General features: G+C 43.1%; 17 protein-coding genes and 1 long non-coding RNA gene across 20 annotated transcripts; 8 read left to right on the forward strand and 10 right to left on the reverse strand.

The window, feature by feature from the left end:
- LOC102173987 (high affinity immunoglobulin gamma Fc receptor I) lies at positions 5,508-13,315 on the forward strand. The gene is given in 7 exon segments (XM_018046019.1): positions 5,508-5,603; positions 6,001-6,021; positions 6,783-7,037; positions 10,380-10,631; positions 11,736-12,020; positions 12,845-13,046; positions 13,048-13,315. Coding segments are annotated over 7 exon segments (1,113 nt in total). The 5' UTR covers positions 5,508-5,572; the 3' UTR covers positions 13,115-13,315.
- Positions 31,941-40,253, reverse strand: LOC102173518 (histone H2B type 2-F). Of its 2 annotated transcripts, XM_005677710.3 has the most exons (2): positions 39,834-40,253; positions 31,941-32,303 (listed from the first exon to the last, which is right to left on the reverse strand). In XM_005677710.3, the coding sequence occupies exons 1-2, from the start codon at positions 40,208-40,210 to the stop codon at positions 32,300-32,302; spliced, it is 381 nt and encodes a 126-aa protein (XP_005677767.1). In that variant the 5' UTR covers positions 40,211-40,253; the 3' UTR covers positions 31,941-32,299. The 2 variants fall into 2 exon arrangements, with proteins under 2 accessions (XP_005677767.1, XP_013817906.1); XM_013962452.2 differs by lacking the exon at positions 31,941-32,303 and having other exon boundaries at positions 39,751-40,253.
- LOC102173247 lies at positions 41,256-59,898 on the reverse strand. The gene is made up of 6 exons (XM_018046516.1): positions 59,426-59,898; positions 58,996-59,063; positions 58,739-58,889; positions 53,635-53,757; positions 51,286-51,508; positions 41,256-41,706 (listed from the first exon to the last, which is right to left on the reverse strand). The coding sequence occupies exons 1-6, from the start codon at positions 59,831-59,833 to the stop codon at positions 41,291-41,293; spliced, it is 1,389 nt and encodes a 462-aa protein (XP_017902005.1). The 5' UTR covers positions 59,834-59,898; the 3' UTR covers positions 41,256-41,290.
- Positions 51,234-51,951, forward strand: LOC102172954 (histone H4). The gene has a single exon (XM_005677708.3). It carries the CDS (start codon positions 51,239-51,241, stop codon positions 51,548-51,550), a length of 312 nt encoding a protein of 103 aa, XP_005677765.1. The 5' UTR covers positions 51,234-51,238; the 3' UTR covers positions 51,551-51,951.
- On the reverse strand, positions 60,790-61,346 carry LOC106501929 (histone H2A type 2-A). The gene has a single exon (XM_018046020.1). The coding sequence runs from the start codon at positions 61,284-61,286 to the stop codon at positions 60,894-60,896; it is 393 nt and encodes a 130-aa protein (XP_017901509.1). The 5' UTR covers positions 61,287-61,346; the 3' UTR covers positions 60,790-60,893.
- On the forward strand, positions 61,627-62,629 carry LOC102172676 (histone H2B type 2-E-like). Its single transcript, XM_018046022.1, has one exon. The coding sequence runs from the start codon at positions 61,639-61,641 to the stop codon at positions 62,017-62,019; it is 381 nt and encodes a 126-aa protein (XP_017901511.1). The 5' UTR covers positions 61,627-61,638; the 3' UTR covers positions 62,020-62,629.
- On the reverse strand, positions 75,747-76,628 carry LOC102172226 (histone H2B type 2-E-like). Its single transcript, XM_005677706.3, has one exon. It carries the CDS (start codon positions 76,400-76,402, stop codon positions 76,022-76,024), a length of 381 nt encoding a protein of 126 aa, XP_005677763.2. The 5' UTR covers positions 76,403-76,628; the 3' UTR covers positions 75,747-76,021.
- On the forward strand, positions 76,694-77,251 carry LOC108633254 (histone H2A type 2-A). Its single transcript, XM_013962455.2, has one exon. The coding sequence runs from the start codon at positions 76,755-76,757 to the stop codon at positions 77,145-77,147; it is 393 nt and encodes a 130-aa protein (XP_013817909.2). The 5' UTR covers positions 76,694-76,754; the 3' UTR covers positions 77,148-77,251.
- LOC102180554 (histone H3) lies at positions 78,152-78,888 on the forward strand. Its single transcript, XM_018046021.1, has one exon. It carries the CDS (start codon positions 78,209-78,211, stop codon positions 78,617-78,619), a length of 411 nt encoding a protein of 136 aa, XP_017901510.1. The 5' UTR covers positions 78,152-78,208; the 3' UTR covers positions 78,620-78,888.
- On the reverse strand, positions 96,247-98,583 carry LOC102171395 (histone H2B type 2-E). The gene has a single exon (XM_005677703.3). The coding sequence runs from the start codon at positions 98,535-98,537 to the stop codon at positions 98,157-98,159; it is 381 nt and encodes a 126-aa protein (XP_005677760.1). The 5' UTR covers positions 98,538-98,583; the 3' UTR covers positions 96,247-98,156.
- On the forward strand, positions 98,796-99,312 carry LOC102171676 (histone H2A type 2-C). Its single transcript, XM_005677704.3, has one exon. The coding sequence runs from the start codon at positions 98,860-98,862 to the stop codon at positions 99,247-99,249; it is 390 nt and encodes a 129-aa protein (XP_005677761.1). The 5' UTR covers positions 98,796-98,859; the 3' UTR covers positions 99,250-99,312.
- LOC102171944 (histone H2A type 2-B) lies at positions 99,336-99,953 on the reverse strand. Its single transcript, XM_005677705.3, has one exon. It carries the CDS (start codon positions 99,805-99,807, stop codon positions 99,415-99,417), a length of 393 nt encoding a protein of 130 aa, XP_005677762.1. The 5' UTR covers positions 99,808-99,953; the 3' UTR covers positions 99,336-99,414.
- LOC102171206 lies at positions 105,475-108,466 on the forward strand. Its single transcript, XR_309871.3, has 3 exons — positions 105,475-105,665; positions 106,832-106,921; positions 108,271-108,466. It is a non-coding gene; the product is annotated as an uncharacterized LOC102171206 (long non-coding RNA).
- On the forward strand, positions 108,661-109,993 carry BOLA1 (bolA family member 1). Its single transcript, XM_018046023.1, has 2 exons — positions 108,661-108,938; positions 109,273-109,993. Exon 2 carries the CDS (start codon positions 109,276-109,278, stop codon positions 109,681-109,683), a length of 408 nt encoding a protein of 135 aa, XP_017901512.1. The 5' UTR covers positions 108,661-108,938; positions 109,273-109,275; the 3' UTR covers positions 109,684-109,993.
- SV2A (synaptic vesicle glycoprotein 2A) lies at positions 112,605-126,750 on the reverse strand. The gene is made up of 13 exons (XM_005677702.3): positions 126,612-126,750; positions 121,982-122,947; positions 120,299-120,479; positions 119,354-119,505; positions 119,106-119,239; positions 118,475-118,564; positions 118,142-118,252; positions 117,887-117,975; positions 117,067-117,231; positions 116,719-116,852; positions 115,670-115,876; positions 114,912-115,071; positions 112,605-114,483 (listed from the first exon to the last, which is right to left on the reverse strand). Exons 2-13 carry the CDS (start codon positions 122,601-122,603, stop codon positions 114,300-114,302), a joined length of 2,229 nt encoding a protein of 742 aa, XP_005677759.2. The 5' UTR covers positions 122,604-122,947; positions 126,612-126,750; the 3' UTR covers positions 112,605-114,299.
- Positions 137,164-140,887, reverse strand: SF3B4 (splicing factor 3b subunit 4). The gene is made up of 6 exons (XM_018046026.1): positions 140,798-140,887; positions 140,224-140,352; positions 139,450-139,992; positions 138,924-139,130; positions 137,776-137,949; positions 137,164-137,594 (listed from the first exon to the last, which is right to left on the reverse strand). The coding sequence occupies exons 1-6, from the start codon at positions 140,829-140,831 to the stop codon at positions 137,407-137,409; spliced, it is 1,275 nt and encodes a 424-aa protein (XP_017901515.1). The 5' UTR covers positions 140,832-140,887; the 3' UTR covers positions 137,164-137,406.
- Positions 141,690-151,553, reverse strand: MTMR11 (myotubularin related protein 11). Its single transcript, XM_013962450.2, is given in 18 exon segments — positions 141,690-142,218; positions 142,220-142,354; positions 142,631-142,924; positions 143,355-143,531; positions 144,643-144,816; positions 145,085-145,251; positions 145,761-145,831; positions 146,073-146,139; positions 146,585-146,709; positions 146,795-146,883; positions 147,041-147,128; positions 147,378-147,513; positions 147,644-147,722; positions 148,192-148,334; positions 148,505-148,565; positions 148,927-149,048; positions 149,984-150,074; positions 150,421-151,553. Coding segments are annotated over 18 exon segments (2,142 nt in total). The 5' UTR covers positions 150,487-151,553; the 3' UTR covers positions 141,690-142,161.
- On the reverse strand, positions 153,855-211,581 carry OTUD7B (OTU deubiquitinase 7B). Of its 2 annotated transcripts, XM_018046024.1 has the most exons (12): positions 211,286-211,581; positions 178,789-178,938; positions 174,741-174,929; positions 172,647-172,874; positions 171,206-171,307; positions 168,878-169,005; positions 163,257-163,369; positions 161,440-161,567; positions 161,018-161,167; positions 160,324-160,438; positions 159,305-159,389; positions 153,855-158,084 (listed from the first exon to the last, which is right to left on the reverse strand). In XM_018046024.1, the coding sequence occupies exons 2-12, from the start codon at positions 178,871-178,873 to the stop codon at positions 156,876-156,878; spliced, it is 2,532 nt and encodes an 843-aa protein (XP_017901513.1). In that variant the 5' UTR covers positions 178,874-178,938; positions 211,286-211,581; the 3' UTR covers positions 153,855-156,875. The 2 variants fall into 2 exon arrangements, with proteins under 2 accessions (XP_017901513.1, XP_017901514.1); XM_018046025.1 differs by lacking the exons at positions 178,789-178,938; positions 211,286-211,581 and having other exon boundaries at positions 172,647-172,740; positions 174,741-174,823.

Raw genomic sequence — 263,503 nt, forward strand, 5'->3', positions numbered from 1 at the left:
CATCCTTGGAATCCATCCAAAGCCAAGGGGGAGAAGTTCAAGTGCTACGAGAGAAGTTCAAGTGGTGCCCATCAGGGGAGGAAGAGGGGCTGCTTACTCACTGGTGGCTGGGCCCAGGTTGTCTGCTTTGGCTCCAACTGCTAACGGGGACTCCACCCCCTTCACCAGCGCCAGGAGAACCTGGTCCCTGCAGACGCCGACTTCATCTTCAGGGTGCTTTTAAATGAGGAAATCACCGACGATTTCTTTTCCCTTAACGTATTTCCACCCCTCCCTCCGTCTGAAGATCGTTTTTGGATCCTGACTGGAAAGGACTTAAAAGGAGGCCACCCTTCTGCTACCGGTCTCCTGCCCGGACGTTACTGCCGGTAGGGTCAGAACGAGGCGGGCAGCGCATGCGGGAAAACAACAAAGTCGCCGCGTGCGCACGCGCGCACCTGCGCCTCTCAAGCTCCACGCAATTTGATTGCACGGTGCCGGAAGCTTCTCTGCCAGCGCCGCACGAGGTGTGAGGCTTCAGATCCTGCTGGAAGAGGGAGATTTTGACCCGTGGAGCCAGAAAAGCTTCAGTTCAGTTCAGTTCAGTCGCTCAGTTCAGTCTGACTCTTTGCAACCCCATGAACGGCAGCACGCCAAGCCTCCCTGCCCATCACCAACTCCCGGAGTTCACCCAAACTCATGTCCATTGAGTCGGTGTTGCCATCCAACCATCTCATCCTCTGTCATCCCCTTCTCCCCCTGCTCTCAATCTTTCCCAGCATCAGGGTCTTTTCAAATGAGTCAGCTCTCGCATCAGGTGGCCAAAATATTGGAGTTTCGGCTTTAGCATCATTCCTTCCAATGAACACCCAGGACTGATCTCCTTTAGGATGGATTGGTTGGATCTCCTTGCAGTCCAAGGGACCCTCAAAAGTCTTCTCCAACACCACAGTTCAAAGGCATCAATTCTTCGGCACTCAGCCTTCTTTATGGTCCAGCTCTCACATCCATATGTGACTACTGGAAAAACCATAGCTTTGACTAGATGGAACTTTGTTGGCAAAGTAATGTCTGCTTTTTAATATGCTGTCTAGGTTCGTCATAGCTTTTCTTTCAAGGAGCAAGTGTCTTTTAATTTCATGGCTGCAGTCACCATCTGTAGTGATTTTGGAGTCCCCCAAAATAAAGTCTGTCATTGTTTCCACTGTTTCCCCTTTTGTTTGCCATGAAGTGATGGGACCGGATGCCATGATCTTCGTTTTCTGAATGTTGAGCTTTAAGCCAACTCTTTCATTCTCCTCTTTCACTTTCATCAAGAGACTCTCTATTTCTCCTTCGCTTTCTGCATTGGGGTGGTGTCATCTGCATATCTGATGTTATTGATATTTCTCCCAGCAATCCTGATTCTAGTTTGTGCTTCATTGTGCTTTCAGTCCAGCATTTCTCATGATGTACTCTGCATATATAAATATGCATGGTGACAATATACAGCCGTGACCTATTCCTTTCTTGATTTGGAACCAGTCTCTTGTTCCATGTCCCATTCAAACTGTTGCTTCTTGACCTGCATACAGATTTCTCACGAGGTAGGTCAGGTGGTCTGGTACTCCCATCTCTTGAAGAATTTTCCACAGTTTTTTGTGATCCACATAGTCAAAGGCTTTGGCATAGTCAATAAAGCAGATGTTTTTCTGGAACTCTCTTGCTTTTTCCATGATCCAGCAGATGTTGGCAATTTGATCTCTGGTTCCTCTGCCTTTTCTAAAACCAGCTTCAACATCAGGAAGTTCACGGTTTTAGGACCCAAGAAACCTAATCTCTGGCATTTCTACTTATCATAAAGCCTGTTCAGTAAGTCGTGCATTATTTAACATTGCATCTGGAAATGGTTATTACCATTGTTTCCTATTTGGATGGTTATCTCATTTCCTGCTTCAAAATATCTAGAAAGTATGGCTTAGGACCACATTCTCAATTTTTAGGTTGAAAAGTAGTCTTTGAAGACATCAAACACAATAAAATACTCCCTTAAATGACAGTGAAGTATATGGATTGGGAACCAGGAAAGGAAGAGTGTTCTCTTCAGTTCAGTTCAGTTCAATAGCTCAGTAGTGTCCGACTCTTTGCGACCCCATGAATTGCAGCACGCCAGGCCTCCCTGTCCATCACCAATTCCCGGAGTTCAATCAGGCTCACGTCCATCGAGTCAGTGATGCCATTCTGAAGGAGATCAGCCCTGGGATTTCTTTGGAGGGAATGATGCTGAAGCTGAAACTCCAGTACTTTGGCCACCTCATGCAAAGAGCTGACTCATTGGAAAAGACTCTGATGCTGGCAAGGATTGGGGGCAGGAGGAGAAGGGGATGACAGAGGATGAGTGTTCTCTTAGGAGGTAGCAAAATTGATAGAGTTGAAATTATGCCACCTACCCCTCATGTTCTACGTAGGAGGGAAGTTCTTGCCTTATCTAACCAGTAGATGGAGCTACCAAGATGAAAAATAAATTTTGGCCTGGTTCTTTTCTGACCCAGGTGCTCCTGAAAATTTGAAAACATTTCGCTCTTTTTTCTTTTTTTGTGCTTCAATGTGGATAGTTTCTTTTGATTTGTCACTTTTAAGTCAAAATCTTTCAATATTGGCAGTTTCATATGGCTCAACATAATAGATTAACCAATGAAAAAAGTTCAAATTTGCTTATACACTGCTTAACATATATATATTTCAAACTTTTCCAATTTATTTCCATTGACACAGTGTGAAAGTATCCTTTTTCTTTCATTCTTTCCAACTTGATATCATCAATAATTTTTACAAACGTGAAGAGGAGGTTGTGGGAACTCCTATTTCATAGCTGCTCAGTCAGAAGCACAGGTGAAGTGGGGGCAGTCTTGTGGGACCAAGCCCTGGCCATGTGGGTCTACCCTTTGAGTAGTTAGAATCCGAATTGCTTATTGCGGCGGTGGGGGGTGGAATTCATACATCTGGTATCAGAAGTGTCATGAGTAGGGGAAATCATTTTTTTCTTTTAGTATGTATGAAGGAAAAAGCACCCTTAAACTCACTTACCTTAGGGAAGAAGGAGAGTGCCACAAATCTGATGCTGGAAATGGCCTTTCCCCACATGAGTTTTCTGAACTGAACGAACTGACATCTATTTGAGCTAGGATAACATATTCCTAACCAAAACAGGGAGAATAATGATGTGATCCCAGGAAGTCCTTGCACTGCTAGACCTCTAATCATCTATTTCATTTGGTTTCATAGTTCATAGCTCTTGAAACTGTAGAGACAGAACTGAAGGCTGGGCCGTGTTTGGGGCAGTGATGTCTCTATGGTCGAACTAAGGCTTGGATCTAGAAGTGAGATCTAGTGGATTGAGTGTAAAGGGGAAGAATGTGGTTGTAACTAAGAACCACCTCAATCCTCCCTGAGTTAGCATTTGTCATCCTCTTACTTAAATTGCTCCTAAGAATTTTTTACAGATGTAAATTCTCCTAATGCCTCTTGTGAGCATCATGACATACATTGATCATTAAATATTAGAGACTACTCTCTGTCTTAGTTACAATGATTGTTCTTTTTTTTACATGAATTCAAACTTACATCCTCAAATTTTGGAAATTATAGATGCTTACTAGAAAAAAAGTATTTCATCCTTCCAGGTTATGGATCTCTTTCATTCCTCTTCTGTTAACAATACTTCTTCCCCCCTATTTTCCTGGTCAATGAAACACATTCACTCATTTTCAAAGCAGCAGCTGTTTTGCTAGAAAGCAGGAATTGTAAGGGATGAAGAAGATACTGTTATAATCTACTGATGAGAATGTAGAGGAAATCAAACTGCCTGGTTTTGAATCCTGATTCCACTTTTTATAACCTTGGTCAAGTTACCAAATTCCTCTCTGGCTAGTTTTGTTTATAAAATGGAGAGAAGAGTGTGTCTACTCATAGTTTACAGTGAGGATTAAATGCGAAAATACATATTGAGCATGTTTTCCTGGCATATAATAAGCACTGTACAGTTACATGAAATGATGATGATAACAGACAACCTAACAATCTTTCCAAAGTTGGGGCGGGGAGGTGGAATGTACTGCACCTATGGAAATAACAGATTGACTATTTAAAGATAAGATTATTCATTGCAATGCTGGTCATAACAGTAAAACATTAGAAATAACCTTCATGAAGAGACATTAGTGAAATAAAGTATGGTACAGCTACACAATAGAAAACTTTGGAGACAAAATAGTATAATAGTTTGGAATACAGACTTTGAGAGTAAATTGGAGTGAGCTGAGGCTTCTCCCATCTCTCCCAGAACATCTTGAGTTATTCTTAGACGTTTCTTTCTTGCTTTTCATTCTATCAGTCAGCTATAGATCCATAATAATTTCAAAATCTCAGTGGCATAAAACAGTAAGCATTTATTTCTCACTAGAAGTTTGCAGGGCAGATGGAGCAGCTCTACTTCAGGGCTAGGATAGCTCTGCCTCACAACAGAGCTAGTTAGCCAGAATACGTTCTTATCATGACAATCACAGAAGTATAAGAGGATGAGAAACAATATGCGAAGCTTCCTAAGGCCTAGGTTCAGAATGAACACAAGTCTGTTTCCATCCACATCTCATTGGTCACTGAAAATCACATGGATGAGCCAAAGCCAAGGATCAGAGAAGTACCCCCAGCCTCTCATGAAGCTGTAGAGATGGGGTAGATTCAAGGAGCGATAAGAAATTGGAGCCAGTAATTTAATCTACAACGTTATTTGTCATCATTTTAAATTGTCTGTCAGTAAGATTACTACCCAAGTCTCTCTTTGTACTCATTGAATTCATCCTTGTTTCTGTTTAGTTTACTTTCTCTCATAACAGACTATCTAAAAATTTCTTTGTATCTTTGCAACTCTGATTCAGGAACCAGCTCACTTTGGTGGCATAAGGGCTTCCCATCTGGACTCTGAAACTCCCTCTGAGGGATATTTCCACCCATATATATGAGTTATTTTTCTTCTCTATTGTACTCACATTAAACATTGAACTTCCTTGGATTCAGCCAAGATAAATATCCCAAATTCATATTGTCTTTTAGGGGATGGCTTTTTTAAAAACCAAAATAGGATATTAATCCTGCATGTTTTTTCCAGAGGTACAGAGGCTGGTTTGCACAGATGAGTAACTCTTCACATGCCTCATTGACAATGATATAGATAATCTGGATTCAAATGATCAGGTTTTGAAGGCATTAGCCAGTCTTTGAACCATTTTTTAAAAATGGAGATTTGCCATAGTCTAGCCCCAAGAAACAGAATTGGTGGAGGGAGAATATAATCAGAAGAGAATGTCAAAACTTTACCCCTTCCCTTGGCTTCTGTAAATTCCATAAACCCAAAATCCAGAGTGTCAAATGGGAAGATGAGCCTAGAAGTATGAAAATGAGATCATGCTTCAAGAATTAAGGATGCGTTTCCCAGAAAAGGAGCGTGATGAAAAGCAGTTTCCTTCCTCTTTTCTAATCTTGACTCCAGAACCCCAAACAGAAACTCTTCAATGTCTTGTGCGTTACAGATTTCACTGTTCCTGTCAGATTGGAGATGTGGCTCATGATAGCTCTGATCCTTGGGGGTAAGTTGGGTTTAGACGGGGGTATCTAGAAGGCTCTGGCTGTGGGAACTCAGGACTTTTTGTCTTCCTTTGGTATCCTAGGCTAGAACTCATGAGTATGGAGACAACTGTTTCTGGGCTTCCATGGTTTACTCGTGTCTATTGTATCAAAAAACTGGGGAGGGAAACTCTGAGGTAACAATAAGCCTGGAAGCAGAGTCTCAAAATAAAGCCCCACCAATAACCATCTGTAGGCTGTTCATTATCACCAGTACCCCATGTGGGAAAAGTGGGTAAAGAGAAACTCAAGAGACCTAAATTGGTCCCTCAGAGTCTGCGTTAATCCTGTCTCCTCAGTTCTCCCTTCCTTGTCATCTCCCACTGACCAACTGATGTCTCTGTTCTTTGTCTCTTACAGCTCCAGTTGCTGAGCAAGTGGGTGAGTAACTCAACTTCCTTTTCTGTCACAGAATGGGTCCCCTTATTCTAAAGAAGAGAGTAGAGGGAGAGGACAGAAAGGAGAAAGACTAGTAAATGATGTAAAAGTCCCTATATTCAGAGTATGATTGTGACCAAATCCTGGTTTTTAAGGTTTCTCTGTAAAATTTTCCAAACGCACCCTGATCTCTTGATTAAATGTCTAAAAAATGTTTATATAATAACAAGAAAGGACCAAACTTGCAAAAGCATAGATGTAGCTCTGCTTGCTTTCCAATAACCCCCACACCATTCCCCTTAAGACAAAAACTATTTATTTGTTCTTCTCAGAGAGAACCAAACAGGTACTGAAGGTTTCAAAGTATAGAGTTTGAACCTAGATTTCCAACATAGATGCTAATTAAAGTCTGAGGTTAGCCTTCAGAGACAGAACAGTACAGAAGATAGGAGAATCAGCTCCAGTCAGTTTGCCCTAGTTTAAAACTATGCTTCGTGCTTACCAACGAGACCTAAATTCGTCAATTATTTCTCAGGAACCCCAAATCTCCAATAGCGAGATGCAGCTTTAATAACATGAATAGAACTCTCTGCTGCAGAATCTGGGTACTCTTAATGGTTAGCTTTTATAGTTTTCTACTTGCCTATTTTTCAATCTGAGTATTGATACTGGATTTTTTTTTCATTGTGCTAGCCACATCTTGCCAGTTGCTCAGATTTCCCTTTTATTCCACTTGATCTTCTTTTCTTTTAATCCCCAAGCAGACCCCACAAAGGCAGTGATCACCTTGAAGCCTCCATGGGTCAGTGTATTCCAAGAAGAAAATGTAACCTTATTGTGTGAGGGGCCCCACCTGCCTGGGGACACCGCTACACAGTGGTTTCTCAATGGCACAGCCATCAAGACCCTGGCCCCCAGATACAGTGTTAATGGTGCTACATTCGATGACAGTGGTGAATACAAGTGCCAGACAGGCCTCTCAATGCCAAGTGACCCAGTACAGCTAGAAGTCCACAGTGGTAAGTATGGCATGGTACAGGAGGGCTAGAAATCACAAGATCTTCATTGGTGTTTTCTCCTTCCTGGATGGCGTGTGTGTGTGTGTACCAATTTATCTGAGTATGCATCTCAGCTCTATGTGTCTACCAGGTAAAAGTCAAGATACTCAAAACATAACATTAGGGTTCTTAAATTGTGCCCCAACAATACCTCAACTAGGGCAGCTCTTAGGGTCCAAGTTTTAATCTAGATACCCTACTGAGACTTTATTTTTCAAAATTATCTTGTTCTGTTGAAAAAAGTTATGCCTGCACACATAGTAAATAGTACTCAAGGAAATGAACAATCACATTTCCTTCCCACCCAAACCCCAAGTCCTGCAGTTATCTTCCACAAAAACGAAACTGTTAATATACATAAACTCCCAAGTCTTGCAGTTACCTTCCACAAAAATGAAACTGTTAGTATATACACATTTGTTTTTAAAGGTGATTGATTAGAATACTCCATATACTATCTTCCACCTTACTTTTATCACTTAAAATACTTTGGCTGTCTGTTTATATCAATAGAAATCTACTTCTAACTTTTATAATTAACTTAACCATTATATTAGTGAACTTCTACTGTGTTTCCATTCTTTTGCTTTTACAATCAGTGCCTGCAGTAAACATCTTTATACACATAGTCTGGGGCACACTTTACAGTATATTGGTAATATAATATTCTGGACATGAAATTACTGTGAGACTTTGAGAATTAAAAACTTTGGTGAATAGAAGCAGAGAAAACAATCTCCATCCACTTAAATCTGTAAGAGGTTCCTACTTATCAAGAAATGGAGACTGTAGTATTTTTTAGGGCAAAATGTTTCATTATTCAGGACAAATTATTCAATTGGGTGATTCAGTTATTCAAAAGCAATGTTAAAACTTCTTTGTAATTATTAATCAAAAGTTAACTCATACTGGAGGCAGAATTAGATTTATGTAGACAAGGGTGCTTTTGGAGGAAATGTGCTTTAGCCAAGGAAATGTTGAGAATGTCAGAGCAAATGCTAGGTGTTCCTTATGTGTCTCTTAAGACTCCAAGACTCAGTTCCTATGTGAGAGAGGTAAGGGAAGCTGACAGAACTGTTTTAACATGAGATTTTGTATAATTCAAGCAGAAGCAGCAACATTTCTTAGTTCAAATAACAAAAGATGAGCTAGGGCTGGGAAGGGGCCATTTTCTTTGCTTCTGCACAGACTCTTGAACTTCAAGCACTGATGACTTATTGAGAAAAGTATCTTTTACATTATTTGTTACAGTATACTATATATCTTTTACATTATATTTTGGGCTTCCCTGATAGCTCAGTTGGTAAAGAATCTGCCCGCAATGCAGGAGACCTGGGTTCCATCCCTGGGTTGGGAAGATCCCCTGTAGAAGGGAAAGGCTACCCACTCCAGTACTCTGGCCTGGAGAATTCCATGGACTGTAGAGTCCATGGGGTCACAAAGAGTCAGACACAACTGAGTGACTTTACATATATTATATACATTATATTTTAATGTAAAACTTTTATTGAAGTATATCATGTGTGCTTGCAAGCTAAGTCGCTTCAGTCATGTCCAACTCTTTGTGACCCTATTGATTATAGCTAGAACATTTCTAGAATCACTTGTCACTACCCTCAACACTGACTTCTAATACTGTGTATGTGCTCAGTTGCTCAGTCCAACATTTTTATACATGTCTTTTACTGTTGTTTTAGTTGCTAAGTTGTGTCTGATTCATGTGATTCTTTGTATATTCTGGATATATTAGGTAGCATTTTGGTAAAAATTTGTGTTAAATCTGGTATCAGTTCCTTGATGTGTGTTGAAAATTGCTTTGTGGCCTACTATGTGCTCATTCTTTAATCACTGTTGCATGTGTCTTTGCACAGGATGTGAATTTTCTTTTTTTAAGGTACATCATTCTATAAATCCTGAAATCAAGTCTATTAATTGTATCATTCAAATATTTGTATCTTTATTAGTAGTTTTGACAGTTTCTGATGGAAGCATGCTAAAATTTCCCACTGTGTGTGTGGATGCAGAAAGCAAAGGTGTCTTTGTGTTTGGGCAGTGCAGTCTTTGAGCACCTTTTGGCTGGGAATAAAAATACGGGAAGAAAGAATGTTCATTCTGTTTAGAAACTCTATGGCAGCATCCTGGACTGTAAAAACCATACACCATATAGCATGGAATACCTGCCTTTCATTCTTAGATATGTTCTGGAGGGAGGAAATGCACTATTAACTCTTTTCCTCTTTCATCCTTTAAGAACCTCATCCTCATTTAGCCAAGCCAACTGCCCCAAGGGAGATAAAATAAAGTAGGCCTTTTGGGGTATGTATGGAAATGAACATCAAAAGGGAGGGCCCAGTTGATTTGGAGTTTTTTTTGACCAGCTATGTCACTGATCTGCACATATGTTGAGTATTCCTATCAATTTAGAAGCATATATATATATACACATACACATACATACACACACGTACATATACTTGTTATTCTATGTGTTTGTCTTAGTATGTGTGATACCATTAACCAATTAGTCAGGAGTTAGAATGTATTAGTTTTTTATTGCTGTGTAACAAATTGCCATAACTTTAGCAGCCTAAAACAACATACATTTATTATCTTTCCATGGGTCAGGAGTCTTGGCACAGCTTGGTTGGTGCTCTGCTGAGGCTGCAGTCAGGGTGCTGACTGGGCTATGTTCCTCCCGGCAGCTCTTCCGAACTCCCATGATCATTGGCAGGATTCAGTTTCTTGCGGTTGTAGAATGAGGTTCCCGCCATTTTACTGGCTGTCAGCTGGAGGCCAGTCTCATTTCCTGAAGACCCCCTTCTCTGTGGCCCTCACACAGGCCCTCTCACAACATGTCAGCTCACTTCTTCAAGGTTGGCAGGAGTTTCCTACAGCCCAGTCAGCTAAGACAACCTCATATAATGTAACATCATCATAGGAGTGGCATTTCAGAACCTTTGCCCTATTCTGTTGACTGGAAATAAGTCATAGGTTCCAGCCACATGCAGGAGTGTGACTCATTGGGGGCAATTTTAAAATGCTGCCTACCACACAGAGTAAGCTGATTTGTCCCAACCAACTTCTGAGACCTGGAAAGAAAAAGTAAGAAGGGACTGCTGGTAAAGATTACTTTTCTTCCTAGCAAAGCTAAAGATATTTGAGGAATAGAAGACAGACCTTAAATTCAACAGAGTTCTAAAGTTGGAAGGTTACAAAGTGAAAAAAGATAAACCCACAGGGCCCAGCTTTGGCTTTTTGTACCTCTGCCACCATATATACACATTTTGTGCCCGTATTTTCCAGATTGGCTACTACTCCAGGTCTCTAGCAGAGTCTTCTTAGAAGGGGACCCTCTGGTCTTGAGGTGTCATGCATGGAAGAATATGGAGGTGTACAGAATGCTTTTCTACAAAGATGGCAAGTCCTTTTGGTTTTCTAATCGGGATTCTGAATTCACCATTCTGAAAACCAACTTGAGTCACAACGGCATCTATCACTGCTCGGGTGAGAGAAGGCGTCGCTACACATCAGCAGGAGTATCTATCACTATAAAAGGTACTATATCTAAACAGTCATAGAGCTATTAGTTAGAAGAACCAGAAGAACCATCATAAATTGTCACTTCAATTTGCAAGTGAAGAAACTGAACTCCAGAGAGGTAACTGCCTTATGAAGGCCACACAATGGTCAGTGGCTGGGTTGGGAGCAGAACTGAGGTCTTCTGGGTCCCTCTGTCCATTGCTCTTTCCAGTATACCACAGTGCCCCATCACTAATTCCAGGAGCTAACATCAAGGCCATGCCATAGTGAGAATCCACTTCACCCATTTTATTTTAGTTGCAAGGAATAGAGACGCACTCAAGGTAGGTAGGAAGATTATTAGGAAATAATTCAATGAAACTTCATAAAAATTCCATAGTGAGGAAGACATTAGGATGTGGTTATACTTTCCATCTACCTCCCAGGGACCACGTGGCCTCTCTGGTTCCACTTCCCTTTGAACATCTGCTAATTAAGTGGTTCCCTCTGTCTTAGTTTGCATGTGGCTCTTGATATAACTCTTTCATGGCCTTTTTCTTAGTAGTCATAACCACTAGCAACTTCTGTGTGTCTGAAAAATAGTTCATTCCTATGGGAAAAAAATTATTGTCCCAGATTATCTCTTTCTGTCTTTTTGACTGCATCACACAACTTGAGAGATCTTACTTCCCTGACCGGGATCAAACCCTGCCCCCACTGCAGTGGAAGCACTGAGTCTGAACCACTGGATCTCCAGGGAATTCCCCTCCAGATTATCTTTTGAGTCAGAAACACAAGTAATTAGTCACTGAACGGGCTGGGGGCTGGGGTGTCAATGTCCACTCCCGGTTAAACATTACCAGAGGGTCCTATAATAAATGACACGGCTATTCAGTGAAGCATGAACTACGTAGAGGTATTCTCCTCAGAAAAATATGGTCAAGCTGGTAACTGCAAGTATGTCTATGAGGAAATCCTAAGAATACCTCTCTGCTGGAAGTGGGGAAACTCTGTCTTATAGATGTATTCTCTAGGGGCAGGTTTCCCAAAAGGGGTGGGAGTATATCTTCTGTTAAAAAACAAACAAAAGAACCTCGACACTGATGCAGGCCACCCTATCCCTATCAACTTTTTCTTCAGAGCTATTTCCAGCCCCAGTGCTGAGAACATCCTTCTCATCCCCTCACCAAGAGGGGAATCTGGTCAACCTGAGCTGTGAAACAAAGTTGCCCTCAGAGAAGCCTGGTCTGCAGCTTTACTTCTCCTTCTATGTGGGAAACAAGACCCTAATGAGCAGGACCACATCCTCTGAATACCAGACATTCATTGCTAAAACAGAAGACCCTGGGCTATACTGGTGTGAAGCTGCCACAGAAGATGGAAATCTTATCAAGCGCAGCCCCGAGCTGGAGCTTCCAGTGCTTGGTGAGCGGGAACGAGGGGAACTGACTGATACACAAGGAGACATACCCTTCCCTCCTCTGGGACTGAGATCTCAGGACACTTGTTTCACAGCCCACCCAGGAAAAAACCATGAACAGGTTTTGCACTCTTGATTCAAAACTTCACTGTTCTCCTCATAAACTTCCTTAAATTTCCTTTCCCTTCTCTTTCTTCTCTTTCCTTCCTCCATTTATTTCCTCCCTTCTTTTCCTTTCTCTGTATTCTCTCCTGCCTTCTCTCTCCTGCCTTCTCTCTCTCCCTCCTTTCTTCCCTCCCTCTTTCACCAATAATCTAATAAAAAATATATTTAATTCTTCCCATCTATTTTATAGTATGGGGATATAAAGACACTGGGGTACAGTTTTTTACTTCAGAGAGCTCACATGGTAGATTGGTGAGACGGGGGTTTTGTGGATTGCACATGAATACCTGCCTGCCCAACTGTCTACGTATGGTTGAGGTAGAGGGAATATGAGCTCCAGAACAAAGACTCTTTAGGGGAAAATGTTTATCGTCAAATTAAATCCTAATTTTTAAATGGCACAGATAGCAGTTGTTGCTGAAACTAGGAAGTAAGTGCACTGGCAAGGCCCTGGCAGCTAGGCTCTTACAAGGAGCATGGCCCCTGTCCAAAACCACAGAGCCCAGCTCGAGCCACCACCAGCTCCTTCCTGCCCCCCAAGGCCCCAGCGTCTCCCTCAGGCACAGACATAGCAAGTCTCAGCCAACCTTCTCTTCCAAACATAACTCAGCCAGATCCCTCTGGTTTCTTAATAGCATTTCTCCTCTGTTGTTTTCTGTTACAGGCCTCCAGTCAACAACTCCTGTCTGGTTTCATTTTCTTTTCTATCCGGCAGTGGGGATAATGTTTTTGGTGGACAGTGCTTTATGTATTGTAATACATAAGGAACTACAAAGAAAGAAAATGTGGAATTTAGAGATCTATTTGGACTCTCTGGACTCTGGTCATGGGAAGAAGGTACCTCCTACCTTCAAAAACATAGACAATTAAAACAAAGTGGAAACGTCAGAAACAAGAACAACTGCAAGAAAGGACACACGAGGAGAAGCCTTGAGAGGGTGGACTGCGGCAGTCATGCCGTGGGTGCCCGCAGGTCCAGAGGCCCCTTCCCCTCTTCTCTGTGTAAGCACGGGGCACAAACACCCAAACGCTGACACACATGAGAACTGCGACTCCCATGGCACCTAACTCTTCAATAGAGCAAATAAATGAGGCTGACTTCAGTGGAAATAAAGTGGAAAACTTGGCAACAGGATGATTTGAAGTGAGACTTACTCTAAAGAAAAAGTTTTTTTTAAGTTGGAAGTCAAGTCTAACCTGATTATCCTATTAAAATAATAAATTATTGTTATCAAATTATTATTTATGAGCAAGAATTTGTTTACAGAGACAGGGTGGAAAAGTAAGTATGTATATATGTAAGAGATTAAGATAAAGAAAGAGAGGGGAAGGATATGAGGGAGACAAGAGGAAACAGTATAAACAAAAAAAGGAAGAACTATATCCTACAAATGAATCTGGGTGACTGAGAATGAGAGAGTTCATACTTCTTGGTGTCTGGGTGGTCCCTTGATGACTTTTCTGTATTGCATACACCTCAACGAGATACAAGGAAGTAACTCATGATGAAAAATGGGTATATCACTTTTGCCCTTTCCTTTGAGGTTTTCTCATAACCTTTCTGTGATCAGAGACTGGCGATTGGAAGCAGATGGAAGAGCACCATAGCCCCCCCGCTTCCTTAGTCTGTGGACAATGAGAATGTCCTTCTCCCCTTCATGTTAAGAAAAAAAGTACAGTAATTGTCATCTCAACAGAAATACTTTAACTCCAACAGTTGTATTAAAAGAAATGGTCATAGATCATCATAGGAGCCTTATTGATTACCCATATTTGGTCTTATGGCCTGTGGAAACAGAAATTAGAATTGCAGGGAATTAGAATTGTAGAGTTCCATAGGAAAGAGGCCCAAAGACCCTCTCTGGAGAGACTGTCTGTAGAAGACTCTAGCCTGAGGAATCGGGAATTGAAGCAGGAAGTGACAGTCACACTCAAGAGGAGACAGTTACATTCTACCCTCACTAGGTGGATGGAATTTCAGGAATAGGGCTCCCTGGGGACGGAAAATTGGAGGCAGACATGGATACAGACCTGGCGGAAACTGTAATGAAGCCAATCATGGTTAACATATCCGGAAGTACTTCCTTTTTCCCCATGCTTTTCTTTTGTGCTTCCTATCCAGAGTTTCCCATGCTTGTATTTTTGCCACAGTATTTTCTCACATATACTTTAGAATACTTTAAAAATGGATCTGATTCAGTTAGTTTCTTGATTGAACAATCTGTACCTCCATGTACCCTCATTTCTAGTGTATAGCTGGAAACAGGCTCTTGGGATCCCCAAATGGAGGCACACCTGCCTGGTCCGCAAGCCTTGGTGCTGGGTCTGGTCGAGGTCTGATGCCACCTCCCTCTTTCTCCAGGTGGGTGTACAGCCCTATAGTTTCTCTACAGGGGTTGAGTGCTGTCTCCCTAGCACTTGCCCTGTCTCTCTAAGGGCTCACTCCTCTTTATTTTTATTCCATCCAGTGTGGAAACACACAGAAATCACTGGCTCCTACTGGAGAGAGAGGCCCAAAGGACCCAGATCCCTTCTTTGTTCACCATCCTCCACCCTTGCTTAAAGCCTGTGTATGGGGGGACCAGGCAACCATGGGAAGGAAAGTGAAAGATTCTCTAGGTCTGCTCTAGAGACAAATCAACAGGCACCCACAGGGAAACTTGACCTCATGGTCTCATATTTTGAATCACTAAATCCAATCTGTTTCAGACATAAAGAGAAATGCACTCATCAACTTGAATCTTCACACCAGTTTTCAGTTTGCAGGGAGAGGCACAGCTGAAAAAAGTCACGAGATGGTTGCTGACTCCAGTCTCTGGAGCATGCCTGATCACTGGAAAGGAGCCATTCTGCTTCCTGTGGTTTGTGCGCCACCATGCCAGCCTCATGCCCCTCTGTACACGCGAGATGTTTCCCACAGGCAGTTCTCCAAAATGCCTCTGATTCTTAAAGGCTCCTTTGCTGTGGGAATTAGCATGCAGGAACACCCAGGAGTGCTTTTGTAAAAGCTGTCATTAGCTTTTACTTACTGGAGGATATAGGAAGTATGTTTTATCAATTCCCTTCAGAAAGTGCATTGAAAACTAAGTTTAGGCTCCAGATCATGTGCAACAAATTCATTTGGCCACCATCTTGTCAACTAATAATAACTTAATGCATGGATACATATTCAAGATTTATAATCAGATGTATCTTGGTAAACAAACCTAAGTGGTCTTTTACCACCTATAAGAAGAAAAATTCTAGTAATTTTACTTAAATCTTTCAGAACTTAATATCATCAGGACAAATCAAAGTTTTACAGGTTTTTAACCCAATGCTTTTTTCAGAATAGCTAAGACTATTTATTGAATATTTAGTATCACATTATCTATTTGTAATAATTTTTTTTGTTTTTGAATATATACTCAAATCCAAAATGTACAAAAATCTCTTTCCATCTCAGACTCCAAGCCCTTTGTCTTAGTCTGTTTGTGCTATTATAAAAGAATACCATAGGCTGGGTCGCGTGTAGACAGCAGAATTTATTTTTCATAGATCAGGAGGCTAGGAAATCCAAGATCAAGGTGCTTACAGATGGATGGTCGACACTGAAATCAGATTGATTATATTCTTTGCAGCCAAAGATGGAGAAGCTCTACACAGTCAGCAAAAACAAGACCGGGAGCTGACTGTGGCTTGGATCATGAATTCCTTATTGCTAAATTTAGACTGAAATTGAAGAAAGTGGAGAAAACCAATAGACCACTCAGTATGACATAAATCAAATCCCTTACAATTATACAGTGGAAGTGAGAAATAGATTAAAGGGACTAGACCTGATAGACAGACTGCGTGATGAACTATGGATGGAGGTTCATAACACTAAACAAGGAGACAAGAATCAAGACCATCCCCAAGAAAAAGAAATGCAAAAAAGCAAAATGGCTGTCTGAGGAGGCCTTACAAATAGCTGTGAAAAAACAAAAAGCAAAAAGCACAGGAGAAAAGACATACCCATTTGAATGCAGAGTTCCAAAGAATAGCAAGGAGAGATAAGAAAGCCTTCCTCAGTGATCAATGCAAAGAAGTAGAGGAAAACAATAGAATGGGAAAGACTAGAGATTTCTTCAAGAAAATTAGAGATACCAAAGGAACATTTCATGCCAGGATGGGCTCAATAAAGGACAGAAATGGTAGGGACCTAACAGAAACTGGTGTTGAAGAAGACTCTTGAGAGTCCCTTGGACTGCAAGGAGATCCAACCAGTCCATTCTGAAGGAGATCAGCCCTGGGTGTTCTTTGGAAGGAATGATGCCAAAGCTGAAACTCCAGTACTTTGGCCACCTCATGCAAAGAGTTGACTCACTGGAAAAGACTCTGATGCTGGGAGGGATGGGGGCAGGAGGAAAAGGGGACGACAGAGGATAAGACGGCTGGATGGCATCACCGACTCCATGGACGTAAGTTTGAGTGAACTCAGGGAGTTGGTGATGGACAGGGAGGCCTGGCATGCTGCGATTCATGTGGTCGCAGAGTTGGACATGACTAAGTGACTGAACTGAACTGAACAGAAGCAGAAGATATTAAGAAGAGGTGGCAAGAATACACAGATCTGTACAAAAAAGATCTTCACGACCCAGATAATCACTATGGTGTGATCACTCACCTAGAGCCAGACATCCTGGAATGTGAAGTCAAGTAGGCCTTAGGAACCATCACTACGAACAAAGCTAGTGGAGGTGATGGAATTCCAGTTGGGCTATTTCAAATCCTGAAAGATGATGCTGTGAAAGTGCTGCACTCAATATGCCAGCAAATGTGGAAAATTCAGCAGTGGCCACAGGACTGGAAAAGGTCAGTTTTCATTCCAATTCCAAAGAAAGGCAATGCCAAAGAATGCTCAAACTACTGCACAATTCCACTCATCTCACACGCTAGTAAAGTAATGCTTAAAATTCTCCAAGCCAGGCTTCAGCAGTATGTGAACTGTGAACTTTCAGATGTTCAAACTGATTTTAGAAAAGGCAAACGAACCAGAGATCAAATTGCCAACATCTGCTGGATCACTGAAAAAGCAAGAGAGTTCCAGAACAACATCTATTTCTGCTTTATTGACTATGCCAAAGCCTTTCACTGTGTGGATCACAATAAACTGTGGAAAATTCTGAAAGATATGAAAATACCAGACCACCTGACCTGCCTCTTGAGAAACCTGTACGCAGGTCAGGAAGCAACAGTTAGAACTGGACATGGAACAACAGACTGGTTCCAAATAGGAAAAGGAATACGTCAAGGCTATATAGTGTCACCCTGCTTATTTAACTTATAGGCAGAGTACATCATGAGAAACACTGGGCTGGAGGAAGCACAAGCTGGAATCAAGATTTCCGGGAGAAATATTAATAACCTCAGATATGCAGATGCCACCACCCTTATGGCAGAAAGTGAAGAACTAAAGAGCCTCTGATGAAGGTGAAAGAGGAGAGTGAAAAACTTGGCTTAAAGCTCGACATTCAGAAAACTAAGATCATGGCATCCAGTCCCATCACTTCATGGCAGATGGGGAAACAGAGGCAGACCTTTTTTTCGGGGCTCCAAAATCACTGCAGATGGTGACGGCAACCATGAAATTAAAAGGTGCTTACTCCTTGGAAGAAAAGTTATGACCAACCTAGATAGCATATTCAAAAGCAGAGACATTACTTTGCCAACAAAGGTCCGTCTAGTCAAGGCTATGGTTTTTCAAGTAGTCATGTATGGATGTAAAAGTTGGACTATAAAGAAAGCTGAGCACCGATGAATTGATACTTTTGAACTGTGGTGTTGGAGAAGACTCTTGAGAGTCCCCTGGACAGCAAGGAGATCCAACCAGTCCATCCTAAAGGAGATCAGTCCTGGGTGTTCATTGGAAGGACTAATGTTGAAGCTGAAACTCCAATACTTTGGCCACCTGATGTGAAGAGCTGACTCATTTCAAAAGACCCTGATGCTGGGAAAGATTGAGGGCAGGAGGAGAAGGGGATGACAGAGGATGAGATGGTTGGATGGCATCACCAACTCGATGGACATGGGTTTGCGTGGACTCTGGGAGTTGGTGATGGACAGGGAGGCCTGGCATGCTGTGGTTCATGGGGTCGAAAAGAGTCGGACACGACTGAGCGACTGAACTGAACTGAAGAGCCCAAATCCTGATCTATAGATGACTATCTTCTTTCTGTGTCCTCATATGCAGAGGGGTGAGGGAGCTGTCTGGGGTCTCTTTCCTAAGGGCACTAATAACCACCCATGAGGACTCCACCATCATGACCCAATCAGCCCTCACCCCTGGCCTAATACCATTGGCCTAACACCCCTAATACCACCCATGGCCTAATGCCATGGCCTAACACCCCTCACCTCCTAATACCATCCATCATGTTGGGAATTAGATTTCAACATATGAATTTGGGAAGAAACACGAACACTCAGTCCATAGCACCTTCTAATGTCCTTTCCAAAGATAATTTCTATTGGTTGTTTTCTGTCATCTCAGAGATTTTCATGCTTTCTTAGGCAAATGAAAGAAGGCATCCTTTCCTCTATCTCCCTTTGTAAGCAAATGTTGGCATAATACACACCTTTGCACCTGGCCTTTTTCAAATAACTTATTAGGAGCAGCACTTGCTCCAAAGCTCCTTGGAGGGTTCATCAAAGCCAACACTACAATCTGATTTCCTCTTCTGCCCAATCTTATGTCCTCATTCTTCCTTTCATAAGGGTTCATCCCTAATAATCATCTTGTTGGTGGCTCAGATGGTAAAGCATCTGTCTACAATGCGGGAGACCCAGGTTTGATCCCTGGGTCGGGAAGATCCCCTGGAGAAGGAAATGGCACCCCACTCCAGTACTGTTCCCTGGAAAATCCCATGGAAGGAGGAAGCCTGGTAGGCTACAGTCCATGGGGTTGCAAAGAGTCAGACACAACTGAGCAACTTCACTTCACTTTACCCCAAACACTGTCTCAGCCTCTGCTTCCAGAAAGTCCAACCTGAGCAGTTTGTAAGTCACTACAACACTTGTAAAGCCTCTGGAGTCTCATAAGATATTCAAATAACATGTTTAGGGACACACTTCTTGTAACAGAGAACAAAATATTAAAAATAATTGCACAAGACCTCCATTTTGGACAGGAGAATAAGCTTGATATTCCTGTGAATGTTCTTGGTTTAACACCTTCTCAAATTGAATTTTTTGAGCTGTCCTATGAAGCAAAAATGTCTCTCCCTCTAGCTGTAAGCAAGAGAATATTTTCATTTTTTTTTCTGATTATACTTTTATGAGTTACACAGGCTTGCATTTTAAAGTCAGGGTTTAGAATTTCACTAGTTAATATTAGAGGCAAAATGCAAGCCTGGGGACTTCCCTGGTGGAGCAGTGGATAAGAATCCTCCTGCCAATGGAGGGGACATGGGTTCGATCCCTGGTCATGGATTCTACATGCTGCGGAGCAACTAAACCCCAGCGCCACGATTATTGAGCTTATGCTCTAGAGCCCAGGATCCGCAACTAATGAGCTAATGGGCTGCAACAATTGAAACCCGTGCACCGAAAGCCTGTGCCCTGCAACAAGAAAAGCCACCACAATGAGAAGCTTTCACACCGTATGGAAGAGTAGCCCCTACTCACCACAATTAGAGAAAGCCCTTGCAAAGCAACGAAGTGCAGCCAAAAATAAATTAATTAGAAAGAAATGTAAGCCTACTAATTTTATTTGCAGAATCAACAAATGGCTCAATATGATTTTATTCAATATGGTAAAACAAGCACTGTACAGCATTTCATTCTACAGTAACCACCACTCCCTATTGTCACACACATGGACTGCTTCACTCACCAGCATAGGTGTCCTCGAAGGCTGTACGAACTCACAGGGATATATAAAGATGTCCTAACAGGTACCTTGGCAATGATAGTTTAAGAGACTCATCCCTTGACGGAAAATTGATGGAAATCATCAATTTCTATACGCACCCTTTCATTACATTTGTGCAGCCTAAGAACATGCCTGCTGTAAATGCTGAAGCTGGTTCATCCTTTTAAAGCTCTTCTTTCCCACTCATCCTTCTCCTAGTTTACAAAAGAAAAGCGGGTGAAAGATGGGTAGCTCTCACCCATCCCAAATCATGATACACTACCCCAGGGATTAAAAAAAAAATCTCTAAGCGTACCAAAGAGACAAAAGAACTATTATACAAACCAGAGGTAATTTTCATCTTTCTCTGTCTTATACTTATGGCAGTTAGGTGCCAAGTCAGATATTCAAAAACCACTGTTAGCCCATGTTGAGATGTTCTGAATCCTAGTATACTGTAGAGAGGTAGGGCAGATTTCACAACAATTGTTATTTGAAGACCTTGCTTCCTTGCATTATTATTAAAAAAAAAAAAAAAAAAGCTTGGCTCTGCGGCAAAAGTCCTCTGAGAGCAAGGCAAAGAAAGTGCAAGTAAGAAATATTTGATAATAACCTTGTGCATGCTCAGTCACTCAGTTGTGTCTGACTCTGTGACCCCATGGACTGTAATCCACTAGGCTCCTCTGTCCACAGAGTTTTCCAGGCAAGAATACTGGAGTGGGTTGCCATTTCCCACCCTAGGGGATCTTCCCAAACTTGGAGATGAAACCCAAATCTCTCGCATCTCCTGCACTGGCAGATGAATTCTTTACTACCTGATAACAACAGCAAATTATCTCATCTAGGACAACAAACATGCACAGCCTATACCTAATCTATTCATCTATGAATTAGGCTGTATTCGAATCTGTAACACGTTGTTTGGGGGTTTAAACAACTCCCAAATCCCAGCACCTTACACCAATAAAGTTTTGTTGTTCATATTTACTCTAGGGTCAACTGAGAGGGAGGGAGAAGGCCAGTTGTTTGTGCCAGAATGAAAAAGAGTTCTGGAACATCTCAAACCAGGAATTAAACTCTTCTGGGCTCTAGCCCAGAAGTCACAACCAACACTTCAACTTCCAATGCCTGGGTCAGAACTTTGCGTTACACCCAACCACAAAGAGGATGTGAAATCCTAAAGTAAGCAAAAACAAGGAGCTGGAAATACTGTGACAACAGCATAAATGCAGTCACAGAGTATTCAAGCTGCGCCAAAAGCATGCTGGGAAATACCAGCTAATTTCAAAAGAGCCATGTCTCCCTGCATCATCTCAGTAAAGGGAAGGGGTTGATCTTCATTCATCATGACTCAGCCTTGTTTCTTAGTTGAACAGGCGGCATGATTTTAAAAACTTGAAGTCTTTCACTTCTAACAGATTCAACATTACATCTTCAAGTAAAACAAGTGTGTAGCATATCCCCAGTCGTGTGCAATTCTGCAACCCCATGGACTGCAGCCCACCAGGCTCCTCTGTCCATGGGATTCTCCAGGCAAGAATTCTGGAGTGGGCTGCCCTGCACTTCTCCAGGGGACCTTCCCAACCAGGGATTGAACCCTGGTCTCCTGCATTGCAGGTAGATTCTTTACCACTGAGCCATTAGAGAAGCTGAAGGCAAATTGGTATTTTAAACCCTTCTCTGTTCCAGACTCATGTTTAGTACTGATGGGCCTCACTGTGCATCGGGCACATGGATATGAGATTTCAGTAACAATTTATGGTGACTGGGGCAGGACGTCTGTGCTCATGGCAGTCTGACCCTGGCCAGGGGCAGCCCCTTCCCAAGTACCCAGCAGCTGCTGGAGTTCATCTTTCTCTGGGGAAATGGAAGGGACTCTCCCTTATAGGCTGCAGCTGCCCCAAGGCACAAGGCTGTTTGGAGCAAAGAAACATCCAAAGCTATGGTCCACATTTGGTGTCGCCTGGAGTAAGTCACTCAAGTTTGCACAAGCTAGGAATTCTGTCCACTCCATTTGGGCTACTTCCTTTGCAGAAAGTGAGCAGTTTTGGGTCTGTTCTCTTTTGAGACCTGGGCTACTCTGGAGACCTCTGGTAGTGGAAGTGGAATTTTGGACTCACTTTCTCTAATTATCTGTCTGTGTGACTGTAGCTTCTTTGTTGTTTGTGTTTTCGTGTGTATCATTTTGGGGTGGGCCACTCTGGTTTGTCCTTCTGTGCGTGGGACCACATTTGTTATTTGCATATTGTATGTTTGTGATTCAGGATTTTCACTGGTTAGTTGAGATGTCTTTGAATAATGGAGCTAGCATGTGATGACACCAGGTTTCCTTCCCTATTGAGCTGGGTTTCGCCTGTGGTGGAACATTGGTTGGGATATTCCCTTTGCAATGGGTGGAAGTCTCATTTTTGTGGTGCTAGGGAACTGTGAATCTTAGAGACCATTTTGCACTGCATCTGTTTGTTTGGTATTTGATAACACCTGGCATTTGATAATAATCAGAGCTCTATTCCATCTTATAGTGACCCCCCCAGGGTTAAAAAAAAAGATTTTTTTTTACACTGCATGGCCACTATATTCTTTAGACTCTGGAGGAGGGGGAAATTTGGTCAAGATGAAACTTTTTCAATTTCAAGACTGGCCCTTTTTTGTATATGCAGTTGGAGAAAGCTGGCTTGATGAAGTATTTTTTTCAGAATTCTGACACTGAGAAAATAAAAAATACTTCTAGCAGAAAGCATTAAGTTAACTAAGTAAAGTTAACTTATTCCTACCGTTATTTCTGGTTTTGTGTTTGTCGGGTGAATTGCCGTGACACCTGTAGTCATGATCTCCTGTCTTTCAATTTGCATGTTGTTTGTTATTAATGAGAGGAATCTTGGGGAAAAAGTTGAGGAAGTTGTTGAACTTCACCCTTTTGTTTTTGTCCTGCAGGGATTACATTTTTGTTCTTTGCATGTGTTTGTGTTTCTTTTGTGTGTAAGTGTGCCGGCTACGGGAAACTCAAATTTGTTTCCTGAATACAGCTTATTCAGCTGCATTCTCCAGAACTGGACCATTTTTTGGTTATAATACTTCTGAGTTAATTTGTAAATGATCTTTATTTAACTGACTCAAAAGTAAGCACTTACAAATAAAATACTTCCTAATATTTAGAAACTTGGCCAAAATGAATTTCAAATCATCATGATCTGGGAAAAATATTCAGTACTGAATTGATACCTGGTATTGAAGCTAGCTTAAGTATGTTGTTTTGCTAAATGTACCTAGATTTATTAGAGGTCAAATAAGACAGTAACGAAACTGCCTGCAATGTGGAAGACTTGGGTTTGATCCCTGGGTTGGGAAGATCCCCTGGAGGAAGGCATGGAAACTCACTCTAGTATTCTTGCCTGGAGGGCTACAGTCCATAAGTTTCCAATCAGAAAATGCTGGTATGGCAAACAGTTCACAATTACTTGCCTCTTGGTTTCACTAAAAATTAAGGTGTTTAAGAGTGAGGATTCTGATCTAAATGTGTAATTAAAGCTACTAAGAATAAACGAAAAAATTATCAGTATATAATAGGAAAGTAGGATATATGTGCTGAGTAAAAACACATGAGGAGTTTTATGCATGGTCAGGCTGAAATTAGATTAAACTTAGGTAAATGGATTTTGCTAATATATGTGGATAACGTGCAAAAAAAAAAAAAAAAAAAAAGGAGAAATACTATACTATCACTTTAAACTGAAGAAAAAACCAGACTGTAAAATCTTTACATATTGTTAGGGACCAAACGACGACGGGCTCTAGGACCTGAGTCATGTTTACCAGAGACAGGATATGCGCTCATCCTGCCTGGCCAATCACATAACACCAGCTACTCCTGTAACTGAGACAAAGAACTGCCTGTATATAAGCCGCCATACTCCTTTGTTCGGGGCTCTTGTCGGATTCCCTTGTGTGGGATGAGACTTGGGCCCTAGCGGGCTAGGAATAAACAAACTCCTTTCTTGCTTTTGCATTACTGTGGTGGACTTGCTCTCTCGGTCGGTTTGGAGATTCGGGCTCGGAGCATAACACATATAATACACAAACATAATTATGCTACAATGTGCACAGAAAAATGACAAGAGGGAAATTCTCCACATCTTAATGCTGACTTTGAGTGGTAAATGATTTTTTCTTCTTTCCTATTTTTTGCATTTATAATATTTATAATAGAAAAAAGACAAATATGGACTAGGAATCAATCTTGCAGTGACTAACAGCATGGTATGTTTAGAATTGCAAACTTGACATCAGATGCTGGTCTTTTTACTTTAGAAGGGCAGTCATTCCTAAGGATTAGATCAATTTGCTAAGGAGATCACCATCAGCTTCAGCACTGCACTTCAGTGGCTTCCTCCTGACATATCCACGTGTTATCCTCAAGATTAAGGATTATCAAAGAAAAGGGGGTAATTGCAACAGAGCAGGATGAGCACAGCCCTTAGCAGATAGTATTGCTGTGCCTCATTACTCTGCACCCTGTTACTAGGCAACAGGTCTTGTTCAGCCATTGCTCAGTGCCTCAAGCATGGGCCCTGCCCACAAGCAACCAGCTGTCCTGCCCAAGGGTAACTGTCAATGAGGGACGACTGGGGAAGTGATTCAGTGAAGGGTCCATGGTGTGGTGGTCATTAGGTAGAGAGTGAGGTAAGAGGCAGATGCAGGCCTTCTCCTGGAGGCCCTCCAGTTTACCCAGCCTTGGACCAGCAGATGAGCTGGAGAGCCCAGGGAGCAAGGCCCTCCATTAGCTGGGGTCCAGACTTTGAGAAGCAGTGAACCTCTCCCTGTCTCTGTGACTCACTAGCAGCAGTCGTCTGTATGCGTCAGTCTGTGAGACCTGGTCTCCCCATTTGGATGGCCTGAGGAGACTGAGGGCCACTTGGGTTGGATGCCTGGCTCCCTCAGGGATGACAGCTGGGCAGGATATGGGAACCTGGCCCCAAAGGAGCTGCCAACTGAGATCTGCCTCCTCTTAGCCAGGACTGGGACCTTGGAGGGTTAAAGTTGTGCCTTGGGACTTTGCCCTTTCTCGTCAGGACAGAGAATAACATTCATCTGGTAGAGATTTTCAGGAACATCGTTACCTGACCATGACCTGACCTCGAGAACAAAGGATCGGTAACCCAGAAGTCTGCAACAGCTACCATGCCCATCCCTCACCTTTTCCTTTTAAAGGGACGTGCTGACAGCTTTCAGTAACTTTGGGGTTCTTAGGACATGAGCCACCCATCTGCTTGTATGAATCTGTAATAAACCCTTCTCTGTTCCAGACTCATGTTTAGTATTGATGGGTCTCACTGTGCATGGGGCACATGGATGTGCGATTTCGATCACAGTACTAGATACTGTAAATCCATATTCATATTTTCACTCGGGTTGCAAATCTGCAATCATTTGTTTCTAACTGGTGTTAGTAGATTCCACGGTAAAACTGCTACACTAACGGTCATTAAAACACTTTTTTTTAGCTCCACACTTACTTGCTAGAACCGGGCTACCCGAAGGTCAGACCAAAGCGGTAGCTCTGGGACTGACGCGGAGTCTTCGTGCTCCGACGGTATCCCTCGGAAGACCGCTGGCGCCATCCTGTGATCTCCTGTGCACATTGCGACCTTAGCTCGCCAGAGACTGGGGCCGGGGCTCGGGGATCCGGCGGCGCAGAGGCTGGCAGGGTGCACGCTTTCTGCAACCTCTCCTCAAAACCCCATTACAAATATTTGCTTCCCCAGAGCCAGCAAGTGCAAAAAATCAGCTCTGGTCGGGTCGACGGACAGGGACTGCCTTGTCCTGCTGTTGGGCCCGGCGGCGGCGGCGCCAACCCCGGGCCGCCTGTTGCGGTTATACTCTCGGCCGCCGTCTGGCGCGGGGGTTGCCAGGAGGCGCGGGGCACTCAGGAGTTTGCCGGGGGCACGGCCTCGGCTGAAACCTGGTCCGGGGGTCACCGGAAGGGGAGGAGCGCTAGCCATCTGGGCGAGACCTAAAGAAAAAGCCGGCTGGAATCGGCGGCAGCAGCAGGGAGGGAGCAAGTGGAGAGGACGAGGCGGCTGTCCAGTAGAGCACTGATGACTTCCCTGCTGGTTCCGTCACCATCAAGAGCCAGGAAGGGACCCTCGGCCGGCAGAGTGTGCAGGCTGCTGTGCAGGGAGCCCCCAGGCTCTTCACAGGCTGCTCTGAAATACTTTTGGGAACTGTGGGGCTTCTCCCTCAGGGGTCCAAGGCCTGTCTATTCCGGAAGACATTTCCGGGCCTGAGAACAAGGCCCCAGAGGGGACTGATGCAGCTAGCTGGGAGAGAGGAGGGAGGCTGGGTTTTTTTTTTCCTTCGCTTTCAGTTTCAGCAGGGACAACACCTAGGACCAGTTGGATTTACCAAGGCTTCATCTGAGAAGCCCTTGGACTCTTATCTTATATTCCCCAGGGCTAGACCTAAGCACAGTTATGGAGCTGAACAGGCAACCAGGTGTGGAGAAGAGTTGTTTTTCACCTTCCAGCCTGTAGGGAGGGCCCTAAATTCATTTGGGGATCACGGGAACTTCTGCTAGAGTTCAGGCCCGCTTCAGAGCACACAGGTGGTTACTAGTCTGAGAAGGAATCTATGTACCAAAATATACATAGCATTTTAATACTTCTGTATCTGATGTTGCTGATAGTTATGTACTTTTTCTTTCAAACTTAAATTTACTAAAGGAGTAACTTTAAATTTTCTTTCAAAGAACCAGATTATGGTTTTAATTAATTGTTTTGGGGGAGTGGGGAAATCTGTTCCATTGATTTCTATCCTAATTTATTTTTTCTTTCCTCGGATTTTATTATTCCTTTATTAGCTTTTAATAGCTTTAATTCAGTTTTTAATAGTTCTTAATTTCTCATAAAGGCATTTTAAAGCTGTGAATTTTCCTCTGACCTCATCATATAGGTTTTAAAATGTAATGTTCACTTTATTTCTAAGGAGTATATAAATTTTATTTTGATATCTTCTTTAACCATGTGCTTTTCCCCAACAGTATAGATCAAGGATAGTATTTTTAGTTATTTCATTGCATTATGATTAGCAAATACATTTTGTATGGCTTCAGTTTTTTCAGCCCTTGTTGAGTTGTCATTTGTCATCTCACACATGGTCAGTTTCTAATCAGTTTTGCATGTGAAGTTCAATATAATGTACTCTATGGGATAAAAATGGTGCAGGTATAGTACACTTATGATTGATCTTGTTAACTATGTTCTTCAAATCCTCTATATCTTCAAATAAGTTTTTGTTGATTTAGTCTTAATTCCTGAGAAAGATGTATCTATGCTAACATAATTAACACTTGATTATTGACTTATTTTAAATCTTTGTGTATACACTCCTGAGGATATGCATGTGTGTGTACCTGTGTTAGATGCAAACAATTTTTTTTACATTATATAATTTAAAAGATTTGTTCTCCACCACCACCACCGCACACACACAATTAGCAAATGGGTTTCATATCCAACTGGAAGTTTCTTCCTACAGTCACCTTTCAAGTGCAAACAGTTCTTGTTGTTGTTCAGTTGCTAAGTCCTGTCTCTTTGTGAAGAGCCTAAGGTACTCCATCTTGTAAAAGAGCTCCATTTTGCAAAGGTACCGGGCAAACAGACTTAGACTTTGGATATTGCCTAAACTTGCCCCACTGTGCTCGAGCCAATCAGCCCTTAGGTTAAACCTCCTGACTTTAAGTTCAAGAATTTGTGATTTACCTTGGAAGTAATGATTTACTTTTGTGATTTACCTTGGAAGTAATGAGTTACATTGTGATTACCTTGGAAGTAATGATTTACCGTGAAAGTAAAAAAACCAATTAGAAATCCACACACAACCCTATAGAAGAGGGTAACCAGTCAGTAGTCCTTCAGCCTGAACACCCCCTTTGTTACCCTTTCACCTGAATATTCCCTATATAAGCAGTGTAACCCAAAACTCGGGGCTCCTCTCCTTAGCCGCTGCGTCGGTAACGGTGGGAGCCCCAGCTCGAGCTTGGTAATAAAAACTCTCTTGCTTTTGCATCGGATCCCGGCTCCCTGGTGGTCATTGAGAGATTTCTCGACTTGGGCATAACATCTGCAACCCCGTGAACTGCAGCATGCCAGACTTCTCTATCCTTCACTATCTCCCAGAATTTGCTCAGACTCTTTTCCATTGAATCAGTGATGCCATCCAACCATTCCATCCTCTGTTGCCCCCTTCTCTTCCTGCCCCCAATCTTCCCAGCATCAGGGTCTTTTCCAATTAGTGAGCTCTTCACATCAGATGGCCAAAGTATTGGAGCTTCACCTTTAGCATCAGTCCTTCCGTGAATTTGATTTCCTTCAAGATTAACTGGTTTGATCACTGTTTAATGGATTTCCGCTTTTCTGAATATGAAATATTTAGTACATTGTAAGTCAACTTTTATACATATACATTTTGTATGTACAGGTGTATTTAAACTTACAATTTTCTAACTTCTAGAATAATAATCTATATCCTCCTCCTGAGTATAACATAAATATGTTAGCTTGTTTTATTTCTCTTCATTCTCATCCCCCCACTATGTCAATATCATCTGGAATTTGAAGTCCAGGTTTTAATTTTCAGGATCTAGACCAAAAGAATCTATATTTGAAGTCACTAATGGTTTTGAACTTTTTTTTTTTTTCAAATAGTAGACAAAATGTGGAGGAGAGACCATAAATGTAAAAAACTGTGTAATCACAAAGTTATCTAAACAAAAATCTTAAAATCCAAACTTAAATCAGTAATCAAAACAGAGGGAGATTTCAATACAGACATGGTGGGTAAAATAAGTTAATGCTTCTTGTGTGACCCAGGATATCACAAACAGCGTCACCTGTACCTCTAACCTCACAATTGATCCCACATGCAACTGTTTTCGACCCTGCACTGTAGTCCTCCGTGCTCTGTCCGTGGGATTTTCCAGGCAAGAAGACTGGAGTGGGTTGCCCTTTCCTACTCCAGGGGATCTTCCTGATCTAGGGATTGAACCCACTTCTGTGTCTCCTGCATTGCAGGGACTGTTAGGGAAGTAGTCTTTTTCAGGCTTCAGAAACAAAGAAAGCAGAGTAGACCTCTGACTTGTCCCGACTTGCCTGCCTGCATGTACACTGGCTGTTACCAGCCCCCTGGGCCGCCTCAGAGATAAGTTAGGGAGTGGGTCTTGGAATTCTCCTGAGCTCTGGAGATCCAATCTCCCAGGCCAGAGAGTATCAACACTTGCAAGATAAAACATACAGCATTGTGAAAGATTAACGTGACACCAGAGCTGCAATTTGCTCACAGATGATGTTATCAGTTTGCAGCCTGGGATTATAAGCAGGAACCCCCAAACTGCAATTTCGAAGTCTCACCCGTGGAGTGGAGACTGCCTAGGACCTTTTCCCAATTGGGGGTTTCAGATTGCTGCTGTTACATGGGACTTCCCAGTGCTGTTTGAGTCTGGATGTTGGTAAAAACCCAATTTGGTTATGTATCTGCTGTTTTGTTTCTCTTTCCTTTTAATGATTGTTTATTGAAAATAAGTTAGATAATTATCTATTAAATACTGAATTGTTTGTGTATGACAAGTGGTTTCTTTTGTTAACAAATCCTTCGAATCTGAGACGAAAGTTTAAATTTTGGGCAAAACACAGATTCTTTTACCACTGCACCACTTTGTATCTATCTTTTATAGCATATTTCTTTTTAAAATTTTATTACAGGTAATTTGGTATATGTGTTATATTCCTTTGTTAGTTGAGCCTTTTCTGATTCATTTATTTCATCTCTCTCTTATTACGTGATTTCTAATTTCTAAATAAAGACATTCAATAATGAAATTAGATGGATGAATAAACAGCAAGTATTCTAAGCCTTAAAGAAATTTTTCTAGAACTTAGACTTAGCAATACATTTTACTGGCATGTGGCCCCCTTCTGGTATCTCATATCTTCCTCTTAGAATCTTTTCTTATTCTTGCAGGAATACAATTCCAGAAATTCTTTCAGGGAGGGCCTGAAAAGTCAGCCCACACTTAGATGGTAGTTTCGTTGTATATAGACATTTAGTTTCAAAATTATTTTCCCTAGATTTTAAAAAATACCAATTCATTGTCTTCTTATACCCAAAGTTGTCCAAATGAGAAGTCTGACATAACTTGATTTCTATTTCTTTGCAAAGAATTTTCTGTTTCTGGAATTTTCTCCGTAACTCTTGTGTTTTGACATTTTATCACCATGTCTATAGATATAGATACTTTAATTCATCTCTGTATACTCTGCATTTAATGGAAAACTTGCAGTCTGAAGATATAAATGCTGTGAAAGTCTCCTTTTCTTGACTCAGGACCACCATGTATGACACTTGGGTTGTGCACTGCACTCTACTAACACACTGTACAATGGCATATTCAGAAGATTTTGAGGCTACATTATCCTACGCTGTGACTTTGACATCTCTGTGCTGCTGTCGGGCCCTGCCACATGGTTATCTGACAACTCAATCTAAAAGACTCAGTCAGGCTTGTAATCCATGTACATACTACTATTTTCTCCTGTCAGAAAAAATAGCCACAGCTGTTTTGCTTTGTTTTACTCTTATAATAGTTGGGACTTTACTATTTCCCATTATAAATGATTTACATGCACTAATCCAGAAAGATTTATCTATTATGCCCCTTACAGCCTAAACAGATTCCACAATCATAAATACCATGAAGTTCCTTTAGCCAAATGAAAAGATTTCTTACTTTTTCTCTCTAGTCTAAGAATTGAAATTCAAATTCTGCCTTGGTTAACTTTCCTGCTAATTCTAAAATTGTGTTCTCTAGGCATACTGGTTGTTTCTGAAAAAAATTCATTTAAGAATAATTCCTGTCACCCAGTTCCTTGATATTTATGTGAAAAAATCATGAAAATAAAAATGCAGACATTTACGAGGAATCACAGGAAAAAGCACCTACAAAACAGCTTGCATAAGCAAAATCATTCTTACTCGATTTTCATGTTGCAGCAGGGAGAAAAGTGAAAAGCCTATGAAAACAAGGATATGCTCCCTTGCTGGAAGTAGTCTTATGGTTGATATATATACAAGTTAATCAGTATGACTTTCTTCTGCTCATTATTCTCCATGTTACAATAAGAAGCGTAAGTGGACATGCTAAACTAGATGAAATCTACATCTCCAGAAAGAAATTCGAGTGGTTTAAGGCCCAACGCTAGAGTTGGAAATTTTGTTAAGAACACTGAACAACCTTTGCCCTGGGTTGTGGTATGTCTGAACTCTGTTTCACATTCCCTCTTGGACTAAAGAGTTTTCCTTCCATGCATTTGAAAATGATAATCCCACTAACTGGAAATAGTCCTACACAAATCTCCAACATCATTGCCAAAAACAACAAAAAATAAAGCTTTAGGTATTTTGTCTTCCCCTCAATGTTAAAAACACTGATAAAAAAAGAATGATAAGGATTTCCCCCTACCTTCTGGCAATTTAAAATTATTGCCTTTGATCCTGTAAAACAGAGAGAAATTGTTCTTTATTTCATTTCACAAATCTGCATCCTCCATTTTTTTGCCACAGGAATTCCTTCTTCTGGGTACCTTGTGCTACCTCAGTCCCAAGACCAGTTATCATCTTGATCTGGGTCCTCTGAGGGAAAGTGGTAAAGAACTGCTGCTGCTAAGTCGCTTCAGTCGTGTCCGACTCTGTGCGACCCCATAGACGGCAGCCCACCAGGCTCCCCCGTCCCTGGAATTCTCTAGGCAAGAACACTGGAGTGGGTTGCCATTTCCTTCTCCAATGCATGAAAGTGAAAAGTGAAAGGGAAGTCGCTCAGTCGTGTCCGACTCTTAGCGACCCCATGGACTGCAGCCTATGAGGCTCCTCCCTCCATCCATGGGATTTTCCAGGCAAGAGTACTGGAGTGGGGTGCCATCGCCTTCTCCGGTAAAGAACTGCTCAAGCTCAATTCGTTCTGCTTCGCTCTCTGTTTCTGGCTTTGGCCATTCAAAGCAAAGTTCCTTGGATTGGTTGATAATGATACTCTCTAGATTCTTATGCTGCCATTTAGTAAAACCACCAGAAATATTTATTGTATAATGAGCTCTCAGTCATTATCTTGTTTGCCACTCCTCGGACCGCAGTTTGGATAAGAAAGTCTTGCTTATATGCTTGGCGAAACTGGGTTCGGAATAGGTGACAGGAACAGGAGCTTCATCTTGAAAATGAAGAGAAGAAACACGTTAGATACTTTAACAAGCAGAAATTAAGAACTCAGAAGTCATCAACCTGACTCCACCAAGCCAATTTTTGAATTTCTAATTAAACATTTCCCAATTATTCACACATTCTCCTTTCAGTTATAAGGTTTGTCCTTCTCTGTGCTACCTGATCATTTCTATTCATTTGGTTTGTTCTTGTGTTAAATCCTCCAAATTCAGAGATTTCAACTCAGAAATCAGAAATAGGAAAGAAGCATTGAGGGTATTTCATTTTTCTCTGAAAGTACTGATGGGAAGTTTCACAAACATCATCTGATTTTTCTTTTTAAAGGTATGTGTCAAAGATTATATCGGTCTTTATACAGCACTAGTAACAGACATTAGAAATAAGGTCTTTTGTTATGTCACTCATTTTTTTTTCCCTATTGAGACACATAGCAGATAGTTGAAGATTCTACAGAATCATAGGCCCAACAAGTAAACTGTGCCACGGCCTTCTTGGATGTTTTTAAAATAAAGAAGGTCTTATGCAAGATGCTTAGGGAGTTGACTGGCAAGTCTCTAGGAATCTCTTAAAGCACAGCTTGTTGGGAAAGAAATGTGCTCTGGAGGTACCGGAGTGCCCATGCAAGTGCCTCGCCTGCCACAACAATAATGGGAGAAACACTGATCAAGTGTCTGCCACGTTCCAGCTGCTGTAGTATGTGCATTAAGTACATTATCTCATTTAATCTTCACAACAAGCCTCGAAGGTACATTCCATTATCTTTCTCATTTCATAGAAGAAGAAATTGAGGTTCAGAGGAGCAAAGAAACTTTCCTAAGGTCGTTGAGCTCTTAGGTGGGAAGCTGGGACTCAAAGCTAATGCCCATCACTACTACAGTACACTGCCTTTCAGCTGGTGTCTTGACTTTTATAACTGGTTTGCTATAAGGGGTCCATCGCCAGAGACCATGGCGTGGACTCTGACATAATAAATGTATATTTGGTCTCTTTCGCCAGTTACTGACACAGAGTTCCTAAAACTCTTTGTGATAGTGGTGCTAAGAACATCTTTTGTTCTAATATTTGGTCTTTGGTCCCAATTCCTGACACAGAGCTCCTAAACCCCCTGGGATTTTCTGGGTAATAGGAGCCTATTTAGTTCTAATGAGATGACTCTTCATGGACTCCTGAGTAGCTTCAGGAAAGGGGCTAGTCACCAGAAAGGCTGGGTATAGATTAGAAGATTGAAACTGTTAACCATACATCCTCCAGGGAAGAGAGAGGGACTGGAGACTGAGTTAATGATCCATCATGCTTACTTGATGAAACCGCCATAAAAATCTCTAAACTATGAGATTCAGAGAGCTTCTGGGTCAGTGTACATACCCACATGCCAGGAAGCCATGTGGATACCCCAGTTACACAGAGACAGAAGCTCCTGCACTCAGGACATTTCCAGATCTTGCCCTGTGTATGTCTTCATCTGGCTGGTAGTCTGGATCCTTTATTATATATCCTTTATAATGGTAAACATGTTTGCCTGAGTTCTGTAGCCTGTTAGAGCAAATTATTGAAACAGAGGAAGGGGTTGTGGGAACTCCTGATTTGTAGCCAAGACTGACAGGGATTTACTACTTGTGATTGGCATCTAAAGGTGGTGTGTGTGTTGGGGGTGGGGGGTGGGGGTAATCTCCTTGGCTGAGCCCTTAATGTGTGGGGGGTCTGAGCTAACCCCATGTAATTAGTGTCAAAATTGCTTGATATGGAAAGCCCACACACTTGGTGACCAGAAGGATTGAAAGTAAGTAAGTAGAGGAAACAAAAGTTTTCCTTTTATGCTCTTATGGTTTCTGAGTTAATTGTAGATAAGTATCCTTAAATGCCTGACAATGTACATTATGAAGCTTCTAAAGTGATTTCTGGACCATGGTGGCTGCAACTTCACCTAGACTTTCACTCTGCATTGTGCCATTCCCCATTCAGAGGGCAAAAGATTCTGAAAATAATTTTTGTTAAATCCAACTCTTAAGACTTCTGCACCTCATAAATGCAATTCCTCTGCCCTCCCTTCTCAACTACTCCTTCCCTCATCAATCCATTCATCCCATCAATATTTACGAGCACCCACTCTATTCCAGATATAGCTTGAGCAGATAGGGATAACAGTGGCAGTGGGCACAGGACTGGAAAGGTCTGTTTTCATTCCAATCCCATAGAAAGGCAATGATAAAGAATCTTCAAACTACCCCAAGAAGCTGGGGTAATAATTTGACACTAATTACACACTAGCAAAGTAATGCTGAAAATTCTCCAAGCCAGGCTCCAACAGAACCAAGAACTTTCAGATGTTCAAGCTGGATTTAGAAAAGGCAGAAGAACCAGAGATTACACTGCCCACATCCATTGGATCATCAAAAAAGCAAGAGAGTTCCAGAAAAACGTCTACTTCTGCTTTATTGACTATGCCAAAGGCTTTGACTGTGTGGATCACAACAAACTGTGGAAAATTCTTCAAGAGATGGGAATACCAGATCACCAGACCTGCCTCCTGAGAAATCTGTATGGTATGCAGTACAAGCAGCAGCAGTTAGAACAGGACATGGAACAACACACTGGTTCCAAATTGGGAAAGGAACAGGTCAAGGCTATATACTGTCACCCTGCTTTTTTAACTTCTATGCAGAGTACATCATATGAAATGCCAGGCTGGATGAAGCACAAACTGGAAGGAAGATTGCCGGGAGAAATATCAATAACCTCAGATATGCAGAGGATACCACCCTTATGGCAGAAAGCAAAGAGGAACTGAAGAACCTCTTGATGAAAGTGAAAAAGGAGATTTGAAAAAGTTGGCTTAAAATTCAACATTCAGAAAACTAAGATCATGGCATCCAGTCCCATCACTTCATGGCAAATAGATGAAAAACAATGGAAACAGTGGGAGACTTTATTTTTCTGGGCTCCAAAATCACTGCAGATGGTGACTGCAGCCATGAAATTAAAAGACACTTGCTCCTTAAAAGGAAAGCAGTGACCAACCTAAACAGCATATTAAAAAGCAGAGACATTACTTTGTCCATAAAGGTCGTCTAGTCAAAGCTATGGTTTTTCCAGTAGTCACCTATGGATGTGAGAGTTTGACTGTAAAGAAAGCTGAGCACTGAAGAACTGATGCTTTTGAACTGTGGTGTTGGAGAAGACTCTTGAGAGTCCCTTGGACTGCAAGGAGATCCAACCAGTCCATCCTAAAGGAAATCAGTCCTGAATATTCATTGGAAAAACTGATACTGAAGCTGAAACTCCAATACTTCGGCCACCTGATGTGAAGAACTGACTCACTGGAAAAGACTCTGATGCTGGGAAAGATTGAAGGCAGGAGGAGAAGGGGAGAATGGAGGATGAGATGGTTGGATGGCATCACCAACTCAAGGGACATGAGTTTGAGCAAGCTTCAGTAGTTGGTGATGGACAGGGAAGCCTGGTGTGCTGCAGTCCACGGGGTCGCAAAGAGTCGGACACAACTGCGCGACTGAACTCAACTGATAGGGGTAGAGCAGTGACTAAAACAAAATGCCTACATTCATAGGACTTACTCTGAGAAGGTAGCAGGAGAGTCAGACAACGTTTTGATCACAAAGCAGCCTAAATTATTGTACCAAATATTTTAAAAAACGATGGCTTATTTAAACAAGATACAGATTTATTCATCTCTCATGTGATAGTCCAGGGCCAGTAGCCAAGTTCTGCCATTCTCATCCCATGGCTTCCATTTCTGGGCCCTGAGTGGTTGACGTAGTTCCTGCCATCATGTCTGCAACCCAGCCAGAGGAGAGGGTAAAGGGCAAGGGCAGCATATATTTATTCATTTTTAGGGCACAAACTAGAAATAATATGTATCACTTTTATTCATATCTCATTGGCTCAGAACTTTGTCTTATGGACAAACCCAGATGCAAAAAAAGCTGGTAAAGTAGCCTTTAATTAAGAAGCTATGCACCCATAAAGCAGGGAGTGAAAGTAAGCAGGGAAGAATAGCTTTTATGGGTAATGGTCTCCGATTCAATAATAAATAAGTAAATATATTAATATTCAGATGGTACATGGAAGGAAATTTAGCACATTTTTTCATCTCTGGAATACAACTTCCACCTCCTTACTTGTTTGAAACACTGGAAAAGCAGTACATCAAGCCAGGCTCAAAAAACTTTAACCTCGTCATTTTGGTCACAAAGACACATTCATCAGCTGAAGGGAAGGTATCAAGTGCAGTACTTTATCTCCTCTTTTAGGATTTTTAAATCTCTAACAGTCATTTTAACTGGGTCAGTAATTATCAAGAGCAATTAAAAAGCATCCAGGTTAAAGGAGCAAGGAAAAAAAAAAAAGGAAAAAGTAGAGAGGGGAAAAAAAAAAATCTCATAGGAGCACCTGAATCTACCATCCTTGCATCATTTTCTAGTGTTCTACAGTCTGGGCAACAAACTTTAAGGAGCTATTTTCTATCAGGCACTGGGATAGCCCTTGTGGAAGAAGACAAGTAGTATTAAAAAATGATAGATCCTACCCTCTAGCAGAAGACAAACACATGAAAATGTAAAAGCAATGAAAAAAATTTAAGGACAATACTACAACAATTCACAAAGCTACACAGTTAATTGTAAATCCACTGTGCAAGGAATAGAGCCTTAAGAGTCAAAAGGAAGAAAACCTCCCCGTGAAATAAAATAGGATGGGGAGGCTTCACAGAGTGAGATCTAAATAAGAGTTTAAAGAACTGCTATAATGATAGGTTTGCGTAGTCTAGAGAATGACAAAGTACTTACTACAACTTAGAAGAGTGATACCACAAAAGCAAAAATGAAGAAAAATTTAAGATGCATTAAGTGAAGAAGAACTAAAGAGCCTCTTGATGAAAGTGAAAGAGGAGAGTTAAAAAGTTGGCTTAAAGCTCAACATTCAGAAAACTAAGATCATGGCATCCGGTCACATCACTTCATGGCAAATAGATGGGGAAACAGTGGAAACAGTATCCGACTTTATTTTTCTGGGCTCTAAAATCACTGCAGATGGTGATTACAGCCATGAAATTCTCCTTGGAAGGAAAGTTATGACCAACCTAGACAGCATATTAAAAAGCAGAGACATTACTTTGTCAATAAAGGTCCATCTAGTCAAGGCTATGGTTTTTCCAGTGGTCATGTATGGATGTGAGAGTTGGACTATAAAGAAAGCTGAGCGCCAAAGAATTGATGTTTTTGAACTGCAGTGTTGGAGAAGACTCTTGAGAGTCCCTTGGACTGCAAGATCCAACCAGTCCATCCTGAAGGAGATCAGTCCTGGGTGTTCATTGGAAGGACCAATGCTGAAGCTGAAACTCTAATACTTTGGCCACCTGATGCGAACAGCTGACTTATTTGAAAAGACCCTGATGCTGGGAAAGATTGAGGGCAGGAGGAGAAGGAGAGAACAGAGGATGAGATGGTTGGATGGCATCATCGACTCAATGGACATAGGTTTGGGTGGACTGCAGGAGTTGGCGATGGACAGGGAGGCCTGGCGTGCTGCGGTTCATGGGATTGCAAAGAGTTGGACACAACTGAGCAACTCAACTGAACTGAAAGGATAGTGAGTAGAACATTTTACCTAACCTGGAGGACTGGGGGAAGCAAGTAATTGAAGAAGGTACCTTTTGGCAAGATGATAGAAGGCCTTTAGTTTCAGGATAAGTAATTGAGGTTTAATCTTTTAGTCACTGGATAAATGATGGCTTTTGATTAGGTGAGCCAACTGCCAACGCTTTAACAACTTCAAAAGACCATAAGAAACATGGTCCCTAGTCCTCAGGTATGAGAGCCCCTGAACTCAAGGATTCTAGTTGAGGAGAAGAACAGATATACTATCTGATGGCTTGTTTGGGTAGAAGATAGACAACCCTGGCCTTTAAACGTACAGTGATTTTTCCTACCATAAAGTGTATTGTATAATGATTTTTTTTTCTTTCAACTGAAAATTTTAGATTCTCAGTTGAGTCATCTTTCCCTGGCCTCTTTGTCTGAGAATCTCTGGGGAAAAGATGACTCACTGAGAATCTTTATTTCCACGTGAAAGAGAGAAATCAGATACAGCCCACAATTCAACTTTTAATTAGATGTAAATTGAACTCCTACATTATAAATTAATAAAATTCATTATAAGCACAGTCATGTAAATTCTCCCAAGTTTGATTAATATCAAAACTTGACTGTCAAGTGAATTGGAAACTAAGATTTTGTCCTTTTGCCTCAAGGGTGTATTTTATTTGGTAAAATATCCAGCCTTTGTCAGGATTAGTCTTGAGTTTTGCAAATTTTGAGAGAGCCTTAGAAATTCATCCCACGTTAACTGTGCCCTTTTATATATCATGTCCCCAAAATCTATTAAAAAAAGACACCCGAGAATACTAAAATCCACCTCCCCAGTCCCCACCCCCAACCTGACTTTATCAGGGAACTTCAGGACAGGCACCTGGATGTTGTTTAGCAGGCTGGTAAATGGTTGTTGTAACCAGGGAAGTTTGTTACAAAACTAAGACAAGGTCCTTGCCCTGGAGGAGATTATTTTCCTGTGAAGGAGTGTAGACAATCACAGTAAATTATGTACTGCTCAGTTTTCACCAAAAGCACAGGACAGGGGAAAATGTTTGACCTAAATGAGAACTAAATCCTAAAAGGGGCGGGGGGCAGGAAATCCCTGAAAGAAAGAAGTCTTTGGGCACTGGGTCTCTCAACCTTATCACAAGGATCAACGTTATGCACCAAACAGACAACTCTTAGTTGTGGGGGCTGTAAACTGTCCTATACATTGTAGGATGTATCCACTAAATGCCAGTAGCACCCCCTCCCAAGTGATGACAATCAAAAATGTCTCCAGATATTGCCAAATGTCCCATGGTTGGGGGCCTGGGGGAGGAAGGTAGTGCGAAAATTTATCTGGTTGAAGGTCACTGGGCTAAAAAGAAGTTAGGGGAGGATTGCTAAATTGGGATTTGCTGACAGGCCAACATACTAAAGCACCTGGCTATGTTGGTAAAAGCTTGTGACACATACCCAGAGGTGTACGATTAAAAAAAAACTAAGATATTAGTAAACAGCGGGGACTGGGGAACTCAAGGCTATCTGTACGTTGAGAGTAAATTCCAGCTCGTTTACTAGATAAAAGAACAAACGAATTTAGTAGGTTAGCTCCCCTTCCCCCTTGTAACTAAACTCCACTGAGGACTCAGACTAGGCAGGTAGGGACCATCTTGAACACCCTATTACCAGCAAGACATTTACCATTAGGTGGCACCACTGGATCATGGGACGTTTCGAATTTTAACTGCTAGGGCAACTTTTACCATTGTCCCGATATAGCCCCACATGTAAGTGCGATCCTAATTATGGACCCACCCAACGCATTTAATTAAGTGTTTACAGCCGCTTTTTCTGGTAACGTAAGTGGCTCTGAAAAGAGCCTTTGTGTATAACGTAGATGTTCAATCTCGTCCCTTGCGCGCCCTTACTTTGAACTGGTGTACTTGGTGACCGCCTTGGTGCCCTCGGACACGGCGTGCTTGGCCAGCTCACCGGGAAGCAGCAGGCGCACCGCCGTCTGGATCTCTCGAGAAGTAATGGTTGAGCGCTTGTTGTAATGCGCCAGACGCGACGCTTCGCCGGCAATGCGCTCGAAGATGTCATTGACGAAGGAATTCATGATGCCCATGGCCTTGGACGAGATGCCGGTGTCCGGGTGCACCTGTTTCAGCACCTTATACACGTAAACGGAATAGCTCTCCTTGCGGCTGCGCTTGCGCTTCTTGCCATCCTTCTTCTGCACTTTCGTGACAGCTTTCTTAGAACCTTTTTTAGGAGCAGGAGCAGATTTTGCTGGATCCGGCATTTTTGCAGGAAGACACACCACACGCCTGGACTAAACGATCCCGACTACTTCAAACCTGGCCACTTACACGCTATTTATAGAGCCTGTATGCAAATGAAGGCTAACAGAGTACTGCATTTTTATTGGTTAAGATACAATAGTGTCGTCATAGAGAGGCAGAGTCCATGTAAATGAGGTCCTGCTCGCGCTTTCTTAGTGGTTCTTACAACAAACATCTTGTTAACCAATCAAAATGTTCTGTTTCACATTAAATTAAGTAAATATAGTTTCACCTGTTTGGGGTCTTCTGTTAAATGATTTTCACTTTTTCTCATTGACTTGTATATAGTAGAGATCTGAAGCGCGTGCTAAAGACAAGCTAACTTTCTCTTATTTTTGCATCGTTTTACTCCTCTGTACTATTTTGGGTAAGTTTGGTTCTGGTTTTCGCAACAATACCTTAGCCGCCTACCCCCTCCCCCCGCCTTTTTTTGTTTTTTACAGTTTGCGCCTTCTGTCTCACGCAGTTAGGAAGATGGGATCCTACGTATCTCGGGATTCTTGTCCCCATTCTTAACAGTTGAAGTACCGAGAAACTACTTGGGGACCGAGGATTTTATCTAACATCTGGCCTAATTCTAGTAACTGTAGAATTGAGCTGAAACCGATTACAGTTATCACATGACGGCCTTCTTCAGTATTCAGATTTGTGCTAACGTTTTGTACTAGCAGCTTGGAAAGCGCTAAAAACGACCAGCAGAGGATTTAGCTTCTTGCAAAGTTTTCTCAGAAATGGCTAGGTTCTCCAAAAAAAAAAAAAAAATAGGCTAGGTTGGAGCTCTGCATTAAGAAATAAAACCAGCTTGTAAGCGCAGTTAAAAACGACCCAGACCTTGCTTCTGGGGCTCCCTCTAGTGTCTGTCAGCTTTAATTCCATAACCTCACCACTCAACGCGTGTTAAACTCTCCTACCCGCTTTGCCCGTAACACTCGTGCATTAAGAGTTCACCGACTAAAGTGAAAGCTGGTACAGCTGCTTTTTAAGAAAACGTGGGTGGCTCTGAAAAGAGCCTTTAGATCGTCTGTTTTTAAAAGTACGCCTTAAGCCCGCTCCCCGCGGATGCGGCGAGCCAGCTGGATGTCTTTGGGCATGATGGTCACGCGCTTGGCGTGGATGGCGCACAGGTTCGTGTCTTCAAACAGCCCCACCAGGTAGGCCTCGCTCGCCTCCTGCAGCGCCATCACGGCCGAGCTCTGGAAGCGCAGGTCCGTCTTGAAGTCCTGCGCGATCTCGCGCACCAGCCGCTGGAACGGCAGCTTGCGGATCAGCAGCTCGGTCGACTTCTGGTAGCGCCGGATCTCCCGCAGGGCCACGGTGCCCGGCCGGTAACGATGCGGCTTCTTGACACCGCCCGTGGCCGGCGCGCTCTTGCGAGCCGCCTTGGTGGCCAGCTGCTTCCGCGGGGCCTTGCCACCGGTCGACTTGCGGGCAGTCTGCTTCGTACGCGCCATAGTATCTCACAGGTTTTATTCACCGACCCCCTAGGCAGTCTCATTTATAGACATAGCCTAGTCTTGATTGGGCCAGAAAAGCTAGCAATTTCCGAAATTGTAATCTCATTGGTTAGAATTCAATCCTATTTGGGCAGAAGATTGTAAGGCTAGTTTCTTTACTTACAACCTCCATTTTCCAGTCCTTTTCTGTAATCTTATCACAGATTTTTTTTAAGCCCTTTTCTTTATATTGCTGTTAACTTTCGTAAGAACAATATGAAGTATTTTTGCACGCTTGGGATTTATATTTTAGCAAGTTCTTTAAAAATAGAAGCACGCCCTAGGTTTCAGCCTGCATTTCCACTTACTAGTTATTGTAACTCCTCTCCCATAACTAACAAATTTATTTAGCTCCTGACATTGAGCTAAGCGAGAGTTACATTACGACTGAGGTTCAACAAAACAATATGTAGTTGAAGGAACCGGAAATTAAACTTAACCTTTACTCGGTTCGGAACTACACCAAAATTGTGTGCTGATGCTTACCAACTCAGAGCCATCTGCCTCCCCCCATCCCCCGAGTGCGGTTTTCTCCTCAATCCATCAATGCATAATTAGGTCCTATGGATAAAGTGCTTTAAGCAAGGAAAGATAACACATGAAATATTAATTTCTCCCTTACAATAGTGAATAGTTTTAAATAGTCAAGTTGCTTATTAGTCATTTAACGTTAAAGGATCAAAGCACATAAATTATTCGTTGATTACTGAGTTGCTAGCATGTTTTCAATAAAGTGTTTCCTCATGCTTACAGTTTCAAATCTTTTATATTCTTTATACAGAAATTTAAGATCTTTTGCCTTTTGTTTCCTGTGCTTTGCAGAATTTCTCAGAAAATTGCATATAATAAAACAAAAGTTATGTAAGGTTACCAATGCTTAAAATTGTAATAACTAACAAATACCTTTAATGATATGCTTATTTGATTGGAACAACATCTCATATAAAAACTCAAACCTGAGAATAAAATTAGGCCCAAGAGGCTCAAAACATAGCTCCAAGGTATGATGATCACTTTCCTGAAGTTAAAAGTGATTTTGAGAGTTTTTCCTGAACATTAGACACAAGGTAGAGACTATCTGTGATGTATGGTTGCCTTAGAAGTCACCTTTAATGACAGAATGCTGATTCATATTAGACATCTTAGGCAGCAGCAATCTCCTGCTATAGGGAGAAGATCTGAAATGTCAGTGAGAAAGTGTTGGTGATATGAACAACTGTTACCATATCCTGTGGTTATTTTGTAATAATGTCTTGTAGATACAGAGCACCGCTCAGTATTTTAAAATTTTATATGTATATTATTTAATTCCAACTCTGTGAAATAGATGTTATTTAACTCATTTTACAGATAAAGAAACTGAGTCTCAGATGTTATGGCTCATCCTGGATAAGTGACAAGGCCTACATAATATTCTAAAGCACAAGAATGAAATTACAACGGATCTCCAGTTTTTTCAGGCTTGGGGTATATTTTAAAGCACTAAAGAATTTTCCCAACATACAATCGAATTACTCAACTCAGTTGTTCCCATCAGAAGAAGAAACTACCCCACAGCAGGTGTCTGGGTTACAGCCCAAAGCTGTCCACCCAAGTGTCACGTTTCTTTGAAAAAAAGATTTTTTAAATTTGTTTTGATGTATCCACTCTTGGCCAAGATGTATGGGATGTGCTCATTTAAACAAGAAAAAGATTCTCAAGCTGTCTGTTTATATAGAATCCAACAGTAATGGGACTTGTATTACCTTTGTCAGCCAAAATTGGCACATGCCACAGGGGCTTGCTGTCTACCTCTACAAGGATTAAGCCATGGGCTGCTGCAGCTGCTGACCTCCAACACTCCTTGAAGGAGTTCAGGGTGGAGAGCAGAAATTAGGCACTCTGTGCTCCGGAAAACTGGCAGGATGGGTCTTTAGATAGTTAGATATTCTCAGGAGCTGATTTCATGAGCCCAGTTCTTATAAGAAAATACAGATATAAGATATCTAGAAAAACACTAAAATCCTTCATGGTGATAATTGTTCCTCGTGACTAGCAGAAGTCTCATAATGCCAGCAGAAACTTCTATAAAAAATATGTGCTTGATTGTATGTGCTCCTTTTGCCAAAATCAAGTATATATTGTCTTTTCCCTCTTCCTCTTTGGAAGTTTCTCAGAGCTATCAGAGGTGCTGTCTCCCAGGTTGCAGTCCTCATACTGCCCCAAATAAAACTTAACTCACAACTCTCATGTTGTGCTTTTTTTTTTTTTAGTTGGTATCTTTATAACAGAGAATGAGAAAATTCTGAGAGTCTTCCTCTGGCTTAATAAAGAAGCTGAATAAGAATTTCTACTTCTCAGAAAACAGTGATGCCAACTTAAATGTTAACTCTGAGACAACAAATCAAATAAGATAATCAGAATCATATATTATTAAGGGTCATAAGTAACATTTCTCTGAATATAACAATCTGTAATATATAGTCACCTTAGAAGTCATCTTTAATATGATATATGATTGTCTTAGATGTCACCTTTAATAAGAGAATTCTGATTTAGTTCAATTTCACCTAGTCTCCACATTGGACAATAGAGTAATAATCCTGTCAATGTTCTCAATATACCACTTTATCAAAAGCAAGTTTATAACAGAAGAATCTGTGCTTTGCTACAGCTGTGAGGAAGAGCCAATCTTTTTTAATCTTTCTGAAGTTTCTTTCATTAGAAATAACAAAAATCTGCAGTTTTAAGACTGAGCACTAAAATTTCATTATTTAGTATTGAGCGGGGGAAGAAAACAGGCATGAGAAGCTTAAATTTTACCGTAGGAAATAAGCAGGCAAAACATATAATGTTTTGTGTGTGCATGTGTTTGTTTTTAATACAAAAGTAGTGAACTAAATTATAAGTTCTAGGAAGACAGTTTGTGTCTTGTTTTTTACTTCAAGTACCCCCAAGGTTTCAAGTATCGCAATTTTGAGACTAAATCGTCAGCCTGTGGGTTTCAGGCCACTTGCCTCCTTCTTTTCATTTTGAATGGCTTCAGCCCTGGACCAAATGGAGAGAAGGCCAAGGATTTTGAGTTTCCTTTCTTACTCCATTCTGAGCTAAACTCATTCCCCCAACACTCTACTTATTGGATAAACACTTCCCCTTTCCTGCCTGACCTTAACACTACTACCTGTAAGATACAGTGAGGGATTGTGTCTGGGAGGAAAAAAATTTCCCTTGACCCACTTAGGGTCCTTGGCTGAGTCTGAAAATTAAACAAAGACAGATTAACAGGAAAAAAGCACACACAGGTATTTAAGTTTTACATGATGCAGGAACATTCATAAGGAAATGAAGATCTGAAGAAACAAGCCTAAGCATTTTATGCTAGATTTAATGAAGAGCAGGTGTTGTGTAGAAATATGAGAGGTTAATGAGTATGAGGTAAGCGTACTAAACTGGGGGAACAGCAAGTCCTGTTTGTTAGGATTCTTCTGTGTGTCCCTTTGTCTTCAGAGATGAGGGTGCTCTTTTTCTCTGGGAATAGGGACAGCACCTCTCACAGAAGAGTCTTATGACCTCTTTCAGGTGAGAAAGTCTGGGGAAGGTCATAGTGACCCTCCCGCTTCTGTCATTTTCTCAAAACTTCTTCAGCTTACTCAATATGCTGAGGTGCCGTATTTTGGAGTAGCACGTCTTGAACCCCATCAGTGGCAATATACGCCACCCCTAAAATATGTCACTTTAATATAAGGATTGTTTTAAACTAGGGGACTTCTCTGGTGACTCAGATGGTAAAGAATCCACCTGCAGTGCAGGAGAGCTGGATTTGATACCTGGTTCGGGAAGATCCCCTGGAGAAGGGAATGGCAACCCACTCCAGGAGAATTCTACTCCAGTAGAATCCACTCTAGAGAATTGCATGGACAGAAGAGCCTGGCACGGGCTACATCCAAGGGGTGACAGAGGCAGACGTGGCTGAGCAACTTTCACTTTCATTTTTCGCTTTTTAAACTAAAGGCACTTGAAAAACAGCAGATGCAAGAAGGGCCCTCTGACAACCCCTTTTCTTCCTTAAAAAAGGAGATTAACCCCCCTGCCCCGTGTGCTAGATGTCTTCCCTATACAGGAGCATGTTCCAAGACAGGGAATCCTGGAAAGCCGAGAGGAATCTGCTTAAACAAACCTTATTAAACTAACCTGTATCTTCCTAGTTACTTCTCTACCTAGTTAACTCCTGCAGTTAACTTCACATGTTAGCTACCTTTGTCCAAACCCTTTGGTCTTGTCACATCTCTAGACTTCATCAGGTTTTTAAATTGTTTTAAAAGTTATATATAAGCTCAGGGCCTACCTAGGTCTTCATGTTCCTTTTGAAGACTCTGTATATACATGGAAATACGAAATTACATTCTTTTTTCCCTTTGAGTGGATTTATGTCAGTCTAATTCTCGGGCCCAGTCACAGAATCTAAGATGTAAAAGAAAGTTTTCCCTCTGCTATAAATTTATACAATTTCTGTCTTTCCAGTATAACATGTCCTTGTGGACTGTAGTAGGTTCAGGTAAAGTTACACACAGTATTTTAAAGCTATTCAAACAAGAACTTATTTTGCTTCATTAACCATCCTCATGAAACTTGAGCTATATATTGCAGGGATTTTAAGGGCTATAGATATTATTTTTAACATTTATTTGACTGTGTGGATCACAACAAACTGTGGAAAATTCTTCAAGAGATGGGAATACTAGACCACCTGACCTGCCTGCTGAGAAATCTGTATGGAGGACAAGAAGCAACAGTTAGAACTGGACATGGAACAATAGACTGGTTCCAAATTGGGAATGGAGTATATCAAGGCTGTATATTGTCACCCTGCTGATTTAACTTACATGAAGAGTACATCATGCGAAATGCCAGGCTGGATCAAGCACAAGCTGGAATCAAGCTGCTGGGAGAAATATCAATAACCTCAGATACCCAGATGACACCACCCTTATGGCAGAAAGTGAAGAAGAACTAAAGAGCCTCTGATGAAAGTGAAAGAGGAGAGTGAAAAGTTGGCTTAAAGCTCAACATTCATAAAATTAAGATCATGGCATCTGGTCCCGTCACTTCATGGCAAATAGATGGGGAAACAATGGAAACAGTGGGAGACTTTATTTTTCTGGGCTCCAAAATCACTGCAGATGGTGACTGCAGCCATGAGATTAAAGGACACTTGCTCCTTGGAAGAAAAGCTATGACCAGCCTAGACAGCATATTAAAAAGCAGAGACATTACTTTGCCAACAAAGGTCATTCTAGTCAAGGCTATGGTTTTTCCAGTAGTCATGTATGGATGTGAGAGTTGAATTGTGAAGAAAGCTGAGCACCGAAGAATTGATGCTTTTGAACTGTGGTGTTGGAGAAGACTCTTGAGAGTCCCTTGGACTGCAAGGAGATCCAACCAGTCCATCCTAAAGGAAATCAGTCCTGCATATTCGTTGGAAGTACTGATGCTGAAGCTGAAGCTCCAAAACTTTGGCCACCTGATGTGAAGAACTGACTCATTTGAAAAGATCCTGACGCTGGGAAAGATTGAAGGTAGGAGGAGAAGGGGACAACAGAGGATGAGATGGTTGGATGGCATCACCCCAATGTGATGGACATGAGTTTGAGTAAACTCCAGGTGTTGATGATGGACAGAGAAGCCTGGAAGTCCATGGGGTCACAAAGAGTCAGACACAACTGAGAGACTGAACTGAACTGCAACTTAGAAAAAAAATTCAGGCCACAATTGTTACTTCTGGTCTGTGGGGAAAATTAGAACAGAATGCTCACAACTCAACCTACATATAGCCCGTCCGGAAAAAAAAAATGTATTTTTTAAACATATCCTCTTCCTCAACATTCCTTTCATTTAATTTTTGTAACAACAGTGTACATATGTTATTTCATTTAATACAGCTGCACATGGATTGCTTTCTCAATCTGAATTTACTTGCAACAGGCAAAAGGAGAATTTATTTTGGAGATAATTTTGTTTAGGTAATGAGTGATTAGTCACTTCACAGGCAGATGAAGCATGCTGAAAGTTTGTAGATACTCTCTCTGAATCTGCCTAGGGCCCTGTTCTCTCTGACATCAAAAATCATCACTTCTGTCAGCCTGGGGAAGGAGAGACATGGACCCTAGGCTGAACAGTTTCTTTCAGGAGGCTGGGCTCTGCCCCATAAGAGATAAAAGACCACATATTTCTCATTCATGAAGTTAAGGAGACCTCCCTGACTGCGTATATGCAGAAAGACTCCTTGGAGGTCAAAAAGGGAGGGGGCATCACCTCATAGTAATTAATGTCAACGACCCATAAGCCTCTTCACTAGAATCCCTCTTGGCTAAGAGATGCATGTGAGCACATGGAAAGATCCTGAGATATACCAAATACAGACTCAGAACCAGGCAAATCGAAATGATTGGCCAAAGGAAACCTGGAAGCAATGCCCCATAAAAGTGATTCAAACCACCACGAGAGTGCTACTCTCTCTCAGCCTGCCCGTGTGTCTGTCTGCACATACTGGACTCTTTTTTCCTCCTAACAAATACTGGTTTCACTATTTTCCATCTTTGTGCAAATTCTTTTCTGCAAAGCCAGAGAGCCAGGGCCTTGTCACTGACCTCTGGTTTAGTGGCTAGGATTTGGTGCTCTCACCACCACGACCCCAGCCTCAGCCTGGCCAGGAACCAAAGCCCTGCTTCAAGCTGCTGCAGGCCGAAAGCACTTGAGATCAAACCTTGGCTTGCAGTTGCTTCATCATGTTACACTTTGTTTGTGTCTTTCTTTCCTAGTAGCGTTTGAAGCAGTCAAATGGAGAAACTGTTCATTTTATAAACAATTATTGAGCTTGTGCTGCATACTGAATAACATGTTGGTTTACAAAGAAAAATAAGAACCACTGCCAGGCACTCAAAGCTGGGGGAGGGGACATATAAGATGCAAAAGATACATTAAATAATGTGATAGATTCTGTAAGAGTGGCTAAAGAGTCAGAAAAAAGCATGTGTTTCTCTGCCCTGAAGCAGCAAATGGAAAGGAAGATATTACAGGGAAGGAAAAATAATTTTCCCTCCTCCCTTCTGAGTTCTCACTGAGACCTCTATAATAAAAGACAGATTAACAAGAGAAAAACAAACAAATTTATTAATAGATATACCTCAGGTTTATGTGAGAGATACAGGGGGAAATGAATAACTCCCTCAAATGGCTTAGAGTATAAACTTAAATACCATCTTAATAGGAAAGAGTGGTCAGTTAGGCCTTTAAGGGAGAGTAAATGATATTTAGGAAAGATGAATGGTTTGTGATGTTTGTCTGAGTGTGGTGGTGACGTCCAGTTTCCTCTCCTGTGTTGAGCCAATCTTCCCTGATTGATAGAAATCCCATTTCCATGGGATTTCCACTGAGTTCCTTTCTGAGGATCTGTCTTAGGTAGGTAAAGGAGTTCAAAGAAAGTCTATCCCTACATTAGCTGTTTTTCAAAGTATTACAGCTCAAAATAATCAATACACCAATGCCAGCATGGTGTATTTGAGGTAGCATGTCCAGAACTCTGTCATATTCTGAGGTGGCATATGCTACCATTCAAGATCTACTGTGAATTCCAGGGTGTTCATTTAGGCTTGTGATTTATGATAGCACCATCCAATGAGCAGAGTTGTTCATTCACTCAGTTGTGTCCGACTCTTTGCAACCCCATGGACTGTAGCCAGCCAGGCCCCTCTGTCCATGGGATTCTCCAGACATGAATACTGGAATGGGTTGGCATTTCCTTCTCCAAATGAGCAGAGAGAGAACCTCAATTTTTATAGGGTGGAAGGAGGAGAATATATTTCCTCAGCCCCCACAAGAGTCACACCTTGGAGAGTTTAAACATTTTGATTTGGGGAGATTTTGAGTTTAAAATGAGTAAAGAATAACCAGGAGAACCTCTGTGCCTGGAGCCTAGAAGTTTAGATAAAGATATAGATTTAAGATTCATTAACACACAGAAGATAGAATTAAAAGAGAGATGAAGACAGGCAGATAAGTTGTTTATTCTTTTCTTGTTTTTTAGGTCTGTTATGACTTATTTCCCACCAGTGACCAGGCTAATACAACATAACTTGCAAATATATTAGTTAAAATTATAATTTCTAATATTCTGGATATAAATTTTTTGCATCTTATTTAACATTGCTCCATTTAACCATTAGCTTTTTTTTTTCAAGTTTGTTTTAGATATTAAAATAATAATAAACATATCAGAAAAAAAGATAATTCTTTCTGAGGTAGAAACTACATCTCTTCCTATATTCTACAGAAGACCCTGGTAATGAATGTGCTATCAGTAGAAACCAAATCAATTTCATAAGGCAGTTTCTGATAATGATTCTCAATATGGAGCAGATGTCCTCTTGTGTGAAACCCAATTCAGCAAACTTTGCTAGCTCCATGTGGGGTCTCAACTTAGGCACTGAATTCTCGCTGAAAACAAGGGTCAGATGGAGAGGATCTGTAGCAACTGAGGTACAGAAACCCCTTCAGTCTTCTTTTTGTATGTATTGCTTCTTTCTGCAGAGTTTAGGATGACAGTGCGTTGGATTCACTGACCTCCACATTAAAAGCCTTGCAGTATAGAAACCAATTTTCCTAGGATCTGATTTCTCCTGGGTGAGGTGAAATTCCATGCCTCATACACACAAAACAGAGACGAGACTCGGGAATTACTGCGCGCTGTCTCTTCCCCCTCCCCACGCATGCCAGGTGCAGCTGCCCTAGGGATCGCCTCCTGGGTCTGTCAGTCTAATTGTGGAAACCGTGTCTGCTGTTTTATGTAACCGTGGTTTCGAAGCCTAGGATCTCTCTGTTGAGGTTAGATCCGGGGCGGAGCTCTCTAACTCCTGTCTCTGGATTCCATCTGCCCTTCCTCTGGTTTTTCTCCCCATTCCTTTCTTCTTAGCCTAAATCTAATGTCTTCTGGGACCTCACAGTCGGAGCGAGACAGAGGCGAAAACAGCGGCGGGATCCGGAAACTTGGATCCGAATTCTCCCGGGAATTCTGGCAAATAGATCTTTGAAAAGAGTAGTCCGAGAGGAGGGGGGCAAGATAGGGGCAGAGGATTAAAGAATACAAAGTACTATGCATAAAATAAATAAACTAAAAGGGCATATTCTACAGCACAGATAATGTAGCCAATATTTTATAATAACTAAATGCAATCTGATTTATAAAAATATTGAATCGTTGGTACACCTGAAACTAATATAAAATTGTAAATCAACTTCAAAAATAAATTAATAAAAATGAAAGGAGAGGATCCATTAGAGGGTTCTGTGGAGGGTGGAGGAAGATAGGGAAACAGCAGAAATGACGAACAGTCGAGTGGGCGGGGACAATTGGGACCACTTCCCGCCCGCGCGCTTTCGGTTTTCAATCAGGTCCGCTGCTCTTGTATATCTGGGGGAAAAGCAGCCCTTTGTCTCAGAGGCTTTCCGACCAGCTTAGTCATGTCTGGACGAGGAAAGGGCGGCAAAGGCTTAGGCAAGGGTGGCGCCAAGCGCCACCGCAAAGTCTTGAGAGATAACATCCAAGGCATCACTAAGCCGGCCATTCGGCGCCTTGCTCGGCGTGGGGGAGTCAAGCGCATTTCCGGCCTCATTTACGAGGAGACCCGAGGCGTGTTGAAGGTGTTTCTGGAGAATGTTATTCGGGACGCAGTCACCTACACGGAGCACGCCAAGCGCAAGACGGTCACTGCCATGGACGTGGTCTACGCGCTAAAGCGGCAGGGACGCACCCTGTACGGCTTCGGAGGTTGAGCTGCTGCCCCTGTGCTCTGTGACAATCTCAAAGGCCCTTTTTAGGGCCAACCACACGGTCATCTGAAGAGCTGGATACTTAAAAGTATGGGTAACTTTGTATCTGGCTAGAGTGGGGTCAGAAGTAGTGAATCCTGAAAGTGTCAACAGCTCAGAAGACAAGTCATTTACCAAAAGCTGCTCTTCACTTGTCTGCTTGCTTTTGGGCTCGCTATCAATTGTAGTCGTTGGACCAGGCTGTGGAAAGTAGTTTGTGTGGGCTTCACTTCCCAGCTCTAGGGATCATACTGGGTGGTGGTAATTGCCATTACAATCTTCTCACCTGGGAAGGTGCAAGAGCACTAGCAAAGAAATAAATCCAGTAACCGACCATTCAAATATGAAGCAAATAAGGGGTTGTTAGGTCAGAGGTGGGTTCATTGAGTTTTAAACACATTTGGAAATTATCTGACCAGTGTATGGAAGGTATTTTTGGTGTCCTGTGCTTTTTATGCTAAAGGCCCCTCACAATTAGCTGCTGAGAGTAGTGTGTGTGTGTGTGTGTGTGTGTGTGTGTGTGTGTACAACATGTGTACAACATTCAAGGAAGAATTTACTTAAAGATTTAAGAGATTTGTCTTTGGTGATAATATCACAAAGATAAAATGCAGAAACATACGAATTTTCAATAAAAGCTGAGCAGAGTATATAACTTTAATGTGAAAGCACATCTTCAAGAAACAGAAAATTCTGGTATGTGACTTTTCCATTAAGGCCTGTTGCAGCTTAGAGTAAGAGACTGTCAGAAACATACCATCAATACACAAAGCACAGTTTAATTTTTAACAAGGCAAAAGCAAATTCTTATTTATAGATAGAGATACATAGTCTTTCTCTATACACTACCACTGCTAAATTGCCCTAATTTGAATTGAAGTATTGGTCCACACCTCTTGTCCTTAAACCTAATTATAGTTTTGCAGGTATTATATTTTCAAGTAAAAGGTTTTTTTTTTTTTTTAATGTTCCAGGCCTATAATTTTACAGCTAAATTTGGCCTGTCTGTAGCCCCCAAGAAAATCCTGCAGAAGAAATTCTGTCAATTCCCAAAAGATATTGAAAATTGGTCTCCACACTTGGCTGCTCTCATTAGCATCAAACACTTGGTCAACTGGTTTAAAACGAGGTGCTTAGCAATGGAGATGCCAGAAAGTCAACGCATGGGAAACCTGCCCTAAAGAGGTTATTATCAGAATGAGTGAGTGAATGTTCAGTCGCTCAGTGGTTTCCAACTCTTTGCAGCCCCCACGAACTAGGGGAGAAAAATAATACATAAAATACATACACACACAGCCCAAAAGCACACGGTGTCACATATTTGGGATGATGCAAAATGTAAATGATGATTATTATAGGAGTCCTAACAGCAGAGGTCACTGGCTGCTGGAAAATGATCAGGCTTGGCTGTAGAGGTGGGGCTTGTATCAGGCTATTAAGAAGCAGAATGCCTGGCATCCTGATAAGATATACAGTAAAGGGGAGGGGGAGGATCAGGGAGGGAAACGCAAGAATAACATTTGTGAAGATGTCCAAGGACAAAAGGATTCAATGTTCAAGATGTTTCATCTTCCCTTCAAATTAAAATCTCAACAGCAACTGATGACATTTCTATTTCAAACATCTCTATGATTTTTTTTTTTCATTTTAAAGGTAATGCAGATTGAATATATCTGATCCTCGCTGAGATCCTCTGAAGGAGATTATCAAAAATTTGAAGAGAAATCAAAGAATAAAGGAAGGAGGGTGCAACATATCCATTATCTAAACTGCTGCTGCTGCTGCTAAGTCACTTCAGTGTGTCCGACTCAGTGTGACCCCATAGACGGCAGCCCACTAGGCTCACCCATCCCTGGGATTCTCCAGGCAAGAATACTGGAGTGGGTTGCCATTTCCTTCTCCAATGCATGAAAGTGAAAAGTGAAAGTGAAAGTGAAGTTGCTCAGTCGTGTCTGACTCTTAGCAACCCCATGGACTGCAGCCTACCAGGCTCCTCCATCCATGGGATTTCCCAAAGTGTGGTATCTAGTCTAGGAGCATCAGCTTACCTGGGAATTGCTAGAAATCCAAAATCTTGGACCCCGAATTTGCAAAACTCCAGACCTGTTGCCTGAGAAACTCTGGGAAGTGAGATCTAGCAATTCATATTTTAACAAACCCTCCAGTTGATTCTGAAACACATTAAAGTTTGAGAACAACTGGTTAAATAACGATTTTTCTTTAAATCAAACGAAAATATTTAGAATCTGAGTATGTGTTGCCCTAATTTGTTTCAGTTCAGTTCAGTCACTCAATCGTGTCCGACTCTTTGCGACCCCATGAATCGCAACACACCAGGCCTCCCTGTCTATCACCAACTCCCGCAGTTCACTCAGACTCACGTCCATCAAGTCAGTGATGCCATCCGGCCATCTCATCCTCTGTCGTCCCCTTCTCCTCCTGCCCCCAGTCCCTCCCAGCATCAAAGTCTTCCAATGAGTCAACTCTTCGCATGAGGTGGCCGAAGTATTGGAGTTTCAGCTTCAGCATCATTCCTTCCAAAGAAATCCCAGGGCTGATCTCCTTTAGAATGGACTGGTTGGCTCTCCTTGCAGTCCAAGGGACTCTCAAGAGTCTTCTCCAACCCCACAGTTCAAAAGCATCAATTCTTCGGCGCTCAGCCTTCTTCACAGTCCAACTCTCACATCCATACATGACTATGTTAAATTTTGCGTTCTTTGATACCAAAAAAAAAAAGAAAACTTTAGGTGAATGATTCTAATAAAAAAATTTTAGGACAAAATATTACAGGAGGGAAAGGTAGAATTGCTTATTTCCTTAAAGCATTTGGGGCAAAAAAAAAAATGTATGAATAAAAAATGTAGTCAGCTTGTTTTATTAAATATCATTGGTTTGTGTTTTAACAGTACTTAATTTTGTTATCAAGGGATATATATATTTTTATTCTTAAAGTTCTTTAAGATCTTACTGTTTAACCATAAATTATACGTCTTCTTTATAGTGATTTTAATAGTGATCCCTCTTCCCACCTTGTCTACTCCACTAAATACTATTAAAACAAGGCATGACTGAATCTTCTGTTAGCCATATCCAGCCTCTGAATTTTGTCAAATTACAGAGTATACATTATGCATAGTTTCATGTTAATAAATGGTTTTGTTTTTGTCATTCTTAACCATCTGTAACAGTGAGGAATATAATGCTATTTCACCTCTAATTTGGTAACAAAATAATTTCCTTTCCATTTCTACCTTCTGAGTGGCTCAAGTACTCTTTAAGCCAGCCCTGGCTGTCAGCTTGTTCCTCCCATGGGTGATTCAGGACTTTCAGTACAATACATGCATACAAATGATTGTTTAGTCTGCATGTCTACTTCCATTACCATGATGACAGAGGCACTCAAGTGTCACTGGCTAATCAGACATCACACTGGACCAGTTCGAAGACTTACCTTACCTTTCCAGACTCCCAACTTCTTTGAATAGCAGCATTATCCTCCTGAAGGCTAGATGTGCCTGTCATCTTTCACAACATTCTTCCTCTGAAACATTCAACTCCATACTTTGTATTGTAGCTATTGATGTACATGTTATTTCTCTATGTGAGCCAAAAGTATAGAATTATCATTAATATAGAATATTACCAGTACATATAAATATGTATGGATATATAGAAAACTATCAGGAAGAATGTTCACAGAAATTTGAGTGATTTATAGGTGTTGGTTTTTGTTATAATCATTGAACGTTTTGAATTGTTCCAATATCTTAAATAAGCATGTACAATTCCAGCCCCCACCCCTACCCAGACAATCAGAAGATCTAGGGTGGATGGGGAATGAGGGAGAAAGAAAGAGAGATTCTGGACTATATGGCCCATGGCAAATCTTAACTTTGCCACAGTCCCATTTTCTCATTGTAATGTTGCTGAGAATTCCTGACTTTCTTACAGAAATGACTCAAGGATCAAATGAGAAGATCTCTGAAAGATTAAAGTGAAATCTTTCTATGTGAAAGTCTTGTCATGAAATAGAAACCTAAGTTGGTGTATTTACTGCCTATTTCACTCAATGTAGGTCTTCTATGCTCCATAATAACTGGGGAAGCGGGAGTCAGTGTAGTCAAAATTTAAAGAGCAAAGAAGACAGTGGGTAAAGGTGGGTATGAACAAGTTGGCAGGTCCAGATTTTTCAGAATTAGAGCAGAAAAATGTGAACTCATCTTAAAGAATCAAACTTGCCAGCTGACTTGACGGTTAAAATGTGTATAAAGAGTAAAACGTTATAACAAGTAGGTAACATAGCCTGTGAGAAATGTTAAATATAAATAAATAGAGCATCTTCCTACATAGATATAGGAAAGGATAGAAGTACCGAGTAAGCACCATATCAAATATTTATGAGATACATGAAGTGCCCAGTATTCGTGGCTTCTATCAGCCATCCACTGGTGACAGCCATTGTTGCCCAATGTCCTCTGCATGCTAAGCACAGAGAAATCCATAGCTACTCAGCAAGTTATTGGTGAATACAATGATGGCCAGGAACACTTGCCCCTGTATCTCTTTGACTGAGCCAGCTTAAATTAGGATCAAGGACCTTCTGTCTGCTGAGCCCCCTTGTCCACTCTCGTCTCTAGTCCTTTTAACTGCAGCATCAGCAGGGAAGGCTGATGCCACAGAGCAGGACAGGACAGAAAACTGTAACTCAGCATTGGATACAGTGTTGTACTTCCCCCATCATTGAACCCTATGCTATTAATATGTATGTTAATTTACCCTTGCTTATCATGTTCCCTTGCTCTTTGTTTCATGTTTTAAATGGATTCAATTAACTGTGATTTGAACATCTTTATTTGGCCTTTCTGTTCAGTGAACTCTGGGATTTATCTGGTAGTAGAGTAGAAGACTATGATTACAACAAAGTAATTTTTTACCACAACCTTATTAGAGAAGAGGGCTGGAAACGAGGGAGGAGAGGAGGGAACAAGAGGGTTGCAATCATCAAAGTACCCTCCAAGGCAGACGTACCCTGACTCTCTAGTGAGCATTTCCAGTCCAGTTCTTGTAATGAGGCAGCCTTTAGAGTGAAATGGTACCCTGGTTGAGTAATGGCAGCCACTGAAGTCATCTGCCTCCAGGCTCTTCCAATCATTCTGATTGTAGTTTGGCTTCCCATATAGATTTGCCTGCAGGGAGCTAATGGACTGATCAGTTACACTTCTTATTGGAAATTGAGAGCATGAACTCTGGAACCAGATTATTCAAGTTAGGCTCTTTCCTTTTGTTGTTGTATAACCCGCCAGAAATGCAAAAAGGGGAAATGCTGTCTGAGGAGGCCTTAGAAATAGCTGAGAAAAGAAAAGAAGCTAAAGGCAAAGGAGAAAAGGAAAGATATACCCATCTGAATGCAGAGTTCCAAAGGATAGCAAGGAGAAATTTAAAAAAGCCTTCCTCAGTGATCAATGCAAAGAAATAGACTGGGAAAGACTAGAGACCTCTTCAAGAAAATTGGAAATACCACGGGAATATTTCATGCAAAGATGGGCACAATAAAGGATAAAAACAGTATGGACCTAACAGAAGCAGAAGATATTAAGAAGAGGTGGCAAGAATATACAGAAGAATTAGACAAAAAAGATCTTAATGACCCAGATAACCATGATGGTGTGATCACTTACCTCGAGCCAAACATCCTGGAGTGCCAAGTCAAATGGGCCTTAGGAAGCATCACTACAAACATCACTACACTAACTAAGCATCCCTAGCTTAGTGGAGGTGATAGAATTCCAGCTGAGATATTTCAAATCCTAAAAGATGATACTGTGAAAGTGCTGCACTCAATATGCCAGCAAATCAAGTCACTCAACTGAGAACCTCAAGCTGTACCTCAGAAAGCCCTATGTCTGTTTGTCTCTGAAAGTTTTACCATGAGGATGGATGAGATGATACGTTCAAAGGTGGTGCCCCACCACACCTTAAAAGTTACTACTTTTTAACTCAGAGTACTGATACAGGTCCTGGATCCACCCTGCATTGAGGGCCTAAGCAGGTAATCAGGGTCTAGGCAGAGACCTGGAGGCATGCTCCGGAAATTGCTGTGACCCTGGAGCTTGGACTTCAAGGAGATCCAACCAGTCCATTCTAAAGGAGATCAGTCCTGGCTGTTCATTGGAAGGACTGATGCTGAAGCTGAAACTCCAATACTTTGGCCACCTCATGCGAAGAGTTGACTCATTTGGGAAAAACTCTGATGCTGGGAGGGATTGGGGGCAGGAGGAGAAGGGGACGACAGAGGATGAGATGGCTGGATGGCATCACTGACTCAATGGACATGAGTTTGAGAGAACTGCGGGAGTTGGTGATGGACAGGGAGGCCTGGCATGCTGCAATTCATGGGGTCACAGAGTCGGACATGACTGAGCAACTGAACTGAACTGAATTAAAGCTTAAGAAAAAAGAAGAAAAAAAATTTCTTTTCTTTTCCCTCCTCTGTATTCTCACTGACTTCTATAACAAATGCTTTTAACCTGTCACTGTGCTGAGACAAAACGGAAAACAGGCTTTGGCCTTGTCCAAGTTCAGATAGATGACTGAGAAGGTTAAGATGACGTGTCACATAAGACCTGTCCAGCCTTTGTGTCTGAGATCTGTGGAGAAGGGCTGTGCAGACCTTGCCCCCACTCTGCTGCCCATTAGAGGCCTTGCACTTCCACCTCCCCTCACCCCCTTCAACCCCTGCCCAAATAAATGGTACAAGAATCATCTCAGGTCTCCACCCTCACTATTTCCTAACGGGGGGGGGGGGGGTGGGGGGAGGGGTGGGGGCGGTGAGGACTTCATTTCCCCAAAAGAAGACCATGCTCTGCCTGTTTGATCTCTTCCCCAAACTTGAGCTCACAGCCCCATTTCTTTCCTTTCACTTAGTAGTAACCCAAAACCTGAGAAGAGACTTCCCACATGTCTGAATGAAACAGATACAGACACTACCAGAGGTTGAAGCGATAGCCCCACGGAGTCTCTTTGTGGAACTGGGCAGGAAAGCAATCCCTTTAAGACCCAGCTCACCAAAGTGGCTTTAGGATCTGTACAAGCACCCTGTCATTCATCCCCGGGTTTTGAGAAGTAGAGGGTGGGAGTGAGGCCTCAAATTACTGACACCTGAAGCGATGAAATGCCGCACTTTACTCGGCAGAAGTGGGCCAGGACCCGGGTGGCGGTATCCCTCCGGAGCGGGGGAGCCAAGCGCCCGGAGACCTTTCGGGCACCGGTGAGAAGGTCTAATCTGTGCGCGGGTCTCAGCCGCCTAAAAGCCCTTTGAACCGCGAATCCCGAGCGTCTCCAAGTGACTCCGCCTTCTCTCAACCCATCTCCCCACACCACCAGTCGCCCCGCACCTAATCACAGCTCACCTTGCTCCCGAGACAGTTACAATCGTGGGCCACAGTGGAGCACAAAGACGCTGGAAAAGAGCCCCAACCTACAAGAGAACACAACTCTAAGCAGCCAAGTTGGACGTTCTAGGGCGCCCAGGGAAGCAGCGGTAACCCACCAGCCCAGACAAGCACACTGACCTAATTCTTAAGTTACTGACATCTAGGAAGGCTGCAGGGAGCAGGGGTTTAGACCAGATAACTGGCCTTTACCCTATGTATGTTAGGAGTCCAGTGCTTTGCGCGCTCTAAGGTCCTCCCATCTCGAGCGCGCCCTACCCTCCCGGAGTATGCGAACGCCTACCAAAAGAGTGGACAAGCGACACAGCTGCTTTCAAGTGTAGTCGTGGGTGGCTCTGAAAAGAGCCTTTGGATTTGATGGAACCTCGAGCAGAGCGCACACTTCTTAAGCCCGCTCCCCGCGGATGCGACGAGCCAGCTGGATGTCTTTGGGCATGATGGTCACGCGCTTGGCGTGGATGGCGCACAGGTTCGTGTCTTCAAACAGCCCCACCAGGTAGGCCTCGCTCGCCTCCTGCAGCGCCATCACGGCCGAGCTCTGGAAGCGCAGGTCCGTCTTGAAGTCCTGCGCGATCTCGCGCACCAGCCGCTGGAACGGCAGCTTGCGGATCAGCAGCTCGGTCGACTTCTGGTAGCGCCGGATCTCCCGCAGGGCCACGGTACCCGGCCGGTAGCGATGCGGCTTCTTGACGCCGCCCGTGGCCGGCGCGCTCTTGCGAGCCGCCTTGGTGGCCAGCTGCTTCCGCGGGGCCTTGCCACCGGTCGACTTGCGGGCAGTCTGCTTTGTACGAGCCATAGCGAACCAAAACGCCAACTTACGTGAGCAGCGCCGCGCAGGGAGAGTAACCAGGGGTGCGGCCGCTGCAGCAGTCTTTATAGGCAGTCTTTTCCCAGTTGGGCGGGACAATACTTGAAAGTCCCGCGCTGGCTATCCATTGGCTGGGACGTCATCCTCTTTAGCGCCACTGATTGGCTTGAGCCGACTCCTCCCTACCCCCGCCCCCTCGCCGCCCCGCCGCCCATCGGCCTCCCTTTCGACTTTCCAGTTTGCCTAGTTTTTCCCCTCCTCGGTTTTCATTTATTTCAGGGTAGGAATCATATTTGAGAGCAGCTGTGACAATGTTCCTTCTCAGTCCCTTAGAACACACTACTTACGATACCCTCTTCCCTTCTACGCTAACTCCCAAACTGAACCTCGACCTTGTTTGCGCCACCCCCGCCCCCAGCACCCTGAACGCAGCTACCTTTCCAGAGGTCCCCTAGCCTACCTAGTTGGCTGGACGGATCTTGCTTTGCTTTCCGCCTTCCGGTGCTTTAAAGATCGGAAAGTTATCTCCCCCGCAGCAGGGCGCGGGATCCCGTTTCCGAAAGCCGAACTGGGGACCTGTATCTCCACCGCTAAACCATTTTATCCCTTTAAGACAGTAGACTGAAGTCAAAAAACCCAGGTCCGCCATCCTCTTCAAATCTGTCCGCTTCCTTAACAGACGGGGGTGTCCGAGATGGATGTGTGTGAGGAAACATCCCGCTGGTACTTAAGACCTCAAGTTGGGCAAAGGCCTGGGGAACAACTGGTGTTGAGCACTAGACATCCGACTCCCAAACATAAACCATCGCGGAGCACTTAGAACTGAAGCGACTGTGGCGCGCTCAAGTTTCCTACCTTCACCTGGCTCAAGTCCTAGGTTTCACGATCCACCACAACCCAGGCTGGGCTCCCCCTTTACTACCGACAAGGTTGGAATCGAGAAGTTACTGTTAACAACTCTTTATTTGAAAGCGTGGGTGGCTCTGAAAAGAGCCTTTTGATTTTACAGATGCCCCTTCTGTAGGGGCAGGGCTGCCGGAGACCGGCCTCACTTGCCCTTTGCCTTGTGGTGGCTCTCAGTCTTCTTCGGGAGCAACACGGCCTGGATATTGGGCAAAACGCCGCCCTGGGCGATGGTGACCTTGCCCAACAGCTTGTTCAGCTCCTCGTCGTTGCGGATGGCCAGCTGCAGGTGACGAGGGATGATGCGCGTCTTCTTGTTGTCTCGCGCCGCATTGCCCGCCAGCTCCAGGATTTCGGCCGTCAGGTACTCCAAGACCGCCGCCATGTAGACGGGCGCGCCGGCCCCCACCCGCTCAGCGTAGTTGCCTTTGCGCAGCAGGCGGTGCACCCGCCCTACCGGGAACTGCAAGCCTGCGCGAGACGAGCGCGACTTGGCCTTGGCGCGGGCCTTGCCGCCTTGCTTGCCACGACCAGACATGACAGCGACACCCACTAACAAATGCTCCCGCCAAACGCCCGACAAAGTCGCCCTCCACGGCCCCACTTCACCCTTTTATAGGCAGAACGGCGATTGCCTAGAAGGCACTTTGATTGGCTACAGCACATCTTCGGCCTCGTGACCAATAGGATAGCGCAGTCAGAATCCACTCATTTACATAACCTCGTCTCCCTCGCGAGAGAGCCACTGAAATCTCGCCAATCGCAACGGGGCGTGATCAGAACCTTAATTTGCCTACAGTCTCTATAAGTACTGAGTCGTGGCGGCCAGCCCGGGTGCTGCCTGTTGTCGTCGGCGTTCCCGGTAGGCCCTATAGCTTGTGCTTGACGTTATGCCTGAGCCGGCAAAATCTGTCCCCGCGCCCAAAAAGGGCTCCAAGAAAGCCGTGACCAAAGCCCAGAAAAAGGACGGCAAGAAGGGCAAGCGCAGCCGCAAGGAGAGCTATTCCATCTACGTGTACAAAGTGTTGAAGCAGGTGCACCCGGACACCGGCATCTCGTCCAAGGCCATGGGCATCATGAACTCATTTGTCAACGACATCTTCGAGCGCATCGCGGGCGAAGCGTCGCGCTTGGCCCATTACAACAAGCGCTCGACCATCACGTCCCGGGAGACCCAAACGGCCGTGCGCCTGCTGCTGCCCGGCGAGCTAGCCAAGCACGCCGTGTCCGAGGGCAGCAAGGCGGTCACCAAGTACACCAGCTCCAAGTGAGTCCCTGTGGGGACTCGGCGCTCGCACGAGTTGCCCAGCCACTTGACGTTCTAAAGGTTCTTTTCAGAGCCACCCACCTCAGTGGAAGAAACTCACCTTTTTAGTTTACTTTTGTTGTCTGTTATGGTACTTTTCTGTACCGCCAGTTTTTTTTCTAGTAAGAACTGGCCTTTCTCTTAGGATGAAGAGGAAGTACTCCAGAAAAGACCAAGTTTTGTGGATCAGTCCAGAACTAGCTAGAATAACTGTTCACTCATGCAAGTAACTTACCTTTTCCAGTAAAACCGTGAGAGATGGGTGGTCAGTGTAAATCTACTCAGGAGGATGGGGAGGGAGGGTGGAAAGTTAAGCATTAGTTACTTTATAGCAGATAGAGTGGGTCAACTCAAGTCCATTTTTCTTGAGCTCAAAACCAAATTAATATTTTGATACCATGCCCAGCATGAATAGAAAACATAGTGCACCTGGTTATCTTGATTCCATTTGTCCACTGAAAAATCCACAACCTGAGTTAAGAATTGTGTTTTATTCAATAATTTGTTGTGGACCTAAGCCAAGCAGATGGACTTCCCTTGTGGCTTAGATGGTAAAGAATCCGCCTGCAGTGCAGGAGACCTGTGTTTGATCCCTGGGTTAGGAAGATCCCCTGGAGAAGGGAATGTCTACCCACTCCAGTATTCTTTCTTGCAGAATTCCGTGGACAGAGGAGGCTGGCAGACTCCAGCCCATGGTGTGGCAAAGGCTCCGACATAACTGAGTGACTGACACTTCTAAGCCCAGGAGACAGCCTTTCAAATAGCACTGAGGGGCTGTTTTGAGGAGGTAAGGGAGGAACCAGAATATATAGCAGTTTTGCAAAAACAAACCAGATAGTTGAATATTCATCAAAAGATTTCTGCCAAAGAAGAAATCTCAATGAATTTAGCACTTCTTTATTTTGTGTATGGAAATTTGGAAGAGCAGGCTGACTGACCTCATTCCTTGATACATATTTTAACTATCTAGGACCAGAATCCTGTTTTTCTCCATCCTGAATCCCAGGATGACTAGGGTGGCTGCAGTGGCTGATGGCTTGATGGCCACATCCTTTGATTACAGGTATGGCAGGTGACATTTTTCATCCACACATAGGTAAAGTAATTTGTAATCTACACATACTTCTTGTCTCACTTTGCTATTCCTTTCAGGTGCCTACACTGAAGTCAATGTTTTGCCCAAATTCTAGATATTAAGCAACACTGTTAGAAAAAGGTCATACAAAAGCCATTGTTATCCATAGTAAATTTTTCCCCCCAGATATTGATACCAACACAATTCCCTATAGTTGTAGTCTTGCTGTTTTATAATTTGAGTAAAGAAGCAAGAAGGACAGAGGCTATAAAGCCTATAAAGTCAGGGATTTCAAGAACCTGGGCCTGCCAATCATAAAATGGAGACTCCGGAGACTTTATCCAGCAGCTTTTTTGTTGTTGTTAAACCTACTTAGCCTTAAAAATACTTTCCCCTTCCCTGGAACAATTTCCTCCTCTGAAAACAGAGACACCAAAAATGAGAGAATAAAGGCCCTCACCTTTTTTTTAGACTAGATGGGTAAAAAGCAGTGTTTCCTACAAAAAATTCAAAGGCCATTGGATCTTCAATTTATCTATCTATCCTTCAAACCCTACACACTTCCACTGAATCCAAATCACCAGGCCGCAGTGGGGCGGGGTGGGGGGGGGTGGGGGGGGCAAGGATGAACAGTCTATGGAACAAGTCAAGTAAGTCAAATGTTTGATAACCACTAACAAGATTAGTTACGAGATTCCCATAGTGCTTGGGAAGAACTTCTTCAATTTGCAGTTCTCATCCTAGATATTTTCTTTCTTTTTTCCTAATAGTCCTTTCCAAGAACTGTTTGTAAAGCAACATGAAAAGCTAGTTTCATTTATTCCCTTATTAATACAGAGTACCAAATATTGCATAGAACTTAACATTTTCTGCCTTTACTAGGATTTAAAAACACATTTTAAGAAGGTAAAATGAGAACAGAAGATAAAGTACTGCAAGGTATAAAGGTGAAACTTCCTAGGGAAAAAAAATGTTAAGCTCACTACAAGCACCCTTTTATTCATTTTTTCTTATGTATGTACATAGAACCCCAAATATTATCTTCCAGCATTATTTTCATTACTTCTCATCTGTCCCACCCAATCAAAAACAGGTAACTTGTCTCCTAGTTATTGTACTAAATCCATACTTTCTTCGGTCCCAGAAAACATTTCCTTGCTTTTGACCTGCCTTGCTTGGATCTACTGATAGATGAGACAGGTTGCTTGGAGCTTGAAAAGTTCAGGTAAAGCACGGCAATGTGGAGGAAAGACAGAAAGATGATAGGGGAAAGTTTGAGTTTACAGGACAAAAATACACATATTCTAAGAGGCATGCAGGATGTTGGGTAGATAACCTAATTATAAGTGGGTGAGATAATGGTCAGTATTTGGTTCTGAGGACTCAAAATATGAATAGGAAAGCAGAATACAACTGGTCTGAAAGACGGAGAAATCCAAGACTCAATGCAACTTTATTATCCATCAATCAATAGTTCCCTTTAGCACCAGCATTACATTTACAAGTGTGAAAGCAAAACTGACACATTGTCTACGTTCCTTTATGAGTATTCATGCATATCACTTCTCACAATATGGGAGAGGGGAAAAAATTCATACTGAGATAAATATTAATAAACAAGCAATAAAATAGCAATAAACAGAAAAAAATCCCTGGCTATGTAAAACTACATTCTAGTTGATGGATGCTGAGAATAAGTGAAAGAAGGAAAAGAATAATAGTATATTTAGGAGGTGATCTGTACAGCAGAATATTGAGTGTGGATGACAGATCTGATCAGTTAATATTTGAACAGAGGCCTGAATGGAAAATGTGAGCCATAGGATAACTTAGAGAAGTGTATTCTAAAAACAAAGGCCCTGAGGTATGTATAAGTTTGAGAAGTTCAAAGAATAAGCAAGGCCACTGAGGCTGGAGCACAGTGAGCAAGGAAAGATGTGCAGGGAGATAGGATCAGAAAGGTAGTTGAGAGTCAGATCGTGTGTGCCTTTGAGGGACCTCCTAGGCCATTGAAAAGAGTTATTCTTTAATTTGAAATTAAGTTTGAGTGCCTTTGGAGAGTTCCATCATGAGAGAGTTCCATGACATTATTTGACTCATGCTAATCAGACATTATTTTTGGGGGCTCCAAAATCACTGCAGATGGTGACTGTAGCCATGAAATTAAAAGACGCTTACTCCTTGGAAGAAAAGTTATGACCAACCTAGATAGCATATTGAAAAGCAGAGACATTACTTTGCCAACAAAGGTCCATCTAGTCAAGGCTCTGGTTTTTCCAGTGGTCATGTATGGATGTGAGAATTGGACTGTGAAGAAAGCTGAGCGCCGAAGAATTGATGCTTTTGAACTGTGACGTTGGAGAAGACTCTTGAGAGTCCCTTGGACTGCAAGGAGATTCAGCCAGTCCATTCTGAAGGAGATCAGCCCTGGGATTTCTTTGGAAGGAATGATGCTAAAGCTGAAAGTCCAGTACTTTGGCCACCTCATGCGAAGAGTTGACTCATTGGAAAAGACTCTGATGCCGGGAGGGATTGGGGGCAGGAGGAGAAGGGGACGACAGAGGATGAGATGGCTGGATGGCATCCTTGACTCGATGGACGTGAGTCTGAGTGAACTGCGGGAGTTGGTGATGGACAGGGAGGCCTGGCGTGCTGCAATTCATGGGGTCGCAAAGAGTCGGACACGACTGAGCAACTGAACTGAACTGAAAGCTCTCAAAAGCGACAGAATGAGCTCTGTTCATTTCCAAGGCAAACCATTCAATATCACAGTAATCCAAGTCTATGCACCAACCAGTAACGCTGAAGAAGCTGAAGTTGAATGATTCTGTGAAGACCTACAAAGACCTTTTAGAACTAACACCCAAAAAAGATGTCCTTTTCATTATAGGGGACTGGAATGCAAAAGTAGGAAGTCAAGAAACACGTGGAGTAACAGGCAAATTTGGCCTTGGAATACGGAATGATGCAGGGCAAAGACTAATAGAGTTTTGCCAAGAAAATGCACTGGTTGTAGCAAACACCCTCTTCCAACAACACAAGAGAACACTCTACACATGGACGTCACCAGATGGTCAACACTGAAATCAGATTGATTATATTCTTTGCAGCCAAAGATGGAGAAGCTCTATACAGTCAACAAAAACAAGACCAGGAGCTGACTGTGTCTCATATCATGAACTCCTTATTATCAAATTTAGACTTAAATTGAAGAAAGTAGGGAAAACCACTAGACCGTTCAAGTATGACCTAAATAAAATCCCTTATGATTATACAGCAGAAGTGAGAAATAGATTTAAGGGACTAGATCTGATAGATAGAGTGCCTGATGAACTATGGACGGAGGTTCGTGACATTGTACAGGAGACAGGGATCAAGACCTTCCCATGGAAAAGAAATGCAAAAAACCAAAATGGCTGTCTGAGGAGGCCTTACAAATAGCTGTGAAAAGAAGAGAAGCAAAAAGCAAAGGAGAAAAAGAAAGGTACAAGCATCTGAATGCACAGTTCCAAAGAATAGCAAGAAGAGATAAGAAAGCTGTCCTCAGCGATCAATGCAAAGAAATAGAGGAAAACAACAGAATGGGAAAGACTAGAGATCTCTTCAAGAAAATTAGAGACACCAAGGGAACATTTCATGCAAAGATGGGCTCGATAAAGGACAGAAATGGTATGGACCTAACAGAAGCAGAGGATATTAAGAAGAGGTGGCAAGAATACACAGAAGAACTATACAAAAAAGATCTTCACGACCAAGATAATCACGATGGTGTGATCACTCACCTAGAGCCAGATATCCTGGAATGTGAAGTCAAGTGGTCCTTAGAAAGCATCCCTATGAACAAAGCTAGTGGAGGTGATGGAATTCCAGTTGAGCTATTTCAAATCCTGAAAGATGATGCTGTGAAAGTGTTGCAGTCAATATGCCAGCAAATGTGGAAAACTCAGCAGTGGCCACAGGACTGGAAAAGGTCAGTTTTCATTCCAATCCCAAAGAAAAGCAATGCCAAAGAATGCTCAAACTACCACACAATTGCACTCATCTTACACACTAGTAAAGTAATGCCCAAAATTCTCCAAGCCAGGCTTCAGCAATATGTGAACTGTGAAATTCCAGATGTTCAAGCTGGTTTTAGAAAAGGCAGAGGAACCAAGAGATCAAATTGCTAACATCTGCTGGATCATGGAAAAAGCATGAGAGTTCCAGAAAAACATCTATTTCTGCTTTATTGACTATGCCAAAGCCTTTGACTGTGTGGATCACAATAAACTGTGGAAAATTCTGAAAGAGATGGGAATACCAGACCACCTGACTTGCCTCTTGAGAAACGTATATGCAGGTCAGGAAGCAACAGTTAGAACTGGACATGGAACAACACTGGTTCCAAATAAGAAAAGGAATACGTCAAGGCTGTATATTGTCACCCTGCTTATTTAACTTCTATGCAGAGTACATCATGAGAAACACTGGGCTGCAAGAAGCACAAGCTGGAATCAAGATTGCCAGGTGAAATATCAATAACCTCAGATATACAGATGACACCACCCTTATGGCAGAAAGTGAAGAGGAACTAAAAAGCCTCTTGATGAAAGTGAAAGAGGAGAGTGAAAAACTTGGCTTAAAGCTCAACATTCGGAAAATGAAGATCATGGCATCTGGCCCCATCACTTCATGGGAAATAGATGGGGAAACAGTGGAAACAGTGTCAGACTTTATTTTTCTGGGCTCCAAAATCACTGCAGATGGTGACTGCAGCCGTGATATTAAAAGACGCTTACTCCTTGGAAGAAAAGTTATGACCAACCTAGATAGCATATTGAAAAGCAGAGACATTACTTTGCCAACAAAGGTCTGTCTAGTCAAGGCTCTGGTTTTTCCAGTGGTCATGTATGGATGTGAGAATTGGACTGTGAAGAAAGCTGAGCGCCAAAGAATTGATGCTTTTGAACTGTGACGTTGGAGAAGACTCTTGAGAGTTCCTTGGACTGCAAGGACATTCAACCAGTCCATTCTAAAGGAGATCAGCCCTGGGATTTCTTTGGAAGGAATGATGCTAAAGCTGAAAGTCCAGTACTTTGGCCACCTCATGCGAAGAGTTGACTCATTGGAAAAGACTCTGATGCCGGGAGGGATTGGGGGCAGGAGGAGAAGGGGACGACAGAGGATGAGATGGCTGGATGGTATCCCTGACTCGATGGACGTGAGTCTGAGTGAACTGCGGGAGTTGGTGATGGACAGGGAGGCCTGGTGTGCTGCGATTCATGGGGTTGCATAGAGTCGGACACGACTGAGCGACTGAACTGAATTGAACTGAACTGAAAGCTCACCCAGGATACTATGTTAAAAATAGACTGTAGGAGAGAGCAAGAGTAGAGGTAGGAAGAATATAAAAGGAGCTACAGTAACACTCAGGAGTGAGATGGGTGGTAGCCATGGAGATAGTGAGAAGTACTCAAGATGTATTTTAAATGAAATTGATGAATTGTACATAGGTTATGACTGAAAGAGAGGAGTCAAAGATTAACTGCAGGTTCTTGGACTGAGCACTTGGAAAGAGCTGCAACTTACTGATAAAAGAGGCAAGTAGGTTTGGAAGGGGAAAGCCTAGAGTAATATCTTAGGCAAAATGTTGAGATTCCTGGTTGCCATCCAGGTAGAAATATCAAATAAGAAATACCAAATTCCCAAGTTGGGAATATGAAATATGAGAATCTGGAGTTCAGGGAAGAGAAAGGGGTTAGATTCTAAAATCCCACTTCTTGCTCATTTATAGTGTTCTACCCTTTCTTTTCTGGAGTAGGAAATGGTGTTCTTGCCTGGAAAATCCCCTTGGAGAGGAGCCTGGCCGGCTATAGTGCATGGGGTCTCAGAGTCAGACATGACTGAGCAACTAAGCAGAGAACCCTTTCTTTCTGGAAGCTTTTAGAATCAATTTAACATGTCTAGATACATTTTTTCCCCTCATATCTAACTTTGGTCTTAGTATTTCACTAAAATTTGGACGTATTTGGGAGCCCTATTCCACCTACCCCAGCTGTTGACTGTTGTTATGGGTTGAACTGTGTCTCGCTAAAAGATATGCTGAAGTCTAACTCCCTGGTGCCTTAAAATGTGGCCTAATTTGAAAATGGGATCTTTGTAGATGTAATCAGTTAATAAGGTCATTAGGGTCTAATCCATAAGGTCTAATCCAATATGACTGATGTCCTTGAAATGTAGAAATGCACAAGAAGAAAACTGAGACAAATGGGGTTACACTGTTGTAAACCAAAAGATACCTGGGGCTACCAGGAGCTGAAAGACAAGGAAGGATCCTGGGAAAGAGGGACAGGGCCCTGCCAACATGTTGACTTTAAACTTCAGAATGATGACTGAGTACATTTCTGTTGTTTTAAGCCACTCAGTTTTGTGGGACTTTGTTATGGCAGTCCTAAGAAACCAATGCAAACTAAAAATTTTAATAATAGAATTATATTATTTAATTTTAAATAAAGTTTTAGATTTTTAAAAATTCCTAGACTTTCCTTCTTAACGGTAGTGTTAATCTCTGGCCTGGTCAAATACTGGTTTTAAAACTTGGACATTTAGTATAAATGTATAGTTCTATTTTTCCTTATCTGCCTTATTTGGATTGGAGAAGGAAATGGCAACCCACTCCAGTGTTCTTGCCTGGAGAATCCCAGGGACAGGGCAGCCTGGTGGGCTGCTGTCTATGGGGTCACACAGAGTCGGACACAACTGAAGTGACTTAGCAGCAGCAGCAGCAGCCTTATTTGGCCTCTTTGAGACCTTCCAAGATAAAAGGTCTGTTGTCTTTCCTTTTATTCTGGGGAACTATTTATTACTATTTCTCAAATAGTTCAAGATCCCAGCTAGTTTAAATAGTACGTCATACAAACTGGCTTCACTGGATGTCCAAAAGTACAGCAGGGCTCAGAGGGTTGCTGAACTCTGTGAACGGCTCCATTCTCCAATTCTCCCCCTCAGCATTTGCCCTCCTGAGTGCTGTCTACAGTTATTCTTGCCTTCATACCCACATGACCCTCCATCTTGCTGCTGCCTCTTGAAAACAAAGAAGTTTCTTTAACAAAAGATAAGAGCAATCTACATTCCCCTACTCCAGGGTACCTCTGGGCCGCTATCTTATCTGTGGTGGCATTAGATGAGAAATACAATGCAAAATAAATGTAATGCATTTGAATCATCCCCAGACCATCCACCACTGGTCTGTGGAAAAATCTTTTGTCTTCCACGAAATTGGTCTCTGGTGCCAAAAAGGTTGGGGAACCCCTGCCCTACTCAGTCCAATTGCTGAAATGTTTGTGCTAATCAAATTGATCTAAATTTTTTGAGCTAATCAATGTGGAAAGTGGTTGGGACTACGTTTAAACCAATCAGGCCAAGGTTAAGAACTGAGATAACATCTCTTTTGGGGGGAACACACAGTGGCAGGGATTCTCAAACCTGACTGCTCATTGAAGTCACCTGGGGAGCTTTTTAAAAATTCTAATGGATGAACCTGAAAGTCGCTTAATCATGTCTGACTTTTGCAACCAGTCCATGGAGCTCTCTAGGCCAGAATACTGGAGTAGGTAGCCTTTCCCTTTTCCAGAGATCCCAACCCAGGGATCAAACCCAGGTCTCTCACAATGCTAGTAGATTCTTTACCAGCTGAGCCACAAGGGAAGCCCTAAGTGAAGTGAAAGCTGCTCAGTCGTGTGCAACTCTTTGCGACTATACAGTCCATGGAATTCTCCAGGCCAGACTGGAGTGGGTAGCCTTTCCCTTCTCTAAGGGATCTTCCCAACTAATGGGTGGCTATATTCTAGATCACTTATATCAGAATTTCTGGGGATAGCACCAAGACATCAGTATTTCTAAGAGTCCTCCAGGTACAATGGGCTGTTGTTTTTGCCAAAAGTTTTCACTTTTGTCTCAAGTTCAAAGGATTTGTTAACAGAATAAGCCACTTATTATATACAAGTAAATAATACAAATATTAGAGAATTATCTAGCTTACTTTAAATACACTAACATTAAATGAAAAGAAAAACAGAAAGAGCAGAGGATACACCACCAAATCGGGTTTTGGCCAACATCCAGACTTAATCAGTGCTGGAAGTCCCGTGTCACAGAACATCTGGAGTCCCGATCGGGAAAAGTTCCCAGGCAGGGCGTTCACTCCGTGGGTGAGATTGCAGTTTGGAGTTCCCACTTATAACCCCAGGACAGATATCATCATCAATCTGTGACCAAATTGCAAGCCTGCTGCTGCTGCTGCTAAGTCGCTTCAGTCGTGTCCAACTCTGTGTGACCCCATAGACGGCATCCCACCAGGCTCCCCCGTGTCCCTGGGATTCTCCAGGCAAGAACACTGGAGTGGGTTGCCATTTCCTTCTCCAATGCATGAAAGTGAAAAATGAAAGTGAAGTCACTCAGTCATGTCCGACTCTTAGCGATCCCATGGACTGCAGCCTACCAGGCTCCTCCATCCATGGGATTTTCCAGGCAAGAGTACTGGAGTGGGGTGCCATCGCCTTCTCCATTGCAAGCCTGGTTTCATGTTAATGCTATTTGTTTGCTATTTAACTTATATGCAGAGTACATCATGTAAAATGGGTCCAGGCTGGAATGGGTCCATCCATCCAGGCTGGATGAAGCACAAGCTGGAATCAAGATTGCCGGGAGACAGACAAATTGCTAAGAAAGTTGTGGTACATACACACAATGGAATATTACTCAGCTATAAAAAATAGTGCATTTGAGTCAGTTCTAATGAGGTGGATGAAACTGGAGCCCATTAGAAAGAATGAAGTCAGAAAGAAAAACACCAATACAGCATATTAACACATATGTATGGAATTTAGAAAGATGGTAATGACAACCCTATATGCAAAAGAGACACAGATGTAAAGAACAGACTTCTGGACTCCGTGGGAGGTGAGGGTGGGATGATTTGAGAGAATAGCATTGAAACATGTTATTACCATATGTGAAATAGATGACCAGTCCAAGTTGGATGCATGAAGCAGGGCGCTCAAAGCCGGTTCACTGGGCCAACCCAGAGGGATGGGATGGGGAGGGAGTTGGGAGGGGGGTTCAGGACGGGGAGACACATGTACACCCATGCTGATTCATGTCAATGTATGGCAAAACCTACCACAATATTGTAATTAGCCTCCAATTAAAATTAATTTTAAAAAAAGATTGCTGGGAGAAACATCAATAACCTCAGATACCCAGACGACACCACCCTTATGACAGAAAGCAAAAATGAACTAGAGCCTCTTGATGAAAGTGAAAAGAGGGGAGTGAAAAAGCTGGTTTAAAACTCAACATTCAAAACACAATGATCATGGCATCCACTCCCATCACTTCATGGCAAATAGATGGGGAAACAATGGAAACAGTGACAGACTTTCTTTTCTTGGGCTCCAAAATTACTGCAGATGGTGACTGCAGCCATGAAATTAAAAGATGCTTGCTCCTTGGAAGAAAAGCTATGACAAACCTGGACAGCATATTCAAAAGCAGAGACATTACTTTGCCAACAAACATCCATCTAGTCAAAGCTATGGTTTTTCCAGTAGTCATGATGGATGTGAGAGTTGGACCATTAAGAAAGCTGAGCACCAAAGAACTGATGCTTTTGAACTGTGGTGTTGGAGAAGACTCTTGAGAGTCCCCTGGACTGCAAGGAGATCCAACCAGTCCATCCTAAAGGAAATCAGTCCTGACTGTTCATTGGAAGGACTGATGCTGAAGCTGAAACTCCAATACTTTGGCCACCTGATGTGAAGAACTGACTCATTTGAAAAGACCCTGATGCTGGGAAAGATTGAAGGTGGGAGAAGGGGACGACAGAGGATGAGATGGTTGGATGGACATGAATTTGAGCAAGCTCCAGGAGTTGCCGTGCTGCCATCCATGGGGTCACTAAGAGTTGGACACGGCTGAGTGATTTAACTGACCTGAACTAAACTTTGTCTTGTAAAACTTGGAATGTTGTTAAGTCTGGAGCTTGACTGGCCAGGCCCCCTCCATGGGCTCAACAATCTCAAAATTCTTCCATCTTATCTAAGGTGCTGCAAGTCTTACACTCATAGCAGGCAGTCACTCCTGGTCACTCCCAGTCAGGGCAGTGTCCAGGCAGGTTAGAAGCAAGATCAGAGGCCTGCTCTGCTCTTTTGCCTCTGAAGCTTGAAGAAGACTACTTCTATTTTATTTCTCTAACAGCAGTCAAATTTGAGAACTACATGCATAAGGGATTAGGTGAGTTCCTTAATGAAAATCAGTATGCAACTAGAGAAACAGAAGAAAAATGCTACATAGTAGTCGACAGCCCTATAATGTATATTATTGACTAAGTTATACTTCATAACATAAGAAATCAAGTCTTGAAGGAAACACATAAGAAAAAATGAAAGTCTACAAGAATACTTTCAACTAAGAGTTTGAGTGCCACAACAAAAGATCCTGCATGCCGCAACTAAGACCCTTAGCAGCCAAATAATTTTTTAAAAAAGAATACTTTGAGGTGATAGCCTTCATCTCCATTGCTGTGTTTACTGTGTGGACAAAGACTGTAACCTGCCATTTCAATAAACGAAGGATGTTGTGGCCAAAACGTCATCAGCCTCAGCAGCTGTCTCCTCAGTGCAACCTGAGGGAATTCAAGACGGAGCAAAACAAAACAAGATAATGGCCCTACATAGTTAAGCATTAGTGTTAGTCACTCAGTTGTGTCCAACACTTTGTAATGCTATGGACTGTAGCCTGCCAAATTCCTCTGCCCATGGAATTCTCCAGGCAAGTATATGGGGGTGGTTAGCCATTCCTTTTTCTGAGGGATCTTGGTGAATCATGGATTGAACCTGGGGTCTCCTGCAGTGCAGGCAGATTCTTTACCATCAGAGCCACCAGAGAAGCTCCAAGGATATATGCCCATGTATACCCATGTATTTGGCTTCGAGGGTATATTTCTTTTCCTTCAACAAAAACTATATATCCTGACTCCTCCCTTGCTGCTTTAGAACAACAGTCTCTCAGAACTGAGAGGTTTAAGTCCTCAGCTAAGTCTACCAAATAAAATATAATTCTCAACTTTCAGTTGTGCACTTTTTTCCCCAGTCAAAAATAGGTACCCTTAAAGGCAAGTTTGTGTTTTCTTCACTGAGCCCTAGATGTATCTCTCACACTGCCAACTCCATATATCCAATTGAATATCAAAAACCTTCCCAACCTTAAACCAGAATTCTAGATCTCCCTTCAGTGCCCCAATCTACCAAATCAACAGCACCACTGTTCACCCAGTTGCTTAAAACAAAAAGTTAGGGGTTTTGCTCCCATTCAAATCCTATTCCTCAAACAGACCTGTCAGTTCTACCTCCCAAATATAATCTCAATCCCAACATCTCTCAGCACTTCCACTGTACTGGGCTTCCCTGAGCGCTCAGTTGGGTAAAGAATCCGCCTGCAACACAGGAGACCCTGCTTTGATTCCTGGGTGGGGAAGATCTCCCAGAGAAGGGATAGGCTACCCTCAGCGAATTCCCAGTATTCTTGGGCTTCCCTTGTGGCTCAGCTGGTAAAGAATCCGCCTGCAATGCAGGAGTCCTGGGTTCCATCTCTGGGTTGGGAAGACCCCCTGGAGAAAGCTACCCACTAAAGTATTCTGGCTTGGAGAATTCCATGTCTCGTCTGTATAGTTCATGGGGTCGCAGTCTGACAGGGCTTTCACTTTGATTCCAGTCCGACATGTCTAGACTACCAAGTGGTTCTTACATTTTAGCAGCATCAGAATCACCCAGAGGGCTTTTTAACACGAATTCTTAGTGTCTGAAGACTCCACTTTTAATGAATTTCCAGGTAATGCTAATACTGCTGGTCTCTAGACCAGGTTTTGACTCACTGCTTTAACCTGTGACACTGTAACAGCCTCCTAGTTGGTTTCGTTGCTTCTATTGTGAACTACCTAGGATCTATGATCCACAAAGCAACCAAAGTGATTAAGGTTAATCCCTACTAGAAGCAATCCAACAGTTCCCAAAGCACTAAAATGAAACTGCAGCTAGTCTCCTTTGCACACCCAACCATATTATAACTTTCTGCTCCTTTAAGATTTCACTTTTTACTGCTTTGGAAAATGCATATTTTGTTTCCATTGTATGGACAAGTTCTTTATATACGGCAAGATTTTCTGAGTGGTAATTCTCTGGGGAGAACACTATCACTGAAAATTAGGCACGTTTTTTGTGATTTGACATGAGGCAGACGACTGAAGCGACTTAGCAGCAGCAGAGCAGCAGCAGAGCAAAGGCAGCAAAGCGGTTAGTTCTTGGGTATCATAACCAAGCTCCAATTTCCCTAACAGGGGAATCTACACATACACTGGGCACCCATGTGCTTGTGAATGCAGGATATATAGACTCAACGAATTTGTAGTACTAAGTGTAAGCTAAATTATCCCATTTTGTACACAACACAGAACACGCTCTACGAAACTTCAGTACCTAATCGTTGTATCATTTGGGAACACTAGACAGTCGCACCATAGATATTCAAACTTTTAAATCTTGTATGATGAAATTCATAAAAAGCAACATCATCGAAACAGCCAGTTTCAACAGCAGTTCTTTTGAGAAAACTCAGCACATCTATACCCTATTATAATCCCACACAAAACTAGATAAACATACTTGTTCCCCCATTGTATCTAAAGAAATACGATATTTGTTCTTAACGAGTGAAAACCAATACAAAAAGCTGGGCAGCAGAAGACCGTGTAAAACAAAATGACAGCTTCTTCCACTGAGGTGGGTGGCTCTGAAAAGAACCTTTAGAACGTCAAGTGGCTGGGCAACTCGTGCGAGCGCCGAGTCCCCACAGGGACTCACTTGGAGCTGGTGTACTTGGTGACCGCCTTGCTGCCCTCGGACACGGCGTGCTTGGCTAGCTCGCCGGGCAGCAGCAGGCGCACGGCCGTTTGGGTCTCCCGGGACGTGATGGTCGAGCGCTTGTTGTAATGGGCCAAGCGCGACGCTTCGCCCGCGATGCGCTCGAAGATGTCGTTGACAAATGAGTTCATGATGCCCATGGCCTTGGACGAGATGCCGGTGTCCGGGTGCACCTGCTTCAACACTTTGTACACGTAGATGGAATAGCTCTCCTTGCGGCTGCGCTTGCCCTTCTTGCCGTCCTTTTTCTGGGCTTTGGTCACGGCTTTCTTGGAGCCCTTTTTGGGCGCGGGGACAGATTTTGCCGGCTCAGGCATAACGTCAAGCACAAGCTATAGGGCCTACCGGGAACGCCGACGACAACAGGCAGCACCCGGGCTGGCCGCCACGACTCAGTACTTATAGAGACTGTAGGCAAATTAAGGTTCTGATCACGCCCCGTTGCGATTGGCGAGATTTCAGTGGCTCTCTCGCGAGGGAGACGAGGTTATGTAAATGAGTGGATTCTGACTGCGCTATCCTATTGGTCACGAGGCCGAAGATGTGCTGTAGCCAATCAAAGTGCCTTCTAGGCAATCGCCGTTCTGCCTATAAAAGGGTGAAGTGGGGCCGTGGAGGGCGACTTTGTCGGGCGTTTGGCGGGAGCATTTGTTAGTGGGTGTCGCTGTCATGTCTGGTCGTGGCAAGCAAGGCGGCAAGGCCCGCGCCAAGGCCAAGTCGCGCTCGTCTCGCGCAGGCTTGCAGTTCCCGGTAGGGCGGGTGCACCGCCTGCTGCGCAAAGGCAACTACGCTGAGCGGGTGGGGGCCGGCGCGCCCGTCTACATGGCGGCGGTCTTGGAGTACCTGACGGCCGAAATCCTGGAGCTGGCGGGCAATGCGGCGCGAGACAACAAGAAGACGCGCATCATCCCTCGTCACCTGCAGCTGGCCATCCGCAACGACGAGGAGCTGAACAAGCTGTTGGGCAAGGTCACCATCGCCCAGGGCGGCGTTTTGCCCAATATCCAGGCCGTGTTGCTCCCGAAGAAGACTGAGAGCCACCACAAGGCAAAGGGCAAGTGAGGCCGGTCTCCGGCAGCCCTGCCCCTACAGAAGGGGCATCTGTAAAATCAAAAGGCTCTTTTCAGAGCCACCCACGCTTTCAAATAAAGAGTTGTTAACAGTAACTTCTCGATTCCAACCTTGTCGGTAGTAAAGGGGGAGCCCAGCCTGGGTTGTGGTGGATCGTGAAACCTAGGACTTGAGCCAGGTGAAGGTAGGAAACTTGAGCGCGCCACAGTCGCTTCAGTTCTAAGTGCTCCGCGATGGTTTATGTTTGGGAGTCGGATGTCTAGTGCTCAACACCAGTTGTTCCCCAGGCCTTTGCCCAACTTGAGGTCTTAAGTACCAGCGGGATGTTTCCTCACACACATCCATCTCGGACACCCCCGTCTGTTAAGGAAGCGGACAGATTTGAAGAGGATGGCGGACCTGGGTTTTTTGACTTCAGTCTACTGTCTTAAAGGGATAAAATGGTTTAGCGGTGGAGATACAGGTCCCCAGTTCGGCTTTCGGAAACGGGATCCCGCGCCCTGCTGCGGGGGAGATAACTTTCCGATCTTTAAAGCACCGGAAGGCGGAAAGCAAAGCAAGATCCGTCCAGCCAACTAGGTAGGCTAGGGGACCTCTGGAAAGGTAGCTGCGTTCAGGGTGCTGGGGGCGGGGGGTGGCGCAAACAAGGTCGAGGTTCAGTTTGGGAGTTAGCGTAGAAGGGAAGAGGGTATCGTAAGTAGTGTGTTCTAAGGGACTGAGAAGGAACATTGTCACAGCTGCTCTCAAATATGATTCCTACCCTGAAATAAATGAAAACCGAGGAGGGGAAAAACTAGGCAAACTGGAAAGTCGAAAGGGAGGCCGATGGGCGGCGGGGCGGCGAGGGGGCGGGGGTAGGGAGGAGTCGGCTCAAGCCAATCAGTGGCGCTAAAGAGGATGACGTCCCAGCCAATGGATAGCCAGCGCGGGACTTTCAAGTATTGTCCCGCCCAACTGGGAAAAGACTGCCTATAAAGACTGCTGCAGCGGCCGCACCCCTGGTTACTCTCCCTGCGCGGCGCTGCTCACGTAAGTTGGCGTTTTGGTTCGCTATGGCTCGTACAAAGCAGACTGCCCGCAAGTCGACCGGTGGCAAGGCCCCGCGGAAGCAGCTGGCCACCAAGGCGGCTCGCAAGAGCGCGCCGGCCACGGGCGGCGTCAAGAAGCCGCATCGCTACCGGCCGGGTACCGTGGCCCTGCGGGAGATCCGGCGCTACCAGAAGTCGACCGAGCTGCTGATCCGCAAGCTGCCGTTCCAGCGGCTGGTGCGCGAGATCGCGCAGGACTTCAAGACGGACCTGCGCTTCCAGAGCTCGGCCGTGATGGCGCTGCAGGAGGCGAGCGAGGCCTACCTGGTGGGGCTGTTTGAAGACACGAACCTGTGCGCCATCCACGCCAAGCGCGTGACCATCATGCCCAAAGACATCCAGCTGGCTCGTCGCATCCGCGGGGAGCGGGCTTAAGAAGTGTGCGCTCTGCTCGAGGTTCCATCAAATCCAAAGGCTCTTTTCAGAGCCACCCACGACTACACTTGAAAGCAGCTGTGTCGCTTGTCCACTCTTTTGGTAGGCGTTCGCATACTCCGGGAGGGTAGGGCGCGCTCGAGATGGGAGGACCTTAGAGCGCGCAAAGCACTGGACTCCTAACATACATAGGGTAAAGGCCAGTTATCTGGTCTAAACCCCTGCTCCCTGCAGCCTTCCTAGATGTCAGTAACTTAAGAATTAGGTCAGTGTGCTTGTCTGGGCTGGTGGGTTGCCGCTGCTTCCTTGAACGCCCTATATCGTCCAAGTTCGCTGCTTAGAGGGGGCCATGTTTTCTGGCAGGCCCTTTCATGCTCCGGGAAGGGAAGGCGCGCTAGGGACGGGAGGACACTAGAGTGCGCAAAACACGACTCCCAACATAAATGCTAAAGGCCATGTAACCGGTCCAAGTCCCTGCTTGCTGGTCGTCTTCCGGAGCGTCAAGTGCTTATCTGAACTGGCGAGGCTGCCGCTGCTTTCTTGGGCGCGGCCAAGAAGTCCGGTAGGCTCGTCGTGCTCTTCCGGGGAGTCTTGGAGCTGGGTTGTAGCCCAGAGCTGTAATTTGTCCCGGGAGCGTGGGTGGGGGCAGGGGAGGCGGAGCGATTAGGGGACTCAGGATTCGCGGGCTAGAGCAGGCGGGGCTGGCTTTTTAGGCGGCTGAGAGCCGGGCGCAGATCTGATTTCCTCACCCGCACCGGAAAGGGCCCCTCCCACTGGCGTGGATCTGCTGCTGGAGAGGGAGGGAAATCGCCTCCTCGGTCCAGGCCCATTTCTGCGGGGTAAAGTTCGGCATTCCTGATCCTGGCTGCAGGTTGAAAGACGGTAATGCTAGAACTTCCCTCAGGGAAAACTTTAGCGGATGTTATTCATCCCCTTACCCTATTTTCTGTCAAGATTCCCGCCCAAGCCTGAACGATTTTGCCTGGTATTTTAAGCCCTTGACATTCTCACTTTCCTCAACCTTCCTCTTCAAATACCAACACAACTCAGACAAGTACCACTAGCTCTGTGCTGGAATAGACCAAAGGATGGAGAAGGATCTTGTGTCTCCGGCCGGGCATTCAGTTCGGACAGTCGAGTGGGTTTGACCTGCCCAAAGGAACAGCAAGGGGAAGAGGATGAATGGACCGGGGTTCGTGGGCCACCATAATCTAGGTCACTACCTGACAACTCGGTCTTGTCGGTATTTTCTCCGCTCCACAGCAGGAGACGGATTCTTCATGGAGGAGACATCCTGAGGTGCACAGGCCTGAGCTCTGTTAAGTGATTTGAGAAGTTATTCAGCTCAAGGCTCTCGGAATTGAAGCTGAGGGCGGCACTGAACCAATGGAAGGCAGAACAGAGCCTGCAACAGAGCCTCTCCCTTGCACACATCCCCAGCCTCAGGATTTGAGAGCAGAGATTTGACGCTGCCTGGAGAATCCCAGGGTCGGGGGAGCCTGGTGGGGCTGCCGTCTGTGGGGTCTGCAGAGTCGGACACGACTGAAGTGACTTAGCAGAAGCAGCAGAGGAGTGGATTCCTGCACCACATGACAGTGGAAGTCTAAGGTCTCTTTCTGTCTTTTAGGAACAAAGCTGTTCCCCTCGGGGGGTGGAGAGCAGAGTCCATGTTACACGAGACTCAGAAGCTACCTATTTCTACCCTTGAGTACGGCCTGTTGCACCTGAAGAGGTCAGATTTCAGGGGTTTTGTGTCTTAGTACAGTTGGTAAAAAGCATTACCAGAGATGAATGAAAATGCACTGAGGGGAACAGAAATTGAAGTAGACATACTGTTGAAAACTTTTGCCCCTTGCAAGGAGTTGGGGGTCGGGGAGGGCAAAGAAGAGCTGTGTGGACTATAGCTTCTGACAGTAGGTACCCAGTTTTTTGCCCCAGGCTCACAAAGATTTTCAGAAAAGGCCCTGTTATAGGCTGAATTGTGTTCCCCCACCCACCCATTCATATGTCGAGGCCCTTTCCTAGTACCTCAGATGTGACTCTACTTGGGGACAGGACCTCTAACGTGGCGATTAAGATTAAAATGGTGTCATTAAGATAGGTCCTAATCCAATATGATTGGTATCTTTATGAGAGAAGGGGATCAGGACACAGACAGCAGAGGGACAGTTTTGTGAGGACACAATGAGAAGGTAGTCATCTGCAAGCCAAAGAGACAGGTCTCAGAAGAAATCAAGCCAACTGATATCTTTTTTTTTAATTTGTTCATTTATTTTATTTTCTTGGCTACATTGGGTCTTAGTTGTGGCAAAGCATGTGGGATCTTAGTTCCCCAAACAGGGATCGAACCTGTATCCCCTGCATAGCAAGGTGGATTCTTAACCACTGGATCACCAGGGAAGTCCCCCTGTTGACATTTTGATCTTGGACTTCTAACCTCTTGAACTGTGAGAAAATAAAGTTAAGATGTTTAAGCCACCCAGGCTGTGGTATTTTGTTATGGCTGCCCTAGGAAATGAATACAGACACAGGGTCTCATTCCCTGCTCAGACCAATGCTGCAAGATGGGTTCTACAGGATCTGTGTTCTATGAGATATAAACAGAAGCAGCAGTGACTCAGGGCTGTGCAGGGGTGGCCCGTGTGCACCCAGCATCTCATCCACTGACATTTGTTTGCAAAGCTGCAGCCTGAACTTCTCAGTGAGTGACTTTCCAGCATGTCTGAGCCATTAGTGGATGAGCAGACCCCTGAGTGTATAGATGTCCACGTCACGGCTTTTCCTCCCAAGGATCATATTTCCTGAAGTAATACTATTAATATATCAGATTTAAAAGCAGGTATCTAAGATCTCCCCATGGTCCTGAAATTTGGGGTCAGCCTGGGGGCATCTCTCATGGCAGGGGTTCCTAGCTTCTCAGAAATGTCTGTCCTGCCTTCCTCACTTTTCTAACAACCTCTGTTACTTCTGCCACAACAGTGGAGTGCTCATTCACCAAACTCAACACTTACAGGGTGTGAAAAGAGAATGGTGAAAGAAAGAGAGGGAGGAGCACTGGGCTTTTGCTGGTGGGAAAGAGGAGGCCCTCCCTGGTTGCTCTTTCCTGGTTTCTTGTCAAACGTGAACTCAAGAGCAGGGCCTCGGCTGCATAATTGATCTCTCTTCCAGGGCCGCCACATAACAGGGCTCTGGGCCTTGACTGTGGAAGTATACTCTGTTCAGCTCTTTAAGCCTCCTGTCCTCACATAAGGCCGAGAAACAACAGGCAGTGCAAACTGGTGTCTGCACACTCACTTTCTGAGAAAGTGGGACCTGTGTGACCCAATCCTTCTTGCCCAGTGGAGGGTCAGGCTTCTGCAAGACACTACGGCCTCACCAATCAGCAGTCATCTTGGGGATTTGCTCCACAAGCTTATGACAACAGAATCTGGTTCTCACTGTGAGCATGTTCTAAAAGGACTGAGGAATTCTCCAGTGCCTTCAGGGCTTCCAAAACTGCCACAGACATTTTAATGACAGCCTTGGCTCAGTAGTAAAGAATCCACTTATCATGCAAGGGACACAGGTTCCATCCCTGGGTGAGGAAGATTCACTGGAGTAGGAAATGGCAACCCGCTCTAGTATTCTTTCCTGGAAAATTGCATGGACAGGGGAGCATGGGGTTGCAGGACACAACTGAGCCACTCAGCAAACATTGATACCTTTTGGGCAATAGGACAAAGTTGACATTCCTACCACTATTCTCTGAAGGTCAAACTTCCTAAGCCTAATAGAAAACTTTTGGAATGTCTTCATTGTTTGCAAAACTAGGGTGAAGTAGTACCCAGTATTTTTAATGGCAATATCAAAAAATGATTATTTTAGGTACTTAAATAATTTCCCAATTTCAGATGACAAAAAAGAAACTCAAGCAAAAATCAATTCACATTCTTTTTAAAAGTTTCATCATGTCCAGCCTGTTTCCAAAAAAAGCTGGCCATGGAATTGGCTTGTTTGTTGGACTTTGGGTCCTTTAATCAGAGCTGATGATGGCCTCAGCTAAGATAGTGGCTAAGAGTGGACAGAGATAAAATGATGGACTTGAGAGAATTATAGAAAGTAAATTTGATATTTGGTGATTATAGGTATTCGGAGAATGCAAGAGAGGAAGGAGCCTCTCCTTGGCTTGAGAAGCCAGGAAATAATGGTAGATTTCACTAAGGTGGAGAATTTAGGGAGAAGAAATTGCTTTTGGAACCAAAAAGCTGCAATAAGTCCTTTGCAACATTATAGCTGAGATTCTGGTTATCTACCTATAATACATTCACCAGGAGTTAGGAATATTAATTTAGTCAGCAAAGGGGCTCAGCTGGAGCTACTCTGGGGGAAGTCCTTAGAAGATAAATAAGGATAATAGAAGGTAGAGAATTAGATGAGATCTACATGGACAGAGGAGCCTAGTGGGCTACAGTCCATAGGGTTGTAAAGAGTCAGACTGAAGAGACTTAGCATTCATGCATCCAGGAGTCAGAAGAGAAGACAGGCAAGGAGCAATAGTGATGGGGATCGTAGATGAAGAGGACATCAAGGACAGAACAGCCAGAATGACAGGAGGGCCACCGGAAGAGATTGTCCCAAAGAGGCAAAAACGTCATCACAGGGACTCTGACCATGCTTTATGTTTTGTATCTCTTTTAATCACCAAGACAACCCTGCAAGGGAGGTAAACAGTTTATTCTCATTTTAGACTAGGAAGCTTTGAGTATTTTGCCCAAGCTCTCACAGCTAGGGCAAGGGATTCTGACCAAAGCCCTGGGGCTCCAAAGTTCGGGGGAAGCAGGAAACACCAAGTAAAGGGCGCATACTGGAAGCTGGGAGGGGAAATGCCAGAGGGTGCATGATTGAACACCAGGTGACGGCCCCACTGCTTCAGTGGGATCTTCTCCACCTGCTTACCCAGTCTCCACCTGTCTCCTAACATCATGTGGAGAAACATCACCCGATACCAGAGCTGAGCTTGTCCCTCATGCGCTGTACAGTCTTTCCATGCCCTCCACCCCAGTACCTTCAGAATGGAGCCCACACGTCGGAGTCAGTACAGAGAGGCAGAGGCTAAGTGCAAGGCCCCAGACGTGACTTTTGAGTCCTGGTTCTGCCTCTTACTACCTGCATGACTGTGGCAAGATGCTTCATCTCACCAGGCCTCAGTTCCTCATCTGTAAAATGGAGATAATGGGACTAGCCTGGTGGTGGTGTTTGGAAATATTTAAAGAAACAGTTCCCGTAAAGGGACAAGCAGTGTGTGATTCAAAATAAACCCTAGAAAAGACTATAATGCTATTATTAGCAATTTGGAAAATTGAACAAAATTATAAAGGTAAATGTCGTTATACATCCAAAGTTATACATCTTCCTTGGGTTTAATTAGATGTTAACTAGCTATTTCACTAGTGAAACCAAGCAGGACCCTGTAGGGCTTTCCTGAGCTGGCCACCCCCTCCTGTGCCCCTCAACCTCTTGTTTGTAGGAAGGCTTTAGCCTCCAAGGCTTTCCCTGAGTTCCATAAAACAGTTTTCCATTGTTCAGTAAGAAGAAGTTGCACAAGTTTATTCTGGCCCTGCCCAGTGTCTTCAATTCCCAGCCACTTCCATGACTTGGCAAAACCCTTTCTTCTGTCCAGATACATGCGCCTCCTGTGCAAGCCTATTGTTTAGTCTGTAGACTTCAGGCCTGTGACGTTTCCCTTCTGCGCCCCGCCACCACCACCCCCAGCAACAACCACCCTCTCACTCCTCAGGCCAAAAGGCAGCATTCTCCTCAGGTTCCAAAGCATGTAATGAAAGTCGCTCAGTTGTGTCTGACTCTTTGCCACCCCATGGACTATACAGTCCATGGAATTCTCTAGGCCAGAATACTGGAGTGGGGACCTGTTCCCTTCTCCAGGGGATTTCCCCAACCCAGAGATCAAACCCAGGTCTCCCGCATTGCAGGTGGGTTCTTTACCAGCTGAGCCACCACGGAAGCAACAAGCATACAGGTTCTCCATTTTAGCAATTCCTCTAGGATTAGTTTATCATTCTAGTTAGTTTCTCACTAGATTCTGAGTTCCTTCAGAGTGGGCATTGATCCTTTTCGTCTCTGTAGGTCAAAATCCTGACAGTGCCTACGTGGTCAAGAAATGTTTGTTTCATAAGGGATCTAAAACCTTGGCTTCTGAATCCACACTCAAAAGGACCTAGTATCCTTTTGAATGTTCAAACTACCAAACAATTGCACTCATCTCACATGCTAGCAAAGTAATGCTATAAATTCTCCAAGACAGGCTTTCAATAGTATGTGAACCGTGAACTTCCAGATGTTCAAGATGGATTTAGAAAAGGCAGAGGAACCAGAGATCAAATTGCCAACATCTGCTGGATCATGGAAAAAGCAGGAGAGTTCCAGAAAAACATCTATTTCTGCTTTATTGACTATGCCAAAGCCTTTGACTATGTGGATCACAACAAACTGTGGAAAATTGGGAATACCAGAGACGGGAATAGCAGATCACCTGACCTGCCTCTAGAGAAATCTGTATGCAGGTCAGGAAGCAACAGTTAGAACTGGACATGGAACAACAGACTGGTTCCAAATAGGGAAAGGAGTACATCAAACTGTATATTGTCACCCTGCTTATTTAACTTCTATGCAGAGTACATCATGAGAAATGCTGGGCTGGATGAAGCACAAGCTGGAATCAAGCTGCTGCGAGAAATATCAATAACCTCAGATACCCAGATGACATCACTCTTATGGCAGAAAGCAAAAAAGGACTAAAGAGCCTCTTGATGAAAGTGAAAGAGGAGAGAGAAAAAGTTGGCTTAAAGCTCAACATTCAGAAAATGAAGATCATGGCATCTGGTCCCGTCACTTCATGGCAAATAGGTGGGGAAACAGTAGAAACAATGACAGACTTTATTTTCTTGAGCTCCAAAATCACTGCAGATGGTGACTGCAGCCATGAAATTAAAAGATGCTTGCCCTTTGGAAGGAAAGTTATGATCAACCTAGATAGCATATTCAAAAGCAGAGACATTACTTTGCCAGCAAAGGTCCATCTAGTCAAAGCTATGGTTTTTCCAGTAGTCGTGTATGGATGTGAGAGTTGAACTATAAAGAAAGCTGAGTGCAGAAGAATTGATGCTTTTGAACTGTGGTGTTGGAGAAGACTCTTGAGAGTTCCTTGGACTGCAAGGAGATCCAACCAGTCCATCCTAAAGGAGACCAGTCCTGGGTGTTCATTGGAAGGACTGATGTTGAAGCTGAAACTCCAATACCTTGGCCACCTGATGCAAAGAACTGACTCATTTTAAAAGACCCTGATGCTGGGAAAGGTTGAGGGCAGGAGGAGAAGGGGACGGCAGAGTATGAAATTGTTGGATGGCATCATCAACTCAATGGACATGAGTTTGAGTAAACTCCAGGAGGTGGTGATGGACAGGGAGGCCTGGCATGCCTCAGTCCATGGGGTCACAAAGAGTAGGACACAACTGAGCGACTGAACCGAACTGAACTGATCCAGGCTCCTTCCAGCTCTTAGGGAACTCTCAGGAATTTGCAGGCCAACAGCAAGTCTCAAAGAAATTTCCTGCTGGTTGCCCTAGAAGAGGGTAGAAGGTAGCTTGCCTGGCCTCTAACCCTTGCCCACAAATGGCTAAAGCCAACTGTTAGCCTATATCCAGTGACCTTCTCTGAGGGCAGAGTTCACCACTACTAACCCACTTAATGGGCTGTACTGGTGGCTTAGCAGTAAATAATCTGCCTGCAATGCAGGAGATGAGGGTTCAATCCCTCGATCAGGAAGATCCCCTGGAAGAGGGCATGGCAACCCACTCCAATATTCTTGCCTGGAGAATCCCATGGACAGAGAAATCTGGAAAGCTACAGTCCATAGCGTCACAAAGAGTCAGACACAACTGAAAGGACTGAGCCCACACACCCAACCCACTTAACGGGATCAGTGCTTGAAGGCAGACGCTTTAGGGAGGGGTTCATATTTGTACTGCAGTGCAGTGCAAGTCGCTCAGTTGTGTCCGACTGTTTGCAACGCATGGACTATACAGTCCATGGGATTCTCCAGGCCAGAATACTGGAGTGGATAGCCTTTCCCTTCTCCAGGGGATCGTCCCAACCCAGGGATCCAACCCAGGTCTCCCACATTACAGATGGAATCTTTACCATATTTGTAGTAGACTGAATAATAGCTCCTCCCTCCATTAGCATGCTTGTATCCTAATCCCTGGAATTTCTGAACATAATGTTACCTTATATGGCAAAGGGACTTGGCCAATGTGATTAAGGACCTTGAGGCAGGGAGATTATCTTGGATTATCAGTTCAGTTCAGTTAAGTTCACTCAGTCATGTCCGACTCTTTGCGAACCCATGAACCGCAGCACGCCAGACCTCCCTGTCCATCACCAACTCCCGGAGTCCACCCAAACCCATGTCTATTGAGTCGGTGATGCCATCCAACAATCTCATCCTCTGCCATCCCCTTCTCATCCTGCCCTCAATCTTTCCCAGCATCAAGGTCTTTTAAAATGAGTCAGCTCTTTGAATCAAGTGGCCAAAGTATTGGAGTTTCAGCTCCAAAATCAGTCCTTCCGATGAACACTCAAGACTGATCTTCTTTAGGATGGACTGGTTGGATCTCCTTGCAGTCCAAGGAACTCTCAAGAGTCTTCTCCAACACCACAGTTCAAAAGCATCAGTTCTTCGGTGTTCAGCTTTCTTTATAGTCCAACTCTCACATCCATACATGACCACTGGAAAAACCACAGCTTTGACTAGATGGACCTTTGTTGGCAAAGTAACGTCTCTGCTTTTCAATATGCTGTGTAGGTTGGTCATAACTTTCCTTCCAAGGAGTAAGCGTCTTTTAATTTCATGGCTGCAGTCACAATCTGCAGTGATCTTGCAGCCCCAAAAAATAAAGTCAGCCACCGTTTCCACTGTTTCCCCATCTATTTGCCATGAAGTGATGGGACCGGATGCCATGATCTTAGTTTTCTGAATGTTGAGCTTTAAGCCAACTTTTTCACTCTCCTCTTCCATCAAGAGGCTCTTTAGTTCTTCTTCACTTTCTGTCATAAGGGTGGTGTCATCTGGGTAACTGATGTTATTGATATTTCTCCTGGCAATCTTGATTCCAGCTTGTACTTCATCCAGCCCAGTGTTTCTCATGATGTACTCTTCATATAAGTTAAATAAGCAGGGTGACAACATACAGCCAGTCTGTTGTTCCATGTCCAGTTCTAACTGTTGCTTCCTGACCTGCATACAGGTTTCTCAAGAAGCAGGTCAGGTGGTCTGGTATTCCCATCTCTTTCAGAATTTTCCACAGTTTATCGTGACCCACGATAGTCAAAGGCTTTGGCATAGTCAATAAAGCAGAAATAGATGTTTTTTTGGAACTCTCTTGCTTTTTCCATGATCCAGCAGATGTTGGCAATTTGATCTCTGGTTCTTCTACCTTTTCTAAAACCAGCTTGAACATCTGGAAGTTCAAGGTTCACATACTGCTGAAGCCTGGCTTGGAGAATTTTGAGCATTACTTTACTAGCGTGTGAGATGAGTGCAATTGTGCAGTAGTTAGAGCATTCTTTGGCATTGCCTTTCTTTGGGATTGGAATGAAAATTGACCTTTTCCAGTCCTGCGGCCACTGCTGAGTTTTCCACATTTGCTGGCATATTGACTGCAACACTTTCACAGCATCATCTTTCAGGATTTGAAATAGCCCAACTGGAATTCCATCACCTCCACTAGCTTTGTTCATAGTGATGGTTCCTAAGGCCCACTTGACTTCACATTCCAGGACGTCTGGCCCCAGGTGAGTGATCACACCATCGTGGTTATCTGGGTCGTGAAGATCTTTTTTGTATAGTTCTTCTGTGTATTCTTGCCACCTCTTCTTAATATCCTCTGCTTCTGTTAGGTCCATACCATTTCTGTCCTTTATTGAGCCCATCTTTGCAAATGTTCCCTTGGTATCTCTAATTCTCTTGAAGAGATCTCTAGTCTTTCCCATTCTATTGTTTTCCTCTATTTCTTTGCATTGATCGCTGTGGGCCCTAAATGTAACCATAACAGACCTTATTAGAGGGAGGCAGGAGGCTAAGTGAGGAGGAGCTGATGTATTGACGGAAGCCAAGATGGGGTGATGAGGCCAGGAACCAAGAAATGTCAGCAGCCTCTAGAAGGTAGAAGAGACAAGGAATGGACTCTTTCCACAGAGCCTCCAGAAGAGATCAGTCTTTCTGACACTTGATTTTGGGCCCCTTAGGACTCATTTTTGGCTTCTGGCCTCCAAAACTACAAGAGAATAAATCTGTGTTGTTTTAAGCCACTAAATCTGTGGTAATTTGTTAGTTTGAATGGGAAAATAATAAGACACTTTTTTTTTTTAATTTATGGGAAGGGAGATCTGAGTGTGATTAGGAACAGAGTGTGCAATATACTTGGAAGAAAGGTGGGAGGGAGGGAAGGAAGATAGTAGAGGAGAAAAAAAGGCTTCTGGATTGGGAGACTTGGTGTTCCACAGCAAACAGATTGTCCTCTTCATGATCCCCTTGACCAGCTTGACCCAGAGTTCCTCAGGGCATCTCTATCTGCACAAGTGTTACCAAAGGCCCCTAGACAGTGGTTGACCTCTCCTAGCCATGGACATCTAGAGAGCTCCCTGAGGCCACACCAGGGCAGAAAGGGCCCAGGTTGACTCTGCTGTGGTCTGCAGCAGTGGCGAGCTCTTCTTGCGCTTCAGGACAGCTCACACCCAGACTGCGGCCAGAGTGCCGTACTTGTTCCCTTAAGGCTGCTGTAGAGAATTACTAGAGAGCTGCTGTCTTAAAACAATAGTTGATATTCTCACAGTTCTGGAAATCAGGAGTCTGAAAACAAAGTATCAGCAGAGCCAGCCTCTCTCCAGAGCTTCTAGGGCAGAACGCTTTCTTGCTTTCTTGCCTCTTTCAGCTTCCAGTTTTCTGTTCCTTGACCTCTGGCAGTATAACTCCAGTTTCTGCCTTTGTCTTCCCATGACCCTCTTCCCTGAATCTCTGTGTCCAACTCTGCCTCTTCCTTTCACTTATCACATCCTCAATCCAGGATGATTTAATCTCAAGACCCTTAGTTATGTCTGCAAAGACTGAATTTCCAGATAAAGTCACATTCTGAGTTTCTGGGTGGACTTGAACATTTTGGGGGGACACAATTCAACCCACTATTGATGCTGAGTTCAGAGTTCTATGGACGTCTGGAAGCAGGCCCATACTTCCCTTGGTTTCCCTCTCTAGGTGCCCATGAAGCTTTCACCTCCAAAAGGCCCTTAGTCAGTCACTTACACCTGAGTATTAAAGCTAAGAGTGAGAGTCTGCATTTTCACTAATGCTCCCTGTGTCCATGAGTGTGGAGGCTAGAGACAAGGCTGCATCTCCACTTGGGGAAGCCCAGGCTTGAGGGGCATTACAGGGAGATGTCTTTGGCCCTTGGCTAAAGGCCTCTGCTAACCAGGAGATGGCCTGAACTGTCTGGGCAACAGTAGATTGTTCCCCATACTCATTTGTCTGGGGAAAGCTAGAAGAGAAAAGACATAGAGCTAGAATAAGAGTTCAGGGTCTCAGTTTCAATATCTGTAAAATAGTGACAATAAATATATACACTTCATAGAATTACCATAGGAATAAAATGAGATGAATACAGTTAATGAGAAATACAGCAGTTTCAACATGGCAATGAATTAATAATTATTACTCAACATTATGATGAACACTAATTGATACAAGTCCTAAATATTCCCTTTGGCAACAGTACAATCATGTTGTGAAAAGACTATGGGAAACAATTAGTACACTATCTTATCTCTAGATGATTAGCATCTTGAGATTCTGCTAGACTGTGGCCAACATTAGGAATATTTGGGTTCCTGGGTGCCTTATGAATCACAAAAGCCATTCACTTATGTCCTTTCATTTGATTCCACAACAGCCCAGGAAAGGAAGAAGAGGGTTTGTTTGTTTGTTTTTCTTACAGAAAAGAAAATTTCTGGTGAAGATGAGATAGCTAGGAATGTGAGTCACCCAGCTAAAAAACGGCCAAGATGGAATTTGAATCTAAGTTTTGTATTTTACCTTTTTCTTAGTTTTTTGTATTAGAGTCAATGTTTCAGGGAAAAGTAATATACACAATAGCTACAAATAACGTCAAAACCTGTACTGTAGGGGAGGAAAGCTAATTTGCCCTTTTCAGTTTTTAGGTGTGACCCCATAATAAAAGAGAGATTAACAAGAAAAAAGCAAACAGAAGTTTGCTAACATGTATAGCACCCCACTCCAGTACTCTTGCCTGGAAAATCCTACGGATGGAGGAGCCCGGTAGGCTGCAGTCCATGGGGTCGCTAAGAGTCAGATACGACTGAGCGACTTCACTTTCACTTTTCACTTTTATGCATTGGAGAAGGAAATGGCAACCCACTCCAGTGTTCTTGCCTGGAGAATCCCAGGGACAGAGGAGCCTGATGGGCTGCCGTCTATGGGGTCGCACAGACTCGGACACAACTGAAGTGACTTAGCAGCATACCTCATGTATACACAGTAAGTACTCAGGAAAAAAAAAATTGAGTAACACCTGAAGATGACTTAGAATTCAGACTTAAATATCATTCTTAATAGGGAAAGGGGATGGGAGATGTAGGTCTCTTAAGGGAGAATAAATGCCTTTGAGGGGAAAGGAATAGGCCATAGAATAATAGATGGGAGGTATAATGAAAGTGAAAGTCACACAACTGTGTCCTATTCTTTGCGACCCCATAGATTGTAGCCCATCAGGCTCCTGTGTTGATGGAATTCTCCAGGCAAGAATATTGGAGTGGGTGGCCATTTCCTTCTCCAGGGGATCTTCCTGACACAGGGATCAAACCCAGATCTCCCACATTGGGGGCAGATTCTTTATCATCTGAGCCACCAGGGAGATGTGATAGTTTGTGACAAAGCTGGTCTGGGTATGGTCTCGACTTCTAGTCTCCTCTCCTGTGATGAGTCAATCTTTCCTATTCAGTGTAATTCCTGGGGGAGGGCATTTATGACAATCAAGTTTCTTTTGGAAAATCTGTTCTTAGGTAGCTAATGGGAGTTCAGAGAAAGTCAGCCTCTACATATCCTGTTTTGCAAGTGACTACAGCTCAAAATTATCAATATGCCAAAGTGGCATATTCTGGAGTGGCAATTTCTATGATCTTTCAGTACAGTAGAAGGGACCTCTCCTAACCTCAACCCCCAGTGAGAAACACTTTTACATTGCTTCTTAGTCACATTCACAAAAGAATATAAATTATAATAGGTTTCACAAAATGATATTTACTATTTGTGATATACTCTGATATTTTTCTCTTGTCTTCTTAAAAAGGGGGAGGAAAAAGGTGATCTCTGTCAAAAAACAATTTCATAACCCACTAATAAGTTACAACTCATAGCTAGAAAAACAGTGGCTAGAGGACACTACAAAGGATAAAGTAAAACTCATCTTACTTATGTTTTAAAGTCAATATTTTTCTGAAACATGCCTTCTGAATTTCTCTATTCTTGTACACACAACGTGATGCCTGTCTTTGTGGGGAAGTGATACCCATGTGAATAGCAAGAGTGGAAGGCCTATTGTGGAGGATGACAAACAGAAATGCGGATTGAGCTTCGTGGGAGCTGAGAGGGAAAGGTCAATTCCAGGTGAACAAACAAGGGAACCCATCCTGTAGGAGGTGATATTTGAGGTGGGTTCTCAAGAATATTTAGGATTTGAGACATGTTCAGATTGGGGGCTAAGGAAGGTGGTGTAATCCAGGCAGAAGGGACAGTGAAAACAAACGAACATGTAGCACAGACAAAGGGCAATAAGGAGAAGTGAGCTTTTCATGCTGGAGACATTAAGGACCAGTTTCAGGGACCTCAAATGCCAAATTAGGGATAGGCTAGGTTTACATAAGGAAATGAACAATGATGTTTATAACAGCATTTTTGTGATGATGGGGAATTGGAGCAAATGTGGGTGCTTTTCACTGGGAGAGAGGGGGATAAAGTGTGCTGTTCGTACTTCTTGAAGTTTAATGCAATACTTCAGCCAACAGAGTGCACATTTATATCACAACATGTATAGCAAAGAGAGATGCAGATGTTTTGTGGGAGTAGAGAGGCAAAGGTCAATGTTTAAAATATAGGTTAGAAAGGGAGAAGATAAAAAATAGAATAAAATATAAAACACAATGCCACTTACATGCATTCTGAGAAAGTAGACATTCGCTAGGACTGAGAAAGTAAAAAATCTGTTTTGCCATTCATCAGGCTGGGATAATCTAGTCACAGAATGAGAGGAAACACAAGTCCCAAGGACATATAACTGTACAAAGAATCAGAATCCCCTTCTTTGTGTGACCACAGCTTTCTTATTCACTGAGAAACCATGTTCTCTTAAAAACTTTTTCTGTGTGAAATCTTATCAGTAAGAATGAAATATCCTCTTCCTGTCCAGAGGACCTAAATCACTCTGACGCAGAGAAGCAGCCTTGGTTTTCAACCCAGGTTGTTTACTTGCTAAGTCGTGTCGGCTCTTTTGTGACCCCATAGCCTGCCAGACTCCTCTGTCCATGGGATTTCTCAGGCAATAATACTGGAAGGAGTTGCCATTTCCTTCTCCAGGATATCTTCTCCACCCGGGGACTGAACCCAAGTCTCTTGTGCCTCCTGCATTGGCAGGCAGATTCTTCACCACTGAGCCATCAGGGACTAGATAATAATTCTTTATAAAATAAGTAGATACAGATTTTCAATCACCCATATTAAATGAATGGTTAAACCTAGTCTCCCTAGTCACAGGGATAGTCTTTCAGCTAGAGGTCGATTTTGCAACCCGAACAGGGCTGCCCCTCAGGCCTACTCTCTATGCCACAATCACTGATTAGCCATATTGCGATCAATGTTAGCCTCCCTTTTAAAGGACCAAAATTATCCAGACCATATTGTGCAACCAAATATGACTAAGAATTGCTGATAGAGTTTTAAATTTCTTACTTTCATTTTTTTTTCTTTTGAAAGCCAAACTATGGCAGTAAGGCAGGCCACTGGAGGTTTGTGAGCAGGTAGGTGATAAGGTCAGGTCTGTGACTCTAGTCACAGGACATAAAATGGATTAGAGAGGTTTTGAGCCTAGGATAACAGAAGTGAAACCCTAATACTTTGTCCTACTTGAACAGAATAGGTATTTGTGTATATGTCTTATCCCCCTTCTGAATTCTTTCCCATTTGAAAGCAGAAATTTTACTGTGGAACCATCATGACACAAAGTTGGAATGCATTAAAAAGTAGAGGAAGGTGGCTTCCCTGGCAGTCCGGTGGTTAAGACTCCATGCTTTCACTGGACTGGGCACAAGTTCCATCCCTAATTGGGGAACTAAGATCTCACTTGCCACGCGGAGAAGCCAAGGGGGGAAAAACAAGTAAGGTGGAGAAAGGACTGGAAACAACACAACTATCCATCAAGTGACTGAAATTATCAGTTGTGGCCATAAAATGGAATACAACTCACCAATACAAAGGAATGAACATGCACCTAAATATGAATAAATCTTATGCTGAGTGAAAGCAGCCAGATACAAATGATACCCATTGTATGATACAAACTGTCTATAATGATATAAAGCAAACTGGTGGTTCCCCGAGGGCAGGAAGAGAGCCAAAGGAGGACACTGATGAAGTGGGCAGGAGGGCAGAATTATGAAAGGAGCATGAAGAAACCTTTTGTGGAGGTGGGGGGAGGGGGATGGATATGTCCCTTATGTTGATTGCAGTGATGTTTTCATGGGTATATACATATGTCTAAATTTAACAAATTGTATTTTAAACACGTACAGTTTATTGTATGCCAATTACCGCAGTAAACCGTTTCTTTGTTACTATTTTTAAAGAAGAGATAAAGGTAGAGAAATTAATTGAGAGGTGTCACTTGGGGTGGAAGATTATGGCCTTGGCTTGAAAGCAAGCTCTGGCCAAGCCAGAAAGAAAGAGCAGTACAGTATGGTCCTGGGAAACAGCAAATGGGTTTAGGGGAAGGCAACTAGAGCAGAAAACCTGTATGTACAGCAGTAGGAGATAGAGCTGTGAAAGAAGGAAGAGGCAGATTATTGAGGGCCTTGAAGATCAAACTTTTTTAAAGTGTACATTGGGTTGTAGTTCTACCACTTACTTCCGAAATGATCCTGGACAAGTTATTTAACTTCTCTGAGATTCAATTTCCTTTACTTATAAAGTAAGGACAGAACCTATCTTAAGTGGCGGCTGTGAAGATTAAATGAGGCAATGCATGTAAACCACTCAGCAGAGGACAAGGTAAACAGTTAAGTGCTCAGTAAGTAGAAGCAAGTATTATTATAACAAATATTGTTATTAACTCTAACTTGGGCTTCCCTCGTGGCTCAGCTGGTAAAGAATCTATCTGCAATCGGAAGAACTGGTTTGATCCCTGAGTTGGGAAGATCCCCTGGAGAAGGAAATGGCAACCCACTCCGGTATTCTGGCCTGGAGAATTCCACCGACTGTATAGTCCACGGGGTCGCAGAGTCAGACACGACTGAGCAACTTTCACTTCACTAAGCAAGTGTAGAGAGATGTTTGAGAAGGAGAAAGAAGAGATCAAAGAGGTTCTTTAGGAGAATAAATCTCACTGTCAATAATCACCTCCCCTCCAGAATTAAAATATCAACTCTAACACTTCTTTCCCCTTCCTCACTTTATAACTTCCTTCCTAGTAAGCACCATGCCCAGGAGGAGCCCACAACCAGTAACCAAAGCTCTCTTATCTTAGTGAAAGTATTTCAGCTGGTGAGCCCTATGACTATGGGGCCAAACTAAACAGAGTTGAGCCATGGCCTCTGCAAAATGAGATTCCTCCACACACAGACTTTCAGCCACCACTACCACCACCTCAAGCCTTTCAGCCACCACGTCCACCACAGACGTTTACCCACGGTGCATCCTGAAATTAAAGTAGGTGGTATTTCTCTTTATTTTAATTTTAAAGCATAAGTATTTCCCCCCAGACACAGGTTTTTGGTGTAGGGATCTCACTTTCTCAAGTCCCTTAAACACTGAACTAAGAGTTTATTCTTTGAGAGTTTCTGAGAAGCCTTTCTATGCCTCAGTTTCCTCACCTGTAAAGTGGGAGACAATAATGGCAACTATTTCACAAAGTTCTTGTGAGGATTAAATGAGTCAATACGTGTGAAGGATCTAGAACAACAGCCGACAGACACATACTAAGTACTCTACAGGTATTTTCTAAACTTTGTTAATAACTTTATTTTTTCTATTTTATTTATAGCGCTTCTTGTTTGGTTTAAGTTTATGCTCATGCACTTTTCAATTACTAAGCATTAATAGTGTCCTCCTAACGGACTATTTCAGCCCCACTACCCTTTTGGAGTAGAAGCAGATGTGGTTAATGGTTTATAAATATTCACCTTCCAGGTCAGAGGCACTCAAACATCTCTATACATTTGCTTAGACCCAGTAGTGATTTTATCTACTTCATTTAGTTAGAAAATATATTACAGATAAAAGAATGCAGCCAAGCTTTTAAATTAACTGGTAAATTTATTAACAATAGCATATACATACATTTGAAAACACATATGTAAGAAACATTAAGATTTATTCAGTCTCTGATAATGTCTGGAGTCCATTTGGATTCATGAAACCCCTGCAATCAACTCCAGGACCCCTTATCCAAAAGCAGAGTTGAATAACTGATCAGACCATCAGTACCATTATCAGCAGAATCAAGGCCTGGACAGAAAAATACAATATTCCATAATTACAATGAAATAAAACTGAAATGCAATCGTCCTTGCATTTGAGGGTACAGAGGTGGACAATGTTAGCTGCATGCCCAGTGGACCACTCACTCTCAACCTCATTTTTAAAGAAATATTAACATTCTCTACTTTTTTCTCTCTCTCTGGGATATTCCTTGGATCAGGGATCGAACCTGTGTCTTCTGCACTGGCAGGCGGATTCTTTACCAGAGCCACCAGGGAAGCCCCAACCTTGTCTATTTTATAGGGTCTCCTGAACAGCAAATGAAACTGTGAATGTAAATGAAAAGTTCATCTCAATGGGGAACAAAAGATCAGGATGGAAGGAGGGTGTCATAAATGAAGAAAGGAAAAGGATCTTCCAGTGAGCAATGTTCTGAATTTAATGAAAATCCAAAAGATTAGACCAAACTGAAAAGCATAAAGGAAGGACTTAAAACTGCCACCTCCTCCTTAGCACACACACACAAATACAGCCCTCCTCCCAGCTGTTGCCCTGAGGTGACCACAGCCAACTTAGGAAAGGAGCTCCAAAACATTTCCATTTTCATGTCTTCACATACATCTAACGGAAATGAACCACACCCATCCATCCATCCATGAAGGCTATTTTTAAAAGAAGAGGGACAAAAAAATTAATTCAACAAATACTAATTCAGTAAGTACTTAACTGTCCACTGTGTGCCAAGCACTGGTTGGCGGGGACGATATAGAGGAAAACCAAACCAATAAAGTTTCTGATAAGGTCTTGAGGAAAATGGTAAACAAGAAAAAAAACAAACTATTAATAGCAAAACAATTTCTGACAGCTGCTAGGACGAAAATAAAATAGTGAGGGACCAGAGGCAGGAAGGAGAGACACAACTTCCCGAAGGTGTCTGAGAGGTGACGTTTGAGACCAGACTAAAATGACTAGTGCCTTCCAGTGACTTGACGCCGAAATATTCCGAGAAAAGAGAATTAAAAGCAAAAATGATCCACAAACCAAGAAATAACAGGAATTTCACAGCGCCAAAGTGAGCGGCGCAAACCAGAACCTATGAATTCCGGAGCGGCGGGAGAGTTTGAATATTCATGTCCAATCAGGGAAAGGCTGAGACCAGGCAGCGCGGGCTCAGTACGAAGTATCCCGAACCGCTGGTGTCCACAGGAAGCCACATCGCAAGGGCCTAACTCGTGATCCGGCACCCACGCAGCTGCCAAACTCGCAATTCTTCAGGGCTGTGATGCAGTGTTCGAAAGACCCGGGCTTGGTCGTGTCCTGGGGTCCTTTCTTAAATGTGGATAGCTGAAATCACTCACTTCGTTTTGGAACACCGGTGACACGTACCCAACAGAGCCACCAGGACACAAGTAGAGGAGCAGTCTCAGTATCCTAATTTAGAACTGACTCATACGAAAGCTAAGCAGCAGTGAGGGTTAAGACGCGCCCTAGATTCAAAAGCAAAGCAAGTCACGCGCCAGGAATCTCAAGTCATAAGGGCTTAAAAAGCTACGTGTGTCATCTTCTATTACTTTTAGCCAACTAGAGTAACTTACTTTGTGAGGAACTGAGGAGAAACAAGTGAACAAGGCTCTTTTCTGGTGATTAGGTGGGTGGCTCTGAAAAGAGCCTTTGGAAAATCAAGCGGCTTTGCGACTCGTGCGAGCGCCGCGTCCCAGCAGGGACTCACTTGGAGCTGGTGTACTTGGTGACCGCCTTGGTGCCCTCGGACACGGCATGCTTGGCCAGCTCGCCAGGCAGCAGCAGGCGCACGGCCGTCTGGATCTCCCGAGACGTGATGGTTGAGCGCTTGTTGTAATGCGCCAAGCGCGACGCTTCGCCCGCGATGCGCTCGAAGATGTCGTTGACAAATGAGTTCATGATGCCCATGGCCTTGGACGAAATACCGGTGTCTGGGTGCACCTGCTTCAACACCTTGTACACGTAGATGGAATAGCTCTCCTTACGGCTGCGCTTGCGCTTCTTGCCGTCTTTCTTTTGGGCTTTGGTGACGGCTTTCTTGGAGCCCTTCTTGGGCGCGGGAGCGGATTTTGCCGGCTCAGGCATTGTGAAGCAACGCCGTTTGGCAAAAAAAGAGGTATGAGAATGGGCGGGCCTGATCCATTTATAACCACCGTATGCAAATTAAGGCTCCAAAAGTCTTACATTGCCATTGGTCCGTGGAGAGACCTTACGTTATCAGTAATAGCTACAGAATAACACCGACTCTTAACCTTATTGGCTGTTTCAGGAGCCAATTTAGGACCAATGAAAAGCTCGTTCCTGACCCCACCCCTCAGAAAACTTATAAAGGCTTTCCAATTGCTGATCTTTTTAAACATTTGCTGAGGGGCTTTGATCTTTAAGTGTACTCCTCTTATCTTTAGTCATGTCTGGTCGCGGAAAGCAGGGAGGCAAGGCCCGCGCAAAGGCCAAGTCGCGTTCGTCCCGTGCAGGCTTGCAGTTCCCGGTAGGGCGAGTGCATCGCTTGCTGCGCAAAGGCAACTACGCTGAGCGGGTGGGGGCCGGCGCGCCCGTCTACATGGCGGCGGTTCTGGAGTATCTGACGGCCGAGATCCTGGAGCTTGCCGGCAACGCGGCGCGAGACAACAAAAAGACGCGCATCATCCCTCGTCACCTGCAGCTGGCCATCCGCAACGACGAAGAGCTGAACAAGCTGTTAGGCAAGGTTACCATCGCGCAAGGCGGCGTTTTGCCCAACATCCAGGCCGTTCTATTACCAAAGAAAACCGAAAGCCATAAAGCCAAAAGCAAATAAAGCCTTACAAAGTAAACCAAAGAACAAAGGCTCTTTTTAGAGCCACCCAAGTTTTCAAAAAAAGAGCTAATGCGCTATTTTGTGATCAGCCCTTTATTTTGACACTTTGGTGGTGGCTCTTAAAAGAGCCTTTGGGGTGAGTGGGGATGGTATCAAGCCTCTTAATTACTTATTCTTGCCAGGCTTGTGACTCTCCGTTTTCTTGGGCAATAAGACTGCCTGGATATTGGGTAAGACACCGCCCTGGGCAATAGTGACACCCCCGAGTAACTTGTTGAGCTCTTCATCATTTCTCACGGCCAGTTGCAAATGGCGAGGGATGATGCGCGTCTTCTTGTTGTCTCGGGCGGCGTTGCCCGCCAGCTCCAGGATCTCCGCGGTCAGGTACTCCAGCACTGCCGCCAAGTACACCGGTGCGCCGGCCCCCACCCTTTCGGCGTAGTTCCCTTTGCGCAGCAGGCGGTGCACTCGCCCTACAGGGAACTGAAGGCCAGCGCGGGATGAGCGCGACTTGGCCTTGGCCCGAGCTTTGCCTCCCTGCTTTCCGCGGCCTGACATTACTGCTAAAACTGCAGTTACAGCTTCTTTTTCAAGGAGAAGGATATGGCAAGGGTAACCAATTTGATGTAATTTATAAGAGCTACCGGGAGGGGTGAAGGGAAGTGGTTTGATTGGCTGAAAGCGGAGTCCGATCGAACAGCCAATAGGAAAGCGAAAAGCAGACTCTTCGTTTGCATCTTGCGCTACGAGGAAATGACGGCTTATATAAGTACCTACCAATCGTTGTGAGCCATATTAAAGCCCTTTATTTGCATGCCAGGATTTTTAAAGTGAAGGCTTTCAAACAAAACACTCTTCTGTTTTGCTTTATTTACTGAGTGGCAATTTTTTTCTAGGTTACGGGTGGTAGGTTTTTTTCCGGTTTCCCAAAAAGGATTTTAAAGGGCTGCAGAGAGCCTTTAGCAGATGCAGTTACTCCCACTCAAGGGCCTTGGAACCTTAAATTACTAAGTTCCTCCTTTTCTGGCTCGTCAAAGCCAGACTACCTTAAAAAATACAAAACTGCTGAGGCCTCTTCTTTTCTTTCAATTTAGTTGTTGCCTGCGGTGTGGCTTCGCCCCATCCTCACCCGTCTGTTCCTCAGACTCCGGTTTAATCGAGGGCATTTCCTTCTCAGAGGATCTTCCCGACCTAGGAATCGAATCCGGGTCTCCAGCATTGCAGGCAGGTGGATTCCTTACGGTCTGAGCTACCAGGGAAGACCAGAATAGTATGTCATCCTCCTCTTGACCTCTAGGAGGCGTCCCAAACCGCCTTCAACTTGAAGGCGTCTTTCCCTTGGCATTCAAAATGTCGCCCTCCGTCTTTCCTCATTCTGCTGCTTTTCCCCCTGTCCGTGTTTAAATCCCAGTGTTAAGCTCGGCTCTGCCTCCCTATTCGCCCTTTCCGCACACTTCATTCTTCACTCTTCCCGAAGTCGTACCCAATTCAGTGCTTTCATCTAGTATTTGCTGCAGAAGCTCAGGCCTGTATACCTGTTAACTGGATACTTCAACCTGTCTGTCCCTATAACTCGACCTATCCAAAAGCAAACTCATCCAGTCACCTGCCACCACCACCACCACCCCCACTCCCCCCACCACCACCACCTCGCCACCCCCCGCCAGCTCCCTTCTCTTTGTTCTTTCCCTGAATTGCTCCAACAGTCTGCCCGATACCTGAGCTAACATCTACAGTTTCCTGCACCTTACAGCATATATTCATGAATATTCCTGAGTATTCATTGGAGAGACTGATGTTGAAGCTGAAACTTAATACTTTGGCCACCTGATGCGAAGAACTGACTCATTGGAAAAGACCCTGATGCTGGGAAAGGTTGAAGGCGGGAGGAGAAAGGGACTGCAGAGGATGAGATGGTTGGATGGTATCACCGACTCAATGGACATGAGTTTGAGTAAACTCCGGGAGCTGGCGATGGACAGGGAGGCCTGGCATGCTACAGTCCATGGGGTCGCGAAGAGTCGGACACGACTGAGCGACTTCACTTTCATGCATTGGAGAAGGAAATGGCAACCCACTCTAGTATTCTTGCCTGGAGAATCCCAGGGACGAGGGAGCCTGGTGGGCTGCCATCTATGGGGTCGATTTAGCAGGGGCAGCAGATTACTTTTAATACCTAATACAATGTAAATGTCATGTAAATAGTTGTAAATAAAATGTAAAACTATGTACATAGTTGCCAAGGCAGGGAAAATTCTAGTTTTGCTTTTTGAAACTTTCTGGATTTTTTTTTTTTTTTTTTTTTTTTCAAATATCTTCCACCCACAGTTGGTTGAATCCTCAGATTCAGAAGCCGTGGATACCGAAGGCCAACTGAAATTGTTTCACAAATAAGGAAACCAAGGCTCAGAGGAATTTAAGCACTTGCTGAAGGTCACACAGCCACTTACAAAGACATGATTAGAACCAAGGTCAGTCTCGCTCAAAGTCTGTGCTCTTCATCCCTCCAAGCCCATTGCTTCACTAAGGAGATTATGGGCTTTATGAAGTCATTGTGCCCAGCCTTGCTTCTTCTCTCTGTAACAGGGAAGAAGCTGGGGAAATAGTTTAGAAAAGAAGATGCTAATTCTCTAAGAGTATAGTTTTATTTGTTTATGAGAAAAAAATGTTTATTAGCAGATGGGGAAACAGTGGAAACAGTGTCAGACTTTAATTTTTGGGGCTCCAAAATCACTGCAGATGGTGACCGCAGCCATGAAATTAAAAGATGCTTACTCCTTGGAGGGAAAGTTATGACCAACCTAGATAGCATATTGAAAAGCAGAGACATTACTTTGCCAACAAAGGTCCGTCTAGTCAAGGCTCTGGTTTTTCCAGTGGTCATGTATGGATGTGAGAGTTGGACTCTGAAGAAAGCTGAGCGCCAAAGAATTGATGCTTTTGAACTGTGGTGTTGGAGAAGACTCTTGAGAGTCCCTTGGACTGCAAGGAGATCCAACCAGTCCATTCTAAAGGAGATCGGTCCTGGGTGTTCTTTGGAAGGAATGATGCTAAAGCTGAAAGTCCAGTACTTTGGCCACCTCATGCAAAGAGTTGAGTCATTGGAAAAGACTCTGATGCTGGGAGGGATTGGGGGCAGGAGGAGAAGGGTACGACAGAGGATGAGATGGCTGGATGGCATCACCGACTAGATGGACATGAGTTTGGTAGCTCAGACAGTAAAACGTCTGCCAGTTCGATTCCTGGGTCAGGAAGATCCCCTGGAGAAGGAGATGGCAATCCACTCCAGCACTCTTGCCTGGAAAATCCCATGGACGGAGGAGCCTAATAGGCTACAGTCCATGGGGTCGCAAACAGTCGGACATGACTGAGCGACTTCACTCACTCACTCACTCACTTGAGTGAATTCCGGGAGTTGGTGATGGACAGGGAGGCCTGACGTGCTGCAATTCATGGGGTCGCAAAGAGTCGGATACAACTGAGCGACTGAACTGAACTGAAGAGCCAGGTGGAAGGAATAAAGGACTCCTGATTTAAAGGTGACGAAGACATGGTCTCACCCTTGAAGTGGTCACAGAAAGGAAGTGAGACCAAGGTCAAAGCACAGGACAGAGTGCTTCAAGTCTATCAGCAGGACATGAACAAAAGATGTGGGTACACTGAGGCTATATATGTGGGAGTAGGGAGGCTTCATGAAAGAGGAGGTGATATCTCACGGAACCATGAGGAGGGCTTTGTGGGTCAAGAGGAGACGAAAGCATTCTAGCCAAAGGCAACTTCATGTGCAACGCAAGGAGCTGTGGGACAGCCTGGTTCATGTCATGAATGATGTGCAGCTCAGTATGGAGGGGGCTGAGAGTGGAGGTGGGGAAAAGTGGAAAGGAGTATGGTTGGAATGATATATTGGAGCTCAAATGCACTAAATGTTTGATTAACTAAATTGCCTGGTTAGGAATTCAGTTGCTTTTGGTTAAAAATCCCAGAGGTGTTCAAGGGGATAAGATCCAGTCTATTTGTGAAGGTGTTTGGCTTTTACAAATGGCCTACTCTGTTACATATTTTAATGGCTCTAGTAAGAATGCTGGGAAAGGAACTCCAGGGAGCAATAGATAGTAATTGAGGCTGATGTAATTTGTAGGGTATTGGCCTATCTGGATTATCTAATAAGGATTTATAGCTAGATGAAATCTAAAGTATTAAATCTAATTCCACCCCTCTTACATGCTCTGTAGCTCTCACTCTAACTCTCCAACTCTCCCTCCCTCTATAACAGGGAGGAAGCAAGGCTTGCTTCATGAAGCCCATAATTTAGTTAGTGAAGTAGTGTGCTTGGAGGGGTAAAGAGCACAGACTTTGAGTGAGGCAGACCTTGGTTCTAATCATGTTTTTGTAAGTGGCTGTGTGACCTTCAGCAGCAAGTGCTTAAATTCCTCTGAGCCTTGGTTTACTTATTTGTGAAACAATTATAGTTGGCCTTCGGTCAACAAACCACTCTCCAGATGCTAGCTATCAACAGTAGACTGTGGTAGCCAGAGTGATAGAAGATAAAATAGAAGTTCATCAATTGAAGAAAAATAATATACCCTACCATAACAGAGTTGTTAGAATAAGTGAGAATTAAATATAAGGAGCCTAGTACACAGCTGGAACCTGAGAGTCCAAAATGCTGGCTTAGGAGGCAGAATAACTTAATGGTTAAGAGTTCAAATTCTGCAGCCTGACTCCTGAGTTTGCTTACTAGATCTATGACCATAGACAAATTAATTAATTTATTATCTAACCTGTAAGGGTGTCTGCTTCCTCAAAATGGTAAACCGAGAGTAATAACAGTAGCTACTTCATGGACTTGTTGCAAGAATCAAGAGTTCATTTAGAATAGTACCTGTCACCGACAAAGCATCCTCCCACCATTCCCCACCGCTGTCACTGGATTAGCAAATTACAAGGCACTCACCAAAAACAAGTGCTAAAGATTCCATCTCTTTAACATCATTCTAATTGTTTTACTTCTCTTTCTAGCTCATTTCTTGTCTTCACTCAGATTATCTTTCACCAGACTACTGCTAAGGGCTCTTCTATTCTTCGCTTGCATTCTTTTCATTCCCCTAATATATTCACACACTAGCCAAAGTGATCTTCTAAAGAAAATCTTATTATTTTCTCACTTTATACCTTTTCCCAGGTGATTTCACTCCCCTCCTTCCCACTTTCCCACCTTCCCCCCACCACGCATGATCTCATTTCATCTTCAACAACTCTTGCATCTCAGATGCCAAAATTAATAAACAAAATCTTAACAAGAAACAGAATATTACATAGACTTACATATTACATCTCCTACAATTACCAATGGAAAATAAAAATTTTACATTTTTTTTCTGAGAGATACCACGTTAATCAACTGATCAGAATTATCATTAACAATAGGACAAAGCAAATTATATGCCTCCTATATAGTTCAGTGAGAAGGATTCAATAACACTTCTGCAGTTTCCCTGCCAAAAGTGTATATCCTAAATCTGAATCAGAAAGAAACATTAGAGAAACCTAAGTTGAGGGATATTCAACAAAATAAATGGTCGGTGTGTGGGTGCTAGGTCACTTCAGTTGTGTCACTCTTTGCGATCCTATGGACTGTGGCCACCAGGCTCCTCTGTCCATGGAATTCTCCAGGCAAGAATACTGGAGTGTGTTGCCATGCCCTCCTCCAGGGGATTTTTCCCAGCCCAGGAATCAAACCCTGTGTTTCCTGCATTGGCAGGTGGGTTCTTTACCACTAGCACCACCTGAAAAGCACAGATGGTCTGCACTCCTCAAAAATGCCAAAGTCATGAGAGACAAAGACTAAGGAATTAGTCCAGATTAAATGGAGGCCATAGAGACTTAACAACTGAATACAGCATGTGATCCTAGACTGGTTCCTGACCTAGTTTTTTTTTTTTTTTTTTTTTTTAATTCTATATAAAGGACATATGAGACAATGACAAATTTTCAGTAAAATCTGTAGTACTGTATCAATGTTAATTTCCCAAATTTGACAATTATACTGTAGCTATGTGAGAAAAAAAATTTTACTAAGAATGTATTAGCAAATATATATTAGAGCTCTTCAGAGAAACAGAACAAAAAAGATATATATGCAGAGAGTAATAGCAAACAAGCAAAAGAGAGAGAGATTTATTATAAGCAGTTGGCTCACTGACAAGTCCCTTGATCTGCAGGGTGAGTCAGCAAGCTGGAAAGCCAGGAGAGCTGATTGTGTAGTTACAGTTCAAGCCTGAAGGTCTGAGAACCAAGAGAAGCAGTTCTACAGTGCCCGTCAAAAGCTAACAGGCTGGAGACCCATGAAGTGCCAGTGTTTCAGTTCAAGTCTGAAGACAGGTAAAAAGCCAATGTTCCAGTTCAAAGGCCATCAGGTAGGAAAGAACTCTTTTTCAGAGAGGGTTAACCTTTTTGTTCTGTTCAGGCCTTTCACTGATTGGATGAGACCCAGCCACAACAGGGAGGGCAATCGGCTTTACTCAGTCTACCAATTTAAATCTCATCCAAAACCATCCAGAATAACATTTGCCCAAATATCTGGGCCCCCTGTGGCCCAGTCAAGTTGACACTTAAAATTAACCATTGCAAGTAGTTAGAGGTAAATGGGCTCTATCTCTGAAGCTTACTCTCAGATGGTTCAGAAAAAATTAGATATGTGTAGATACATAAGAAATAAAGCAATCATGATAAAATGTTAATATTTGGATAATGTGGGTATCAGGGTGAGCAGTGTACAGAATTATTTGTACTATTTGTAGTTATTTGTAATTTCTGTAGCTCTGAAAGCACTTAAGAAAAAGTTAAAAATAAAATGCATACACACACAGAACCATATATCCAATATGACATCTCTTCTTAGATATCCTAAAGACACTACGAACTCAAGTCCAAAAAGAATTGGACACCTAGTCTCCCCCTTCCCCACCCTTCCAACCCTTCTTCCAAAATTCTGTATCTTAGGGAACAAATGCCATCCACCTTGTTGCACAAAGCTGATAATTATCCTTCATACTTTCCCTCCCATAATTAGCCCATCACCACACGCTATGGGTTTTACCCTCCTAATGTATACCTTGTACCCACAATTTCTTTCCATCTGCACCTCCACTACCACCATGATCCAAGACATCAACATTCTCACCTAGACTGCTCCACTAACCTCCAAACTGGTCTTCCTGCTTGTGCCATTACCTCCTTTACAGTTCTCACACTGAAGCCAAGGAACTTTGCAAAATACAGATTTAAAGATGAGGTGAAGTTGCTCAGTCATGTCCGACTCTTTGCGACCCCATGGACTGTAGCCCACCAGGCTCCTCTGTCCATGGGATTCTCCAGGCAAGAATACTGGAGTGGGTTGCCACTCCAGTATTTAAAGATTTAAAGATGGCTAAATGCAATGCTCCTTGATTGACTTTCAAAAAATAAAGGCACTAATGAGACAACTGGGGAAATTTGAATATCAACTGTATCAACTATTAGATAATAGTATTGAACAAATGTTAAATGTCTTAGGTGTGGTAATGGTATTGTGGTTATATAGGAAAATGTCCTTGTCTTAGAAGATATATGCTGAAGTATACAGCAATGAAGTATAAAGATTTTTCAACTGTCAAATGATTCAACAAAAATGGTAAGTTTTTATTTTTATTATGTATACACATATTCAAAGAGATTAAAAAGCAAATATGGAAAAATGTTAGTTAATATAGATGAAGGATAAATGGGGTGTTCAATTGCAATTGCAACCTTGTAATTGACATTATGTTAAAAAAAATTTTTTAGTGTTATAAGGGTATTGTTCTATAAGAGAATATCCCTCTTATTAGGAGGAGATATGTATTACAGTACCTCGGGATCAAATGTCATGCTATCTGCAATTTGTTTTCTGAAAAAGTATACAAATACATTTTTAAAGTATACAGGTATACATAAAGTACGTGTTCAGTCACTCAGCCATGTCCAACTCTTTGTTACCCTATGGACTGTAGACCACCAGGCTCCTCTGTCCACGGGATTATCCTGGTAAGAATACTGGAGTGGGTTGCCACTTCCTACTTTAGGGTAGCTTCCCCAGCCAGGGATCGAACCCCGAGTCTCTTGCATTTCCTTCATTAGCAGGTGGATTCTTTACCACTGGGCCACCGGGAAAGCCCCAATATATATATATATATAACAAATGTAAAAAACAGTGAAAGGTAGAGGATGTTGTTTTGTATTATTCAATTTTTATGCACGTTTTAAAATTTTCAATACTGAAGTTGGGGAGAATACATATATGGAGAAATCTATAAAATACCAGGAAACACAATAAAATACTGATTGAATTGATGAGTTATATATCTTTGGTAAAATCTCGGCCTGTTATATCCCTGCTGAAAACCTTCCCTAGCTTCCTACCTCTCCTAGGATAAAAACAAAACTGCCTAACAAGACCCACAAAGCCCAGCATGATGCCTCTTCTCCCCACAGCCTAGGGCACTGGCTCACTCACTTCCCATCCCCATCTTCTCTGCCCTGGGATCTCCAATCATAACTAACTACACTCAAGTAACCACTCCCCCAAAGTGTCTCCTCCTGGCCTTTGCACGTGCAGCTACCACACTTATGAGGGACTGAGAAAGGGGTTTTAGTGTCCCTTCTAAGCTGCTCCCCTGTTTTCTCTGTTCTCCTCAAGCTCGATGACATGCCTCCTTAGTATCCTGCTTAGTGCCATCACAGATCTTAGCATGCAGTATTGCAATGGTCTGATCACTTGTCCATCTTCTCCAGTGTTCTGTAAGCTGCCTGAGGCCAGGGCCTGTCTTACCTCCCCAGTCTCCAGGACTGGTCTAGCGCACAATAATTATGTATTCGATAAAGGAAAGGGACTTCCATTTTCTTGTATATAAAAGTGTTGGGCTAGATCTACAAGATCTATTGGCAATAAAATGGATCAATCCCCATTGTTCAGGAATTTTCGTTTTCTTCGCAACTCCTCAGGTTCAGAACTTCCTACGACCCCCAAGAGGGGCTTCCCCGGCTACTCAGCGGTAAAAGAATCTGCCTGCGCTGCGATGCGTAAGACTCAGCATACCTGGATCTTCCCTATAGCTCAGATGGTAAATAATCTGCCTGCAATGTAGGAGACCTGGATTCGATTCCTGGGTCAGGAAGATCCTCTGGGGAAGGGAATGGCAATCCACTACAGTATTCTTGCTTGGAGAATCCCATGGATAGAGGAGCCTGGCGAGCTACAGTTCATGGGGTGGCCAAGAGTGGGACACGACTGAGCGACAAACACTGCTACTGCTGCAGGAGACCTGGGTTCCATCCCTGGGAGGGGAAGATCCCCTGGAGAAGGCCAGAGCAACCCGCTCCAATAATTTAGCCTGGAGAATCCCATGGACAGAGGAACTTGGCGGGCTGCAGTCCTTAGGGACGAATAGAGTCGAAAAGACACCACTCAAGTGACTGAGCATGCACGCACGCACGCACGACCTCAAGAGACAAACGAGACTACAGTTCCCGTGAGCCCTCACCTGCCTGGTCTATCGCGTAGCGAGGACTCCATTTCCCAGAGTGCCTCTGGACGCGAGATCTGCATTCACCCGGCTTGTCAGGAGTTCCGTCCCAGAGGGAGAACTGCGGTAGCCAAGCCTGAGTGCGAGGTAGAAAGGGTCCAGTGTGGGGTTCAGGGAGGGGGCACAGAGACCGTGGCTCAACCAAAAGCCCGGAGTTGCACATACCCTACTTTTGGAACCTCCAGCTCATTCTTTGCGAATCCCCTTAGAAGCGCGGGCTCTCTCAGCTGCTCTCGGCGGAGGCCACAATCCCCCGACGTCACACAGAGGAAAGGGGCGGTGCCTCGCATCACACTGTCTGGTGTCTAGACGCGCTCCCCAGGGTGGATGTTGGCCTGAGGCGGGGGCTGGGGTGGTTGAGACGGTGGTACCAAGAGCGAGGCCCTGACCCTCACTGCTCCCGTCTTTGTCTCTGCCGTAGCCGATGCTGAGTGGGCAGCTGGTCGTACGCCTGTTCTCCATGGCCAGCCGCGTCTGTATGTCCCGGGGCAGCGCGGGATCAGGGGTCATCGGCCCCGTCGAGGCTGCCATTCGCACGAAGTTGGAGCAGGCCCTGAACCCCGAAGTGCTGGAGCTGCGTAATGAGAGCGGCGGCCACGCGGTCCCACCGGGCAGTGAGACCCATTTCCGCGTGGCGGTGGTGAGCTCTCGCTTTGAGGGACTGAGCCCCCTACAAAGGCATAGGCTGGTCCATGCGGCGCTGTCAGAAGAGCTGGCTGGGCCAGTCCACGCCCTGGCCATACATGCGCGGACCCCCGCCCAATGGAAGGAGAACCCTCAACTGGACACAAGCCCCCCCTGCCTAGGTGGGAGCAAGAAAAGTCGAAACTAACCCTGGACCTGGAGAGAGGGAGGACCAGGATTCAAGCGGGTTTCGTGAGAATAAACTACTGGGGCTTTCTTGCATTTAATACAGTCGTATTTGTTAGAAACGAGTAATGTAATATACCCATTTAACCGGCATATGCGTATTCTCAGGAGAGAGTAATTCATTTCACATTAAGGTTAACCTAAGGAGAGGGGACAATCCCTACTATTCAGGGAAAGCTGCCCAGTTGTTTCATTTTAAATTGTGACTAAGGAATCGCCAGACTTGATATAAGTTACTAGTAATCCTGTACATTAAAAGATAAATTATCATATGAGGTGAATTGCAGTGGTGTTAATGGCCTGCTGTCAGTGCTACAAATGTTCTTCGAAAAGAAAGATACTTGAAGCCTAGGCATAGTCAGAAAGTGCTTCGTTAAGCCAGAAAAGAGAGGAAAGTTGCTGCCAACAGGGGAAAGAGCCCAAGCAAGGGCAAAGAAGCTGGACTGGGCAGAGTTATTGGACAAAACAGCAATTACGGTTGCATTTGAACTTCAAACTTGGGGGATGTTTGGCTTGCTAACAACCTGTCCATTTCCAAAAGGATTTGCATTTCTCATGAGGAAAAAAAATCTTTAAAAAAACAAATGCTAAAGCAGTGAAAAGATTAGAACCTAGGAAATGAATATAGAAGATGGAGAAAACTTTACATAGCCCTTTTTCTTATGAGCCTTCCAAACGTTGTCATAATTCTGAGGGGAAAAAGTAATGTCTAGATAAGCAATTTTCTGATGATCTCTGTGTGGAGATTGAACTTAGTAAAGAAAAGGCTTGGTTAACATTTATCCACCATTTCCAGCTAAAGAATTTAGACTGCATCTGGTTGGGCAGTAGGGAGTCATCACTGAAGAGTTTCGAGAAAAGGATGGCAAAGAACATTTTGGGGCAGTGATGTTAGTGGGTTGTCATAGGGAATTGGAGGCATGGAGAGTAACCAGTGGTGAAGGCAGAACTTTCGCCGAGAGGTAAGCTGTTGACATGGAAAGGAAGGAGTTGATTTGAGAGCTATCATTTTTAAGTCAAGAAGATTTGATTAGAACTGAAATGGACTACAGTGAGAAGGGAGTCAATGGTAACCCTCAGGCAGGGTTTTTAGATTTCTTCACAGATAAGAATTCCCAAGGGAGCTTGTTTAAAATATGGATTCTAGGTCACCTCTTTTCCAAAAAGAGGATTCTGAATCCACAAATCAAGAATGGAATCTGGAATCTATATTTTAAAAAAACACACACAAAAGGATTTCGAGTGAAGTTGGTTCTGTTCTCAAGAAATGTCACTCCCAAGTTTTTATTTGTTTTCATTTGTGGAGTTTTTAGATTTTTTTAAATTTCTTTTTGTAAATATTATTTTATTATGGCAAAAACTTCATATGAGATCTACCTTCTTAACAAATGTTTAAGTGTATGATACATTATCACTGACTACAAGTACAATGTCATACAGCAGATCTCTAGAGTTTAATCATCTTGCTTAGCTGAAACTTAAGGCCTGCTGATTGATAATTCCCTACTTCCCTCTCCCCGCCACCCTACCCTGCCCCTAGCAGCCAACATCCCACTGATTCTATTCAACTATTATAGATAATTCTGAAGGTAGAATCGAGCATATTTATCTTTCTGTGGCTGGCTTATTTCACTTAGCATAATGTCCTCATGATTTATCACAGCAGAATTTCCTTTAAGGCTGGCGAGTATTCCATTGTATGTATACATTAATTTTTCCTTATCCAGGCTTTTGTCAATGAACGTTCAGGTTGTTTCCACATCTTAGCTATTGTGATAATGCTGCAATGAACATGAGAATGCTGACACTTCTCCAGGATCCTGATTTCAGTTCCTTTGGGTAAATACCCAGAAGTGGGATTGCTGGATCATATGGTAGTTCTATTTTTAATTTTGAGAAACTTCCATATTTTCCAGAGTGGTTGTACCATTTTGTATTCCCACCAACAGTGTGCAGGGGTTCCAGTATCTCCCCATCTTCATCAATACTTTATATTATATATATATATATATTATTTGGGGGCTTCCCTGGTGGCTCAGAGGGTAAAGCATCTGCCTGCAATCCCGGAGACCTGGGTTTGATCCCTGGGTCGGGAAGATCCCCTGGAGAAGGAAATGGCCACCCACTCCAGTACTTTTGCCTGGAAAATTCCATGGACGGAGAAGCCTGGTAAGCTACAGTCCATGTGGTCGCAAAGAGTCAGACACAACTGAGCAACTTTCATTCGCTATATATTTTATATATTTTTATATTTACAAAATATATATTTTATATATATATATAAAATATCTATCCTGACAGGTATGAGGTGGTATTTCATTAAGGTTTTGATTGCACTTCCCTGATGGTTAGTGACATTGAGCATTTTTTATATACATATATATTACTGGCCACCTGATGTGAAAAGCTGACTCACTGGAAAAGACCCTGTTGCTGGGAAAGATGGAGGGCAGGAGAAGAGGGCAACAGAGGATGAGAAGGTTGGATGGCATCAACTCAATTGACGTGAGTTTGAGCAAACTGGGCGATAATGAAGGACGCCTGGCATGCTGCACTGCGCGGGGTTGCAAAGAAGTCAGACACGACTGAACAGTATCTATTGGTCATCTTATGTGTTTGGAAAAATGGGTACTCAAGTCTTTAGCCCATTTTTTGCTATTAGGTTGTAGGACATTACCCCAAGTTTTCAAAACTAGGAGACTATGAGGGCCCTCTATCTATAAAAGTGGGAAGGTCAGCATAGAGGCCAACTCAGGAAGTAAATGCATCATGTCACTCTGGCCTTCAGTTTGGAGAAAGGAGTTGTTTTTCCAGCTCACCATCTTCTGCCTCAGGAGGCAGAACAAAGTTGGATGTAGGTAGAGGCAAAGAAGTAGACAGCCATTTTAGGTTTTAAGGATTTGTTTCCTTTTTATTTTTCATCAGTATTTTTCATTTAATTTTTTTTACATCAACAGAGTTGGATTTAGGGTTCCCCAGGAGAGTAAGGGAGATGGATGGGTCCCTCCAGGGAGGTGCAGGGGAGAGGGCTGCGTCCAGCAAGTAAAGGGTGAAGAGAGAGGGCGCACACTCATACACTGGGCACTGGAGAAGGCAGTTCTTTGAGCACAGACATCAGAGAGTTAAACAGTCACCACCTGGTTCACTTTTACAAAATGGGAGTGACCATAGGGTAGGGGCACCAGACGCAGCAGGAGGAGGCTGAATTTGGATTTTCTTTTTTTGTTTTCACTTTTTCCTTTTAACTTTTTAACATTTACAAACAGCTAAAAACTACAACACATCACAGCTACAGTGTTGGGGGTGGAGGACGGGGGCACCCAAGAAAGCAACCACATGGGGCGGGGGCAGGGGGCAGGGGCAGCTTAACCTACATGGGCTATCCTGTGGAGAGGGTGAGATGGGGAAACTGAGGCTTCTGGTCCCTGCATTAGGGGTCCCTGGCTTACTGCTGAAACTCTTCCCACTTTGCAGGAGTTGCTGGGAAAGCCCGGTGCCTGCCCCACCCCAGCGCCTTGTGCTTTGGATCTGCTGGTTTGACCACATACGGGTTTCTTCCCCTCCCCTGCTGCTCTGCCTGTGGGGACAGTCGAGGTGGGAGGGCAGCTGTGCTCTTCCTGTCTGTGCTGTGTAGTGGGGAGAGCCTCTCACTCCAGAGGAGGCCTGTGCTTCTTGAGAGACGGGGAGGAGATGAACCTTGTCAGGTGCCCTTGGCTGTCCCTAGACTGTGAGACTCTTCTCCCAGCCTGCCGAGGCTCCTGAGCAGGCCAGGCTCAGAAACAAGATTAGGGGAGGTACTGTGGGGGTCAGGTATTTGTGTGTGTGTCCACTGAAATTACCCTTGGCTTGTATTTTAGGACAGTATAATGACACCCCCACCCCACAGCATACACACACACACATACATAAGTGTACACAAGCATTCACACATACACAGTCCTGCTGAGCTGCCTCAGAACTTAATATATAAATAAATAAGAATCAGAAAGCTAATTTCAAAAAATTCAGGCTTCTTGTAGCCCAAATTGAGGGGGAACTGGAGGCCAGGGGGCTGAGGTTTATTGCTACTTCCCCAGCATCCAACAAGAGGCATGAGAGGGCACTCTAGGCCCTTCCAACTCTAAGTTCTTTTGGTCCATGGTCTACATCAAGCCCTAGCCCTTGGCATAACCACCTGCTTGTGGTTTTGCCAGAGCCCAGGCAGAGGGAATAAGGGGGAAGGCAGGAAGCCTGTTCTAAAGCCCCAGGAGCTGGGAAGAGCAAGGGCCTCTCACTAACACTGGGGGAGAAGGGTGGGGCCAAGCCTTCTCTTGTGCAAAGTCAGGGGTGGTAGGAGGTGGGAAATAGAGCTGCACCCCAAATCTGGGATGGAGGAGCCTTCCCTGTAGTCCCTGCCCACGGGGTCTCACACATGCACACACATACATACACACACACACTCACGCATACATGGCTAAGACACTAAACAGGAGGCGGGGAACGAGGGCTCTGGCAGCCAGGATGGCAGGGCAGGGAACGGGAAGAGGAAATTGTTGGTCTCACAGTGTGCCTGCCACCCGCAAAGCCCCAGAGATTCCCTCACTGCAGCACCTGCCCCCGAGTCTCAGGCAGCTTCAGGGCCAGAGAACTCCCGAGGGCAAGGGCAGCAGAGGCAAAGAGGATGGGGGCAGCCTTGGTGATTCCCACAAATGACGTGAAGATGCTGATCCCCAGCACAGCTGCCAGCTTACACAGGGCATTCAGGAAGCCGAAGGCTGTGGTCCTGTTCAGGAGTCCCCCAGCGCAGCAAACAGGATGGAGGGGCCGGAGAGGGAGACAAAGGAAGGGTCATGGGAGGATTTGTGGGGGAAGAGGGGCAGGTGGAGAGGGCCGGCAGTGTCCAAGAGGGAGAGGAAGAATGGAGCAATTAGAGAGAAGGGGTGCACACCAGGGAATACAGATAAATTGGGAGGCAAGGGGGAAGGGACACCAAAAAATTAGGTTAATAGTTAAGACTTCAAGGAGTGAATATAAAAGCTGGTAGCTTAAAAAAAAAAAAAAAGCTACCAGCTTTTAGAAGAGAAACAAGGGGAATATGTACCCTTTTACCCCTAAAGATGCCTTTCCCCATCAGCCCCCTTCCTCACCCCATTTCTGTCCTGTCCTCTGAGCCCTAAACCTGCTGCCCTGCCCCTACCACACGCCTGTTACCTCTTGTCCGAGGGGTAGAGTTCAACAGTCAACACGTCCAGCGCGTTCCAGGATGCGATGCTGACCCCCCCGAAAAGGCAGAGCAGAGCGATCATGGCAGACTCACTGTTCCCAAAAGACAGGAAGAAGCAGGAGACACAGGACATCACGCTGGAGCCAGCTGGAGCCAGGGAGGAAGAAAGCAGTGTGAGCGTGGCCATGATGAAAGCCACCCACAGCCCACTCTGTCCCTTCGACCAGGATGAGACACTTTCTTTGCCAGGGTACCCAAAAGGAAGTCTTCTCCCTCATCTCCAACCTCACTTACATTGTCTTTTTATTAACAGTATCAGTACCAACCATTCCTTGGTGCAAGCTATGCACCAGACAATTGGATGGTTTACACACATTACTAATAAGTCAGCCTCCTAAGAGGTACTGTCATCACTGCCATGTTGCAGATGAGACAGCTGGCTTCACAGAGGTAACTTACCTAAGAAGGCAGTGGAGCTGAGATTCAAAACCCATGACCCCAAAGCCTGTATCCTAGACTTGCTATTCTGCCTACCTCCTATCCCCAGAGGCGCTTCCTCACTAGACCCCACCTGGTCATGCAGCCCCTACCTCCCCCCACTCCCTCCAACCAGAAGACATAAGAGACAGACCCTTCTCTGGCTAAGCTTTCCACAGACTAAGGTTAGAAGCCCAGTGACGGCCATGCCCTCCCCCCGGCCTCCTAGTCAGTTCTGACACACCACCACCCAGCCTCTCCCTCTTACCAAGCATTCGGAGCCTGCCAATCTTGTCCATGAGCAGAGCAGACACAATGTTCCCAGGAAGCACAGCCAGTGTCCCCAAGAAGCTGACAAAATACACCATGTAGGCGCCTTCACCCGTCCCCGTCACGTCCAGGGGGCAGCCCTCCTTGTTGTGCAGGAATGTGCTATTCACCAGACGGCTGTTCACAAACTTGTACTCAAACAGGTCTGGGGGCGAAGGCCAAGACAGGCAGACAATCATGGCACATGTGAGAGGGAGGCTGCTATTGCTTATGCTCAGGGCTCTGCCTTTGAGGGGTTTAGCAGGCGGGGCTCTCAGAATCAGTCAGGACACTATGGTAAAACATCAGATAACATCACCGTAGGAGCTAGGATCCTTTTATGTCATAAAATGACCATAGTTTACCAAATGAAACAATGCACTTGGCTGTTTCTATGTTTGCTCCTAATGATGTCTACTACTTTCTTATTCATTCTTTTTGTCTGCTCTAGCTAACTATAAGCAGTAGCAGAGCCAGAAGTTTAGGGCAAATATTAAAAAGAATCCTATCCATTTTTTTTTTCCCTGCAAGATAGGAAAACTCAGCACTCCATTTAGAGGTGGGAAACCTCAGTCTAGCTCACAAAACCAGCATTTCATGTGCATTTAGTTTGAGAATCCCTGTTAAAGAAAAGGATTAAGGCCCTGACTCCCTTTTCTCCACCAAATATCCCTTTTATTGTTTTTTTTTTCCCCAAGGCTGCTCTTTTGAATGATTTTGCCCTCTTCAAAAGTGCATTAATATCACAATATTGAGTTGCTCCAATTCTAGCCAAAAGCAAACAAACGATGTTTTTGTCAGACGTTCTACTTAACTACAGAAAAATGATCAATTACCATTAGATTGTTGTAATTGCTGGTAGTAACTAACAGACCCCCCTATCACCTCCAAGGCTCTGAAGAGCTCAGCTTGATGAACCCTGAGTTAGAGAATGAAGAAGGTTCCCTTTCTCCAGCTCAGGGTCCGCCCAATCCTTTGGTCTGTCAGCCTCTAGCCTTCCCACCTTACCAGTGTTATAGAACACGGTGTTGATGAACGTGCAGTTGCGGAAAAATGTGTTGCTGGATGTGACATCCTCGAAATAACACTCCTCAAACAGGGAGTCCTCAAAGGACACTGACTTCAGACGTAGCCCAATGAACCTGTAAAGCCAGGATGATGAAAGCCACCTTCCCCTCATTCTTACACCCTCCTCCAACACTCATGAAGTAACAGTGAAGTAAGACAGGAAGCTGCAGGATTGAGAAGAACCACGGGTCTTTGCCCCCAAACACCTGGTCTCTGAACCCCCAGACTCACAAAAAAGGCAAAGGGTAGGAGGGATGGAAGGGGTGAAGCTCAAAGATCCCCACATACTTGTCATTGAAGTACTGTCCCCCTCGGTGAATCTGATTCTCTAAGGTGAAGTTAAAAGTCACATGCTCCACACGTTCCCCAGGGAACACTTTGGTGCGGGCTGCATAGTCCACTGCTTGGAGATGGCGGATCATGTCGGGAAACCAGACAGTCAGGCCATAGTAGCTGAAGCGTCAAGGGCAATGGAATCAGGGCTCATGGATTAGAACCACACAGTCCAGAAGGAGAAAGAAACAGAGGAGTCAGCCCATGTTAGGACCGTGCTCACCTCCCCAGCCTCATCTCATCTCATCTTTCACCAACTGCTGTGGTTCTGAGGGACTTCAGGTTCTTCTAACCCTCCTGCCTATTACTTCTTACCTCCCAGGCATTTGCTCTACCTCCTATTTAAAACAGTCTCCCCATCCCACCCTCAGCCTAACTCCTTTTCATCCTTTAGGACTTACATCCCCTCTCCAGCCTACCAGCAATCTGGGCTGGGAAGCCTGTTCCCAGTGCACATCCCCCACCGTGGCACTCCTCATTACAGCTAGTTTGTCTAGCTCCTAGACCAAGATGTAAACTCCATGAGGACTGAGACCACATCTATTCCATCCCAGCAGAGTACCTGGCACAGAATAGAAGCTTAATACTGTTCTGCCTATAATATAAGTTTGTTGGATTAAGAAGTGAGGTAGAGGAGCCGGGTGGACTATCAGAGGGGATCCAAACAGCACCTTCCCTCATTATTCATCCCCTTCATTTCCATTTTCTCCACCTCTCTCCCAACCCACAGACCATCACATCCAGCACTTCCAACCCAGCCCACCCAGCTCCTCACCTGAATGACATGGTGAACCACACACCCATCATCATCAGAGTGATGCGGCGGTATTCTGGACCAAAACAAGAGAGGAAATTCCCCCAGACCTAGGCAGAATAGGACAGTCATACAGCGGCTGCCAGCCAGTAGTTCTAGCACCTCCAGATCCCAGGTTTTCTGCCCTACCAGCTCCCTCCAGTTCACAATCACCCCCATGCCCAAGCTCCAGCCCTGCCCTCCTCTCCACCTCTCCACCATCCCCGGCCCCATTACCTGCCCTCCCAGGCTCAAGGCCCGGACCCCCCAGCGCTGGTACCAAGCCCCCGTGTCGGACTGGATCTCAATCAACTCATCCTCCTGATGAATTGTCTTAATGTGTGTTACCTGGGGTCAAAATAAGGAGTGAGCAGTCACTTAGTCTGTACTTTCCAGCCCTTCCAAGTACCCCAGTTTCTCCTGTGGTAGCAGAGTGGGAAATGGGAGGGAGACGTGATACCCTGAGAGATCCCACTGAGATCTCAGTGCGGCCTAGGAAGGCGGGGTGAGAGGTCCAGGGAGGGGCCAGGTGTGGGCACTCGGAGGACTGAGGGGAGGATTGTGGCTTACCGAGAAGACTCGCTCAGGATGCCCCTTGGCTCGCATGTTGGTGTCATGGACCTGCTTCAGTACCATCCAGGCCTCATCATGCTTCCCATTCTAGAGCCACAGAAACAATCCCCACATCCGGGTCAGCCCCTCCCTGACCCAGGGCTACAGATCCCCCTCTCTCAACCTGACCTAGGGGCACAACCACCAACCACTCCCAAAGAGCCCAAGGGGGAGCACAGCCAGAGGTAACCAGGCTTGGGCAAGAGTCAGGATCCCTCGGCACAATGGAGAGAGAAACTGAAAACGAGGGAAATGAAGGCGATGGGCGAGTATGTAGTCAGAGCAGGAGCATCCTCACCCTGCTGGGTCAGGATAAAGTAGGGGGAGGGTGGGCTCTAGGAGGGCCAGGGTCAGGACCCCTGCCTGCAAAACCCTAAGCCACCCATGGTGAAGCAGGTCCTCTGGTTTTAACACCCACGGAACTCCTCTGGAAATACATTCTAAGACAAAGGAAGTAAGATCAAGGCCCCCCAGACCTTGGACCCTGGGAAAGGAAGGCTGCCACGTGGCCCAGACCCAGCCCATGGTGGGTGTTTGACTGCAGGAGCCCCTGCTGCCCTCCCCCGAGCCCAGCCCCAGCCCCATTCACCTCCAGGAAGAAACGGGGGCTTTCAGGCTGTGTGGTCAGAGCCCCAATGGCAAACACAGAAGGGAAAGCGCAGACAAGGACAAAGACCCTCCAGCTGTGGAACTGGTAAGCAGACCCCATCTGAAAGCTCCACCCTGGCAAGGACAGAGTCACAGCGTCAGCAGAGAGGCCAGAGACTGTAGGGTCCTACCATAGGGAGCACAGGAGAGGAGAGAGAGTCTCGGGTACATGTTCTGGGGGCTGCTCACCATAGTGAGGGATGATGGCCCAGGCCATAGCAGCTGCGTACACTCCACCGATCATCCAAAACATGCAGAGCCAGCTCAAATGCTCCCCACGTTTCTCCTGTGCCAGAAACTCCGAGAAATAGGAGAAGACGATGGGGATGGACCCTCCAATCCTGGAGGGCATTGCAAGAATTCAGCGCTGGAAAACGGCTATATTCCTGATCCCATACCCTAGCGCTCTGGATTCCCAAGTCCCTTTCATCTTCTGAACCTTTTAAAGAGAAACTCCTTCTCATCACCATGCCCTATAAGCTCCCTCACCACCAGCCATCAGGCACCCATCCTTGGGACCCTAGGAGACAGGCAGGCAGGTCTCAGGGAATGGGAAGGAACAAACGTTGAATCTTGAAGATGACTACAGAGTTGGAAGGGAGAGCCGATACTCACAGAAAAGAGGGGAAATCCCCAAAGGGAGAAGAGCAAGAGGAATCTGAGGAAGCAGGCCAGAAGAGAGCTGGCAGACAATGCGGAGGGGACATGCAGGTGGCAGAGGAAGTGCAGAAGTTGGGTGGCTCAGGGCTGCAGAGTTCTGGCAGGTGTGGGTATGAACAAGGTTTGTTGTTGAATGGAGGAAATATTTATGCTCTGAGAAAGGGATAACCACAGATAACCAACCAGGAGTGAAGTTGAGCCCCCCTGGGTCTCTTGAGGGAACCAGGCTCAGAATGGCACTAAAAGGTAGGGTGAAGGACTCGGGAGTGAACCAGATATGGAATGGCAGTCTGGACAGACAGTAGACAGGTCCTGGACAGGGAGAAACTGGCCTGAAGGGAGAGGATTTCATTCATTCAGCTCACACATATTTGAGGTATAGCTGGTGTGCCTGGCACTATGCAGGGCCCTAGAAGTATAACAGCAACCAAGATGCAGCCCTGCCTTCCAGGGGCTCACGAGGGGAACACTCACCCGACCCCAGAAAGGAGACGGCAGAAAAGGAAAGTGCCATAACCCTGGACGAAAGATGAGAAAAAGGCGAAGACACTGTTGACTGAGAGTGAGATGAGCAGACACTGTCTTCGACCCAGCCGATCAGCCAGCCCTCCCCAGAGGAAGGCTCCCACCATCATGCCCAGGTAGACAATGAGGCCTGAAGGAGGAGAACAGAGGCAGAAGGGGTATGAGCAGACACACTAAGGTTCTCCCACTCACCAGACATTTAAATGAGCTGAAACTGCAGCAGCATGGACAGAAGATCTGAAGGACTTGTAGGAGCTAAGTCTACCCAGAGATGAGATCAAGTGAGCGAGGATGCATTACATGAGCTAAGATGGAAGGTCATCTCTGCAGCCTGGAGGGTCAAAGGCAGAGATGCAGACATGAGCCAGCCCTAGAATTCTCCTTTCTTTCCCTCTCATTCCTTCTTGCTCGCTCTCACACTCTTGCTGTCTCACACACACACACGCATACACAATACCCCCATCTCTAGCTTGCCTGGAATGAGAAATGGATCTGCCTACATTCCCAGACCTTCCCAGGATCCCCTCTAGCCTCTCTAACTTGATGCCCTCCAAGCGGCAGGAGGTGTCTCTCATGTTCCCTGGGAAAGAGGCTCCATTCCTTCAGTCCTCCCAGGAAATCACACACACACAAAAGTGAAAGTGAAAATCGCTCAGTTGTGTCCAACTCTTTGTGACCCCATGGACTGTAGCCCACAGGCTCTTCTGTCCCTGGAATTTTCCAGGAAAGAATACCAGAGTGGGTTGCCATTTCCTTCTCCAGGGTAACTTTGACCCAGGGATCAAACCCCAGTTTCCTGCATTACAGGCAGATTCTTTAGAGCGACCACAGAAGCCCACATATAAATCCATTTTTTTTCCTTCCAGTTCCAATACTTCTGGTCCCAAAACTCCCCTGTTCCTTTCTTCCTTCATAAAATCAGAGTTGGAATTGGTCTTAAAAGTTATCTACTCCAAACTCTGCATTTTACCCAGGCCCAAGTCCAGCCCGAGGGAGAAGGAAACTGCCTAGGATCTCGTGGCAACTTGGTGACAGAGCAAGACCTGATCCCTTCTGAGGGATCCCCTTCTAGGGGATTTCCTCCCTTGGGATCTCCATCAGGAAGGGCCATTAAAGACCACTCGCTGGCCCCTGAACATTCCCAATGCTAACTGAGAGCAAGTGCGACCAGCTTCTCTGGCTGGATTCTTCCCAGCCCCCCACCACCCCAAACTGACTCTCCGCATTTAAATCAAGGAGTTTGGATACTGCCTTCTTGTTCCCCCCAAAAAGGGAAATAATCAGGGTAACAAGAGGAAAGGCTTTGAAGAAACATTAAATGGGGGTCCATCCCACCACAGCAGTCTCCTACAGAACTAAGCAGACCACCCCACAACTACAGGCCCAAGCCCCAGCCCATGTGCCTTTTCTCTTGCACAGGCAACCTCACCCTGACCCAGCCTCTAGAGGAGGGTGTCAGGGTTGGGGGAGTGGAGGTGGAGAGCATGACAGAGGAGCCCTGAGCTCTCCTGGGGATATCTTGGGACCAGGATCCTCAGGAATGCAGTGGTAAGGTCAGGAGCAGTTCTCAGGCACAGAGAACTGTTTTCCAGAATTTGGGGCGGGATGGGGCTGGAGCGAAACATATCTTACCCAGCATGCCTTTGTTGGAGTCAGACAGGCACATGTCTTTCTCAGCACTGGGCAGCACGAAGCCCACCACGAAGACCTCAACGCCATCGGCCATCAGTGCCAGACCAAGTACGAAATAGAGTGTCCACTGGAAGCGGCCGTGGCCGCACTCGCGTAGGATGGCTTCATACTGCTGGGCTAGTTCTTCCCGTTCTTTCCGCCGCTGTGCTTCTCCCCGCCCCCCCGGGGGACCCTCCCCATCACCCAAGCCCCCCCTCACTCCAGCCAGGGGCGCCCCATCTGCCATCCGCTCGCCTTTGCCCCCAGACTCTGCCCGGGGGATGCCCTGATATTCCCCCTCGTAGATCTCATCATCCTCGTCGTGGCCCTCGGTAGCATCGCTAGATGCGCCGCCTTCCTCCTCATCCTGGGCCCCTTCCCCGCGGTAATAGCCATCAGCAGGGGCGGGGAAGTCGTCATCATCGTCCTCCTCCTCAAAGCGGGAGTAGGATCTTCGGGAATATTCGTCCTGGACTCTGTCCAGGCCCTTCACCACCTTCTTGGCTGCATGCTTCTTGACTTCCTTGGCAATGTCTTTGGCCCCACGGATGAAAGCTGCCCGGTCTCTGAAGCCCTCTTCCATGATGGGGCTTGGGGACTACTTCACCGAATCTTCCCCCCTTCCTTATTCTGATTTTGCACAAGGGCTCTTGGAGTCAGAAAGACCGCTTCCCAGGGGTTACTTAGATGAAATGTGTTTGAGTAACTCTGGGCACAGAATAGAATATAGGATCTGGCCAGTGAGTGTCTAGGAGGGGAAGGGAGGGAAGAACTTGGCCTACACCCAGTTCAGTTGGGTGCATTGGGAAGGAAGAAGGGGAGAGGGGGGACCGGAAGGGGAGGGGGAGCCAGGTTGGGGAGGCTAAGCTGGGGAGCCAGGATAACTCAGAAAAGGCTGCTACTTCTCTTCCAGGAGCCTCTGGAGATCTAGAAAAAGATAAGAGGGAGAAAAAAGGAGGTTGTGAGGCCTAAGACACTGAAGAAGGCCAATATAGCGCTCCTGCCGACCCAGAGCCCCACTTGGGCCTTGTGTTACAGAGCTGGCCTGCTGGCCTCAAACCCGACTCAGGAAAAAAGGATGACTGTCTGGGCCTGCTATGGGCCATTCAGTATACGTCCCTTACTTTGACCTTGGAGACTAGACGCATGGGATTTGCTCCAAAGTCACGATCACCTACCCAGAGCCCATCTCCTGATCCCTGGCCCCACTTCAAGAACAGACCCTTTGCTTTACCACCCACCTGCCAAAGATAAAACAGGAAATAGAGAAACCAAAACTCCCTTCTCTAGTCTGGTCTGGGTTTCTTACTGGGAGCAGAGCTTGCGAACGTATAGAAGGACAACTGAATCCTTCAACCTGTTGCCTTCAGACCACTGATGGCATCTGAAGATGGGGCTTTATGGTCCTTCCTCAGGTTCCATGTTCGTAGGCTTCACAAGGAAGAGTCTTCTCCCAACATAGCTCAGTGGGTGAAAGCTCAGCTTCCAGAATCAGACAGACTTAGATTTGACTTCCTGTTTCAACAGCTTACTAAGTGACCATGAGCATGTCTCTGATCCTCAAAGCCTTAGTTCCCTCTCATTAAAGAGGGGGAAGTAAGGATTAAATGACATAATGAGTATAAGCTCTTTACCATAGTGCCTGGCACATAACAACTGATGAATAAATATTAGTTATTACTCTTTGTGGTGATAGTAATGTGGTAAGATGACCTCCACTCCCTCACAAGACGTTAGAACGAAAGCCACCTGAGGATGCTCTTTAGGGTGAATGGCAGAAAGGGATACTGGCAAGGAGAGAGCTGGTTCAGTGCACAGCGCATGACAATCAGATGACATAAGTTGAAATTCCAGCTCTGCCATTTACTAACTGATCTTGAGCAGGTTCCTGAACATCTCTAAACCTCAGAGTCCTTATATTTAAACTGGGGATAATAATCTCTATTTCTCCAAGTGGATGTGATAATTTAATCTCACAGCAGACCTATTAGTTTCTTTCCTTCCTACTAGATTGAAAACTGTGAAAGAAGCAGCAAGGGCAAAGCAGGGGAGGGTCACATTTGGATGCTGTTGTAACCTCCCAATACAGAATCCCGAGACCCCTCTGTGTTCAAACAAATGCCAGCAGCTGGACCCATATTGTCTGCTCCAGACAAACAATGGAAGACTCACAAAAAGGGAGACCTGGAATCTGAGGTCATGGGGAAAAAGGGGCAGACCAAAATCTAAAAAAGAGGTGACGACTGGCTTGCCACCTTCCTTCAGGATGTCATAAATGGGCCCCCTTTCACCGGTGGGGGTAGGGGTGGAAAATCAAACACATACATTTCCAACATGGGCATCTAAGGTCTATGGTTGTACCTCCTTCCTCCATGGCCTCCCTTTCTAATCCCCCTTAATCCTTTCTGCTCCTCCTCCAAGAGTCAAGGAAAAGGGAGTCCATAAATACCGCATTGCGTAGGAGCTCATATAGAATGAAGGGGGCTTGGACCTCCCCTCCCCCGCAAAAGACATCCTCCAGAGGCAAGCATGGGAGAAGCCCCTCTTCCTTCATAGAAGCAGAGGAAGCAGGACTAGATTCTGATCAGAGATCATTCCCCTAAAAATATCCTGCTTCATTCTGTTCCAACCCATCCAGGGCCTTCATTAAATGTCACACATACACTTACACACACACACACACACACACACACACACACACACACACACACACACTGGCCCAGGCAGAAGGGGTAAGTAATGCTATGTAGTTTAGAAAGAAGCACTAGCAAAGCAGAGCCCTACCCCCTCAGGTCAGATGTGAGCAGTGGACCACGATGACCAGAACCAGTGACCCCTATGTCACCTTCTTTCCTTGTGGTTCAAGGCCCAAACCATCCCCCATTGGAGAGAGGGAACAGTGGAATCCCCTTTTTGCATGCAATTTGCTTGCCTCACCTTTCCTTCCCAGTTAGGCTCTCCCCCCAAACCCTGGCACAGGCAGATGGGCCCAGCAGGAGCCACGCTCGGTGTTTGTTTACACTCTCCACCCCTGAGAGGAACCGGAAGGGCACAGAGGGCCCCGGAGCCACAGCAGGACGTGCTGGCTCGGCAGCCAGCTCCCCCAGGGCCAACAAGCCCAGGAGCTCAGGAGGGAGAGAAAGAAGACAAATTCTTCAAGCTGGTGAGAAAGTGGTGCTATTTTTAGCCCCCAAAGCAGCACAGGGTGGCTAAGCTTGTGGGAGGGAGACAGACTCAGAGACGTAGAGGTTAAAGGAGACAAGATTCAGGGTTACAGGGCTCTTTAAGGTCGGTTGGCTTCACCTGATGGGAAAACATGCCCGAGAGATTTTCTGCAGAGGATGGGGGGAGGCAGGAGACTCTGAGCAAAGCTTCCTCTCAGGATAACTCAGTCAGCCCAAGATTGGTTGTGGGGTGGGAAGGTCCAGAACCCCTCACCTCCATCAAAGCCCCTGACTTTGGAAGCCACCTGGATTTCCCAACCCACCCTAGCCCAGGTGACAAGGTCCTTAAGAAGCAATCACTTATCAAAACATTCATGGTTGCGGGGGAGAGAGGTGCTGGAGCACCCCTCCCCACCTCTGCTGGGTAACTGAGCCTCGATCCCCACCCCAGGACAGCCAAGGCTGCACCACTCCTGCCTACATACTACCGTACGGTCTGGAAGATGGAGTCTCCACAGTTCTGATGGGGAAAAGATCAAGGTGTCAGCTGAGAATGTCCAAGGAGGAATTCGGAGAGGCAGGGACCAGAATGTAAGGGGAGATCTTCACGAGCGCAGGCATAGAGACCGCCCCTGCCAGCGTCCGCGGCGACCCTCCCCATCCTGCCCTGCTCTGGTATAAGAGCGGAGCCCCTAGAACTGACTGAACCCATTCTCCGAGCGCCTCCCCTCACCCTTGATTCTGCTGCTGGACTAGTGCCCATCAGCACTCAACACCCCTTCCCCCGACCCCCCCCCCCCCCGAGCGACTGCCTGCCTCCAGCCCCACCCCCAACCATACCCCTAAGCCTGGTTGTTCACCACCTCTATCTACCCAACATTTCTGTTCACCATTCCCTTTCTTCCCTCCTTCATCTGCCCTTCCTCCACCAACCCCCTCCCCCCACACACACCCCACAAACCCAACTGCTTCCCCCGACCCGCAACCCAAGTCCAGGTGCACAGACTGAGGCAGCATATATTCTCCCGCCCCAGCCAAGGTCATCTATCACGCGGGGCGAGGGGGGGAGGTGGAGGGGGGGGTGCAAGATGAGTTGGGAATTGGAGTTTGAGGGAACCCTATTCCACCTTACAAGCCCCCACCCCCGTTAACATCTGAGGAGAGTAGTAGGAGCTTGGTTAAGGTAGAGAAAAACACCCCTCCTCCACACATATATATATGTATAAATATATATATTTCCTTCTCTGATCAACACAGCAACCGCCATAAATGTCCATTCAAACCACCAGCAATCCCGTCACCCCTGATGAGGGACGGTCACCCTCCCCACAAGCAAAGCATCGGAGGATAAAATGGCTGCAAGACAAGGCGAGGATGCTTCTGCCCTGGGGCGGGGTGGAGCTGAGAAACAGAGAGAGGGGTCTCACCTGGGCTGGGTCCCCCAGATAAGGGAGTCCGGGTGAGGGCGGGGGTCCCGGCGGTGGGGCAGGCGGCAGCGGTGTCTGCTCTGGGTACCAACGGAAGCAGCAATGCAGACCTGCCCCCCCACGGGCTCCGGCCCCGCCTCCGCCCTCCCCCCGCCCTCCCCCGCCCCCCCCCCCACCCGCACCAGTGAGCATCGGGAGAGACCATTGTTGGGGGGTGGGGGGTGGAAGAAAAAAGAGAATGGGGAGGGACTCGGGGCTGGGGAGAGGCGGTGAGGGAGCTGGAGGGGCTGTCACAGGGGCAGCTGGAGATGACACCAGCCCCTCCTAAAGACTAAAGGATCTAAGGAAAGTAATACTGATGTCAAGAAGGCAAGTGGGAAGACAGAAAGGGAGATGGTGAACGAGGCAGCCCCTTCCTCAGAGCCTCAGTCCCAGAATGGCAAGACCCACAAATGTTAGGGACTCGCTCTGCCTTCAAATCGCCTCCCTTTCCCTTCCTCACTGTTCCCAGCCAAACTCCCAAATCTGGACTGCTCACACTCCAAGTTTACCTGGCTGTTTCACAGGAAGCAAGAATAACAAAATGTGGTTTTTATCCTAAACTGCCGGAGAAGGAAACTCCTGGATCCTTGTTATCTCTTTCCAGACTATTTATTTCCAATCAGACCTCCTTGTCCTCCGTTCTGCTGGTGACAGCAGAGGTTGGAGGAGCTGCAGGGGTTTGACAGGCATGACCAATTGGGCATCTCCCCTGCCAATTATTTCCTTCTTGCTGTTGTTTAGTCCCTAAGTCATATCCTACTCTTTTTCTACCCCATAGACTAACTAGCCAGGCTCCTCTGTCCATGGGATTTCCCAGGCAAGACTGGAGTGGGTTGCCATTTCCTTTTCTAGAAGATCTTCCTGACCCAGGGATCAACACTCATCTCCTGTCCTTCATTGGCAGATGGATTCTTTACCACTGAGCCACCAGGGAAGCCCTAGGTGTTTGTTACAATGACTCAAAAAAAAACCAACAACAACAATCCCCCGCAGTACTCTTCCCCACTTTCTCTTACCACACACACACACACACACACACACACACACACACACTTCTGCTTCCAGGGCAAGAACAAAGTGAATTGGTTTCACTTCTTTCCTTTATCTTTCCTTTGCCTCAGTATCAGTAACCTGGGCTTAGAGATCCAAGACATACCACTTGGTGAACATATTTGCTTCAGAGATGAGGGAAGCAGGTACTTTGGAGATGCTCATACTGAATGTAAGTCTGCCTATTCGAGGTAAGGACTGGGGTTATTTGGACAGAGCACTGACCAGGGTTCTTACTTCCAATAAGCTGCGGGCCCTTGGTCAAGTTCTCTGTCTCTCTGAACCCCAGTTTTCTCAGCTGGAAAATGAGGGGCTTAGAGTAGATGCTGCATTGGATCTCTTATATTTAATAATGTGTGATTCTGTTCTGTCAAGCACAGAGGTTTCAAAATGTTGGGATACGTTACATGGAGAGGGCTGGCAGCTGGGTGTCCCCAACCTCACAGGTGGCATTTGTGGTACTGAATTTATCACTGACAAAGATATGGGTCTCTGGAGTTTCACAAAGCTACATCTTGGAATATTGTTTTGTGCCAACAAGGTTTACAATTTACTAAAACAGAAAGCCATAATACATAAGTGTTAAGTTACAGAGAAAAATTTAACTGTCACTCACACTGAAGGAAAACTCATGTCTGCATGTCCAGCACATTCTCTCCCTTTAAACCAAGTCAACAATAATGTCAACATATAAATGCACATTGATATAACCAAAGAGGAGGAGTTGTGTCTTTAATGGCATCTGGCCATCCCCAGCAAGGAGTCGTGCCAATGGGTTCAGAAAACTCTTCTTGGCTACGATTCTCCACCCCCCATCTCTACGCTGTGGGCAGCCTTGCCAATGCTCCTGGACTACTCTAACTCCGCTGGTTGAAGCACTCTTTCCAGGATGGCTCTTGGAAAGGCTGTGCCCACATGGGCCTGAGGGACTCTCCCGTTACTAGCATTCACTGCTGACTTCTCTTCAGGTTGACATATTCTTCATTTAAATATGTAAATATTTTCAATTAGGTTATAGCCAAGTTCTGCTGGCAGGGAGCCATGTCTTCTCTTTAAGGTGACTTTGCATATGCTCTACTTAGCCATTACTTATCCATTTCTAAAATAGAAATCTTGTACTCTTAGAGGGAAAGGGTGGATATATTTTTCAAGTTGTGAGGAAAGACTTTATCATTTTTCCCTAGAACCAAGGACCCATGCACCTCACCAGCTACTCCTTCATGGGCCCCTTTTCTGGGTCCACTAAGTTTCCTAGGGGCTCAGTTCAGGGCCCTTCTCTGCTTCCACCTACTCTCTTTGTGATCACCTCAAGTAGATCCTTGACCTTAATGCTGTCTCTATGATATCAATTCCCACATTTCTATCTCCAAAGGTCCAGACCTTTCCACCAAGCCCAAACACAAAATCATCATCTGTCAATTCAACATCTCTCAATTCAACCATATGAATATCTAATAAGTATCTCAAACTTAACAGATCCTTAAACAAACTTCTGAACGAGTTCTTTCCCATCTCTTCACCAAGGTGTTCAGGCCAAAAACCTTAGTTATCCTTGTTTCCTTTCTTTCTCTTATCCCTACATCAGCAAGTCTTGTTGGCCCTACCTTTAAAATATATTCTGTGTTTACCACTTCTCCACCCCTGCCCCCTAGTCTAAGCCACCATCATCTCTTACCTAAAACTACTGCAACAGCCTCCTAACTGGCTCCCCTACTTCCAATCTTGCTTATTTAAAACCCATTATTCTCAGCAGTTAGGGTGATCCTTCAAAAACAAGTCAAATCTGATCCAACAAATACTCTCCCAAGAGAAATGAGTGCATATGTCCTACAAAAAAGACAGTACAAGATTTTCCACAGCAGCTCTATCCGTAATAGTCAAAAACTTCAAATGTCTGTCAGCCAAAGAATGGTTAAACTTGTATAAACCAATTGTGGTATATTCATATAGCAAATGTGTGCATGCTCAGCTGCGTCAATCATGTCCGACTCTTTGTGACCCCATGGACTGTAGCCCGCCAGGCTCCTCTCTCCATGGGATTCTCCAGGTGAGAGTACTGAAGTGGGTTGCCATGCCCTCTTCCAGGAAATCTTCCCAACCAGGGATCAAACCCATGTCTCCTGCATTGTAGGTGGATTCTTTACCGCTGAACCATTGGGGAAGCCCCCTATAGGGAATACTATTTTAAAAGACTGAACTACTGTATTTGTTGTTGTCAGTCGCTCAGTCATGTCTGACTCTTTGGGACCCCATGGGTATATAGCTGCATAAAATAGTATACAGCTGCATAAAAAGATCTCACAAACAAAATACTAAGCAAAGAAGCCAGACACCCCCCCTCAAAAAAAAAAGAGTGCACACCTATGATTCCATTTACATAAAAAGAAAAAGCAAATTAAACAGTGAGAGAAAATAGTGGTCACATGGTGGGAATGTGCTACATTTTAATCTAAATGGCAGTGAAAAGGGTACATGCATATGTAAAAATCCTTAAGAAATACTTAACAGAAATACTTAAACAATTTGTTTTGTTTGTTTACGGATCTGTGTAACTCAGACAGTAAAGAATCTGCCTGCAATGCAAGAGACCTGAAGTTCAATCCCTGGGTGGGGAAGATGCTCTGGAGAAGGGAATGGCAACCCACTCCAGTATTCACAACTGAGCAACCAACACTACTACTGCCAAGGATTCCTTAAGTAAAAATACTGAAGATCTGTGTGTCTTTTTTAATGTTTATCTGATTTATTTATTTAGCTGTGCCAAGTCTTATTTGCGGCATACAGGATCTTAGATCTTCTTTGCAGCATGCGGGATCTTTAGTTGTGGCATGTCAACTTTTAGTTGCGGCATGTGGGATCTAGTTCCTGACCTGGGATTGAACCTCGGACCCCCTGCTTTGGGAGTATGGAGTCTAAGCTACTGGGCTACCAGGGAAGTCTTTTACTCTAGACTTGTTCCTACCCCTCAGACCGCTCTTCTCCACAAATGGCTTATATTGGGTGTGGGAAATAAGACTGTGGAGCAGGAGGTGATAAATGGGTGTATAGTAATGATGGCTGACATTGTTAGAGCAGTTACTTGACTTGGGCACTTTTCTGACCACTTTACAACAATTAACTCACCCCACCTCCCCATTAACCTATGAAGTGATCACCATTTACAGATGACATTTACAGGCACTGATTGGTTAAGTAGTAACTTGATTAATCACACAACTCAGAAACGGCAAAACTAGGATTTGAACAAAGGCAGTAGAGATGCAGAGTTCTTAATCTTTAAAAATGTATCCATCTTAGGTGTATAGTTCCATGTGTTTTAACAAATGTATATTTCCCTGTAATCATCCTTCTGATCAAGATAAAGAACATTGCCCCTAAAATTTCCGTTGTGCCATTCTGAAATTAACGTCCCCATCCTTTGCAACCACTGATCTCCTTTCTTTCACCATAGATTAGACTTGCCTATTCTAGAGCTTCATATAAGTAGGTCCATACAGTATATAGATCTCTAGCTTCATAGCTCTGGGTTTCAGAGCTTTCCAAGGTTTTAAATCACGGCCTTATACTACTTTCTGGTGTAACTTCTTTCACCACTTATCCATCAAATTGGCTCTTCTTCAGGACTTCCCTGGTGGTCCGGTGGTTAAGACTCTGCACTGCCACTGCAGGGGCCATGAATTTATCCTTGGTTGGGAACTAAACATCCTTCATGCCAAGCACGTAGCATGTCAAAAAAATATTTTTGAATATTGACTACTCCTCAACATCAGGCGCCCACCTATATCCTATCAGTACTTTTTATCTACTCCACTTCATGCACATGAGATTGTCAGGATGGGGAGCATAAAGAGGGATATAAGAGGGTCAATAACAGCCTCTCTAAGATACCATAAGTGGCTTCCCTTGTGGCTCAGACAGTAAAGCATCTGCATACAATGTGAGAGACTGGGGTTTGATCCCTGGGTTGGGAAGATCTCCTGGAGAAGGAAATGGCCACCCACTCCAGTATTCTTGCCTGGAAAATCCCATGGACAGAGGAGCCCAATAGGCTACAGTCTATGGGGTCGCAAAGAAGATACCATAAAGTTCCAATGAGAGACGTTAACAAGTGAAGCATCAAAATTCCTATCCTCGGAAAGCTTTTAATCCAATTAGAGAAGGGATAGCTTATATAGAAAGCCAATAAGTCACAAGGCAAAACATTCATTCATTCAACATGTATTTATTCAGTAAATACAATCATATAACATGACTATGCAGTTGGCTACGGAATTCAGTTCAGTTCAGTCGCTCAGTCATATCCGATTCTTTGTGACCCCATGAACCGCAGCATGCCAGGCCTCCCTGTCCAAAACCAACTCCCAGAGTCCACCCAAACCCATGTCCATTGAGTCAGTGATGCCACCCAACCATCTCATCCTCTGTTGTCCCCTTCTCCTCCTGCCCTCAATCTTTCCCAGCATCAGGGTCTTTTCCAATGAGTCAGCTCTTCACATCAGGTGGCTAAAGAATTGGAGTTTCAGCTTCAACATCAGTCCCTCCAATGAACACCCAGGACTGATCTCTTTTAGGGTGGACTGGTTGGATCTCCTTGCAGTCCAAGGGACTCTCAAGAGTCTTCTCTAACACCACAATTCAAAAGCATCAATTCTTCTGCACTCATCTTTCTTTATAGTCCAACTCTCACATCCATAACTTGACCACTGGAAAAACCATAGCCTTGACTAGACGGACCTTGTTGACAAAGTAATGTCTCTGTTTTTTAATATGCTATCTAGGTTGGTCATAACTTTCCTTCCAAGGAGTAAGTGTCTTTTAATTTCATGGCTGTAATCACCATCTGAAGTGATTTGGGGCCCAGAAAACTAAAGTCAGCCACTGTTTCCACTGTTTCCCCATCTATTTGCCATGAAGTGATGGGACCGGATGCCATGATCTTAGTTTTCTGAATGTTGAGTTTTAAGCCAACTTTTTCATTCTCTTCTTTCACTTTCATCAAGAGGTTCTTTAGTTCTTCTTCACTTTCTGCCATAAGGGTGGTGTCATCTGGGTATCTGAGGTTATTGATATTTCTCCCGGTAATCTTGATTCCAGCTTGTACTTCCTCCAGCCCAGCGTTTCTCATGATGTACTCTGCATGTAAGTTAAATAAGCAGGGTGCCAATATATAACCTTGACGTCCTCCTTTTCCTATTTGGAACCAGTCTGTTGTTCCATGTCCAGTTCGAACTATTGCTTCCTGACCTGTATACACACAGATCATATTTCAATTACTACATCTACCGCTTCTTAGCATGTGACCTTGGTCAAGGAACTTAATGTCGGCTTCCCCATCTTAAAATTGGTGTAAAAGCAAAATCTAAAATCATAAAAGTAAAATCTACCTAAGGCATTGTTTTAAGGATTGAGATAATGCATATAAAACAGTTCAGTACCTGGCATACAGTAAAAGTTCAGTAAATGTTAGCTATTATTGTTCTTACAATCGGAATTTCCCCAGTGGCTCAGTCAGTAAAGAATCTGCCTGCAATGCTGGAGACTAGAGTTCAATCCCTGGATCAGGAAGATCCCCTGGAGAAGGAAATGCTAACCCACTTTAGTATTCCTGCTTTGGGAATCTTATGGAAATCCCATGGCAGGCTATGGTCCATGGGAACACAAGAGTTCATGACTTAACAACTAAACCACCACCACCACCATTTTTACAATTATTATATGTATTAGACAGCTTTCAACACTCTCAAGGGATACAGATTAATAGAAAGAAAATCATTAAGGATTCTTAAGGGTTTCAGTTTAGTGCAGGGGTACTTAGATTGGGATACATGAAACTTCTGGAATTTTTGCTTCAGGATATTGAGTAAATATGCATGCATGCATTTTTTCCTTGGGTAGGGTCCATAGTTTTGTCATATTCTCAAAGGACTGTCCCATGGCCCACAAACATTAAGGACCCATTGTCTAGAGCCCCTCCCAAGAAGTCAAAAATTGGTACAGGGATGAGAATCTTAGATGTTATGTTTATGTCCTTCCAAAGGGCCATAGTACATATACAGATACAACAGCATATCAGTGATATTAAAATTTCATGCTTGGGGGAGGGCAATTACAAATGTCAGAAGATGCACAAAAACTAAAAAACAAACAGATGTGTGAACTGAAGTAGCAAGGCGTACTCTTTTCAGAGAACTGCTAAGCAAAAATGGCAACCCACTCCAGTGTTCTTGCCTGGAGAATCTCAGGGACGGGGGAGCCTGGTGGGCTGCTGTCTATGGGGTCGCACAGAGTAGCACACGACTGAAGCAACTTAGCAGCAGTAGCAGCAGAGTCTGAAATGGAGAAGGCAGTGGCACCCACTCCAGTACTCTTGCCTGGAAAATCCCATGGATGGAGGAGCCTGGTGGGCTGCAGTCCATGGGGTCACTAAGAGTCAGACATGACTGAGCGACTTCACTTTCACTTTTCACTTTCATGCATTGGAGAAGGAAATGGCAACCAACTCCAGTGTTCTTGCCTGGAGAATCCCAGGGATGGGTGAGCCTGGTGGGCTGCTGTCTATGGGGTCGCACAGAGTTGGACACGACTGAAGCAACTTAGCAGCAGAGTCTGAAAGAACCAGAGGGTGGAGAGATAGAGAGTTTAGGGGAGTCAAACTTAATAACTAGAGGAGGCACTCGGGAATCACTCAATGAATAAAAGCTCAGAGATTCTGAGAATAAATGCCTGAGAAAACAGTGGTTTGAATAAAGACAGTAGGGAATTCAGCAAAGGCACTAATTTACTCTATGACAGTGTGAATTCATCAACATATCAGAAAACAGCCAGAAATGCCTCATAGGAGGAGTTCCCTGGTGGCCTAGTGGTTAGGATTACAGGCTTTCACTGCCACAGCCCAGGTTCAATCTCCAATCAAGGAAGTGAGATCTCAGAAGAATCCATTCATTTGATAGATAACCTGAAGGCAGAAAGCACAGAGACTGAGACAAAGCTTCCCAACACCTGGGGATGCTCCAGTGTTGGCCTCTGGCGTGTGGGGCCAGGATCCAGCTGCTGGCTATGCCAGGTTCCAAGCGTTTCTGGGACCTCAGTTTATGACCACATATAGCAGAACTCTGCTTGAAATTAAGGTGGTCAGTTCGTCCCCTTGTGACTCAGAAGCCTGGTATCCAGTCATGCTGTGAAATACCGTGTCTAATCTTCCCCCAAGTTTTTAGTTTGGCCAATGTAAGCGCTGCATGCAGGCTCTTAGTTCCGCGAGCAGGGATGAAACCTGTACACCCTGCAGTGGAAGCACAGAATCGTAACCACTGGATCGCCAGAGAAGTCCCTCCCCCAAGCTTTGGGCATATGTAATCAGACATCCACTAGATGACTCAACCTGCGCACCTTCCAACACACTACAAAGTCAACATACCCAAAATTGTGCTTATCATCTTTATCCTGCTTCCCCAAGTTCTTCCTGCTGCATACTCTCATCTTTGATTCCACTCTTCCTTTCATTCATTGTATCCAATCTAATTCCAAGTCCTAACTTGCCTTTTAAGTATCTCCCCACTGGAGGCTTCCCAGTGGTAAAGTGGCAGAGTCCACCTGCCAATGCAGGAGACACAGGAGATGCTCATTCGATCCCTGGGTTGGGAAGATCCCCTGGAGGAGGAAATGACAACCCACTCCAGTATTCTTGCCTGGGAAATCCCACGGACAGAGGAACCTAGAATTCTTAAGCCAATAGTCTAAAGCCTGAAGCATCCTATCTGTGTGCTGTTTGAAATGGTTCTCTGTGCCACAATGTGAGAAGGGCTGGGAACTAATCTTTGGGCACTCCCTGACTGGTTCTGACCTCATCCTGCCTCCAGCACTGAACAGCTTTAGCTTTAGCACATTACAGACTATGCTACTTATCAGTCTTTTACTTCTGCTCAGAAGCATCCCACAGATCTGGAATGAGTTTCCCTTCATCTTAGTCTGAGAAGCTTCTAACCTTCAAGATCATTCAACTATCATTTTCCCAGAGTTTTCTTGGACTTTCAAGCCAGGTTGGATACCCTTCCTTACGCTCTCAAAATATTTTGTTTCATAATAATCTCTTATGTATCAGTCTACTGCCCTGGTGGCTCAGACGGTAGAGACTGCCTGCAATGTGGGAGACCCAGGTTTGATCCCTGGATTGGGAAGATGCCCTGGAGAAGGAAATGGCAACCCACTCCAGTGTTCTTGCCTGAAGAATTCCATGGTCGGAGAAGCCTCGTGGGCTATGATCCATCGGGACACAAAGAGTCAGACACAACTGAGCGACTAACACTTTCACAACCCCCTGGTAATGATCAGACAGCAGAACTGCCCTGCTCATCTTTGTATCTTCAGCGGCCACCAGCAGAGTCCTTGTGTGTACATTACCTGAATGAGAATGATGCAAAAGAACAAGAGGGCCAGGCTTACCTTTTCTTGCCTGGAGTTTAAGAAAGTTTGTAGTTACATAAGCCATAAAGAGCTTTGGAGAAGAGGATGATATAACAGGATTAAATGCGGCAAAGGAAACAACAGGCCATTGGATTTGATCTAGTTACTTAAAGTCTGAGCACAGATTTAAATATGATATTTGGCAGTATAAAGAACAAAAGAAAATGAAGGATTACTGAGTTCCTACAGTCCCATTGCAATTACTTTGCTACCATTTAAGATACATGGTTCCACAATAACATAGTATGCTTGAGAAATCCAGTTTCCCTCCATATTCCTTCCCTTCCCCCAGTGGGTATCAATTTCCATTAGTTAATGGTTTATCCTTCCTTTTTCTGGCCATGTAGCATGTGGGATCTTAGCTCTCCAACCAGGGATTGGATCTGTGGCCCTTGCAGTAGAAACAGAGCCAACCTCTGGAGCTCCAGGGAAGCCCTATCCTTTCATTTTTAAAATAGAGACAAATGTACAACATACATTATGTGCCACCCTTTAGATAAGAAAGCACATTATACATTCTGTTCTACGTGCTACTTTCTTCACTTAATATAGCCTCGTGATCTCTTCAATCAGTGTGTAGAGTCTCCCTCACTCCTTTTTACTGCTGCTTGGTATCCTACTGTATAGATTTACCAGTTTATTCAACCAGTCCCCTACTGACTGATATGAGAGTTGTTTCCAATCTGTTATTACAAGTAGTGCTGCAATGAATAGCTTTGTGCATGTTACTTCCTATTTTTGCCATCTTATTTCTAGGAACTTTACTTCAATTCTAACTTAATACTCACAATAACTATGCCATAGATACTGGGTCTTCATCTTATGTATAACTTTGATGTAATGAATCAAGTGCTGCAGTACACAGCAGTCCAGCATTTGTAACAGCACATTATAGAGTAAGTCTTTAAAACTTGGAATAAACACCCTCACTCCTACCTTACCGTTCTTCTCCCAATATACGGACATCTCTTCTCAGAGAAAAAGAAGTTATTCTGTCAAGTTAAGCACCACAAACGATAAACAAGGAGTTTAGTTTAATTTTCTCTGGGTATTTGTAAAACACTTAGGGCCAACACAGGAAAAAATAACATAAAATACAGCCTCCTGTGAAAAAATTACACTTACAAAAGAAAGGCCTGAGAGGGATTAGCGCCTTAGCCCCTCGGAGCTATAGCAACTCTGATTGGTCCAAGGAAGTGAATAGATATTGGGAGGCTACAACAGGAGGAAAAACAATGAGAAATCACTGAGGGAGAGGGCCTCGAAGTGGGCCTCGAGGGGGCACTGGAGGTCGGGGAGTGGGTCTGGGTGGAGGGAGGGGCCCCCGCTGGTAGCCGTAGGGTGGAGGTCGTGGAGGGCCAGTGTATCCATGAGGAGGCATCAGTGGAGGAGGTCCACGCATACCATGCGGAGGCATAGGACCTGGGTGACCTGCAGGTAAAAAAGGAAAACTAAGTAAAAACAAGGAATAGGAGACAGTTCATATTGGGACGATGTAAGGAGAGGATGCACTGGGAGATAGTGAAAAGAAAGAGCAGGGGATAAGAGGTGTGACAAAACAAGCTGCAAGAACAATATGTGAGGATGAGGGCGGTGGCTAAAGACTACTCACCCATAGGAGAGCCAAACGGAGGCCCTCGGGGGGGCATGCCCATTGGAGGAGGTCCAGGATGAGGCATTCCAGGTGGTGGTCGGGGTGGTGGCTGCCCCCCAGAGCCAGGCGGCCCAGCGTGGGGGTGCCCTAAGCCATGAGGGCCATGGTGGGCCAGCTGCATCTGAGACATCCCTATGAGAACAAAACAAGACACAGTGAGAAATGAGACAAAAGGAAGTTAGAAGACAGGAGGGCAAAGAAAACAAGACAGAGAAGAAAATGAAGAAAATGACATCAGATAGAATACAGAAATCAAAGCTGGTAAAAAGTGCCCTTATCTTTGACTCCATCCCAAGAGAATAAATCAACCAACTACCCTACAGCTCCCCAGCCCCTGAAGCCCATTTGCTCCTTCCATGATTTAGGCATTGTAAGAGTGCTGCAGAATGGCGTGATTATTCTACTGAATAGAATCTGAGAAGATAACAGAGACACTGTCACAGCAAAGATCTAATTCTAAAGGATGAACAGGAATTTTTCAGGTGGACAACAGAGTGGGAAAAGAACATTCCAGGCAGAAAAAAATCAGCAGGTGCAAAGCATGGATGTGATCAACAGCACAGTATGTTCAAGGAAACCCAGTAGAACAGCTTGCAGTCATGGGAGTAACGGGCAGGAGCCAGATTATGCAAAGCCTAGAATGCTATGATAGCGAGTTTGGGTTTCACTCTAAGTAAAAGGGAACAACCAGAAGAATTTTGAGCAAAGGTGTGTGAATATCTGTATTTAAGAAAAATTACTCTGAGATAGTCCATCAAAGTAGAGATAATTAGAGTCAAAGTGTCAGTTAGGGTATTACTAAAATAAATTAGGTGTGAAATAATGATAGGAGAGCCTGGGCTTCCCAGGTGGCGCTAGTGGTAAAGAACCAATGCAGAGAGCCTGTTGCTCTCTTTGGTAAAACTTAAACAAGAAATGAAGACAGCATGATGGTTGTTAAAATAAACGGTAAAGTATCTTGCATTTTTTTCCTAAAAGAATGTCTGAAAGAAAGGAGAGCTTGGGCACTATCTATTATTGTTAAAGGACAAAGAACAGCAGCATTAAGTACTAACAGAGCTCCTCTATCAAGCTCATCCCTCTCCTTCCCAGCAAAGAACACCCACCTGGATGGGGCATCCCACCCGGTGGGAATGGGTGAGGATGTGAGTGTCCGTGTCCAGGATGTCCAGCCCCTGGGGTTCCCGCTGATGGGGGACCATGTCCTCCAGCCCCAGGAGGCATAGGTGGTGGTGGCATGGCTGGGGGTATCCCAGGAGGAAGGGCTCCAGGAGGTGGTACTGGAGGTGGGAAGGAGCCAGGAGGAGGCATGCCTATAGAGAAAATGGAAAAACAGTTAATGATAGTGAGCAGAGAGTGCCTTTAGAGAGCCTGTTCCACCCTGGCCTCTCCAGGCCGAATGAGCTCTTTTCCCCTCCTCCCAGCTCCCTGAAGTCAGCAGCAACATTAAGTGACTCGAACAACAACCTTCTGGAGAAAACTCAACAACTTTCTTCCCACCACAATCATCATCCCTCAACCCCTTTCTCATCACCTAATGACTCAATGTCCTCTCCTTGCCAGGTTATTTTTCCTTCTTCCTGGCCCCACCCTTCCCAACCTAAGACAAACATTTTTTATCAAAAGCTTTACCTGGTGGAGGAAGCCCAGATCCCAATGATGATACCACAGGATTGGGAGCAGATGGTGGAGGGGGTGCATCTGCAAATAGCTGATGAGGGCGGTCAGCCTGGGAGAGTGGGTTCTGTGCTGCCAGAAGTCTTTCAGCGGCTGAGCCATGGCGCTCACCCTTGGAGTCCTTCTTGAATGCGTAGGACACAGTGATTGGGCGGTTACAGAGGTACTGCCCATTCATGGCCTCAATTGCTGCATCCGAAGCATCAAATGAAGCAAAATTAATAAAGGCATAACCTTTGGAGTTGCCTGTGTCAGGGTCCCGCATAATCTTGGGGGTTTGTAAGATGACCCCAAAGGCGCTAAAAGTATCATAAAGCAACTTCTCATCAATCTCTGGGTCCAGGTTCCCAATAAAAATGTTGGCCCCCACATCCAGGTTTTTGTTGTGAGCTGATGCCTTGTTCACCCGTATTGGCTTCCCATAGAGTTTGATCATGTTCATGATCTTAATGGCATAGTCAGCATCTTCCTCACTCAAGAATTCCACAAAGCCATAGCCTGGGGAAGTGGAAAAGAAGAGGTTAGCAACTGAAGTGATTTAAAAACGAGTTTATAACTCATTTGTCTTCTAAAGCACAAAGGATAAGAAATAATAATCCCAACTTCAATTGAGAATGGTTCCAGAAACAAAATCTTTAGTTTGCTCACTCCAAAACTTAATATCACTGGAGACCTCCAGGAGCAGTCTGTCCCCTCCATACGTAACTGTACTTTTTGCCGTGTACTCACCTTGGTGCTGACCAGTGACTCTATCTTTCGGCATGTGCGTGTTCACTACTGGTCCTGCCTGGAGAAATAGTTCCCACAGCAGTGGTTCGCTAACCTTCTCATCGAGGCCCCCCACGTACACAGTGGCATCTGGAAGACAGGATTACGAGATGAGGACAGAAATGAGGGGAAATAGGGAGGTAACGGGAACATGAAGATGGAACCCAGGCGGAGGAAGTGGGGGTGGAGATGGGGTAGAAAAGCGAGAAAACAAAAAGATGTTAGATTAAGCTTTCCTTTCCAGAAAATAGACAGTCTTATGTCTAATTTAGAGTGACGGTGCAAGTTCACTCTGTAACTTTTCTTTGTCTTTCTTTCTTTTTTTTTTTTTTTGGAGTGGGAAGGCAGCAGAGGATTGGACACAGCATCACAACTACAGGCCTCAAGTCTGTCCATCCCGTCCCCATAAGGCATCGGAACCAGTCTCGCGCCCTTCGGAAAGGCAAAATCTCCCGTCCCAGCGGAAACATTGCTGGGCCTAGTCGAGGTCCCTCAAACCCCCAGAGTCCATTCTGGGTTTGTCCCCTCCAGTCACCCTGGTTTCGCTCGGAGATCGGCCCGGCCGCCATGGCGAAAGCGCTCCCGCCGTCTCCAAGCAGCGATCCCGCCCCCTGACCTCAGTCACTACTTCCACTTCCGAGGCGAAGGCTGACGTGAGGTGGTGGGCGGGGCCGCGGCAGGGGAGGAGCCGGAAGCGGCCTCGGCCATCTTAGGAGACGCTGAGACTGGAAGCGGCTGAGGCAGTGGTGCGTTTCAGTCCACGCTCCCGTGCAGAAGTGCTACTATGAGGGGACGCGGCGGGGAACGTGAAAAGGAAACGTTCTGTCTCTTTTAAGGCAGTGTTAGAAGTTAAAGGGTCACACTGCTCCCGAAAATGTCACTTCAGAAGCTGGGAGAACAAAACTTTAGTTTTCATGTGTTTTGTAGCCTTTTTTTTCCCCTTAGAAGGGTGTGCAGAGGAACCCCTCAACGCAAGGCGTGGGGACAACCGTCCATCCCAACCTGCAGTCCTTGAACAGACGCGTCCGCACAGCCCAGGCCTGAGCTTGAGGTATTTCCTTTCTCCTCAGGGAGGGAATTGTGGAATGTCTGAGCTCGCCTAGTCACTGCATAGGAGGGGAACCTCCTGGTTCGGAGGTGGGGTGGTACCGAAGTTTACGGGGGTTTGATACTGAAGCCCAGAGGCCTCGGCCTCGACCTTCAGAGCACACCCTGAACTCTAGCAACCTCTGGGTGTGCCTTTGCCCTGTCTACACGGAAGAGAGGACCTTAAATTGTGAATCCTGCAGCGCCTCACGCAGCCCAGCCCCTTACTTCCTTAGCAGTAATATGGTCGGTACCGTCCCTTCGTGGGTCACATTCCTTTCCCTCCTCTCCCACCACTCCCTTACCTAAGGTTCCTTTAATCAGACACAATGCCAGCGGCGTGTATAAATATTGTGCTTTAATGAACTCCTTAAATAGAAATGTCACAATGAAAATATATAATTGGAAGAGATAGGGTGTCCCGTGTATATTCCATACCCATAGAAAACTATAAGGGAAGAAATAGAAATTGGAATTAAGCAGCAAGAGGAGGTGAGAAGGAGGTCTGTAGGCCATCTTGTTGGCACTGATAAACAGTATTATCTGATTATCACAATTTACCAGCGCAATATCCAAAATTTCCATCCCAAAGACATGGAATTGCCCTGAAAAAGAGAGGCAGTCTTCTGGATTGTTGTTGTTTCTTAATTCTTCAAATGCTAAGAACTGTTTAAACCAAACAAGGCAGGATAAGAGTTGGATAAGGTTAGCACCACTCATCCTCAATAGAAACTCAGGTCAGTGATCTTGTTTATGAAAGCTGAGGCAGCAAGACCAGATAAGAAAAACCCAAGGATTAGACAAAACTCTCCCTCACCCCAGGCCACCCTCTGCCCTGCCCATGAGAAAGCCAGCAATTTCAACGGGATTGGGAGAGAATGGTATTTGGGTTTCTTTTCTTGGAGTGATCCTCGGGAGATATTCGTGGTGTCCATTTCCTTAATAACTCTTGAAGATGGGATAGCTCCTCCTGGAGACCAGAGATTGTGGGAGCTGAGAGGCCCATCTGGGAAGAGGGTGAAGAGAGGCAGAGAGGATCCTTAATTCTCTTAGTTCCCTTTCCTCCTCCAGCTATCCCCTAGGTTCCACTTGATATAAGCCAGAAGCAGTTTCCCATACTCCCAAATCTATCCACTTTGATACCAATAGGAATGGTATCTAACTTCCCAGTCCCCCAAACCCTTGCCCTTCTGCCTCCTGGAAACATCTGGTTTCTCCTAGAACATCTGGTTCAGAAGTCAGACCCCTTCTCCCACTCCCAATTTTTGTCTTCCCTTCTCACCTGGACCTCAGGCCTTCCCCTCAGGTAGCAGCGTCTCCAGAGCCTGATCTGGGGTCCCAGACATCCAGGCAGCAGCAGTCCCGGGGGTAAAGGGCAAGCTCCCCAGTGTGAGGGGAGCCCCCACTCCTGATCAGCCAGGCTTTCAGAAGAGATAGCAGGTCGAGGGAGCCAACGAGAAGAGACTGCCAGCAGGGAGGGACTGTCCCGCCAAGGACAGAGTTGATTCAGGGGTGTCAGGGCCCCTCTAGAGAAGAGCCACACGGAACTGGGGGGCCCAGGAACCATGAAGCTTGGCTAAGGAGGAACAGGAAATCAACTGGCAACCTAGAAACCTGATGACCCCCAGTTTCCCCAAACTGGGTCATGAAGGAATGTCCAGCTGTCACCCACTGCACACTGTACCAGTTATCAAACTACAAGCCTTCCCCTGAGAACACTTTATCTGCTCTCCTTATTAGACTTCAAACTAGGCCTCAGGACTGATTAAAGTTGATTTTAAGGAAACATAAAAATGTGTGCATGAGACAGGAAGACTAATAAGGATGAGGAGGACCAAAAACGATGCCATTTGTGATTTTTAGGATTTCTGTCTTCCTGGGGACAGTTAGGACTATAAATGACACCAGAAGGGGAATGAGGAACTCAGACCCTATCACTTCTCCTCATCTAATAGGATGAGCCTGTGAAAAAAATCAAAGGAATTTAGGAACTTCAGACACTTTACCTGCTGTCTAGGGAGCCAGGAATCTGGGCAGTGTTCTGGGTTATAGCCAGGATTACAGAATTGTAGTATTTGTTTATTGCTGTAGCGTAAATTCCAGTCCCAGACAGATAGTTGTGGGTTAATAGAGTTCCCAGCCCCTGGGAACCCAGGGGTATAGACTTGTGTATAGTTGTTGAACTAGACAGAGGAAACAAGAAGAGGAAGGTTAAACAAAAATATATAATCCTCCCCCAGTTTAGAGATAAATCGTGAAACTCATCTTATTCTAAGAATCAGATGTAAGGCTTCCCTGGTGGCTCAGTGGTAAAGAATCCACCTGCCAGTGCAAGAGGCACAGGTTCAATCCCTGGTCCAGGAAGATCTCATCTACCTTGAAGCAACTAAGCCTGAGCACCATGACTGTTGAGCCTGTGATCTAGCGCTTGGGAGTCACAACTACTGTGAGCCCACACGCCACAACTACTGAAGCCTGCACACCCTAGAGCCCATTCACAACAAGAGAAGCCACCACAATGAGAACTCCATGCACCACAACTGGAGAATTTGCTGCAACTAATGTGAGAGTTGGACTGTGAAGAAAGCTGAGCACCGAAGAATTGATGCTTTTGAACTGTGGTGTTCGGGAAGACTCTTGAGAGTCCCTTGGACTGCAAGGAGATCCAACCAGTCCATTCTGAAGGAGATCAGCCCCGGGTTTCTTTGGAGGGAATGATGCTGAAGCTGAAACTCCAGTACTTTGGCCACCTCATGCGAAGAGTTGACTCATTGGAAAAGACTCTGATGCTGGGAGGGATTGGGGGCAGGAGGAGAAGGGGACGACAGAGGATGAGATGGCTGGATGGCATCACTGAATCGATGGGCGTGAGTCTGAGTGAACTGCGGGAGTTGGTGATGGACAGGGAGGCCTGGCGTGCTGCGATTCATGGGGTCGCAAAGAGTCGGACATGACTGAGCGACTGAACTGAACTGAAAGAAGAGCCCACTCAGCAATGAGGACCCAGCACAGCCACACACAAAGAAAATCAGATGTAGGGTGAAAGTCCAGTCCTGAAAGAAAGCACCAACCTCCTCCCCCTTTCCCACCCGCAGACCACTTTTCATATTCAAGAGTAAACTTCAGAGAGTAGTTCTTTTGCTGACTAAACAGCTTGTGGGATCCTAGTTCCCCGACCAGTAATTGAACCTGGGCCATGGCAGTGAATGCCCAGAATCCTCACCACTAGCCCACCAGGAAACTCCCAGAGAGTACTTAATGGGTAGGGGAAAGCCAAAAATGGAAGTCACTGACCTGTCCACTCTGCTTTCCACGCTCCCAGGGGGTGTCTCTCAAGAATGTAAGGGTGTCAGGAACTCTGACACTGTCATGAAGAGCAAGAAGGAAGAACTCAGAAAATTCAAACTCAGCTGGAAACTGCTGGAGGAGCTGCCAGACGCAGTCAAGGAAGAGGAGAAACACTGGGGCCTGAGAAGAGGGAAATTAAGAGGTTGGAAGGGTGTGTGGGGACTTAAATGGAGCGGGTAAGTGACGTGGGAATGGGGACACTAAAGAGGTCAGGGGGTGGAAATCAGTTGAGGTTGAGTTGAGTTGAGACGAGTCCCTCATCTGGATCTCCTTTCAAGCTCAGCCCAACCTCAGACCTAATTTGGACCTAATTCACCTCCAGTGGATTTTAGTATGTCATTTTCTCATCCCTGTACTTCTTAATAACACCCTCCCCAAACATTCTCACCTCTTCACTGGCCCCAGATCCCCCAAGTCGGGTCAGGAAAGGATGTCCAGCTGCCACCCACTCTCGTTGGACTAATGATTGGAAGCCAAGCAGTGTTCGGGCTTCAGGGGCTGAAAGCAGCTGGACGAGTGAAGAGAGGAGGCCATTGAAATCACGATCACCGCGCTCTGGGTGATAAAGAGGGATAAGGGACAAAGAAAGAAAGACCAAGAAACTAGGGCAGAAGAGAGTGAGAAAAGGAAACATGGCAGGAGGAAGTAAGAGGCACAGAGGGGGAAAGTTTTGGGTAGGTAGGATTGAGAGGGCACATAAAAGTGAAGAAAAAACAAAGACCTTGAGTGATTCACTTCATACACTCCACCAAGAAATACCCAGCTTCACATGTAGGAAGCAGAATCAAATGCCAAACCAGTTTTCCTCATTTTCCTTCCCCAGCCCCCAATCCAAGCCCCCATCCACTGATGGAAGGACAGGAACAGAAGGCTGAGAAGCCCTCTGTTAGGGACCACAAGCTTAATGGGGAGGCAGAAGTAGCCCTGAAACACGAGTAGTTAAACAAGAGAGGATGCCAGCACTGGAAGGGGACAAGCAAACTCTAGACCTCCCTGAGCAGAATCCAGTCAGGTGAGTAAAGAAAAAAGGCAAGGAATGGAGTGGGTTGGCCCAAGAAACTCACCTTGAAGTACTACAGAGCGAACCCTGGATGTCACTAAGACTGAGATGTCACTGGCCTTTCGAAGACAAGACCTGGAGGGGTGGGCGAGGAAGAGGAGAACAATAGGCCTAGAGGAAGGGAGTGATGGGTCATGGGATACTATGGGGGCAGACTCCCAATTCCTGCCCGTGCACCCCCCACCCCCCCGCCGCCTTCTAAGAGCAACAAATAACAGTCTTCTTGGGGAACCAAGGAGAAGAGTTAATGGAAGACTGAGGAGTCCAAGTTAACAGAAGTTTGAATTATAAATCATGCCAGAAAAAGATGGAGTACCTGGTGTAGTCCAACCATCGTGTTCCTTCCAGAGCTGAGAGCCATTTATCCTCAGCCACAGATGAATCTGAGAGAGTGCAGAGAAGTCAGAAGAGCAAAGAGATCAGGAGAACTGGGGATTCAGGGTCCAGAATTAAGGGGTAATAAGTTGGGTAGTAGTTGTTTATGGGGAAAGGAATGAGAAGTAACTATAAATGGCTATGAGGTTTCTACAATTAAGTTGTGATGGTTGTACAACATTGTAAATACAATGAAATGCATTGAATTGTGCACTCAAGATGGGTGAAGGGTGAATTTATGGTACGTAAATTATATTTCAATAAAGCTGCCTTAAAAAACAAAAATGTTGGGATCAGGAAGACAGGAAATCAGAGTCTGTGGGAAATGGGAGTTGAGTGGAAAACGAAGGATTATTGGGCTGAAGGAGTTCTCATCCATATCAGGCAAAAGGGTTAAACCAGGTTAGGGTCAACAGACCTAGAGGTGGGGTGAGGGGTCAAAGTTTATCTCACCAGGCAGGCAGAGGGCTCTCAGCCTCAGGTGGGCAAGTTGGACATCTGCAAGACTAGGCAGCTCATCCATGGTGTCTACAAGGACAACGTCTGAATGCCCAGCCTGAAGCATGGACTCCACTGCTCTGGAGGGAAGGGAATCAAAAAGTAAGGGAAGGTGTCTGCCCCTCACATCTAACCCTTGATTCTGCTTATCAAACCTCCCCTCACCTGATATCCTCCTTGTTGGGGTCACTGGCTGTATAGAAGCCCCCACAACGAAGAAGATCACTGCCCCCAGGGTGATGCCAGGACAGGCGCTTCACATGGATGAGATAAGGATCACTGAGGGAGAAAATCCTAGCCCCACCCTACCCTTGCCCCAACACTGACCTCAGGGATCCCCTCCCTTCACAGTGACCGCTAACCTCCCATGACCCTCTAATCCCCAAATATTACCATCATCCCCACACTGACCGGTCCACGGCCCTGATGGAAGTGGCCAAATGCTCTCCTGACCTCACTGTCCAGCGTTCGGTTAGGGACCCAGAAGTAACGAGGGAGGCTGTGAAATTGAGAGTTATGTCACAGCATGGCCCAGTGACCTCAATACAATGCCAACCTGTTATAAGGAAGTTGCTTAGGAGGGGATCTTTCTGAAGGATCTCAGGTTTAGAGATCTAGGGGATAATGGGGCTAGCTTTGTGGATGTCCTTGGAGTCTGGAGTTTGAGGGAAGTCCCAAGTTTTAGAAGATCAGAGTAGCATGAGAAGATTGATGGCGCACCACGGGGTTGGGTGGACTGGGGCATCACCTGGTGGCTACGTCGAACCTCTCATTGACGGTGCTGACCCTCCAGCCCCTGGCTGCCTGCTTTTTCCGCTCAGTCTCCCAGTCTTCTATTGTCTCCAAGAGGGGAATAGGTGGTTTTCTGGAGTCAGAACTCTGGCCTAGGGCAGGAGGTCAGCCGGCACAAGAGGAGGAGGAAGAAGAACCAAAGACAGCTTAGCTCTTCTGTCTCCAGCCAGCTTCTGCTTTTCAGACTCTACCCTTTCTTTACCCCAGAGCACCCTCACTCACCAGCCTTGCTCAGGGTTATCCCTGCATACTGTTGGGCTGGACTGTTCTGAGCTCTGGCTTGGACAATGGCCATGGTCACCTGTAGAAGAAACGACAGCCCATCCTTTGCTTCACACTAAAGTGAAAAGGAGGCAATAAGGCTCATATGTTGTTTCACCATCTCGGCCACTAATAGAGAAGAAAAGCGAAGACAGTCCCTAACTAAGGGAGCTTCCACTGGTCATGAGAACTGGAGTCAGGAGAACACATTTAGAACCACAAAATGACAGAATGGTAGTGCTGGGAGGAATCTTGGGAAGAATCTTGTCCAACCCTTCCTGTTTTTCAAAGGAAGACACTCGTCCACAGTTATACTCCTGATAATTGGCAATGCTGGGCTAGAACTCAAGCCTTCACTTTCACCATACTCTAATTTTAGTTTTTCCTAGAGGAGAGAAGCAGAGAGAATGATGAGAGGGATCTTGAGAGATGGGACTACTGGGGATTGCCAAGGAAAGGATCCTAAGATTCTAAGGGGAGGAGGGATTCTTGGGTTGGAGACCTCTTACCTGAAAGGCCTGAGGCTCTAGTCCTCCAGCCTCAAAACCAACTCTGAGTAGTCGAAAGTCTTGGCCGTGAATCAGAATCTCCTCAGGGATGAATTTAAGCAGGGACCCTGGACGGAGGAGCTGGACTCGGGACGGGCCATTCACTGAAGTCAAGAATTAAAGAGTGGTATAGCCATGGATCAGGGTCCCTCTAGGAGGAACTCTTCCAGCCCATCCCACTCCATCCACTCAGTCTGTCCTCTGAGAATAGAGGAAGGATGAGGAAGGGTTCCAGCACCCACAGTGAGCCCGTTCACCAAACCGCCACACTTACCAGCCTCTAATCGCCCAATGTTGGCCAAGGAAAAATCATACTCACTGCTCAGGGGAGTCTCCTAGAGGAAGCACATGACTGACGCTAAAGAAATCTGAAGTCTCGTTCATTGTCCTACCTTGACAGCCCTAACCTCCCTAGAGATGCTTCCCAATGACAATCCTTGATACTCTTAGAAGGCAGCCTTTTAAGCATAACTATCTCACTTCTCGGAGAAGGCACTGGCACCCCACTCCAGTACTCTTGTCTGGAAAATCCCATGGACGGAGGAGCCTGGTAGGCTGCCGTCTCTGGGGTCGCACAGAGTCAGACATGACTGAAGTGACTTAGCAGCCTCTCACTTCTATAATGTTTGTCTAAATCTTCTAGACTCCCTTTCCACTTGCCAGTAGTTGTCCTTTCCACTGCCCTAACCTTCTCACCTGACTCCGCTGCCATCCACGGGGCTGGAAGGTGACCCTCAAGTTGCTGCAGATCAGGGTTCCAGGAATTTCAGGTTCCAGCCCCTTCCTCACCCCCGGGGCCCATGCTAGAATCTGCTCCCCTGCAGGGCAAGAAGAGAAGCCAGGTTATGACTGTTCGCAGGGTTGCCCCCACTCGTATACACACACTCCTCTCAGACATTCTGTAGCAGAAACTAGTTGAGGCACTCCACTGTTAGCCCTTATGCAGCCTTTATTCTCTCCACTCACTCAACCTACCCATGTTTGTTCTCCTTCTCTTTCTTGCTTAATTACACTCTGAAAATGATTGCCTTCTGGCTACTTGATGTTTACCCCTCCAAGACAACTTTCCCTAACACTCCTTTCCTCTGGGAGCATCCTTCTTTCCAGAAAGAATGTCATAGGACGATGACCTCGAGGACCACCAGAACCTGTTCTGGAGTGACCCAAAGCCAGCCCTAATTATTCCAGTGACTCTAAGAGAAGAATAAAGGCTACATCAACCCTGATCCTTATCTTCAGTTCCATTTTCCCACCTTAAAACTATAAGACCTCTTCCAACTTCCCAGGAAGGGGAAGGGCACAGTCTTGAAAGCGTTAGCTTGCTGCGGCCCCCTTTGCCTGGCAAAGTAATAAAGCTACTCTTTTCTACTCCTTTAAAGCTCTGTCTCCTTTAAAGCTCTTTCTATTCAGCATAGGTGAACAGAGGCCAGTTTTTCAGCAACAGACAGGAGAATCTAAAGAGGAAAGACTAGGATTCCTCCCTAACCCCACAAGAATGAAAACTTAGGAGGAGAGATTTTAGGCCCTCAAATATTTTTGAATAAGTAAATGAGAGGAGTAACAGGGTCAAGAAAACAGAGGGACCATCAAGCTCCAACCAGCCCTAGGCAGAGAACCGAGCAAATCTCAGGTAAAAGCACTTTGAACCAGAAGAGGAATACAGAGGTATCTTTAGTGAGGTTTGAAACAGGGTTTGAGGAGGGTGAAATTTGGAACAGTCTGGAAATCAGAAGTATTGGGAAGGCATTATTACCTGGGAGGCCTCCAGAGGCCAGGCAGCTGCCCAGCTGACGACTCCTGGGCTCTGGCATCCCAGTCCCCTGGACAGACTTCGGTCCAGAGAGCTGTGAAGGGTGTAGGGTTAATCCCCAAGCTTCTCTGGTCCTGGAGTCTGGGGTTACTTCAGCAGCCACCTTTGGAGGCCTACACTCAGACTCTCAGGAGAAACTGAGATCAGTGGCTGTGGAGAGCTCAGGACAGGCGTTGGCAGATAGTTAAGGGAGGGAGGGGCTGGTTAATGGATAATGAGACAATGAACTTGAGACTGCAAAAAAGACCAAGCACTGTCAACCAGAGGCTGATATGAGAAATACCCTCCGCCTCCTCTGGATTCTTCTCTTTCTCCACATCATCCCCATTCGCACCCTCTAGATGACAAACCCCTCCCCCAAGCCCTTTTCCTCTCCTTACCCCCATCTCTGGCTCTTCCTTCTGGGGGGCGATGTTGAAACTCTGGCCCCGGCCCCCCCACCACATTTCTCTGGCTCCATCCGGGGATGGAGCGGTCAAGGGTGGAAAACCTCGAGGATGCTCAAGCCCCTTGGGGAGAGGCTGAATCCTGTAGCTAGCAGGAGGGAAGTCAGGGAGAAGGGCAGGAGGAAGATTCAAGGGAAAGGAGCACTTGAGGTGCAAGGAGCACGATTTGGGGTCTTCTGAGAGGTGTGTCCAGTCCAGCTAGAGAAGGCTCCACGGAAACTTCAGTCGACTCTGGAGAGGGCGGAAGAGATGCCCAGCCCCTTAAAGGAGAAGACACACAATTTTGGAAAAGTGGAGAGAAAGTGGAAGAGCCTAAGAAAGGTGAGGAAAAATTGGGGAACTGAGAAAACCACATTCCCTTCTTTACTCCAAACCCAGATCCTATCCTCTTTCTGTTCATGAGCTTTGGAGACTATTTGAGGGAAGCAGTAATGACAAGTATTAAACTGGAATCATTTGGGCCACTTCCCTGGACTCTCACTGATGGCTTCCCTGGGAAGCTGTTTTTGTCTTCTTTAAGGGGATGTGAGGAATGATTAAAGGTACTTCAGGCCTCCTTACAACCTCTCCTGACAGTCTGAACTAAAGTAGTTGAGAAGAAATAAATGGAAATTGGCCCTTGGGATTTTTGCCTGGGGAAGCCCAAGAACTGGGATGGGGGCGAGAGGAGTGTTTTTGTATATCCTTCTCCAGAGTGTGAAACATCTCATATGAAGGGTGCAGTGGAAGAGTAGGGAGAGAAACTGAAATATCTGCAGGATGCTGACACAGGTACAGGTGCGTGCAAGTTCTGTGGCTGGGGGTGGGAGGCCCAAAGAAAAGATCTAAACACTTAATCACACACACACCCTTAATCTCACACACACACACACACCCATCCAAACAGTTGGAAACTAGAACCCATTCCAGGTACAGGAGCCCTCCCTCCAGCCCAGACATCAGATCTCCAAATTAATGATTCATGTTAAGGACTTTGAAAGCTGAGGGCTGGAACCCTCTCTGCTCAGTGCAACAGTCCCATCCCCCAGCCCTCCCCCTTGAAACCCAAGAAGCAAAGATGGGTGGGGAGGGCTGTAGGAGGGAAGTAAAGGAACAGTAACTAGGGTAGGTATGCAAAATCTACCTTTAGATACGAAAAAGACAAAAGAAGGTACAAAGGAAGGAATTACTGAGCTGCTGTTTTATTGATTTTGAGTTTGTACAGAGGCAGCAGTCCTTAGGTGGGGTCCCCAGTTTTCCAGAGTGACACTCAACTCTCCTCCCCCAGCACACACACCCTTCCGGCCTCAGTTTTGAAAAGTTCCCTGTCTTGGCTGCAACTGTGGAAATAGTGAAGATACTGTGAGACAGGGAGTCCATCTGGAACAAAGAGGCATACACCTGCTAGGAAGGCGTCCCAGAAGCCTGATTCTAGAAGTCCTAAAAGCTGCTACATTCCCCACCCCCACCTGCATTCCATCAGCCTCAATCCCTCACGGGAAGAAAATATTTCCCAAGGGCTGTGGCAATAGAAAAAGGTGTGTACCACAATTTAAAAATCCATTATCCACTTTCCTTCTCCCCACCACCCTTCAGTCAAGAGCCTCATTCTATTCTTTAATACTTGAGGTGTAGGAACAGCAGAATAGAGAAAACATGAGGGGGGATGGGGGAAGATCAGAGCCAGAAAAAAGATGGGTGACTTAGATCAGCACCTAACTAGGAATGCAAAGGGGACAGCAGCTAAGTGTTAAGTAACAGGAGGACACCTCCCCCTCCGACCACCCGCCACACACCCAGTGGAGGTTTAGTGGATGGAAGGAAGGGTGGAGAGGCAAGGGTCTGTATCAGATTTTTCCATTTTCAGAATCCTGGTCTGGTTGCAGGTTTGTGCCAGGAGTGAAGGCTGCTGGGAGGGGCTGCTAGAGGAAGGAGGTGGAGCTGAGTGACTCACAAGATGAATCATAGATCCAGTTATAAGCACAGAAAGAGGCCAAGGTCCTCCCCACCCCCGCTCCTCTGCGCTACTGGCAGCCAGCTTCCCTTCCTCTTTTCTAGCACCTCTTACCCAAGTGGCCAGTAAAAGGAGGGGTTGTGGAGAAAGTCTCCAAGGAGGGTATCATAATATTCTGTTAATCCACTTAAATTCAGGGGGCAAAACAGCCTGTGATTTCTATAAAGTGAAAGAAACAGACTGCCTGTATGAGTCACTGAATCTGTAGTTGAAGGGCCTGGAGGGAAAAGGAAATTAGGAAAATCTGTGGTCCAGGTGATTCCAGGACGAGAAGGGACTACTAATTCTGTCTTCTCACCTGTGGTGGTGGGCCTGGGGCTCTGACTCCTTGGAGAAAAAAAGAGAATGCAGAGTCCAGAGGTGTCAGAGTAACTTGGGGACAATTATCTTTGAAACGCCTTTATTGGGAAAGATAAAATGTGACTGGAACTTTGGACATGTGGCTGTTTAGAAAGTGGTAAGAATAGCAAAAGCTAGGTTCTCAGAAATCATTCAAAACCAGCTCCATCCTTTCCAGCTCAGTATCACTCCCAAACATACACTAAAAAGTCATTGCTGATTTTTGTTTAGTTGGTCTGTGAGCTTGTTTCACTTGAGAAGAAACAGCCAACAGCAAAGGGAAGGAACTTCCCTTCAGGCCCCACAGAGCACTGAGCTGAACACCATACCACTCCATAAAGAGACTGAATCTTTGAAAAAAAAAAAAAAAAAAAAACCTTTTAATATCATTTTATTTTGCTGTAGAATCCAGTGTGAGGGGAAAATGTTTGGTTAAATCTTGTAACTGTCCATCAAACCAGCATAAATTAAAAGGAGGAATCTGGAGGCATGTCCTATAGACCTATTTGCTCCTTCAGGGCTGAGATGGAGGATCTAGGGTGGGTAGAAGGGGTAGCACTGTCTGAAATCAAAATGGGAAAAGTAAAAGCCCTGAAAATCTCCCCTCTCCAACAACCACCTCAGTAGGTACCCCAGTGCCTTGGGTTAAAATAACTAAGTGCACTTATTTAAGCCTGAGATGATATCCCTCAATTAGGATTGAGGGGCCTGCCTCCCCTCTTCAACCACACCCCCAACTACGGAATCTGGCTCCTTTTGAGAGCATGTCCGTCTCCTCCCTTCCCCCAACACAGTAACTGCACAAGGCTGCCTCTTCTACTCCCTCCCCAAATACTGCCATTTCCCAGGCAATTTTTCACCACCTTCCCATCCTACAGTCGTCTCAAAAAATAAAGCAGAACAGAATTTACTCATCCCTACAGAAAAACATCCATTGACTCAGGGTCCCTCATCTTTAGAATGCAGAGGTTATTTTCTTTTTTTAATGCCTCAATAAAGTTACCTTCCCAAAGTAAAAACAAATAATTCTTAATGAAAAAGCTATAGCGCCTAAATAACCTAAACCCCCCCCACACACACACTTTTTTTAAACCATTTTCACCCCCTTGGGCACCCCTCAGAATTTCCACCTTTTTATTTGAAAAGAAGACAAAAGGGATTGGGTTGGTCAATTTATAAATCAAAACAAAAGCAAACATGACACAAGGTTTCCGTTTTTGTTCATTTGTCCTCAGTTTTTAAAAACAAAAGTATTAACTAGACTCTAATAACAGATCAAATCCAAACACAGCAGTCCAGTGGAGAATTAAAAGTTTCCTGGTTTTATTCTCTGGGAAAATCCCTGGTCTGTTTCCATTCCTATTGGTCCAGGCCAAAATCCTATGATATAGATGGATGCCTACGGGAAAGCTAGGTGTGCTGTGCAAATTCTAGGTGTGACTTTGAGTCACTTGTTGTTTGGGTGCATGTTAGGCGACAGAAGTTCATATGGTCGTGGTCTCACCAGTGTTGTTCTAAGCCCAGACACGGGGTGAGGTAAGCAAGGCACTCACTTCAGGCACAAAATTTAAGGATGCCTCAAAAGCCAGTGACCAAGATGCTATTTTAACACAATATATTCTGAAAATCAAAACTAATATAAAAAGAGCCACAATGAATAAAGTATTGAAATTTTAAATAAAGACAAGATTCCACTCCTCCTTGCTCAATTCAGCTTTTCTTCCCTCACTCTAACCCCAGTCCTGCTGGATCCTGTTTTAAAGATTTTGATATTTTGCTCATGATGGATTTTTTGCATTAATTTTTTTTAAATGCTGCATTAAAACAGTATTTATCTTGACTAGTGAGCTTTTGGCATCTCCTTAAGTTTTGACCCTGAAGGGAATGCTCCTCTCACACCAGCCCCAGTCCTGCCTGGAAATACAAACATACCCTCTTTTGGAACCTATCTCCTTTGACCTCATTGCTTCCTTAACACATCCATTTCCAAATAAAAGCCTAAGAATTAATAGCCATGGAAATTATTAAATCGACAATCAGATTTAGAAAATAAGTGGCTTTTCGAGTTTGTTGAGGAGAAAGGAAACTTCCTAAATTGTGAGCAGTTCCAATGAAGAGGACAGTCTTGGCTGATTTTGTTATCAAGGGGGAGGTGGGATGACAACTTTCCTGACTGGGCAGAAGCAACATATGGCAAACACAAGTCCCCCCAACGCACACCCCCCAGCCCATGTCTGCCTTGGATCAAATGTGAGGATTACATTCCACAGGATGGTTTAAGAGTACACACCTCAAAAGAGAAATCCAAATACAGAAAAATAGCCCCAATTAACACTCTAGACACATTAAGTACACTTATGCCCCTTCTTCATATGCACCCAGGAGTGTATACAATTGCATAGTTGATTTTTCCCCCCCAGAAAGAAATAATTTAAAGAAAAGGGAAGATTGGCCCAGGATAGGTCCTCCAGTTTAAAGCTCTTAGAAATGGTGCTGGCCAGAGCACAGGCTGTCCAGACTTGTGCTTTGTGCAAAATGCAAAGGAGCTCCCCCCACTACCGTGTCCACAGACCCACTCCCACCCTCTGGGGAAAAGGATGGTTTGGGGAGAGGAGGGAGACCCAATGACAGATCAGCTCATTGGGAGTAATCTGTGATCTGTGGTTATAGTTCACTAAAATATATATTTCTCTAGCTACCTCTTTATAAATTGCCCCTAACCCCTACCCCAAGTTTCAACATCAGTCCTATTATCAAAAATATCTCTTCTTACAAAGTATTTTTTTAATTATTTTAATAAACTAACCACAGATTAAGGTCAGCTATGGCTTAACAAAAGAAGCCGGGATGTTAAGTTCATTCTCCAAAAGTAGAGAGGAAGGAGAAAGAATCATTTAAATAGGAGGGGAAAAACTCATTTTTTAAAATGTTTTTTGCTTGGTAGGGTCTTTTTGTTTCTTAAAAAAAAAAAAAAATCCAGAAAATAAGTTGCTTTCTACAGAAATGCAGCAGCAGAGGATGGTAGTGCTCTATTTAGGTTTTTGGTTTTGTTTGAAACAGTCTGGCCAAAAGTCTGTCCTCCTCCCACCCACTCCCAAGGCGCACTCAAATGTGTGGTTATTGCTAGTAGTTAAAAAAAGATCACCTCTGTACCAATTCACCTGGAAAAAATTCAACACACACAGCTGCTCTTATCATTCTCTTGCCTTCCCCAGAGGGAACTTTTTTTGTGTTTTTGTTGTTGTTTTTTTTTAATAAAATTAAAGTCTTAAAAAAAATCACAACCTTCTTAGCTGAGCTCAGCCCTCAAAAAGGATGAGGAAAAGATAGGGGGCAATCGGCAACCTCCTCTAGAACTAGAAGGGATGACAGATGGCTGTTTAGAAGGAAATCAAACTTCAGAGGAAAAAGATTCCCCCTTTAAGTTCTTGCCTTTGCCATCTCACTAAACCGATTTAAGCCATCCCCCTCCTAATAAGCACCCAGAAGCACACATTTCTTCCTTGTCTTTCCAGATCCTTCAGAAGGAAAAATTTATCCAACACTAAACATCTACCTTAATTCAAGTCAACAGCAAATCTAATTTCCCAGTTTCCCTCCACACTCCCAACTCCACCACCGTGTGCTTTTTTCCAACCTAAAAGAACTTTGGTCTGTTTTTTCTTTTATTGACTGAACCTCCTTTGCCAGTTCCTCCCCCAGACTTCTGCCCACCTACCCACCCCCACACACCGAATCTTCCCTTACGCTTTCCCTTAGGCCTGGCATGGACCCAAGGTGTTATAACACACAATTATGGTCTTTCTCCCCTTGTACCTTCTCAGTACCATCAAGTCAAGATCGGCAAAGGACCAGTATAGCCTCGAGGCACCATCCAGCCCTGACCTGCTCTTGCCAGCCTGGCAGCTCTTCAGAGTATACACACTTAAGAGTTTCTAGCCAGGCTCACACCAACATTACTGCATTCGCCCCATCAACATGGGAGCTGGGTCTTATAAGCCAATTAATTGAGCTTAACTTTCTTTGTTTAGCCCCCTTGCCCTCCAAGGTTTCCCATTCAGAACCTGTGCACCAGCAGCTCCCCACCCGGTTCACGTTCCCTTCTCCTCAGTTCTTCTCTGTAACAGCAGGAGCAGAAATTGTTTGTCTCAGGGTGTCCGTAGAAGCTGCAGTTCGGTTGTTTGCATTTGGTCTGGGTTGGGGGAAGCCCCTGGGGACCTCCAGCCCATCCATCTGGCTCAGGGGGCTCTCTGTAGCCGTTGCTATAGGAATCAGCCACGCGGAAGTGGGGTGGTAACGGTGCACCCCTGTGAGCTCCATCCTTGGAGTGACTGCCTGGCTCCAGAGAAGGGATGCTGTCCTGGTGGGGGTAGGGTCGCCCAGGAGGGCACTGTCTGGGGAAGGTGGCATATGGTGGTAGGCTCCCCCCACATGGCCCCCCTGCCAACTGCCTCCGGGGTTCCTGGCAGTGGACTCCACCCCCAGAAGGCCGAGGGACAGTAAAGCCACCAGGGTAGCCAGCAGAGAATGCCACTGCCTTGGATTCTGCTGGAGGGGCAGTCAGCAGCTCCTCCCCGCCATCTGGCTCTGGCTTTTTGGCTGGAGGAGGCCCACTCCCTACCCCTCCATTCATGATCTTCCTCTCTGTCTCCTTCTGCTTCTGCTCTGCCAGGAATCTCTCCTCAGCATCAGCGAGGTAGCGCTGGATCATCTCCTCCTGATACTGGTGGCGGTGACCCATCTTCAGGGTGCCAACAAAAATAAACTTCCCCTCCCCTTGCATTGCAATCCTCATAATGCTCAGGCTTTGCATCACCTCCTGGCTATACCTGCTCCCTCCATTACCAACAGACTCAGGTGTGGGCTTCTCAGATACAGGCCCATCCCCAGCTGCCTCCTCCTTGCCACCCTTCCAACTCTTCAGTGAGTTTTTCTTCTTCTTCTCCAGGGTCTCAGTGCCACTGCTTACCCCCGAACCTGTTCCCATCCCTCCAGGCTTAGAACCCTTGCTGTGCATCAGGCCTCCCATGTTCTTCTTGAGCTTGCTGCCCAAGGTTTTGCCAAAGCTGCCCAGTTTGTTAGCCACAGAATCTGCTCTCTTCTTGTCCTTTTCCCGATCTCGCTTTGACTTCTCTTTCCGCTTGCTGCCCTCGTTGCTGGCAGAGCTGCTGCCAACTGACTCCTTGTCTGACTCCCCAGACTCAGGTGTGGACCGGGGCTCATCTCCAGCTGAGGCTGTCGGGGACTCAGGCTGGGCCAGTGGAGCCTGGAAGAGACAAGAAGATGGTTGACAGATACAGAACAGATAAACAACAAGGTCTTTCTGTATGGCACAGGGAACTATATTCAATATCCTGTGATAAACCATAATGGAAAAGATCCTGTGATAAACCGTAATGGAAAAGAATAACCAAAAAAAGAATTTCTGTATGTGTATAACTTAGTCACTTTGCTGTACAGCAGAGATTGGCACAACATTGTAAATCAACTATACTTTAATTTTTAAAAATTAAATTTAAAAAAATGGCTGACTATTATTCAATTGGCCTAGGTTGAAGGAAGCCCCCAGGAACCTCCAGCCCATCCACCTGGCTCACGGGGCCTCCTGCAGCTGTTGCTATAGGAATTAACCATGTGGAGAGGGGTGGTAACACCCCTATGAACTCCTTCCTTGGAATGACTGCCAGGTTCCAGAGAAGCGCTGCTGTCATGAGGGGAAGGGTCACCCGGGAGGGCACTGTCCTTCCCCAACTCGTCAGCTGTCCCATGAACCAGGGGAAAAAGTATCTAACGTCTAGCCTTTATCTCACCTCCTATAATCTGATGCCCTTCTGTAATAAGGAGATAGCAAAATGAAGACTGGATTTTGCTCTTCTAGAACAATGTGCAACTATACAAATACATAGCCTCTGGGTAAGGTGAGAAAATATTCCGTAGACACTAGAATGGCATTTATTATAAATTTCTCTATGCCAGATTCTACCCAAAGTTACTCTCAAGGAAGTTCTGAATAACCACCCCAAGTCTTAACCATTCTGCATCCACTTTCAGACATTCAGCACCAGAGTCCATCAGTTGGCCCTTGCTCCTGTGTTCTATGGATAATGACATCCTCAGAACCTACTAGATCAGGAGCTCTTTAAGCTATTCTGTCTCTCCTAGTGCCCAATACAGAGGTCTATGTACGGAGGGCTTAGAACAAAGTAATAACAATCTCAAGTTCAAGAAAACTTTTCCTGAAGAATATGTTTAGTATCAGAAAGCAGAGCCTGGTTGTTGAGAAGATATAGAAAACAAAGGGCACTAACAGGTAGAAAGACAAGAAAAAGCCTCTTTTGGAATTTATCTGGTATTTTCCAGTTACTCCTAATATTGAATCATAAGCCACTATCCAGAAGAGACGTGGAAGGAGACCACCACCAGACGTCCTCGTTCTCCCTGACGTGGAAAGGAGGGCATGCCAGGGTGGAGTGGGAGAAGCCTCACCTGCGCATCGGAGGACACTGGGATCCACTTCACGTTCATGTAGCCATGCAGCAAATGCAATTTGACCTCTAGGGATAGGATCACACTGTGAAAAGGAGGAAAAAAAGAATTTCAAAGAACTGTGGCCTTTAAAAAGCAAAGCAGTGCGATCCAGTTGGGAGGCAGGGTGGGAGAAGGCTACATGGCTAGGAGCTCAGGGCTGATTTGAATTATGGCTGCACCAATTACTAAGCTTTATCACCTTGAGCAAGTCACTTCAACCTCCCTGAAACTCAGTAGGGGTTGATAATGAGTATAGATAATAATATCTATCCTGTAGGGCTGTTGTGAAGATTAAAATAGTATTGAGAAAGGGCCCAGCTCAGGGCCTGGAAAATAGGAAATATTTATGAAACAGTATATTACTTAGAAGGTGCTTTTGATAATTAGGTGAGAACTTACTTAAAAAGTCATAAACTCTTTTTTTTTAACCCCATCTTCTCAGTTGGCTCCAGTTTCAGGAGCCCAAAGAAGGCAGCACTGGATAAGAGGTGAGGAGGGAACTTTTACGCTCCTAAGCTCTTCACAGAAAGCTGTGGAAGCAGGAGGAAGCCAATTTCAGGGAAATGGGGGTAGGGGTGGGGGGAACATATTTTTCTTGCCATTTAAGTTCCAAAAAAAAAAAAAAGCAAAAGTCTAGAGCAAATGATTTTGGTCAGCTATTTAAAACTCTTCTCGTTTGGGCTGCGAGAAGTGTGATCTGATCATCTCGACTCTCTGACCACTGTTCTGGGGTTCTGTAAGAACACTCCTCATGCTATAAACACATGCCAGGATTCCCTTCTGTTTCATGGGGAGAAAAAGCAGTGGCCAGCGTCCAGGTGCCCACTCTGTCTCCCACCTCTCCGTCTTCCCAAAGACACTAGAACTGGGATGTGACCACCTTCGCCCCTGAGCTGAGGAAAAGTCCCGGGAGACAGACACCGCATGTGGAAGAGATCGCAGCTACAAAGCAGATGGAAAGGCCAGGCGCGCCTCACCTAGCCAATCGGACGTTGTCGTTATCATCTTTGCCCCACTCCCAGCCCTTTCCAGGGTCCACAGCAAAGTGCAAAGGCAGCAGCTTATGCTCTGAATCTGTAAGTGGGATCACAGCTGGGGAGGAAAAACACATATAATCAAGGAGTCTTCCTGAGGAAAGAGGAAGGCAACTGAACACAGACTGACTCCAGTAAAAAGGCAGCTGAATTATACCAAAGGTCTCTAACTACAGTCACATCTCAGTTCTTAATGATGAATTGTCTTAGCAGAAAAAAATAACAGGCAGGTTTCCCCTTTACTCAGAACACAATTTAGGCCACTTATCTCCATGAATTCCCACCAGTCAGCTAGCACCCATGATGTTCCTGCCAATTAAAGTGAATTCAGGGAATTCAAAGTCATTATTAAGGCAAATAGAGCAAAGTATCATTTGGAAAGTTCTTGACCTTAATGTATAAGCTTCTTTACTCCAGATCAGGGAACACGGGCTGAGTTTTCTCCAAAAACCTTTTTTTTTTTTAAACAAAACAAAACAAAACTCTGTTTATCTTAGAGCTTAAGAAAACAGCGTCAACACTCTGGACTTGCACGTCACTCAGTTCCTTCCTCCTACATCCTCTCTCATTTCAGTTCTTCTAAGTGAAAATAAAGCAGACCACAAGACACCAGAGACCCAGACACTGCATTCCGCACCCTGTTCCTTGGCATTCTCCTTCTGCTCCATGGACACAAGTGCAGAAAAGTGGGCCTGATCGTAGGCGAGCACCAGAGGGGAGCGGTGACACTGGCTGGCTGGAACCTCCAAGGGCAGATAGATTCCCCCAAAGGGAATAGGGGCGAATGCTGCAGGAAATCACAAAGATTATTATTAAGGCTATATTCTTGCCTAGTGGGAAATCTCTCCACCCAACTATGTCAATTGAAGCCCCCTTTCAGTCCAACCTGTGTTTAATAATTCTTTCCTAAGAAGTTTCATCAATTAACCTCAACTGCTTTACTCTGTGAGAATTGTGCATTTAATTGTGTTCTAATTTACACCGTGTTTTTCCGCAAGGGTCATATATCCCCCTTGCAGACAGGGCTGCTCAGGGTAGAGTGAGGACTGCTTGACTCACCTTCCCCCCCCGAGTCCCTCAGCATGGTGTCTGCCACGACGACTATGGGCCTCCGAAGCACATGGGCAAGGACGAAGACGTGGAATTCTTCTAGACTCTCATACACAGGCTCTTCTGAACTCTCCACCCTAAAGTTGTAGGAGGGGAGAGAATGGAAGAGATGCAGTGGAAGGGAGAGGGAAGAAAACAAATCAAGAGACCTCAGAAGACCAGTTCTGCAAAGAGGAAAAAAAAATGTCCATTTCCTGTTTTCCATTCTGAAGGCTGCCATAGACACAGATGATTATTTTACACTAGCGTGGCTATTTCTACCTCCATTTCACAGAGGGAGAAATTCAAGAAAAGAAATGTGAAAGTCTGAGGGTTAAAGCAGTGCTCAGAATTGGGAAGTAATCCCTCTTAATACCTATCTGGTTCAGCAACCTTCCCCTACTCTCTTTGTCCAGTAGCTCAATATACAACTGTGTAGCCTCATTCTGCTTATTACTTTACCTACCACAACCACCCACACGTCACATTCATCATGTCCGATCAAAAAAGAAAAACAAAAAAGGAAAGAAAACAAAAATCCCTTCTTCATGTTCCCTTACTTGAAGAACAGCCTCACCCATCTATTGGCTAATACTTAGTAGCTTAATCAGAAATCTGTGAAATATTTACTGTTCTTTACATCGAATCTTCAATTAATCACCTGGCCCGACCAATTCCACCTTTTAAGTGCCTCCTCTGGCATATCTGCAGCCACCACTCTTGCTCATATCCATGTCCCCCTCTTTCCTGGACTATTATTACTCCCCTCCAGTTCATCATCCATTTGGTTGTCACTGTGCTCAAATACATCAATTTGTTCCTGTTACTCACATACTCACAACCGAGTGGCTTCCTGCCCCCTGCTTCTGCTGCTGCTGCTAAGTCACTTCAATTGTGTCCGACTCTGCGCGACCTCATAGACGGCAGCCCACCAGGCTCCCCCGTCCCTGGGATTCTCCAGGCAAGAACAGTGGAGTGGGTTGCCATTTCCTTCTCCAATCCTGCCCCCTAAAGCAATCTTATTCAACACTGGGTGCTTGCTACAAATGCAGATTTCTGGGCTACGCAACTGTACTTCCTTAGGGTGGAGGTCCAACACTGCATTTTAAATAGATAGCCCAAATTATTCTTATACACAATAAAGTTTGGATAGGTTATATTTTTTAACTTTTTACTTTAGAAAAATTTTTAAACCCACTCAAACTAGAAGGAATAGTACACTAAACTCTCATATACCCATCATTCAACCTCAATAATCATAAATATATGGTCAATCTTGTTACACCTAGACCTTGATATATTACCCTAGGGATCAGATCCCACACCCACTCCACCCCACCAGATTATTTTGGCGCAAATCCTAGATATATAATTTCAATCATGAATATTTCAGCTTCAATCTCTAAAAAATAAAGACTATTTTTAAAGATGTCCACAATACCATCAATATCACAATTCTCTTTTCTTTGCCTTTATTTATTGAGGAACCAAATCACTTGTCCTGCAGTTTCCCAAAGTCTGGATAGAATACAGTTTCAATTCCTCAGTATGGCACACAAAAATCTGGACTGCCTGGCTCCATCTATCATTCAGCATCACCTATTCTGTATTCTGGCAATACTGAACCACCTGTGGCTCCCAGAACATCCCACGCTCTTACACTCTTCTGTGCCCTTGTCGTGGCTTCTCTCCTGTCCTTCTGTCCAACGCCCTCTTAGGACAGAACTCTTTGGACACTGAAGACTCAGCAAAGATTACTTTCTGCTCCTCCAGTTAGACACACTTACCCACCACAGCCGGCTCCATTGGTACCCAGATGCATGCGGGGTTCACTTGAGGCCAGCTTGATCAGTTCATTCCATTCCTTCTGCCACTCGTCCTCTGTGTATACCAGCCCCGACTGTGTGAAAGACAGCAAGGTATATTAAGCAGTTAGAGGCTAAGTTCAAAAGGAAATAGCCGCTCCAACTCACTCGTGTTATTCCACTCTATGCTCCTGTCTTATAATTTGTAAGTACTTGTCTTACAATTTGTACACAAAGTCCAGTCTCTTCTCCCTGTTATAGTCAAGATCCATGAAAGAATAATCTATGATCACCCTTACACTTCTTCCATTCTTTTCCAACCCACTGTAACCAAGCCTGTTTCTGCCCTCCAGCCTATGCCCCTTACCCCTACACAGTACTTCCCCTAACTGACTGGCTAAAGACAGTGACCTTCTAATTGGCCAAATTCAGTGAACTCTTCAGTTCTCATTTTTCTCAGCACTCATGTGGCATTTGATCTCCCCCTTAAACTTTCTTTTCCTTCAGCTCACAAAACACTACTTTCTCCAACCTCTCTGAACTCTGTCTTAAAAATATTGATGTTGTGTCAAATAATTTTAGCCTTGGTTCCATCCAGGTTATCTCTTCTACTATTATAATCTCATCTACTGCTATCTACATGCTCAGGACTCAGATATCCTCCTCTCCAGCCCAGACTTCCTCTTCATTTCTATGTTCACATCCAGCAGCCTACTGAAGGCTGTCACCTGCCCATGACTACCTTACACTCTGTTCTGTCAAAACGGAACTTCTGCCGCTTCTAAAACTTACTCCTCCTGTTTTCTAACCTTTGTAAGCAACACTAACGATCACTCAAACACCCCATTAGAACTACCAGGGAGTTACTGATGACTCCTCTCCTTTCACCCATTCCACACCAGGATCCTTTTAGTCAATAACTATTAAGCATGAGCTACTGTAATAGATGCTGGTTTCACTACTTCTAGTCATACATTGTTATGATCCATTTTCTACAATGCTACCAGAAAGATTTTTCTAAAATTAAAATCTGTGGGGTGGGAGGTGGGAGAGGGATTCAGGATTGGGAGCTCGTATACACCCGTGGCAGATCCATGTCAACGTATGGCAAAACCAATACGGTATTGTAAAGTAAAATAAAGTAAAAATAAAATTAAAAAGAAAAACAAAAAAGCTGATGATGTTTGCTTCCTGCTACAAATTCTTTTAAGAATCGTTATTATCTATTAGATAATGGTGCACTCTTTAAGGACAGCATAAAGACTCCACTTCCTGGGCTCTGACCTACCCCCCTAATACCATTTAGTTAGTCACACTTCCTTGAATGCACCATGTCCTTTTATACTTCTGAGCTTTTGTCTAGGTTTTGCCTCAACAGCCTTCTGCCTGAGACAACCCACTCCATATCTACCTGGTGAATAATCTCTCAACTGTCAGGAAAGAACTCAAGCATCATTCCTCTATGAAGCCTTTCCTAAATCTCCCTGGTGCATCAGCCATTCACCGCTTCCTTTGTGCCCTCCCTGCTGAACTGCTATACAGACTTCTATCACAGAAGTCGTAACTGGTTACTTTGCTGTAATCATATACTCACATATCCATCTCCTACTACCACTCTTAAAAGGCAGGACCATGTTTTAAGCAATATGCTTAGTGCTTACCACGTGATCAGTAATCAAGAAATACATGCTCTGTAAAACTATAATTTTTATCATAGCAGTGGAAGAAACAGTACAAATAGTCTTAAAATACTACATTGGCTTTAGGATGTATATGATGGTTTGGAAGAAAGTCTATCTTGTTAACTGTATTTGGCCTACATAAGTGTTTAGAAAAGTTTAAACTTTTTTTTTGAGTATTTATTTATATTCGGCTACACGGGGTCTTAGCTGCAGCACTCAGGATCTTCGATCTTCTTTGCAGCATGCAGACTCTCAGTTGCAGCACATGGGATCTAGATCCCTGGCCTGGGATCAAACCTGGGGCCCCTGCATTGTGAGCTCGAAGTCTTAGCCACTGGACCACCAGGGAAGTCCCAAGTTTATACTTTAAACACACATTGACAGAGTAGAAAGAATCACACTAGAAACATGAGAAGTATCAGAACAAATGTAAAAGGAATTAAAGAACTATTGTGAGCATATTTTACTTTAATAATAAAAACAACAAAAACACAACAAAGCTATTTTCAATTTGTATAATTCTATAACTTTTTCTTTCAACTCAAAGTAAGACGAATGCACAATTTATATATGGGGCGCTCTGTTCACTCTGATAAATGGTCCCTGATACACATTCACGAGGCTCTGTCTCCCTCTTCCTCTCATCTAGTTTCGCTGCTGTTTCTATACACACAGCCACTAGGTGGTGTACCCTTCTAGGCTGAAAACGTTCTTACCGGGTTTTACCACCATTTTCAACAACAAAACAGGGAGGCCTGGGAAATCAAAACCAATTTAATTTGTTTGGTACTGGCTAAAAGTAGCTCCCCAGTCCACCTCCCTTTCCCCACCCCCACCATAGTGCCATAAATCGTCTAAGCTAAAAGAATTACCTCATTCCCATATGGAACTTTCAACGTGTTGAGCAAAATGAGTAAAAAGACTACTCCTTCAATATCTACTATTGAGAGGCATGTATTTCCATTTGGGGACTTTGAGAGGGAAAAGGTGGCTGACCAAGAACAGAATTTCAGAATTTCTGAGTCTCCTGGCTAACTACCATCATCATGTAACCCCCGTTTATTTTGTTGGCTCTACTGGGTCTTTGATGTTGCGTGGGCCTTCTCTAGTTGCAGCGAGGGGGGCTACTCTCCAGTTGTGGTGCACAGGTTTCTCACGGTGGTGGCTTCTCTTGTCGCACAGCACTGACTAGGGCACATGGGCTTCAATAGTTGCTGCTCCTGGGCTCCAGAGCGCTGGCTCAGTAGTTGTGGCTCAGGAACTCAGTTGCTCTGAGGCATGTGGACTCTTCCCAAAGCAGGGATCGAACCTGTGTCTCCTGCACTGGCAGGCAGATTCTTTACCACTGAGCCACCAGGGAAGCTCCTAACCCCACCTTTAAAATAATAACTATAAAGAGTTTAATATAGCTGGAATTGGTATCTATCCTCTGACTGTGGCTGTCATGTCTGCTTAACTAATGGCATGATCTGGTTTGGCCTTTTCCTGTCTGAAGTGATCAAATCTAAGGTTCAGGTATCAGTGCAGTTCAGTCGCTCAGTCGTGTCTGACTCTTTGCGACCCCATGAACCGCAGCACGCCAGGCCTCTCTGTCCATCACCAACTCCCGGAGTCCACCCAAACCCATGTCCATTGTGTCAGTGATGCCATCCAACCATCTCATCCTCTGTCGTCGCCTTCTCCTCCTGCCCTCAACCTTTCCCAGCATCAGGGTCTTTTCAAATGAGTCAGCTCTCCGCATCAGGTGGCCAAAGTATTGGAGTTTCAGCTTCAACATCAGTCCCTCCAATGAACACCCAAGACTGATCTCCTTTAGGATGGACTGGTTGGATCTCCTGGCAGTCCAAGGGACTCTCAAGAGCCTTCTTCAACACCACAGTTCAAAAGCATCAATTCTTCTGCACTCAGCTTTCTTTACAGTCCAACTCTCACATCCATACATGACTACTGGAAAAACCATAGCCTTGACTAGATGGACCTTTGTTGGCAAAGTAATGTCTCTGCTTTTGAATATGCTGTTTAGGTTGGTCATAATTTTCCTTCCAAGGAGCAAGCATCTTTTAATTTCATGGCTGCAGTCACCATCTGCAGTAATTCTGGAGCCCAAAAAAATAAAGTCTGACACTGTTTCCACAGTTTCCCCATCTATTTGCCATGAAGTGATGGGACCAGATGCCATGATCTTCATTTTCTGAATGTTGAGCTTTAAGCCAACTTTTTCACTCTCTTCTTTTACTTTTATCAAGAGGCTCTTTAGTTCTCCTTCATTCTGCCATAAGGATGGTGTCATCTGCATATCTTAAGTTATTGATATTTCTCCCAGCAATCTTGCTTCCAGCTTGTGCTTCATCCAGCCCAGCATTTCTCATGATGTACTCTGCTGCTGCTAAGTCACTTCAGTCGTGTCCAACTCTGTGCAACCCCATAGATGGCAGCCCACCAGGCTCCCTCGTCCCTGGGATTCTCCAGGCAAGAACACTGGAGTGGGTTGCCATTTCCTTCTCCAATGCATGAAAGTGAAAAGTGAAGTCACTCAGTCGTGTCCGACTCTTAGCGCCCTCATGGACTACAGCCTACCAGGCTCCTCCATCCACAGGATTTTAAAGGCAAGAGTACTGGAGTGGGTTGCCATTGCCTTCTCCAATGATGTACTCTGCATATAACTTAAATATGCAGGGTGACAATATACAGCCTTGACGGACTCCTTTTCCTATTTGGAACCACTCTGTCGTTCCATGTCCAGTTCTAACTGTTGCTTCCTGACCTGCATTCAGGTTTCTCAAGAGGCAGGTCAGGTGATCTGGTATTCCCATCTCTTGAATTTTCCACAGTTTATTGTGATCCACAGAGTCAAAGGCTTTGGCATAGTCAATAAAGCAGAAGTAGATGTTTTTCTGGAACTCTCTTGCTTTTTCCACGATCCAGCAGATGTTGGCAATTTGATCTCTGGTTCCTCTGCCTTTTCTAAAACCAGCTTGAACATCTGGAAGTTCACGGTTCACATATTGCTGAAGCCTGGCTTGGAGAATTTTGAGCATTACTTTACTAGCGTGTGAGGTGAGTGCAATTGTGTGGTAGTTTGAGCATTCTTTGGCATTATGTTTCTTTGGGATTGGAGGTTCAGGTATAGTGTGAATTCAACAGCGAAGAAGATAAACACTAGGCTGGCTTTAGCTCAGCCAAAGAAAAAAAAAGAACTCCATAAAGTCCAGCTCAGCTCACCAGAAAGCCAGGGGGTTTGGTGTCAATAAAGAAAGCTATTTACTTAGTCTTGCCCCTGTGCATTCATTTCCCTCAGGAGTCTTCTGGGGCAGACTGGCTAATCAAAGACCAGATACTGATCTTAATATCATCCTAATTTTAACAATTGAGCTCATTTTTGAGAAAGAAACATAAGCCATTCTATTTCCATGTTTTAAATCTTCAGAACATAAAATTCTAATAATAATAAAACATTCAAACTCATGCTTTTAGTTTTTTAAGAAGTAAACTGAATTTATGAAAAACAAATGGTATATTCGGCCCCAATTTTTTTTACACATTTACATTAATAAGAGTTAAAAACATAAGTCCTTAAAAATTGGTCTAGGCTTATTATAAGTAAAAAACCGAAACAACAGAAAAATCCTATAAGCTTGTTGTATTTCATTTTGCAAAAGACAGCCACTGAAGGCTTACTGAGTGCCTCATCAGGAAAAGCACAGCATTAGATACCTCCTCTATAGGTCCCACTTCCCCACACCAGTTCTCATAACTCTATCAGAAGGCATGTACCCTCTGGTGGTATCTGAATTTCAATAGGATTGTTAAGAGTAACACTGGCCTAAGAGCACCTAAGTAGGAGACATCTCCTACAGGAGGCACTGAGCAGTCCCTTACGTAACTCTGGGAAACAAGGTGTTCCCACCCGGGCTTCCTCACCTCTTTATTCTGCTGAGTTTGCTGCCACCTCCAGCGCCGTTTTAATGCTTCCTTCTCGGCTCCCTTATCCATCAGTGCATACAAAGCTTTCCGCAACACCAAGTCTCGATCGTGGAAACCCCACATCCCTATGGCAAGAAAACATAATGGTTAAGATACCTTTTGTATTGCTTCCCTGGTGGCTCAGTTGGTAAAGAGTCTGCCTGCAACGTGGGAGACCTGGGTTCAATCCCTGAGTCAGGAAGATCCCCTGGAGAACGAAATGGCAACTCACTCCAGTATTCTTGCCTGGAGAATTCCATGCACAGAAGAGCCTGGTGGGCTACAGTCCATGTGGTCACAAAGAGTCAGACACGATTGAGTGACTAACACTTTCATTTTCAAGATACCTTACCTTGACTCAACTCCACTTAATTACGATACACAGATTCTGGCATGAAGGATATCAGGCCTGAAGCCCAGGTTCAAAGAAACTCCTGCTGTAACTCAGCAGAAAGGTAATCAGGAAAGAAAAGACGTTCCTACTGTAGAGGCTCAGAAACTTTTGACAGCCTAAAAGCAGAGGATAGACCATAGCCTACAAACTCCTGACAAGAAGACTTTTTAAAGTCTTTACTGAACTCGTTACAACATTGCTTCTGTTTTGTTTGTTTTTTTGGCCATGATGCATGTAGGATCTTAGCTCCCCAACCAGGGATCAAACCTGCACCCCCTGCATTGGGAGGGGAAGTCTTTAACCACTGGGCAAACAGGGAAGAACCAGAAAGCCTTTACTCTTGATACCAAGTCTAACAAATTAAAATACAGAGTAGGAATTCGCTGGCAGTCCAGTGGGTAAGACCTCCATATTTTCACTGCCCCCCCCCTCACTGCTGAGAGCCTGGCTTCAATTCCTTGATGGGGAACTAAAATCCTATAAGCCACATGGCTCAGACAATTTTTTTAAAAAGCTAAAAAATAAATAAAACACAGAGTAGCAGCAGAGAAGATGGGTCTGACACATGGCAATCAGAATCAAAGCTTGAGGAATGGTTGGAAAATGGGGACATTTTTTTAAAAAACTAAGGAGAAAATGGCACCCCACTCCAGTACTCTTGGGGTTGCACAGAGTCGGACACTACTGAAGTGACTTAGCAGCAGCAAGGCAAATAATATACTGAATTTTAAATAGGCATATCAATTTAAAGTAAACAAGTCAATAATTACGTAATATCTTTGTATGGTAACAGACAGTAACTAGACTTAACACGGTGATTATTCTGAAATGTATAGAAATATTTGAATCACCACGCTGTGTGCCAGGATATAACAGCATTATAGGTCAATTATACTTCAAAACCAAACTCACAGAAAAAGACATCAGATCTGTGGTTACCAAGGGCAGGGGGTAGGAGCAGGGAGAACTGGATGAAGGTAGTTAAAAGGTACTACATTCCATATATACAAGACTAAGACTACTGAGCTCTTAGGATGTAATGTACAACATGATACATATAATTAACACTGCTGTACATTATACATGAAAGTTAAGACAGTAAATCCTAAAAGTTATCATCATGAGGAAAAAATAATTCTTTTTCTATCTCTTTAATTTTGTATGAGATGATGGATGTTCACTAAATTTACTGTAATCATCTCATAATGTATGCAGGTCAAATCACTATACTGTATATCTTAGAACTTATACAGTGCTGTATGTCAATTATATCAATACAACTGGAAGTGAAAAAAGAAGAAAGAAAAAGAAAAATACATTATTCCAGATTAGACATACACAATCTAGAGGGCTGGAATGGGGTGGCAGGTGGGAGGGAGGTTCAAGAGGAAGGAGACATACATATATACCTATGGCTGATTCATGTTGATGTATGGCAGAAACCAATACAATACTGCAAAGCAATTATCCTCTAAGTAAAAATGAAAACTAATTAAATAAAGGTTCATTAAAAAATAATATTAAAATAAACAAGTCTCATATGGGTCTGATGAAAACATATCTTTTTTATATACCAAAAGAATGAATTTAAAGTAGAATTATATACATACACAAACAGTATACTACTTGCTTTCTGCTGTTTATCACTTTTAGGGGTCAATTCTCAGAGTGAGACTTGTGCTAAATCCCATGCTCTCCATACAATTTCTCAACAAGGGTGAACAACCAGGACAGGGCTCTCTTTTATCTTCTGCACCAGCACACACACATACATACACCTTGCTCTGAGCCATCACTTCTAAGATCAAGGTTGGTTGGCTGAAGTCCTTCACATGCGATTTAACTATTGCTTCCTTTCTGTGAGGGAATGAAGGGCCATTCTCATGACTCACCAAGAGAGGCTGCGTGCAAGAGGCAGTTTCCATCTCCAGTAGTTGCCAAAGGAAGGAGCCTTTGACAGGTGGGGTCCACACTCACCCACCAGTTCAAACGCCCTACAGAAACGCGAGGAAAGGGAGATGAGCAGATTATCCATAAAGTTCTCTACTTTTTTACTTCTAATACAAGACTCCAAGCTTGCCTCTTCTAGAAAGCCTACCTAGAATCAAACCACCACTCTATTACTCTGTGTATCTTCTTCACTTATATCTGGTTCATTAAAATTTGGGGAGTATAATTGGTTAGATTAGAGATTCTTACATGGGGCCAATTTTGTCCCCTGAGGGACATATGGCAACATCCTGAAATATGTTTGGTTGTCCCAAATGGTGAGGGGGATGTTACTGGCATCGAGTAAGTAGAGGCCAGGAAGGCTGCTAAACACGACACACAAGGAATAATCTGATCTTAGATGTCAATAGTGCTAAGACTGAACAACTCTGGGATGGATGATGAGGCCAAGGTCATAGACTGCAATAAAGATCGGCACAAATCGATCATCAGTAAAAAGAAAATCAACCCAACACAAATATTCAAAGTGTCATGCAAGTATCATCTGCATATATGACAGTAAGCATGTCAGCATGCATGTGGTATGATTTTAAAGACATGAGCAATAAAATAAAATACTGAAAACACCTAAGAAAATGAGTCTCAGTTCTGTAGTCATCCTACAGTTGCCAACCTGCTACTTATATAAAGAAAATATTGTATGAATGATGCTTAACAATGTTCAATTACTGAAAAGTCTACTGAAAGAAAAACTGGCCTATAATCATACCAGACAAATGACTAACTACTTAAAAATTATAAATAGATGTGCATGATTAGTATGGAAGGGTACAAAATGAAAAATAAGTTTCCTTTCCATGCCCCCAACTCCCATCCCCCAGACCCTCCATGGGAGTTAATACCCGACTAGGTTTCCCAGAAATCCCAGCTGCCTCATTCATTATACCAACTAATTTTAACAATAATTTAAGACAAACATAATTTTAAAGGTAAATAAAACTTTGGGGTTTATATAAATAAATGTGACTTAGTTAATCACCACTGTGTATCATCTATAACACTGGTTCTTTCTGTTCGCAAGGTGCTCCAGAGCCAATTATAATTCACTTGTATTTTTATGTATTGATTTTTAGGTATTGATTCCTAGGCCTTTCACATGTGTATCTGGTTTCCCTTCCATCAAACAGGAAATTTCCGGAGCCAAGTGTCCTGTTTGCGTCCTTTCTTTAACTTGAAGACGCACCTAGCTCAGTACACATCTCTGACTGACCACTGAGTTTGACTGCCATCAATCAGATCACAGGCTTAGACTGGAAGCTGCTGGTCAAACCCAGCCCCTCGGCAGAGGGATGGAGAAGCACTGGGAAGGAAGCACTCACTGACCTGCCTGCTCCAAGGCAACCAGCATGGACTGCTCGATGAGGTCTCTCTCTATGAAGCTGCGAAAGTCTTCATTGTACACAGTGAGATCTGGAAGCTGGAAGGCACAGATGGGCATTTCCAGGGGGTGCTCACTGCTCCCCCCACCCCCACCATTGGAGGAGACATGGGACCGGGCCAGGGAAACAATGCTGGAGCTGGCGTGGGAGATGCCCCTAGACAGGCGTTTTTCTGCAATGAGAAATGGAGTCACCTTAGAACAGACAAAACCCACTCAAGAACTTTCCACTCATGTAGTGATGGTTACCTCTTGACAAGGTTTCCACTCAGGGAAAAACTGTAAGTCTAAATGGCTACCAAATTTTACGACCCTCTTTCTCATGCCAAATATAATTGTGAAATATACAAAGTGGCATTTTCTTAGGCACTCACATTAGCACCAAATATACAGTCCTCTTTCTACCCTTTTTGGAATTTGCCTGAACAACTTCTTCCCATGACACTGTCTTCTTCCACTTCCATTTCACAACATAATAGGGACCTATTCATTCAGCAACTTGGTCATTGTTTGGTGAGAGGAAGACGGAATAAGGGAAACAGAATTCCATTTGGCTATCAACAGACTGAGTCAAATAATCTTGCTGATAAATCTCGGAGAATGTAGAAAAAGGATTTCCATTATAGAAAACTAATGACATATGTATACTTATAGCTGATTCACATTGTACAGCAAAACCCAACACAACATTGTAAAGCAATTATCCTCCAACTAAAAATAAATGAAAAAAATTTTCAAATAAAGAAATAAAATTTATTTTTAAAATTAAATAATTTTTTTAAAAAAGAAAATTAATGAAAAATCTTACACATTCAGGAACTTTCTTATCTACCATCAATAACATTTATTTACACTATTTACTACAACTTTTCTTGATATATTCATCAGGAATTTATGGTATAGTCAATTCTTACTTAACAGAGGAAGGCAGTAATATAAACAGTGCCCCCCCAAATTATTTAACTTGTTTTGAATACATGGCACTTATAATTCTCCAGCAGATATTCCACTGTGATCGTAACTTGCTCAGAAGAGTATTACAATTCATTTGCATGGCCTAAGTTATATAGAGACTATCAAAAGACCTAAAAATCACATTGAGTAGCAGATTCTAATCCAATATTTACCAGGGATGTTGCACAAAGTAAGTGAGGAGTCAGTCTAATGCTATTCTATAGTGATGTTGTTTTTTAAGCTCTTTTTTAAGGTGTTTTAAAAGTACCACATGCCCATGTAAAAAATAAAAAATACTACCAAAAGGTTTAAAGTGTTAAAAAGAAATCTCCCTGTCATTCAAAAGTCCTGATCCCTTCCCTAAAGGGGACTTTCTGTATCCTTGTACAATTGTTTTATGCACATAGAATTGCACATAGCTTTTATAATAATTTTTAAAACATAAACAGTTCTGCATCTTACCTTTCTCAATAGAGTAAAGAGATTTTTCTAAACAAGTTCCATCACGTTCTACTTAATTCTTTCTAATGGCTGCAAAGTATTCCACGATATGGATGATTACCATTTATTTAACCACTCCTTTACTAATGGGTATTAAAAGTTGTTTTCAAGCTTTACACTACATGTCTTTGTATCTACTTATGAATTATGTATGCATTTATTTAAAAGGATACACACACATACACATGATAAAATCTTCCTAGAAACAAAATTGCTGAGATAGTATATATGCATTTTAAAAATTTGACAGATAGTAATAAATATTAACAAAATGCCCTCCCCAAAAGGGTAGGTGATAGTGATCCTTTGAATTCTTTCTGTGTATTTTATCTTGACAATGAGATTGCTACCCTTCTTCTCTCTCTCTCATAGTATCTGAAGAAGGCTTTTAATCTGGACAGTACTCCAGATACAAACAATGAGGGGTTCCAGCAGCTGGAGGACTGAGTTCACCTCTGATCATCTGACTGGGGAGGTGGGAGAAGAAAGGAATCATTTCCAAAGGATCACGAAATTCTCTGGTTAGCAGCTGTCTCCCTTCCTTTTTACTCCATATAGAGAAACAGCCCTCAGTACCCCAATACCTTGAACGATGTCATCCTGCCGCTGTAGGATGGGCCGGGGAGGACGAGTAGACTCTCGATCAGAAAACCCTTTCTCGGGGGTCCTGGAGCCACCACTCCCTTCACTAAAGGGTGGGGGCAGGTTCCCAGCATGGACCTCACGTAGCTGCTCGAAATCACTGAGGGCGGCACTCACATCCCAATTCTTTCCTGTCAGGATACAAAACAAAAAGTGAATTGGGTGCTGAGAGTACAGGAAAATTGAGGAAAGACACAGAACCATCATTCTAAGCATCTTACGAAAACTAGCAAGTATATATTCATGTACACTCCGGTCCTCCTTTTCCTTCCCCTACTCTAATTTCCTTCAACACACTTCAGACTGGAATACCACAACTTCTTTATTTACTTGCTGTTTGTTTCCTAAGAAAGCTCCATGAGCACAGAACATTGATCTCTCTGAACTGAAAAGGCCCTTGGAGACCTAGTAATGTCATTTTACAGAAAAGGAAGTCTTAAGAAGTAGAGTTATTTGCCCAAAGTCACAGCTAGTTTGCACCAGGGCCTCAGCAGGACACAAGCCCAAGTCTCCTAGTTCTGCGATCCAGAGAGTTCTGAGTCTAGATGTGCTCTGGGGTGTCCTAAGTCACCTGAAGTTGTACACAAAGTTATAGGTATGTGCATTTTTCTAAAGAAAGAGCTGATAGCTGCCATCAGGCTATCCAAGGGAATTGTTAATTCCCCTCAAACTTAAGAATCATTACTCTTTTTCCATTGAAAGTTAACTCTGGTTGTAAAGAACAAATTATAGAGGGGAGGGACTGTCAGTAGACTGAAATGATAGGTCTGCTACCACAGACTTTTTAAATTGCTTTCTCCAGTTAAACTAGCCAATAAACAACATGTTGCATAACTGTTCATACTTCTTTCTGCTCTATTTCATTCGTCACCACCTTAATTCAATTCCTGTATCACCTAGTGCCCACCTCCAATCTATTCTGAAGGATCCCATGAGATTAATCTTTCTATAGAACAATTCTGATCGTTTTAGTTCCATAATCAAATTTTTTTTAGTGGCATACACCACTGCCTATGGAATAAAGCTTAGGCTCTTTTGTTTGAAATTCAAGGCTTTCTATGACCTGGCCTACTTCTCTAATCTTTCCTCTGTGCTTCAAGTTCCCTGGCTATGAAAGTGGAGATGATTCCACATAGAGCTGTTATGAAGATTAAATTAATTGAAAGCACTTAAAACAATGCTTGGCACACAGAAAGCATTATACTGGTATTTACTGCCATTGCTGTTACGCTTCTTGTTGTAATTCTAATTCTCCAGTTAAGCCGTATTAATCACCCATGCTGGATGAATTTACTTCTGAACCATCAGATTCACCATTTGCTCCAACTCCTTTTGCTCACTCTGCATCAGTCATACTGGCCTCTTTCCTGGTCCCAGAAACTTGCTAAGCCTGCTCCCACTTACAGCCTTTCACCAACTATTCCCACTGTCTACAAGGCTCTATCTCCATTATATCTACACAGTCAATTCCTTCAGGTATTTGCTCAAATGTCACACTCTTAATAAATTAATAAGGCCTACCCTGACTACCCAATTAAAAATCACAACCTGCCTCACCATTCCCAACCATTTTTCATAGCACCTAACACTTTATAATATAGTACTTTACAATTTACTTGGTTATCATGTTTACTGACTCTTATTCTAGAATGTAAAGGCAGAGATTTTTGTTTGTTTTGTTTAAGCATCTAGAACTTGGCACATAATAGGTACTCAATAAATATCTGTTGAAGAATGGAGGACTTTTGTCCTGCACCAATGAATGAATAAATGATCTGTCTTGAGCACCGGATCATTATTTCCAACTGCCTGCTAAACTGCTTAAAATCAAGTCCTCCCAACAGTCAATATGACTAAAACTGAATGTCCATCATCTTCCTTCCTAAAGCTTACTTCTTCTCCTTCTTCTATATTCCCTGAATCAGGAATGGCATCTCAATCCCTCCAGGCCAGAAACTATAGTCATTTTAGCTCTTCACCATTCCTCAGACCCTACTTTTCCTCTTCCCTCACTATTCAATTCTCAGGGTTGTTTGTACCCCTAAAATCTCTCTCAAATCTATTCTTTCTTGTCCATTTTTATCATCTCTGCCCCAATTCAAGTCCTCATATTGTCACCCGGTCTTTGGTCTCCTGGGAGGTGGCTCTCTGGCCTCTTTACTGCTAGTCCCTACCCCCTATAAATTGTTCTTTACACTATAACCAGAATTAACTTTCAAAGGAAAACATGAGAGACAAGAAGAGACAGAAAATGAGGATCAGGTCCTTTGGTTCCCTTTCTAAATTATATCTTAAACCCACCCACTTCTCACTTTGTTGTAGTCCAAGTCACCATCACCACTCACCTGAACTATGACAATATTCTTAACTGACTTTACCACTTCATTTCTGGCCACCTTCCAGTCAGCTCCATTATCTTTAATCAGTATCCTGTACAAAAACTTAAATCCAGTCATTTCACCCCCCTGATTAAAATTCTTCACCAGCTTCCCACTGAACATACACGGAAATGCACAACCCTTACCACAGCCTACAAAGGCTCTCTGTATTCTGCTTCCCACTTATCTCACCAGCTACCTACCACTTTCCTGTACTACTCTTCCTAGCTCAATCACTATCAGTGCCAAACTCTCACTTTAGGGTCCCTGTATAAGCTACTTTGTCTTGCTATTTCTATGCACCCTTTTGAGTTCAGTTCACATGTCACTTCTTCAGAAAAAGCCTTTCTGCACTCTATATCTAAATTAGATTTCTCTCTCAAACTTCCACAGCACCCTCAACTTTTCTTTCAACCCTCAACTTTATTTTCATAGCATGAATGTGTGTGTACATGGATGTGTGTGCAACAGAAAGAGAGACAGCATGCAAACACTAACTTGTAACATACTTAAGAGCCCAACTCTGAAACCAGATCACATAGGTTCAAACTCTCCTTCACTTCTTGGACCTCAGGTTTTTTAAAACTGAAATACTGGAAAAATAAAACCTATTTTGCAGAATGGTTGTGAGAATAAAATATTTCAAGTAGCTCACACATCCTAAAAGCACAGAAGTGTTCAACACATACTACAAGTGGAAGAGAAGGCATATGAGTTGAATCTACAAGTATGACAATTTCAGGAGAATAATGAATGAAGGGACACTGCAGACTTACGAGACAATTTAATATGATCAGGAAAAGGTGACAAGTCAGACCTGGCTGGAGCACAGGCACTGTGGCAAACAGTAGTAGGAGACGAAACTGCAAATGTAAATTAAGGGCAAAGCCATTTAAACCCTGATCTTCCATTTCCAAATCAACACTAGTCTCACAGGCAGCTAAGTATATGTCAAACTGCCACACCTTACTAAGGACTGACAATCTAAAAAATTACCTGTGTATACTAAGAACTGGCCCATCCCCCAAAATGTTTACCTCACTGTGTCATTATGTATTTTCATCATCAAAAAGCATCTGTTAACTATGACTCCAAACAAAGAATCCTGCTGACATGATGTCAAGCCTAAATGATCTTAAAATTTAGAATATTCACACTTCCGTGTATATACAGATATAAGTAAACAAAAGCAGCAAAACGAAAACATTAAATTAATCCACTCTATACAGAATGATCCATATAAGTTAGGAAAGGAAAGAAAAAAACAAACATGGATGATCCCAAATACGAAAATCCAAGTCATTAATACATAAAAAGGAAGTCTTACAGACCTAAAATTATGCTTTTAGTGGACTAATCTCAAATTTCACTTGTATTACCTAAGCATAAATTGACAGTGGTGAAAAGCTACCCAAAAATTCAAGGTGAAAAAGGAATTTTGCATTTTAAAATTATGGGGGATCACACACAAAATAGATTATTAGAAGTAACTTAAACGTAAGACCTACCATACACAAAGTATCTTTTTGATCACCTTACATTCCAAATTATCCTAACAATAAATATCACGTTTTACTTTCTCTCTTCTCATTCTCCCCCAAAGACTCCTTACCTTCCAGAAGATCTCGGGCCAATCCTGGTTCTGCTCCTGTGGAACGGACAAAATCCGACAGGACAGCATCCATGTCCAGGGTCATGTGATCATTCAGTACTTTCAGGCAGCTGATGTAGGGAGGACATAGGTCAAAAGTCAAGCCTCCACCTGAGGAGGAAATAAACACAGAAGGCCTAACTCACAGTGGAATGGGATGATCACAGCCCAGTATCAGCAGCTTCCTAACCAAATGGGGAAACTATTCTAGATCATTCATTTCAACTGAATTTACTATAAGGAGTAATTTCCTAATTCCTTATTAACATTAATTGTTTTCCCTTTTATTACATAAGTTTCAGGTGCCCAGCAATATAGTTCAACATCTATAAACACTACAGTGATCACCATCACAAGCCTAGTTATCATCCATTCATTACATACAGTTCACTATTTCCCCTATATAATGCTCCTCCTCTGCCATTCTAGAGTATTCCATTTCTATTCCTCAGTTTGCTTGTGCAAACTAATGGAAGGCAGCAGCGGACTCACATCCTGAAGAATTTCCCACCTGCGTTATCCCCTAACATAGCACCTGGTTTATTTCTTTCCAGGCACTCAATATACTTTGAAATTATTTTAATTAGTTGCTGTCTAGCCTCCTCCTCCAATACACAAGTTTCTTGAAAGTACAGAGCTTGTGTGTCTTATTCACTAACATATCCTCAGCATGTACCCCTTGGCGTAGTCCTTGGCACCCAGCCCTCAGTAAATATTTGCTGAATCAATGAATACTACACACTGAATAACTTTCGAGTTGACTAGTATTCTCATGCTAGCTGAGGAAATGGGAAGAGCAAACGGATATCTGAAACTACTCAAAATAAAGCACTCTGTAATTATGCAAAGCAGGGTAGAGATGCCAAGAGTTCCCAACAAAGGTCAATCTTTGTCCACTAACTTCATGAACCCAGGAAACATGCTTATCTCCAATCAAGACAAATGACTGCCAAATAAGTTCACCTGAAAAAGGTCTCTTCTTCAGACTTGACTTTGGCAGGAACTATGTCCCTGACCCGTCAGCCTGGCACCAATCCACATTCCTCTGAAATTAGCAGTCCCAGCTGAGAAAGCAATAACCAAGAGAAGAACAACTTCTCACCAAAATTTGCCGCTTCAGACAGGTTTACAGTTCTCTGCAGAAGACGGCTTGTTCATAAAGCCACCAGGCACATACCTGCCCCACCACACCCACCAATCCCCTGCTCTGGGGGAATGCCAAAAGTGGAGCTCCCAAGGGTAGCGGGGTGGCTCAGGTGACTGTCTCTCCAGAAACATCTCCTTCTAAACAACCTAAACGCTAAGGATGATTCTCAGGTACTTTCTCATCACACCTCCCCAGACCCCAAGACACAGCTTAATTACTGGTGTGATCAGATCCTAATTCTCTACATTCCATAGAAATAGTAAGGCAAAGAAACAGCAGTGATCTGTAGGTTATAAACCAGTAGTCCACTAACTTAATAACTTCATGTAGGATTTTTTTTTTTTGAGAGGGAGAGACATGACAAAATAGAAAGTATTCTTTCTGGTTCTGTTCCAAGAGGCCAAGAAGTCCAGGAGTAGAAAGAAATGTTTAATTCATATCTGTAGCCCCAACATCTAGCTCAGAATCTACAATATTGTAGACAGTCAACAAATGCCTGATGAATAAATGATTAAATGACTAACTGAACCTCTGCATCAGCCACCACCAAACCAATCAATTCGAGGTTTGAAATTCAGATCAGAAAGTCAAGGGTACTTCACCTTTCACATCATCCCTCTATTTCTAATGGTCTGTCCCAGTCTCAATCCATCTCTCAAAGTTTGACAAACTCTCCTTTCTAAAGAGACGTTAACATACTGTCATTATTTCTACTACCCTCGTATCATATGACTTTTACTTACACCTATATATATTAGCTGGGTGACTTTGGTCAAATTACTTACAGGTTCTCAGTTGCCTCTTGTATATCCCAGACTTGGATTTGATGACTTCTAAGATCATTTCCAGGTTTAAAAAAATAACTTCAGTTCCCTAAAGCTTCATAAATTATGATCCTTACATTCTCTTTGCTCTGCTTATTATCAATGTCTAATTTACTTCCATTTCAATATCACAATTGTCAGAAAAGTCTACCAATACATAAAGAACTTTTGGCCATGAAAAGAAGCAAAGTGAAAAGCAAAGGAGAAAAGAAAGATACACCCATTTGAATGTAGACTTTCAAATAACAAGGAGAGATAAGAACGCCTTCTTCAGTGATCAGTGCAAAGAAATAGAGGAAAACAACAGAATGGGAAAGACTAGAGATCTCTTCAAGAAAATCAGAGATACCAAGGGAACATTTCATGCAAAGATGGGCTCGATAAAGGACAGAAATGGTATGGACCTAACAGAAGCAGAAGATATTAAGAAGAGGTGGCAAGAATACACAGAAGAACTGTACAAAAAGAGCTTCACAACCCAGATAATCACGATGGTGTGATCACTCACCTAAAGCCAGACATCCTGGAATGTGAAGTCAAGTGGGCCTTAGGAAGCATCACTACAAACAAAGCTAGTGGAGGTGATGGAATTCCAGTTGAGCTATTTCAAATCCTAAAAGATGATGCTGTGAAAGTGCTGCACTCAATATGCCAGCACATTTGGAAAACTCAGCAGTGACCAGAGGACTGGAAAAGGTCAGTTTTCATTCCAATCCCAAAGAAAGGCAATGCCAAAGAATGCTCAAATTACCACACAATTGCACTCATCTCACACGCTAGCAAATTAATGCTCAAAATTCTCTAAGCCAGGCTTCAACAATACATGAACTGTGAACTTCCAGATGTTCAAGCTGGTTTTAGAAAAGGCAGAGGAACCAGAGATCAAATTGCCAACATCTGCTGGATCATCAAAAAAGCAAGAGAGTTCCAGAAAAATATCTATTTCTACTTTACTGATTATGCCAAAGCCTTTGACTCTGTGGATTACAATAAACTGGAAAATTCTGAAGGACATGGGAATACCAGACCACCTGACCTGCCTCTTGAGAAACCTGAATGCAGGTCAGGAAGCAACAGTTAGAACTGGACATGGAACAACAGACTGGTTCCAAATAGGTCAAGGCTGTATACTGTCACCCTGGCTTATTTAACTTACATGCAGAGTACATCATGAGAAATGCTTGGCTGGATGAAGCACAAGCTGGAATCAAAATTGCCGGGGAAATATCAATAACCTCAGATATGCAGATGACACCACCCTTATGGCAGAAAATGAAGAAGAACTAAAGAGCCTCTTGATGAAAGTGAAAGAGGAGAGTAAAAAAATTGGCTTAAAGCTCAACATTCAGAAAACTAAGGTCATGGCATCCAGTCCCATCACTTCATGGCAAGTAGATGGGGAAACAATGGAAACAGTGAGAGACTTTATTTTGGGGGGCTCCAAAATCACTGTAGATGGTGATTACAGCCATGAAATTAATGAACGCTTACTACTTGGAAGAGAAGTTATGACCAACCTAGACAGCATATTAAAAAGCAGAGACATTACTTTGCCAACAAAGGTCCATCTAGTCAAGGCTATGATTTTTCCAGTAGTCATGTATGGATGTGAGAGATGGACTATAAAGAAAGCTGAGTGCAGAAGAATTGATGCTTTTGAACTGTGGTATTGGAGAAGACTCTTCAGAGTCCCTTGGACTGCAAGGAGATCCAACCAGTCCATCATAAAGGAAATCAGTCCTAGGTGTTCACTGGAAGGAATGACGTAAAGCTGAAACTCCAATACTTTGGCCACCTGATGCGAAGAGCTGACTCATTTGAAAAGACCCTGATGCTGGGAAAGATTGAAGGGAGGAGGAGAAGGGGACGACAGAGGATGAGATGGTTGGATGGCATCACTGACTCAATGGACATGAGTTTGGGTAAACTCCGGGAGGCGGTGATGGACAGGGAGGCCTGGGGTGCTGCAGTCCATGGGGTCACAAAGAGTCAGATTATGACTGAGCGACTGAACTGAACTGAACCTCAAATTCAAAATGCTAAGTTATTAAAGAAATTAGTTCCTTAGATAAAATGCTTAAGAACTGAATTACTTCAAAATTCATAGGTGAATGAGTGGTTTCCCCCTCTTCTAATACAGACAAGATTCTTTCCTCAAGCCCATTTTAGGCACCATCAGGTCACAAGAGATGGTAGCAGTCCAAATAACTTAAAACACATAAATAATCCAAAACCAACAGCATACCTGCAAAATGAATTTCAACTTTATCTCTTAAAAAAAAGAAGTAAAGGAACTAGGTAAAGCCACTTTAATAACTTTCTGAAACACTGTGGGAAATACACAACAGGCACACAGATGGTGGTGGTGGTTTAGTCACTAAGTCGTGTTCGACTCTTGCAATCCTATGGACAGTAGCCTGTCAGGCTTCTCTGCTCATAGGATTCTCCAGGCAAGAATACCGGAGTGAGATGCTATTTCCTTAACAATCAACAAAAAGGTGCTCAGCAGAAGAGTGAAGCTGATTAAGCCACAGGTTCATAGGCCATTTCCAAGCCAGCCAGCAGCTTCTGAGTGAGAGCAGCCAATGAAAACCATCAACATCACGGCATCTTAGACCTCACATGCCAACACAGTAGGTCATTCTTCTCCAAACACAGTTTTTAAAAATAATTTCAAAGTCTAACATTATCTAGAATGACTTGCTCAAAGACTCAAAGCACTAAACCAAACTTTTTGGTGGCACATTCTTATATTTGATGTCTCCAAGGCGCATGCCATGGACTCCACCCTCACCCTACCCAACAGGTGAGGACTGCAGCCTTTTTTTCACCACTACCAACACCTGGCTTGAGCTTCTCCAATTCCAAATGGGACTATCCAAATGGGACTTCTCAAATTCCAAATGGGACTAGGTGATGACGAAGACCCACAGTCCTTGGCTCTTGGAAGAAGAGTCTTGGAAGACTCACAGGAAGGAAAAAAAGAAAACACTGGCTTTCAAACTTTCAAATGAAACAGAAGAGGCACTCAAATATTTGTTGACTGAATGGTGTTTCGACAAATCTAAATCAGAGTCAAATCCTCCAGTCTTCCAATCAGAGAGAATTTGTGTGCTCGTGAGTGCTCAGTCACTCAGTCATGTCCAACTCTTTATGACCCCATGGTCTGTAGCCCGCCAGGTTCCTCTGTCCATGGAATTTTTCTGGCAAGACTACTGGAGCAGGTTGCCATCTCCTACTCCAGGGAATCTTCCTGACCCAAAGATCGAACCTGCACCTCTTGCATCTCCTGCATTGGCAGGCAGATTCTTTACCACTGTGCCACCTGTGAAGCCAATTCTTGGATGAATCTCCCATAATTTTAAAATCACTGATCTGGACTGGTAAGCAACTCTTCTAACTTTTCAAGTTAGTGGAGAAATCACTAACATTTACTACAAGTTACAGGAAGTTTTTAAGTTGAAACATGAAGTTGAACTTCTTCGGCAAAAAGGGACTAATTTAATCCAATATCAGCCTCCATGCAAGAATCCTTCTACTGCATCTCTGACAGATAAATCATCCAGTCTCCACAAGAATACAAGTTCTGATGGAGACTCATTTCTTTGTTACAGTGTCCATTTTATTGTTGGACAGCTCTAATTGTTAGAAAATGCTTTTCTTAACTAAATCACCAGCCCTCCTCTTTAGCATAATGGTACTTGATCTCTTCTCCAGAACAGTAAAATCTATTTCCAGGAATGATGGAATTTTCATGGAAAATGATTATATAAAGCATTTCTTTCCATAAAAATTTGTGGTAGGTCAACACTGCAATGTTATCATGAGCCAACCAGTGGCCTCTTTTTTTTCTTTTACAAAGTTCTTCCTTATATCAGTACTTGCCATTACCTGTATTCATGCATAAATGCTTACGCTGACCCTATATTACAAACTCAACAAGTAGAATAAATGAAGACACATACCTTGTTCAAAGTTCACTTCTGCTACTATCTTTGCTTCTTATCCCTACTTCCACTTCCATGCTCTCCTGAAGTGAGGATAGTAATCAAGAAAATAAGTCAGGGCTTCCTTCGTGGTCTAGTGGTTAAGAATTTGCCTGTCAGTGCAGAGGACATGGGTTTAATCCCTGATCTGGGAAGATCCCACATGCTCTGGAGCAACTAGGCTTGTGTGCCACAACTACTGAGCCCAAACTCTAGAGTCCGCAAGCCGCGACTACTGAAGCCTGTGCTTTGCAACCAGAGAAGTCACCACAATGAGAAGCTCGCGCAACAAAACCGGACAGTAGCCCCAACTTGACACAACTAGAAGAGAGAAGCCTGCATGTAGCTAAAAATAAATAATTTAAAAAGAATAACAAGTTAATATTAAGCACTTTCAAAAGCACTTCTTATTCATTAACAACGAAACTCCTGCAGCAGGCTTATTATTCCCAGTTTACACAGAAAGGAATAAGGCTTGAAAAGTCAGGTGGGTTACCCAAAATCTGAACCCAGACATTTTGAACACATGCTCTCTCTACTGTACCATACTGCTTCCAAGTGTGTCTGCTAAGTCACTTCAGTCGTGTCTGACTGTGACCCTACAGGCTCTAGCCCTCCAAGCTCCTCTCCATGGGATTTTCCAGGCAAGAACACTGGAGTGGGTTACCATTTCCTCCTTCAGGGGATCTTCCTGACCCAGGGATCGAACCCTTGTCTCTTGTGTCTCCTGCATTGGCAAGTGGGTTCTTTACCACTAGTGCCACCTCTAGGGACAGTCATTACTGGTTCCCAGAACTGCACTGATTTTCAGCCATTTAATTCTTTCACCACAGGAAAGGGCTGTGCCCATCTCTCATGTTTATTAATGACTCATGACTCTGCCTTATATTTTCCTCAGTTCAAATCCTATCACCTTCCTGAACAATTTCAACACCCACCTGCACAATCTATCCAACATTTCTGTCTAAAGTTTCATAAACTCATCAAATGCTAAGACTTTCATCTACCTCAGCAACTCAGCCCCACCATGCCCTGAAACTGTTCTACCTCTAAATCTTCAACTCCCAACATCTTACTCTGGCTACAACCTCATCTCTCTCCAGCTGTTTCTCTCTACTACTAAACTTGCTATCTCACTTCAGGACATCTTTGCCTCAAGACTAAGCCATCCAGTTCTTTAACCATCTTATTCATTAATTCAACAAAAATTAATGGAGTACCTACTCTGGGCTAGGCACTATGGTCAAGATTAGGAACATAACCATGAACTAGACATAATCTCTATCTTCACAAAGCTTCTAGTATAGAGGAAAAAACACAAAATTTCACAAACAACTGTAATTATAATAGGGGAAAACACTGGGGGAGAGGCATTATAGCATATGGGGAATCAAGAAAAGCTTTCCCAAGGAAGTGATATTATATCTAAGAACTGGAAAATAAGTAGGAACTGGAGACAAATTGGGAAAGAAAGAATGCTCTGAGCAGAGGAAACATATCAATGTTCTGTGGCAAGGAGGTACAGAGAGGTGAAAATGGTGAAAAATGAGGACAAAGGGGCGGCCCAGTGAACCCTACTGAAGACTGAGATCTTATGAATATCCTAAAAGTAAGGAGAAGCCTTTGAAGAGTTATAGGCAGGAACAGGACAGAATCAGATTTAAAATATTAAAAGATCACTCCAGTTGCAGTGGGAAGAATACTTTACAAGGAGCACAAGTGGATTTAGGGAGAACTGTTTAGAAAACTATGGTAAAATGAGATGACAGTGAGCTAGACTAGGATGAGAGCAGAGAAGACGTGAAAAATGGTTAGATTCCACTTTGTCCTTTCTTGCCTATCTAAACATATACATAATGAGTGATCACTTTATTCTCCTGTAAAAACCTAGTTCCCTTATCTTTTCATCTGCCCAATCTGGATAGATCTCACATTCAGCTTCTCCACTACTAAACAAGGCTATTGTACAAGACAAGATTCCACAATAATACAGAGTAATACGACTACACATATATCATGTTCTGTCTCATTCCTTTCAATGAGACACTGCTTTCTTTTGCTTGACTTTAGTACCTAACCAGTCTTCTCGGCTACTATCCTATCCCTTCACCATTCTCCCTGAGCCTCCCACGAAATCCTTATCACCTCCCTTATTCCCAGTAGATGACCTTTCCTCTGACTTCACAGAAAAAATTATGAAACAAAGCAAGGGGTGTTCCTTCAGATTTTCCTCCTGCTTTATCTGCTGGCTGTTATTCTCGTCTTCCCTGCAAAACTCTTTGAATTAGACTACACTCACTGATGGTACTTTCTCACCTGATAGTCAGTCCTCGACCAACTAAAACTGGCTTCAATAGAAAGACAAGGACACCATTGTCTTATACAGAAGACCATCACCATCCTCCTTACTGCTTATCTAAAGTGTCTCTTTGTGGCATTTGAGACACACGGACCACTCTTCCTGCCTCTCTCGTTCTGTGCCTTGGTCACCTTTGTGAATTTTTCTTTCTGTGCCTGCACAAAAGGTTAGTTCACCCACAGTTCTAACCTCAAGCCTTCCACTTTCTCATTTTATATCATCCCCTTGAAGAACTTCATTCATGCCCCTGAGCACCCAAACATCGATGACTTAAAAGGCATCTGCTGTCCCCAACTCTTTCCAACTCAACCAGGAATCCCACAGGCACTTCAGACTCAGCACTATCCCTCCACCTGTTCAAACTATTTTTCTTCCATAATTGCCTTTTCTAGCAAGTAGCACCATCATCCCTGCTATCACTTAAGTCACAGGCCTGGGAGCCACCCTGGACTTCTCTCTTGCCTTATCCTCACAAATCGTTCTTTACTAAAGTTTAGGAATTTTAAAGAATTCTCAGATCCATCCAACATCTTCTACAGACTACATCTCTTTTATCTTCTCTCAGGTGTTCAAAATCTGAACCACAGGAAATAGCTTCCTAATTTCTCCCTCTTCCTTTCTCCAGCCATTTTTCAGAGTGGTTGCTTGTAGAGGCTGATCAATCTAAAATTCAAATATGATAGTATTATATCCCACTGCTCAATGGATCCTCAGTGACTAAAGCTTACTATCCAATTCCTACTCAAGACAAACAAGGCCCTTCATGATCCAGCTTTACCTAATCCTCCGGCCTTATCTACAACCCACCTTTCCCCTCCTTGTACTTGACAGTTCCGCAAGTATACTACATGCTTCAAATTTCAGTTCCTTTGTGAACGTTGTTCTTCTGGCTCCTGGTCTAGCAGGTGAATTCCTATTTCTTCTTTAAGGCTACCGTAAGTACTACCTCATCTGCAAAACCTTCCCTGGCTTCCCAAGTTAAAGTGCCCACTTCCTCCTTGGTGTTTCATCTTGTACTCTCCCTCTAGCACATTATACTGCACGGTACTTGTGTTTATTTACATGTCTGTCTCCCCGCTAAACCATGAGCAATCTGAGGGCAGGAATCTTGTCTTGTTCATCCTGTATTCCTAGCATCCAAGCACCTGGTAAGTATTTCGTTTTCATTCAGATAAACTGAATTCTCTTTGTACAGTATCCCACTACACACAGCCCACCTCCCCCCACCCAGTATTGACAATAACCAGATAATCAGTGTTATAAACAGGCATCTCAAAGTGTTCACCATGTTGTAAACAGTGGGCATCTCGAATACATTTGCTTAAGATTGTTATATGATCTTATTCGCAACAGATTTCTCTCCCTGAACGTTCTTTCAGTTCAGTTCAGTTCAGTCACTCAGTTGTGTCCGACTCTTTACGACCCCATGAATCGCAGCAGGCCAGGCCTCCCTGTCCATCACCAACTCCCGGAGTTCACTCAAACTCATGTCCATCCAGTCGGTGATGCCATCCAGCCATCTCATCCTCTGTCGTCCCCTTCTCCTCCTGCTCCCTATCCCTCCCAGCATCAGAGTGTTTTCCAGTGAGTCAACTCTTCGCATGAGGTGACCAAAGTACTGGAGTTTCAGCTTTAGCATCAGTCATTCCAATGAACACCCAGGACTGATCTCCTTTATGATGGACTGGTTGGATCTCCTTGCAGTCCAAGGGACTCTCAAGAGTCTTCTCCAACACCACAGTTCAAAAGCATCAATCCTTCGGCGTTCAGCTTTCTTCACAGTCCAACTTTCACATCCATACATGACCACTGGGAAAACCATAGCCTTGACTAGATGGACCTGTTGGCAAGTTGTTTAGCTCAGACTAATACTAACATCAGTCTTCATGATGAGTGCCCAACTGTTTATTAACAGAGAAAAGTGACTCAAAATTAAATACTAACTGATATTTAACATAGCTGTAGATAATACATAGCTGTAGATAATAGTTATGTTAAAATGTGAAAAAAATAAATAAAATGCGTGCGAAACTACTGACCCTACATTCTCTCATCTAAAATATCCCCCAAAGTGTCCACATTCTCACACTATACCCACTCTCCCGGTCCACTGATGCATTACAGCTGTGTCTGAGTACCCTCCAACTCCTCCCCAAACTCACTGGAAAACCACAACATTCAAAACCATCAAGAATTTTCAAAGGTCAGTGACTCCTCCATGTCTGTGATGTCAGTTCCAAGGAATCCAGACAAGGAGAAAGAGAAAGGACAGAAACCCTTAGAATTTCACACAATTGTTGACTAGGTGGGTGGGAGAGATGAAAGACTATCTTGGCAGATTGTTTTTAGTTAATATGCGCCCCTCCAAGTGAAAAAAAAAACCAAAATCTTACTTTCTTAGAAAAAAAAGAAAGATTTGACTAAATTCCATACTTAAAAGACCTATGTACCACTAAATGTTATAGTGTTAGTCACTCAGTCAAGTCTGTTTGCAACTCCATGGACTATAAATCACCAGGCTTCTCTGTCCATGGAATTCTCCAGGTAAGAATACTGGAGTGGGTAGTCCCTTCCTTCTCCAGGGGATCTTCCCGACCCAGGGACCAAACCTGCATCCCTTATGTTTCCAGCACTAGCAGGCGGTTCTTTGCCCTCTGAGCCACTAGGGAAGCCTGATGTATCACTAAATGATATAATCCACCTTAAAAAGTGGTAGGACCAGGATTTTTATCAGTACAGCCAATTTGACTCCCAAGTACTAAACTCCACTTAGTCCAGGGAGGAAGACTGAGGAAACATGGGCAGTCTGCCACGTGCAAGTCCACCCTCACTGCCTCAACTCCTTTCACCTCCACCTGGAGAGACAGAATAGGCTCTGGATTCAGACAGATCTAGGCTCGAATCCCTTATCTACTACTAACAGCTATGCAATCATGGGTAAGCAATATTACTGTTTAGCGCCTCTGTTCCTTCATGTATAAACTGGGGCAATTATCTACACTTCAGACTTCCGGTTAGGATTAAATAATGTAAGATATAAAAAGCTTTTAGGACAGTGCCTAGTGTTCAGTAAGTCCTCAAAACATGTCAGTTGCCTTCTTTGCACCTAACGCCCTCCCACAAGCTCCGCCTCACTCCGCTGGTGTCCGACACAGCCTTTGTCTCTCCTTTAGAAGCTCCCTCTACTCCTGCAAACAAACCCTCCAGTGCTACAACCATTTCTTAGCACAGTCTTAACACATACACACAGTACCTGTTCTATCACTCCCATTCCAGTGTCTTTCAAGTCCTCAAGAAAATGTCATAAAGAGATTCCCTTAGTTGTATCTTCTCCCAGATAGCCCCTCAAAAAATAAAGAGCAAAAACAAAAAAGTCTGTCCTCTCCTAGAGGTACATACCTAGCTCACTGTGTGTGTGCTCGGCCTCTCAATGGCGTTCGACTCTTTCGAACCCCATGGACTGTAGGCTGCCAGGCTCCTCTGTCCATGGAATTTTCCAGGCAAGAATTCTAGAGTGGGTTGCCATTTCCTCCTCCAGAGGATCTTCCCAACCTAAGGATCGAACCCGTGTCTATTGCGTCTCCTGCATTGGCAGGAGAATTAAATAGTTCATTTATTCCCACATCTCCAAGAACAGCAATTTCCCACATATTGACCAAAATTTTCATGCCTTAATCTACCAACCCTACCTCCCCACCCTTAACCCTTACTACCCTACTCATTCCAGATGCCTATTTTCTCCCCCAAAAACAAACTTAAGAGGAAAAAACTGAATCCGATCATATAATTTACCACTCCCAAAACAATTCATCAGTATACTATAGGCTACTGTGGAAACACACCAGTAAAGATTCAAGAATTGGACCTCTAGCTTTATCATTACCACTGGTATGTGTCAGAACAAGATTTAACTATTTTTTTTTTCCTAAAGTTTCTAGTTTTGTTTTTTTTTTTAAATCAGGCTACAAACAGAAAAATGAATTCCTAAAGGACAAATCCCATCAACAGCCAAATGCTAATATACAAATGAGGGAGAAGCTCACACAGAACTCCTTATGAACTGGCATCTGTCTATTCAGTGATACTGATAAAAGGCTCCCTGGGTTATAGTTATTTGGGAAATTTAACAATTTGGAAGGCTTGTACAATGGAAGTGACCTTTGGAAAAATAAGATCAGAGAGAGTCACAAAGAAAGTCTATTATTATATTATTGGCACAACAAGAGTAACTTGAATAGAAACAGAAACCACGTTAGTGTTTACTTTTTTAGATCCAGACCAGTATGCCTATTTGCCCACACAATGGTTTTTTTTTTCCCCCCTTTCAGCTAGGGTCAAGGGTAGTCCAGGTTCAACTCCCAGTAAGTTCAACTTTTAGAAGAATAACCTATAAAACAAACAAACAAAGTTCTACGAGCCCTTAAAAATATTCTGATTACCGAACTTTTGACATGAGAGAAAAATAAATATTACCAAACCACACAGGCTAGTTTAATAACAAAATACACCATCTCTCTAGAATCAACCCTCAGATATTCAGTAGTTGACAACCTTCTCTCCCTTTATTGATTCCTAACTAATGGCCATTTCACTGTCAAGTACAGAACTTCCATTTAAGGGAAGAAATAGCAGAAGGAAAAAAAAATTACAATGACTATCCCATGTGTGATTAGTTACCCACAGGAAATTAATTCACTTTGTATATTTCTTCTGATAAATTAACTTCCTTCACCATACGATTACTAATTTTTATAAAAGCCTCAAACAACTGGAAAAAGAAATTTGTCTATTTTAAATTATATATTTCAGTTCAAAGAAAGATACTTTTATCACTATTATTTTTTTAATTCTTCAAATGCAGGTCTACAGTACCACCTTTCCTGGCTATATCTAAACCTCATTTGAACTCCCATAGGTACAGTGTGTGAAACGCTCACTAGCACTTGCTGATACCATATACCACCTTGTCATATTAGTTGGCCTTCCTGACACTTATATCACCAATCTGACTATCAGTCATTCACTCAAAATTTATCAAGCTGGGTCCACCATAGCCTGAGGATACAAAGGGTGAAGCCACAGTCCTACCTTCAAGGGACTCCAGTCTGCTGTGAGAAATCTAAACATGTTTCTAGTGCCCAGTGGGCTAAGAAGTATAAGAGGCAACTAGTTTACCTGGATGGGTTAGGGAAGTTTCTCAAACTGAGGCTTTAGGATGGGTATGAGCTCATGAGACTGAAAGACAAGATGCATTCTAGGTAGGACTAAGATCCTTGAGGTTGGCACCTTTATTTTGTACTTTAAAAAATTCTGAACAGGCCTAATAAACTGTCTGGCACATAGCAGATGCCTAACAAATATTTGTGGTTCTAAATTATTCATGCTAGTACATGTGTGTGGATAATCGAGAGCTAATATATACCTAAAAAAATACCTAAAATAGTCTTCTGAATTATTAAATGTCATCATTCAACAGATAGATATGTATAATCAAGGTCTATAGGAATAAATGTATTTGTACAGCTCCCTGTTCACTAAGAATAGCTTCTCTTTTGCTATAATTTGTTTTAAAAGCACTTTCACAAATATGGCCTCATTTAATAAAAATTTTAAAAATTAAATACCCATTGAGACTTCTATCCCCTATTTTCTGATGGAAAACACACACACAGCTTACAAAGCTTAAGTGATACCCAGATAGCAAGGAGCTTGGACCTACATATTCTGAATTTGAATACAACACAGGGTTCATATCAGTTCTCCAGAGATTTATGGCACAGTCAAATTAGTCTAGCCATGCAAAGTCCACAGGTTGGAAAGCTCTTGAATATTTCGCTGTTAACTACTATCCACATTCACCCACACTGTCCACTAGCCACCACAACCCTCTCCACCCCTGACCAAGCCTGCCAACACATACATATTCCTATTTCCAGGTTACAGGTAAGAAGCAGAAACTCCAACCCAGGGTATCTTGAGCATTATTTGGGTCCCTTTCATTTGTATTCAAGTGTGTGCTAAGTCACTTCAGCTGTGTTTGATTCTTTGTGACCCCATGGACTGTAGCCTGCCAGGCTCCTCTGTCCATGGGATTTTCCAGGGACAAATACTGGAGTGGGTTGCTATTTCCTTCTCCAGGGGATCTTCCCAACCGAGGGATCAAACCCGCAGCTCTTATGTCTCCTGCATTGGCAGGTAGGTTCTTGACCACTAGTGCCTCCTAGGTTGTACCTTTTGTGGTAATAATTGCTCTTTTAAAAGCAAGCAAGCCTCTTATATTTATGCACATAAAATCAGTTATGAGCAGATAACACAATCTGACAAGTCTAGTCGACCTGGGAATATAGGTTATACGCTTCTATTATTTACATAATCAATATTTCACATTCAGCTCTTATGTGGAACAGGCTGGTGGTAAGGGAGCAAAAGTCAGTCTATTTTCTTTATTTGGCCCTTTAGAATTATGGACTTTAGAACCAGCATATCCAAGATCATTTCACTCCATACCCTCAAGTGACAGATGAGAACACTGAGAACCAAGTGAGTGAGATTTAGTGACTTGCCCACAGCTAACCAGTGAGAAAACAGTGTGTAGAACCTAAGTTGGTTAACTCCCATTCCAGAAATCTTCACTTGACTTCACATATACTGATAATTTTCAATTCTCCATGTAATCCACTTTGTGGATTTATCTATGAAAATTCCATCTTCTCCTGCCACCCAGCTAAATCTCTTACTTATACAGATGTATATCAAAGAAAAAAATGTGTACCTGGGAAATTTAGTTACTTAAGCAAACCATATTTAAAAAAGGAAGTCATCCATCTATAAAGAAAATCACACAGACACATTCAAATTCAATCATTTTTGTTTTGCTCAACAACACTAAAAATATAAACTGGATTTGAGATACTGTATTCTTCTAGACTTATATCCCTTAAGTCTGAAGTTTTATAAAATTATGCATGACATACACAGAGATTTTTTTCTTTTCTATTGATAGTATGACACTATGCTTCTCGTGCATTATTAAGATATCATAGCAATAATTAAACTTTGAATAGAATAAAACACAAAAATCAAGAGAGAAAGCACAAACCTTTAACATATTACTTCTCTTTGTCCAAAAATGTAAAACGCCTGCAAATATCAAAGCAAAAACTTTCCTTGCATTCACAGTTATTTTTGAGAAAGCTACACTGCTTCGTCCTCTTAGAAAGGGCCATGATCAGCACAGTAGCACCGGGAGTCACACAGTTCTCCCCTAATGAAAACCTTAACCTCCTGACTCAGCCATTCAGTAAGCACTTATTAAGGACCCACGCAATGCCAGGCAGTCTGCTGAGTGAAGAGGACACAACACGCACCAACTGAAAGTGAAAGTCGCTCACTCGTGTCCGACTCTTTGTGACCCCATGACTATAGTCCATGGAATTCTCCAGGCCAGAATACTGGAGTGGGTACTCTTTCCCTTCTCAAAGAGATCTTCCCAACCCAGGGATCGAACCCAGGTCTCCCACACTGCAGGTGGATTCTTTATCAGCTGAGCCACAAGGGAAGCCCAGGAATACAGGAGTGGGTAGCCTATCCCTTCTCCAGTGGATCTTCCCAACCCAGGAATCAAACCAGGATCTCCTGCACTGCAGGCAGATTCTTTACCAACTGAGGTATGAGACAGTATCCCTGCTTTCTAGATGTTCATCTAATGGGCTGGTTCCACAGAAAACACCAGCTGGGTATCAGCTAAATTCCTTTATTGGACAAAGATTTACCAAGGGACAGGGACAAAAGACAGAAAAAGATGAAAAGGAAATTTTGAAAAGTAAGTAGTCTTTTCAAAATTTACTGAATAACTTATTTTGGATTATTAAAATCACATGTTCTTCTCCAAAAATAAGAGTCATCAGAAGTTGACTGCAAAGGCTTTTGATGATAACAGCTAACCAAATATTCTAGTCAATGACACTGTTTCCTCAGTCTTCCTACACTGGGAGGCCAGGCAGATATACTACCCTGGACCGACCAATATAATTTTGTCATTTATTATAAGGTCCATAATGTAGGAATGTGGTTGATCTTACCAACAAACTGGGATGAACTGTTTCCTGTGTAGACAGATGCTTCCAGTAAAATGTACTATAAGCCTCTAACAGATAATAAATCCTGCTTAATTTTCTTGCCACTACAGAGGACAGCAAAGTAGTATAAGGCAACCCTTCACAATGACATAGCACCAGGCCAAATTTTCAGGGTGACAAGTCTCTGCTTTTCCTTCTCCCTGCCACAAAAAGTACAAAAGGTATCAATTAGTACACAAATCATGTGGCAAACATCCCATTGTCCTCTGAGTTTTTCTCCTTGAAATTAATCACGGAAACTAACCCCTGTAAGAATGAATCCTATTTATTACTAATTCATAATATTAGTACTGGCGGTGGTGGAGATAACAACCGCTAGCTTTGCAGTTCACAATACATTTTTCAAATATATTGTCTTATTTACTGAAAAAAATGAAGAGAGGATAAAAGGAAACATCATAGGCAACTATCTCAAATATTTAAAAAATCAAACCCAGTTTAACTGGAATTAAAAAGCAAGCATTTTTAATCCCACCAAAGAGTCAAGAAGTCATTTTTATCAAAAAAGCAAAGGGCTGACTCTAGCAAAGTAAAATCACAAATTCCCCATTAAACGCTAGGCCTAACTGATTCAATTTATAAATGTTAAGATCACAGTCCCTAAGAATCTGCTATTAAAAATCTGTCCCAAATGCTTTACCCACAGTTAAAGGCTCAACAAATATTCTTCAAAAGGAATACTTAATGATGAAGAAGCTGCTCTAGAAAGACAAACTGACAAACTCTGTATTCAAGTATCTTTTAAAGATTTAACTAACATTTATTGTGCACCAATCAAGTACCAAGCACTAGGCTAGACACACCCGTATAAATCACCTCATTAACCTCATGAGCCATGCCCAGAAATTCCTGAAATCAAAATGCTAAATTGACTGGATCCCCAATACTAGTTTTAACACTTACAACCTTGATCCCACCTGATTAGTTCTTAGAATTCAGTTCCTACTAGAAATTCAGCACATCACTCTCACAGATTTAAGCATCTTTTAATGCTTTCTACTATGCAATGTCCATGAAAAAAAACCCTGTGCCTATTTTTAAGCTGCTAACTCCAGAACACTGCTCATTCCAAATATGGCACATAGTAATAATGGCCTTAATCTAACAAGTACTTTCTTGGATCACATTTGCTAAAGAATAAACCCCAAATGCCAACAAAACTGAATTTCAGCTGGGCAGAAGACATGGAATTTTAATAGTCTCCCCAACCTCAAGACTATTTTCTAGTCCTCTGAATACAGAAAGTCTTCTCTGTTTGAATGAGCTGTGGAAAGCAAGTCTGACCCAAGAGTCACACACTCATCAGAAAGAACCAAGGGAAAAAGAAAAAAAAAACTCCAACTGGCATGACCACATTACAATGTTAACAACATATTACTCATCATTGTGCTACAAGAACGAACTTGCAAATGGGCAATGAAGTCAAAGAAACAACTCTCCTAGTCCTCAAAGCACAAACACATCCAAGTGCCAAAGCAGGTCAGGCTGTCCAGTTTATACCCAGGTATGAGTGGGTTCAGGCTGAGCGCCGAAGAATTGATGCATTTGAACTGTGGTGTTGGAGAAGACTCTGAGAGTCCCTTGGACTGCAAGGAGATCCAACCAGTCCATTCTGAAGATCAGCCCTGAGATTTCTTTGGAAGGAATGATGCTAAAGCTGAAACTCCAGTACTTTGGCCACCTCATGCGAAGAGTTGACTCATTGGAAAAGACTTTGATGCTGGGAGGGATCGGGGGCAGGAGAAGAAGGGGACAACCGAGGATGAGATGGCTGGATGGCATCACTGACTCGATGGACGTGAGTTTGAGTGAACTCCGGGAGTTGGTGATGGACAGGGAGGCCTGGTGTGTTGCGATTCATGGGGTCACAAAGAGTCGGACACAACTGAGCGACTGAACTGAACTGAACTGATGAGCGGGTTCAGAGTGGGGAGAAGAGAGGAAAATAATTGTGCAGCTGTTCTTACCAGCCCCAAGGCATATTTCTTTCTTGGACTCATCAAGAACCCTTTAAAAAAGAAATACTGGGGGAACTCACCTATTTTTACAACTTGATATGAGCAATTACAGAGAACATGTAGTATATGTAAATGGCAGCATATTATAAAAACTGTTGCAGACACTCCCTTTGGAATCCATCAGATCTATATTTAAATCCTAGCTCTGCCACCTTCTTGCTATGGCACCTTGCACAAGCTATTTAACTTATCTATGCCTTAGCAGGAACCTTATCTGATATTCACTGTGATATCCCTCAGCACCTTAAACTGTGCCAACATATCCTGGTGAATTAATATTGATGTAGTAATAAATACTCTGGATGAATTATCTGCAAGCAGGTATAAGAATATCTAACCTATGGAGCTGTTATTAGTAATAAATAAGGTGATTATATAAAGCCCTTAGTATAACTCAGCCTAGGGTCTTCACTATTAAATAGTAAAGTTTTCTCCCTTTTATTCCCTAACCAGGGCAAAAGTTATAAAAGAAGGGCTTCCTTTTTTTTTTTTAACAAAAGAAGGGCTCAGTAATCTGCCTGCCAATGTAGAATACAAGACAGATCCCGATGCAGGAAAATCCCACGTGCTGTGGAGCAACCAAGCCCATGCAGCACAACTACTGAGCCTGTGCTCTAGAGCCTGGGAGCCACAGCTTCCGAAGCCTGCAGGCCCTAGAGCCCGTGCTCTGCAACAAGAGAAGCCACCGCAGTGAGAAGCCTGCGCCCCGCAGCTAGTAGACCCTGCTCTCCGCAACTCGAGGAAAGCAGCAACAAAGACCCAGTACAGCCTAAATAATAAATAATTAAAATGACATACCCAAAAAAAGTTATAAAAGAAGAGTCATGGCAAGGATTAAGATAGGATAAGAACTGTGGAAGCCAAACGTTGGAATACAGTGGCTAGTAGGGACTTAGCATAAAATCTAGAAATATTTAATGTTGGCTAATGAAATTATATAACAGTGCCAGACCCTTACAGCAGATAAAGTAAAGTGTTAGCTGATCCAGAAAATGCTATTTTGAGTCTGCAGGTATCTGTTACCACATCTGATAAAAGTCTGGTAGAAGGGGAAAGAAAAGGAAAGGAAACAAAGGTGTAAGAAAGAGTCATACCTTAAATATACCTGACTACATATTTAAAAACAAAATATAGATGATTTTTCACAAGGCCATTTGATCCTCTAAAAACATACCATTAGCAAAAATACCATATTGATCCATACAACTTACAGCCCTTTTTAGGTAATAAGATCTGTGTAAGGAAACTGTTCGTAACTGCTGACAGAGTAAATAAGCCTGAAAGATTCAGGTCCAAAGCTCTCCTCCTCCCTTTACTCCAAAAAGACTAAGGTGGCCTCTGAGGTTACTTCATCTATAGTTTGTAAGCAAAGCAACCTACCTACAAGCAGGGGAAAGGACTATTTTATCTTCAAAAATTGGGGGTCAGAGAGTATATGCAATTAAGTCCAAAATCTAAAGGAAATTTTCTTCCTTGACTGTGAGGAAGTGAAACTCAGAAGATGGTTCTAAGAAACCCAGGTCATTGTAACACTGTGAGCCTGAGAGAACTATACACATTTAGAGCCTAAATACAAGGAAAACCTATGTAGAACTGAAACGGCTTGTGGTTAAACCTCATCATAATGTGGTCTTCAACTTCCCATTTCACTTCCAGGCTCTGTGTTTTAACCACTTGACCCACCTCCTCATAAGCTGTATATAACAGAAATAGCACTGGACAACAGTCAAAAGCATGGGCTCTACACCAAGTTCCACTACTTACGAGGCATGCAAACCAAGTCACTTAAACTCTGTACTCAGTATGATCTGAATGTTGGGCTAGACTCTGTGCTTTTTTCCACCAAGGCATTCCTTTGGAGAATAAATGTATTAGAAACCATGCAAACCCAGCTCCCCTATTGCTATAACCCAGATTAAAAACAGGTGCATTGTTATCTATCCCTTTCCTATAAAAGCAGTTACCAAATGCTGTTTAGTTTTCTTCAAATCACTTGAATCTCTCCCCTTTCTCCATTCCCATCATCCCTGTAAAGACTCCTTTCCCAGAATTTAACAGTCTTCTAACTGCTCTCTCTCCTTCCATTTCACACCACATGGCTGAAACAATTTTCTGAAAATACTAATTTACATATACAATTCCCTGCTCAAGGATTTTTCGTTGTAAAGATAAACTAAAATCCTCTACATGGAATTTAAGGTCCTCCCCAGTTCATCTAACTCTCCAACTTTATTAATCTCATTGCTCTCCTAAATGAAACACTGCGTCTACTTGTTCTGCCCCCTCAAGACAGGCTCAGCTCCCTGTTTTCATTCCTTGAATGTTCCCCTCTCCACTTATTCAGTCTTCTCTCTTCTCCGAGGCCTAGATTATCCTAAGGATACAAATGTTCCCTATCCACTCTCTCTAAACTTCTGTATAACTATATATCTCTATCCCTTTACCCTAAAAAGACTAATGCAGCCTTTGAGGCTACTTCACCTACAGTTTGTAACCAAAGCAATCTACCTACAAGCAGGGGGAAGGACTATTTTATCTTCAAAACTGGGGGTTGGAGAGTACATGTAATGTCATGGGTATTGACACTTAATACCCATGACTTTGTATTACTAGTTATCTTTTTATGCAAACATGCAGCCTTCATAACTAATTATTAAGTTCTTGAGGATTTTAATCTTTCCATACCTGAGACCTAACTTTTCAGAGGGCAGATATCCAATAAAATGTTTGTTGGTGAGGGTAACTACCTTGAACAAGTCATTTAAATATTCTGGGCCTCATTTTCCTCGCCCAGAAAATGATGACAATATGTAAATCCCTTTTCCATTCTAAAATACTATGTGAGATTACACATAATACTACACAGTCTGTTTTTCTTTCTTCTAAAAATGTGTGTCTCTGTGTGTGTATCCTATTTTAACCCAGAATATAAATTCCCAAGGAGCCAATTCTCCTAATACTTGTTTAGTTTATTTAGTAGGTAACATAACCTGGGCATCTCCTTAGAGCATCTTGTCCAAATTCCAGTACACAACACGTGTTCAGTAAAAAGGAATTTATCATCTCAGCCAGGAAGCAAACATCAAGGGAAGTCTGCACAGATGACTTTTTTCAATCTTAATTTCCATAATGAACTAGAATACTACAAAAAATTACAGAGATGTGTGACAGAAGGAACTTAACATTAAAATCAAAGGCAACCTTGTATCAAATAGCTGGGAATTTACTTTAGGCAGCCAAAGAAGTTAGGATGCAGCAAATCTTAAGCCTAACTCTCAAATTCTATTTTCAGAATTTTGAGGAGTCTGGGAAGTCTTTATCCCAGGTCAGTAAACAGGGACCAAGTATTCCTCATATTAGATAATCTTGCCCCTAGTACTAAGGGAAATTTTCAGAAAATGAAGAGTCTAAGCACTCAGCCAGGTGAGCTCCCAGTTCAATGATGAAAGCAAATACTCACAAAGGAATTCAAAAGAGCAGGAAAGTTTTTAAAAGAAATGAGAGCATACTATCTAAAATATTTTTGTTAGCATTATTATATATTCCCATTATCTTGCCTCAGTTCCTCACATGGGACTATCCTCATGTAAATAACAAGACTGACTAGTTCTAAAGCCTTAGATGAATTCTTTTCCTTTGAAGTCAGTTATTAATGATTCAAATGGCGCTAGTAGACCACCTCATTTAAAATGACCTGACTTTTCAAAGAATGATTTTAGAACACAAAGATGATACTTTCAAAGCTGGTGTGGCCTCCTCAATACACCTTTGGTATAGTTAAGGTACAAGGTTTATAAAGAATTCTAAGCCAGGTTTGGAATGACAGGAGGAAACAGAACCTCTTTAAATCTGTACGCACATCCCTTTTCCCCCATTTCTAATTCTATGATATCTGTTAACTCCCACTATCTACACTGTTTCTTTGCTCTTTACCCTGACATCCGCATTCCTCTTCCCTTTTAACCTAAGAACTGTTGGGGGAACCACAGGTAGGAATGTGGTGCCAGGAGTTAGGGCTCTTACACTCTTCCCTGCTAAGTCTCCAGATAAAGTCAATGGTGACAAGAAATTTTCTCTTCCCTGGTTTTCCCTACCACCCCAGATCTCCCTTATCAAGACTAGAGAAGAGACATAAGAGGGTGGCAGGAAATGATCGTGGGGGAGTCATTTACTCAAACGTTTTAAGCTCATTAAAATCAACTCAATCAATTACATGTATTACAGCTACTGACAGCAAGAATTTTCATCTCAGGTTCATTTTCCTGAGATGAGGTTGTATGCCCTAAAACCCTCACACACTCCCCCACAACCTTCCCCAATATACTAAATGTCTGCTGAGAAATAAGAACGTTTTATCAAAAATTGGAGCTTAAGATAACTACAAAAAGAAAATCTGTTGCAAAGTTCAGAAGTGCATTTTAGAATTATAAATAGAGTTGGAATTATTCACTTCAAAAAGGTCTGAGATAATGTTCTTCAGAACCCCAACAGGAAATCAGACCTGACCTATTAAGTTTAACCACAGTTTAAGCAATGACCATTAAATACAAGCTTAAGCAATTACCATTTAACACAATAACCATTAAACATAACCTAAACATAAGTTTAAAGAATAACCATTGGTGATATATGACTTATTTTATCTATAAAATTGCAATTTCATTACAGTTCAACTTAACATTTAATTTCTTTCTGGCAGGGGAGGGAAGGGCTTTGGTGAGGCCTTTTAAACAATGTTATGTTGGTACTACACATTCCAGAATAAAAGCTTAAGAATATTTTGCTGAGATACAATCTGGTCTCATCGATAAAAATGGTGCTGTTAAAAGTATCTTACATATACACACAAATATGTACATTTATTAGGCCTTCTTTTTTAGAGGCCAAAGAATTCTTGTTTCTCAGCAGTATTTATTAAGTGAACAGATAGGCTGCTTTTTCTCACCACCAATGTAAATCTCCAGCAAAGGTGTCAAGGCCTTGATGACAATAGCAGAATTTGATAGCTAGTGAAATGAGTCTGGCCACAGAAGTACACTGCCTCAAATGACATCAGGATCAATTCCCAGGAGTTTCCTCATTGGGATGATATCACCAATCAATTCTCATTTCACTTCTCAGGAATGTTTGCTCTCATCTCCTACAGGAAGTCAGTCTTGAATGCACTCAACATTTATGTACATTTTTATATAATTTACAATGCTGAATGTTTCTTTATAAGCTTTATTTTTCATAAAGGCCACACTATATTGCTCATAATTACCCAGCTCACCAACTCAGAGGACTGTTTTTATTGTTTTATTCATTAATTAACCATTTAGTCACTAATAGTGACTAAATGCCTAATATGTTTATGTTACTGTGGCAAGTGCCATGAGGGATACAAAGATAAAAGAAACTACTTATCTGCTTTCAAGGAGCTCACAATATAAAAGAGGCAAGCCAAGGCCATAAATAAACTAAAATACAAAAATACACAACTACGACCAGATCAGCATCAATAAAATGATAGGCGGCTTCAGAAACAGGAAAGATCACAGCTTGCAGGAGGAAAATATCAGGAAGGTTTTCATGGAAGATAAGGTTTAAACTGGGACTTTGATGGTAGGACTATTTCACAAGACAAGTGAGGAGGGCAGTGGAGGAAATAGGCTTAAAGATCAGGTGATTAAATGAACTAGATCTACAAGTAAATAATTCTGAAAAACAGCACTGAGAGACAGGGTTGCAAAAAATACCTGCAGTATGATTCTGATTTTCACTTATGATTTCAAAATAAAACTATATGTTGCTTGCGCCTACATTACACAGTTTTTTTAAAGTATAAAACATGCAATGATACATACCAATTTAGGCCAGTATTCATTTCTCAGGAAAGAAGAAGGGGATAAGGATGCAGAGTAGGACTTTGGCTATATCTAATACTTAACAGTTTTTATCTTAAAGACAGTGAGAAATCTAAAATAAACCTGCAAAATGTTAATATCCACTAAATCTGGGTTGTGGGCTCAAAGTTATGTTAGGGTTTTCTCCCCTGAACTTTCCAAAATATTTAAAATATCTTATTATTCAAAATGTTCAAATTAAGAAAGGGCCCAGAGACTGGAAGAATAGGGGAGTCATTAACACAAGAGTAATCAGGAGCTGGTTTAGGTTCCCCTAAACTTCAAGAGAACACCTGACAAGCTCCATTTTAGGCTGAAGAGGATCCTTCATATCCCTCACCCAGTGTGCACAAAAAGCACTGAGAGCAAAGTCGGGGGGTGGGGGGTGGGGGGCAGTGGGCGGAGGCTGACAAATATGGACAAGAAAAAGTATTTATTGCCATCCTAGATCAGATAACTGAAGGGAGTGAGAACCACCTTCCCACGTAACTTAAATGCCTGCGTAACCAAGTCATCTCTCCTAAAACAAAGCCAAGGAAACTTCCAGTTACATAGGAATTCAGATAAAGACTCACTATGAGTAGCTATTCTGTACCTCCTCTCTCTCCAACCCTCCCCCAAACACTCACAAACAAAAACAAAATGTACCCTTGCCCACTTGAGAAAGAATTAAGAATTGGCAGCTCTGCTAAAGTGGACACTATCCAATCCAAGGCCTTTCTCTAGAGAAGATGTTGACAGAACCCAGAGGAAAGAGTAAGGAACTCATAAATCAGTTTTGATGAAGGCTTGTCAATGGAAGATATCCATCCTTCCACAGTCCCCTCATGTTCCAGCTTTCCCCAGGGGAACCTAAGGACCTCTAAGATGTCCTCTATCCTATCCTGTTCTTCTCCAGCAAAAAAAGACTTAAAACACAAAATCCAAATTCTTACATTGCACTTTAAACCCAAACAATTTACCTTCACAAAAACCCAATGACATTAAAATCATGGGGAAGAGAGAGGTAGAATCCAAGAATAATGATACATCTTTTTTTTATATATATACTTTTTGCTGGTACCCAATTTATCATAACATTTCTTTTACCAAAGTTTCATTGATACAGCTTAAAACTAAGTTTAAAAGAAAACTAGAAGGGAACTTGGCAGGAAAGATAAATACATCTGCACACACACAATAAAACAAATACCTTGACATCCCTCCACATCTGAATCACTTGAATCACTGAAGAATTCTAACATTCTAGTCACTCCACTCCAGGGTGTCCAACTGCCCCAGGCCAAAGCCCCAAATCCCCATGGCACTCTCAGGGCAGATATTCCTCAGTCAGACCCGGGAAAATACCACTGCTCACTCTCGACTAGAATAAAGGACGATGGAATGAAATGACAGAAGTCCTTCTGTCTTCAAGCACAATGCAGTGTGGCAGAATGGAACAAACACTGCAACGGGACTTGGGAGGGAATTAGAGAGGTGAACTAATACTTATTAATCACCCACTACATTACAGCCACGAATACTGAATTTCAGACTAAGCCATCACTTCACTACTTCTGTGATCCGGAGTAAATCTCAGGTATTCCATCTGAAATCAGTGGGGGAGACTAAGAAAGGGGAACAGTCCCTCTTGTTCTCTGATTCTATTTCTACAAACATGATCACTCAACAAAAAATGTATTAGTTTTCAAAAGTCTTTTGCTCTGTTCCTCTCCAATCTACTCTCTCTATACCACTGACAAAATAATCTTTCTAGAACATGAAATTTTATCACCCAATGTTTAAAAACCCTTAAATGGCTTATCATTTCATGCAGCACAAGATAGAACGGTCCATGATCAGCCTTACCTACTTCTCCAGCATCATCCCTGACCTCCAACCCTGTCCTCCAACCATAATATTAATCACTACTTAAAAGTTACCTGAAGAAGTCTGGCTGTTTCGTTCCTTTAAGCATTTATTCATGCTGTTTTCTCGGCCTCGAGTGTACTTCTCTCTCTAATCTGTAGGGTACATCCTTAACTCATCTTTCAAGACTCAGCTCAAATATCATCTCTTCTGGGAGGCCCTTTCCAACCTCTGAACGTCCAAGGCAGAACTGCCCCCTACATACCTTTCTCACAACATCAATCACACTTCACTTCATCTATATATTGACACATCTATCTCCCACTAGACCCATAAACTCCCTGTAGGCAGAGACCTTGTCTGACTTATCTGTTTCCTCAGTGCCTAAGACAGTGCTTACAAGATAAGACACATTCAAAGGATTGATGGAGTAGGGAAGACAGGAATGGAAAAGATGAAAGGAGAAGGAAAAACTCGATTAAGATGGCCTGAATAGAGAACAGTAGTGCTTATCAGTACCACTCTCTGTGGCCTTCTGCTCTTTCCCTAAACTCTAGTCTTCAGAGAGCTTATTCAATTTCTTGGCTACAACTATCACAGCAATGTTAATGAACTCCAAACCCATACTTTCAAGCATTATTTACCCCCACCTCTCCACCAGCTAAGGCTCATCTCTAACAACTGGAACAGCTTTCATTTGGACATTTCATTGCCACTTTTTAAGTCCAAAACGTTTCCAATTGAGCTCATCATATTTCCCTAAGAAATGAGGAAACCTCCCCAACTTCTCTACTCCAGTCAACGTCTCAGAAACCCAGGCTTAAAACACCATAGTCACGCTTGATAGATCACTCTCCTTCATCTTCCACATCCAGTCCTCACTGATTTCAATTTTCCCTTCACAATGTTTTTTTCACTCTTTCCCCTCCACAACCCTAGCTCAGGTCTCATCACACCAGGTGCTCACCTCCCTTCCCTCCAAGCCAAGTCTATTTCCTGTTATCATCATTTTATGATCCTATAAAAAATTCTCAGTGGTTAACTGTTTTCCATCATTTAAAATCTAAACTTATACGCCTGACTTTTAAGACCCTCTATAAACACAGCTCCAAACCAACCTAACCATCTTTGTTTTATGACTATTCACTGCAACTCAGGTCAGTCTCATTACCGCCCCAAGAACACCCCAAGTACATCCCTGTTTCCAAGTTTTTGCCTGATCTCTCCAAGCTCCAAAATGAAATGATTTTTTTTGTTAATTGCTTCATCTTCATTCCCTGCACCTAATACAATTTTCTAAAGATCTGGAGTAAACTACAATTCCTCTGTGATATCACTCATAATTACCTGAGTATTCTTCTCCTCAAATACTTATGGTTTGAGATCTGTATTATGCAATTGATAATATGCTTTCATAGTTTAAAATTTTCTCTGGCATAAAGAGGCTCAGTAGGTATTCACCTCTTCCTATTCCCCTTACTCCCAACTGGACTATAAATTCCTCAAGGGCAAAAAATTATCATTTTTCCTGATTCTTCATACCACCTAATAGAACCAAATTCACAGCAAGTCACAAAAAATAATAGTTTAGTGGGGTCTCCTATGCAAAACTATTTCTTATAGTCTAAGGTATAAGACATAATTCTAAAAAACACAGTTACAAATAATCCAGAACTGCATAAATGAAACTGCCTGATTTTTCCACCTCTGAATTTTAGCTCAGAAATACAATCTCCTGACTTCAGTGGTAAATAATAATCCTGTGCCCATGACATCACAAGCACATAGTTTGGTAATGATTATGAGAAGGCTGGGGTAGGCAAGGATGAAGGAAAACAAGTCAAATGAAAGAACAAGGATGGAAGAACAGCTGTGTGATTTTTTTTTTTTTTTTGGTTTCCTTAAGCATGGACACATCGTCTTCCTTTTTCTCTTTTTTTCTTAAATTGGCCATATTTTCAACAAGTTTACTTCAGGAGGAAAAATCTAATGGATTTTCAAAGGAGCTAATACCTGCAGAGCCTTTACAAAGCTCAAAACCTTTGAAAAGGCCAGCTTAATCTTCAACAAGGCAGTATGATGCAACAGGACTCCTCCAGATATTGTGAGTAAAGACTTATTCAGAATGCAACATAGGCATCTTCTACCAATCGCTCTTAGCAATAAAGCAGACAGCTGAGAGGCCACATTGGACCCACACAGATTTTGAAAAGAAATCGGTCTTCATTAACAGACTCAGTGTAGCCCAGTCTTAATTATCCTTATATGGACTGTTCATTTTATGGATTTCTGTGGCAAAATTTTGAATTCAAGACTGATGGTTCTTGTCTATCAGTATATTTTCCTATCAGGTAATTCAGGTTTAGAGATAGAAATGCAAATTCATTCCATCAGTATGATCCCCAAACACTAAAATAAGTATGATCTTTAAAACAAGAAATTTCTTAAGCTCTGAATTACCTAAACTAGTGCTCCCTACAACAGCAGAGATAACTGAAAGTCAAGCGCACTTAACACTGTCCTTAACATAAGCTTGAAGAGAATCCAATCATAGCTGCACGACTGCCTCACAGGCTGGTACAATGTGAGACTGTAACAAGCAAGAGTTCAAAATAGTGAGTAAGGTGTGTGAATACAAAGACTTCTACAAGGAATCTTACATCTCCTGGCTGATCTCTTTAGGCCTGGATATTCCAGAAAAGAAGGAGAGTCACAATGTATTGGTGCTTGATGCCTTGTCCCTGAGTTCCTGGACCAGAGGGCTCACTACTTCTCACTAAATCCATCCTTTGTTCAAGGACCTACAATGACTCTATTGACCCTTTCATCAACACCCAACAGAGTCTGGCCTCTGAGTCCCCTCCACCCTCTCGCCTGCTCTACCCATGACTTGAGCAACCCACATTTTCTCTAGTCATTCTTATTTATTCTCCCCACAAACACAACTTAGTCATTCATACCATAACTGCACACTGTACATTCTATACTTTGTGCCCAGAAGATCTATTTCCTTTTACTCCCAACACAAAATAACTATTTCACTTACGTGCTCACATATATTATATAAATAAAGATGGAGAAGTAAATTGTCCAAGGTCACAGTAGAACCACGATTTGAACCAAGATCCACCTAACTCCATACCCCACGCATCATTATGACTCTAATCCATAACCTCCCAAGTCCATTTCAAATTTTCCTGATTCAAATCTTCTCTAATTAACCTCATTTGCACTTTACTTAAAATTTTCTAGTCTTCACGTATCCCATTTGTAGCACGTTAAATGTGGTTTTGTTTACATGCTTTTTCCTAAATGTTAAATCTTATAGTCTGCCTTCTCATTTATATACTGCCTTCCCCAACATCACCCTTCTCCCAAGGGCAAGAACACCTGTTTATTACATCTTTCTTACCTCCCCAAAGTCTGTCACTGGAGCTTGGAGACTATCTTATCCATAGGAGTGTTCAATCATTATTCAGTAAGGATTTATTACTTTAAAAAAATCAACTTCCTTCTTCTATCATACTGAAAAATCAACTAATTTCAGGCACTCATGAAAAAACTGTTCTGCATCTATATTCTAGTTATACCATCTATATTCTAGTTACACTGATTTTAATTATCTCACTTATCAGGGGCTGCTGAGTGGATTCCAGGCTGCCATTCCACAGCTCCTAAGCTTGCATGGGAAAGATACTACTGAAGTCACACTTCAAAGCATTGTTTCAGGATTTTTTCCCTGATGGAATGAGTGTCTGGGGTAAGGAGAAAAAGTGCTCCCTTACAATGTCCTCTTCCAGCATACTTAGCAGGCTTGAGACATTCAGGAGCTCTAAAACTTTAACAAGTGGCCCCATAACAACCTGAAAACTTATTTTTAATACTGAGTTATTCCATCATAATTCACTTAGTAACATATACTGAAACTCAAAATTCCAAACAAAGCCTTCTGAGAACTGAAAATAGTGATGGGCTGTCGGGCTGCCCTACACTTATTATAGGATTTTATTCACCATTTCAATCCCCACCACTAACCCCAACCCTGGGAATACTACAGGTAGTTCAACTGGGGCAAGTTGCTAAATACAGATATAAGCTCAATGTGCCAGATATCGTCACTAATAATGACACCAACTAACTCACAAATTAAAACAATTATTGATAGTCAACAGACTCTGGAACAGTGTGTGTAATTTTAAAAAATTAGATATTCCCTCCAAATTAAATCATTTTCAATAGGAGCCCCAAAGAAAGAGATTAAGGGGAAAAAGCGTCAGGAAAATTTCCAAGTTTCTGGCAACATAACTACATCAAAGTCCAACCAATAATTAACATCCATTACTGGTCAGCCTGCCTTATACAAGTCAGTATACAGACCTTTCTTTGGCAAAGGTTTACTTTTTTTTCACAAGGAAGTCTTTGACATTAAAGGAAAGGGATAAGTCAAAGTAGGCAACAACAACAACAAAAATGACAGTAGTTTGGAAACTATTTTCCTTCTTTCCTTCCTGCTTCAGTGCATACTGTCCAAAGCAGGTATCTGTTCAATTCTATTCATTCATGTTAATGGATGATTATCGGTAGAAAGGTGCTGATAATCCAAAATGGAAAAAATCTTAAAATAATCTATTTCAGTTTTGGAAAATCTTTTCAGTACGTTTAACTTCTCAATTACTCCTAGCATGACCTAATATGTGTATTCATTTGTAATCTCTAAGTACATAGTAACTGGCCACCAATTTAGGGAGGTGCTCCGAGGCATGCCGGGTAGCTAGTGGAAATTAGAACAGACTGGTACTCGGCTTCCCCGTGAACAACATCAATTTATTTTACAGTTCTGTCCAGCCATCAAAATATCAATAGACTAGCACAGCAGGTTGGTTATTAACCTTTAAAAGAAAGGCAGGGAAAAACAATGAGGACAAAGAGTATAATTGTTTGCCCATAATGTATTCATTTGTAAATTATGCACAGCCAATGTTTAATTACAAGTCTGATTCTCCCTAGCCACCCAGCATAAGTCCCTACTGTCTTCTCCGTCAAGAATGCAACCTCATTTATTAGGAAGGAAATCTTCTCTTTTAAAGTTAAGTAGTATAGAAAATGTTTTTAAAAGATTTAAGACTAGCTACCCTTATGGACCCACCTTCCTACTACTTCTTCCCTCTGTCCTTTCTCACTTTAGAAATAGGTTGAAAGACAAAGGGTTCCAGCGTCCTCTAACATCTAAATATACAGTACGATAAGTCAAAGACTAAACAATTACCCGTTTCTGATTTTATAGAAAGTATTTATACATATATGAACTACAAGTCAACTAATTTTTGCCTTTGCATTCATGAAAACTCCCTGAAGAGTTGGGGAGAATCTCTTATATAAAATCTATTTTAGTTTAATTTTTATATTTATTGTGCCGAGAGAAGCCACCTAGGTTCCAGAGACTACCTAAACACAGAGGGAGAGAAGAGTGAGAAAAAGAGAGAGGAAGACAGACAGAGAGGAGGGGAGAGAGACTCAGAGCGCTGGTCCTTGTGAGCTGACAAGCTAAAAATACGCCGGCCCAGTAAACAAATCCCATTCCATCCCGACCGGAGCCACACCGTTAACCTAGTAATTATGAGAAGAGGAGTGAGATCACGCAGCCCCCGGCTTACTCATCATCAGCTTCTAAAGTTTCCATCGGCTCATGGCAACTTTTTTTTTTTTTTCCAAAGTTCATAAGCCTGCCACAGAATCAATCTATCTCTTTATCACTCTCTTTCTCATATACACACTTCTTTTTCGCTCCCTTCCTCCATTACTGGACGCACCTCAGTTTAACTACCGATATGGCAGAACAGTTTGGTTTCTGCTCATTTTACTTTCGAGACTTTAAAATGAACTTTATCGTACTATAAAACTAGTAGCCGGCACTCCTAGCCACCTTAAAATTCCACCATCCCTCCCCGAAAGTCTAGCTGACAAGGAGAACCGTCCAAACTGCCCAGCACAGTTGAGGAAGGGAGGCCACGAACGGGGAAGGGGGCTGGGAAGGTGGGACGCAGGTGAAAGGGAGGTAACGGGAGAAAGGTTGGAACCAAGCAAGGAGCAGTCAGGGCGAGGAGGGGGTGCCGAAAGGAGACGGCTCCGCGTGAAATACAATCAGAAAGGAGAAGAGGGACAGTGGCGATCAGAGGGTCAGAGTTTGGGAGTCTGAAGAGGCGGGAGGGGCGGGAACAGACGGGGGAGGGCGACAATGCGGGGGCTCCGTTACCCTCGCGGCTCCTGGGGCAAGGCCCTAGGCCGGGGCGGAGCGCGGGGCCCGGCTGCCTCTCCTCATTCCTCGGCTGTGACCCAGGGGTCCGGCCGGCCCCTCCCCCGTCGACGATGGAGGCGGAGGCGTTGGCTGAGACTGAGACCGCGGCTGCTGCTCCGCACAGGATCAGGAGCTGGAGCCAGACAGGACTGATCTGGACTGGCTTCCCCAGTGGCTTTTTGCCTGCTCCACACTCGGTCGCCACTCGGACTCTGGGCTGCTGGTTCAGGATCGGTGGTTTTCGGCCGTCCGGCCGGAAACAAGCGCCAGTTTCCGGCCGGAGCTGGTTGGTGGTGACACCCAAGCGGCCCCCGAGCCTCCTCCCGCCCGCCCCGCCCGGCCCGGCCCGGCCCCGCCCCGTAACAGCCCCGCCCTGAGCGCCGCTCCCCGCGCTGTGACCAGTTTGGCGCTTGCCCCGCTCCTGAACCCGTGTTTTCCTGGCGGGTGTTCCTAAAGTCCCTGGTCTGGAGAGTTCCTGAGCCGGAGCTAGATGGGTACTGGGTGGACTCTTGAGACTTTGAGGTGTAGTCAGTTGGACACAGCCCTTTGGGAAGAAGCAGAAAGAGGCGGGGTAGTTCTAGAAAGGTGAGAGAGATGAAAATTCTCAGAGAACCAGAAGACTGAAATTCTAGTTACCCTACACGATCATTCTGGACTGACCTGAGAAAAAATAACAACGCTTCTTCCAGATCAGTCTCCACCCACTTATGCACTCTCTCTCCTTCACTCCTGTAGTGAACATGCTTTTCTCTATAAACACTCAATATTTATTTACTTGCACAACAATTATACCCTCTTGACATATCTACTTTAGAGAGCGGAGTCAAAACAAGTTATGTTGTGCTTTTTTGGTAACTCCTTTTAACAACAACTATGCTATCGCATAGTTCAGTTCACAAATATTGAGTCCCTACTGTGTACAAGGCATTGTGCTCATTGATATTGGGATCACAAAAACGTATAAGACATAATTCCAGGCATCAAGGGCCTTACACTTTAGTAAAACAGATAAAGTGAAAGTGTTAGTCGCTCAGTGATGTCCAGCTTTTTGCAATGCCATGGACTGTAGCTCACCAGGTCCCTCTGTCCATGGAACGCTTCAGGCAAGTGAGTAGCCATTCCCTCCTCCAGGGGAATCTTCTCCACCCAGGGATCGAACCGAGTTGCAGGCAGATTCTTTACCATCTGAGCCACCAGATAAGCCCATATTATATAAAGCAGAACTCACGTTAAGTGCTGTGTGAGGTAGGAGGACCTGTGGCTATGAGAACATAAGCCTTGCCTGGCACAGAGCAGACTTTCATATTTGTTGAGTCAATAAAATATTAGACAAACGTTGACTGTTTTAAATAAGAAGAGCTGTTTAATAACAACCTCTTTATGACAAACACAAAATAGGGCCACCCCCTGCTATAATCTGACCAAAGAAATGCTGAATTTTAATTCAGATTCCTAACGTTCTGGCAACTGGTTTGCATTTTCAAAATGTTGTGCCCATTTTAATTCAGTTCAGTCGCTCGGTCATGTCTGACTCTTTGTGACTCCATGAATTGCAGCACGCCAGGCCTCCCTGTCCATCACCAACTCCCGGAGTTCACTCAAACTCACGTCCATCGAGTCAGTGATGCCATCCAGCCATCTCATCCTCTGTCGTCCCCTTTTCCTCCTGCCCCCAATCCCTCCCAGCATCAGTCTTTTCCAATGAGTCAACTCTTCCCATAAAGTGACAAAAGTACTGGAGTTTCAGCTTTAGCATCATTCCTTCCAAAGAACACCCAGGACTGATCTCCTTTAGAATGGACTTTAGGCCTATTTAAAAACAAACAGTCGACTTTTCTATCCCCTGACTACTTTCTGAAGTCCTCAGATTCTAAAGGGAAGGAGAGGAGCATAGACACTTGAGAATTATCCAACTCAAGACCATAAAATTGACACTTGAAACAGGAAACTTCCTAGACAGCTATATCTCCTGGTAATACCCTAGGTTTAGATTTGAAGATTTTGAGCCTGGGACCAAGCTAAGGTCACAGCCACCCCCTTTGCCAGCTAGATCTGAAGTAGGAGGAAAGGTCCACAGATGAGGAGTCTCAAAAATCTAAAGCTGTCTTGTTTCACTAAGGCCCTCCCAGGACCAGGTTATGCCCATCGGTTAACTATGTCTTTCTAGTCTTAACTCCACTACCACAGACTTGTTAGGACCAGGTATGGGGTTCAAAGTCACGCTCCACCCTCAGTACAAGGCCGAATTTTACTTTTGGCAGTGTCTATGAAAAGTTTCCAAACTTGAAAGCTGGGCCAAGTTGCTAGTCAAACTCATTTAAGTGACCACACTTTACAGCCTTGTCTGGAAGTTTAGGGGCCAGGAAGTGATGAAGTTGCAGTTGCTTTGTGCCTGTTTCTTGCTCTGACCATCCATCACTCATTGTTGTTTGTGCAGTTGCTCAATGGACTGCTTGTTTTGGGTTAGCCCAGGCTGTGTGGGTAGCAGTGTGGTCAGCTGGGCTGGAAGCCAGGCCACCTGGGTTCTGGTCCCAGCTCAGCCAACCCCTGATCCATCAAGTGACTCCCTATTCCTGTGTGTCAGTTTCTCTGCCTAGGATCAGGGGACCTCTTTTGTAGTGATGCGTGGTCACTCAGGCTGTCACTATGCTAAACTCTCTGAAACAGCTGTCCGGTGTCATTGTCAGCAGCCAGAACACAGGTGGTTATTTTTTCTGGCAGTTCAAAGAATAGTAAGGAAAGAAAGTAAAAAAAAACAGCAGAAAAGGCCCTACCTGTGTACCCAGGGCCACACACCCTTATCTGTCATTCAGTACAAAGTTCTTCTCCCTAAAGGCTTGTTTCTGTTTACTCATTTTAGTGATTCTAAGGGCTGCTCCAAGGAGTTCCCAAGCTTGGTAAGCTCAGAGGTTAAAGTGTCTGCCCGCAATGTGGGAGATCTGGGTTCGATCCCTGGGTTGGGAAGATCCCCTGCAGAAGGCAACCCACTCCAGTATTCTTGCCTGGAGAATCCCACGGACAGAGGAGCCTGGTGGGCTACAGTCCATGGGGTCGCAAAGAGTCGGACACAACTGAGCGACTTCACTTCACTTCACTTCAAGGGCTGCTCCTAGGAGTTCCCAGACCTTTAACTTCACTTTATGCAGGAACAGGAAAAAAAAGAGCTTTGCCTTTTCTGCAGAGGAACTAAAAGGAGAGATTATTTCAACACTTGGGGCCAACGGATAGACTAGAGGGAAATGTTCAGAGAAAGCTATTTTGCAGCTAACCAGGAAAAAAAAACAGCAATTGTTTGCATTTATATGGTTTTGTGGTAGAAAAGAAAACCAAACCAAAATAACTTCCTTTTCACTACTATCACTATAATTTAGCCAGTGGTTATGTGGAGTTTAAAAAACTATATATTGTTTGTGCCTGGGAACCTCAGAGGACTAACTCAGAATTCTTGGGATTGAGGACCATGAATCTATATTTTTTAAAAATATCCACGGTTCTTATAAAGTGAAACGTTTTCCTACCCTGCAGTGACTGTTGGTTTAGTCACTAAATCGTGTCCAACTCTTGTGACCCCATGGACTATAGCCCACCAGGCTCCTCTGTCCATGGGATTTCCCAGGCAAGAATACTGGAGTAGGTTGCCATTTCCTTCTCCAGGGGATCTTCTCAAACTAGGTGTCAAACCCATGTGTACCTGCATTGCAGGCTGTCTCCTGCATTGCAGGCAGATTCTTTACCACTGAGCCACCAAGGAAACAAATGACCAAGCAATTCCACTCCTAGATATTTACCCAATAGAAATGAAAACATGTTCACAAAAAGCTTTTGTGTAAATATTCATAATAGCATTATTCGTAACAGGTCCAAACTGGAAACATTTCAGATGCCTACCAATGGAAAAATGACAAATACACTAGTCAAAAAATGGAATACAGTCTTTAAAAATGAACCCCATTTAAACACAACCAAATGGATAAATCTCAAAATCATTTGTTGAGGAGAAAGAAGCCATTTATATGAAATTCAAGAACAGGCAAAAGTAACCTTGATGACAGAAATCAGAGCTATAGCTGCATATTGGTGGAGGTAGATTGAATAGAAAGGGGGCACAAGGGAAATTTTTGAGGTGATAGACATGTTCTGTATCTTGACAGTGATAGCTGTTACACCTGTATGTCAAATTGTGTACTGAAGATCTGCACGTTTCATAGTGTGAACCTTACTTCAATTTAAAAAAATAGAAAAAAATCATGGGTTCCTTCATAACACTTAATTAAATTATAAATTTACATTTTTTAATCATTAGATTGTAAATGTTCACCATTTTTTAATTATAGTACCTGGCATACTGTTTTACCCATGGCAGGCATTCATTAGATATCTATTGAGTGAATAAATGAATGAAGAAATTGACAGCTGAGACCCATTGCTTTGGTAGCAAATATCAGACTCTATTTATACTAGAGTCACATCTAGACTTAGAATAACTACATATAGTTTTATATATATATATATATAAAAACTGGGTCTATTTCCAGGCCTTTTATCTGCTTGCATACCTTTGCTAGATTATGCTTCCTAAAATGTTTCATTGCTATTTTCCTTTCTTTTCAAAAGCTGTAGCAGCATGTTGGGCACTTAATCAGTATCCATTCCCCTTCTCTCTCTTTGCTTATAGAATCCTGATCATGTTTAGGCAGCCATCCTTTTCAGCGTGGCCATGGGCTTCAGGGATATTGGCTCCAGCGAAGGGTGGGGACTGAGTGGGAGGGAGATGAGTAAACACTGATGGATCTAAACCAATCACGGGGTTCCATTGCCCTTGCCAGTGCCTGGCTTAGGAATATGATAAAATTCTCTCCAATGTGAGATCTGAGGAAGTCGACTAGACTTCCTTGCTCTTACAAAGAGACAAAGAGAAATAAGAAATGATTCTCTTCTGCTGCTGAGTGTGGCTGGATTTAGAACTGCTGTTCTGTTTGGAGGACAAGGGTGGCAGAGCAAAAAAATACAAAGAATCTGGGTCTTGGGTGAACTGCTGAATTAGCCAACCCTCAGCCATCCTCCTTGAAATTCTTATTATGTAAGAATACATCCTCCTTATTGTTTAAGCCACATTGAACTTAGTTTTTCTATTGCTTGCAATGAAAAGCATCTCAGCTAATATAGCCATCAGCAACTCCTCGGTATCTATAAAATGAAGCCAGTCTGCCCTGTAAGATCCTATATAACCTGATCCCAGTCTAGTACTAACTCCAGAATGTGGCTTGTTAACTTCCATCTCTCCATTTGTGTTCTGCTTTCTTTACCACCAGTGGTAAATATTAACAACCAGCTCTCCAGGTGTAAAAGGCCCAGATTTATAGCATTTACGAATTTCCATGGTGTAAATATTCCTGCTCTGATTAATTTCATGCTGCTAATGTGATGTCACTGAACACAGACTTGGGGACAGACATGCAACCAACTAGCCAACTAGCAAGCCAGTAAGAACACTCTACAACGCTACTATGCACCTTCCTCTCCTCTGTCTATAAGTTTTCTCACTGGAGTTCAAGGCTTAACCTGTATCATGCCCTTTTAAAGACATCCTATAAAATCTTAAACTATAAATATCTTCACCAGTCAACACCAGTCAACTGGAATCCAATAATTGCCTTGAACTGTTAGTCTTCATAAGCGTTTGCTCATCTGTCAGCTATTTAGTCAATTAATTTAAGAACCTAGGAGTGGGCTTCCCTGGTGGTTCAGTGGTTAAAAATTTGCAATGCAAGGGACACCAGTTTGATCCCTGGTCCAGGAAGATCCCACATGCTGCAGAGCAGCTAAGCCCGTGCACCGCAACTATTGAGTCAGCTCTCTAGAGCCCCATGAGCCGAAACTACTGAGCTATGTGCCGCAACTACTGAAGCCTGCATATCTAGAGCCTGTGCTCCACAAGAGAGGTCACAGCAATGAGAAGCCTGTGCACCACAACGAAGAATAGCCCCTGCTCACCGCAACTAGAGAAAGCCTAAGTGCAGCAGCGAAAATGCACCACAGCCAAAAAAATTAAATAAATAAATCTTAAAGATAAAAATAAGAAAGAACCTAGGAGTAACAAAACAGCAAGAGAGAAGAGTTCAGTGATACAATTCACTTTCCCACATCTTCTAAAGGGCTCCTAAGGTTAGGCATTAAGGGAACTGTGCTGTGCTAAGTCACTCAGTCGTGTCTGACTCTTTGTGACTATATGGACTGTAGCCTGCCAGCCCCCTCTGTCCATGGGTATTCTCCAGGCAAGAATACTGGAGTGGTTGTCATGCCCTCCTCTGGGGGATCTTGCCGACCCAGGGATCGAACTCATGTCTCCCACAGTGCAGGCAGATTTTTTTATGGTCTGAGCCACCAGGGAAGCCCATTAAGGGAACTACTAAACAGAAAATCCTGCCTCCAGGCCCTAGGAGTGCTAAAGATCACTGGAAGGAATGTTGTAAATAGGACTTATCAGTTCTCCATTATTTCAAGTGCTGGTCCCCAGGAGAGCTATGTTAGGACATTAGCTACAGGGCTGTTGGCAAGATTTGGGCTTGTTCCTATTCTGCTCCTGACAAATCCCCTGAGGAGGAAAGAATGGGCATTTAAGGCTATCAGGGACCTAGCAACAGGTAGATAAAGAAAGAGAAGCCAGTTCCTGAAGCTTTGAAGATAGCAAGTGCTACTTTACCTGACTGGAATGCCATTCAAGTCGGTCAGCTTCATCTCCACTTCACAGGTGACACACCCTCATATTTGGAGGAAAAGCAAATATTTCGACTGCTACCACTTTGGCCAACACAGTGAGGAGAGGTCAGGGAATGGAGTGACTAAGTCACTCTGTCCCCTGACTAGGTCAGCACTGGGAGGCAGGCCAAATTCAGGCTACTGGAAACTGATAGAGCATTCAGGGGACAGGAGATGCAAGACCGCACCAAACTCTTTTTTAATGTGACAGATGGCCCACATTGAGCTCTATGGGTACTGCACATTAGGAATGTTTTCTAAATTAGAAATACGTGCTTCTATCCTGCCTTGGAGAGCTACCATCCAGCTATAAGTGGTACAGTTGAGTGACTATATGTAATTGGCATCCAGTAGAATCTCTCTTATGATGTGCCCTCTGAGTGTCGCTTTCCAGGTTACTGAGCTAATCAGCGTTAGGTTTGTTCCCATGTTGCTTGTGGTCTGTAGACAAGCCTGCCGATCATACCAACTCCTCATAGAGAAGTAAACAGATGATAGTTCTTCCAGCTGGGAAAAACAAAATCTGGGTCTGAAAAAATATCACAAGATTGCCTTAGGTTACACTTCCCCTAGCATGTCAGGTAAACTTCCTAGTTTAAGAAGAGATCAAACCCTGAGGTGAGAAGAAATTAGAACAAGACCAAGAACTAGGGAGATCCATGGATGAGTAAATTACTCTAGGAACACCCAAGAGCAAACTGTGAGACCAGAGGGACCTTGACTATGAGAAAGCATTGACTATGGGAAAAGAAAGGAAAGAAACCTGAGGGGCTGATACTTGAGACCTGCTTGAAGAGGGCTTCCCTGGTGGCTCAGTGGTAAAGAATCCACCTGCCAATGAAGGAGATGTGGGTTTGATTCCTGGGTCAGGAAGATCCCTTGTGAGAAGGAAATGACAACTCACTCTAGTATTTTTGCCTGGGAAATCCCATGGACAGAGGAGCCCGGTGAGTTACAGTCTATATGGTCACAAGAGTTGGACACGACTCAGCGACTGAACAACAAAGAAGGTTACAAATGCTAAACAGAGGTGCTTCTCCTGCAACCATGTTTAAATGGGCCAGTTTCCCCTAAGCAGTGACCTTGGGCTCCTCCCCCGGGCGGGAGATCACACACAAGTGGCCTGTCTGCTCTTACAGGCCAATAAATGATACTGAATATAGCACGAGAATGCTTGCCTCCTTATTTAGATCCTCTACAGGAGCAGCAAAATGGGAATTAATACCACTCCATGAATTCTGTTGATATTTTTAGGCATCCACCGTGTGTAAGGAATGCAAAAACACAATCATAGCCTTTAAGGAGATTTCATGAGCAAGACCAGGCATTGGAAGTCCAAATCCTTTTCTGTTTAATGCATATCCTTCACCTAATCCAGAAAAAAAAAAAAAAAGAAAAGAAGAAAAGGAAGGTGATGTAGACTATAGAAGGACAATATGGCCTTTCATTACAGACATCCATTCCTAAAAGAAGCTGAAAGGGCCAATTCTCACTGCCCATACAGTACATTCTGTCATTTATTACCTGCTTCCTACAAGACTTTCCTTTTGATCTTTAGTTTCCTCTTCCCCTCCTTCTCAGAGAATAGTATTTATATGGCCCTTTTGTAGCAAACCCCTTCTAATGTCCAGAGCATGGTAGTTACTTCTTCTTCTTCTTCTTTTTTTTTTTTTTTAACATTTATCTATTTATTTATTTGGCTGCCCCAGGTCTTAGTGCAGTAGTTGAAATCTGGGATCTTCCATCTTCATTGCAGCACATGGGATCTACCTCCCTGACCAGATGTTGAACCCGGGCCCCCTGCATTGGGAGCGGGGAGTTTTAGCCACTGGACCACCAGGGAAGTCCCACAGTGGTGGGACTTAACACTGAGGCACAACCCAGTGAGTTGGTGTCATTCTGCCTATTCTGTGGGATAGCCCTAGCACTGATTTTTACTGTAGATTTTTACTGTAGATTTACTGTAGAAATACACAGACTCTGTCACTACAGTCCCTTCTTAAACCCAGGTGAGTTTTCTTTTAATATCTGAATCTATTGTCAATACCTCTACATCAAATCATTAAATCTATTCCTTTCTCCCGGTTCCCACTGCCATAATCCTAGCTCCTTACCTCCGACCTAAACTACTGTACAAAACCCCACTAGTCTCTTGTCTTTAATCTCTCTTCTCCTATTATCCTTCATGCTCTGTCTAAACCTAAGTTCTAGTCACATCATTCCCCTGTTCAAAAGCCTTCAATTGTCCTCAAAGAAAATAATAATGATAATTATTATTATTATAGGTATATTATAATATAAAATAAAATATTATAACTATATTACATATATTATATTATTATTTTATACTTAGAGTAAGTTTTTTTGGTCATTGTGGTTGGCACTATACATCCCTGAAGGACTAAAAGAATTGAAAGAGCTTGTAGATAGCTTTGGGATAATTGTGTAAACTGAGAAAGAAAACATGTAATGTTACTTAAAACCAAAATTGACTACAACTGCTGCCTTTTAAAGGCAGTGATGTAATTCATATAGCAACGGAAAACTTATTCACACTGCCTGTTTCCCTCACAGAATTATAAGAAGGGAGTGGCAGCCTTTGCCAGCCTCAGTTAGTCCTTCTGATTCTCAGGATGGGAACTGGAATAGATGATTCACAAATCAACACATTACTGAGTCCTTGTGTATATGCATGCTAAGTTGATTCTGTCGGGTCTGACTCTTTGTGACACTATGGACTGTAGGCCACCAGGCTCCTCTGTTGGGGATCTTCCTGACCCAGGGATCAGATCTGAGTCTCTTGTGTCTCCTGCATTGCCAAACAGATTCTTTACCACTAGTGCCACCTGGGAAGCCCACTGAGTCCTTCACTATAACTCATCAAAGAAAATAAAATTATCTGAAGGGAGCCCCATGGAAGTGGGGTCAAGAAAATAAGAAGCCTTTAAAGGAAGAGAAAGGACTGAGTAATATAAAACTTCTTTATTGCCTTCAGCAAAGCTTAACACACACACGAATACCCTGTGTGAGGAATATTTTTTCGGGAAAATGAAAGTGGGCATTGCACATCTTGGGACAGTGGGGTACAAAACAGCAACAGCAACTAGAGATGGTGAACTGATCCATCCATTGAACCAATCAGTACCCAGGAAAGCCATAAGACACCCCTTCCCCCACCCCCACCCCCAACCCTGGTCTTAATTCCAGGGGAGACTGAGGGCTCTTACTGTGCGGGAGAATGAGCTTAAGGCAGTTTCATCTGAATCTCCCTGGTACCTGTGCAAAAGCACTGGATCCTTCACAGAAATGTGGGTTGTGATTTACTGAGAAGTGTGCACTACTCTTTACTCCTGCTCTCTGTGGGGCTCAGTGTGGTGCTCAGCGCCCACATGCGTGTGTGCTTAGTCCCTCAGCCGTGTCCGACTCTTTGCAACCCCATGGACCGTAGCCCACCAGGCTCCTCTGTCCGTAGGATTTCCCAGTCAAGGATCCTGGAGTGGGTTGCCACATCCTTCTCCAGGGAATCTTCCCAACCCAAAGGTTGAACCCCCGTCTTCTGCGTCTCCTTCATTGCAGGGGGATTCTTTGCCTGCTGAGCCATCAGGGACGCTCACAAGAGTACTAAAGAGATACCTATCTGATAATAGTGTTGACATTTCTGTTTCATTGTCCTTTTGTGTCAAATGGTTGCTCTAAGGCCTGGTCCATCATGCATTTTCTGCTCCTCCATCTGTGGTCACAAGAAGGGTTCCCTCCCTCCCATGTGAGTGCTGCTGTGGCCACTGCCCCGCTACCCAGGGGTGAAATCTGCCACGGATCCTGAAAACGGTAGTATTCTTAAGGCCTTCTCCTCAGTGAAAAGAAAACTCCATGCCTCTTCCCCAGACTTACTGCCACCCACACTCTTTCTTCCTGGAGAGGCCTCCAGGTAAATTTTGCTAATAAGAAAGGTCCCAGATAATTAGTAAAGGGAATTGGAATCACAGAGAAAAATAATGGAAGATACCATCCTTGTGTCCTATTTAGTAAAACAAGGATCTGAGCAGAACAATCGGTAGCCTCTGTGTGTTTGGAGGGAAGACAGTAGACAAGAGAAGAAGCAAAAGACAGGGGCTTTGTAGTAGAATAAGAATTATAAAGGGGGTTCCCTGGTGGCTCAGACCGTAAAGAATCCACTTGCAATGCTGGAGATATCGGTTTGATACCTAGGTCGGGAAGATCCCCTGGAGGAGGGCATGGCTACTCACTCCATGGTCATTCTTACCTGGAGAATCCCTTGGACAGAGGCCTGATGGTTCATTTCAGTCGTGTCCAACTCTTTGTGACCCTATGGACTGTAGCCCACCAGGCTCCTCTGTCCAAATTGGAACCTGGTCTTCCAAGTTATAATGAAAATATATTTGTGGAGTGCGGAGCATAAAACATATTTTATCTAAAAACTTGTTAGTATATGGGCCTCTATTGGTACTCTTGCCCCATGCCTACAAATGTTAAGGGTGACCCTATTTAAAATACAGTGCTAGGACTTCCTTGGTGGTCCAGTGGTAAAGAATCTGCCTGCTAATGCAGGGGACATGGGTTTGATCCCTGGTCTGAAAGATTCCAGATGCTGCAGGGAATCTAAGCCTGGGCACCACAACTACTGAGCCTGCGTTCTGGAGCCCGCAAGCTGTGACTATTGAAACCATTTTCTGCAACGAGAAGCCACTGCAATGAGAAGCTTGTATACCGAAACTAGAGAGTAGCCCCTGCTTGCTGCAACTAGAGAAAGTCCAAGTACAGCAGCGAAGACCCAGTGCAGTGAAGATTAAAAATTAAGAAAAAAAATTTTACATAAACTGCTTGGGACTAAAGAACTGGGTATTTAAGAGAAAATATGCTTCCCTGCCGGAGAAGGCAATGGCAACCCACTCCAGTACTCTTGCCTGGAAAATCCCATGGACGGAGAAGCCTGGTGGGCTGCAGTCCATGGGGTCACTGAGAGTCAGACACGACTGAGTGACTTCACTTTCACTTTTTACTTTCATGCACTGGAGAAGGAAATGGCAACCCACTCCAGTGTTCTTGCCTGGAGAATCCCAGGGACGGCGGAGCCTGGTGGGCTGCCGTCCATGGGGTCGCACAGAGCTGGACACGACTGAAGCGACTTAGCAGCAGCAGCAGCAGCAGCATGCTTCCCTGCTATTGATTAAAAGCTTAGCTACAAACCTAGATTTTTATTTACAGCTACTGACTGATTTATCTGGAAATTTTCCTCTAAAGTGAAGTAGACCCCTATCAAATAATTGTCTGTATCTAAATATTACCCTTTCCCTAAACATGTTTGAGGTAACAAAATAATTATGGGCACTTGTTGATTTCTTAGTTTCCAAACAAGGGCTTGGATCCTGGCCTCTAGTCTGCCTCCTCTGGCCCTGCTGGGGTCTCTCCTAGGGAAGCCCCTCCCACTTCTCATCGGCTTGGGCTTTGTCCCCCTCCTTCCACTTCCATCAGCCTCCTAATGAAACGAAAGTCACATATTTTTAAAGTAGCTAGATTAAAAGACTTTTTAGTCAATAGTAAATGAATAGACTTTTATATTCCTTTCTCTCAAAATAAACAATAATTAACAATTTTTTTAAGTGAGTCAGATTTTTTTCCCCTTTGGGTCATATACTTTTAATAGGAAGCACTCTATTTTGCTGTATCTAATAACGTACTGTAAGTCTTTTGATGTCTGATTTTTTTCCAGTGGGGTTAAGGAGGAAGGCAGGCAGCCTTGGGCAAGGTCCCAGAGACTTGAAGGACATGAGTAAGGTATTTACTCACAGCAGCTGGGAGGGAATGAAGCCAGAGGGTGAGTGTAAAACTATACTAGGGAGGTCTGGCAGGGGTTAATTATTAATCTGGAGAAGCCAAACCTTGTCATCAAGTCCAAGGGGCCAATTGAGAGCCAAAAATAGAAGATGAAGTCAGAGACCAAAAACTCAGTAAACTTAAGTTCCATGATTAAGGCAGGTATGAGGTGAAAGAGTCCAGTATAGAATGAAATAGACTGAGCCCTAGAGCTCCCTGTGTGGAATGAGCAAACAAGGGCTAAGCCCAGGTCAGGTTTAGTGAAAAAGACATGAGAGCAGCAGCCCAAAGGAATCCAGGCTCTAGTAAATGAATACTTTTCAGATGATGAAATTACTTAGTAATTAGTCAACAATATGTATGAAGAATATATAAGATGTATGAGAATATGCTTATGTAAGTCAGTAGCTTTCCTGAAGAGAGGCAGAAGGGAAGAAAAGGTGTGAATGTGGACATTTAAAGTTCACTAACACTGCAGGCACAGTGGCTACTCTCGACTTTCTCTTGCCACCAAATGCAACATGTAACCCAGGCATTTCAACAATTTCAACTGTTAAAAAACACAACAGCTTCTTATTCCAAAATGAAGAACAACCTAGCATATCTGTCTCTTTTTTCCAAAATTATTCTTCCTGCTTTGTTACCCAAGCCTCTGGAACTTGAAATGGAAGTAGTGATGAGTCAGGATTAGTTCCAAAGTCTTCATCTGTAACAAATACCACAAAATCTCCTGCCTAATTCCAAAGCAGCTGATCTGGCTGAGGGAGCAACTCCAGCCCTTGGTCCCTGTCCACACGTGCTCATGTGACGAGAGCATGTACTTCATGTGGTTCTCAGACTCTGGTCTGACCTGGAAATTCATTGGAAATAGACCTGTGGGCATAGAGAGATTTCACAGGCCATATAATGACATCTTATCACCATATCTCTAAAACAGGCTCTGCAAATCACAAACAACACATGGGAGTCTATCCCCTGGGCAGGTCAGTGAGGAGTTGCTCTCCATTTACCTTCAGTTTTATTAGGCCCTCTATTATCTCACTGGATTCATCTTATGTTCAATAGTAGCTATGTTTTTAAGACCCAAGAGGAAAAAAAAATCTCGAAGCACCCAATTACTATAAACTTTGAAGAATCTCTTTCCTAAAAGGCCAGAACATTATCCTCAGGATCAGCAGCCTCAGCTAAGGAATTTTCATTGTTGTTCAGTTGCTAAGTCGTGTCCAGCTCTTTATGACCCCATAGACTGCAGCACACCAGGATTCCCTGTCCTTCACTGTCTATTGGACTTTGCTCAGATTCATGTCCATTAAGTTGGTGATGCCATTCAATCATCTCATCCTCTGCCTCCCCCTTCTCCTGCCTTCAGTCTTTCCCAGCATTAGGGTCTTTTCCTTCAGCTAAGGACTATTAGACTCCAATAAGATTTTATTGTTTGCCATTTTTGTGGCAAGAGGTTTATCACAACTAAATGATAGCTGGCAGTGGGAAACTAGACACCAGAAAAGACAAAGAGATGCCTCTTACCTGGTGTATAGTCTAAAAGCAGAATCAGAAGGGACTATGACAGAAATACAGAAAGATGCAGTAAGCTGACCTAGTGACAGCCATACTTCCTGCTTATTCCTATGGATGTCAGTGACTGCTGATAGGATTTAACTTTTAGCTGAGAACTACCTCCTTCCTAGTTGGAACACATCAGTTACATCAGTTCTAGGGACATGAAAGGTAATAATTTCTCAATGGAGCACCACACTTAGCATAAAATTAACACACAATAAAATACTTTTCAAGCATATATTTGCACAAGGCAATGGAATAAGTATTCCTTTCCACAAGGCAAATCTAGTCCCTGCTTAGTTTTTCTAACCCTTATGATATATTTTAGATCACAAATTATATGTCCCTTCAAACAGAGCCATTTTCATTTTGTTGTCAAGGATGAGACCATACCAAACAATAATGTCTGGGGTAACAGGAGCTTGTCCCTGATTATTGCCTCTGCACACTGGGGAATAAAGGATCTCACAGGCTTATGAGGGAACATTAGCTTAAATAGGAGGGGAACAATAAAGAGGATGAGGGATTTGAGTACAAGGTGATAAAGCCTAGGAACAGATGGCTTGATGAAGAAGACTAAAAAAGACTAAAGATATTGATTCCTATGCTGCTTTCCATGTTCTTCACAAAAACTAGAAAAATTATTTTTGATCTTTTAGGAGCTTAGCCTGAGAGACATTATATGACAAGAATTGTAAGGACATAAATATAGCTATTGAGAACAAATATCTCAATAAGTAGCAATAGTTGCAGCTATCATTTTGGACTGTATTACATGCCAGGCATAGAAAGCTAAAGGATTGATGATGCTTTTCTTACTGAATCCTCTCAGCAATTCTTCTTTTAATTCTGAGTCTTCAGTGAAGCCTTACAAGACACCACAACCTGATGTGAGTTGAGATGTGGACAGTACACTCTATGAGTGACCTCAAGAAGAACTGACTAGAATCAGGGACTCAAATGTCTTCAGGACTATCTATAGCCTTTGTTACTAATGAAGAAAGTAGGGAAAACCACTAGACCATTCTGGGGTGACCTAAATCAAATCCCTTACAATTATACAGTGGAAGTGAAAAATAGATTTAGGGGCCTAGAACTGATAGAGTGCCTGATGAACTATGGACGGAGGTTCGTGACATTGTACAGGAGACAGAGATCAACGCCATCCCCAAGAAAAACAAATGCAAAAAACCAAACTGGTTGTCTGAAGAGGCCTTACGAATAGCTGTGAAAAGAAGAGACGTGAAAAGCAAAGGAGAAAAGGAAAGCTATACCCATTTGAATGCAGAGTTCCAAAGAATAGCAAGGAGAGATAAGAAAGCCTTCCTCGGTGATCAATGCAAAGAAAGAGAGGAAAATAACAGAATGGGAAAGACTAGAAATCTCTTCAAAAAAATTTAGAGATACCAAGGTAACGTTTCATGCAAAGATGGGCACAATAAAGGACAGAAATGGTATGGACCTAACAGAAGCAGAAGATATTAAGAAGAGGTGGCAAGAATACACAGAAGAACTATACAAAAAAGATCTTCATGACCCAGATAATCACAATGGTGTGATCACTCACCTAGAGCCAGACATCCTGGAATGTGAAGTCAAGTGGGCCTTAGAAAGCCTCACTACGAACAGGGGTAGTGGAGGTGATGGAATTCCAGTTGAGCTGTTTCAAATCCTAAAAGATGATGCTGTGAAAGTGCTGCACTCAATATGCCAGCAAATTTGGAAAACTCAGCAGTGACCACCAGACTGGAAAAGGTCAGTTTTCATTCCAATCCCAAAATAAGGCAATGCCAAAGACTGTTCAAACTACCACACAATTGCACTCATCTCACATGCTAGTAAAGTAATGCTTAAAATTCTCCAAGTCAGGCTTCAACAGTACATGAACCGTGAACTTCCAGATGTTCAAGCTGGTTTTAGAAAAGGCAGAGGAACCAGAGATCAAATTGCCAACATCTGCTGGATCATCGAAAAAGCAAGAGCTTCAGAAAAACATCTACTTCTGCCTTATTGATTACACCAAAATCTTTGACTGTGCAGATTACAACAAACTGTGGAAAATTCTGAAGGAGATGGGAATACCAGACCACCTGACCTGCCTCCTGAGAAATCCGTATGCAGGTCAAGAAGAAACAGTTAGAACTGGACATAAAACAACAGACTGGTTCCAAATTGGGAAAGGAGGATGTCAAGGCTGTATATTGTCACCCTGCTTATTTAACTTCTGTGCAGAGTACGTCATGAGAAACACTGGGCTGGATGAAGCACAAGCTGGAATCAAGATTTCTGGGAGAAATATCAATAACCTCAGATATGCAGATGATACCACCCTTATGGCAGAAAGTGAAGAGGAACTAAAGAGTCTCTTAATGAAAGTGAAAAAGAAGAGTGAAAAGTTTGGCTTAAAACTCAACATTCAGAAAACTAAGATCATGGCATCTGGTCCCATCACTTCATGGCAAATAGATGGGGAAATAATATAAACTAAAAAATAGAAAATAAAGTGAGAGACTTTACTTTTTTGGTCTCCAAAATCACTGCAGATGATGACTGTAGCCATTAAATTGCTTGCTCCTTGGAAGAGAAGCTATGACCGACCTAGATAGCAGATTAAAAAGCAGAGACATTACTCTGCCAACAAATGTCCATCTAGTCAAAGCTATGGTTTTTCCAGTAGTCATGTGTGAATGTGAGAGTTGAAAAGAAAGCTGAGCACAGAAGAATTGATGATTTTGAACTGTGGTGTTGGAGAAGATTCATGAGAGCCCCTTGGACTACAAAGAGAGCCAACCAGTCCATCCTGAAGGAAATCAGCCCTGAATATTCTTTGGAAGAACTGATGCTGAAGCTAAAACTCCGATTTTTTGGCCACCTGATGTGAAGAACTGACTCACTGGAAAAAACCCTGATGCTGGGAAAGATCGAAGGTGGGAGGAGAAGGGGACAACAGATGAGATGGTTGGATGGCATCACCAACTCAATGGACATGAGTTTGAGTAAGCTCCTGGAGTTGGAGATGGACAGGGAAGCTTGGCATGCTGCAGTCCATGGGGTCACAAAGAGTCGGACATGACTGAGTGACTGAAGTGAGTGAACTGAATGAACATCAGGGTGAATACGCCTTTTCAAATTATGGTTTTCTCTGGATATATGCCTAGGAGTGGGATTGCTGGGCCATTTAGTAGTTCTATTTTTAGTTTTTTAAAGGAACCTCCATACTGTTTTCTATACTGGCAGAAAACTTCCCACCAACAGTGTAGGAGGGTTCCCTTTTCTCCACACCCTCTCCAGGATTTATTGTTGTAGATTTTTTGATGAAGGCCATACTGACTGGTCTGAGGTGATACTTCGCTGTAGTTTTGATTTGCATTTCTCTAATAATGAGTGGTGTTGAGCATCTTTTCATGTGTTTTTTTGGCCATTTCTATATGTCTTCTTTGGCGAAATGTCTATTTACATCTCCCGCATTTTTTGACTGAGTTATTTGTTTTCTGATATTTAGTTGCGGAGCTGTTTGTATATTTTGGAAATTAATCCCTTGTCAGTTGCTTTGTTTGCAAATATCTTCTCCCATTCTGAGGGTTGTCATTTTGTTTTGTTTCTGGTTTCCTTTGCTATGCAAAAGCTTTTAAGTTTAATTAGATCCAGTTTATCTTTTTAATTTTTCATTACATTAGGAAGTGGAACCAAAAAAGATCTCGCGTGATTAATGTCAAACATTGTTCAGTCCTTTTTCCCCTACTAGTCACGTAATTCTTAAGGAGGCTTCTATGTTCTTTCTTTCTTCTTTTTTGGGCTGGGCTGAGTGGCGTGCTGCAGGATCCGTTTCTGATCAGAGATGGAGCCCTCACCCTCTGCAGTGGAAGCTCAGAGTCCTAACCACTGGACCACCAGGGAAGTCCCCTTCCATATTCTTATATGACTCCATGTCACTGGCCACACTCTGGTCTAGGCTGGACATGTGACCCAAACATATTTCACCATCCACAACAGTAGACATAATTCATTGATCTGATGATGGGCACCAGACCCACTGCATGCTTCAATAAAAACTATTAGTCCAGATTTTTTTAACTTGGATAGAGAAAGCTGGTCTCCACCCTTGCTGGTGGTGAGCACTGTGAGACTCAAGGCTTTGGAGTTGTTATTCCCTCCTGGGTGAAAGAAGTCAGTCTGTGCTGGGATAGAATAAAGTTCAAATGTAGAAAGAACTTTCAGTTCACTTCAGTTCAGTCGCTCAGTTGTGTCCGACTCTTTGCAAACCCATGGACTGCAGCACGCCAGGCCTCCCTGTTCATCACCAACTCCCAGGGTTTACCCAAGCTCATGTCCATTGAGTCAGCAATGCCATCCAAACATCTCATCCTCTGTTATCCCCTTCTCCTCCTGGCTTCAATCTTTCCCAGCATCAGGGTCTTTTCAAATAAGTCAGCTCTCCGCATCAAGGGGCCAAAGTATTGGTGTTTAAGCTTCAACATCAGTCCTTCCAATGAACACTCAGTACTGATCTCCTTTAGGACAGACTGGTTGGATCTCCTTGCAGTCCAAAGGGCTCTCAAGAGTCTTCTCTAGCACCACAGTTCAAAAGCATCAATTCTTCTGTGCTCAGCTTTCTTTATAGTCCAACTCTCACATCCATACATGACTACTGGAAAAACCATAGCTTTGACTAGATGGACATTTGTTGGCAAAGTAAAGTCTCTGCTTTTTAATATGCTATCTAGGTTGGTCATAACTTTCCTTCCAAGGAGTAAGCATCTTTTAATTTCATGGCTGTCGTCACCATCTGCAGTGATTTTGGAGACCAAAAAAATAAAATCAGCCACTATTTCCACTGTTTTCTCATCTATTTGCCATGAAGTGATGGGACCAGATGCCATGATCTTAGTTTTCTGAATGTTGAGTTTTAAGCCAAACTTTTCACTCTCCTTTTTCACTTTCATCAAGAGGCTTTTTAGTTCCTCTTCACTTTCTACCATAAGGGTGGTATCATCTGCATATCTGAGGTTATTGATATTTCTCCCAGAAATCTTGATTCCAGCTTGTGCTTCATCCAGCCCAGTGTTTCTCATGACATACTCTGCACAGAAGTTAAATAAGCGGGGTGACAATGTACAGCCTTGACATCCTCCTTTTCCTATTTGGATCCAGTCTGTTGTTTCATGTCCGATTCTAACTATTGCTTTCTGACCTGCATACGGATTTCTCAGGAGGCAGGTCAGGTGGTCTGGTATTCCCATCTCCTTCAGAATTTTCCACAGTTTGTTGTAATCTGCACAGTCAAAGATTTTGGTGTAATCAATAAGGCAGAAGTAGATGTTTTTCTGAAGCTCTTGCTTTTTCGATGATCCAGCAGATGTTGGCAATTTGATCTCTGGTTCCTCTGCCTTTTCTAAAACCAGCTTGAACATCTGGAAGTTCATGGTTCATGTACTGTTGAAGCCTGACTTGGAGAATTTTAAGCATTACTTTACTAGCATGTGAGATGAGTGCAATTGTGTGGTAGTTTGAACAGTCTTTGGCATTGCCTTATTTTGGGATTGGAATGAAAACTGACCTTTTCCAGTCTGGTGGTCACTGCTGAGTTTTCCAAATTTGCTGGCATATTGAGTGCAGCACTTTCACAGCATCATCTTTTAGGATTTGAAACAGCTCAACTGGAATTCCATCACCTCCACTACCTCTGTTCGTAGTGAGGCTTTCTAAGGCCCACTTGACTTCACATTCCAGGATGTCTGGCTCTAGGTGAGTGATCACACCATTGTGATTATCTGGGTCATGAAGATCTTTTTTGTATAGTTCTTCTGTGTATTCTTGCCACCTCTTCTTAATATCTTCTGCTTCTGTTAGGTCCATACCATTTCTGTCCTTTATTGTGCCCATCTTTGCATGAAACGTTACCTTGGTATCTCTAAATTTTTTTGAAGAGATTTCTAGTCTTTCCCATTCTGTTATTTTCCTCTCTTTCTTTGCATTGATCACCGAGGAAGGCTTTCTTATCTCTCCTTGCTATTCTTTGGAACTCTGCATTCAAATAAGTATATCTTTCCTTTTCTCCTTTGCCTTTAGCTTCTCTTCTTTTCACAGCTATTCGTAAGGCCTCTTCAGACAACCAGTTTGGTTTTTTGCATTTGTTTTTCTTGGGGATGGTCTTGATCCCTGCTTCCTTTATAATGTCATATGAACCTCCATCCATAGTTCTTCAGGCACTCTATCAGATCTAATCCCTTAAATCTATTTTTCACTTCCACTGTATAATTGTAAGGGATTTGCTTTAGGTCATATTTGAATGGTCCAGTGATTTTCCTTACTTTCTTCAATTTAAGTATGAATTTGGCAGTAAGGAGTTCATGATCTGTGCCACAGTCAGCTCTCAGTCTTGTTTTTGCTGACTGTATAGTGCTTCTCCATCTTTGGCTGCAAAGAATATAATCAATCTGATTTCGGTATTGACCATTTATTGACCATACATTGACGTCCATGTATAGAATCTTCTCTTGTGTTGTTGGAAGAGGGTGTTTGCTATGACCAGTGCATTCTCTTGGGAAAGTGCTGTAAACCTTTGCCCTGCTTCATTTTGTACTCCAAGGTCAAATTTGCCTATTACTCATGGAATCTCTTTGACTTCCTACTTTTGCATTCCAGTCCCATGTAGTGAAAAGCACATCTTTTTTGCCTGTTAGTTCTAAAAGGTCTTGTGTGCAGCAGGACCCAGGAGAAAGGAGCAGTGACCCCACAAGAGACTGTTCCAGACTTGCCCATGAGTGTCCAGGAATCTCTGCTGGAGGCATGGGTCAGCAGTGGCTGCTGCAGGGTCGGAGGCACTGAGTGTGGCAGTGCGTGCATGGGACCTTTTGAAGGAGGTCTCCATTATCATTACCTCCATCATAGTTTGGCCTCAGGTCAAACAACAGAGAGGGAACACAGTCCCACCAATCAACAGAAAATTGGATTAAAGATTGACAGAGCATGACCCCGCCCATCAGAACAAGACCCAGTTTCCCCCTCAGTCTCTCCCATCAGGAAGCTTCCATAAGCCTCTTATCCTTATCCATCAGAGGGCAGACAGAATGAGAACCACAATCACAGAAAGCTAGTTAAACTGATCACATGGACCACAGCCTTGTCTAACTCAATGAAAAAACTATAAGCCATGCTGTGTAGGGCCACCCAAGATAGGTCATGGTAGAGAGTGGTCCACTGGAGAAGGGAATGGCAAACCACTTCAGTATTCTTGCCTTGAGAACCCCATGAACAGTATGATGTTCATTACAGCACTGTTTACAATAGGCAGGACATGGAAGCAACCTGAATATCTATTGACAGAGGAATGGATAAAGGAGTGGTACATATGTTCAATGGTATATTGCTGGTGGTTTAGTCTCTAAGTCATGTCCGACTCTTGCGACCCCATGCACTGTAGCCCACCAGGCTCCTCTGTCCATGGGATTCTCCAGGCAAGAATACTGGAGTGGGTTGCCATTTCCTTCTCCAGGGGATCTTCTCAACCCAGCAATTGAACCCAGGTCTCCTGCATTGCAGGCAGATTCTTTACCAACTGAGCTACAAGGGAAGATTTTCAATGGTATATTCAGTTCAGTTCAGTTCAGTCACTCAGTCATGTCCAACTCTTTGCGACCCCATGAATTGCAGCATGCCAGGCCTCCCTGTCCATCACCAACTCCCGGAGATCACTCAGACTCACGTCCATCGAGTCCGTGATGCCATCCAGCCATCTCATCTTCTGTCGTCCCCTTCTCCTCCTGCCCCCAATCCCTCCCAGCATCAGAGTCTTTTCCAGTGAGTCAACTCTTCGCATGAGGTGGCCAAAGTACTGGAGTTTCAGCTTTAGCATCATTCCTTTCAAAGAACACCCAGGGCTGATCTCCTTTAGAATGGACTGGTTGGAGCTCCTTGCAGTCCAAGGGACTCTCAAGAGTCTTCTCCAACACCACATTTCAAAAGCATCAATTCTTCGGCGCTTAGCTTTCTTCACAGTCCAACTCTCACATTCATACATGACCACTGGAAAAACCATAGCCTTGATTAGATAAACCTTTGTTGGCAAAGTAATGTCTCTGCTTTTCAATATGCTGTCTAGGTTGGTCATAACTTTCCTTCCAAGGAGTAAACAACTTTTAATATCATGGCTGCAGTCACCATCTGCAGTGATTTTGGAGCCCAGAAAAATAAAGTCTGACACTGTTTCCACTGTTTCCCCATCTATTTCCCATGAAGTGATGGGACCAGATGCCATGATCTTAGTTTTCTGAATGTTGAGTTTTAAGCCAAGTTTTTCACTCTCCTCTTTCGCTTTCATCAAGAGGCTTTTTAGTTCCTCTTCACTTTCTGCCATAAGGGTGGTGTCATCTGCATATCTGAGGTTATTGACATTTCTCCCAGCGATCTTGATTCCAGCTACTCAGCCATAAAAAGAAACGATATAGTGCTATTTGCAGAGACGATGCTGGACCTAGAGACTATCATATGGAGTGAAGTAAGTCAGAAAGAGAAAAACAAACATCATATAACGTTGGTGATATGTGGAATCTAGAAAAATGAAACAGATGAACTTACTGGCAAAGCAGAAATAAAGTCACAGATATAGAGAACAAACTTATGGTTATCAAGGCAGTAAAAAGGAGTGGGATGAATTGGGAGAATAGAATTGACATATATACACCACTATGTATAAAATTACTTCCCTGGTGGCTCAGATAGAAAAGCCTCTGTCTACAGTGCGGGAGACCTGGGTTTAAGCCCTGGGTTGGGAAGATCCCCTGGAGAAGGAAATGGCAATCCACTCCAGTACTATTGCCTAGAAAATCCCATGGACAGAGGAGCCTGGCAAGCTGCAGTCTATGGGGTAGCAAAGAGTTGGACACGACTGAGTGACTTCACTTCACTTCATATATAAAATAAGTAACTAATGAGAACCTACTGTTTAGCATAGGAAACTCTACTTGATCTGTGGTGACCTAAATGGGAAATCTAAAAAAGAGTGGATATATACGTGTATTTATAACTGATTCACTTTACTGTACAGCAGAAACTAAGACAATATTGTAAAGCAACTAAACTCCAATAAAAATTACCAAAAAATTAATTCTCTGTCAAAGGGAATTAGTATAGTACCACGTTCTTCATTAAATTTGTGATATTCAATACAGTCAAAATAGAAGTACTGATAAATGTGATGCCAGCTAAATTATTGATTTTAAGTCTTATTTTTACTATATTATAGTATTTATGTTATAGTTTCAAAGATCATTTTCATTTTCTAGGTGCTATTTGTTAATATGATTAAAATAAATTCTTATTTGGTCAAAAAACATTACATGATTAGAAAAGGAGATGTGGTCAGAGTTTGTGTTCATATTTGGAACCAAACAATATAGGGGAAGCAAAGTGGGGAGAGTTCTATACGGCTATGAGGGGATCTAGAGAATTCTGGAGCAATGTGACCTTGAGTGAAAGCTCTCCTCTGTTCCTCAAAGAAAGAAAGAAAGATCGCGCTAAGTCGTGTCCGACTCTTGCAATGCCACGAACTGTAGCCTGGCAGGCTTCTCCATCCCTGGGATTCTCCAGACAAGAATACTGGAGTGGGTTGCCATTTCCTTCTCCATAGGGAGGAGGAAAAAAAATGAAGAAGCACGTGTTCCCTACGTTTGGAACATTTCTTAGGCACTGCACATAACTGGGGCTTCCCAGGTGGTGCTAGTGATAAAGAACATGTCAGCTGATTCAGGAGACACAAGAGACGCAGATTTGACCCCTGAGCTGGGAAGGTCGCCTGGAGGAGGACAAGGCAACCCGCTCCAACACTCTTGCCTGGAGAATCCCATGGACAGAGGAGCTACAGTCCATAGGGTCGCAAAGAGTCAGACACAACTGAAGCGACTTAGCAGGCATGCATGCACAGCATTTCTGCTTACATTATTGGCCAGACCTTGGTCACGTGACGACACTCAGCTGCAAAGAAAGCTCATAAATGTAAATGTATTATTTATTCTAGGTAACCATTTGCCAACTTAAAATGAGAAGCTCTTTTACTAAGGAAGAAGATCAGAAGGAATAGTAAAAGAAAACTAGCAAAGTATGTCATAGACCGTGCAATGAATATTTACTATTTTGTCTGAATATAGCAGTAGTTATCTTCTTTGAGAAACCTTTTTTTTCCAACTGCAACCAAGTGATTTTGGAAGGATTTGCCAATAATAGTATTCCACTTCACTGGCCACAGAAATGAGCTCCTGATCCAAGTTGTCTCAAACATAACATCACATACTCCTTGATCTCAGTGATTAACACAAAGTTGACACAACCCAAATTCCCTCCCTAGAATTTTTTGGTTGGATTTTTCATAGGTTATGAGGTCATAAGGATACGGCCCAGGGCTACTTAAGGCAATGTTTGAAATATGGTGACAGCAACTTAAAAGATTAAAGCCAACCCAGAGAAAGAAGTAGGGGTAAAAAACTGAAGAGAAAGAAACAAGGAGATTCTAGATGATATCCAAGCTCTTGGAGCCAGTCAGCTATGAGAGCAACTCAACTCCTGCCCTTTCTTCATTTTGACAATATGAGCCAACACATCCTCCTTTCTTGCTCAGCTTCATTTCATTTGCTGCTGCTGCTGCTGCTAAGCCGCTTCAGTCATGTCTGACTCTGTGCGACCGCCCCCCCTCCCCGCCCCCATAGACGGCAGCCCACCAGGCTTCCCATTCCATTTGGGTTTCTGTAAATTTTAGTCAAAAGTATATTTATGTTCAAATTTTATTTACATTTAAAATATTTTATGTCTAGACAAAGCTATAGGGTATGCATATGCAATGTGTGCCATTAATGATGTGATGTGCTCCTGCTAAAATAATCTTTTCACTTTCAGGCTTCAGATAATATAAATCAAATATATTGTGTTGTATCATAAATCAAATGTATTGTACTGTACTGAGTGCCTTCTATATGTGATAGGCACCCTGTTAGGTTGGTTCTGGGAATATAATAGTATGTCATTATTCTTATGCTCTGTAGGGGAGGCAGAGGAAATAAATAGTTGTGATAGCATGTGATAGTATAGAGATATGTAAAAGGTAGGCAATGGTACAAAGGAAGGGGTGATCAGCTGGACATTTCCAACTTCATCAAACAGGATTCTTTGTAATTGGCTATTCTATTAGTATCCTCCAGTACTGAAAGAATAAGTGCTTAGAAAAAGTGCATTTTCTTAAAATTTCAAATTAGAAGTATTTATTTTCCTTATGTCTTCCCAAAGGGCTTCCCTTGTGGCTCAGCTGATGAAGAATCCATCTGCAGTGTGGGAGACCTGAGTTCAATCCCTGGGTTGGGAAGATCCCCTGGAGAAGGGAAAGGATCCCCATCCCAGTATTCTGGCCTGGAGAATTCCAAGGACTATATAATCCATGGGGTCACAAAGAGTCAGACATGACTGAGTGACTTTTACTTTCTCTATGAAATATATAAATTCTATTCTATCATGAGAGATTTCAGTAGCAAAGAAACTTCTTCAACCAATTTGGTGAATTCAAATTATTAATATGATTAATTAGCCAAGACGAGGAGAATTTCTCAAACATTTTTAATACAGGGGAAAATACTAGAAAAAAAATCTTTCTGAAGCAGCCAAAATAATCTGTAAATATCCAAATAATTAAACCATAAATTTAACTTGAATTCCTTAGATAAAAAAATTAAGTTTTTAGAAAATAGGTAATATTCAATGACACTCATGTTTTCATTAGATGACTGTACATCCATTCTGCTCAAAGAGTTATTTGCTTAAATCAAACAGGTTTGGCAAGACTCTAGGATTCAGTTGTCAAATGTGTCCCTGATTCAACAGACACTGTGAAACTAAGCACAAGGAACCAAGCAGGTGGTAGCAAGTTCTAAAGAGCCCAGCTTGCACTATAGTAACCACCAGAGTAAATCCTAACAAGATCATTTGGCCTAATGTAAAGTTTTGTGATTCCCAGGAGGACCTGGGTGAAGCCACATTAGGGGAAAGAGCCATTGAATATAGTGTTACTGCACATTTAAAATTATTATGTTATATAGATTTAGTTTATTTGATTAGATTTTTATATTAAATACCTTTATTTCTGGTGTGAAAGGAATTTTATTTCCTATTTAATTTTTGAAGTGGTTGCTACTTGTTTAGAGAAACATTTATTATTTTTACATGTTTGATCTTGTCAGCCAGCTCTGATTGGTTTCAGTAGTTTGCCCATTTAAGTACTGCTCAGCCATAAAAAGGAATGAAATAATGCCATTTGCAGCAACATGGATAGACCGAGAGATTATCATAGTAAGTGAAGGAAGTCAGAGAAAGATGAATATCACATGATATGACTTACGTGTGAAATCTAAAATAAGACACAAAAAACTTATCTATGAAATAGAAACAGACTCACAAAGAAAACAGACTGGCGGCTGCCAAGGAGGAGGAAGTGGTGGGAGAGATAAATTGGGAATTTGGAATTATCAGATACAAACTAACAAACAACAAAATCCTACTATATAACACCGGGAACTGTATGCAATATCCTGTGATAAACTATATGGAAAAGAACATGAAAAAAATGTGTGTGTATATATATATATGTATAACTGAATAACTTGCTATATAGCAGCAAACACAACATTGTAAATCCACTATACTTCAAGAAGAGAAGGGGGCAACAGAGGGTGAGATGGTTGGATGGCATCACTGACTCAACAGACATGAGTTTGAGGAAACTCAGGAAGATGGTGATGGACAGAGAAGCCTGGCGTGCTGCAGTTCATGGGGTTGCAAAGAGTAGGATATGACTTAGTGAGTAAACAACAACAATACTTGAATAAAATAAATTTTTAAAGGAGTTTGCCCATTTACTTTCTTGTCTATGTGGATCATCATGTCATCTTCAAATACAAACAATTTTTTACAGGTTATATCCCTCATATTACTCTCACATTATCGTATTTGTCTTCCAATGAATGTTGAACAGTAGCAATGATTTCCCTTGTCCGGAAATTCTTCTGAAGTTGCGCTATTAAGTACAATGTCTCTGCATGTACTAAGAACTCTTTATCAAGTTAAGAATTTTTCTCTCTATTCCACAGACTTACTAACATAGTGGGGACAGGAGAGGGTGGGACAAATTGCAAGCAGCATTGAAACGTATATGTTGCTGCTGCTGCTGCTGCTAAGTCGCTTCAGTCATATCTGATTCTGTGCAACCCCATAGACGGCAGCCCACCATATGTAAAATAGACAGCTAATGGTAAGTTGCTGTATAACACGGGGAGCTCTACCTGGTGCTCTGTGACAACCTAGAGGAGTGGGATGGGGTGGGAAGTGGGAGGGAGATTCAAAAGGGAAGGGACATATGTATACCTATGGCTGATTCATGTTGATGTATGGCAGAAACCAACACAATATTGTAAAGCAATTATCCTGCATTAAAATAAATAAGCTTTTTTAAAAAGAATTTTGCTTTCGACTCCTATTTTGCTAAGAATTTTTATTATTTATTCAGGAATGGCTGTTTCATCAAATCTTTTTTATCCATCTATTGAATAGATAGATATCCATATTTAGCACGTTAATCTAGTGAATTATATTTATAGATGTCCTAATATTGAATTATTCTATATACTTGGAATAAATCCTACTTGGTCATGATGGATTATTCTTTTAATACACTATTGGCTTTATTTGCTAATATTTAAGATTTTGTACTGTGTTAATAAGTAAAAATGATCTATACTATTCTTTTCTGGTGGTAATTTATATGTTTTTGATATCCTGACTTTGCCAGGTTATAATGTGAGCTAGAGCATTTTCTTTCATTTTTCTGTGCCTTTATATTAGGCTGTAACAATTCTTTCTCTGTCTTCCACATGGAAATGTAAGCTCAGCGAGAGCAGGAACTGTCTTTTTTCTGATCATTCACAATCTTCTCAGTACCAAGAACAGTGCTTAACAGCTCACAGAGGCTCAAAAAGATTTTGAAAAATGAAGGTCTCCCTGCAGATCTAATGTATAGCATGATGACTATGGTTAACAATACTGTGTTGTACGCTTAAAAGTTGCTAAGAGAGTACATCTTTAGTGTTCTCACCACACAAATGGTAATTAAGTGAGGTGATGGAGTTGTTAACTAGCTTCATTGTGGCAAATATTTTGCAACATATAAGTGTATCAAGTCATCACCTTGTACTCCTTAAATTTACATGAATATATATCAATTATATCTCAATACAGCTAGAAAAATATGATAAAGCTCTCCCCACTTTGACCTTTCAAGGTACATAGTGTCTTAACTATAATGACCATTTTCTAGTACTCTATGCCTTAATCTCCCTTACCAAGTTATAGATTCCTTATATACTCCTTTTGTTTATTTATTTATTATTTTTATATTATTTTTGATTGCACTGGGTTTGTTGCTATGTGCGGGCTTTCTCTAATTGTGGTGAGTGGGGGCTATTCTTCCTTGCGGTACTTGGGCTTCTCATTGCAGCGGCTTCTCTTGTTAGGGAGCACAGGCTCTAGGTATCCAGGGTTCAGCAGTTGCAGCATGTAGGCTCAGTAGCTGGGACTCTTGGGCCCTAGAGCACAGTAGTTGGGGTGAGCCGGCTTAGATGCGCCGAAGCATGTGGAATCTTCCTGGACCACAGATAGAACCAGTGTCCCCTGAATTGGCAGGCAGATTCTTATCCACTGTGCCACCAGGGAAGTCCTCTTTGTCTGCTTTTTGTGCCTAGCAAGAAAGGATCTAATGACTTCCTGTTAAATACATCAATGAAAATTTGAAGTGATATGGAAGAGCACTATAACATCTCTTGTTTATCCTTTCAACCTGTGGCAGGGAGTGTGGGGATCTCAGTTTCCTGTCCCCAGATCAAACCCATGCCCCCTGCAGTGGAGCTCCGAGTCTCAACCACTGGACCATCAGAGAATTCCCCACGTAACATCATATTTTAGATGAGGCCACAGGGGCAGGCCCAAACAAAATTTTTCTCCAGCAATAGCCACCCGCATTGCACTCCTTATTAAGCTAATCTTACTCTTTCTTGCTCAATGCTCTTCTGCTGCCCCGTAGAACCTGTTATTGACATGCTTTTCCTTTCACCTCCATAAAACTTACCTGTCCTATTTTTCATTTCCTCAGGGCCTAAGGTTTCATCCAGCAAATCAAACAGACTAATTTTCATTAATAGAGAACAGTAATTGGAAAAGCCAGAAGGAGCACACACATAGGCAGTAAAGGTATACTTTCAATAAAATATTGTGCTTTTTCTGATTATAAAATACATATTTATTAGGAAAGAAATTTTAACTACCAAAAATAAAAAATAAAAACCACACAAAAACCTCAGAGAAGTGATAACTTTTTTGTGTTAATACAGCATAGCAGTTAAGAGCCCAAATTCTATTGCTTCAGCTTGAATCCCACCTCTACTACTTTCTAACTGTGTGATCTTGAGCTTAATCTCTCTGTGCCTCAGCGTTATCATCTGTAAAACAGGAGTAGTGATAGGACCTATTTTTGCTCTGAAGATTAAATGAGTTAAACACGCACAAGGTACTCAAAACAATCACTGGCACATTGTAAGGTCTATGTAACTGTTGGCTATTGTTGTTCTGGCAAATATTCTTCCAGATAGATGAGCCCAACCACCAGACAGGAAAGCAATATGTCTATAAAAACACATGCTTTTAAAAGAAATTGGAATCATCCATATCTACACTACTTTTCTTCTTTCCTTTTGACACCTAAAATTATACCATGCATTGAAATAATGCAGCAACATGGATGGACCTAGAGATGATTATACTAAATGAAGTAAGTCAAAAAGACAAATATCATATGATACCACTTTGAGTGGAATCTAAAATATGACACAAATGAACTTCTCTAGGAGACAGAAACACACTTACAGACATAAAGAGGCTTGTGGTTGCCAAAGGGGAGGCAGAGGTATGCATGGGATTGAGAGTTTGAGACTAGCAGATGCAAACTATTACATCAAGATGGGACCAACAACAAGGTCCTACTGTACAACACAGGGAACTATATTCAATATCCTGTGATAAACCGTAATGGTAAAGAATATGAAAAAAGTGTATATATATCCACACATATACATACATGTATAACTGAACCACTTTGCTGTATAGCAGATGTTAACACAGCATTGTAAATCAATGATACTTGAATATAACAAAAGGTTTTTTGAACTATATCATGAATATTTTCCCACATTTTAATATTCTTCAACTATAGGTGTCTCAAGCTGGTATATGTATGGGCAGAATTCAGACTTCATCATCTTCTTTTTTTTTTTTAAACAAATAGTGTTGTTTTATTATTTGAATTTTAATGCCATAGCATAGTATACAAAATCTCCAGTTTATCACAGTCCTCACCACTTGCTAGTATTCTACTCAGAAGCTTCACACATTTAGTTTACTGGCTAAGCTTTTTGTACCCAACATGATTTTTAGTAGTTGAATATTCTTTCATTCTATAACTAGGCCATATTGTACTTAAGCAGTTTCTATTGTTAAGCTTTTAATTTGTTTCTAACTCACTATTGTGTTAAAAAGTAATGCTCTGACAAACATCCATAAACACAAATCTTTTTATAGATCCCTATATCTTTTCCTTAGAAAAATTTCCTAAAAAATTGAAATGCTGGGTTAAAGATTGAATATTTTCAAGATCTTTAATATATATTGCTGAATTGCCTGACCAAAAAATTGTACCAGTTTATATTTCCACTGGCTCATTTCCTTGAACAGCTGCTGACACTGCCCAGAAAAGGTCCACTAAACAAAAATAAGCATCTTTTAAATATGGCCTTTTGAGGACACAATATTCTTCCCTCCAGCTGTCCAACCTCATTCTTTTCCTTGCTTTTCAGACAACTAACTGAAATGGTCAAGAGAAGACAAGAATCTTATCTATGTCCTTAAATTATAACAACATGACCCAACTGTCTCTATGCCTCAAAGAACTTGCTAGTACATGGGACTAAGATACAGGATATCTTCAGTCTCTCCTAACTTCTATCATTAAGGTATGAAATTACCATCAGTGTAATTATTATTATAATTGTTAATAACAGCAGCTATCATCTACTGCATACTTTATTATGTTAAGTACTATAATAAGCTCTTTACTTTCAGTAATCCTCATGGTAGCCCAAGAGATAAGTATTATTCTAAGTATTACCACACATAAAACTGAGGGTCACGCAGGTTAAAGAAACACAGTTCAAGTTACAGGATCGTGATCAGCAAAGCCAGAATTGAAGCCTGGACTAGTCTAACTCCAAAACCACTAAAATGTCTCTAAGAATATTGTTATCAAAAATAAATCTAATTAAATACTTTTAATTTCTCAAAAGAATTTCATCATATAGTTTGGTGCTGATGATAATAAGTTTGTGGAACATAATGAAGAGGCCCTGTGATCAGTTCACAGATTAGGTAACTGAGGCTGTCTGTTGCAGGAAACAAGAAACACATCTTACATGGGCATTGCTCTCCAATAAGGTCATAATCGGGGCTTCCCAGGTGGCGCTAGTGGTAAAGAATCTGCCTGCCAATGCAGGAGACAGAAGAAACACGGATTAGATCCCTGGGTCAGAAGATCCCCTGGAGGAGGGCATGGCAACCCACTCCAGTATTCTTGCCTAAAGAATCCCATGGACAGAGGAGCCTGGTGGGCTACAGTCCACGGGGTCACACACTGGACACGACTAAAATGACTTAGCACACATACAAGGTCATAACCAGCCCCATACTTGCACTGAAACTTTAAAATTACTCACATCAGCACTTTGAGTTAGATGTAGATGACAGCCCTATAGATCTCACACACAATTAGGCTTCTCCTAGCTGCAGCAGGAATGCCAATTACAGAATTATGACAGGAGTTTCAAACCATCCTCATTCAGCAAGTTTGTTCTTTTTCTGTTCTCCAGCTGACAGAGCTACTTTTAAAAAAGAAATCATTTCTGCAAACATTTGAAGCAGCTCAGCCCTCTGGCGTTCAGCATAATAAGACTCGGTCAAAGCAATCTGGAAATCTGTTTTCCAGTGCTTGTATAAAAGTTCCTAGGTTCTTATACTATAAATTTTGGGGTTGTTATGGCATTAGATTAGACCAAAAATATAAACATAGATGCAGGCTTTGACTTATCCAAAATAGCATAATTTTGAATACCACATTTCTATTACTTTATATTACTTAGGGGGCCTTTAAAAAATGTCAATATGATCTAAAATACTAAGAAGGCTCATTGCATTTTTAATTTTAGCAATTTTCTTCATAAGATCAACACACAATAAAATGGTTATACTAAACCTCTGTTTCAGTGTTCTCAATCTTTTTGGTCCCAGGAAACTTTCACGCTAAAAAATTATTAAGGACTTCAAAGAGCTTTTTTGTTGTTATGTGAGTATATTGATACTTACCATATTAAAAATTAAATCTGAGTTTCTTTTTTTTTTTTTTTTTGGCTGCACAATGTCTTAGTTGCAGCATACAAACTCTTAGTTGAGACCCAGGCCCTTGCATCGGGAGCACGGAGTCTTAGCAACTGCACCACCTAGGGAAGTTCCAAAACTGAGATATTTTCAAACTGTTTATTACCCATTATACGCTAAATATACAACAAGTTTTAAGAAAAATAACTGTATTTTTCAAAATAAGAAATTAGTAAGAAGATGGCATTGTTTTGTTGTTGTTTAGTTGCTAAGGCTTTGCTTAACATGTTTGCAAATCTCTTTAATATATGGCTTAATAGAAGACAACTGGATTCTTCCTCATATCTGCTTCTCCATTCAATTTTGGGGGATATGTTATTTTAATAGATTGAAATAGTTCAAGAAAATCCAGCTTCACACAGATGCATAATCATAAAAAAGAGGAATATTTCAAAGCCTTCTTCAAATAATTGTGGATATTTTTCTTTGATACTATACCCAAACTCACCAAGTAGCAGTTTCTAAAAGGTTAGTTGCAAAATATGGAATCTGAGAGCATATCAATGAATTTTTCATATTTTGTTACATTAAAATCTATTACTTTATCTTGAACTTATTTTGTACTGGTCATTTGAAAAATATTGAGCCACTGTATTATGCAGGCTTTCTGAATGTTAACACACTTCATTGTTAAATATCAATATATTACATTTACGAATACAACCTCAGTAGAATATCTTTAAGTGTGGGAAGTTGTCAAGTTCACAAAGGCAGATATAATTCTCCCAAAATTCCTATATTTGTTTGAAAGCTCAGATTTGATCAATGGCAACAAACTTGGTCAATTGTTTTCCTTGAAGTGTTAGACTCACTTTGCTCATTTTTGAGAAAACTCCTGCCATTTACCTATGTCTCAATATCCACAGATTGTCATTCTTTCAAGTAAAATGGTGTTCCACGACCAAAAAAATGGCTAGTTCAACTCATAATTCAAACAATTCCGCAAATGCTTTTCCACAAAACAACCTTCATACCTTGTAATACAGCAGGAGTGCTTATGTGCACCAACTTCATCACCCAGAATATCAAAAACAAATGTACTCAGGAGTCAACATTTAATAAAATTAATTTTCCTGCTTTATCAGTAGTCTTTAGTAAAACTAGCATTTCCTTCTTTCCCTTTCTTTCTTTCTCTCTCCTTTCTTTCCTCCTTCCTCTCTCTCTCCCTCCCTTCCTTCTTTCTCTTTCCTTTTTCTTCTTTCTCACCCTCCCTTCCTTGCTCTTCCTCTCCTCTCCTCTCCTTTCCCCTCCTTATTTCTGCAATTGCCTGGCAGTGAAAAGTACAGTCACTACCAATAGTATATTAATAGTTTGGTGTCACTGTTTAATTTGTGCTAAGGTGTCAGGATACATTTAACAGGAGGCTTCCTGTGTGCTGTTTCGGATCTGTCAGGAATTCTCTGCTCCTTATTAATTCCTGAATACTCAGGAATTAAGAGGAGAGGCAAGCCTCTCCAGGGGGCTGAAGAATCCAGGCATTTCCTTCATTAGTTTTTCTATACAGTGATAAGTATCCTCTTCCTCCTTGTGAACCTTACGGTAAAAGTGATTGTTTACAAATCTCTCTATTTAATATGGATTGCCTATGTTTTCTAAGTCTGGAATTTTAATCTTTATCTTTACTAAGAATAACAACTTTGTAAGACAATATATGTACACACACCATGTTAATTAAAACACCTTTGCTCCATCAGAGCTCTGGTCCCCATGTCTTTCTTTCTCTCTCTCTCCCTCTCTTTTTCAGGCGATCCCTTGGAGCGGAGAGGCTCTCTGAGTTCACTTTCCTGCCCAGGCTTCTGAGACCCTCTCAAGAAGGCGCTTTGCATCTTCACTCCATCGAGAGGGCGCCTGAGGCCTCCGTGAACAGAGCAAGTCCCGTGTCAGGGGCTTTATTGGCTTTCTGCGTAAACCAAGGACTATCAGCCTCTTTCTCTCTCCTTTACTTTCATATCAGTCGACTCCGGACCACCAGGTTCCGGTCCATTAAAGGACCGCAACACTAAGGGACTAGCATTTTATTCACAATTGCTTTTGCACTATCAGTATAACATTAACAGAAGGGGGAAAGGTAAATCACGTCTAAAACTTTTTTGAAAATAGTTTAACCTTGCAACTCCTATAGGTACCAATATACTACACTACTATGCTGTGCTGTGCTTAGTCACTCAGTAGTGTTCAACTCTGCAACTCCATGACTGGAGCCCACCAGGATCCTCTGTCCATAGGGTTCTCCAGGCAAGAATTCTGGAGAGGGATCAAACCCAGGTCTCCTGTATTGCAGGCGGATTCTTTATCATCTGAGCCACCAGGGAAGCCCAAGAATACTGGAGTGGGTAGCCTATCCCTTCTCCAGGTGATCTTCCTGATCCAGGAATTGAACCAGGCTCTCCTACATAGCAGGCAGATTCTTTACCAGCTGAGTTACAAGGGAAGCCCACTACACTACTACAGTAGTTACCAAGTATGTGTGTGTGCTAAGTCACTTCTTGTCGTGTCTGACTCTTAGCGATCCTATGGACTGTAGATCACCAGGCTCCTCTGTCCATGGAATTCTCCAGGCAAGGATACTGGAGTGGGTTGCCATGCCCTCCTCCAGAGTCACCAACTATAATTGTTAGCAATGCTCTTGCTAACTTAAGCTCTGCTGATTAGCAACCTTAATTCCTTCTGCAACATTAATGTCCCTTTTCCATCTAACATGGCCTATTCACAGGTTCCAAGGATCCTAACCCTAATAAGGATGTCTTTCGGAGGGGGGCATCATTCAGCTTACTATAGTGAGCTCCATGCTTGAGTCACCACCTCACAGAGAGGCATACCATAGCATAATACCACTATTAAAAGACGTTCATGTAATTCCCCACTGTTTGCTCTTTGTGACTCCCCAGAATGGTTCATAATAAAAAATCTTTAATGAAAAAGACCTGGGAGGAATGATGAACTGGGTTAACAATCTTCCAATCCAGAGCTAGGCTTGGAAGAGATTGAGCCCAGTGATGTTGTATCAGGAAAGGAAAAGGCAGCCTGAGTCCCTGAGGCCAGAGCCTCAGCGAGGAACACAGGGTACAGGTGGCATGAGTGCCCTTATTTACAGTGACATTTAGAAAAGCCATGTCCTCATACATAGAACTGCCAACTGTCTGGGTTCCCGTTTCTAGCAAAGAGAGAAGCAATATGTCAACCATATCACTAGAACTGGGGTTACCATATATGTGTGATTCTACTATATCCCTTAGGGTTAAGTCTTTTTTATGGTTGCAGTAGTAGCAGGTGCTCAATTAATATTACCACTGAGTACCAAGGACAGTGCTAAGTAGGGGTTTAATTCTCATCTTCATAAAAAACTTTCAGAGTAGCTAATTATATGCCATTGGATAGATGGAGACACAGGTCCAGGGAGCCAAGCCACACAACTGGTGAGGGGTTAAGCTGAAATTAAGACCCTGTTTGCTTTGAGTTCAAAGTCAGTGTCTTTCCATGACATCACATTGCCTCTCTCATGAACTATCTTTGCCTGCTACTTGCTCACACACTGTTCTCTTGTGAGAATTTACTGTGTTATTATGTTCTTCATCATAACTTTTATGACTGTTTATTATCCCAAGGCAGTCATCATTATGTAATCAATCATCTTTCCATTGTTGAAATTTTTATGATCATAGATAAAGCTATGGTGAATTTAAGAAAAATTGTTTAAATGGAATGATCCACAAGGAAATGAATCCAGAAAGAAATGTTATGAAATTAAGATATACTTTAAGGTGATTTTCATATTGATTAAAATAGTTCTCATATCTTATTTAACAAAAAAACAATGTAACATCAAGAGCCATAAAACTGAATTATTTGAGCTCATGTATGTATCTTTAAATTCATTCCTAAAATTGAATTATTCATCATGTAGATTTATACTAAAGCAACAAAAATGCTCTAATGTTCAGGTCTTTAAAAAATAATGGTAAACTGCTCTTCCACTGCTGTTATTCATCCTGAAGACACAAAATACAATAGTTAACTTTTAAATTAGGTATTTTCTTTATTTACAGGTATTTTCAAGCATATATGAGAAAATAAGAGCTAACAAAAAACAGATCAGCACACAGTGCCAATTGGCACACAATGGTGACATTAATTAAACACCTACTACTATCACAATATTGTCTAATCAACTCAACATTTTATCTAATGAAAATGATATTAAAAGATCAATTCCTAAGAATATGTACTAGAATGTGTGTGTGTTAGTCGTTCAGTTGTGTCCAACTCTTTGCAACTCCATGGACTGTAGCTGGCCAGGTTCCTCTGTCCATGGAATTCTCCAGGAAAGAATACTGGAGTGGGTTGCCATTTCCTTCTGCAGGGGATTTTCCTGAACCAGGGTTTCCTGCATTGCAGGCAGAAGCTTTACCATCTGAGCTACTAGGGAAGCCTGTCTTGGTAGAAAAGCTCTCAAAATTTTCAATTAGTAGTACAAAATACTGCTCCTGCTGCTGCTAAGTCACTTCAGCCGTGTCCGACTCTGTGTGACCCCATAGACGGCAGCCCACCAGGCTCCCCCATCCCTGGGATTTTTCAGGCAAGAACACTGGAGTGCGTTGCCATGTCCTTCTCCAGTGCATGAAAGTGAAAAGTGAAAGTGAAGTCGCTCAGTCGTGTCTGACTCTTCGTGACGCCATGGACTGCAGCCTTCCAGGCTCCTCCGCCCATGGGATTTTCCAGGCAAGAGTACTGGAGTGGGGTGCCATTGCCTTCTCCCACTCCCCTTTTAAAACAAAGGCTTCTTATCTTATTGCTCATTTTTTAATCTGGAGAAAAAGATTGTTTATAGATGGTGGATTCAACAAGTATTTATCTTGTGTAAACCCCCTAAAAAGGCAATGAAAACATATGCCTTCCAGAACAAATAGAATGAAGGCAAAGATAACAGTAACAAAATCTTGGAAAGCTGGATAATAAGTATCTATTTTAACAGACTTAATCTCATTTCACAAACTTCAGACCTTTTTCTAGTTAAAAAATTACACGACTATTTGTTAATTATAAAAACTCAGTACTCTGGGTATAATCTGGATGGTATAAAAGGTTTTTTAAATATAATTTTCTAAACTTATTCATTTTGACTGTGCTAGGTCTTCATTGCTATCCGGGCCTTTCTCTAGTTGAGATGAACGGGGTCTACTCTCCAGTTGCCTTGTCATTGCTTCCCTTCTTGTCGAGCATGAGCTCCAGGGCACGCCAGCCTCCAGAGTTGCAGCTCAGGAGTTCTAGCGTGCTGCCTCAGTGATTGTGGCACAGGGGCTTGGTTGCTCCCCAGCACATGGAGTCTTCCCAGATCAGGGATGGAACCTATGTCTCCTGCCTTCACAAGCAGATTCTTTACCACTGAGCCACCAGGGAAACTCAAACAGCATGTAGCTCCTCTTCTAATCTCATAAAAGAATATGGTTTAAAACTAGTGCATTTCATGCTCTTATACTGATTATCATGAATACTGCTATATCTAGGTTATTTTCCACTACCTTATTTTTTTGCTCTTTAGACTTCTTTTCCATGTCTTTTCTTCCTCACTTCCTGCTCTCTATTGGATTAGCTGGGCTTTTTTTTTCCTTCTTCCTCTCGGTTTTTAGTTTCTAAGTTATACATTCGTTTTCCATTTTTAAATTGTTATTCTTAATTATTTCATTATGCATAAATTGGGAAGATTATTTTTTAGTATGCATTTATTATGCATACTTAATTTACAAAGTTAACATTATGGTGCTTTATGGTTTTGAATTTTACATTTTGCTTAGAAAGCCTATTATTAAAGAATAAAAATGTTCTTTATTTTCTTGTAGTAATTTTATAATTTTTATTTATATATTCTGATTGTTAATTCATCTACAGTTCTTTCCGTGTAGAGCTCCAGGGAGGGAATCTACCTTTATTTGTTTTCCAAATGGATAGCTAATAGTCTCAACCCTTCTTACACTGTTCATCTTTTCCGTATTAACTTAAAATATGATCTTTATCACAAAGTACATTTCCATTTAAATGTGGGTCTATTTCTGTGTGTTTTACTCTATTCCAATATACTTATCTCTTCAGGTATATTATCAAACTATCTTAACTACTCTTAATGGTCTAATATTTAATAGGGCTTCCACTACCCATGACTCTGTAAAAGGAAAAAAAATAAATTTCTCAATTGTCTATTCTTCTCCATATTCTCTCCTCATGTGTCAAGTCTGTATTGTCTGAAAAATTCCCATTGGGGTTTTGATTGAGGTTATGCTGAATTGAGAGATTAATAGGAGATATACAGTGACAGACTTTATTTTTGGGGGCTCCAAAGTCAATGCAGATGGTTACTGCAGCCATGAAATTAAAAGATGCTTGCTCCTTGGAAGAAAAGCTATGACCAACCTAGACAGCATATTAAAAAGCAGAAACATTACTTTGCCAACAAAGTTCCATCTAGTCAAAGCCATGGTTTTTCCAGTAGTTGTTTATGGATGTGAGAGTTGGATTATAAAGAAAGCTGAGTGCCAAAGAATTGATGCTTTTGAACTGTGGTGTTGGAGAAGATTCTTGACAGTCTCTTGGACTGCAAGGAGATCCAACCAGTCCATCCTAAAAGAAATCAACCCTGAATATTCATTGGAAGGACTGATGCTGAAGCTAAAACTCCCATACTTTGGCCACCTGATTCGAAGAACTGACTCATTTAAAAAGACCCTGATGCTGGGAAAGATTGAATGCCAGAGAAGGGGACGGCAGAAGATGAGATGGTTGGATGGCATCACTGACTCAATGGACATGAGTTTGAGTAAACTTTGGGAGTTGGTGATGGACAGGGAGGCCTGGCGTGCTGCAGTCCATGGGGTCGCAAAATGTCCAACACGACTGAGTGACTGAACTGAAACTGAAACTGATTGACATCATTATAATATTTACTTCCCCACCCAAGATTTTATTCTTTCTTTACTTATTCAAAACGTTTTGAGTTATCTCTCCAGAAATATTTATAATTTTTTTCCATATAAGCCATGTATTTCATATTGGGTTTATATTCTTACTATTTTTATAAATGAGATTTTCTTCCATTATAATTTTTCATTAGTTATTATTGGCATATAGGTAGATGTTGATTTTGTTTATCTTTTATTGAGCCATTTTTATTGCACTCTCTTATTAGTTCTAGTTAACGTTTCATTGGTTGTCTCAAGATTATCTAAATAGGCAACCATTTTGCCTGCATGTGATTCTTGTCTCCTCCTTTCCAGTACTTAGCTCTCTTCTTCTAATGATACATTGGCTAAGACATCTAGAACACTGTTGAACAGCAGCAGTTATAACAGATAGTATTATTGTTTTATTCACAAAAAACTTTCTAATGTTTCATAAGGTGTGATGTTCAATTAAGTTTTTTAATAGATGGCCTTCATCAAATTAATTCAATTTCCTTTTCTTACCTTACAATAACTTTTACCAGAAATGAGAGTTGGTTTAATAAAAGTGTTTCAGCATCTTACAAGATTACCTTTTTATTAATATTATTTAGTCTTTCAGTATAGGAACATATTCCCTAATATCAACCACACTTGCGTTATTGGAATTAACCCTATTGGCTAACTCAATTCCTTTAATGCAACAAAAATTTATGTGTCTATTATATATCAAGCACTTTTCTGGGCACTTGGCATGTATTAAAGAACTGACAATGATTCCTCAGGAAACTAAGATGTCTATGACCTAGATGTTTATGATCTATTGCTGAATGTAAATTGTTAATATTTGATTAAGTATTTAATATTTATAAGTGAGGTTGATGTTAATTTTTCTTTTCTGTGCTATACTTTTTGCTTTCCTTGTCAAAGTTTGATTATAGAAATATATTGCAAGTATTTCACTATTTGCCATGCCATAGAATTGCATACTTAATAAATGAATTTATCTCTTCCTTAAAGGTTTTCTATAACCATACAATCACCTAGACCTGGGGTCTTCCTCTTAAAAAATTATTCTTATTGTGATGAAAAACATGAAATTTACTGTCTTAACCATCTTTAAGTGTACATTTCAATAGTGGTAAGTATATTCACATTATTGTGCTCTTTTCCTTTTAAAATATATTTACTATCTTTTTAGTTTCTTCTATGGTTATTGGGCTATTAAGTTCTCTATCTCTTATCAAGTCGTTTTATCATTTATGTTCTCTTATCAAGTGACCTTAAATCATCTCTGCTGCTACTGCTACTGCTGCTGCTGCTGCTGCTGCTGCTGCTACGTCGCTTCAGTCGTGTCCGAAGATATCTTGGGATGATGTCTAAACTACTATCTTCTGGATGAAGAATGAGAGGAAGTGGTCAGAGGTGGCAACAATAGGAATATGGTTGCTTTTGCAGATTGCTTCTCCTGCCGCTGCTAAGTCGCTTCAGTCATGTCCGACTCTGTGCGACCCCAGAGACAGCAGCCCACCAGGCTCCCCTGTCCCTGGGATTCTCCAGGCAAGAACACTGGAGTGGGGTGCCATTTCCTTCTCCAATGCATGAAAGTGAAAAGTGAAAGTGAAGTCATTCAGTCGTGTCCAACTCTTAGCGACCCCATGGACTGCAGCCTAGTAGGCTTCTCCGTCCATGGGATTTTCCAGGCAAGAGTACTGGAGTGGGGTGCCATTGCCTTCTCTGAAATCATCTCTGAAATGCATCTAAACATTAGTAATGAAGCATGCTATAAATCAGATTACTTGGCTCCCAATTCATTAGTCTTTTCATTCTATCATGGTATTCTCTAAACTTGAGAGTTCCTCTGACCAGGAATTCTATAGTACCTGAGTTTAACTTACTACATCACCAGGAAATAAAAGTGTTATTTCTCAACATTATGCCTAAATTAAGTTGTGGTGAGTCTGGATATTTCAATGATAATTGGAAATTAAAGGAAAAAACCAATTTCACTGTTATTTGCATATTTCCTGTCATGAATGGAAGGAACTGTCATTTGCAGTACAGTGTTCTGGTATAAACAAAGATTCTGGTGTTCACATCACCGGTTCAAATCCCAGTTTTGTCACTTTCTAGCAGAAATCTTCTTAATCGCTCTAAGCTTCAATTTTCTGATTTTCCAAAAGAGGGTAACAAAATACCCTGGTGATCTAGTAGCTAGGACTCTGGGCTGTCACTGCCACGGGTATAGTTCAATCCCCTGTTGGGGAATTAAGATTCTGCAAGCTCTGTGGCCGAACAAAAAATATGCTGTATTCAATTCATGAAAAGTATTCAGCACATGGCCTAAAATACACATGTGTATATTGACACATCTACTGTTAATTGCCCTGGAGGAAATGGCAACCCTCTCCAGTATTCCTACCTGGAGAATCCCACGGACAGTGTAGCCTGCCGGCCACAGTCCATGGGGTAGCACAGAGTGGGACACGACCAAGCAACTTAACACAGATGCATGTACTGTCAATTGCAATCAGATATGAGTAGAAATTATAATCGGATTCTTACCCTTCAAATTTTAGACTTTATACTAAAATAACTTTCCAAATTGAATGCCTGTTTATTTAAACTTTATAGCTATTAGTTTTGTCTAGTTCTCCCCCAATGGCACCCCACTCTAGTACTCTTGTCTGGAAAATCCCATGGACGGAGAAGCCTGCTAGGCAGCAGTCCATGGGGTCACTAAGAGTTGGACACAACTGAGTGACTTCACTATCACTTTTCACTTTCATGCATTGGAGAAGGAAATGGCACCCCACTCCAGTGTTCTTGCCTGGAGAATCCCAGGGACGGGGGAGCCTCATGGGCTGCCATCTATGAGATCTCACAGAGTCGGACAAGACTGAAGCGACTTAGCAGCAGCAGCAGCAGCCCTCAAATAAAAGAAATTATAAAGCAGTAGATTCATGCAACAATTCAGTATGATTCAAAGCCAAAACAGATTAAACTCAACGTTAAAGCATTTCATGATCTATTCCAGCCAAAATGATGTGTTTTCCTTCATTGGTGTAACCATTACTCAGAGAACCAGCACCCAAAGTTACAAAGATCCTCAGTTCAGTTCAGTCGTTCAGTCATGTCCGACTCTTTGCGACCCCATGAATTGCAGCACACCAGGCCTCCCTGTCCATCACCAACTCCTGGAGTTCACTCAGACTCATGTCCATCGAGCCAGTGATGCCATCCAGCCATCTCATCCTCTGTCGTCCCCTCTTCCTCCTGCCCCCAATCCCTCCCAGCATCAGAGTCTTTTCCAATGAGTCAACTCTTCGCATGAGATGGCCAAAGTACTGGAGTTTCAGCTTTAGCATCATTCCTTCCAAAGAAATCCCAGGGCTGATCTCCTTCAGAATGGACTTGTTGGATCTCCTTGCAGTCCAAGGGACTCTCAAGAGTCTTCTCCAACACCACACTTCAAAAGCATCAATTCTTCGGTGCTCAGCCTTCTTCACAGTCCAACTCTCAAATCCATACATGACCACTGGAAAAACCATAGCCTTGACTAGACGGACCTTAATCGGCAAAGTAATGTCTCTGCTTTTCAATATGCTATCTAGGTTGGTCATAACTTTCCTTTCAAGGAGTAAGCATCTTTTAATTTCATGGCTGCAATCACAATCTGCAGTGATTTTGGAGACCAAAAAAAATAAAGTCTGACATTGTTTCCACTGTTTCCCCATCTATTTCCCATGAAGTGATGGGACCAGATGCCATGATCTTCGTTTTCTGAATGTTGAGCTTTAAGCCAACTTTTTCACTCTCCTCTTTCACTTTCATCAAGAGACTTTTTAGTTCCTCTTTACTTTCTGCCATAAGGCTGGTGTCATCTGCATATCTGAGGTTATTGATATTTCTCCCGGCAATCTTGATTCCAGCTTGTGTTTCTTCCAGTCCAGCGTTTCTCATGATGTACTCTGCATAGAAGTTAAATAAGCAGGGTGACAATATACAGCCTTGACATACTCCTTTTCCTATTTGGAACCAGTCTGTTGTTCCATGTCCAGTTCCAACTGTTGCTTCCTGACCTGCATACAGATTTCTCAAGAGGCAGTTCAGGTGGTCTGGTATTCCCATCTCTTTCAGAATTTTCCACAGTTGATTGTGATCCACACAGTCAAAGGCTTTGGCATAGTCAATAAAGCAGAAATAGATGTTTTTCTGGAACTCTCTTGCTTTTTCCATGATCCAGCGGATGTTGACAATTTGATCTCTTGGTTCCTCTGTCTTTTCTAAAACCAGCTTGAACATCAGGGAGTTCACGGTTCATGTATTGCTGAAGCCTAGCTTGGAGAATTTTGAGCATTACTTTACTAGCATGTGAGATGAATGCAATTGTGCGGTAGTTTGAGCATTCTTTGGCATTGCCTTTCTTTGGGATTGGAATGAAAACTGACCTTTTCCAGTCCTATGGCCACTGCTGAGTTTTCCAAATGTGCTGGCATATTGAGTGTAGCACTATGACAGCATCATCTTTCAGGATTTGAAATAGCTCAAAGGGAATTCCATCACCTCCACTAGCTTTGTTTATAGTGATGCTTTCTAAGGTCCACTTGACTTCACATTCCAGGATGTCTGGCTTTAGATGAGTGATCACACCATCATGATTATCCAGATCATGAAGATCTTTTTTGTACAGTTCTTCTGTGTATTCTTGCCACCTCTTCTTAATATCTTCTGCTTCTGTTAGGTCCATACCATTTCCGTCCCTTATCAAGCCCATCTTTGCATGAAATGTTCTCTTGGTATCTCTAATTTTCTTGAAGAGATCTCTAGTCTTTCCCATTCTGTTGTTTGCCTCTATTTCTTTGCACTGATCGCTGAGGAAGGCTTTCTTATCTCTTCTTGCTATTCTTTGGAACTCTGCATTCAGATGCTTTTATCTTTCCTTTTCTCCTTTGCTTTTCGCTTCTCTTCTTTTCACAGCTATTTGTAAGACCTCCTCCGACAGCCATTTTGCTTTTTTGCATTTCTTTTCCATGGGGATGATTTGATTCCAGTCTCCTGTACAAGGTCACGAACCTCTGTCCATAATTCATCAGGCACTCTATCTATCAGATCTAGTCCCTTAAATCTATTTCTCACTTCCACTGTATAATCATAAGGGATTTGATTTAGGTCATATCCGAATGGTCCAGTGGTTTTCCCTACTTTCTTCAATTTAAGTCTGAATTTGGCAATAAGGAGTTCATGATCTGAGCCACAGTCAGCTCCTGGTGTTGTTTTTGTTGACTGTATAGAGCTTCTCCATCTTTGGCTGCAAAGAATATAATCTGCCTGATTTCGGTGCTGACCATCTGGTGATGTCCATGCGTAGAGTCTTCTCTTGTGTTGTTGGAAGAGGGTGTTTGCTATGACCAGTGCATTTTCTTGGCAAAACTCTGTTAGCATTATCTATACCTTCTTAGTGGTCCAAGGGCGCCCTCTGGCAGGGAGCTGAAAAAATTCAACTCTACACTAAATGAAATACCTTTTTTAAAGCTGATGCTTTTCAAGTAAATTCTTAACAATTTATGAAATTAATCTTCTCTTTAATAACTGCTATCATATTGTCAGAAAAGACAAATGTCGCTTTACAAGGGCACCAAAATGTTCAGGTCTTACATTTCTCTAATTTACTGGGAATTGGAAAGAAAATCCAGGCCCCTTTCCCCAGAATTTACTTTACATAGTTCAGTGAAATTGTTGGCATGAATCACCTAGATAAGTATATTGATCTCTTTGTTTGTTCTGTCTGCATAAAAGTCTATACTTTATTTAACATGCCACTGTAGCAGTTTGCCCAGTAATGTATATCACCAACATTAAATATTTATTGGGTATCTCTGTGTACAGGACACCGCACTAGGTGAAAAGGATGGGGAAAACAGTTCTCTATCCTCAAAGAAACAGCAATATACTTTTTTAAAAAGGATGTGAAAAAAGAAATACAGATAAGATGTGCATAGAAAAAGATAAGCTTCTCTCAATTTGCTTTCTGTGTTACCTTGGGAAAGTTATTCAACTTCTGTGAACTTCAGTTTATCTGTAATATGGAGATAAAAGTCACCCCAAAGGAAAGTTGCACAAGTTAACTGAAATATGTTCAAAGGACTCAGCATATAGTAAATGCTCGGTAAAAGGTGGCTGTTTTTATTTATTAGTATTAAGAGAAATCTTAAATAATAGCATACTACATTAAATTTCACTTGCTTCAAATGGAAAGATATGTAAACGAAATATTTTCTGTTTTGTTTCAACATTACTCTCTCTAGTAATGAAAAGTGATTCTGATGAGTTGCTTATTAAATCAGTAATTAGCCATTTCTAAAGGAATTATTTCAGTATAAAAATGTAATTAAGACTACTTTACCACTTATGAAATTTAGGATTCACAAGAACACGCATTTTCTGTTACTTACTTCATATGCTTTGCCTATTCTCTTGAAATATTTAAAATTTAAAAATAACTTCATTGCATTTTATGGTCATCTACAGAAAGCTGAGCGCTGAAGAATTGATGCTTTTGAACTGTGGTGTTGGAGAAGATTCTTGACAGTCCCTTGGACTGCAAGGAGATCCAACCAGTCCATCCTAAAGGAGATCAGTCCTGGGTGTTGAAGCTGAAACTCCAATACTTTGGCCACCTGATGTGAAGAGCTGACTCATTGGAAAAGACCCTGATGCTGGGAAAGATTGAAGGCAGGAGGAGAAGGGGACAACAGAGGTTGAGGTGGTTGGATGGCATCACTGACTCAATGGACATGAGTTTGGGTAAACTCCGGGAGTTGGTGATGGACAGGGAGGCCTGGTGTGCTGCGGTTCACGGGGTTGCAAAGAATTGGACACGACTGAGCAACTGAACTGAACTGAGCATTTCTAACAAAAGAAGCCCACGAACAGAATCATGGTCATCAAAAGAATCTTAGCAATTTCTAGTGTAATCTTTTTCTTTTTAGAAATAAGAACTTAGAAAGCATCTCCTTAACATTACAAAGCACTTAAAATTTATTTTGTGAATTTTAATAATTTCTCAGGGAGGGCAAGCATGTAACAATTTTTTTTTTAAATTCAGTTTGTACCTGGGGAAACAAACAGTAAAACTAAGCACAGTATAGGATTTCCCTGGTGGTAAGAATCTGCCTTCCAATGGAGGGGACACAGGTTTGATCCTCGGTCTGGGAAAATCCCACATACCAGGGCAACTAAGCCAACTACTGAGTCAGCACTCCAGAGCCCTGGAGCTGCAACTACTGAGCCTGTGTGATATAACTACCGAAGCCCCTGTGCCTTGAGTCTGTGCTCCACAGAGAAGCCACAACAATGCGAAGCCCATGCATGGCAAAGAAGAGTTGACCCCACTTGCTGCAACTAGAGAAAGCTGCTTGCAACCATAAATAAATGAATGTTTTTTTTCAAAAAACTAAGCACAATATAAAACATTCACTAAGAAAAAATAGTTAAAGCTGAGCTAAAGACTACATGTATCATCTCACTTAATTCTCACAATAACCTGAAACAGGTGTTATTTTCCCCATTTGTTAAACTGAGTCACTAATCACTTATGTAACTTACCACTGTCCTGCAACTAGTCAACAGCAGACTCAGATCCAGGCTGTTTGATTCTAGAGCCAGTGCTCTCAAATTCTGTATATATCTATTACTGAAAAGTGACAATTCTCTAAATACCCATGAGTCTGACATAAATAAATGATTGTATAAATAAATGAGGGAAACGGATGGCTTTTTTACAGAAGAATTCCAAATAATAACTGTAGAAGGAAGGAGGAAAATAACTACCATTAGGTAAACACCAACTTTTGCAAGCAAGAACCATCAACAGATTCCAGTTAAAATTAACAAGTAAATGATGAGAATAGGATATTTGCAACTAATCGAGGCATCTCTCCATATGGTATTTATTAAATAGAAGGAGAAAAGTAGTAAATTTACAGTGGGGAAACCCAGCAGACACCACCTAAACAAAGTGATCAAAGTTAACATCACTGCCAGAAGGGTAGAATCACTGTAATTACTGAATGTGCAGAGACCTTCCAAGAAAAAAATTTTTACTTAATGATTTAAAGCTCTTCAATACTTTTGCTGCCATAAAGTTTGGTACTAAACTACCAACTGTGACAAAAACTTAACAAATTCTGCTTGATTTGAGACTAAGGTAGGCACTAAGTCTCTAAAATCACTTGAAGCATTTTTACTGTTCTGTCTTCATGAAAACTGTACCCTTTAAAGAAATTTATGATGGAACAGCCCAAATATTCCCATTAATATTTCTATTATTTTAGATTACAGTTATTATGGAAATTATATTTGGAAGCTATAGTTTATAACTTCTGAAATCCATTCTATTTTTAAATATTATTAACAAAGGAAACTGAAATATGCCATATGCAAAAAATAAAAGGTACATGTATCTTTTGATTTCAAATAATTAAAGCTGATATTTATTGAGTCTTTACTATGTACCACGCACAGTTTTTTTCCTGCACGTTATTTAATTCTCACAATTTTCTAAGGTTGATTATATTACCACCACTTATCAGATGCGTAAATGGTTACAAAGGTTAAAAATATTGTATAAAGATGGGTTGTCTGACACAAGCAATACTGTCATTCTTTTTTTAAATGTTTTTTCAATTGCTAACAAGAAAATGTAATTGAGTTTCATTGACTTTTATCTTTACTTTCTTCCTATGCAGATGTATGCTAACACACAGCAACAAGAATGGTAAATAATTACTAAGATAACTAAGAGTTGGTCATATTGTTATTATAATTATACTGAACTTATTTACATATCCTTTGTTTTATATCAAACTTTGAGCTCTTATGGAGGAAAATCATGATTTTGATTAAATATAAAATGGGCAGCTAAACTTCAAATAGTACACACTTTGTGAGAAGCTGAAGCACATGTCATTACTCAGGTAATCATTCTTATTTCATTTACACACATATTTACAAGTCTAAACAAAATGTACACATATAAACACCATATTTAAGTTTCTAAAAATTTATTTAATTGTAGAATAATTACTTTACAGTATTGTGATGTTTTTTGTCATACATCAATATGAATTGACCACAGGTATACGTGTCCCCTCCATCCTGAAGCCCCCTCCCACTCTCCTCCCCACCCTACCCCTCCAGGTGTCACAGAGCACTGGCTTTGGGTGCCCTGCGTCATACATCAAACTCCGACTGGCTATTTTACATATGGTAATATATACGTTCCAATGCCGTTCTCTCAAATCATCCCACCTTCTTCTTCTCCCACTGAGTCCAAAAGTCTGTTCTTTACATCTGTAAACACCATATTTTTTAATGTTCTGTTTTCCACTGTTAAAGCACTGATTCCTTGAATCTAGTAAAAAAAAATTTTCAAATAACTGCATCAGAAAGTTTATAATTAATATAATCATTTATATTTGAAGATTGTTGTTTTTTTTTCAAATTTGACGTTTTTATCATTAAAAACTTGTCTTATAATGGTTTATTAACACCCTCAATTGTTAAAATAGAAGCAACGTACTTCATGGGCTTCTCAGGTGGCGCTAGTGGTAAAGAACCCACCTGCCAATGCATGAGATACGAGAGACACTCAATCCCTGGGTGGGGAAGGTCCCCTGGAAAAGGGCACGGCAACCCACTCCAGTATTCTTGCCTGGGAAATCCCACGGACAGAAGAGTCTGATGGGGTACAGTCCTTAGGGTTGCAAAGAATCAGAGAGGACTGAAACGAGTTAATTCACACCCAAGGTACTTCATATTAGCTTCTGGATTTGCCATGTCTTGCCTACAACAAAACAAGTCACTGGGTTTATGCTGGAGACTTGATCTTTGTTTCAGTCCTATTTTTAGAGGGATGGGAATACAAAAGAAGTTCTTAATCTGGAGACAGTTAAAATGGCTCTTTTAGTTTTCTTCAAAAAGGAAACAGGTTGCCAAACTTCAGGATCATCACAACATCCATTAAATATATACCTTGTATAAAATGTTTACATTCTATTAAATACTGTATCTTAGCCACATATAAAATAACACTGCCACTGACATCAGTGGAATTTCATGGGCAATGGAATGAGTCAGTAAGTCTTGTCAAAACAGGCATATTCCTCCCCCTCTAAAATGTTATAATTGTCTAAATATAAATACTTAAACGGATACAGTGTCCATGTATTACTTACAGGTTGACAATTAAAAGACACTTACTCCTTGGAAGAAAAGTTATGACCAACCTATATAGCATATTGAAAAGCAGAGACATTACTTTGCCAACAAAGGTCCGTCTAGTCAAGGCTATGGTTTTTCCAGTGGTCATGTATGGATGTAAGAGTTGGACTGTGAAGAAAGCTGAGCGCCAAAGAATTGATGCTTTTGAAGTGTGGTGTTGGAGAAGACTCTTGAGAGTCCCTTGGACTGCAAGGAGATCCAACCAGTCCATTCTAAAGGAGATCAGCCCTGGGATTTCTTTGGAAGGAATGATGCTAAAGCTGAAACTCTAGTACTTTGGCCACCTCATGCGAAGAGTTGACTCGTTGGAAAAGACTCTGATGCTGGGAGGGGTTGGGGGCAGGAGGAGAAGGGGACGATCGAGGATGAGATGGCTGGATGGCATCACTGACTCAATGGATGTGAGTCTGAGTGAACACCGGGAGTTGGTGATGGACAGGGAGGCCTGGCGTGCTGCGATTCATGGGGTCGCAGAGTCAGACACGCCTGAGCGACTGAACTGAACTGACAATTGTCTAAAAAAAGCACAAAGTTCATAGACAAGACTTTCTCTCCTTGTTTCTTCTGAAAAGTGAATAAACTGGAAAACAATCTTATACCACATTGAAATTCAAATTATAGGTTACTATTGTTCAGTTGCTAAGTAGCGTCCGACTCTTTGTGATCTGGTGGACTGTAGTCTGCTAGGCTCCTCTGTCCATGGGATTTTCCAGGCAAAATACTGGCATGGGTTGCCATTTCCTTCTCCAGGGGATCTTCCTGGACCAAGGATTGAACCTGCAGCTCCTGCACTGGCATGTGGATTCTTTACCAATGAGCCACCAAGGAAGCCCAAATTATAGATAATAAAAAACAAAAACCAATGACAGGAGAGAATTTTCAACTATTGGTAACTTACAAGATCTGCAGTTACTTCTTCAGTTACAAGTTTGCTGTTTTCTATATTTTAAATTGTATTATACTTTAAATAAAATATTTATTGTATTTAAAAATTCAAATAAATTTTAAAAAACAGAATTTTTAGATATTAAGATTCTTCTCATTTGTATCCATTTAAAGATTCGTATTTTCACTTTAATATAACTTTTCTTGCAAAATGTACCTCAAAAATAGAAAAGAATGCCAAAAGGGAAGTTTTATTTATGCGGTAGAAAAACTGAAAAGGAAGGAAACTTTAGAGGTGACAAAAACCTATGGTATTTCAAGCGGTTTCTGATCTCCTGTAAAGGATTTGAAAATTGTACACAAAGCTTAATAAAATAAACTTAATAGCCAGATTCATGTTAGCGTGCTCCCGGTGTAGTTTTAACTCTACACTTTACACAATAGAATGAAAGAATGATTTGGTGATGTTGAATGTATTGATTAAACTGTGAGCCCAATAAACACTGGTTACTTTTTTGGTAGAAATATTTACAAGCAATTACAGTCACTGATTTCTTGCAGTTGTTTCTTGTTATGTTCCTGATTTTACAATTCCCCAACGCAAAGGTGCAGAAAACTATTTACCCTCCTTTTTGAAAAACGGCATGATGGAGAGAAGACGCGTAGGGTATAAATACAAAGGCAGACATTTGGAAGCTGATGGCTTTAAGATTCATTCTGTTGTTTAGTTTTTGTCATTTCTTAAATAAAATTTTTGAGTTTTTCCTTAAAATCCCAGCGCTTCTCTGCATTAGCCCAACCAAGTATATGATCCCTACCCATTTTTGACCCTGTTCACTGCTCCTGCCCGCAGTTTCAGCATCACAGGTCCCCGGTGTCCCGGGCGAGTTGAAGCCCACGTAATCTAAAAACCCAGGGCCCCCAAAACTGGGAGGTTTCTGTCTCAGTTGGACGCACAGCCTGCGAGATCCAGCGGCAGACCACAGCTCCAGGCTCTCCTAGGGGATCTGAGACCTCTCCCAGAATATCCTGTTCCTTTTGTTCGTTTGTTCAACAAACGTGTTTGTTGTTCCGATGCCCCTCAGTCTTCGGAAAACCATTTCGGGCCTCACTTTGCAGGGCAGTGTCCTCGCCTTGTTAATGACCCAAAGAAGCCGAGGAAGACGAATCTAGGGCACTGTTTAGCAGATATTACCAAACGCTGTCCCTCCAAGTGCCGTGAATCTGCGGGGAACATAAGGCCTCCTCCCTTCCCTTCATCCTTCACTACCACCCAAGAAAGCGTTAATGGCAAAAAGCTACCACGTCGAAGCTCTGCCGTGCGTGCATCCGAGCCAGCCGTATACCAAGTTCCTCCACA

This window comes from Capra hircus, chromosome 3 (genome assembly GCF_001704415.2).
Source record: "Capra hircus breed San Clemente chromosome 3, ASM170441v1, whole genome shotgun sequence".
Lineage (NCBI taxonomy): Eukaryota > Metazoa > Chordata > Mammalia > Artiodactyla > Bovidae > Capra > Capra hircus.

Excerpts from the sequence above, each read along its gene's own strand:
- LOC102173518 (XM_005677710.3), bottom strand. The coding sequence starts at position 40,210 with ATGCCGGATCCAGCAAAATCTGCTCCTGCTCCTAAAAAAGGTTCTAAG.
- LOC102172954 (XM_005677708.3), top strand. The coding sequence starts at position 51,239 with ATGTCTGGACGAGGAAAGGGCGGCAAAGGCTTAGGCAAGGGTGGCGCC.
- LOC102173247 (XM_018046516.1), bottom strand. The coding sequence starts at position 59,833 with ATGGCTCGTACAAAGCAGACTGCCCGCAAGTCGACCGGTGGCAAGGCC. Across the intron at positions 59,064-59,425 it reads GCATCCGCGGGGAGCGGGCT|GTTGGGGCTCTTTTCCAGCG; the intron begins TAAGAAGTGTGC and ends GTTCTCTTGTAG. Across the intron at positions 41,707-51,285 it reads AGACTTTGCGGTGGCGCTTG|ATACTATGGCGCGTACGAAG; the intron begins GCGCCACCCTTG and ends AAAACCTGTGAG.
- LOC106501929 (XM_018046020.1), bottom strand. The coding sequence starts at position 61,286 with ATGTCTGGTCGTGGCAAGCAAGGCGGCAAGGCCCGCGCCAAGGCCAAG.
- LOC102172676 (XM_018046022.1), top strand. The coding sequence starts at position 61,639 with ATGCCTGAGCCGGCAAAATCTGTCCCCGCGCCCAAAAAGGGCTCCAAG.
- LOC102172226 (XM_005677706.3), bottom strand. The coding sequence starts at position 76,402 with ATGCCTGAGCCGGCAAAATCTGTCCCCGCGCCCAAAAAGGGCTCCAAG.
- LOC108633254 (XM_013962455.2), top strand. The coding sequence starts at position 76,755 with ATGTCTGGTCGTGGCAAGCAAGGCGGCAAGGCCCGCGCCAAGGCCAAG.
- LOC102180554 (XM_018046021.1), top strand. The coding sequence starts at position 78,209 with ATGGCTCGTACAAAGCAGACTGCCCGCAAGTCGACCGGTGGCAAGGCC.
- LOC102171395 (XM_005677703.3), bottom strand. The coding sequence starts at position 98,537 with ATGCCTGAGCCGGCAAAATCCGCTCCCGCGCCCAAGAAGGGCTCCAAG.
- LOC102171676 (XM_005677704.3), top strand. The coding sequence starts at position 98,860 with ATGTCTGGTCGCGGAAAGCAGGGAGGCAAGGCCCGCGCAAAGGCCAAG.
- LOC102171944 (XM_005677705.3), bottom strand. The coding sequence starts at position 99,807 with ATGTCAGGCCGCGGAAAGCAGGGAGGCAAAGCTCGGGCCAAGGCCAAG.
- BOLA1 (XM_018046023.1), top strand. The coding sequence starts at position 109,276 with ATGCTGAGTGGGCAGCTGGTCGTACGCCTGTTCTCCATGGCCAGCCGC.
- SV2A (XM_005677702.3), bottom strand. The coding sequence starts at position 122,603 with ATGGAAGAGGGCTTCAGAGACCGGGCAGCTTTCATCCGTGGGGCCAAA. Across the intron at positions 117,976-118,141 it reads CCTTGAGCCTGGGAGGGCAG|GTCTGGGGGAATTTCCTCTC; the intron begins GTAATGGGGCCG and ends TATTCTGCCTAG. Across the intron at positions 117,232-117,886 it reads TGGTTCACCATGTCATTCAG|CTACTATGGCCTGACTGTCT; the intron begins GTGAGGAGCTGG and ends TTGACGCTTCAG.
- SF3B4 (XM_018046026.1), bottom strand. The coding sequence starts at position 140,831 with ATGGCGGCCGGGCCGATCTCCGAGCGAAACCAGG. Across the intron at positions 139,131-139,449 it reads ATCTGGGCTTCCTCCACCAG|GCATGCCTCCTCCTGGCTCC; the intron begins GTAAAGCTTTTG and ends TTTTCTCTATAG. Across the intron at positions 137,950-138,923 it reads GGGTGGGATGCCCCATCCAG|GGATGTCTCAGATGCAGCTG; the intron begins GTGGGTGTTCTT and ends TTGTTCTCATAG.
- OTUD7B (XM_018046024.1), bottom strand. The coding sequence starts at position 178,873 with ATGACCCTGGACATGGATGCTGTCCTGTCGGATTTTGTCCGTTCCACA. Across the intron at positions 174,930-178,788 it reads GGCCCGAGATCTTCTGGAAG|GAAAGAATTGGGATGTGAGT; the intron begins GTAAGGAGTCTT and ends GTATCCTGACAG. Across the intron at positions 161,568-163,256 it reads AATGGAGCCGGCTGTGGTGG|GGTGGAGAGTTCAGAAGAGC; the intron begins GTAAGTGTGTCT and ends CTACAACTTTAG.